Source organism: Vulpes lagopus, chromosome 8 (genome assembly GCF_018345385.1).
Source record: "Vulpes lagopus strain Blue_001 chromosome 8, ASM1834538v1, whole genome shotgun sequence".
Lineage (NCBI taxonomy): Eukaryota > Metazoa > Chordata > Mammalia > Carnivora > Canidae > Vulpes > Vulpes lagopus.
Window position 1 is genome coordinate 21,194,831 of NC_054831.1, and position 266,865 is coordinate 21,461,695.

General features: G+C 46.7%; 4 protein-coding genes across 6 annotated transcripts; 3 read left to right on the top strand and 1 right to left on the bottom strand.

The window, feature by feature from the left end:
* The first annotated feature begins 6,506 nt into the window (after positions 1-6,506).
* Positions 6,507-133,243, top strand: PTK2B (protein tyrosine kinase 2 beta). 3 transcript variants are annotated; one of them, XM_041766823.1, is made up of 32 exons: positions 6,509-6,739; positions 7,127-7,250; positions 71,973-72,213; positions 99,773-99,951; positions 100,493-100,580; positions 101,787-101,866; positions 106,494-106,556; positions 106,771-106,825; positions 107,260-107,400; positions 107,811-107,885; positions 108,484-108,585; positions 109,282-109,399; positions 109,941-109,980; positions 110,378-110,424; positions 111,327-111,377; positions 111,861-111,958; positions 112,953-113,037; positions 113,281-113,381; positions 113,642-113,757; positions 115,429-115,529; positions 115,723-115,812; positions 116,706-116,910; positions 119,749-119,857; positions 121,126-121,191; positions 122,463-122,588; positions 126,876-127,022; positions 127,242-127,277; positions 127,650-127,674; positions 129,155-129,201; positions 129,907-130,044; positions 130,295-130,375; positions 132,141-133,243. In XM_041766823.1, the coding sequence occupies exons 3-32, from the start codon at positions 72,010-72,012 to the stop codon at positions 132,354-132,356; spliced, it is 3,030 nt and encodes a 1,009-aa protein (XP_041622757.1). In that variant the 5' UTR covers positions 6,509-6,739; positions 7,127-7,250; positions 71,973-72,009; the 3' UTR covers positions 132,357-133,243. The 3 variants fall into 3 exon arrangements, with proteins under 3 accessions (XP_041622758.1, XP_041622757.1, XP_041622759.1); XM_041766824.1 differs by lacking the exon at positions 7,127-7,250 and having other exon boundaries at positions 6,507-6,739; XM_041766825.1 differs by lacking the exons at positions 6,509-6,739; positions 122,463-122,588 and having other exon boundaries at positions 7,027-7,250.
* A 1,595-nt stretch (positions 133,244-134,838) lies between these two features.
* Positions 134,839-153,415, bottom strand: CHRNA2 (cholinergic receptor nicotinic alpha 2 subunit). The gene is given in 8 exon segments (XM_041765454.1): positions 134,839-135,315; positions 136,676-137,623; positions 137,625-137,697; positions 140,591-140,700; positions 144,174-144,218; positions 144,628-144,779; positions 145,957-146,191; positions 153,396-153,415. Coding segments are annotated over 7 exon segments (1,527 nt in total). The 5' UTR covers positions 146,030-146,191; positions 153,396-153,415; the 3' UTR covers positions 134,839-135,189.
* Positions 153,416-164,302: 10,887 nt separating this feature from the next.
* On the top strand, positions 164,303-226,352 carry EPHX2 (epoxide hydrolase 2). Its single transcript, XM_041765453.1, has 19 exons — positions 164,303-164,476; positions 169,567-169,651; positions 176,659-176,818; positions 178,045-178,235; positions 179,364-179,486; positions 182,883-182,957; positions 186,488-186,583; positions 187,088-187,166; positions 190,516-190,550; positions 195,730-195,756; positions 197,993-198,078; positions 202,126-202,237; positions 215,645-215,719; positions 217,335-217,368; positions 219,200-219,302; positions 220,130-220,199; positions 223,969-224,049; positions 225,661-225,719; positions 225,895-226,352. The coding sequence occupies exons 1-19, from the start codon at positions 164,376-164,378 to the stop codon at positions 225,971-225,973; spliced, it is 1,671 nt and encodes a 556-aa protein (XP_041621387.1). The 5' UTR covers positions 164,303-164,375; the 3' UTR covers positions 225,974-226,352.
* Positions 226,353-231,430: 5,078 nt separating this feature from the next.
* Positions 231,431-263,389, top strand: LOC121498164 (L-gulonolactone oxidase). Its single transcript, XM_041768239.1, has 12 exons — positions 231,431-231,674; positions 232,501-232,602; positions 235,010-235,135; positions 237,087-237,181; positions 240,997-241,087; positions 244,237-244,422; positions 253,916-254,023; positions 254,951-255,027; positions 258,805-258,954; positions 259,854-260,018; positions 261,785-261,875; positions 262,644-263,389. The coding sequence occupies exons 1-12, from the start codon at positions 231,672-231,674 to the stop codon at positions 262,770-262,772; spliced, it is 1,323 nt and encodes a 440-aa protein (XP_041624173.1). The 5' UTR covers positions 231,431-231,671; the 3' UTR covers positions 262,773-263,389.
* Positions 263,390-266,865: the final 3,476 nt, after the last annotated feature.

The window sequence follows — 266,865 nt, forward strand, 5'->3', positions numbered from 1 at the left end:
AAAGCTGAATAATATTCCATTGTGTGGATAGAACACATCATTGTTTATCCATTCATCCATCCATGGACACTTGTGTTGCTCCTACCTTTGGCTCTTGTGAATAATGCTGCTATGAACACGAGTGCATAAACATCTCTTTGAAGCTCTGTTTTCAATTCTTTTGGATATATGCCCAGAGGTGGAAGCTGTGAATCATAAAGGTAATTCTACTTCTACTGTTTTGAAGAACTGCCATACTATTTTGCATAGTAGCCGCACCATTTTACATCCTCACCAATAGTGCAAATGGGTTCCAGTTGCTTCACATCTTGGCCTCCACTTATTCTTTTCTATTTATTGTAGGCATTCTATTGGATGTGATGCTGATTTTTAAATTAGATAATTTTTTGTTGTTGAGTTGTATGAGTTTTTTCTATCTTCTGGGTATTAACCCCTTATCAGATATATAACATGCAAATATTTCCTACCTTTCTGTAGGTTGCCTTTTCACTTTGTTGATTTTGATGCATAGAAATTATTTATTTTGATGTAGTCCAACTGACCTATTTCTACTTTTATTGCCTTTTGTTGGCATATCCAAGAAACCGTTGCCAAATCCAGTGTCATGAAGCTTTTTCTCTAATGTTTTTCTAAGGCTTTATAGTATTTGGTCTTACGAATAGGTCTTCAATCCATTTTGGATTAATTTTTTTTAAGATTTATTTATTAGAGAGCATGCATGAACAGGGCAGAGGGGGAGAGAGAGGGGAAACAGACTACCCACTGAGCAGAGAGCCCAGTGCTCCCTAGGACCCTGGGATCATGATGTGAGCCAAAACCAAGAATTGGACCCTTAACCAGCTAAGCCACCCAGGAGCCCTTCCATTTTGAATTTCTACATATGGTATAAGGGAGGGGTCCCCTTTCACTTTTTTGCATGTGGATATCCAGTTTTCCTGGCACCATTTGTTGAAGATCATTGAATAGCCTTGGCATCCTTGTTGAAGATCATTCAACTCTATACACAAGAGTTTATTTGAGGAGTCTCTCTTCTCTTCCATTGGTCTTTATGTCTGTTTTCATGTCAGCACCACATGTTTTCATTATTATACTGTAATAAGTTTTGAAATCTAGAAGTGTGAGACCTCCAACTTTGTTCTTCTTTGTAAAGATCATTTGACCATCAGGGTCCCTTAAGATTCCTATAAATTTTAGGATGGATTTTTTTTCTTGCATTAAATATTGTTGGGATTTTTATGGAGATTGCGCTAAATCTGTAGATCACTTTGGGTAGTACTGACATCTTCACAACAGTATCAGGTATTCCAATCCATAAACACAGGCTATCTTTCCATTTATTTGTGTCCTGTGATTTCCTTCAGCAATGTTTTGTAGTTTTCAGCATGCAAATCTTTTGCCTCTTTCATGAGGCTCATTCCTAAGTATTTTACTCTTTTGAATACCATGGTAAATAGAGTTATTAATCTCTTTCTGGACAGTTGATTGTCTCTTGCTTTTAGAAAAAGAAAGCTCTTGCTTCATTGCTACATTAAGCATCTTCTGCATGGCAGTAGACTTGAGCTGAATAGCAGGTGCTCCCTGTAGGAGGGACATTTGTTCTCCAGTTTGCCACAGACCCTATCCAGCTAACTTCCCTCATATTCCCTGCCTTGCTTCTGTAGACATTCAGGCCTTTCAACACCTTATATGGATGTCCCCAGTGAAGGCTACACACTGCTGCTACTCTGTGAAAGAGGTAGGGTGGTAAAATACTCTAGTACATACAGGCAACAACTTGGTACTTGACAAAATGAAACCTAAATGGATTTTTCCATGTTCCTGGAATTTCTCTTTAAATACCCAATTATTTTATTGCAAATATTTTGAATAGACTTTTTATAAATGTGTGATTTTTTTCCCTCTAAAATATAGGATGCAGGACATAATTTAAACTTCCCTTCATTAAAAAAATAAAAAATAAAAAAAAAATAAACTTCCCTTCGTGACTTACCAAAATAGACAATAATTGCTGTTCTGGGTAAAAAAAGGGGCACCCTCAGGACTTAAACAGGATGTAGGGTGGTTTCTCTCTGTTCTGTAAATGGCCACAGATGCCTATGTTTTAAGGGTCCTTGCATTTGCTAGGCACTTTATTATTATTTTTTTCTTTTTTAGACCTTCTTACTGCTAACAACCAATCTGCCTGTAGCAGCCTGCTCTCAATTCCACTTGATGCTTCCTAGTGTGGGCGAGGCACAGATAGCCAGCCACATTTGTTAGAATTGCAGATGTCAATAATGGCAAGACAAGGCTCACTCACAAGGTCATGCAGTTGCTTCAGAGCTTATCCATCACCTGTGGGGACCTGGTGAGCTCACTCACAGATGGGAGTAAGGGATTGAAAGTCAAGAAGGCCAAAGTCATAGAAGGCATGTTGCTGACTCGAAGTGGGCAGGGCAGCAGGGCAGGCTCTACTTCCACACAGGCACTCTGCAGGAGCACCCACAGCCCGCTGCCCTGCAGCCACCTTGGGGAGCTCTGGAAACTGCCTGGCCTCTGTGGCACTGAGGCTCTGCCTATTGACTTTAAAAGGAAAATAAAATTCTCCTGACTTCATCTTCTCTCTCTATCTTGGGTACCCAAAATTAATTTCTCAATGGATTTAATATGGTTTTATTTTTCCCCAAAGAGATTCACTTAAGATTATTTCCAGGAACACATTTCTTTTTCCTCTATGGAAAGATTTTATTTATTTTAACTTTTTCACTATGAACATTTTCAAACACAATATGAGAGGGAACAGCATAATTAACCCCCATCTACACCAGTAATCAAATTTGCTATTTTGGTCTCATTTCTCTCCTCCACATTTAGGGGGATGGGTGTGGTGGAGTATTTTAGGTAAAACCTTCCCCTCCCCCCTTTTTAAAAGTTGGCTCCACACCCAGCATGGGGCTCAACACAGGACTCCATCTCACCACTCTGAGATCATGACCTGAGCTAAGATCATGAGTCAGACGCTCAACCAACAGCCACCAGTCGCCCCAGTGATGGAGGATTTTAAATCAACCATTATTTTTATTTCAGGAATACATTTTTAAAAGTTACAACAGGATATAATGTCTTCCAGCTATGAGCCATGGCACTAGCAGGGAAATTTACATGTATTATTTCTAGTCCTTCCGACAACCCTGCAGCAAATTATTCCCATTTTATAGAAGAGGAAATTGAGGTTCTGCCTTCATTTATAGACAAAAGAAGATAGGCTGAATGATACTGTATTAAGATACATTTGAAACTATGGTAACAGAAAAGCCCCAAATGCAACAACCTTAACAATTTAAGTGTTTCTTTCCTTCTGTAAAAGTTCAAGTTGGCCCAGACCAGGTCTGGACTAGCATTGTGGTGAATGGCACTAGAGACCCAGACTTCATTTCTCAACACCACAGACCAGGATGACTGCTCCAGTTTCCATCGTTCGCTGCCAGTGGAAAAGGAAGTGGTAGAGGTTTGCCCATTCCCTTGATGGGCATGATCTTGAAGCTGCACACATAACTACCACTCACCAGCCATTGCCCAGAACTTAATCACATGGCCATACCTGCAAAGGAGACTGGGACATGCAATCTATGGCCAACTAAAAACCAGGGATTCTTTTATAAGGGAATAAAGGACAACCAGCTGTGCCCTCATGGATAGAAATAGAGTCCTTTCGAAGTCAACAGTATGGTTTTGGAGGTTTGGGGTTATTTTTTGTTTGTTTGTTTTGGGGGAGGGTGGCCTCAACTGTGATCCATCTAGCAAACCCTGTGGTACTTGGTTTCATTAGAGGTAGATACCCTTTGGTGATGAAGGATTTCAGTTACTTTGTCTTTGTGCCTATGACTGTTCATTCATTTTTTTGTTCAGAACACTTATTCTTTTAAAAGAATACTATTTGTACTATTCTTTTAAAATGAAATGTATTCTGGTTTTGTTTTTGTTTTTTATTAAAGTAGGCTCCATGCTCAGCATGGAGCCCAGCGTGAAGCTGGAACCCATGATCCTGAGATCATGACCTGAACCGAGATCAAGAGTCAGATGCTTAACCAACTGAGCCACCCAGGCACCCCAAAATGAAATGTATTCTAATAATAAATTTACATTATGTGATTTCATTTCATTATCAATAATAGACCCCAGTGACTTACCATTATGTGCCAATGATGAGTTTAGATTTAGCCCTGCTCTTTCCCACATGGGTGGCTGTGGACAAATTGTTTACCTTTTCCAAGCCTCCTTTTCCTTTCTACAAAATAAGAATACTGTAATCTACCTCAATGAATTGTTGTGAAGGCCTATTAGATGACGGATGAAAGTTATAGTCACACAGTGAACACTTGACAGATTGTATCTGTATAACAGATACGTATGTAATCTCTCCCCACTAAATGTGCCCTATTTAATTCCTATTATTATTATTATTATTATTATTCTAAGTATGCTCCACACCCAACATGGGGCTTGAACTCACAATCCTGAGATCAAGAGTCACATGTTCTACTGACTGAGCCAGCCAGGTGCCCCTAATTCCTATTATTTCTAAAAATAAAATCATAGAATGTTATAGCATAATAATCACCATAGTATGTATATTTTCATACCTATCTTTTTAATTAAATTTTAATTATTTGTTCATGAGAGAGGCAGAGGGAGAAGGAAGCTCCATGCAGGGAATCCAATGTGGGACTCAATCCCAGGGCTCTGAGATCACGCCCCGGGAGAAAGGCAGGTGCTAAACAGCGGAGCCGCCCAGGGATTCCCTATTTTCATACCTATCAATTGGGGCATCATAATACCTTATGAAATAGGTAGAGCAGGTAGTCCTTACTCCTCTACTCCCCTTGGTTAGGAAATACAAGCTCAGAGATATGGATTCATTTGCCCAAGTCACATCTTCCTTTTTGACTGGATCCCTCCTATGTGCATCTAAGCCTTCTCTACTGGCTTAGACAAAGTTTAGAACACACAATGACCCATAAGTAGAATTTTTAAAGAGCATTTACACAGAATTCTAGGCTCCTGGAAGCATTTCTGAGAAGTTTATTAAAAGGCCGGTAACAGGCTGACAGTTTATTAAAAGGCCGGTAACAGGCTGACATGTGTGACCCTATCACCTTAACTTTTCATGATCAATCCTTGACAGGACATAGGGGAGACCTATAGAGTATCCATCCCAGAGAGTTTCCCAAGGCTTTTATTCAAACAAAACAAAACAAAAAACCTGTTATCCTGCGATGCTAGGAGCTAGGTTTCGGAGCTTTAAAGAAACATCTCTGAAGAATTCATTCAACATCCTCTGGCATTTTTGAGTATCAGAACTTTTCTCAAATTAGGGCCTGGCGAGGTTGTAGTTTATGGATTTGGCCACATGGAGGCAGCATACACAAACTCACCTTTCCTTAAACCAGCTTGGATTAGTTTTGCTTCTAAGTTGCCACTGCCTCCAGCCCAATACAGACCCTCAGTAGGTAGTGCAAGTACCCAACCTTGAACTGCTCAACATTCATCTCCTCATTCCTGTGCACAAGAATACAGGAGGGCCCCCATTTCTCAAGGCCCTCTGACAATTTCCTTGTGCGTCAGTTGGTCCCTTAGTCCTCCCGGATACTTTGCCTGCTAACTTCATCAGTTTACCCATCACACTTGCCTTATCACGCCAAACCCTAGCCAAGTTTTCCCTGGACACCTTCTGACTGCTTTGCAGGTTGTCAGCATTACTTGGTACTGGGAACAGCATGAATGGGTGAATGGGATGGACAAGGAGGAGCTCCTGCAGTTGTGGCTATGAGCTCCTATCCGATGGGTTGTAAGTTGCCTTGGTTGGGATATGGGCCTCAGGCTCAGAGATTTTGATTGTCAGTTAACCTGCAGTGGCATCCAGGTATCTGCATTTTATAAGCTACAAGTAGTTTGCTGGTCACACTTTGAGAAACATCGACTCTCCGGCTTTGTGGCCTTGGACAAGTTAAGTAATCTAAATCTTTATTTTCTTTTCAGAAAAATGGGGGAAATTCGATGAAATCATGTAAACTGAATGCTTTCTTAGCAATAGTGGTTGGCATTTAGACACGTTCACCAAATGCTGGATTTTTCTATTGTTCTCCTGGGGTGGCTGATCCACTGAGTTCAGGGTTAGTGAGTGAGGTAGTGTCAGGGAGGGCCATGGTGTCTGCTGGACTGTCATGTGTGGCTGCACAACTCCAGGGGGCGCCATCCTCAGAGATGACCCTGTGAATAGCATGTTCTAGAACTGTGAGAGATCCCAATCCTTCACAGAACCCAGAATGAAGAAGTTTTGGGCAGGGGCTCTGGAGAGGAACTTTGAGGATGTGGGGCACATTGAGGACAAACCAGCTTTCTGACCTTATGCTAGGTCCAGTTCACCTCCTCCCACTCAGGGGAAAGTCTGGAATCTTTCTAGCGATAGGGGAAAAAAGGTTTCTAAATGCCCTTGAATCACTGCCTTGAATTTCACTGTCCAGCTGGCCTGAGTAAAGAGGTGAACCAGCCTCTTTGTTTGGGCAGCGAAGTCAGCTGATACGGGGATGGGGCTGGGTAAAGGCTGCCCCGCTTCTGTGACAATTCTTGGGCAGCCATCCGGTCCTCCCTCTCACAGCACAAGCACCTGGATCAGTTCTTCCAAAGCCCCTGGTGACAGTCCCCCGATCTCCAGGGGAGAGACCTGGAGGGGCACAGGTGCTGAAATTATGGGAGCCAGGTAACAGTCCCCCGCTCCGAAACCTGCCTGGACGCTGGAGAGGAAACCCCAACCCCTAAGAGTGGCCTCCACAAGCCTGCAAGTGGAGTGGGAGGGGGGGGCGAGGGTGGTAGCCATCGGGAGGGGTCAGCCGCTCCCAGGGCTCGCGGGGCCGGAGACCCCTTCGCGGCTCCGGAGATGGGTCCCCAGGTGGGCACGTGCAGCCCAGGGAATTGGTGGCGGCGTCTATTTCAGGGTTTATGGTAAGAGGCTGGAGCAGGCACACGCTCAGCGCCACAGACAACACACCCCACCCTTTAAGGAAGTGAGGAGGAGAGCAGCAGGGGTGTGGTTAGCTAGGAGGAGGAGAGGGGAAAACACAAACCTGTCAGCCCTGTTACTCAGCAGAGGCCTCCGGAGCGGCCGCGAACCCCTTACCTGCCGCCGCCCCCGACCCACCTGTACCTGCCGCGGCGCAGCCGGCGCCTCACCTGGCCGACGGGGAGCCGGCGGAGTCGGCGCTTCCCTCCGAGTGAGTCCGCGCCCGCGGTCCGGGCGGAGCGCCCAGCCACAAGTTGGAGGCTGGCGGGGCCGGGGGCTGGGGGGCTGGGGGGGCGGGGGCGGGGGCGGGGGCGCTCCCGAGGCGGCGGGTACCTGGGCGGCGCGGAGTTCCTGGAAGGGCAGCTCAGGGGGCGGGCGGCGGGCGCCTTCCCCAGGGCACAGCACGTCTATTGGGGAGTTAATTGGACACTGAGGGGTTTTCTCCGTCTTTGTCCTCTTACCGTATCCCGGGAGGGAGGCCGGGGTGGCGATGAGAAGGCACGGACCCGCCACCTGCCTCCAAGGGTCAGAGCGCCGAGCAGGGCTTCCCAGTCCAACTTCAGGTGCTTCCTCGGAGCCGCTGCCTGCGTCCCGCCCTGTCCCCGTCCTCGTGCCCTTCAGCACCCCACCCTGGTCCTATTCCCAGCACACCCCACTGCCCGGGCATGGACTTCCTGCCCTCCTAGAGGGCATCTTCCAAATCAAGCCCCGACTGGAAGCAAGCAGGGCTCTGGGAGGGGCACAGAGGCGCAACTCCAGTGTGTGTGTGTGTGTGTGTGTGTGTGTGTGTGTGTGTGTTTGGGGGTTAAAGTTCCCACTGGCTGCTCACTGGCTCTTTGTGAAACTACCTTCCAGATTCCACGAAAGGGTTAAGTTCTGTGCTGCCTTCTCCTGCTGTCAGGCTGTGCGTGGGCAAAGCCTTGGGTGGGTGAACAGGGAACATATGGGTGATGTTCTGAGCCCACCGAGCCCCACCACCTGCCCTAACCCTCAGCCATCTGACACTGGCATCTCCCCACACCCCAAACCTGGGGCCCAGTCCAATTAGGCTCCCTTACAGGGGCCAGAGGTGGGGAGAAGGGGAGCAGAGTTTGCACACAGAGGGGGCACGTGCCCGGAGGATTTGGAAGCTGAAGAGAAGTTTCCGCTGGCCTGTAGCTAGAACTGAGCCCCCAGGGACAGTCGGTAGGGCACGATCAGGTAAGGGGCATGAGGACACCTCTCCTGCCTTGGCTGCTCTCTCCTTACCTGAGTCCTGGCCAGGACAAGTGGTTGTGGACCCAAGCTCCAGCCTTTCACAACTCTGAGGGAGGGAGAGATGAAAAAGTGAGTAAGGATGGGAGGGAGGAAGGAAGTAGTTGCATTCAAGAGCTCCAGCTCTGCCTGGACACTCTCTAGCCATCCGTTCATTCATTCGATAAGCATCTGCTGACTTCCTACCTGAGGCCACGTGCTGGTGCTGGGTGTGGGGGCCCAAGGGTGCCTGTGACCCACCCCCGCTCTCTGGAGAAGCACGGTGGATGGTGAATGCAGCAGGCTGCGATGGGAGGGGGCAGGCTTCAGGGTACCGGGGAAGACTTCCTGGCAGAAGTGACGCCAAGTGGAGACTCTCAGGATCAATAGGAATCAGCCAGAGAGTGGGAGAGAGGGAAGAAGACAGGCACAGAGCACAGCGAGTGCTAAGAGCTGAGGCCAGAAGCAGCATGACACATTCAGGAAACTGAAAGTAGCTCAGCATGTTTGGAGCATGTAGAGGGCAGGGGCGAGGTGAAGCTGGAGAGGTAAGTAGACACAGCTCCAGAAGGGCCTGCTCAGGCTGCCATGGCAACTCGGGTTGGAGCAACACTTGGGACCAAGAGCCAGGCAGGAGACTTCCCAGCATGCTTCTGACTCTGGGAGGAGGGGGGGCGGTGTTTGCCAGATTTAGCGAATAAAAACACAGGACACTCCGATTTGAATTTCAGATAAGCAATGAATATTTTTCAAGTATAAGTATAGCCCATGCAATATTTGGGACATACTTATACTAAGACATTATGTATTGTTTATGTGAAATTCAAATTTAACGGGATATCTGGTATTTTATCTGGCAACACTCTTCTAGAAGGCAGGTCAAGATGCTACCATCCTGGGAAGTGAAGGATGAGCAGTGCCCAGATGCCACGAGAACAGTCTCAGGGCATATCTATCTTGTAACCAATCCTCCTGCTTTCAGTTTGGGACTCCTTCACTGACTGACCAGGTTATTTCTTTAAAAAAAAAAAAAAAGCCTTGGTCTGCGTGTTTATCTACACAGCTGAAGGACTGTGATGCCTCAGAAAGAGATTGGGCTCTGGAGCCTGATGAACCTGGATTCAAGTCACAGCTTGGCCACTCGCCCACCGCAAGGCTCCATGTAAACCACTTAGTTCCTCAGAGCCCCCAGAATCTCTTTTCCGAAAGAGCACAGGAATACCTGTTTGTCCAGGTTGTTGAGAGCTCCGTGAGAAAGTATGTAGATGTGGTGAGTGCTAAAGGAAAAGTGGCAGAGAGTAATTTTTGTAACACCTTCATGGGGGTGACCAACGCAGCATCCACAGAGTGCTTAAGGCTCATTGATTTCTGTTTCTCTTTATCAAGCACTCAGAGGTCCCGGGGATGTGACCCCGGGGGTCCTGCTTCTACTGAGAGAGTAGGTTAGCTCCAGAGCAGAGAGGGAGAGCCTGAATTGGCTGTTTGTTCCTTTGTTTCCCAGCTTTACCTCTCCCTTCGCATATGACCTGCTTCCAAGGGAGGAGATACCCTGCTCTCCTCTTGGAGGAGGGTGGGTGGGGGAGAGGTGGTGGCTCAGGGCAGAATTAACTGAAGGGAAATATGAATGAATTGCAAGAGGGAATCCACATAAAACACCTAGCACAGCACCTGATGGAAACAAATGTGCTGTAAAATTTGGCTGCCAGCATTCCATTCCCATTTTTTATGAGAACCTTATTAGAAAAATAGACTCATTTCAAGGGTAGATGAAGTAGGGGTGTCTTGTGAACCATGTTTTGACTTTATTTTTTTTAAGATTTTATTTATTTATTTATTTATTTATTTATTTATTTATTTATTTATTTATTTATTTATAGAGACAGAGAGAGACACACACAGGAAGAGAGAGAGGCAGAGAGACAGGCAGAGGAAGAAGCAGGCTCCATGCAGGGAGCCTGACATGGGACTCAATCCTGGGTCTCCAGGATCACGCCCTGGACTGAAGGCGGCGCTAAACCACTGAGCCACCAGGGCTGCCCCATGTTTTGACTTTAATGGGAGCATTTGTGAGAGCAAATTAGGGGACTCCTAAAAGGAAACCAGAGGGAGTTAAGAACTTGTTAAGAAAAAGAGGAAATGGAAATTGGTTTCCCCTTTGGGGAGACCATGGAGTTCAAAATGGTCCCTTTCCAATAGCTGAATCTCCCCATCCCCCTGCCGAGTGGTAAGTGCTTTGTCCCCAGCTCTTTAGAGCAGCATTTGCCAGTGTTCGGAGAAACTCTATGCCATGGGATAGTTATTGGTGTTCCATTGGTGAAATGTTCAGATGAGCAGGCTTTTGGAGCTTTCTCATGTGTATTTGTATGGTCAACGTCCTGCAGAAAAAGACTTCTGTATCCCTGGGTCTTCTAGCATTTTGTAAATTTGGCTATAGACCCCTGGCAGGGGTGACTGTTGATGTGGGTGGAATTTGAGACCAAGCAGGTCTTTCAGGGGACATTATTCATCCCATAACTCTAGCCAAGAGGGATCTAATTTATCCTAGACTCAGCAGTGTCCAACTTACAGAGGATCTTCAGGGACTGAGTGCTTGTGTCCAGCTGTCCCGGCATCATATATCCACCATGGACACCAACCCCTACCCATGTCAGCCAAAATCTTCCTACCGCACCTTATGCACCTTATACTCCTTTCTCATTGTTCATAAAAGCCTGGAAAGAGTATATCTCCTAGCGAGGGACCTCCACGGTGATGGCAGTAGCTCCATGCGTCCTGAATACTGCTAAGGCAAACACAACTGGTGGTGAAGGAAAGGAAGGGAGGGAGCATACCGTGGGGGTAGACCCCAAGTGGTAGATCCCTAGATATCCCCCTGCACTGGAGTCTTGAGCTCTGGACCATTTGGCCCTGACCTCCCAGATGAATGGAGCTCTGAGGTAGTCACACATGCTTGACTGGGGACCCAACTGTTGGCATGCTTAGGGCTGCAAGTATGGTAATTAAGAGAACTTCTTGCTGGCTCAGTGATTGAGGGTTTCTCTTAGACTCTGAGTTGGTTTAGGATAAAGGGTGAGGAGTAAGGATGGGACAGTGGCCTGTAACCCTAACAGGGCCAGTAGTCTAGTGATCAAGTGCCAAAGCGTGGAATTAGTCGCCCTAGGTTCCAACTCCAGCTCCCAGATTTACTGCTTGATGTCAGGCAAGTCACTTGGCCTTGTCTTCCTCATCCATAAGACAGTGGTGCTAAAGGAGGCAGGCACGCAGGCAGGCAGGGGGCCAGGGTGGCAGGCATGTACCAACCGGCATGGCCCTGTTTCAATATTTTAACATTCCAGATGGTCTTAAGCACTAGCTTCCTAATAGCCTCAACAGTACACAAAATTTCAGTCCTTCAACAGGCACATGGTAGACATTGCATAAGTGTGTCTCTCCTCATCTTTATATTTTTACACTTAAAGTTAATCCAAGCTGATGCAGAAGCCCCTGAGGAAAAAGGCCATCTTCTGAGGGGCAGCACTCGACTCAGGGCTTCTCAAGCATGCTGTCTCGTTGACAGGCAGCACGTCTCCAGCAGTAGGTGCTTCTTGCCCCGCGCTCCACCCCCAGTTCACTGCACTGGATGAACAGCCAGGCCTAATGAGTTCTTTAGCTGAAGAGACTTTCTATGACTGCCCAGCAGACACTGGTCACTTAGGCTACGAGCCTTCACCAGCTGGCGGCTTCGTTTTCCAGGGTTCTTAGCACCCTGAACAAAGCTCTGAGCTGTGCGAGGGGGTGGGTGGGGAGGGGACCGCTCTTTGAGTCATTCTGCTGTTTCCCAAGGGATAATTATTACTCATGATGACAGTTTGATTAAGAGAGCAGGCTGGAGGCTGCAAATTCCAATGCCCTTTTTACCTAGACACAGCGGGTGGATGGGTGGGAATGCAGGATTTGTTTTGCAGGTAGGCTCCGGGTGGGCGGCAGGAAGGGACGCTCCTCTGGTTCCCAGCACCTTCTCCCCCTGCTCTTCCCTTTCCCCAGCCCTAAGGGAATTGCTGCTTTCATAAGGCAGCTGGGCAACGCGATTAGAACTGAGATCAACCACTGCCAACATCCACGGAAGGGCGATCCTTCCCCTTTTCTATCTCGACAAGTGCACTAACACTTTCTTCCTCTCCAATGCCCTTCTTGCCTTCTCTGTCTTGAAATCCACCAGCAAAGAATCTGGCCACATCACTCCCTAGCCAGGAGGGCCCACAGGAACACACCGCGCCATCTGTTGAGAACTCAGCGCTGGGTTTAGTTGTTGACTCCCTTCTGGTTAGGCAGATCCTCCCAACAACTTGGAGGGCCTAGGACTGTTCCCCCCTTCCCTGTGCCCCTTCTTTCCCTGAGGATCTGCCCACTGCCCGGCTCTCTCAGACTCCCCCAGCTGTTGCATCCCTACTGGGATGCCCAAAGCTCCAGGAGACTCCTCCAAGTCCTGCTGGGAATTCTGTCCTGAGTTTGGCTTTTGCTCCTGGAGGATGAGGAGGGGCAGGGATCCATTAACCATCCCCGAGAGAACAGCCCCTCCTCTGGTCCTGGCCCCTGGAGCATCACATCTTTTCCTGGTTTCCAAATTATGCAGTTGGCCCCGCCCCCTACTTCCTCCCTAGCCTCAAGTGCATCTTCTTTTTTTTTTTTTTAAGATTTTATTTATTCATTCATAAGAGACAGAGAGAGAGAGAGAGAGAGAGAGAGAGAGAGAGGCAGAGACATAGGCAGAGGGAGAAGCAGGCTCCATGCAGGGAGCCCGATGTGGGACTCAGTGCCAGGTCTCCAGGATCAGACCCTGGGTGGAAGGCAGACTGTCAACCACTGAGCCACTGATGTGTCCCTCAAGCACATCTCCTATCCAGGGGCATTTGTGGTGGGACCTTAGCTCCTCTCCCTTGCTTAGGTTTCTACTTTCCTCCCTCCCCATTCCTGCTCCAGGCAGGTTCTCGGAGATCTGACACTCAGGTGCCTCAGAAGGTACCCTTGCTAGCAGCCAGTTACCTCCCTCCACTATTTACAGGAACCTGGGAATCCCTCCATACCTCCACCGATGTACAGTGACATCCATCTAGGCAGTGAGGTCCATCTAGGCAGTCCGAAGTGGCTGTGTGGGGTTTGAGTTCCCAAGCCCCCATTGCAGATAAGCTGGGGGCCTGGGTTAGTGAAAAGAGGATCAGGAGTCAGAAGACATTGCCCCAGTTTAGATTTTGCCACTCACTAGCTGCATGACACTACAGGTATGTTGCCTGACTTTTCCAGACCTCATTTTTCTCACTTGAAAGTGAAGAAAAAGTATAGTATCCCTGGTGAGGGCCTTGAGAGAAATCCTTGACATGTATGAAAATGCCCTAGAAAGTACCTCAGACACTATTCCTGGAGAGATGAGTGTTTTGGGATTGGAGAGAGGTGGGTTTGAGCCTTGACTCGGTCACTTTCTACCCAGGTGACATTGCCACACAGAGCCTTAGTTTTCTCATTTGTAACCTGTTCTAGAGATTTGTCTACTCTTTCTCCCCTCTTGACCTCCTTGACTCTCAGGGTCAGTCTTTCTTTACCTGTGAGGGACGTGATCTGTTCTCAGTAAGGTTATAGCCGGGCCAGGGAGGTAATAAATAAAGATATGTAACTGTAAGATGAGATGGGGACCTGCAGTGCCATAAAAGACACACCCATAAGATGCGATGATGTCAGAGGATAGGGAGCTTATTTCTGTCTGGGGAGTCTAGGGATGCTTCCTGGAGGAAGTGGCATTTGGAAAAGCTCTTGAAAGGGCAGGTAGGGGATGGCCATGGAGACTTGGGATGGTGCTTGTGGTCAGAGAAGACTGTAAATAAAAGCAGGGAGGTAGGAAGGCCTAGTCTGAATGACTCATTTTGGGCGGAGCTGAGGGTGTCAAAGGACAATAAAGATAAGGGTAGAAAGTAAGGTAAGTCATGAACCTGGCAGCTGAAGAGTTTGGACTTTATTCTGAAGACTTCAGAGAGCTGCCTAGAGTAAAGGGGCCCCTGGTCAAATTTGGGCAGTAGCGGGCTTGACATTTCAGGAGGAGCCAGTAAGACATGTTATAGCACTTCATGTCTTGAGTCTGGATAAATTATGTAATTCAGGATGATTTGGGGGTCCTGGAGATGTCTGTTAACTAATTAACTGGGGTCTTCTCCATTCTCTATGTTGAAATTGGTCCTTAGTTGAATTGAAAAGATGTAGGGTGGGGGCGCCTGGGTAGCACAGTCGGTTAAGCATCTGACTCCTGGTTTCAGTGACTCAGGTCAAGCCCAGTGTGAGGCTCTGCACCGAACACAGAGTCTGCTTGAGATTCTCTCTCTCTCTCCCCCTCTGTCCCGCTCATGCTCTCTCTCTCCCTTTAAAATAAATAAATAAATCTAAAAAAAAAAAAAGATGTAGGGTTTATGGGAATATCAAATTATTTAGGTTAGATCCACAATTTGCCATTCTCCTTAATCCTCTCCTTCTTCCAAGTCCTTGATTCACGGATAAGCCCTTTCCCGCAGACTTCATCTTTGCTAGGTATGCGCTAAGTGCTAGCCTGTCTTCAGGCCTAATAACAACCTCTGTACGGCAGCCTCCTCGGGAATCAAGGAGCAACATGCACTTCGATCCGCTGCCCCCCATCCACCCTCATCAGTTCACCTGACTCCTGGGCTCTACCTCCAGCCACACCTTCCTCTCTTCAGCTCCTCCTACTTCCAAGAGTCTATATATAGGGCATTTCTACCCGAGTAATTCACCTTAAGCGCTATATGTCTCAGAAACCAAATACATCAGTTTTTCACACCAAACCATCTCTTCCTCCAGGCAACCCTCCCAATAATGCAGTTGTCATTCTCCTAGAACACCCAGGTCAGATACCTTGAAGTTCTCTTCCCCTTCTCCTCTCTGCTTGTCTCTGCTCATATCTTATCTGTCACTAATCCTAGCTGTACATGATCTGCTTGTTGGGTCCCATCAAATCTTTGTTCAAGTCCCATTTTCCCGCCCAAAGCCCTGTCCACCTTCCCCAACCTGACTTTCCCAGAGGCTCCATTCATGACCTGCCCCCCTGGGAAACCTGTTGCTCCCACCTCAGCCTCAGGACTTCTTTGCATCTTCTGATCTGCAGGAATTTATCAGCTCATCCCTAGGTGAAATTCTGGGGGCAGGGAAGTGCTTTTCATTTTGTTCTCCTTCTTAACTGCCTCTGTTTCCCAGGATAGGAGATCCTGTTTCCATCCTTCCCTACACACTGGTGCTTGGCTCACCCAACCAGGTGTCATTTTCCTCCTTCCCAGTACTGGTATCACTACTACCTATTGCAACAGAGCAAGGACCGCATTCTTCCCAGGGGTCAGGATACACTCCTAGCCTCTTCTGAACATAGAGGCTTCCTAGAGCCCAGGGAGAGGAAGTCTGGGATTTAGAGCAGGAGCTCAATAATCTCTATAAGCTACTCCTGTGTCTTTCTAATCCATGAATCCTTGCCTTTCCCTTCTCCTTTATCCTCTTGTGTGTTGAGTTCATCTAGGCCAGACTGTACAATGGGAGAAAGACAGGGTGTAGGGAAAAAGGTAGGTAGCCTTGATAGAGGGGAAAATTGCTTTGGGAATGTGGAAGAGAGATTTGCAAGGCAGAAGTTGCCAGTTTTTAGTAACCCAGACCTCGACCTAACTGTGCACAGGCATAGGGCTTACCACAGTAACTGCACTCAGAGAACTTTTGGGATCCTGTGGTCCCAAGATTTGAAAGCACTTAGTACACATTGGCTCCTTTATCTCCACAGAGAGTGGCCCTCCACTGGTCTGAGTGTACCTCTGCGCCCTCTCCTTCTTTCTCTACCTGACTTTCTGGGTAGAAAACCCCTTCCAGCTCCTGTTTGCTAAACACTTAGCCTCCAACCTGTGTTCAGTCCCAGGGAGAGGCATGAGGGAGAGCCCTACTCTGGGCTGGAGAGAACTGGGTCTGGTCACTGACTGCTCTATCACTGTCCTGCAGCATGATCTTGGGTGAGTCACCTGGGTAAGCCTTCCCAAGTCTCAGGGTTTTTCATTTGTACATGCACTAAGGAGGTTTGGGGAATTGTTAACTAGTAGAGAGCTTTCTTCAAAATGGATCTCAGGCAAAAGCCCTATATTAAACCAGGTAAAAGTAGACTCTCTCGGGGTGGAAACAGGGAGGCAGATGCGTGTGGGGCCCTCAACCCCTCACACAGGGGTCCCTGGTCCCTCCCTGTGTCTCCTGGGGCCTGGGTCTTCTTGAATCCTTTCTGAGCCTCTGGTGCTTGAGGTCCTGATTGTTTATGTGTTTGGGGGCCTAGAGAATGGGTCCAGATTCAAGTAGATTCCATAAAGAATGATCTCAAAATAAGGAATCCAGAGTGGGGTGTGGCATGTGTATGCGTTGGGGTAGCAGGGTACTGTGTACATGAACAGCCTGAGAGATGATGCCTAATTTCCCCCTCTGAGCAAATGTGCATAATTATGAGGAAAAAAGTATAGAATTTTCACCCGAGCTCCAAGGAACCAAGGACACCCTGATATATTAGGAATGACCCATGAGGTTTTATAATCAGTTTTACAAACTTTTCATAGAAATTACTTCAAAATTGAGCTTTTAATCTAAATGAATGAGGCTGGAAGCTCTGTTGAGGTCAGAACCATGTCAGTACTAAGAGTCGGTGTTATATCCCAAGGACACAGATGGTGCCTTACGTACCGCCGGCATTTGATACGTACAATGTGTGCCTGGGATTGTTTAAAAAAAAAAAAGCTGATGTGAATATTTAAATGTTTTAAGGTAATATTTAATATATTATTTTAGTGACATGTTTTAAATAACATACTGTATAAAATAATACATTAAATCAATATACTGGCTTTTCTCCAACTCCCCCTGTTACAAAACATTCAACACCTCATTCCAATCTTTGACATCAGTTTCCTTTTGCCACTGGAACCATACTCACATTCTAGCCTTTATCATTGTCCCTATCATTTATCTAGTCTAAAGAGAGTTGGCTGTTTCTTTTTAATCCAGAAAGTGTTTCTTTATTTTTCAATAGCGGCTTTCTTGAGACCTAATTCACGTACCATAAAATTCATCCTCTTAAAATGTGCATTTGGGGGGTACTTGGGTGGCTCTGTGGGGAGTCTGCTTCTCCCTCTGCCTATGTCTCTGCCCCTCTCTCTGTGTGTCTCTCTGATGAATAAATAAATAAAATCTTTTTTAAAAATTTTAAAAATAAAATGTATATTTGGTGAATTTTGGTATATTCACAGACTTGTACAATGGATGCCACTGTCTAATTGCAAAACATTTTTTTAAAATATTTTATTTATTAGAGAGTGAAAGAGTGCATGAGCACATGTGAGCAGGGGTGAGGAGTGGTGGAGGGAGAGGAAGAAGCAGATTCCCCACTGAACAGCTGAGCAGGGAGCCATTCATCATAGGGCTGGATCCCAGAACCCTGGGATCATGACCTGAGCCCAAGGCAGACACTTAACCAACTGAGCCATCCAGGCACCCCTAATTGCAAAACATTTTTATTGCCCCATAAGAAAGCTCATACCATCAGCAGTCATTCCTTCTCTCTGCCCAGCCCCTGTAACCACTAACTTACTCTGTTTTTATGATTTTATTCGGGACATTTTATATAAATGGAATTATGCAATATTGTGACATTTTTTGACTGGCTTCTTACACTTACCATCATGTTTTCAAGGTTCATCCAAATTGTAGCATGTATGAGGACTTCATTCCTTTTTCATTGCCAAATAATATTCCAGTGCATGGATGTGCTGCATTTTGTTTATCCATTCATCAGTTGATAGACATCTACCTTGTCTCCATCTTTTGACCATTGTAGATAATGCTGCTGTGGAAAGTACATGTACAAGTTTTTGCGTGGGCATATGTTTTCATTTCTCTTAGTTATCTACCTAGGAGTGGAATTCTGGATCATGTGACTTATGTTTAACATTTTAAGGAACTGCCAAACTACTTTCCACATTAGCTGTACCTTCTTGCTTTCCTGTCAGCTTTCTCCTGATTCTCATCAACACTTATCATTGTCTCTAATTTTGATTTTAGCTATTCTAGTGGATATAACGTGGTATCTCATTGTGGTTTTCATTTGTATTTCCCTAATGACTAATGGTGTTGAGCATCTTTTCATGTACATATTGGTTATTTGTATGCCTTCTTTGGAGAAAAGTTTAATCAAATCCTTTGGAAGCCTTTTGATATAGATGTTCGCAATAAAAACATTTCATGTATTGCTTTTATAAAAGACCTTTTAAATGTTTTTGTTTGGTTTGGTTTTTAGTAACAGAATTCAGCACTGGTAATTGTGAGGATATACCCTCAAGAAGAATTATTGAATCTATATTACAGTGCCGTGTTTCCTTTAAAAAAAAATCTATTAGGTGGCCTTTGTAAGCCTTCTTTTGGAGACATTGATTGAGGTGGTATCAGGCTAAAACTTTTTCCCAAAGAGTATATTTTTGTTCAAAATAGGGTAACTGAGAGGGCAGCCCACACTATGAAAGATTCTGTAAGGACTAGAATATATCCTTCTTTTCTGACAGATAATTTGGGGAAAGGAGGAGCTTTGCCTTATATTCAAGCATATATGATATATAAAAATGGATGGATGGATGGACAAATGGCTTTAGGAATGAACGAATAAACAGAAGAAGGACTATAAGTTAGTGAGTCAATCACTTAAGCAGCCATACCAATCTGTCCCTCTTTATTCTTTCTTAATTCCTGCTGAGAAAACCACCACTGGTCATTAATTTACACTACCAAGAACCATATATAAGATTATTGGGGGAAAAAAAAGTTTGCAGTTACAAGCTGGAAACAAGATACTGTATTTTCTGTTGCCTGGAATATCTTTATCAAGGGTCTTTAAAATGAGGGAACTTGAGTTCTGCCCAGTATCCTGGACGTGGTTGAGAAACCCAAAGATCATGTGGCATGACCACAGGATTTGATTCAAGGTTGTAAGTTGTTGGAGCAATACCTTTAGGGATGTGATTGTATGCTCAGATTCCATCAGGCCTAGAGTCCACCACTCCCCTTTAATCAAGCATGAGGACTTCAGGGTTGCTGGTACCTCAGGCAAGGGCCTGTCACTGGAGGCTTTGCCTTTTCCATTCTCAGGGATGGAACACACCACAAACCACACTCCCCAGTGATTCACCAGCCAGTTCCACAGACAGAGACTGCCTCTTCCATTCTTCCCCTTTGGTCCCCTCTCAAGAAGACAGTGTGAGCTGGAAAAGAGTACTCTGGAGTTTAGGGTGAGAATAAGGCAAGGAAAGAGGAAGAATAGCATGTAAGAGAGCAAGAATGGAATGGAAGTTGTGACCAGACCTATGAAGAAGTGATGGAGACATGGGTGAAGGCTGAAGATGTGGCTTTTAAAGACTCAGACCCTGGAGAGGGAAAAAGTGACAGATGATATTGCTCTTTAGAAAGACCTTCATGGGGGCACCTGTATGGCACAGTCGATTGAGCATCGAATTCTTGGTTTTGGCTCAGGTCATGATTTCAGAGTTGTGAGATCAAGACCCATGTCAGGTTCCCTGCTCGGCAAGGGGTCTGCTTGTCCCTCTTCCTTTGCTCCTCCCCCTGCTCATGCTCTCTCTCTCTCTCTCTCTCTTTCTCAAATACGTAAATAAAATCAGAAAGAGGAAATAAAGAAAGAAAAGAGAAAGAAAGAAAGAAAGAAAGAAAGAAAGAAAGAAAGAAAGAAAGAAAGAAAGAAAGAAGGAAGGAAAGAAAGAAAGAAAGAAAAAGACAGAAAAGAAAGACCCTCATGGTAGCCACAGAAGGGCGGGTTCCTACGATGTCTACTCTGGAGTGTGTGGTTGGAGTTGGGGGTTAGGAAGCAAGGGGCAGTGAAGGGTGAAGGGAGGTGTTGACAGATTGACATGGCCTGGAGTTCTTGCTGTAGGCTTGGGTGTCACGTCTGCCCACACTGCTAGTGTCCAGAGAAGATGGTTGGAGGGCAGGCCCCCAGAATCAGCCCACTTCCTGCTTTCTTCTCCTTACTTCTCCATGCAGTGAGGAGAGGGAATACAGAGAGGTGCATGGCCAGATAAGCAGGAACCAGCTTGCCTTGGGGGTGGGAGGAGTTCAGAGGATGAGGTGATGCTCAGTCTACAGGAATGGGGAATCTGTGAAGGGGACGCCTACTTGGAAAGGAAGAGGGCAGACGAGCATCAGGTTTTGCCTGACGGTACAAAAAGGGTATATCACAGGAACTACGAAGCATGTAGGATATTTAGGACTAGAAAAGTCTGGTGGAGGGAAAGGAACTGGGCATAGGACAGACACTCACATTCCACCTTCCCCAAGCACCCCTCCTCCAGAGTTCTTGGCTGTACCATCCGTGTATGCCAGGAACATGTTATCTTGAGATAAATTTATTTTTCACAAGTACATGCCTTGCTAATGGAATGGTAGAAGGCAGAGACCTTGTCTTGTGGCTCTTTGTCTCTTGATCCTATTCCAGCTAATGTCAGGATGTAAAACCTGTACTCAGTAAACATCTGTTCAGATCTGAGGAGGCTTTAGGAAGAAAAAGTGCTCATTTAGAGATGGTCTTCAAAACCTGTGGGAATGAGGGGCATCAGAGGGATTCAAATAAACAAAATGCTCAGAATCTCATCAGCTGCTAAAAGACATGAGTGGGCAGAGGACTTCCTGATACCAGAATGAACACACTTTGGAAAACGTTCTAAGAGGAAGCAACCTAGATCCTCCATGGAGGCACAGAGTCATGCCTCTCCAACATCAGTGCCATCAGGATCACCCAGAAGGCTGAACACACAGATTATGAGGCTCCAACTCTACAGTTTCTGATGCAGCATGTCTGGGGTGGGACCCAAGAATTTGCATTTTGGACAGTTTCACAGGCACTCATAATGCTGCTGGCCCAGGGACAGCACTTTGCCAACCACTAGTATGAAGCCAATTCTATTACGTAGGGATGTGTATTAGCACCAGCTTCTGTCTGCAGCCAGAGTCAGGCAGCTATTTCCTCCTCTTTAGGTTTTGTTTTTGTTTTGTTCTTAACATGATAAAAATGGTTTCACGCTCACCCTGGGGGAAATCCGTATCTTGTCTCCATGGACTCAATCATGAAGCCCAACCTTTCATCTGCCCAAGGCTCCCTGAGAACTTGGTGGATTTTCCCAGCCTCTGGCCTTTTTTGGTGGTGTTCTCTCTCAGGACTGTTTCTCCTGAACTTCCCAAACTTACACCTCTCAGGCTCTAACCTGAGCACCACCCCTGCCAGGCCCTCAATCTGACTCTGATCGGATTTTCCTTCTGCCTCATTTTATTGTTAATTTTGTGTGTGCCTCTGCCTTCTTCAGTGCAGACTGCCATAACAGAGTACCATAGCTTGGGGAGTTTATACAACAGACATTTATTTTCCCACAGGTCTTGGAGGCTAGAATTCTTAGATCAGGGTGCCAGCATGGTCTATTTCTGCTGAGGACCCTCTTCTGGCTTGTGGACTGTTGCCATCTTGCTACGTCCTCTCATGGCCTTTCCTCCATGTGTGTGTGTGCAAGGAGAGAGAAAGAGAGAGCTCTGGTTGTTCTTCCTTTTTTCGTAAGGACACTAAGTCTATCAGGTCAGGGTCCAACATTATGACCTCATTTAACTTTAATTACTTCCCATAAGGACCATATGTCTAGACACCACAGGCTGGGGCTTCAACATGTGGATTATGGGGAGGGAGGGGTCACAAACATTCAGTTCATAACATCATCTTTCCCAATTAGACTATGAAAATCTTGGCAGTCACATGAGTCACAGTGCCTGAATCCCCCCTCAGTGGGTATCGTGGAGGAGGTGTTCAATCAGTGTCTGCAGGATCACAGTGAAGGGCTGAAAAACAAACCAAAAGGAACCAAGACCTGTTTCTTTGGCCCTTACTGGCCCCTGGTGCTTGAAATGTGTGTACAAAGGCCCAGGAGATGGAGAGGAGAAGGCATTTGCTGAACCCCGTCCATGGGATGCTGTGGCTGGGTGCCAGAGTTGTCGTGGGCTCATCAGCCTTGAAAATAATTTGATTACTAATCTCTATCACTCAGGGAACTACCACCCCCAGAGCTGTATTAAGAATGTTTTCCTCAGGCAAAAAATGTGCTGCCTTTGGAATCCAAGTCAGACTCAGGAATTTCATTTTATGATTGATCCCCCTTCCTGCTCCTTCTTCTTCCTGTAAGTCTTCCACATTCCGTTCCTTCCAGATCTCTCAGTTGATGCACAGCCAGGCCCTTACTCTGCCCTCTCCAACACTCGAATAACTTCCAAAAGTAGTTTATTTCCCCCCAAGGTTGCCTTTTAGTTCTTGCTTTTAACCCCATGTCTGTCCAGTGAAGCCACCAGGCTGATGGTATTCTCGTAGAAACCCTAAGGGACCCAGATACATCTCTGGGAACTCCTGTCCTCTGCTGTTTATTTATAGCTATTTAATGACAAGGTCCCAGAATGTGCCTCAAACAGGTCACAACTTATCTTCACAAACGTGCCATTGATAACCGCTCTCCAACCTCTACCATATTCATTAATTGTGTTGCCTGCCTTCTGGGCTTCTTCTGTGTATGTGTGTGTGTGTACCCTAAGGTTGGAGAGAGGACCCCAGGACTCAGTTCTTAACCCCATCTTTCACTTTCCAGGAAAATGGCAAGCACCTCAACCTACTTCTATGTGTGCCATCCCCCAACCCCTTATCCTTCCTTCACCCGCTCCTCTCCTCGCAGCACAAGCTTGGGCCTGATGGTTTTGCTCCTTTGACTATGGAGCAATCTAGTCTCCTGGTGGAGGCAGAGAAGCATCCGGCCTGCACACAAACAATTCACAATCTATCAGCAGGCAGTGTTCATAATGGTTGGGAGCCAGCACTCAAACTCAAGGTGTGGCTCCTTACTTCCCAACCACGTGGTCTCCAGCACATTCTTAACCCCTCTGATCCTCAGCATCCCCACGTCCAAATGGCAATAACAGTAGTGCTTTTCTTAAAGTGATACTGCAAAGATTACAAAGAGACCATATATTTATGTATATAAAGCTCTTCGCGTTGGTGCGTCGCACGAAATGAGCTCTCCATACATTCGCTGGATATTATCAGGGCAGCAATGTGTGTTAACTGCAGTTTCGGGCGGGGCCCCTGCCCCTTGTCTTGCAGTGAGGCCTGGCGGAGACTCCTCTCCACAGCCTGTGGCAGGTGGCCCAAGGTCCTGTGCCAGGCTCTCTGCCAGGCCGGTTTCTAGGGTCACTTCCTTGTGCTTCTCACCACCTTCATGCTGCAGATCTTGTTCGGTCACATCACACCACGCCGCAGAACTCAGCTCCTTCACCTATTACCCCGAGTAGTCTAACCACACAGAACATTTATAGCAGAATTAGAGGGAGGAAGATGAGTGTTATGAAGAGTATCATTCTACTCTTTCTCTGGTCCCTTCCCCATCCTCCTTTCTGTCCCTCCCCCTTCCTTTTCCAGAGCAATGAACAAATAAATACCTGCCCGGAGTTCCTTGAGCCTCAACCCCTAATTGCAGTGATTTAGTGGAGTATTATCTGGGTTTACTGGGGCCGCTATAACAAAAGACTATGGACTGGGTGATTTATAAAAAACGGCTGTTTATTCCTCATAATTCCAGAGACTGGAAGTCCAAGATCAAGGCACCAGCAGATTCAGTGTCTGGTGAGGACTCACTACCTGGTTCATGGGCAGTATTTTCTGGCTGTGTCCTCACATGGTGGAAAGAGTGAGGGAACTTGGTGGTAGTGGTGGTGGGGGGGGTTCTTTCATAAGGGTGCTAACCCCATTCATAAGCTCCACTGTCCAGACTTTATCTCCTCCTAAGGGCCCACCTCCTGAAACCATCCCCTTGGGGGTTAAGATTTCAACATATGAATTTGGGGAGAACACAAACATTCACACCACAGCAGACATATTCCTAAACAAATACAGTTTTCTTCCTGGAGGAATTCTTTTACCCTCTCCTAAGGGAAGAGAAACCTCATCATCTTTGACATATGTTTAAGGAAAGAGGCTACCTCCTTGGGACAGGATTGCCTGGGTTGATATCTGGGTAACCCTGAATGTGAACAGCGTGGTGAAAGTGGGGAGCTGCCCTCCACTGAGCGGACAGTGTGGCTGTTCCACACGAGGGTTTTAATGGCCTGGAAAACAAGGTCTGTTGGGAAGAGAAGCCTGTTTCCCTGCGAAGGCAAACTGAGCCTGGGCTGGGTTTTTACTGCTTGTGAGGGAAGCTGTTGCTTTCCAAACTATAGACCTGACCTCCTGCCGGTGGGGTGTAAGCCCTGATTCGACCAGGAGAGGTGGACATATTGCACACAGTTGATTCAGCCACAAAAAAAAAACAAGCAGAACCTATGACAGGGTTGATACAAATGTGGGAAGATGAGTCAAGTGAAAACACATCCTTTTGTGGAGGAGACCAGGAGCTCCGGAGCCCAGGGGTACGGTGAGGGTTCTGGGCTCTGTGGCCAAGTTTGAGAACCAGGGGAGGCTCATACCAATGGCTGCAACGTGACCAATCTGTCATGCACCAAAGGTGTCCAAACTCCCCGTTCCCCCAGATGAGGCTCACTTCTCACACCTTTGCCTGGAGAGCTCTGTGTTCCCACTCAAATGTTCTTCATTCCCTCTGGCCCCTTCACATTTTTGTTCTTCCTTTGAAACCCTCCCCAGCTTTCAGGGTGCCACCTCCGTGAGGCCTTCCTGATAGGCTCTTGCCTGTGGCCAGGGTAAGTGGGCTGTTCTCGCTGTTCTCCCAGCACAGCGCCTTGGGTGACGGTGGCCACCCTCCTCCTTCCAACTCCCAGTGGGCCCTGTGAGATCACCTTCACTGACCTCAGCTTGGAAGGCCTCTGCCCTGCAGGAAATTCTCCATATTATCTTTAAAAATCCATTAAGCATGCCATTAGGGGCAGTTCACTGCAATCCAGAAGCAAAGGTGGACCTGATTCAGCTACAAGTCTGGCTGCTCAAGACCGCAGCAGGTGTTAGGTGTAGTTTGCATTTCCCATTCGCAGGTGGAGGAAGAGAGAGCCCAAGAAAGAGGTTCCATGGATCCTTATTTTTACTCGATTCTCATAGAACGACTTGCTCTCTGCTCACCTTGCTGCTTGAGTAATGGAAGAGAGAATGGGGAGTCTCCCTGGGTCACAGAAAAGTGGAACTTCCCAAAGGACCAGACCTGCCTCCATGAACACAGAATGGCTTGGGAAAGGAGCAAGTGGACAGATAGCTCAAGTGACCTCGTCCAAACCCCATCTTATAGAGAAAGGTCTTCTTTTCTTTGGGCACCTGTGAATAGTATCCCATACAGAGAACTCATCAGTGTTGGCAAACTGTTATTGCTAGAAGGTTCTTCCTTTCACTGAGCTGAGGTCTGAGAGGGGCACCACCTACCTATTATTTTCTGATCCAGGCTCAACATGAAGAGCAGTTTTCCCTCTACCTTGCATGGTTTCCAGATGCCCTGCCCTCCTGGCTCTCTACCTCTGCATCAGTGATTTTTGTCACCATTTTAAAACGTTTACAGCCAGCAGTAGACATGGCACTCCACGAGAAACAAACCCCCTTCACTGCGATCCCTACTCTCTTCATCACTGTGGGCATCTCTCCCTTCTATCTTTTGTTGAGAAATATTTTGCTAATTATACTTAATATGTAAAACCACTACAAATGCCTTTAAGCTTGAATTCTTCTGCCTGGCTTTCATGGTGCCAGGAGTCCTCTGCGTTTTGTCTCTGGTCTCCTCCCCCAGCCTTGCTTCTCATCATTCTCGTGTTAGTCAGCTCGGGCTACTGTAACAAATAGCACCGACTGGGTGGTTTCAACAACAGACACTGATTTTTCTCACAGTTCTGGAGGCTGGAAGTCGAAGACCAAAGTGTTGACGAGGTTGGCTTCTTCGAAGGCCTCTCTCCTTGGCTTGGAGATGATCCTCTTCTCCCTGTGTCCTCACATGGTCTGTTCATGTCTGTGCTCATTCCCTCTCTTTATTAGGACACCAGTCATTCTGGAGTGGGGTGCACCCTAATAACCTTACTTTATGTGTCTCCCAACACAGTCCCATCCTGAGGTACTGGGGGTTAGGACATCAGCATATGAATTTGGGGGGAATACAATTCAGCCCCATAACAGCCTACTTTACCTTCATGTAGCTAAGCTGATTTTACCTCTTCTTCTCAGAACACACCCTATACTTTCATCTCTCATGCCTCTGTTCCCGCTGCTGCTTCTCTCCTGGCTTCCCCTCCTTCTCTTTTGAGGTCATTCTTCCAGGAAGCCTTCATGCCAAGTGGTTGTCCAGTCCAGTTTAGACACCCACCCACAGGGATGGGAATTTCCTTTCTCCTGAACAAGCCCACTCTGCTTGCTTCAGTAACATTCCACCTTAGCAATGTGGACCTAGGAAAGGCCTCAGGTTTCACACACACCAAAGGTGTTTTTCCTTTCATTTCAGATAAAATGATCTCCAGATAAATAAAATTATCTCTAGATGAAATGAGCACGGAGTAGCATCTGGGGAAAAAAAGCTTGAAATATCCCGGAAGTTGAAAACTAGGGAAACTAGCTGCCTGAAACCTGTGTACTCTGAGGTACTCTTCTTGGGGGAACAGTTTTAAACAGAACTTGGTTCTCTTCCAATATTGTGAATACTTAGATGTTTCCTCCTTTGTTCCCCACAATCCAGGAGTATTGCAATCTCCTCCTTGTTCCCTCTGCAAGACAGGGCTCTTCTTAACCTCACCTGCCGAGATCTCTCAGTCAAAACAAAATCAACGAGCCTACTTTCCTTTCCACTCCACTCTACAGCTCTTCCCCAGCATGCACACCCTCCACCACACACACCTCCTAGAGCTTCAGCCTTGTACATCAGCTTAATGCTGTTGCTTAGCAACCAGTAAGGGAAGTGTGATCACACCTCCCAGCACTGTCCATGGAGCACTGCAGACAATACAAACAGTTCCCTGGCTTCTCTCTGCAACTGAGGAAGGTAACTGTCAGAGGTGGCCAGCATTATGCTCCAGAGATTGGCTCATCATCCGGGGGCCCAAATTGGTTGCTGCGTAGCTTTTACTTGGCATTGGGTAATGTCTTTGTGGGGGTGGCTGGGTAGGTGGTTCTTGAAGGGCCGGATCTCTCTGCTTGCACTTGTTCTCAGGATGCCTGTGATGCAGGCAGGGCAGCTTGCAGAATCCTCTCTGCTCCCACGCAGCCCTGCCCTGCACCAAGCCTGCATCCCCCCAGCCACCAAGCTCCCTGCATTCTCTTCCATTTAGAAGTTGTTCTTCAGTGTTCTGGCACTGTCCTGCCCACCTCTCCCCACTTAGCCCTCTTGTTCTTTCAGTCCCTGGACCCTCTGCCTCTCAGATGCTCCTCTCTGGGACTAGACAACCCCAGCTCCTCAGATTGGCCATGTCTCTGCCCCATCTCTGTCCCTTCCATTCCTTCCATCCCAGCCGCAGACCATTGGGTCAGATGCCACACAAGTGGACTGAGGACCATCTTCTGCTCTCAGTTGGTGTCCTGATCAGAAACTGGATGATTATGACTTGGAATCCCTGGGTGTCATGGAAAATGAAACGGTAGAGAAGGCAAGAGAGTATGTAGTCTGAAGACATATATTCCAGATCCCCTTCCCTTTTTTGTCATTATGGGATTTAGGTCAAGTTTTTTCAACCTAAGTGTTTGTTTCCTACAGGGATTGGAATATTTGCTTCACCGGGCTACTATGGCAATTACATGAAGTAACGAATAGAAGGAACCCAGTGAGATGTGTAGTATGTAGTTGGAGCACTGTAAGAGCCTTCTAGGTCTATGATCTAACTCTTCATTCTACCTTTGGGATCTGCTTCTTCCTTGGGTGAAAACCAGTATGCCCATTAAATTCTGAAGAGGCAGGGGCATGCAATGACAAGAATGCTAGGCACTCAGTATCTCTGATCTTGGGTCCTACACTCGACAACCCTGAAGCTTCTTATGTTCATCTGTATAATGGAGCTAAGAGCACCTGTTTTGTCTAATGCACAGAATTATAGTAGAGCTCAAAGGAGAAAATATGTGTCAGTATCTTACACATTTCAAGATGTTTTACAAATTATAGAATAAGAATTATCTTGGACAAAACCGGTTCTATTTCTTCTCCTATAAAATGAAGGAGTTAGACTCCAGAATGTCTAAAACCCCCTTGACATCCTAAAATTGTAACAAACTGAGGCCTGACAGTCACTTGCCCTCCAAAGGCTTCATTGGACACAATGGAATCCTTTTTCAGAGAGAGAGAGTATGTGTCTTGTGACTATAAGAATACATTGCCATAATACTTCCATTCCCTTATCCCTGGGGCCCCATGACCAAGATGGCTGCTCATCACCTAGTCAAAACCTCAGCCCAGGAATGTTCTAGAGGTTTCTTCTAGTTCTGGCTTGGGAATGTATATAGCTCTGTTCTTTCAATAAGGAAAACAAATGAGTCAAAACTTGCCCAAGGCGTGATAGAGGTACCGGGGAAGCAATCACTGGTGTAGGTGTTTGAAGTTTATGTCATGGATACTTCCATGATGGTTATGTGTTTAGTAGTGGCCTGGAAAAGAGCTGAATTTGCAAACAGAGGATAGCTGAAACAAGAGATATTAGAGTGTGTAACATCAGGAATTTACAAGTAAGCCAAATGGAAGTATGACCAACAAATAGAATTTGGATATTGCTGAAATCCTAAAGGTTAGGAATTTCACAAAGGATGAACAGACTTTTAAGGCACATTAGCATGGCTTTCAGTGAGACTCCTCCAGGCCATTATAGGGTCTCCTTATAAAGGAATGCCAACAGGAAAGATAGGTGTTGCTGGCAGCTCTCAAAGCTCTGGCTTTGCTCGGAAGATCTATTTCTGAGCCCTTTGGGGAGGGAATGGGGACCTTCACTCAGGGACTTTGCTGTTACCCACCCTCCAATCACTGGAGTTCAAAGGAAAGAATGAATAGAGTCTTCTATTATCTGTTAAGGAGTTGGGAATTCCTGCTTCATAATAAAGTTGCGAAAGGTCAGATATAAGATAAGTGTCAGTGGTTAAGCTCATCATCAATAACTTCTTAAAAATATAGGTATCTGGTGGAGAAGCACTGGGGAGACAGATATGATCTATGGTATGTCTGGACCCATTGAGTAATTAGTCATAGAATGGGGAGATGGTTATGCCAGAGGGACCTTGGCAGTGACCCAGTCTAACCGCTTTGTTAACAAATGAGAAACATGTTAACATGTTAACAGTGGCTGATTTGGGTTTGTGGAAATGCGGGTGATTGTTATTTTCTTGATTGTTTCTTTCACTTTTCAAATAAAAATGTAGACATAAGAAAAGGAAAAGGTGACTAGCCTGAGGTCCTGTAGCCATGTAGTGGCAGAACTTGACTTGCTCCCAAATCCATTGACTTTTTGTCCTCTGCCTGTCCTGGGGCATTGCTTCTGAGGCTAGGATTAGGTTTCCAAAAAGATCTTTTGCAATAAGAATGCAAATCATGCTGTTTATCAGTCTTCACCATTTAAAATTTAACTTTAAATTATCAGTATTTTACAATTACCAGGATAATTTCATGAACAATTTTCTCTCAATTAAACCTAGACTTATTCTATGGGGAATGTTAAAAATAAAATGTCAATTGTAAGTAAATCTCTCAAAACACACCTGATTCTACAGAGTTAAAACCGCCCTGCTGAAGAATAATGTGAAAATGGAACCTCTGTTTGATTTTCTTAACCCACATCCCACGTAGCCCATCCACTGGAGGAAAGAGAAATGCTGTTAATGGAGTGGTAAAAGCAGTGTGAATGCCATCCCCCGCAGAGGCTCCTGTGTACAGCTTTTGTTCTTGTGGTCTCTTCAATAAATATGACTCAGTATGCTGTTTGGGGCCCACTTCCCCTGGGCAGGGAGCTAGCTGACAGCAGTGCTCTGCTGTGCCCATCATGGGTGACTCAGGGGGCCTGCTTGGGGCCCCACTGGTCCAGCTGCCTGCCTCCCCCTGGCTGACCACGCTCCCTCTGCTCAGCACTGAGATTCCTGACCCTTCCCAGCTTGCAGCATGCTAACCAATTAATATGGGTGGAGGCTTCCCACTGCCCCATTCTTTTTTAAAAAGTGCCATACACTGATCTTGACAAACTGCCAAAGTGTTTTTTTCTCCCACCTACTCATCAATAGAGTTTGTGGTCTCCAGCATATGCATGAAACACAGAAGGCCAAGTAAAGGTCAGAATGTGTTCCTGTGTACAACAAAAACAAAAGACAGGAGAGGACTCTCCTCCTCTAAATGCTTGTTAGAGCAAGAATATTGTATACTTCATGTGTATAGGGGATGGATCATCTGGGCCAGCCCACACTTGTGAATTGGTTTTGGCTTAAACATCAAGATAGAACTTTAACTTATTTGGATGCACATTATTTTGATGCACATTATTCAAAGAGATAGTAAAATGCCCCAGCATTTTCTATAACAAGAATAACAGAAAGTATTGAATAAGAAGAATTGGCTCTCTTTCCCCACAGTCACCTCAAGGAGATGGAGAAGCAGAGAACTGCATGCTCATGGGATTACCAATCTAGCCTCAAGATTAAGTGGGATTTAATTCCAAAATATACTTATTTAGCACTGGAGAAGAGGCCTAGAGGTCTATAGCACAAATTTGCTATGGGCTGCATGTCAATGGGGTCATTGATGTTGGAGGCTGTGTTCTATAAGATGCAGAAGATAAATGCAATGGGGCAGGTGGAGGGAGAGCCACCACATCAGGCCAGTGAGTTACCCTTAGTCTGGAGGATGGCATGCCCTGTCCAAGAAAGTGGTGTCTTTGCCACAACACCTCAGATGCAGTGCCTGTTGCTTGCCAATCCGCTGTAGGATTTTTCTCCCTCATTCTCTTTTCATCTCATGAGATAGGAAGGACCCAGTTTGGCCTGGTTGTACATGTTGACCTATGCTCATGAGTAACAGAGCTTCTAACTCATTCACTCACAAGTGCTCTCTCTCCCTCATTTTCCCTCCCATCCCCACTGCTACAGGCATGTACACACACACACACACACACACACACACACACACCCCTACACACACTCATGTGTGCATGCAATCATACTTTGGTTGCCACAATACATCCTTGTATCTACCCTATGATGGCAGATCAGACAAGACCAATGCTGGAATAAATGAGGCACCTTAGTGATAGGATTGTTCTAGGGGGACAGGAGGCTCCTGGGGGAGGGAGGTGGACATGATTTCCCACTATTCATCTGCCTAAGGATGAATGGGAGCACCCATTCATTAAAACTTCAGTCACTTAGACCTGACTAAGAGTGGCTTTGGAATATGTTTCTCCAGAGCAGAGAAATAAAGAGCATCAGCAGAAAAGAGCCTACTATTGAGAATGAAATCAAGAGAGGAAAGTGTCACCCTTTTTGTCAATGACAGAAAGCCAAAGAGGGGATACACTGGCTCACATACCCATACTGAGTAAGATTGGGAAGCAGCTCAACTCAGGAACAAATGGAACTGGGATCCTAGACATGGCCAACTGTCCCCGGGTCTTCCCTTCTGTCTTTCTGGCCCTCACTGCATGTTGACTTCATTCTTCCAAAACAACTTCTGCAAAACGCAGGGGACATAGGTGTTGATTGCTTCCAGGCTCTCACCTACGGCCTTCTTACCACAGGACAAAGCGTGTTTCCCTAGGCTAATGTTTAAAAAATGCCCCAAAACTCAGATTCATTTGGCTAAGACCATATGTCTATTTCTGGACCCATCCCCCCAACCCAGGCCAAGAAGGTGGGGTGCCATGTTTGCCCCAGCTTGAGTAATATGTTCCATGCTGTGGTCCAGAGCAGGGGGAAAAGGTAGAAGAGATGGTCTACCACAATGGGCAGTCCCCACGAGAATGACTCAGTTGCTGTGGAAGAAGGAGTAGTTCCCTGCAAAGACAGCGAGTGAAATTCTCTGAAGAGGAGGAGTAGGAGTTGCAGGCAGACCAAACCATCAAGGGCCCCTGCTTACCATTTGCAAGCTTTGGTCCTGTAGCAGCTTGTGCTCTGTGGCTAGCAGGTGTGCCTGTTGGGAGGACTGTTAAACTTGAGAAAAAGAGGGAAATGGTGGCATCTGTAGTGCTTGGAAATTGACGAGGCATAATTATGTTATGGCTAGAACTAAATAAAACTTCGCAGAAAGAGCAAGCGGCAAGGTCATGAATTACACATCAATAAATCATTTCCATGCTGCTGGACTGTTTGATAACAGTTAATATGTGAAAGAGATAACTGAGCTTGACTTCCTGGTCATGCTGTCCTGCTTATAGGATTTAACAGACCAGTTCATGGGTTGTTGGTTGTTCTTTCTTTCCTGGGCTTAGACGCCATGTCAACATCAGTGGCAATCTTACCACAGAATCATCCCTGATTTTCAAGAATGGTATTTTTATTGAACTGCGTGTGCCTACAATTGAAAGCCTGCCCTGCCCTTTGGTCTTGAGTGAATAGTGTTCTTAGGGTAAATGCCTATATTTTTACTCTCCCTCTTAACTCTTTAGGTGATACGTTTGTTCAAAAAGCATCTCAGTCCTTTAATACTTGGCAGGTGGGTGTCCAATAATGGCCTTTCAGAGATGTATCTGTCTTCATCCAAAAATCTGTGGCTATTAACTTACGGGGTGAAGGAGACGTTGAGATGCGATTAAGGTAAGGGTCTTGAGAGAGGGAGATATGCCAGATTATCTGGGAAAGTGGTGTGGCAACAGAAGGAAAAGTGACAAGAGAAACAGAAGTCAGAGAGACAGAGAGAGAGAGTTAAATATTCTGCTGACTTTGAAGATGGAAGAAGAGACCAGGAGCTCATGAATGCAAAAAGCTTCTAGAAGCTGGAAAAGACAAGGAAAAGGATTCTCTAGAAAGTCCAGAAAGAACACAGCCCCGCTGGTACCTTAATTTCAGTCCTTCTGATCTCCTGAACTATATGATAAATTTGTGTTGTTTTAAGCCACTCAGTTCTGTGGTCATTCGTCACAGCAGCAGTAGGAAACTAGTACAGCCACCTTTCTGGAAAGCAAGTTGGCAGCATGTACTGCAAAATATCAAAGATCTTATGCCTTTTAACTCAGTCATTCTACTTCTAGGACTGTCTCTTATGACACAATCAGATATTCAGAAATGTCCTTACATATGAAGATGCCCATTACAGTATTATCTCTAATAGCAAAATCTTGGAAGTACCTGAGGGCCCTTCTGGTGGCATTATCTTTATTATGGTTAAAACAGTGCTTGAGTCAGAAATATGGTCCACCAGGCGATGACCATCCTCCTTTATGACATTGCTTCAGGAATGTGTTGTAATCACAGAGAGGGATGGCCTGCTTTAGAAAATGATGATGGTTGTGAAGAAAGAAAAGACAGGGACACCTGGGTGGCTCGGTGAGTTAAGCATCTGCCTTCCGCTCAGGTCATGACCCTGAGGTCCTGGGATCAAGTCCCATAACGAGCTTCCTGCTCACTGGGGAATATCCTTCTCTCTCTGCCCCTCACCCCACTCATGCTCCCTCTCTCTCTCTCTCTCTAAAATAAATACATAAAATCTTAAGAAAAAGAAAGAAGAAAGAAAGGAAAGAAAGAAAAGAAAGAAAAAGAAAGAAAGAAGAAAGAAGAAAGAAAGAAAGAAAGAAAGAAAGAAAGAAAGAAAGAAAGAAAGAAAGAGAAAGAAAGAAAGGAAAGAAGGAAGGAAGGAAGGAAGGAAGGAAGGAAGGAAGGAAGGAAGGAAGGAAGGGACCATGGGACTGATTCGATGTTGCCTCTTAAGCATGCTGATCCTGAGCCAGAGCTGAGGATACAGAGGCAAAGGACACATCAGGGATTATGGAGAGATGTCAGAGCCTGCCCCAGGAGATGGTTATCAACACAAAAACTTCTCAGAAAAGGTGATGTTCCACTTAAAAGTTGAAGGACCAGTAGAAGTGAGCCATGGCTGAAAATCCAATTCCTGGAGTGCAGTTGTTTCCCCAGTCTGGGCAGGCACATCACTGAAAATGGAGATAGAGCCTGGCTGTTCACCAGGAATTCTGAAGGGTCTAGCCACCCTCTTGTGAAAGAGCTACAACCAACAGCCAGAAACTGGAAACAACCCAGCATCCTCCACTGGGAACTGGTATATCCATACAATGAAATATTACTCAGCATTGAAAAGGAACAGACTGTGGGTGGATGGATCTCAAGGGCATTGTGGGTCATGAAAAAAGTCAGTCTCAAATCCTTCCATTTATTAAGTAACATTCTTTTTTTTAATTTTTTTTTTATTTATTTATGATAGTCACACAGAGAGAGAGAGAGAGAGAGGCAGAGACACAGGCAGAGGGAGAAGCAGGCTCCATGCACCGGGAGCCCGACGTGGGATTCGATCCCTGGTCTCCAGGATCACGCCCTGGGCCAAAGACAGGCACTAAACCGCTGCGCCACCCAGGGATCCCAACATTCTTAAAATTATAGAGATGAGGGACACATAAGTAGTTGCAGAGTTGGGGGCAAGTGTGACCATCAAGGGGGTTCTTTCATTGTGATGAAACTATTCTGTGTCTTGGATGTGGAGGTAGTTATGCAACCATATATATGAGATAAGATGGCATGTGACTACACACACACACACACACACACACACACACAAACAAATCCATGTTAAAGGTGGTGAAAATGGAATTAGGTCTGTCGTCTCATCACAGTATTATAGCAATGTCAGTTTCCTGCACCACTACGGGAAGATGGGTCAAGAGTACAGGCACTCTGTGTGCCATTTTCGCAACTTCCTATGAGTTTATAATTATTTCAAAATAAAAAGTTAAAATCGCAACAGAAAAAAACTCCTCCATCTGATGACACTTTTTTGTCCCCAAGAATTGTTTCACCACCCAAAAGTTTCAGGTCAATTTCAATTGGTGTTTAAATATCTCAGTTGCCCCCTGCATTCTAGACACCTGCTAATGGCCATGCAGTATAGGGAAGTGATGGTAGTCCCTGATGACAGAGGATTCTCCCCCCAAATCTCCAGTGCTTTGGGCCACCTGGGCCTGCCTTCTCCCTCAGCGACCATCAGGAACATTTCTTCTCAACCACCAGCCTGTGAGGAAATTGTGTTCGCGAGACAACCTGGATATGTCGTGGGAACCTGGCTTTCTTCTCTCTCCTTTGTCAACTCTGGATAAGGAAGGGGCACTGGCCAGTGAACAGGCTGGAGAAAGGAGGAGCCTTTGTGGGAGGGGAGCTTTGGGTGGAGTGAAGAGACTCCAAGATTAAGGGTGATGGTGGAGCAGGTGCTTTGGCGCGATGGGAATGGCACAGGCCGGGAGTATCTGAATTCAGTCACTTAGTCAGCAGATGTCTTTGGGTTGCTGTAACAAAAATGCCAGACACATGGCTTAAACAACAGACATTTATCTCTCACAGTTCTGGAGGCTGGAAATCCAAGAACAAGGTGCCAGCAGATTCTACATCTGGGGAAAGGTTTCTTCCTGGTTCATAGACTGTCATCTTTGGCTGCGTCCTCACTTGGTGGAAGGGGTGCTCTCCGGGGTCTCGTCTCTAAGAATGCTAACTTCGTTCATGAGGGTTCCACCTTCATGACCTGATCACCTCCCAAAGGCCCCACCTCATAATACCTCCATGTTGGGGCTTAAGATTTCAACATACAAATTGGAGGAGGGTGGAACTCAAACATTCAGTCTATAGCAGTGGGCATTTATCAAGTGTCTAATCTATGCTAGGCCCTAGTTTCACAGACCGAGAGGACAGGGAGAAAAACAGTCCCTGACTTCATGGAGATTACCTTGGATGGTCTGAGTTCATTTGCTATTGCTCACTAGTCTTGTGACCTCTGGAAAATTACTAAATGTCTTTGACTTTTAGGTTCTTTTCTGTAAATTACAGTTACTATTCCAACCTCTTTGGATTTCTGCGAGGTTGCATAAGATGGTGTGTAAGTGCCTAGCACAAGGTCTTAAATGTAGTGGGTGTTGAGTTTTTCCATTAGTTCTCCCTGTCCTCCCTCTTTACCCGCCTCTATATCGATGGCTTACAGCCATCTGAGTCCCACCAGGGCTGCACAGGGCTGTAGGCATAGCTCAGTCTCGAAGGTTCTGTTGAATTGAATGCACTCTACAATTCTGTAGTGTGCAGGCCCAAGTGAAGTTGGGAAATAGAAACTTCTTTTTTTACTTCCGTTAATATTTTGCTTTACATTTTGAATTCTTTGCATTTTGGTTACTTATTATTATATCTTCTTGGCCAATTTATCCCTTTTAAAGTCAATTCCCTATAATCATGTTTTTATTTTATTTTTTTTTCAAATTGAGTTTGTTGCCTTAGATCTCTGCATCAACTCTCTCTTCATTTAGTGATTGTCTGGCTGATACTTTTCTACCCCCTTATTTTCAACTTTTCTATGTCTTAATGTTTTAGGTTTGTCTTTTGTGAACTACAGAGAGCTCGATTTTCAAAAAAATTGAGCCTGAGGTCCTTTGTCTTTTAACAGTCAATTCAAGCTTTTTAAAATTTATTAAGACCTTTTTATTTATTAAGACATTTCTGCTATATTATTTCATATTTGCCTTTTTTCCTACCTTATTGCTTCTCAGGAGATTGACTGTGTTTCTTTTATTTCCTTCTTTTCGCCCTCCTGACTGAGAAGTTATATATTACAATTCTATTATTTTAATTATTTTGCTCATTATTGGCACATGACTTGAAAATCTCCCATGGTCAATATTGTTGCTCTTCTCTCCAAGTGGAAAGACCTTATGAGGCTCTGACTGTAATCTTTTTCCTTCTGTTTTCCAAACTACTGTTAGCTCGTGTTTTCATGTTACCAACTTTCAACATCCCCCTCCCCAATGTACCCATGAGGATCATTAACTTGGACTTCTCATAATATTTTTTTCTCTATTTGAATATTTTAGATATACTTCCTGTAGTCCTGGATTTTTCTTTTTTTCCTTTTAAAAAAATATGTTTATTTATTTATTCATGAGAGACACAGAGAGAGGCAGAGACATAGGCAGAGGGCGAAGCAGGCTCCCTGTGGGGATCCTGATGTGGGGACTCCATCCTAGGACCCTGCAATCATGACCTGAGCCAAAGGCAGACTGTCAACCACTGAACCACCCAGGTGCCCTAGTCCTGCATTTTTCTATTAACTTCAGTTCTTGATTGTCTAGTCTATAATTTCCATCTGCTGAGCTTCCCTCAGTGATGATTGCCTACCTGAGTGGTTTATCATTTTGAATTGTGTGTGTGTGTGTGTGTGTGTACATGAGGGGGGGGAAGGGGGCCCCCTGTACTTCTTCTGATTAAGCAAGTGTTGTGCGGAGTTGTGCTTTTTCAGAGGAAAAATCTGAATCACTTGTTACCACTTCTGGATTTGTTTTTATTTTAATTGCTAGGGTTAGGCTTCCCATCCCACATATGTAGAATGGCACAGGTTTGGGTTTTTAATTTCTTTCTTTTTTTAAACTGGGCCCTGGTGGACGTCAAACTTTCTCACCTCCGAAGGCTGGTGAGCAGTGTTTCTGGTGCCCTTCTCATAATCACATCATCAAGGCAGCTGTTCATTCTCTGTGCTGAGTCCCTGCTTCTTGAGGATCTGCAGCTGGATGACACTACCCACGCATGCATCAACCCACAGCCCCAGCTCCCAAGGTGTCCATAGCCTTAATTTCCACTCAGTGCTCTAGATGTGAGACCCCTCTCTTTTCTAATACCTGCAAATTTCCTCTTTCCAGCTCTGGTGTAATTGCAATTATTTCTGTTATGACTTACCCAGCATTTCTAGATGTTTGGAGTGGGATGGGCCTCAGCCACATTAGGTCAATTTCTCACGGTGACTATAAACCACATGTTTCCACACAGGTGGAAGGTCACTTTTATTCTATCAATCAGCCAATGTCATCAAGTCAGCTAGATTCTAGGGTGAGAATCTCACAGTGCTGAGTAAAGAAACTCCATCTTCCCTGCCCTCCCAGAACTTAGCATCCAAAGAGAGAGACCAACTTGTGTCCAGTAGTCTAATAAATAAACGTAAATTTGCAATTCTGGCAAATGCTGCTAAGGAAAGGCACATTGTTCTAAGGCAGTAGATGCTTCAAGCAGGGCCTAACTCAGCCATCAGTAAGGAAAGAAGAAGTCAAGATATCACGAAAACCAGAGGACAGCCTAAAAGAGGAGCTCATTACCAGGGGCAGGGTTGTCCCCAGGGCTCTCCCCAACCCCCACCGTTGCTGTATGAGCCTGATGACCTGGGAGCCAACTTTCTAGCTCAGGGTGATTAAACCTATAGGTACAGGCTACAGAGGCAGGGGTAAATGTGGGGGTGGGTATCAGGGGCAGGATTTCCCCTGGCTGGATGCCCTAAAGCGCTATGCACTATGAAAAAAAAAAAAAGGATGTGAAAAACTTGTGTGAAGACCATTGCACCTGGTATATTTTGACTAGCAGGAAGGAGGGACAAAAAGGTCAGAACTGTATTTCTTTTGCCCTCTGGGTCTAGAGAGGGGAATTTCTTCTTCCAGATGATAATCAGGAGGAAAGGGCCCCTCATTATTCTCTAAATACAACTTTTGGTCATTCAAATAGTCAGCGGAGTGATGAAGGGAAAAGTGATGAGGATTTGGCTTTTTAAAGGAAAAGAACCCTGGGCTGGGAGATGCAGGGCGCTAGCTCTCTCTCTGACTGCCTGGTGGGACCTTGCATAAGGGGCATCTGCTCTGGAAAATTAGAAGGTTGCTCTAAGGGAGCTGGAAGGACCCTTCTATCTCTGGGATCCAAGATGGGCTCCCCAGGGGGCATGGGGTGTTCATGAGGCCCCAGCTGCCCTGTTTTTCCAGGGTTCCCAAAGAGCTACAGCTCTGCAGCGCCTCTATACTCAGCTACCCTGGGCTTTGGAGGAGCCTCCGGCTCACCTCCCCACCCCTTACTTCCTGCCACTGATAACACCCACGATCCAACACCCTCCCTCGGGAATCTTTCTCCTCCTCACATCCATCTCCACAGCCAGCTCTGCCCAGTTGTGGCAAGAAAATGCAATCTCTGCTCACAAAACAAGAAGTTGAGTGTGCATCTTTTTGTGTTTTTGGTGTTCACTCGCCTGCCAGGATCAGGGTGGAGGGGAGGAGATGCCCAGATCTCCCTTTGGAACTTCCTTTTATGGATACAAATTGCTATCCAATCCGTGGTAGGCCTGTTCTAATCCAGGTCAGGCCCCGAATCTCCTAGAATCTCCTATCCATTCATTGACCCGGTTCATCATCCGGGAGGCAGGGCCAGTGGGAGTGGAAAAGGTAGAGCCTGTGGCAGTGCTGGGAGCCTGTAATTCCCAGGGTCTCGTCCCTCCTCCCCTCTCCCTCCCTCCTCCCTCCCTCCTCGGGGCCAACCTGATCTCTCCTCTCCACTTCCTGGGCGTGATTCACCCTCCAGCTCCTCCTGGCAGGTATGTGTCATTTCCTTATGCTGGTAAGACCTAGACTTCCAGGGCTCCCCCCTCCTGCCCTGCTATTACTCTAAGTCAGATTGAAAAAGCACCGAAACCCTGAAGCCCACCTCACCATCCTATTAGGGATTTATTGATGGGATGGATTTATCACCCTCGAGGGAGGCTTTCTGTGTATTCACTTAGGAATTTGGGTGGAGCTGGGGCCTTAGACTGTCCATTTCATCCTGTTTACTGCCACCCCTCCCCTGCCCCCCAAAACTGTTCTGCTCTCGCCTCACCTTCCCCCCATCAATGCTTTGGCCTTACAGGTCACCCCTTTGCAGCAGCCTGCCCCTTCCTGGGGAGACCGGTGGGTGGAAGCTGAGCCCTGGGATTGGGCAGGAGGGCCCCACATCGCGAGGCCGGCACTGCCATCCAGGTCAGGGCTTCTCTGTCAGACCAGAACGAGAGCCAGTGGCAGGCAGAGCTATTCGCGTGTGAAATCTAGAACCACTAGATGGAAATGAGGTTCAGTAAATGTTGGCATGTCACTGCTGTGCCAGCACTGACCCACTTCTTTGTGACAGAGCACACCCACGATGCCCACATGGCCAGAGTTTGGCTGGGAATCCTTGTTATATCAGCTCTCAAGCAGCTCATCCAAGGAGACCACTCCTGGTCCCTTCGTGGTGGAAAATGAGAGAAAGTACAGAGTATCCCACTGGCCCTGAGAGAAGAGTCTCCCTATTGGGGTAGGGACTGGGAGAAGAGACAGCTCATTCCATCAGGCCATGGTACTTCTGTGGTCTTGGATGCCACTCTGAGGGCACCATCTTCAACCAGTGGGACGGACCTTGCTGAAAGTCTCAAGGGGATTGAGGGATCTGAAGATCTTCTCTTGGGAGAACTATTTGAAGAACTGAGTAGTTTAGAGTAAAGAAAACCAGAAGGAGCAGAGAAGCAGTTTCCTCATGCTGATGGGCTCTTAGGTGAAAGAGAGATGTGTTTTGTAACATGTGTGTCCAGAAGGCAGTCCCAGGAAGTCACAGAGAAGTGTATTTGGGCTGAATATAAAGGAAGGCCTTCTTATCATTGGAGCTCTGAGCAATGGAACAGGCTGCTAGCATTTTGAGACAGCAAGTGCCTTATTACTAGAAGAATCCAGGGGAAAGGTGGCCGAGAGGGCCTCTCCTGCATAGCACTGAAGTCTGGACCACCTGGCCTCTGACGGCTCTTCCCACACAAACTAAGCCCGTGGAGTTTCTGATTCCCAGCTAACGCTGCCCTCTCTCCCAACTCCACGATGCTCCCGGAGCACACCTTCATCTTTCTCATCACAGACCCTCCCTGAGCAAGACAGAGCTGGGCTCTGTGCCTGGAGTGGGCTGTGTGATGGCTTTTGGCAGAAGCCCAAAGGGACCCCTGGCTGGCCCAGTCAGAAGAGTGTGTTGACTCTTGATCTTGGGGTTGTGAGTTCAAGCCCCTTGTTGGATGTAGAGATTACTTAAAAAGAAAATCTTTAAAAATAAAAAAAAAAGAAGCAGCCCCAGAAAGGTCTACCACGTGCTGAGCTGGTACAGCCACTAAGGAAAGTGTTTCTGTTACATGTTTCTGTTACATGTTTCTGTGGATTCTTAATGGTCATCTCACCCACCCCCGGTCCTGTGGGTCAAGATTACTCTCCCTCGTGCTGCAGAGGAGGAAGTAAGGAAATAACCAGACCACTGCAGGGCTAAGATTAGGCCCGGAGCCTGCCTTCCTGTTCCCGGCCATGGAGCGCCTGGGTGCCTTCAAGCTGAATCCTTCAGGCAACTCAAATAGCTGCCGATCGTTGTCCCATTTTACAGAGAAAGAAGCAAAGGCTCAGAATACCTGGAACTGATGCTGGCTGGCCAGGTCCGAGGACCCACAGGGGTTCCTGCAGAACCAGCCAAGAGGATCCCTGGTTGTGCTGTGCACAGGATAGAAATTAAATGCGAGCCAGCAGGAGGTGAAGGCAGAGTTGGCTGAAATGAGAGAGAGCGCTGGGACAGTGTCTGGGAGACTCGGAAAGAAAAGGAGGGAGTCTTGTCTTTGTTCAGGGTCTGGGGTTTTTCTTGAGGATTGCAGGCTGGTGTACATGCTCTCTCAGGCATCCAGAACCAGTTAGAACAAAGACAAGGGCTCAGGTGCCCTTGGAGCCTGGGCATCTTGGTGTTGAGATGTCTAGTACCAGTGGCCTGGAATATGCCTATGATCACTTCCTCTGATCATTCTCCCCTGGTCCTTCCTTAGATGATATCCATCCTAGAGAAACCATTAGCTCCTTACAAGGAGTTATTGTTCTCCCTTACATGGATGACGTATACCGTTTACATCTTGAGGCATGTATAAAGTGGGGGTGCGGTCCTAGAATGAACAGAAGCAGGAAAAGGAGCCCAAAGCAGGTTTTTATGGAGTCCTTCAGTTTCCTTCTCTTGAGTACTGTGTTCTGTGACGCTCTAGTAAGGGACAGAGCTATGTCATACCTCCTCCACCAGGAGCAAGGGACATCCCACAGGCATGCAAGGAGGGGGCCCCATGTCCCCACAGAGCATGTGTACTGGGGGACTGGACCGGGGCCATTCGATTCCATACTCCTGGGTGAATGATGGCCAACTCCTTATATTCTAGTCCCATGCTAAATACATAAAAAATAAAAGTGTGTAAAAGGTATCTTCCTGGGAACCTGGGTGGCTCAGTGGTTGAGCGTCTGCCTTTGGCTCAGGGCGTGGTCCCTGGGTCCTGGGATTGAATCCCACATCAGGCTTCCTCATGGAGCCTGCTTCTCCCTCTGCCTGTGTCTCTGCCTCTCTCTCTGTGTGTCTCTCATGAATAAATAAATAAAATCTTTAAAAAAAAAAAGGTATTTTCCCAGTTTATAAGGAGCCTACGGTCCAAAAGAGTGAGCATAGCATGCTCACAATAAGCAAGGAAGGAAAGCTTTATGACACAGATGGAACTGGAAGTGTCATAAAGTCACTCTTTTTGCAAAAAGGAGCCTTAGATAGGCAGACATAGGGGGACATGGAGATAAGAGTCATTACATTCTGTGCCTCAGGCACCAAACAGAACTGCACCCATAGATTCTTGAGCTCCTATTAAGCAAGCATGATTAGCCCTCCCACTTTCTCTACCTATCCGGGGATGGGCCCAATCCCAAATAGAACTTTCCAGCCCAACTTTTTAATCCTCCAACTTGATGAAGAGCCTCACCAGGCTCCAGTTGACTGGTGAAGGTTGTAGGTGACATGGGATTCCCCCTCCAGCAGCTACCAATTCCCGTGGATTCTATCTCAGACATCTCCCTTTGTCTCCTCTTTATTTTTTTATTTTTATTTATTTTTTAAAATTTTATTTATTCATGAGAGCCACAGACAGAGAGGCAGAGACATAGGCAGAGGGAGAAGCAGGCTTCCTGTGGAGAACCCGATGCAGGACTCCATCCCAGGACCCCAGGATCACGACCTGAGCAGAAGGCAGATGTTCAACCACTGAGCCACCCAGGCGCCCCTATCTCCCCTTTATTGTAACCTCCTATCCTGGGCAAGACTTCACTTCACTTTTTACCTGTTTGCCCGCATTCCCTCTCAATTTTGCTGAGACACTCCCTGCCCACCTCCCCCTTACAAACCTATCCAAACATCCGTGCTGCCCTCCCCAATCAGATGAGGGTACTCCTTTCTCTCCGACTGCTCCCATGTGTGTAATTTGATTTGTGCCTCTCCTGTGGCACTCACCACACTCTGCCCTGTGGAATTCATCTATGGACGCAGCTGCCTGTCCAACTAGGTCCTTACGTTCCTGCCTCAGACTTTGCTCACCTTTGGATTCTTTGTCCTGTCTGCCCAGTTGGCGGTACTCACTGATGTTTGTTGACTGATAATGATCACTGTCCTTGTACCTCAGCCTCAGGCTGAGGGAGGACAGAAGGAGACCCTGGAAAAGTAGCTGACATAACTTAACCCGAGGCGGGCGTGATGAAGCACATGCTTTCTATGGGGGGGAAGAAAAAAGACAATTTCGAAAGAAGTGGGACCTGCCAAAGCCCTGGCTGCTTTTCCCCACAATCTGAAAAAGTCCTATGTTTCCGTGAAAGATGGTGTGGTGTGCTGGTTAAGGAAGTACTGGTTGATGACAGATGTGCCATTTCCTAACTCTGACATTGAGAGAGTTATGTTAACTTCTGTATGCCTTAGTTCCCTCATGTGTAGCATGGCAGGAGAATATAGGACTGACCTTTCTGTTTTGTTTTGAGAATTAAGTTAGTCTTTGTGGCTAGTACATTAAAAAGTCCTGAGAGATGTCTATTACTGTATTGTGTTGTATAAGATATTATTTATTTGGGAGACAGAGAGAGTACGGGAAGAGGGAGAGGGAGAAGCAGATTACCTGCTGAGCAGGGAGCCTGATGTGGGGCTCGATCCCAGGACCCCAGGATCAACCTGAGCCGAAGGTAGACACTTAACCAACTGAGTCACCCTAGATATCTAGATATCGCCCTAGATATCTATTATTTTAAAGTTATCATTACTAAAAGCCTACGTCTCCTAGAAGGCAAGAGGCACACATCTGACAATTAGGGAGGCAGGAAATGCCCCTCATAATGGGGACCGTTGGGCCAAATGGTTGGAAATCTACTTTCTGTCAAAGGCCACAAAATGACCCCCTGGAAGACTGAGATACGGGATACAGGAATGAGAGGCTGCAGAGTTCAGAGAGAAGGATTCCATTCCAAACAACCACCCCAAACATGCCTTATGTTTTTATAGTATTCCCCGTTGATACTGCCCCAGGAATATGAGAAGTCTGGCCATCACCCCTGGCAACACCTACCACATCTCTTCTTTACGCTGCCTCGTTCCAAACATTCCAACGAAGCTTCTCAGATGCTTTTTCAAATAAGACAGTGACCCACCTGACATTCCACTTCCTACCATCTGCGATCTGCGGGAAATATGAAACCCAAAGAGGCAGGTCAAGACTAGGAACTTGAGTCTTAAGGATTATCCAAATCATATTCTAGAAGATCTCCGGGTACTCCTTTCCATCCCTGACCCTAGAATTAGTGCAGCCTCCCTGAGGACAGGCACCCTCTCAGCGCCTCCTACCCCCTTAAATCTCTCCATCTGCCACAATCTGAATGTGTACCCCCCCTACAAATTCATATGCTGAAATCCTGCCTCCCAAGGTGATGGTGTTAGGAGGTTGGGGCCTTTGAAAGGTTATTAGGTCACAAAAACAAAGCCCTAATGAATGAGACCAGTGCTCTTATAAAAGAGACCCTAGTGGGCTCCCCTCCCTCACAGAGGATGCAAGAAGGAAACTGTACCCTGGAAGAAGGCCCTCATCTGACCTTTTTGGCACCCCAATCTCAGACCCCTAGCCTTTAGACTGTGAGAAATAAGTGTCTATTATGTATAAGCCACCTAGTCAATGTATTTTGTAGTAACAGCCCTATCATCTCAAGTGTTCTCGGGCAGGTCCACCTGCCCCCTGGGGGAGAGGCTGTTTACTTTTTTCCAGGGCTTTGGACTAATTCCCATCACTCCTCCTTCCTAGCACCGCAATGTTTTCTGCTAATCTAGTTTGTTTCATAGTAAAAGGTACAGTCTCAGCAGGCAATATCCAGCTTCTAGATTTGGGTGCTCCGGGTCTTGAGGTGGCAGGCCAGCCTTTACCTGGTTAAGTTGAGGAAGTCTTTCTACTGCCTAGACCGGGGCCTGCCAGAAATCCTACAGGGTTCATTCATTGTAGGCCAAGTTCAGGGCAGGCAGACTTCTAACCTCCTGCATTTCTCCCTCTGTTACCTAATCTCACTCCTGAGGAGACAGTTCCTGAGCAGGAGGTTCCTCTGCAGGTCATCCTTTGCAATATGCAAATAGCTTTGACTGAGTCTGTATCCCCGAGGGTGGCAGGAAGTCCCATTTGAAACTTCTGAGCATGTACAACAGAGGCTGGGAAGTGGTCCTGCCAGTTTGGGTGGTCCAGCTCAGGTCCATCAGGGGGTCTTTTTGTTCATGGGTGTGTGTGTGTGTGTGTGTGTGTGTGTGTGTGTGTGTAGAAGAGAGGAGAGGATGCTGCCGGGCAGGAAGTGAGCTCAGGGACTGTGCCAAGGGGACTGGGTTGCTACTTTTAGTAACACTGGGTGCACAGAAGAGGGAAGGCGAGGCTAGATGGCAGCTTACTGGCATTTGAATCCTCAGTTCAAAGGGGTAGAAGTTCCCTGAAAACAAGATTGGAAGCCCTCTGGATGAAAAAAGAAGAAATATCAAAATAAGGCGACAAATATCATGATGTATTTTAAATGTTTATTTTCACCAGCTAATAATTTTAAACACACATACACAGAGTGTCTTCATGAATGGACTCATTTGGAAATAACATCAGGGGCCCTTTATCCTGTGTGCCTGAGCCCAAAAGCCCTTGTAGGCCTTGGGAGTGACCCAGGCCTCTCTGAGAGACCCTGTCAGAAACATAGGGAGGCTAATGGGGGACCTATAATTCTGACCTGTTACAGAGTCCAGAGCATGTGTTCTGGAAGGCAGAGATGGTGAGGGGCTGAAAGAATCAACCATGTGAGTGTCTGGGCTTGTCCAGGTGTCCCTTCTCAACCAGATATCCAGCTAGGCAGAGACACTTGCCCCTGCAACGAGCATACAAGGCATTGGTGGGGAATCTCTCGGCAGGGTCTTGTTGACTTCTCATGTGGAGCTGGGGGACTAAAGCAGGTCCTGCTGAATGGGACATGGTGGAGTCAGGCTCAGGTTCGGCCTCCCCGGTGGGTGGGATTGGCCTTTCTGTGGATCCAAACCCACACTGTTCTTATTACTAGGTGTAGGGAACTGGAGACCATCATCTCATCCTGGTGGTTTTCATGAGGACTGATGCCTGTGTTGGCTTGTTTCCAAGGGAGATAAGGAATGGGAACAGCTTTTCCCCCAAATAACTGATCTCTCTGCTTCTCTCCCACTGAGCCCTCTTCTCAGCTGGGCTTTACCCTTAGCCACTCATCCTTGGCCTGCCATGCTTCATTCTGTGGGAGCCCCCCATCCCTGACACCTAACCAAGTTCCTCTGGATGATTTTCCATCTGCTTATCCCCTTTCATTGCCCATTGGCTATAAACCCCCAGCTGGCCCTGCTACATCCAGAGATGAGGTTAAACTCCCTCCCCTATTACAATAGTACTGGATAAAGTCTGCCTCCTGGCTTAACTTTATCTGGTGCATTTTCTTTTCTTTGTGACTGCACCTGCATTCACACAAACTGTTAACACAGCATGCTTCACAACACTGGTTCTGTTGGGTTGTCTCATTATCTCTCCTGTACACTGAAAGGCTGCTGGGAAAGGCTACTCAGGTCTGAGGAGAAGAAAGCCATCTGTCAGACCCGGCCATGGAACCTGCTTCAGGGAAGAGCTGAACGTTGTCACTGAGGCAGGCTGCAAGTGACTGAGGGGCCATGCTCTACTCTGCAGCCAGCCAGCTCCGTATTATGTCCTGGGGACTCTAGAAAGACCCACCAACTGCCTCAGGCTGGGAAGATGGAGGAAGGGAACTGGCAGGGCGAGAGAAGAAAGGTCCCCAGGAGTGTCTCCCTTCTAGGCTCTTCTCTGCTCCTGTCCCTTGGCAAGGGCTGTTCTAACCTTGGTTCCTGCAGAAGCACTCTCTGTCATTAGAGGCGGTTCTCAGCATATCTATTTTGGAGCTGCAGCTGGTTGCTTCTCAGAATAAACAGAGCTGTGATATTGGGATAAAAGAAGAAAGGAATATCTTCTCTTTATGCCCGCCCTCTTCTCAATGTTTTCCAACCTCCACTTCCCTCTTCTTGAAGGCCTTGCCCTGAGGCCCTTCCCCTTCACTCCCTGACCAGTGGCTCCCCTGCTGCCATCTTATAATCATGAGATCCCCCCATCACCAAGCACATAGGGGCCCTGTTCTGGCCGGTCCCTGTGCTAGGCTCAGGGGCTTCAGGGCCTTCAAAGAACTCAATGTCAAGCAACACAGAGTTCATGTATTAAGGATTTGCATCAGAGAATGTAAGAGCTGGTCTAGCCCCAAGTGAGGGTTTGGATGGAGCAACCAAGATCCGTGCCGGGGGATGTGCTGTGCTTGGGGTCTCAGAGCTCCTGGCAGGTAAGGAAGGAGCTGAAACATTTTGACCACGCAGCTTTCCTTGCACCTTTACTATGTCATGACCAGAATGGTCGTGTTGTACAACAATCACTGAAATGGGAGCCTGATGCTTCAAGGACAGAAAGAGAAATCAGACTATTGTTTGTTTTGGACAAAACAGATGTGTATTTTTGGACTGAAATGGCTTCTGTGTGGGAGCAAGGCAATCAGGGATGTTTTCCAGATACTTGGGTGTGGGAGGGTCTGGTCATTAAGGAGCAGATGAAGAGACTTGTGTATGTGGCCCCATTCGACATCAAACTACTAATGGTCCCTCATTTTGCCTTCCACCCCAAGTGGGTTCCCATGATACCCCACATGATTGTGCAAGCTCTCACCTCTGTTTTGGTCTCTTTGGAACCCTTCCTTCACTGCTTTTATCTGTCAACCTGCTGTGTGGTTTGACCCACATGGGGTTACAGAGACAGGGTGTAAGGAGGTAATAGTCTGCAATTTGTGCACGTTTCCTCAGAAAGTTCTTTCCATTGGGGCCAAGAGCAGTCAGCTTCACGTCTGTTATACTGACCTCTCAGCCTATGTGCGGGACCAGCTGGTTTCCCCTATTACCTAAAGCAGCTCTGAGGAAAACGGGGTGAACCAAGATGGCTGTAGTGGGTTTCCTCTCTTGCTTTTGTCTTTATTTTTAAAGATGAAGCTGTGGCTAGACTCTCAAATTAGTCTTTAAAAACCTCAGTGAACGGCTTGGTAGCAGAGCTGCCAATGTGGGGGTGGGTGACCTGTTACCTAATTCTGTTTCTTTGGGAGACTATTTAGGACCAGGAAGGAGCTCTGCTCTGGACATCTCTGCTGGGTGAGAGAGCTGGAGGTATGAGTGTCAAGGCCAGGCAATGGAGAGGGTCCTGGCTCTTCCATGTGCAGCAGAAAGGGGCAGAGGACCAAGAAGGGGAGTTTCAAACTGAAGTGAACTTAGGCTTGTGACTCAACTCCATTTCTTACTCCTGTGACCTTGGGCTGCTGATTTAGTTAGTGCCTTTGAGATTCCATTTCCTCATGTGTAATAAGGGGATATTAATAGTACCTATTTTTAAAAAAATAATCCATTCCTTAAATCAATGCATAATTTATTGAGCAGCTCCTCCTTGTGAGTACTGGTCCTGGGTCAAGCTACAGTGGTGGGAAGGCCTCTGTCCTCATGACACTCATGTCTTCTGGTAAGGGTACAGGGTCTTATGTTGACTATAAGAGAAAAAAAGTATATATATATATAAATTCTTATAAATACATATTTATAAATCTATATAAATATAAAACATCATAAATATTTATAAATATATAAAAATATATTACTTTATATATGTATTTATTAATATATATGTTTATGTTGTATAGATGTTTACATTCTTATATATTTATAAATTTATATACGTTTTATAGATATAATATATAAAAGCATATTTATTTATATATTACTGTATAATATATAAATATTTGTATGTAATATATAAATAAATATATTTTATGTTTATATTTATAAATATATTTTATATATTTGTAAAATTTATGTTAATTTATACATATACATAAATTCTTTTTCTTTTATTTAAAGATTTTATTTATTTGAGAGAGGGAGAGCAGAGCAAGAGAGAGGGAGAGAACACGAGTTGGAGTGAGGGGCACAGGGTGAGGGACAAGCAAAACACCCCATTTAGCAGAGACCCCAATACTGGGCTCAATCCCAGGACCTTGAGATCATGACCTGAGCTGAAGGCAGACATTTAACAGAATGAGCCACCCAAATACTCCTGTAAATTCTTATAGATATGTAACTTAACACCATGCTTGAAACACCAAAAGTGCTTGATAAATGGTAGTTATTGTATTCAACACTGGAAATGTGGTATAAATGGTCAGGCAGAGAACAAGAAAAAGTGTTTTCATTTGATATAATGTTTAGTTTCTTCCTCAAATGTATAGCTCTCCTTTGGTTAAGGAGAGTGTTAGTCTCCCAAAGAAACAGAACCAATAGTATATATGGATCTGCAACAGCAAGCTGGAGACCCACGAGAGCCCATGGGAGAGTTTCAGGATGAAGGCCAACAGGCCCAAAACAGGAAGAGCTCAAGTTTTAATCTGAGTTCAAGAGGGAGGGAACTGTCAATGCCACTCTTGAGAAGGTGTCAGGCAAGAACAGTTCTCTCATGTTCAGAAGAAGGTGAGCCTTTTTGTTCTAGTAGACCTTCCCCTGATTGGATGAGGCCCACCTACATTAAAGAGAGCAATCTGCTTCACTCAGTGTACTGATTCAAATATTAATCTAATCCAAAACACCTAGAAACACCCAGAATAATCTTTGACCTAATATGGATACCCCATAACCCAACCTAAGTGATACATAAAATTAACCAGCACAGGGAGCCATAGTCAGAGAATGCCAGAACTGAGAAAGCCCTTGGTGGTTGGGGTGGGTAGTTGAGCAACCACCCTGTCCCTAAGGGAAGAGTAATCCTGGCTGGGGTTGGCACTTGTGACGAGATGCCAACTATTTGTCCCAGCGCTCAAGGCATTCCAAAGACATGTTTTTGTTAGTTTATACTATGTTTTGTAGATTTATGACAACATTTAAAGTTAAAGAGTTCACATTAAAAATTTGAATGTCTAGCTTCTCAGGAAATAAGTGGGCATGTGGGGATCAGGTTCCGCTCTCACATGGCAACTATCAGCAGAGGCACCATGAATAGTAGTAGGAAAACTCCATCACCTCCAACTAGGGAGTAGTCAAGCTGTCAGAAGAATTAGCCTTGGGTGAGTGTCTGGAAGAGGACCAGCAGCTCCATGTACCTATCATGTTTTATAAGTTTGTACCAACATTTAAAAATTAGAGATTTCCCATTCAAAATCTCATGAAAAACTGGAAGTGGTCACATGGAGGTGAGGCATCCTTTTAGATCAGGGTCCTATATTCTCCTTCAAGTCTGACCCTCAGAGATGGGCCTTAAAATGTGATCAATCTTCCAGAGCCATGGAATCATGAAAAGCCTGATTCTCAACTTCTGGGGCACAAGAAAGGAGCTGGGGTATTTAGACAGGAGAAGAAATGCTCTAAGGGAACCAAGAACTGCTTTGAAATAGCTGAAGGGTTGTCATATTGAACTGGGATTGAGTTCATTCTGAATGTCCCCAGAGGCTAGAGTCCAACCAGAGACCAACAGCTGGAGGAAGTCAGGTTTGTGGTGAGCACAATGCAGACTTCTCTAGCTCCTTAGAAGTAGAAAAGTCTACTGCATAAGACAGTAAGGCCCCATGGCTGAGGGGCTCATGAGAGCTAAGAGAGGCATTCCATTGTCAGACTGCAAGTTGACTGGGTCAGAGGTTCCAAACCTTTTTTTATGGGTGGTACACAGAGACAATGAAAATGTTTGTACATAACACTGGGAGGTAGACAGAAGGAGATGTGACCCCAGAAGAGGTTGCTCAGGGGCCGAGAGGTAAAGGACATGGTAGGCTTGATTTGAGGAGATGCAGGATTTGTTTTAAGAAGGATTTGTTTGAAGGTGGGCACTTGACGGGATGAGCACTGGGTGTTATTCTATATGTTGGCAAATTGAACACTGATAAAAAATAAATTTATTAAAAAAAGAAGGATTTGTTTGATAAGACACACAGACACAGAAATGATTCATGAAAGAAGTTTATACTCACAAGCCCCAAGAAACAGGAGGCAGAGTGTGCCAAGAAGGACCACATAGAGAAGCTCCAGTGTAGGTCAGGAAGCCCAGGGAGAGGGGCAAAATGTGGCCAAGAGCTTCTAGTGTGGTTTCCTTGGGAAGGGATGTTGGAACAGGAAAGGCAGGTCTAGAATTAGCCAGTTGGGATCATTTGGCAGGCTCTGGGGCACAGAGGCTGTCCCTAGTAGTCTGGTACCTGGCCCTGGGGTGATTAGAGCAGGTGGTGGGTAGCCCAAAGAGTGAGACTCCAAAAAAAGGAGGTGATCGGGGGTTCTGGGGGCTCAGATTGGTTGGTTTACATACGAAAGTCATGCTCTCCAGTCCCTCCAGGGTCACCAGCAAGGCCCCACAGGTCAAAGTGCTAAGCACAGAAACTAGAAAACATGGTTATGACAGGGCCCTGCCCAGATGTCCTGAGGGGGATCCATTTCTCCAGGTGCACCAGGAAGATGTCTCCGTGGCCATCCAGCCCCAAGATGCTATGGTCAACACATCCGGCCAGAAGCAACCTGAGAGTCCAGCCTTTCTCTCTCTGTGTACAGGAAGGGCTCTAGGCTCAAAGAGGTGAAGTGACTTGGTCGCAGTCTCAGGGTTAGTTGAGAGTGACTGTCCTATGAGGGGAAAGGGGCTGGAAGGAACAGGCACAGAGTCTTCACTGTGAGCGTCCAGGACAGTATGACATGGACTAGGAAGTGCCTCTAGCCTGCAGCACTGGGGTTCCCAGGGCAGTGGGAGTGGATGAGCAGTGTAGTCCCTGCCAGAACAGCTCTCCCGGTTCCCCCCATCCTGCCCTGGATTCGCAAACAACACTTAGAGCCAGAAACAGCCTGGGTGAGGAAACCTCACCTATGTCCCAGATGCCCAAGCACCTGACTTGAGCAGCTCATTTCCCTCCCTGGCATGAGCCTCATCGACTGTGATGCATTCGTTCTCAACCTGCAGTTAAAATAAGGATTCCCATTCCATTGTCCCCACCCCGGACCATTTATTCTGATGAGTAGATCTTGAGTAGGCCTCCTGTATTTGCATACCCCTGAGAAGCATCCGGGGTTTGGAAACCACCAGACCAGGTGATCTCCTAGACCCCCCTCCAACATTAAATCCTACACCATTCTGATTCTCTGGCCTGGTCCCTGCAGAGGGATGATGAGCACTGCACCAGGAAGGCAGTGGAGTAAAAATGACTTCTCAGAGTTTACAGCTACCAGGTAGGGGAGATGTGGGAACTAGAATCCAGATCTCCTGCCTATGTCAGGCTGCTCAAGCTGTGCTCACAAGATACCACAGCCTCGGTGACTTAAACAGCAGACCTTTATTTCTTGCTGTTCTGGAAGCTGGAAGTTCAAGATTAAGGTGTCAACAGGGTGGGTTTCTCGCGAGGCCTCTCTCTTGGCTTGCGGATGGTGGTCTTCTCACTGTGTCCTCACACAGTCCTTTCTCTGTTTGCAGCTGGCGTTTCTTTGTGAGTCCAGGTCTCTTCTTTTTATAAGGACACCAGATTGACTTAGGGCCCACCCTAATGGCCTCATTTTACCTTAATCACCTCCTTAAAGGCCCTATCTCCAAATGCAGTCAATTCTGAGGTCCTGGGGATTAGGACTTGAACATGCAAAGCCTGGAAGCCTGCCTGGTGGAGCTGTGTTCTTTGCTCTGTGTCATGTACACCTCCCCTCATGGGTCTCCTTTCCCCCACTCTAAGTGACACACTTGGCACTGCTCCCCACCTTCAGTGAACCCTACACCTACCAAGTGTACCATGTCCATCTGTGTCTGGTGCAGTCTTCTGCCCATGTGACCTGTTTGTTTCCAGCAGGGCCATGGGCCAGGGCAGCAAGCAGGGCAGCCCATGCTCTGGGTTCTTGGCACACAGCCATGTGCAATTAGACACTTGATGATGGTGATACTGATGGTGATGTTGACAACCAAGAATAGAACCCAAGAGTGGGAGGTTAGTCTGCTCAGCTGGTGCTGTGGGGACCAAGGGGGCTGTGGTTGCCAGCCCGGCGCAGGGATGAGCAGGGACCAGGGTTCAGAGTAGACTGAGTGACCAGTCAGGAGCCACATCTATGATTGTAAGACTAGGGGAGAGCATCTTGGGGGATGTACCTTCAAAGCCTATATGCAGCTCTAAAGTCCTAAGAACCTAAGACTAGACCCAGAGAGAGGGGAGCTTCAGGGCCAGGTAGGCCTAGGCAGGCCCAGGGAGGCTTGACTGCCCCCCACCCAGTGCTCCTGTTGGAAGACTGAGTAGCCTCTAGAGATGTCCAGTTGCCATCACTGATGGCAGCCTAGTTCATCCAAACTGACTAATATGGGTTCCTTGAAGTTGGCATTAAAACGTGTGTGAACAGCAGGTGGTCTCCTGGTATGGAATGATCTAGGAACACCCCATCCCACCTCAAATTATCATGTTTCTCTGCAGTCTAGTGTTTAGAACCAGGACTGGCTGTGCAAAGCAGGGGTGAGGGGGTTGCAGCTCATGCCTGGCAGCTCCGGAGGCAGGACTAGCACCTGCCAACAGCAGTTGTAGAAAGACTCCTTTTTACCACATCATAGGAAGAGACTCTCTGATACTAAAAATGGTTCAGAAATGGAACAAATGAGTTGTCTTTGATAAGAACAAGTCCCTGTCGTTGAAATGTTTGTGTAGATGCTCGAAGCAACCAGAGGAGCACAGACAATTTGTGACCATGACCAACACTTGACGCTAGGGTTTCAAAGTTTGCCAGGTGTTGTCATGTACGTTATTTTTGTGAATCTTCATAGCAGTTCTAAGGAGGATATAGTATTAACACATCCAACTTCTGTGAGTGAGCTCTCTGAGGTTAGGTTGGTTATGGGATTTATCCCAGATGTGTGGATTGGGCAGGATAGCCCTGGAAGATGTGCTTCTTCTACTCCTAGTGTGGCACAAACTTGCCCCTTCTGGAAGTCTCTTTGGCTGCCAGTTGAGAGGCCTCAGTTCCAATCCTTCTTCTGTATCCTGTTGACTGTGAACCTTCACCTTTTCTGAGCCAGCGTCCCCTGCCCTATGAAGGGGCAGTACCACCTCCAGAGAGAAGAGGGAGGAGACAAGGTATGTGCTTTGTGAACTGCCACTTGCTACTGCATGTGAGGGAAGATTGTCTACTTGAGGCCACCACTGAAAGTAGACGCCCTGTCTACATTCTGGGCAGGCAAGCGTTGGGCTCAGGTTGGAAGAAGCCTCTCCCAAGACGGCAGTCCATGGTGGGCAGGGTGAGGTAAAGATCAGAGAGGTATTAAGTGTGGGTGTGGAAGGTTCTAGAGAACGGAGGCCTCCTCCTCTGTGAACCTCTGTACCTGACTGGTGTCCTCTGCTTGGTCAGTATGTAAGGGACCACTTGGACTCTTGGCACCTGCCAGGGGATTTACTCTGGGTAACAGTGCTAGCAACAAAGACTTCAGCCCTGTGGTTGTACCCTTCAGGGGGCCCCTGCCCTGTTCCCCACAATCAAAAGTTCAGCTCTGTATCTTTGGGGAAGTCACTAAGCATTTCTGGCCTCATCTATAAAACAAAGGACATAAAAAAAAAAAAACCCACAAAAAACCCCAGATCGTTTATAAGCCCCTTCAGCCTTTGACTCTCACCAGTGATGAGTTTGTCATTTCTGTTGCCTTGTTTTCTCTGATAGTATCTCTGATAATATTATCTTTGATAATATCTCTGATAATATCTTCTTTTTATTTTTTCCCTGAGCTTCTAATTTCTCCTCCAACAACCCAGGGGCTTTGTGTGGCCAATGATTTTAGACCCCAGAATTTGAGATCCAAGCAGGCACTTTGGGAAGCAGCTACTCTGGTCCTGCCAGCTTTACCTTGCTATTCAGGGTCCCCTGAAAAGTGTTTTGGGGGTTCTGCAAACATTGAAGCATTTTCTGCCAGACAATGCAGAGTTAAACCACCTCAGGAAGGAGGCTATCACGTTTAGCAGTTTGAAATATTCATGCTCAAGACTGTGTTGGAAACACATTCCTATCCCCTCATCTCTTCACTTTCTCTGATGAGAAACCTGAGGTCCCCGCAGGTGAGGGGACTTGGTCAAGTTATTAAAGGATCATTCTGGCATTGAAGTTGAATGTGATTCAAAGGGGTTAAATATTATCGTCTTTGTGTGTGTGCACATAAGGAATGAGACCCAGCTGTGGACACAGGGCCCTCCGGCCTCAACCCTGTGGGACGGGAAGGCCCCAGCGCTCCCTCCCCTCCCCTCAGCCCCTCACCCCCTCCCTGTCCTCTGACACTGAGCCCTTTCTGGGTTCTGCTGCGCTCTCTCCCTCCTGCCTCAAGCCTGTGGTAAAGCTGTGGAGAAATGGGTTGCTGTTCTTTTTTCTGACTTCCTGTATGCTTCGGAAACCTCAATGAAATAAGATTCAAGGCAGAAAGGGCTGTAGACTGTTAGATCAAACACAGACTCATCCCCAACATGGCGGGCAGCCAGATTCATGACTTCCACAGGCCCAGAACCCCAGATCGAGGCTCCCCGCTCCCCACCAGGCTGCCAGGGAACACCCTTGGCCCAAAGTAGGTGGCGGGCACCTCATTCTTTTCAGGTGTGGCTCAAATACATCTGTTCAGGTAGCCAAAGTGACTTTTGAGAACTATGCATCATTGAGGCCAAATCAGTTTAAAAGGAGAACTTAATTACCTTTCTAGTACAGCTCATTTATTTTCTCTATGTCTCTCTGCATACAACCCAGTGTCAGCCATGGCGGCCTATCTGTGTGGCAAGCGTGCGTGCGTATAATCTTCAGAGTGATTAGACCACTTGGGCTGCCTATGCCTGAGCGGTCTCCTTATCAATTACCTTTCAGGGCAGACAAGAATCAATTTAGGAGTAGAGCTCTGCGCCTCAGTGACAAGGCAGCAGGCCTATGGGGCAATGCCCTGCATTGCTTTTTTCTTTTTCTATTCCTTGTTTTTTTTTTTTTTTTTTTTTTTTGATGGCACATTGCTGAGCTCATAAACCCCCATTCTCAGGGCCTCCTACTGTGGAGCCCACAGGTCAGCTTCAGCTCCCCCCCCCCCCTGCCCCCGGCCTGGCCACCTGGCTGAGTTTCTAAGCTTGACTTCAGGTGCATGAAACCTTTCCCTCCATAGCTCTTTTAAAAGGATCACAGTAAGGATGCCTGAGTGACTCAGTGCTTGAGTATCTGCCTTTAACTCAGGGCATGATGAGGTCCTGGGATTGAGTCCCTCACTGGGCTTCCCACAGGGAGCCTGCTTCTCCCTCTGCCTGTGTCTCTGCCTCTCTCTGTGTCTCTCATGAATAAATAAATAAAATCTTAAAAAAGGGATGGGGGTCACGATAATTTTGCCTTCCTTCAGGCTCAGAAAATTTGGGGTTGGGTTTTCCCTTCATGTTTTATTTTGTTTTTTTCTAGCCGGGGAAGAGAAAGATCCTCCTCCAGTTGGAGTACTGGCTGGGAAGGTAGCAGGAGAAGGGCTCTAGGGTGGGGGTTTCCTGCCACTATGCTCAGCATTCTCAACCATGGCTAGAGCTCTAAAAGACCAGAGGTCCCCCCCCCCAATTTTTTGAGCTCTGAATAACTGAAACCACCTGTTTTTTCCCTTTCTGTCCATTTCCCAATAATGGACTTGGGTAACAACAAGAGAATGAAACAGAAACCACTACTGTGCTCTGTCTGAAATGGGAGCCTCAGAAACACCCAGGACAGTCCTGTATTTGAGAACCGATTGTGGGACGCCTGAATGGCTCAGTGGTTGAGCATCTGCTTTCATCTCAAGGCGAGATCCACCGTCCTGGGATCGAGTCTCCCATTGGGCTCCCCATGAGGAGCCTGCTTCTCCCTCTGCCTGTGTCTCTGCCTCTCTCTCTGTGTCTCTCATGAATAAATAAATAAAATCTTTAAAAAAGAGAAAGAGAAAGAACTGATCATAACTCTGTGTGACCTGTCCTGGTAGTGAGAGGCCCACAGCCAGGAAATCAAGAGACCTTGGTCCCAGCTGAGAGTCCTCCCATGTCGGCCTCTTTGAGACTCCATTCTCTCCAGTGAGACAAGGGCCAAACCTGCTTTCTCCACCTGCCCTCCTCACCCCTGCTGTCCACAGGCGGCTGGGCCCAGCCCCAGAGGTCTCCACTTACTTGGGTGGGACCGAGCCTTGCAATATATCCATCTATTTATGTCTCCATGGTTACAGAACAATTATTCAGATACTTGCTAAAGTGGTAAGACAGACTTTAAGAGGACTACAACAATGGGGTTTTGCAGTAGGGGAAAGAAATAGAAAACAAGGAGAAGTAGGGATTTATAGCCAAGGAGCAGGGTAGGGGATCAGTGGATGGAAAATTGCAATGAGTGTAGGTTAATTCTTCTCTAAATGGACCTAATAAAATTGCTGCTGAAGGCAGGCCAGGGTAATCAGGTATTACCAGGGGGGCGGGGATGGAAGGGGTAAGAAATTTGATCAGATATTAAAATGATCCGCTGTAGAAGGTGGGGAGTTCTGGCGAGGCCCACCTACCAGGATTCTTGCTAAAGATAAGCTCCATGAGGATAGACATGGAAGCCGAAGCTTAGGCCTAGTCAAGCCGAGGACTCAAAGGAGCCTTCCTGAAATTTGGTCAAGGAGAGAGTCTTTGTCAATATATATACTGATCCATGTGCGCACGGCCAGAGTGAGGAAGCCATGGGACCAGGTGCTGTTTGAGACCATGTCTCAGGTCCAACAGTCCATCCTTTACACGATTAGAATCTAGAGCCTCAGGGGACGCCTGGGTGGCTCAGTGGCTGAGTGTCTACTTTTGGCTCAGCTCATGATCCTGGGGTCCTGGGATTGAGTCCCTCATTGGTTCCTCGCAAGGAGCCTGCTTCTCCCTCTGCCTATGTCTCTGCCTCTCTATGTCTCTCATGAATAAATAAATAAAATCTTAAAAAAAAAAATCTAGAGCCCCTAAGGACAGTACCCTGGGGATGTCTGTGGGCTAAGCGGGCCTCCTTCATGGGCAGCCTGGGACCCTGCAGCAGGGTATGGGGGCAAAGAGCCTGCACCCAGTGCCCCTTGGGACTCCATCTGAGCCACAGCTCTGCTCTCTGCTGTGTGGACTTCAGGAAGTCACTCCATTCAGCCTCACCTCCCTCATCCCTGGGATGAATGATAACCATACCTACCTTTTAGGTGTGTGTTAGGATGTTCGTTATGCATGTGAGGTGTTGGCCCAGGGTCAGTCTAGGAAGTGCTGTGAGTTCTCTGAAGGGAGCCCCTTGGTGAGAGCACAGAGCTGGAGGAAGGAAGAGGACACACGCTCAGGGTCTCAGGGTGCAGCGGGGCAAGGCTCCCAGCAAGACTACTCTCTTAAAGGATTGTCTGCAGCTAGAGAAAACTCTCTGTAAAACTGGGGTTCTCTTGGCAGATTATATTGACATTTCACTCTACACGATTCACCCCAATACTGACTGTAGAAAGGACCCAGAAGTCTGGATTTCCAGGGCCTGTTTGCTTTGGGGCCAGAGAATTGGCCACTCTCTGGGCTACATGCAGAGTGCAGAAAGGAGGACTGTGTCACACAGGGAAGTCGGAGTGGACAATGGAGAGAGGACTGGCTTCCAGTTTTTAATATATTTAACCTATTTAACAGAAAAAGAGCTGAAGATCTTTTATCTCTTTGTCCTTCTAAATATAAATGTACTTTGGGGCACCTGGGTGGCCCAGTTGGTTAAGCGTCTGCCTTTGGCTCAGGTCATGATCCCAGGGTCCTGGGATCAAGCCGCACATGGCACCCAGCTCCCTGCTCTTTGGAGCACCTGCTTCTCCCTCTCCCTCTGCCTGCTGCTACCCCTGCTGTGCTCTCTCTCTCTCTCTCTCTGTCAAATAAATAAATAAAATCTTTAAATGTAGATGCATTTTTCTGTCATTATGACCAGTATATAAGCTTCACTCCTGTAACTGCATATTTTTATACAAATATTTTCATGTATTTCTACTGCTTATATTTTAATCATAGAGTTGATCATTATCGATAGTGCCTAGAATACCCTGTACCCCAAGCAGTGCCCTGAGGATTTTGTTCTGATTTTACTATCTCACTGCTATAAATAGTACAGATATGAACATCTTTGTGCAAATGACCCATGCTTTCCCCCTTTAGATATACGGGTTGCATTTCCCAAAGTTGGGAGACCAGGTCTATACATGTGAGTTGCTTTATAATTAACCAGCTTGCCCCCAGAAACCCAGTTTTGAAGAAACAGGTAATTGTACCCATTTCATTTCAAGGCCATAAACATAAGATTTTATTATTTTTCTCTTGGTATCTTGGCTTATTTAGTAGATTTGTAGTGGTACCTCAGAGTTCTCATTAGCATTTTTAACTCCTGAGGATTTTTCCATCTATTTTTAATTTCCTCAAGTCTTTTCACACACAAGTGGCATCCTGTTTGCTTGACAGGGCACCTAAATTGCTGTTTTATCCAATTCACATTAAAACGATAGCTGACTGCTGCAATGTACAGATGGGGGCCATCATCGTGTTTAACGGTTTTGCTATCTGTTTACATAAAGCAAATTTGTGTACTGGATTTGTGAAGAGGAGCAGATTGGGGTTGGCAGGTGGAGAAGCTTTTTCAAAAGGATGCTTTGGCTGTTTTCAAGGTAATAGATGAGGGAGACAATTGTTAGTACTGGGTTTGTCCTTTCTGGCTGAAAAAAAAAGTGCTCAATTTTTTTTTTTTTACTGTCAATTACTATTATCAATTTTTAACCTGTTTATTAAATGTGTCCTAAGAGATAACTTAAAAATAAAAGTTGACATTGCCATCATTATCACATATTAATATATCAAAGGTTGCATGGCTAGGAACTGATGAGCTAACATATAAGTTTTTGTTTGAGCAGAATAGTAGGGCCACACAGAAAAGCAGTGTTCATCTGAGCTATCCTGTCCGGCACAGAAATAACCTGGATGTGTGCAGACAAAGCCCAGAGGGGTGGGTTCACTGATGGAATTTGAACTGTAGGCACAAACTTGCATTTGTTGGGTTAAAATGGGAAATCTGAGTTCTGATCCTGCCTCTGCCACTTAAGAAAGGTGAGCCTAGACAAGCTGCTCAGTTGCTTTTTCTCATCCTCCAAATGGGAGTGACTTCTGCTTTGGGAGATACCAGAAAGATAGCAAAAGTGCAGTACTCTGGAAAGTATATGATCGACACATGTAAAGAGGATCGACACATCCTCTTCCTTCCCGTCTGTCCGTTGCACTTTTTAAGATTTTATTTATTCATAAGAGACACACAGAGAGGGCAGAGACATAGAGGGAAAGGCAGGCTTCCTGTGGGGAGTCCGATGTGGGACTCGATTCCCAGGACCCTGGGATCACAACCTGAGCGGAAGTTGAGTGAGTGGTTGTGACTCAACCACTAAGCCACCCAGGAGCCCCTGTTGCACTTTTTTAAATCCTTGATTTGGATGAAAGAGTTGGGTCCATCTTTTGCATGGCAGCCCAGCAACCATTTGGAACCAGCATCCTGTCCTCACTCCACAGGACTCCACTCTCCCTTCTCTTCTGTGTCACATGACAGAGTCCTCAGGCTCCCAGGGCTCTGAATGTCCTCCCCCTAGAATGTGGCCTCTCAAACCTCAGGATCCCTGGGCCAGTAGTGTTGTTGATGTGTGCAGAGCCCCAGAGAAATCCACTGTCCTTTTGGGATTTTCTAGTAACCTCAAAACTGCACTGTTCTTTTTTGCAGCCATTTCATAGTGACTAGCAATGAGTTCACAGATAGCCTAACCCCCGTTTTTGTTTAACGCATGCTGTTGCTAAACCACATCTTCCTCATCCCAGATTGGGGAAGATTTTTTATTTTTTAATCTATGTGAGGAACTTCACATTTATCTCATTTAGCCAGTTGTGTTTTGTTACCCATGGCATGTCTCACCAACCTGTGAAGATTTCAGGGGTCCTCCGTGGCCTGTGATTAAAGTCACAATCTCTCCCAATCCTGTGCTTAACCCAGAGTTTCTCGTCTGATAACCATAAGCTCTTTAATGCCAAATTAAAAGGTGTGAACAAGGACCAATTAAAATAGCAATCAGTCCCCAAGTGAATATAGATGCTCCATCAGCAGTGGATGGAGAAACCACCTGACTGCTTGTGAATTCGCCTGCTTGTCATCTGCTCTCCTCATTAACCTCTCAAGAAAATAGGGAAGAACTTAATAAAATACCCAACTGAAGCCCTGATTCGTCACGGTACCAAATTTCCCTGCTCAACAGCTAACTCTGTCATGCACACAGATGGGGAAATGAGATTAGCTGGCGTCAAAGGCTGGGAGAAAAGGAAAAAGTTGAGATCATGACTCAAAGTGGAGAAGCTGGAGAAGAATTTAGTTTGGGGTTAGAGATGACAAGAATGTGGTTTTGAAAATTACGACCTTTAGGAGAGGGGAGAGTAACAGAGGCTCCTTGGAGGGAGAAGCACATCTTAAAACCTCATGCTTCCGTGCACCTTGTACATTGCTGTCTTGAAGTGCCAGGTGGGGAGATTGCAGGACCGGACGTGGAGGGTCAAGGGTCAGGTTGGAGGCAGGCTGGAGGCAAGTCCTCCGAGATATGACTCTGAAATGAGCCCCACCGCCCCTGCCCAACCACCTGTTCAGGCAGATGCCAGAACCAGCTCTCACAAGCTGACAGCACCTATTTTTCCCCAAATCTACTTTGGGCAAAGTCCCACTGGCAGCTTGAAGTCAGCCATGGAAGCATTTACACCAGGGACATTGGCAAAGGCCACAAATCAGGTTCGCCTTTCCCCTGCCTTACCAGCTGTGTACCAGGGACCAGGGCTTCATCACCAGAACTGCCCGCTGCCTCCCAGGGCACACCTGCGCTTCATCCTGTTGCCAGGATTATACCTTTTAAATGACAATCTGCTTCTCCACCATCTTGACTCATTTCCCAACACCCGTCAGCACCCTCCTTGCCAGCCTTATGTCACGTCACGTGACTTCTGATCTTGCTGTGTCACATTTTCCTGAGATCCCAGGGATCATAAGCAAATGCTCCTCTGTGCTCCTCAAGCACCAAGTGTGGGCCCCTATTAGACCTCGTATGCTGTGGCTATTTTCTGTTCATCTTTTTTCTCTTTATTGGATTATGAGCCTCTGCGGGACAGGGACCCTCTTCTTGCTTCTGTTTATCTGCATATCTCTGGAGTCTGGCAAGCCTCCTAAAACATAGGAAGGCAGAAAGGTGGGGAGGAAAAGGGAAGAATAGGAGAAGGGAGGGAGGAAGGGGGAAGGGAGGAGGAGAGACAAAAGCAGGCCAGCCAAGATCACTTATGAACTGGCAAATAAGGAGCAAGGTGCAGGTGATTTTATCAAGGCTTGGGGGAGCAGTGGAGCTGAGAGGTCACACAGGAGGTAAGAAGAACCTGCCTAGGAACATCTGGGTATCTCAGTGGTTGAGCGTCTGCCTTCAGCTCAGGGCATGGTCCAGGGATCCTGGGATCAAGTCCCACATTGGGCTCCCTGCAGGGAGCCTGCTTCTCCCTCTGCCTATGTCTCTGCCTCTCTCTGTGTCTCTCATGAATAAATAAATAAAATCTTAGAAAGTAAAGAAGAATCTGCCTAGCTCGAGGAATCCAAGTCCTTGAACTAGCAAGAAGAATAGGAAAACGAAGGGCAGGGTAATGCATCTCTGCTGCTCTCTGTCTGCCCCCCTGACAGCCAGTCCCACGTCAGCTGGCCTCCGGGTTGGTAGGTGCTGGCTACAGAATGATCCTGAGTGGGTAATGTGTGGGGGTGGCAAGCTGAAAATGTGGTCGAGTCTCAATAAATGCTTTTTGAATTGCATTGAATTATAGCTGAGGATAATCACAACCTTTCTGGTTCCTTCCTTCCAGAGTTAATGGGGAGGGAAGGGATTAACCAAGTGATGGATTGTGCAGACCTGGAGCAGGCACCACGCTGGCCTCCTGGGAACTGGGGGCTGAAAGGGCTTGGGCTCAGGGGGTGGGTGGGTGGGAAGGAAGGAGGATTTGCATTGCGTGTCTCCAGCAGGGACCAGCTTGCCCAGAAACGCAGGCCTGGCTCCCTGAGACAGCAAGGTCACTGCCAATTAGTTAAGTGGCTGCTCTCAGTAGGCCTTTGCAGAGGAAAGGCATGTGTTCCCCATTTCGTTGATGTAGAAACAGCGAGAGGAAGTGACTCAGAGACAGAGTGGAAATAAAGTATGTCTCGTGACATTCTGGCTTCTGTTAGATCCCAAGGGCTTGTATTGTGACAGTCTCTTGTGAGGCTTCCCTTCATGCTTCTGAGGTGTTCTCAGGACAGAGGATGGCCCTATATGTGTACAGAGAGTGGTAGGTAGGGGTGAGCTTTCCAGGTGGGCAGGTGGATGGAGGAAGTTGGGTGTTGGTGCAAAGGCAGCATCAGAGCAGTGGAGATGGAAGGAGCTGATCCCGGATTCACTGGGCCAGTCTCATGTTTGGCAAGTAGGGACTGGTATTGAGTTTCTGATTCTTTCTTCGGTCAAGTCACAGGCACTTAAAAAAGAAAATACACATGCCAGGGAGTTTGCAGAAGCAATCTCTGATGCTCGAGAAAATTCTGCAGGATAGGTAATGTTAACCTGAACCCCTAAGAGAGGAAACTGAAGCTTAGCAAGGTGACTTTGTCTGAATCACACAAACAGGCAGTGACAGAGGCTTTAAGACCACTGTATTGCCTGACTGAAGTGCAAAATGGCATGGCAGCCCGAGGACATAGTTTTTTGTTTGTTTGTTTTTTTTTAATTTTTTTTTTTTTTATTCATTTATGATAGTCACACAGAGAGCGAGAGAGAGGCAGAGACACAGGCAGAGGGAGAAGCAGGCTCCATGCACCGGGAGCCCGACGTGGGATTCGATCCCGCGTCTCCAGGATCGCGCCCTGGGCCAAAGGCAGGCGCCAAACCGCTGCGCCACCCAGGGATCCCAGTTTTTTGTTTGTTTTTAAGATTTTATTTATTTAGTCATGAGAGACACACAGAAAGAGGTAGAGACATTGCAGAGGGAGAAGCAGGCTCCCTACTGGGAGCCCGATGGGGGACTCGATCCCACAACCCCAGGATCACATCCTGAGCCAAAGGAAGATGCTCAACCACTGAGCCACCCAGGTGCAGGTGCCCCAGGACACAAGTTTTAAACCCAGGTTTGATGAGTCAGGTGAGCAGATGAGCGCACCTTCTCTCTGACAGTATGCCACTTCTCTGACTAATGGTCCCTTCCCATGCTCCCTCAGATCCTGGGCAGAACTTGCAGTCCTTGAGACAGTGCATTTTATGCTCAGGTTTCCAGCATCTGTGTTCACATCTGATTCTCTGAGAGGTCAAGCTTCAGTGTCATTTGCCAAAGACTGTCATTGTCACTTGATAAACAAATGAGCATTGGAAAACCAACAAGGGTAGAAAGACGTAATGTTAGAATAAAAACCTGCCCTTCAAAAAGAATACATGGAGCTTTATGATAAATTCTCTATAGTGTCCTTATTTTTCCCATTTCTCCGCGGTCACTGGAAAACATCGGAGGCCCTCATCCACCTACTGACTGCTGTTTGGGAACTCTGACCCTTCCGACCTGTTGTCTTGAGACCTCAGAGCTAGTTGCTGGCAAAGCTGGTACCCCCTAAGCATGATGGCAGGACATGACACCAACCCTCTAGTCTTTGGCATTTAATATGGAAACTTGGCCTCTCAGAGAATCAGATGTGAGAATGGATGCTGGGAGTCCTGAAAGTCAAATTCACTATCTTGAGGATTAGAAGTTCTGCCCATGATCTGAGGGAGCATGAAGAGGGGACCATTAGTCAGGAATGTGGGATGATGTCAGGGAGAAGGCACACATATCTGATTCACCTGACCCTGAGATTAAAACTCATGTCCTTGGGGTTTCCTCGCCATGCAATCTGGGGTATGGACTTCAGAGTGAGGCAACATGGTAGCTTTATGTCTCTGCCACTTACCAGCTGTGTGATCTGGACAAGGTCCTCTCACTAGTTCTGAGATTCCCTTTTTGGGGGTATAAGGCTAACATAACCTATCCTGCAGAATTTTCTGGAGAATTAGAGATTACTTACACAGTTCCTGACACACAATATGTGTTCAATAAATAAACCTTTTTATTTTTCTGTGATATTGATGCCTCTGACCTTGTCATCTTCTCCTGCTGGGAACACAGTCCTGGGTCCAGTGGTAACTCCAGAGGATCTAAAGGGGCTTAATCCTGCTTCAGGACCCCTTCCTTTCAGCAGGTGAATGTCTTGCCATTCAGGAAGAGTGTCATTTATTTTCTTCCTGAAGACTTTTGGGACTCAGAGATTATACAGCCTTCCTGGCTACCCTTTCCAGATTTTGGCTGAGACATTCTTACAGCCAATCAAAACTTTTCCTGTTTTAATTTAAGCCTATTTCCTTATGTTTGTTGTTCTTTGACTAGGACTTGGACAGATCCGAGTTGAAGGGGAGCTGGAGCCCACGATGGCTCAGAGCCAGGGTTTCCGCTGGTGCAATGGGACTTTCTCTCCTCTGACACTGCTCACGGGGCCTGGGGCAGGCTGGGATGCTGGGAGGGACTGCCAGGTTGTGCATCCGCATCTGGACTGGATAAAGGAGCAGCACTTTGGTTCACAAATTAAGAGTCAGAGGATTTAGGGATCATCAAAATAATAGAGACAAGCAAGTGATGAGAAACTCAAGTAATTAGGCAGAATCTGGAGATCTAGAAGACAAGTTCTGTTGTCAGAAACAGGAGCTAGAGTCATCAGATTGTTCTCGTATCTTCTCAACTCTGTGTTCAGTAACATATGCTGGTGGTTTGAAATTAGCCATAATGGAAATATTTACACCACAGAAATCGACAACTGCTGCAAATCTGACCTTTCTTTTTTTCTCTTTTCTTTTATTTATTTTATTTTTAATTTAATTTAATTTATTTTTTTTTTTTTTTTTTGTCCCTGGGGAGCCATTGGCAGGGGGAACAAGATATGGGGAATATAGATAGACAAGATTTTGGAAAATAGGCAAGTGATAACAATGATGATAAAGCCTTCTGTTTGTGCTCAGCCTTATTGCTTATAATGTATTTTCGCTTATGTTTTTGCACTTCATCCTCACAAACCTTCTATAAGGAAAATAGGGCAGGTAGCATTGCCCCATTTTATAGGGGAGGAAAATGAGGCTGAGAAAGGTTAAGTAGCTGGCCCAAGGTTTTAGCGCTAGCCAGAAAATGAGCTAGCTAGCTCTCACTGTGACAGGGAGAGAAGTCTGTCCGTCAGGTCAAGGGCTATGTTCTCCAATTCCCCAAAGACAAGTGGCTGTGGCGTTCCTCACACACCTTTTAGTTACTCTGCTCCAGAGAGTTTTGGGGGATCCTTTAGCAGTCCATTGCAGATCAGTGCTGACAGGTGGGAGTTTGGGGTGCCCTTGAGGAAGTTGCTAGTGTCAGTGGAGATGTGGCACCACCTTTCTGGCCCCGGTCCTTTAACCAAACATATTGAGTCTTGCACCCAGGGACTCTCATGACTGAGTCCTAGCTTGGGGAAGGTAATGCTCCTTAAGCCAGAGGACCTCAGGATTCTTCACAGGCTGGGGATAGTCAGTGCCAAGTTGACACATTCCTCCTTGCATGGAGTCTGTGCCAACCTCAGTAGTATCAAGAGATAGTGCCTTCTTCAAAGGCAGATGGGAAAGTGGGAAAAACTTTGCGCTTGAATTCAAATCTGCTCTGGGATCCAAGTTTGCTACTCAACAAGCAGGAATCCTTGACCAGATGGCTTCAACTTTGTTACATTTTCTCATCTGTATAATGGACACCCTCTTCCCTGCCCATCTCCAAGGGTGGGTGGTGCTACAAAGCACTTACACTTCTGGAATATATAGCCAGAGGTTACTACTGCAAAGGGTTAAAGACAGACCTGTGGGACTTACCTCAGGCTGAAGGTAGAAGGACATCTGGACACCTAGGTGGCACAGTTGGTTAAGCATCTGACTCTTGGTTTTGGTTCATGTCATGAGCTTAGAGTCATGAGATCAAGTCCTGTGTTTGGCTCCGCACTCAGCATGGAGTCTGCTTAAGATTCTCTCTCTCTCTCTCTCTCCCTTGACTCCTACCCCTCCAGCCACTCCAACTCCCATGCAAGCTCTGTTTCTGTCTCTCTCTCTCTCTCTAAAGTAAATTAATAAATCTTTTAAAAAAAAATGTAGATCCTGAGCAACCAAATGATTTTGCAAAGTTTCTACATGGGCTGGACACTGCCCAGTCTGGGTAAGAAGGGATCAACTCAACAATCCTGCTGTGGCTTCTCATCATTACATTTTTTCTTAACAGACTTTATTTATTGGCCCAGTTTTACATTCACAGCAAAATTGAGGGGAAGGTACAGAGATTTACCATACACCCTTGTCCACGATCATGCACGGCCTCCCCCACTGAGGACATCTCCCACCACAGTACATGTAGTAGTAGTAGCAGATGTGGTACTCTTATAATAGATGAACCTACATTTCATATCACTATCACGCAGAGTCCATAGTTTATGTGAGGTTCACTCTTGGTGTTACACACTCCCTGAGTTTGGATAAATGTATAATGCTATCTATCTATCAGTATAACATCCCACAGAGAGTATTTGCAGTGACCTACATATCCCCTATGCTCCGTCTGTTCATCTCTTCTTTCCCCCTAACCCCTGGAAACCACGATCTTTCTACTGCTTCTGTAGTTTTGTCTTTTTCAGAATGTCATAGAGTTGGAATCATCAAGTGTGTAGCCTTTTCAGATTGGCTTCTTTCAGTTAGATACGTTTAGATTTCCTCCCTATCATTTCATGGCTTGATAGAGCATATCTTTTTAGCACTGAATAATATTCCATCGTCTGGATGTACCACAGATTATTTACCCATTCACCTACTGAAGGACATCTTGGTTGCTTCTAAGTTTTGGTATTATGAATAAAGCTGCTATAAACATCCATGTGTAGGTTTTTGTGTGGACATAAGTTTTCAACTCCTTTGGGTAAATACTAAGGAGCACTATTGCTGGATCGTATGGTAAGAATATGTTTAGTTTTGTAAGAAACCATCGAACTGTCTTCCAAAGTTTGCACCAACAATAAATGAGAGTTCCTCTTCCTCCATGTCCTTATCACATGCTCACATCCTCTTGCCTGCTCGAATTGAAAAGCACCACGTTTCATTGCACCACTGGCTAAAGCTGCTAAAAGCACTATGGGGGTCTAATCCCTTTCCACCTGCCGGACTTTGCCCTGGCCTGTCCCTGGCAAAGATTTCTCACTAACCTGCTCTATCTCTGCTCTTTGTTCTGTCTGTCAGAAAGGGCTTACTGGCATCACTCTTAACTTCAGCCAGTGGCACGCATAATATGTAAAAATGGGGGGCTTATGGGCCGCACCAGGTCTTTTGACTTTTACTGACATGTTATTTCTACTTAACTCTTGTCTTTCAACCTCTTCTCCAGGGCTTCAGGGTGTCCCTGGCATGTCTGCCATATGCTCACTGGCATTAGCACCCTTTGGATGAGAACGCTGTCTGGGCTGGGGGCATCTCCTGAGTGGCACCCCATCCCCTTCATTGTGGATGCCCAGAAGCCATGTTGTGTAACCTGCAGATGTGGGCAGAGCCCTTCTTCCCAGCACTGAGTCCACGCCCCCACTGGTCAACATGACAGCATTGATTGTGTCCCTGGTTTCCAAATGGCCTTTGGAACATAGGCCCTTTGGCTTCCATCTGGTACATGGGGATGGATGCCATGCTCCACTCCATTTCCTTCCTGCCCCAACACCTGGTTTACAAAACTGCATCATGAAGTCCCTGCCTGAAAACTAGTTTATACAAAGAGATCCCAGGGGTCATGGGGCTCCTGGCTCAATAGACAGACACAGCAGTTCCTGAATCTGAGATCAATTACATGTATGTCTGGAACTGTGTGTGTGTGTGTGTGTGTGTGCACCTTTCTCTACAACCAGAGTGTATGCTTTTTAGGGGCAAGACACCCTTCCCTCATCTTTACATCCTAGAGCAGATCTGTCATTGTCCCATCTAATACCCTTTGGGCCTTGACTAATCCTCCTCCTTACTAATACCTACCAGCATCTGCATCTTTGTGCCTGAGGACTTTCTCTGGCTCCAATGTCTGATTGGCCTTTGTGTAAAACTGGCTGGAAATGCTGCAAATGACGACTGTAAGAGGAGGTGTATAGATGCCCCCGAGCCCCCCTGCCCACCCTGTCCTGGGTGGAATGGCTCCTCAGCACTGCCTGGGTCCCAGCAGGATGGCCCTGCAACTGCCCAAGTAATAACTCTATTGATAACCCTCCTCTGGCTATCTTCCCTTCCCTGTCACTCATTTCCCCCCCTCCCTAAATGGGATTCCTGGGATTGCTTCTCAAGCTACTTCCTCTGGACTCCTTATTGAGGGTGTAGGGAAACTGAGATACACGCTCAGCACATAGCACAGTATTGGCACACAGGACATGTCCAGTTGATATTTTATTGAAAAACATGGCACAGATACTTCTAGAAAATATATATTGGCCTCCAAAATAAAGTAGACTGGTTATTGTTTTCTCCACCTGCCTTGTCCCAAATTCTGGGCTCGGAGTGGTGTACTGTCCCCATTGTCTACCTGCCCCTGATGGAAGGGGCATGCCCTGTTCCTTCCCTGCTCCTCACAACATCTCGTTCATGCCCTCATAATACCACTGGCTGTTTAAAAGGAACAACTCAGGGCACCTGGGTGGCTCAGTTGGTTAAATGTCTGCCTTTGGCTCGGGTCATGATCCCAGGGTCCTGGGATCAAGCCCCACAATTGGGCTCCCTGCTCAGTGGGGAGCCTGCTTCTCCCTCTCCCTCTGCCACTCCCCTTACTTATACTCTTTCTCTCTCTCTCTGTCAAATAAATAAATAAAATATTAAAAGAATAGACATAAATAAAAGGAACAACTTCCTGAAGCAAATAACTGTCTCCATCTTCCCTTCTGGTGTCTAGCACAGTGTGACAAGTGAACATAACTTTGCTTCTGCTTCTGAAATATTTGCCTCTACATTTGTGTTTTCACCTTGCCAGCTCCATCCTTTTGCCCTCAACTCTTGGTCTAATATTGTGCCCCTAGAGTCACAGGCTCTTATTAGAAGGGAGTGGATTCAGCATGAGAACTAAGGTTAGCCTGGAAAGGTGGCTAAATGTTAGAAAAATCTTTGAAAACTTAAAAATACCATTGCCAGGCCTCCCCACAGGCCAACTCACTGGCCATCTCTGGGCACAGGACCTGGATTTAGGTTTTCTTAAAAGCTTCCCAGGGGATCCTAATGTGGACCCAAGGTTGATACCATGCATCATCAGATAAACCTTCCTATTGTTTCCTTGGGGCACCCTGCTTTAGACCAGTGCAGAGTAAACCCCATGGGGTTGTGTTGGATCAAGAAGTCAACTCCCCATTTTGTGGGGACTCCAGGAGAACTGAAGACTCTTGGGATTCTGATAGTCTAGTAGAGTGCCATCCAAACCTATCCAAACCGGGCTGGGTGTTCTAGGGGTCCTGCCCAACTCTCTCCCACCTGGCAGAAAGGTCTCTTGAATTGGGCTGTGGGAGTGCTGGTCCTCTTGAATTCTCCTGTGTGCTGGATTATGGGTTGTATGATGAGTTCCCGTGGGCCTGAGGCTGCCTCTCCAGAAGGTTCGGGCTGGCAGCTGCCGGTGGGGGCAGACCACACCATCAGCTGATGGACCAGCCCCCCACATGGGCCCTTTCCTGTATTGCTCATTCCAGCTCCCTCCAAGCCATCCATTCTCTACTTCTGCTTCTTCTCTTGTCCCTGTTTCTTTCCTGCTATTTTCTAGTGTCTAACTCTTTGCTTTCTCTGCTCAGCTGTGCCTTGGAACCATGCTGCGGCCGCCTCCTCTCACAGCTGCCTCTGAAAAGTGTGGGCCTCTTGCCTTGCAGCCTGGTGTGGGAGGAGAAATGTGATGGAGAGCGGGGGGGCTTCTAGAAGAGAGAGCTCACAGCCTGGGAGCTCGAGGGCCTGGGTTCATACCCGGATGTTTATACGAACTGCTCCTTTGTGTTTCAGCTTCCCCAAGTGCATAAAGCTGGATGCCTTTCAGGGGAGTTTTTGAGAATGGGGGGATGTGTGGTTTGCTAGGTCCTGGCACTTGGTGGGTGCTGTCCCTGGGGCATGAGGCATGTGGGCCTCCTCGGACTCATTTCAGGGCTGTCCCTCTGCTGTCTCCACAGGACTGCGATGTGCCGGTCCTAGCTGCGGCCTGAGAGGATGTCTGGGGTGTCCGAGCCCCTGAGCCGAGTGAAGGTGGGCACCTTACGTCGTCCCCAAGGCCCCCCAGAGTCCATGGTGGTGGTGCCAGTAGACGTGGAGAAGGAAGACGTGCGGATCCTCAAGGTCTGCTTCTATAGCAACAGCTTCAACCCTGGGAAGAACTTTAAACTGGTTAAATGCACTGTGCACACCGAGATCCAGGTGAGTGTGGCAGGCAGGACCTGCTCTCTCCATTTGTCTGTCACCCTCTCCTTCCTGGGCAGCTGAGCAGTCCCCCATCAGCGTAGCAGGATTCCCTCTATCTGCTCCCTGGGCTGGCATCACCTGGAGAGACGTTCTCAGCCTATAGCACCATGTCTCCTCTCCAGGGCTTGACAACCAACCTCATGGTAGGGGAAGGGGGGGCAGATTTTAGAGCCTTCTTTTGAACCCCAGGTGATTTGCCTTGTCTTCAACTTGTTTCAACTCATTAGAGATTTATGACATTTGAAGCTCTGCAAAAGATGTAAGAGTCTTCACCCTCAAGGAGTGTACACTCTGATAGAATTGAAATTAAAGATATACAGAAGTGACTGCATTGAAAATAGAGCAAAAATGTTGTAAGACATGTGCTCAGCACTTAGAGAAGGGAGGTTGGAGGATGATAATAAACGAGAGATGCCCTAGACCAGGTGGATGGTTGCCAGGCTCTTTATGAGGCAGTACTTTCCTTTGGCTCATTCTCATCCAGGGCCATGGAATCTGTTTTGTGGGTTTGGGTGCCCACCATCATCACAACACCTAGAAACCAGGAAGCCAGTTCACCTCAAACAAATGTAAAAGAACTTGTCATTAAAAGCAGAATTAAAAAAAAATTAAAAAAAAAAAAGCAGAATTACAATACACTGATAGACTTTTTTAAATTATTTCTTTGAGGGAGAGAGAGGAAGTGTGCACATGCACGCACACAGGTTAGTGGGGGGACAGAGACAAAGGAGGAAACAGACTCTCCACTGAGCAGGGAGCCTAACATGGAGCTCAATCCCAGGACCCTGAGATCATGACCCAAGCCAAAGGCAGATGCTTAACCAATGGCTTCTGTCCCTATAATGGTCGATTTTAAACACTTGCATTTATTGAATAATTACTGTGTACAGCTTAGATTTACTCCTCAGCACACATTACCTCATTGAATCCTCCCAACAACCCCATGCGATAGAGACAACAAGGATATCCTTTTCCTACAGCCCAGAGTATCCCTTTCTGATGATGTCAAAGAAAGCCAAACTGGTTTTCAAAAAGTGGCTTGATGGATTTGTCATTTGAACAAAGGAAGTAGAGGACTTTTGGGAAAACTATCAATGTTTGGGAAAGCTGGATGAACTATTTCCAATCTCTTCATCACTGATCCTTCCCCTGTCCCAAAAGCCAGTATCCCTCAAACTCAGTGAGTGTCTTTCCTAGCGATGCGGGAGGCAATCTCCATAGTTGCCTTCCATCCATTACAGCACATGCCATGCTTCAATACACCAGAGCAGAATGTAATTGATTAGTCATTGTCTTGGCCAGTTATCACAATTGATCACAGTTTAGTTACTCCCTCTCTTTCCAATCATTGATTTTATTAGAGTCTCATTTGCTCACGTTATGGTTCCAGACATGTAGGTAGATTTGTGTCCTGAGAGTAAGCTCTGGGCACCTTCTTCCTCCCTTCCAGGGAAATGTTTTCATATCTTCTTAGCTGTCTACTTCTTGAAGCTTCCTTTGGGTATATCATCTTCGCAGATAGCCAATGCCATCCACTGTGGGTTTTACTAGTTTAATTTTCAGAAGTTAACCTGCTTTCCAAGTTTAGAGCCATTTCCCTGCCCTTTTATGCTAAAAGCTTGATAGCATCTGGTTGGCCCAGATTGGGACTTGCTCTACAGAATTACAGTGAAAAGGGACCATAAAAGGTAGGTACTTTCCAAGAGGAGGGAGCAGGAACAAAAGCACGGGGGGCTGCTAAACAGTGCATAGTTTGGTTGGGGTAATGAGTAATATTTAGAAAAGTGTCAAAGTCAAGATCAGAAAGGATAGTCAATGGTGGATAAGAGCAGAGCCTAGAATGTTAGGCTGAGAGATTTGGACATGAACAGGCACTTGGGAGAAACAAAGTTTTTAAGCAGGAGAGTGGTTTTTCTGGAGCTGATGACTTGCTGAGTGCATCAGCGGAAAAAAAAAAAAATACGGTGGGCCCTACAGCAAGGGCAATGAGCCCCAAGCTTAAGAGGAGTGGCTAGTACCCAAGGCATTATCTGCATGTGAGAACAAAGGTGAAGAAGTACAAAGAAAGAAATGATAGCCTCTAGGAATTTATGTCTGAACCTTTGATTTTCCTACTTCTCATCTGTCATGCAGGCAAACAGCCATGGCTTTCAAGCCACCTAGACCTTGAGCCAGATACTGCTCCACCCTTATTGATTATATGACTGTAGGACCAAAACTTAACCAACATGGCTTTGGTCTCCTCGCTTGGGGATTATGCCCATGCTTGGCTGTGTTGTAAGGTTTAGATGAGAAACATCTGGCTTATCGTAGGAGCTAGATCATTGAAAGCTACTGATTGTGTGAATATTGGGTCATCCCCCCACCTCAGGAATCTCTAAGAATTTTTCCTTGCTCATAGAATTAAGTTCAACTTGTCTTCTTTTAGTATTTATCCACTTATCTGTCCTATTTTCAAACAGAGAAGTAAGATGATGAGATTGATGTTTTCAAATAGTATATAGTGTCCTGCAAGGGGTTTGGCAGGGATCCCTGGGTGGCGCAGTGGTTCGGCACCTGCCTTTGGCCCAGGGCGCGATCCTGGAGACCCGGGATCAAATCCCACATCGGGCTCCCAGTGCATGGAGTCTGCTTCTCCCTCTGCCTGTGTCTCTGCCTCTCTCTCTCTCTCTCTCTCTCTCTCTCTGTGACTATCATAAATAAATAATAATAATAAATTTAAAAAAAAAATAAAGGGGTTTGGGAAATCCTTCATTAAACAATTCCAAACAGACCTTTTGTGACAGGACTTCTCAGAACCTTAAATATGCTGATATGCATGGTGGATCACTAAGAAAGGGCCAAAGAGGGGATGTTTTCTGAACTAAGCCATTTCTTATTTGCCTGAGAAACCCATCTTTTAGGGACACCTGGATGGCTCAGTGGTTGAGTGTATGCCTTTGGCTCAGGGTATGATCCTGGGATCTGGGATCCTGGATCGAGTCCTGCATCGGGCTCCCTGGGAAGAGCCTGCTTCTCCCTCTGCCTGTGTCTCTGCCTCTCTCTTTGTGTGTCTCTCATGAATAAATAAATAAGTCAGAAAAGAAAGAAAGAAAGAAAGAAAGAAAGAAAGAAAGAAAGAGCCATCTTTTAAAGGGTGGACCACCAGTTCTCTGGAAAATCATTTAGGAATCTGTTTTCCCTAAACTCCGACAGCAGAACAGAAAGGGCAGAAGAGAGGAAAGCCTGGAGACAGGAGATGGATTAGGGAGCTGTGGCCATAGTGCAGGCGGGAAATGATGAGGGCCTGAACTAAGGGAGTGGCATTGGAACAAAGACAAGTCAACACATCTGAGTGCATCTAAGGAGGCAGAGTTAAGAGAATTTGATGATTAACTGGAGGTAGGGAGGGAGAGAAAGGAAGGAGACAAGAATGACTCAAACTTTTGCTTGGGTAACTGAATGGGTTTTGGGGCCGTTCATTGAGATACCAATGAGACAGGAAGGGCGTTCTGATATTTCAGCTTTACATGGGTTGTGTTTGAAGTGTTTATGAAACACCCTTGTGGAGGCACATGAGCCTGGAGCTCAGGAGGGAGGGAGGACTCAGAAGGATTTGGGAGTCATTATGCAATGGGTACCATGTGAATGGATGGGATGACCCACAGAAGGTTGAGTAGAGCAAATGAAAAGGAGTTGCAATTTGGAAATCCTGGGAAAGTGACTTCTAAGAGGCTGGTCGAGAAAAAGTGGCAGGTGAAGGAAAAAAAGAGTTATCTAGGGAAAGATTAAAAAAAAAAAAAAACAAGAGAGCAGGCAGGCAACATATAGGCAGAGGAAACTTTGAGGAAAGAGTGGTTAGCAGTGTCAGATGCTCAAAAAGGTCAAGTAAGATAAGGCTAAAAATAGGTTCATTGGCTTCAGAAACCGGTGACATGATCTTTCGCTGGGCAATTTCAATGGTAAGATGGGGGGGTAGAAGCCGTTGTAAAGTTGGTTGGAGAGTGGAGATAGCGAATATAACCAATTTTCAGAGAACTTTTGATCATAAAGGGAAGGAAAGAGGAACAGTGGTGGTGGCAGAGGGAACAGCCTAGGATGTATTGGCAGAGGACAGGAGACACAAAAATGAGGAAGAGGAAAGTGTCAAGAATGGCACCTCAAAGGTCCTGAAGTGAGAAGGTACATGGCAGGTTTGAGGCTAAGAGATGCCCATGGCTCCTATTTAAACTATGCTACAGATTTTTGGCTTCATCCTATCTTTTGTGGGAAGCCAGTGACATTGTTTAAAAATATGAATGACATGAGATTGCATTTTTAAAAGATCACTTGATTTACATAGTAGAAAATAGATTGGAAAAAGGCAAGAATGGTTGCAAGGAGATGTTAGGTGGCTGTTGCAGTGATCCAGATAAGAGATGATGGTAACTTAGATTATGAGTGGAGCCATGACAGTAATGATGATGATGATGATGATCTTAGTGATATGTTGAGGATGATGGTGGTGGCAGTATGATGGTGGGATAGTAGTGATGGTAGTGTTGATGATGGTGGTGGTGATGGTATTGGTGGTGATGGTGGCGTTGATGGTGAGGATAGATGATGATGATGGTGGTGACGAGGATGATTATGGTGGGGGTGGCAGTGGTAATGATAGCAGCTAGCCCCTTTGAAAGCACATCATATGTATTATCTTATTGATTTCTCAAAAGAACTCTATGAAGCACATACTATATGATCTCCATTTTGTACATAAGGAAACAAGGTACAGAGTAGTGCAGCAAATCACTAGTATGTAGTGGAGGCTGTCTTCAAACCCAGTCACCCCACCTCTGGAGGAGTGCCTGCACTCTTAACCACTATGATCTACGGAAAGAAGTGATTATAATCCAGAGAATCTAGGAGATGTAAATGAAGGTTTTGCTGATGGACAGGAGATGCAGGAATGAAGAAGAAGGTGGTGGCGAGAATGGCAGCCCTGGTTCAGGTGAACAGGATCCCTCTCCCTAAGACAAAGAACATTTGAGGAAAAACTGGATGAGGGGCAGTTCACAAGTTCAGTTTTGGACCTGTCAAGTGCAGTTGAGATGCTCTAACATTTTCACATGATAATGTGGAGTAGACTTTTTGATACACGATTCTGAAGAAGAGAACGGGGCTGGAGATGGACATTTGAGTGTTGTCAGCCTCTGGGTGGTGGTTGAAGCCATGGATATGGGTGAGATCATTAATGAAAGAGTCCTGAATAATGTTGTGATCCATTCCACAAATATTTGTGGAGTACCCCATGTACCTGACACCATGTTGGTATGGCCTGGAGGTATCATCATACTCCAAAACGGATGCGCTTGCTGCTTCCATGGGGCTTCCAGGCCAAAGGTGAGCTTGACATTGACTCACAGTAATGAATGAAACTTTGCAAGAAGCATGTGCTCTGACAGGAAGAAAAAAAGGTCTATGAGAGTATAAAATACAAGACTTTGAGCTAAATGTCAAGGAACAGCTTTGCTCTTCAGGGCCCATTTATGGACTCTGTGTCTAGCTGCACACAGACTTGGACTCGGCTTCCTTGCCTGGGACTCTTGGGCAGTGGCTCCTCCCACCCTCTGCTCCTGACTTCTTCCTGCACCCTCCTTCCTTAGCAGACCTTTGTGCTTTGATGAGTTTTTCTACTTCCAACTCCTACTTCTTTTGCCATCCTCCCTGTGCTCAGCCAGCCAAGCACTTGTCTTTCTACAAGAACACATCTGAAGTGATGACACCCCCACTTAGCTGTGTCTGATCCAATAGAAGCAATGGAGAATCGCCTTGGCACAGTCCAAGGGGTAGCATCTCTCCCAAACATAGTTACTCCATGTGTACTTGCTGATTTCATGCTTTTCTTCCTATTCTCAACTGCTTTCCATGAGAATGCAATAAACTCATGAGGTTTTCTCCAGGCTGTTAAAAGCTTTGCAGATAAGCACTGGCCCTTGTGCCTAGGATCCAACAGAAACCGGACAGGTGTTGAAGGGAACTGAGCAAGTGGCGGATGAGAAATGTATTTTGCTCTTGTTGATTTTCCATTTCCCTTTTGTCTGATAGTCATAGGAAACTGTGTTTGGGAGCTCTGAATCTCTGTTGCAAGTGGAGGCTTCTATCATTATATACTTCTCTAACATGCTAATTTGCTTGTCTGGGAAAGAGGTTAAGATAGCACTTTGTAAACAACTAGCAGAGTGCCACCCAGACGTGCCCACACAGGGCGTCTCTCTTTGACGCTTAGTAGCTTCTCCTTCATTCTCCTTCTCCCCACCCTCCTCTCTTCCTCCTGGTCTCCCCCTCCCTCCCCCTTTCTCCTTCCCCTCCTCTGCTCTCCCACTGTCTTCTGTGTAGTGTCAGACAGGCCTGGTTTACACACACTGCCAAAGATGATTATGAGCGGTGCCCCTGCCAATCTCAAGAGCATCATGATGTGGAGGGTAAATTTACACGGTCACCTACTTCTAAGTGCCACATTCACTCCTCTCTTTGCCTGGCGTGCTGACTTGCTGACTCATAGTGTTTTCTTTCTCTGGCTGACATTGGCTGACCCACTCTCTGCATGGGCCTGTCCGTTCATGAGGGGGCCTGTGTGTCTCAAGCAGAAAAGTAAGCACTTCTCTGTGATAGGGTGTGGTACGAGAGTGCTGGGGGTGGGGGCACATCCAAAAATCCTCTTCCTTGGCTGGCCTCTATCATGCTGGAAAGCCATGTTCAAGATCCATCCTTGTTTTGTCCTGAAGCATCCCCTGTACTAAGAATCCACATTGACATCCCCAGGAAAGACAGAGCCTGAACCAACCTTTGCCCTTTGCACCTGGTCCAGCTGCATCCCGTCCCTTAAAGCAAGGCCTCCGGGCTGCAGGATTGGCTTGTGGTGCCTCTTCTCTGATGTGTGAGCAAGGTAGAGTTTGGCCTGCCCCGACACGCTTGTCCTCACCGACCTCTCCTATAAATCCAATGGTCATTGTATGTACAATTCCTTCAAGAATATTCACAGAAAGGTACATTTCAGATATTGGGACCTAATGTCCCTATACCTGTTAGTTTCAAGTTTAAACCTATCACTTAACCAGACACAGGGTGCTATGGACTGAATGTCTGTGCACCACCCCCCAACAAATTCATATGTTGAAGTGCTCATCCCTGGCATGATGGTATTAGGAGGTGAGACCTTGGGGAGATAATTAGGTTTAGATGAAGTCATGAAGGTGAGGCCCCAGGATGAGGTTAATGTCCTTTCAAGAAGGGAGGAGACCAGAGTTCTGCTGGCCCTGTGAGGACTCCATAAGAAAGCAACCATCTGTGAACCAGGAAGAGCTCTCACCAGGAACTAAATCTACTGGCACCTTGATCTTGGTCTCCCAGCCTTTAGGACTGTGAGACATAAACGTGTGTGGTCTGTGGCTTTCTGTTACACCAGCCCGAACTGACTACAACATGGAGCCAGCAGCTCTATGCCATCAGAGGAGGTGTCTTCAGCCAGAACTTCACAGTCTCTGGTTCTTTGTTTCTAGAACTATCCCTGCTGTCCTCCCTCACATATCTCTAGGGGCGAGACCAAGGTTGAGAATGCAAGAGGAAGAGAAGGCAGGATTACCTGTCCTGGGAACTTGCTGTTTCTCAAAGAAAGGTTGCCCTAAGAAGAAGACACCAAGCCACCCAAGGCTAGGCTGCCATATGTGGGGACGGTCCCTGAAAACCTGAGAGGAAAGAGTTCAGCCAGGAGACCACAAATCATTACCAAAGAGACACTCACAGTGATTTTTAAAAAAAGATTAAAAAAAAAAAAAGGCAAGTGTACAAGCGCCTCCTCCTTTCTGCACCCCCCTCCCCATTTCCTGTGCACCCTACCCCACCGGCCCACCCACCCACAGCCGCCTGCAGAGGCGAGCGCCAGGCAAGGGCGCAGAGCTCTGAGCCTCTCTATTTATCTGTATGCCTACATTCATTATATCGACAAATTAGCAGGCAGGTGCCTGTGCGTACGTTTCTATTTTTAATCTGGCGGTTGCGTTGCTCAATGTCCCTGCTAGAGAGAGGCTTTTGTCACGTCAAAATGAATGCTCTCGGAGTGATAAGTAATGCTAACTTTTATTATTTTGTTCTGAAATCACTTTTTAAAAATTATCCCCAAGATGTGTTAAGAATTGGGGACTTACAGTGCTTTTGTATTTGTTTCCTGGGGCTGCGGTAACAAATTACCACACATCCCAGGGGCTTGAAACAACAGAAATGTGTTCTCTCACCGGTCCTGGAGGCCGGAAGCCCCATATCAAAGGGTTGGCAGGACTTAGAATCATCCCGTGTCCCTTGGAGCTGCTGGGGCTCCAGGCTTCCTTGGCGAGGGCCTGCTGGACTCCAGGGTCGGAATCTGTCTTCATGACCCCTGCTTTCCTCTCCATGTGCCTCTCATCTGTGTGTCTTTTAGAAGGACACTTGTCTTTGAATTTTTGAGCCATCTCTAGAATCTAGAATGATCTCACCTTGAGATCCTTAAGTACATCTGCAGAGACCCTTTTTCCAAATGAGGTTACATTCACAGGTTCTGGGGGGTTGCGCATGGACATTTCTTTTGGGGATCATCATTCAACCCTTTGCAGCCATAGGTCGGGATCACGGTGTCCATCACTGGTACCCCCATTCCGGTGTACACAGACCCATATGTACAGCATGCAGATGAGTGTGAGCACTGTGCACACACATGCTTACCCTCACTGAAGTGAGTGAGGCTAGTTGTTGGGAAATGACCCCAGAACATGGGCTCATGCCACTTTTCCCTACTGCTCCCCGGATCTTCAGTTCCTGGGTGGCCTGTGGCGTGCTTGTGCCCTGGTAGGATATCTCCTGTGACATCGTCAGGCTATGTGGTGCCACAGGCTGGTCCCTTGACTAGATCTCATCCAGTCACAAAGCTTGAAATTGGTGACCAAATTTGTAGCGCTAGCTCCATGACCCCCTCTCATGACTCCAGCTCACATGTCTACCTGCCTGCTTGCTGTCTCCACTGGACATATGACGTCTACATGGAGGATCACACTCATAATCCCCTCCTCAAACTCTGCTTCTCTTCCAGGCTATCCCAGCTCTTGTAACTGCAGCTCTGTTCTCTCAGTGATCATGTCTCAGGCTGTAGACCTCAGAGTCATTCTTGAATTCTTTCTGTCTCTCACACTCTGTATTTAGCCCATCAGGAAATCCTGTCAACCCTGCCAACAAAACATACCCAGATTCTGACCACTTCCTTCTCACCACCTGTCACCTGGATGCGCTTGCCTCCTAACTGCTTGTGCTTGTAGCCTGCTATGGTTCTTTTTGCAAGTGGTGACTGTGGTGAATCTTTAAAACATCAGTCAGCTAAAGAGATATATTTGAGGTATAGGTTAGAGCATATTTCACTGCTCTCCTTTATTTTTTTTCCCACGGCTCTCTTTTAAAGATTTATTTACTTATTTTTGAGAGAGAGTCCGTGTGGGGAAGGACAGAGAGAATAGGAGAGAGAGAATCTCAAGCAGACTCCCCACTGAATGCGAAGCCCCATAAGGGGATGGCTCTCACAACCCCGAGATCATGACCTGAGCCAAAATCATGAGTCCAGTGCTTAACTGACTGAGCCACCTAGGCGCCCCTCACCATTCTCCTTTAAACTCTCCAATGGCTACCTGTCTCATTCAAAATAAAATCCAAAGTTCTTACCTTGGCCTTCTATGGATGTTGGCAAGCAAGTGGCCTACAGACCAAATATGACCCACCACCCATTTTTGTAAATAAATTTATATTGGGACACGACTGCACTCACTGCTTACATATTGTCTACAGCTGATTTTGAGCAGAGTTGAGTAGTTGCCATAGAGACCACAGAGCCTTCAACCTAAAATATTTATAACCTAGACCTTTACAGAAAAAGTTTGCCAAGCCCTGGCCTAGCTCTCTCTGACCTTTCCTCCCATCACTTTTCCCAGGCCTCTCCACCTCAGCCCACCTGCTTCTTTAGAGTTGCTCAAAGGCACCAAGCACACAGGGGCTGCACACCTTGGGAACTCCATATGATAATGGTTTCTTTGCCTGGAAGGCTCTGGGCCCACAAGGCCACCCAGCTCCCCCTTACTTCCTTTGAGGGTCATTCAAATGCCCCTTTATCAGAGAGGACTTTGCTGGCCATCTCTATGTGAAATAGCAGCCCCCTCTCATTCTGGTACCTATATCTGCTTTGTTTGTCTTCTTAGAACCTGAGATATTATTATATATATTTGGGGGTTTTTTCATTTTTAAATTTTATAAACACATACATACATACATACATACATACATACACAGAAAGAGAGGCAGAGACATGCAGGCTCTTTGCTGGGCACCCAATGCGAGATGCAGTCCCAGACCCAGGATCACACCCTGAGCCGAAAGGCAGATGCTCAACCACTGAGCCACACATGCATCCCTGGTTTTTGTTTAATACCACCCCCCCCAGGGGGATCCCTGGGTGGTGCAGCGGTTTGGTGCCTGCCTTTGGCCCAGGGCGCGATCCTGGAGACCTGGGATCGAGTCCCGCATCGGGCTCCTGGTGCATGGAGCCTGCTTCTCCCTCTGACTGTGTCTCTGCCTCTCTCTCTCTCTCTCTCTCTCTCTCTCTCTCTGACTATCATAAATAAATAAATTAAAAAAAAATACCACCCCCCAGTAATAAATAAGCTCCAGGAGAGGGACTGGTCCCCCTACCCCAAATTGCTGAATTAATTAATGAGTAGTTGTTTAACAATGAATGGATTGATGGATGGATGATAGATTCTGGTTATAAAGCCAACAGAGATTTACTGGCTAGAATTCTGTGTCTCAATTCCGAATTCCATCAGGAAAGAGAAAACGCTTCCGATTGATCTGGTGTCTACAGAGGGCAATGTCTTCGGTATGTAGCAGTAAATGCCTAAGAGGTGCTGTAAATAGGGCTGGTGGATTGGTTCATAGAACCACTACCATGGTCTTCTTAGATGAGGCAGACAATCTGAGTCACCAGAGAGTTTTTAAATACCAGTTTTCCAAGTCCCATCCCAAATTCTCTGAATTAGAATTTCGGGGTACTGGGACTGGTTGTTGCCTGAGAGCATTCACCTCTGCCATTTCCCCTATCCAGATTTGGCCAGCTGAATAGTGACTGCCTCCTGTCCATCTCTAAATGGAGGCGGCCTCTTAGAGAGCAGGGGCTGCATCTTATTCACCATTATGTCCCCTGTGCCTACAGAGAGCCTCACACAAGGTAGATGTTTGTGGAATGAATGAATGAACAAACAAATGAAATAATGCCTGGAAAGTACTCAAATGAGATCGGTAATCTTTCGGGTCACTTGATGTAAAGACCACATAGGAAGTTGACCAGAAGGAAGATTGGCATTCATAAATAATAATGTTTAGGAGGGGTGATAGAGTTTCAGCTGGCTTAAAGTAGAATTCTCTGTATTACGTTGGGCAAGTCTCTTGACCTCATGGGTCTCACTTTCCTCACTTAAAAACAGAGTCAATGGGGAGCCTGGGTGGCTCAGTAGGTTAAGCATCTGCCTTCCGCTCAGGTTACCATCCCCGGGGTCCTGGGATTGAGTCTGGCATCGCTCTCTGCTTCTCCTTCTACCCCTCCCCCACCCTGCTCGTGTTCTCTTTCAAATAAATAAATAAAATATTTTTAAAAAATAATAAAAGAATAAAAATAAAAAGAGAGTCAAATTAGGTGACCTCTAAATTTACTTAAGATTCCAAAGTTCCAGCCTAAGATTTATGAGCTTAATAAACATTTGAATGTTGGAGTACCCATATAATTGGAGATTATATTTTTGTGCCTACCTCAATGAGGCCTGCTTTATAGGATCTAGAAGGCAAAATATCTGTTTAACTTCAGTTTCATCAGGAGCTGAATGAATTTTGGTCATTCTTCTTCTGTCTGGCTATGTGGAATTTACTGTCTAGCCAGCATTTTAATTTTAGAGTTTTATATTTTACAAGGAGTTTATTCACTCCTTCAAAGCTGATCCTGTACATAAGGTATGAAGTCTCCACTTGATAGCACATGAGCCAAGCACGTGAGCATAAACTATGGCATTTGTCTCAAGCTGGAAGATGATGTCTGCTTCTACCATTTAAGTATGATTTTGTTATGCCTACTCTGCACAACCAAGTTTATTACAACAGCTGAACTAAAACATTTATTTTGGAAGATTTTTTTTACAACTATAAAATGAATTTATGAGCGATATACATGAAAGGAAAGCTATAGACCAGCATCTCTCATGAACATAGATGCAAACATCTTCAACAAAATGTTAGCAGATGGAATCCAACAATTTATAAGATGAATGCGTGTTCATGCAGTATTAATAATAGCTTTCTATTTAGCACTACTGTGTACAGGCACTATGCTAAACTCTTCACTTGTATCACCTCATTTAATCCTCATGAGAACTCCAGGAGATCGGATATGTTTACATTTTACAAATGAGGAAACTGGAGCAGAGAAATTATTTGTCCAAAATCACAAAGTGATCAGAAATGAAACAGTTTCTGATTCCTGAGGCCATCCTCTGATACTGTGTGGTATACAAAAGTTCAAACACAGGTAACCTAGAAGAATAAAAACATATGTATGGATATGCACTACCCCAAGACAGCACTGTTCCCTTTTTGATGTATTTCATTCTGGATTTGTTGGTTTCAGTTTCTAGCCACTGTCCTTTGTATATGGTTTTGTATCCTATACCTCCCATTTATTACAAGAGAAGCATTTTCCAAAACTTTTCCAAGCTCTTTAAAACTCTGTGTGGCCCTCCCATTATTTCTGGGCCGTTTCAAACTATTTTGATTGGCTACTTGCTGTGGGGATTTTGCTATTTAAAACATTTCTACAGTGAGTTTCTTAGTATACAGGATATTTCTGTATTTTGAGTCATTCCTTCAATTTATACTCTGTCCTTGTCTGGGTGGCTTAAACAACTGGAAATTTATTTCTCATGGTTCTGGAGGCTGGAAGTTCAAGATTGTGGTTGGGTTCTTTGAGGGCTCTCTTTCAGATTTGCAGAGGGCCACTTTCTTGCTGTGTACTTACATGGCAGACAGATATCTCACCTCTCTCTCTATTTTCACTTTTAAGGGCACTAATCTTATTCATGGTTTTGCCTTCAAGACCGAATTACCTCCCAAAGGTTCCACCTCCAGATACCATCCCAGTGGGGATTAGGGCTTCAACATATGGATTTGGAGGTGATAAAACCATAGCATCCATAGCATGCTTCGAGGCATAGAACTAAGTTGAAGATATGAACACTTCTCCATTTCTCAGTATACCACATATATTCCTTTGATATCTGTCTTTGTACTGGAGACAAGAACTCCTCCAGGCAGGGACTTTGTCCTGTTCACTGCTATACTGACATATAACCACAGCACCTGGAATGGGACCCAATATGTGGCACCAGATTAATGTGTAATTGTTGAATGCATGGGTCAGAATCCCTGAGAGGCTTTCTTTCTTTTTTTTTTTTTTTAAATCTTTATTTATTTATGATAGTCACAGAGAGAGAGAGAGAGAGGCAGAGACACAGGCAGAGGGAGAAGCAGGCTCCATGCACCGGGAGCCCGATGTGGGATTCGATCCCGGGTCTCCAGGATCGCGCCCTGGGCCAAAGGCAGGCGCCAAACCGCTGCACCACCCAGGGATCCCCCTGAGAGGCTTTCTTATGTAATGTTTTCTCCTTGCAGAAGAAAATAAATATTGATGAGTCAAGCAGTTCTCCTTGGGGAGCTGTCCTACACCTCCTGGGTGGTGGCCTTTGGAACTATTCAGGAGCCTCCTTTTTGGATTGTCATATTGTCATCATCATTGTCAGGATGACTAGGCCAAGGGGCAAGACATTCATTGGTGACAGCTATGGGTGATGATGAATGGTTCCACACAACCAAGAATCATCCGGACCCAAGTGCCAGCTGTGCCCACTGAGATTCACGGATGTGAGCTATAGAGCATTATAGTGAAATGAATGCCCAGGACCCATCACCCTGTGTGAGAAATAAAATTTCACCAATCACGTTGAAGTGACCCACAAGATGCCACACAAACAAATCATAAAATCATTCCTTGAAGAGGTATATTATTAGTAGGGGGACTTTTTCAAAGAAGTGTGTGAAGTCCACTTGGTACTTCCCTGTAATGATCTTCACTCCTCCCAAACCTCAGCTGGGCATCAAAAGCCCTCCCTCGTGGTTTATTAGTAAATCCAAACACTTGACAGAACAGTCTTTTTTTTTCACAGAATATTTTTATTTCTCAGAGGCACCTCTTATGTTTTGTTCAAGTCGTTTAAAGAGAATACCTCTTGTTGCCTTTTTGACCTGCTTTTTGCACTTCCTCAGAGCTTTACTTCCTGACTCTACACGTAGCTGACAAGGGAAAAGGAAGGAGCCTGTTGTAGTGAGCTCTTGCCATGGGAACAGAAAACCCTTCATGGTTTTCTTGCTCCAAGCAGAAGGAAATCATTTTTATCTGCATTATTTCTTCTCAGCCAACTTCTTCATGGCCATGACCTGACATCCTACAAGGCTCATTTATCACACTTCAGCCTCCTGCTGCTGCTAATACTGGCTTCAGCTTGGAAACAGTATCAGATCCCTTTTCCAGAATTGACTTTCCTCAATCACCTGTGCTCCTTATTCAGAGCTCAATGGCTCTTGGAATCCTGGCAACCATGGCTTGCTTCTTCCCTTAGCCACTATCATGGGAGTGGGTCTCTGAAGATGTCAGTTTCCACTCAGGCAGAGAGAGTCTGAGGAGCCTCTGGCCGAGGCCCCCTTGTACTCCACTTCAGGCTCTCAAATTTATATCTCAGTTACAGATTTCTCGAATTAATTAATCCAGAAATGGCTTGCCCCTTCTGATCCCATGCCTCTCCCTTCTCCTTTGCCTGCCCATCACGATAACGATCACCATCTACTGAGACCTCCTCTGTGCCAACCACTGTGCTAAGCTCTTTGTGTATCTGTAATCCACATAAGCTGACCAGCTTGCTTTTTCCTTGAGGCCAGTCTCAGTATGGTGTCATATCCCAAATAGTATCAGTCTATCATCTAAAAAGAATTAATTGAAAAATCAATTTAAAATGTTATTCTCTTTAGGAGGAAAATATCATTGGGGTTGCACTTTCAAGATAGCAAAATTTCTTAAAATTCTCATAATTATTTCTTAATACCTATTTGGGTTGGCTGCTGTCCAGAAACATCTTCGCTTTCATTTTCAAATTCCTAAATTCGGGCCCATGCAATCTCTTCTCTTTCTCCCCTCTATTGTTCTTTTCTAGATCTATTCTTTTTCTTTCTTCAGTCATTCTTTGTTTCTTTCATTGTAAGTCAAATCCAACTGGATTGAGACCTCTCCACTTTTACCCTCCCCATCACTAAGTTAATGGTCCAGAGGTGCAAGAGTTGGGTGGTGCACAGAAACCCCTTAGAAGATAAAGGAGGGGACAGTTAACATCCTTATAATTTAATATCTGCTCTTTTTATTTACAACACATGCTATTTGATCTAATCCTGCCCAAAAATCCACAATGGAAGGGGTATTTTCCCATTTTACAGATAAAGAAACAAGGTTAGGTGACCTGGCCAAGACCACACAGCCATGGCCAGATCCAGTAGATGCCAAAGCCTGTGGTGGTGTTGATCACAGCACTCCTGATCTCTTGAATATTTTTGACCATGGTATACTGTCCTTTTACCCCCAAGTTGTTATCCAGAGAAGCTGGCTCCTATTCATTTACTCATCAATTCTTTCTTCAAATATCTGTGTCAAGCACTGGGCTCCGAGTAGGGGATGATATTGCATGTCAGATTTGGCTTCCGACCTTGACTTGAAAGGCTGGAAAAGCCAACATGGACAAATGTCTTAGTTATAACTAGTAAATGTCTGTGTCAGTTTCTTAGGACTGCCATAACAAAGTACCACAAGTGTGGTAACTTAAAACATCATTGTTTCACAGTTTCAGAGGCTAGAAGTCCAAGATTAAGGTGTTGGCAAAGCCATATTCCCTCTGAAATTTATAGGACAAAGATTCTTCATTGCCTCTTTTTAGTTTCTAGTGGTTTGCTGGACATATTTTGGCATTCCTTGGCCCATAGATATATCACCCAAATCCTCCACCTTCATGTGGCACCTTCTTCCTGTGTGCATGCCTCCCTCTATGTTCAAATTTCCCATTCTTATAGGGACACCAGTCATATAGGATTAGGATCCATCCTAATGACCTCATTTTAACTTAATTCGTCTGTAGAGACCCTATTTCCAAATAAGGTCACATTCTAAAGGACTAGAGGTTAGGATTTCAACATATCTTTTGGGGGGCACACAATTCAACCCATAACAGTACCTTACTAAATGTGTGTGCACAATTCTTTGGGGACCCAAGACAGGAAACAAACCCTATCAATGCAAGTCAGGGAAGAACTCACAGTGCTGACTGGCCCCAAAAGCTCACCAGGAGGAGAGCACAGAGAGAGGGGTGCCAGCGTCCTCCGGGTAGGAAGAGTATGCTGTGCTTGGAGAGGGAGGTGGGAACTGACAGCATACCATGAGTGAGAGTGGGAGATGAAACTTTCATGCCTCAAGCTAAAGAGTTTGCATCCTATCCTAGCACACAGCAAATGAGAGCCATTATGGTTTTCAACAAAAGTCATCCATTTAAGTTTGCCCTTAATCTCAAAGTGGAGCCTTTATAAATAGAATTTAAGCAGGATGTTTTTTAAAACTACGGCTTTAATTTATTAAAACTGTAAATTCAGTCATCTAAAAAGAGGAGGGTTGTGCCCTCCTTAGGGGTGCCTTGGGTGGCTCAGTCTATTAAGCATCTCGCTCTTGCACAGCTCATGATTTCAGGGTCCTGGGATCGAGCCCCCTGTTGGGCTCCCTGCTCATTGAGGAGTCTGCTTCTCCCTCTCCCTCTGCCCCTCCCCCCCCCACTCATATGCTGTCTCTCTCTCTCAAATAAATAAATAAAATCTTACAAAGAAAAAAAAAAGAGGAACATTATGCCTTCCTTAGGAACAGAGTAAGAAGAATGAGTGAGATCAAGCCAGGAAAGCCATTTGAAGGCCAGTGCCTCAGGTGGGGTCCCACGAAGCAGATGCTGCACTGTGGGGTTGCACTCAGGAGGCACGTCAGGGGGTACTCTCATAATACCCTCCTGGGGGTAGTGACCAAAACTAGATTGGGCAGAGAGAGAGGGTGGGCTGTGATATGGCCACACCACGGGGAGCTCCAGGGTTCCGATGAAAAAACAGGGCCTTTAAGTCCCTGGATACAGGCTGCCCCCAGTAAGGGCTGTGACCCTAGACAAGCCGTGGGCAATTCTAATGGGGGCGGAGGGAGGGGGGTGGCAGGCTGTCAACTCAGTTGTTTCTAAAAACCCAGCCACTAGCATGAAGATATTTAATAAGTTCAAACAACAACAACAACAACAAAATCAGGTGTTTTGTTTAAAAAAAAAAATAGGTGAACCTGAGAAAATCATGAGACTACTAAAGAAGTGATAAAATCGTGACTGAGATATAAAAATAGACCTTTAGATCAAAGGGACAGAAAAAGACACAAGAAGCAGCCCAACACATATAACGACTAATGTTAGACACCCTTGTGAAAACAAGTTAACTTTAAGCCATATCTCACGCTGTATACAAAAATCTATCTCAGATGGGGGAAAAAATGTGACTGAGTACCAATAAAGCAGAGAGAAAGTGGCCTGAGCACTTAACTGCTTGGGTGACCTTTCTCTTTGGGGAAATAAATGATCCTGGGCGCAGGACAAGCATTCATTCCTGTCCCTTCTTTGTTTCTGACTTAGGAGAGAGGAAATGCCAGAGACAGAGAGGCAGAGATGGTTTGGGGTCTTCAAGCTCTTTTTTTTTTTTTTTTCAAGCTCTTTGATAAAGCAAATAAGTCAGTGTTAGGCAAGTCTGAAGAAATGCCACAGAAATCCCACTGCATGCAAGAAGGTGTGAGCCAGGGGAAGTCTGAGAGCTTGTTTTTCAGTAACCCCCAAATGGGCAGAGGTAACGGTTTCCCTATAGCAAAAAATAAAATAAAATAAAAAATACATGCAGGGCTCTTCTAAATAACAAGTGATAAAATTAGGACAGCTTTTTTTTTTTTTTTCTATATTGCATTTGGCAATTTAGTGACTAGATAAATATCTTAAACTGTTTTCCTAAAAAGTGATTTAGTAATAGAGAAAGAAGTACTGAGTCATTAATGACCATTTATGAGCCATGGGCCGAGGGCTGGTTTGGCTGCTCCCACCATTTGCTTGAGAAGTTGTGTGACTAGCAGAGGAGAGGCAGTCAAGTGAGGGGGGCAGGGCTGATATAAGAGCTCTCACCTTCAAGTTCCTCTTCCTTTAAACCAATTAAAGAATTGCTCCCACTCTGGGCCCCCTCAAGTCAAGCCACTTTCTTCCTCCTACCCTAAATAGAAGTTCCTTGGGGGTGGGGGTTACTCTCTGAGTATGTACTGGGGCTCCCCACAGCGCTTTGTGAAGTGAGTGCATCATAGGAAGTTGCTGATGGTTTGAGTGAAGGAAGTGTTCTGTGCCTTCATACAACAAGGGTAGTGAACAGCAAGGAGACTGGCTCCAGGAGCTTGTCATCCTACTAAAGTGTGGGTCACAACCTGGTTTGTGTGACTCCAAGGTGCGTGCTCTATGTCACCCTTGGTGGGCAGCCTTGTTTCTCCCCACCTGAGCCTGAAGGATTTGCACACCTTGCAGTGCAGTTCCTGACATATTGCAATTCTGGAGCTAGCACAGACATTGCCGGTTGAGAGCAAAGTCCCCCACCAGCCCCTCCTGGAAACCCAGTCACAAGCTCCAGGCTTCCCAGACCACCCATACTTCTGACCAACCGGCTACCAGTTTGGGGGTTCCTACTACTCACCTCCGAAAGTTCGTTAATTTGCTAGAATGACTCGCAGAGCTCAGGAAAGTGCTATACCACTGATTACAATTATATTGTAAAAGATGCAAATCAGGACCAGCTAAATGAAGAGATACTTGGGATGGAGTGCAAGAGGGCCCCAAACATGAAGTTTCTTCATTCTTAGGACACATCACCCTCTGGGCATGTCAATGTGCATCACAAACTAGGAAGCTCTCCTGAACCAGTGCTTTTATTGAGGTTTCGTTGTGCAGGCATGATTGATCAGTTGATGGATTGATTGGTTGAACCATTGGTGACGTAATTTGACTTCCCAGCTCTCTGCCTGTACCTGAAAGATAGGCTGATATCATGTGGCTCCAAGTTCCCAGCCTCTGATCACACAGTTGGTCCTTCCAGCAAAGTGGACCCCCATCCTGAGACTATTTAGAGTCCCACCATGACTCACCTCATTAGCATAAACTCAGGTATGATCCATGAGCCTCACCATGAACAACAAAGTCACTAACACTTAGGAAATCCCAAGGATTCAGAGGCTCCCACCCAGAAACAAGGACAAAGACCAGCCAAATTCTTTACTATATAACATACTTTCATTAGCAACCAGTGAGGTGATAGTGGTGGTAGATGGAGCTGCCTCTCTCCAGGAGCTTCAGGTTTGCTTCTCTGGGAAGAATGCTGCTCCCACAGGAACCTGCCAGCACCAGGCAGTCTCCCAAATCACGCACTTTACGTTTAGAAAACACCCAACTTCTTCCTTACTGCAAGATGGAATCTCTCTTCCTATGAAAATCTGTCGGACAGAGTCTCAAATGATTTTCTATCCCAAGGACCTAAAATTACCCCCACCATCCTTACAACAGAAATTGGGTGCTTTTTAGAAAGAAACCTAGGAAAATGTCCCCTCAAGCTGTACCCTAGAGAGTTTCCTCCACCACAGAGCAAAGAGTGGGATTCAGTCCCACCTCTCTCAGAGACTCAGAGTGGAAGAGAAGAGGCCAGGCCTTGTCTGGCCTGATAGAAATCTTACTCATTCATTTGCTATGGTACCTTTACGTCTCATGTGCCTGGTCGTCTCCTTCACCAGAACCTCTCTATTTATTTTGAAATTATTTTAAACTTATAAAAATGTTGAAAGAACAGTACAAAGAATTCCCAAAGTGCCTCCACTCCGATTCCCCAGTAGTTGTGTAGCCAGCGCTCAGAGGTGCAAGAGCACCTGGTCCCGCAGACCCCACACAGACCAGGCTTGGCCACTTGCCTCCACAAAATCCAAAGACAGAGACACAAGTGGTGGTGAAACAAGAAGGGGATTTATTTCAGTGAGGCCAACACTGGGAGACAATAGACTAGTGTCTCAAAGGCTGCCTCCAAAGTGCTGAAAATACTTCCAGGTTGATGTAAGGAAAATGTGGGGCAAGGTCAGCGGGTAAGGTCAGATAAATCACTGTCTTGGGGTCGGCTCAGGGCAGGTCCTATTGGTTGAGGGGGTAGTTTCCATTCCCATCACAGGATGCTTTGCCCATAGGGTCTTTTGCCTGAGTTAAAAGATAAGCTGGGGGAGGGGGGAGGAGGAGGGGAGAGATCAGCTGGAAAAAAGGACTTGTCATTATTCTTTTTCTGATTTATTTGAAAGTAAGTTGCAGCAATACCACCCCATCAACCAAAATACTCCAGTGTTTTTTTTTTTGTTGTTGTTGTTGGTTTTTTTTGGGGGGGGGGGGGGTTGTGGTTTTTTTTTTTTATACTCCAGTGTTTATTCCCTCACAAAGACACTCTCCTACAGACCTAGCCTGCAGCCATCAAAGGAGAAAGCCCAAACTGCTATAACACTATCTCGGAACTGGAATATCCATTCAAATTTTACCAACTGTCCTTCCAGTGTCTGTTTTTTCTATCTGGCCCAGGAGCACACATTCCATTGAGTCACCATGTCTCTGTGGTCTCCTCCAGTGTAGAAGAGTTCCTCAGTCTGAAAGACTGCAGGCCTTTTCAAGGAGATGGTGAAAAGGGAACCCTCTTACACTGTTTGTGGGAAGGCAAACTGGTACAGCCACTCTGGAAAAAACAGTACAGAGCTTCCCCAAAAAGTTAAAAATAGAGCTACCCTATGATCCAGCAATTCCACTTCTGGGTATTTATCAGAAGAAAATGAAAACACTAATTCAAAGAGATATATTCATTCTTGTGTTCTTGGCAGCGTTGTTTACAATAGCCAAGTTATGGAAGCAATCCAAGTGTCAATCCACAGAATGGATAAAGAATGGATATATACAGTGGAGTATCACTCAGCCATAAAAAATGGAATATTATCATTTGCAATGATGTGGATGGAGCTAGAGAGTATTATAGTAAGTGAAATAAGTGAAATAAGTCAGACAAAGACAAATACTGTACAGTTTCGCTCTTATGTACAATATAACAAATGAAGAGAAAAATAAAACACAACAAAAAGCCAAGCTTATAGATACGGAGAACAGATAGATGATTGCCAGAGGGGAGATGTGGTAGGGAGTGGGCAAAATGGCCAAAGGGGATCAAAAGGTACAAACTTCCATTTATAAAATAAATAAGCTATAGGATGTAAGGTACAGCATGGTGACCATAGTCATAATACGATGTTGTATATTTGAAAGTCACTAAGAGATTAAATCTTAAAAGTTCTCATCACAAGAAAAAAATGTTTGGTGATGTGCAGTGATGTATGGTAACTAGACTTATTGTAGTGATCATTTCTCAGTGTAAACAAACACTGAATCATGTTATATCCTGAAACTAATATAATGTTATGTTAATTATACCTTAATTTTTTTTAAAAGGTAACAGTTACCAAAAAAAAAAAAAAAAGAATACAAACCTTTTATTCTATAGGTCTCTGGAGAGATTCCTCACCCTGGGTTGTATAACTAGACTTGGCCAAGAACTCTTGGCAAGAATATTTCAGAAATAATGCTGTGCTCTGCTTGGTGCATCAAGGTGGGAGGCGTGCTTTGTTTACCTGTTCCATGACTGATGATGTTAATTAACCTTGATGACCTGATCATTTATACACACATATGTATATCATATATACACACACACAGACATATATATGACTAGAATCTGAGGGAAGATATGCTGAGACTATGTCAATATCCTATTCATCATCAGATCTCCACCCTCCAGCTTTATCATCCATTGATGAATCACGCCTGAACCAACCAACACTGAGTTTGTTGCCAAATTTTGGTTTCCCGTTTCCATTCTTTCTTCTACTACATTTACTAGTTGGCATTCTACCGTAACGAAGAATATTCCTTTCTGTCTCATTTATTTGTCTATCTCAGATTCTGTTTTGTTCAACGGGATGTAATCCATTGTATATGTAATGTAATCCATTATATGTGTGTGTTATTTTTAATTTTTTAAATTTTTTTACTACTTTTTAGTTTTAAATTCAGTTAATTTAATACAGAGTGTTACTAGTTTCAGAGGTAGATTTTAGTGATTCATCAGTCTTATATAACATCTAGTGCTCATTATATCAAGTGCCTTCCTTAATGTCCATCACCTAGTTATCCCATCTTCCCACCACCCTCCCCTCCAGCAACCCTCAGTTTGTTTCCTATGTATTTCTATCACTATATATTTTTATACTTAAGTGTCCCAGATCTGTCTTATGCCAGCCCCTTTAAGCTAATACTGTTTCTTTGTTATATATCCCAACATTCTCTGAACACTTCCCTTTTTTCTAGGACAAAAAGATATTCTTGTACTTTCTTTGCCCCAGCCCTGGAATCAGCCATTTGTCTAAGGATCCCTGGATTTATTTATTTATTTATTTATTTATGAGAAAGAGAGAGAGAGAGAAAGCACGCAGAGGGATGGGGCATGCTCCCTACTGAGCACGGAACCCAAAAGTGTGGCTTTATCTCACCAACCCTGAGATCATGACCTGAGCCAAGATTAAGAGTCAGATGTTTAACCAACAGAGCCAGCCAGGAGCACACCCCCTCACCTGCCCCTCCCGCCACCCTGTCCCAGTCCTTTTAGTGGAGAAAGGTATTTGGAAACTAAAACCCAGTGTTTGGTATACAATGACCATCTGGATGTCATGGGCCTCAGGCTCTTTCAGTACACATAGGGCTCTCAGTGGCACATGCTCACAACCCCTGTGTGCTCCTGGGCTCCCATGCCTTCTCCCTCTTCAGCCCTGTAAAACCTTGAGTACTCACCAATACTTCCAATTCTAATCCCTCACCTAAGGACCCACTCTAGATTTCTCCTCTCCATATTTTGAGTATGTTCTCCATCATCAAGAAGCTTATTTCCCATTATCTTTAATATATTTACTCTTTTGCTGGATCCCCCTGTAGGTAAACTTTGTCTTCACCTCTCTAGCATCTCTGCTCCTGGCCCCACCTCCTCCTTTGCTCTGTTCCTGGCTTTGCAGCCACTGCCAATCCCTCAGCCTCCCACCTTTGGCCTTGGCCATACCACATACTCCAAGAGGAGGGAAAAGTAAAAGAGACAAAAAGGTAGAAGAGGACAGCAGGGTTTGTTTGTTTGTTTGTTTGTTTTTCCAAAGCTTTCTTTGTTTTTACAAAAGCACAAAAATTTCTACTGGAGCTCTAAAGGTAGCTCTCTGCCTCCTAACCCTCTTCTATTTGCAGAAAATACAGATTTATTCATTTATTTTAATTTTTTTATTCATTTGTTTGATGTTATTCATTTTTTCACCGTTTTATACAGAGATTTCAAAAATGGTGGAATCCCTTAGCTGGACTGATCTTCCTCCAGATAACAATGATAAAATCTGGACAAAATAACAAGGAAATTATCTTGAAAGCCTTGGACAGTAATCATAACCAGCAGAGACTAGAGGGAAATCTGCTCTTGAGAGCAGAACTGTAAGGAATGAGATTTGCAAATTTCTGGCTTTTTGCCTGAGGGCGCTTTCCAATCTGAGAGGGGTGGGAAGGGCAGAAAGCTGCAGCCTCACTTGGCTTGAGGCATCAAAGGATAGAATTTAGGGTTGATTGAGCAGCCAAAATATTGAGGAAAATCCTGGAGAAGAGGGAGACCCCCCCATGGAGTGAACCCCAAAATAGAAGATTAGTTTTAATTTTTTTTAGTTTTCAGAAGCATCAAAATACATAAGCTATTTAGGAGTAAAGTTACAAAAGATTGCAAAACTACATACTGAAAAGTGCAAAACACTGCTGAGAAAAATTAAAGAGTAAAATTAAGTGGAGATATATATTTGCAGATTAGAAGACTCCAAGCTATTAAGATGTCAATGCTACCCCCGCTAAGCTATTGATTTCACACAATCTCAGTCATGATTCAGCAGGCATTTTATTTATTTTTTTTAAGATTTTATTTACTTATTCATGAGAGACACAGAGAGAGAGAGAGAACCAGACAGAGAAGCAAGCTCCGTGCAAGGAGCCCGATGTGGGATTCGATCCCAGGACTCCAGGATCATGCCCTGGGCAGAAGGCAGGCGTTTAACCCCTGAGCCACCCAGGAATCCCCTCAGCAAGCATTTTAAATAGAAAGTGACAAGTGATTCAAAAATGTATATGGAAATGCAGAGACCTAGAATAGCACAATAATCTCGGAGAGGAGATGGTAAAAGGTTTATACTATTTGACTTCAAGATCTCTTCTAAAGCTACAATAATGCAGACAGTGTGGTACTGACAGAATATAAACAAAGATCAATAGATCAAAAGTGAGAGTCTAGGACTAAATCTAAACTTACTAACCAGTTGATTTTGACAAAGGCAGCAAAACGATTCAATTGGAAAATGAAATTCAACAACCACTGCTGAACAACCATAGATCTTTATGAGAAAGAAAAAAAATAAATGTTGACCCCTACCTCACACCATACAGAAAAATTAATTCAAGATGGTTCACAGACCTAAAAGGAAAAGTTAAAACTATGAAGTTTATAAAAGAAAATAGGAAAATATCTTCATGATATGGAGGCGGGCAAAGGTTTCTTAGACACAATGCAGAAAGCACTGACCATAAAAGAAAATTTTGATAAGTAAGGCTTTACCAAAAGAAACTGACAAGGAAATCACTAATAGGCACAGTGCAGACCTGGAGAAAATATTTTTAAAACACATAGAAAGTACTTTTATCTAGAATGTATAAGGATCACCTACAGCCCAATAATAAAAAGACAGCACAGAAAAATGGACAAAGGAGTGGAACAAATACTTCACAAAGGAAGATACATGAATGGCCAGATGAAAACATGCTCAATATCATTAGTCATCAGAGAGATGCAAATTAAAAGCACAATGAGATACTATACATAACCCTTAAAAAGACATAATACCAGATGTTGGTATGGATGTAGCATAATGGACATCTCATATATCACAGTGGAAATGTACAATGGAATGGTCTGAGCAGTTTCTTATAAAGTTGAACATACATCTACCTTTGACACAACAATTTCCACTCCTAGATATTTGTCCAAACAAAATGACAACATTTGTACATAAGAAGACCTGTACATTAATGTTCATAGTACTTTTATTCACAGTAGCAAAAAATAAGAATTAACCCGGGTATCTAGAAACAGGGGAATGAATTATATATACTAAATGTTTCCATTTATATGAAGTTCTAGAACAGGCAAAACTAGGCAAAAATGGGAGGAAAACCTAATTGCCTGGAGTTGGGGTGGGCATGGGCATTAGGGTTGACTGAGGAGGAGTATAAGGAAACTTTGTGGCTATCTTGAAAAGTTCTGTATCTTAATTATTGGCAGATTACACACAAACTGTATAGCTAAAATGTCTGCATCTTAATGTCTATAAATTTTACCTTAAAAGAACTGTAAAAAACAGTAATAGTTGAATTGCAGTTTTGGGAGGGGGGGTGTTGTCAGTGGTAGAATGAATGAAGCAAGAATGGTTGAGTGTTCATAATCGTTGAATATGGGTGATGTGTACATCGGGATTTATTATACTCTTTCCTTTGACTTCAGTGTACTTCATACATGTTTGAAATTTCCAGTAATTACAGGGATTCTAGTCCTGGAGAAATTAGACATAAGCCAGTAAGTTTCATTTGGGGCAGGGAAGTCTCTCCATTTAAAAACATCAGAGCCTGGGACTCCAGGTGGAGCTCAGAAGTGACAAGGGTATTTTGGATAATATAATCATATGAGTGGGCAGAGCAGTACAGAGTGTCGGGGCAGGAGAAATGGGTGGAAGTAAGGACAAAATGGTCAGCTTCACAACCATGAAACTCTCTCTCGTCTGTGTCTGTCTTGCTGTTGGTCCCATTGGTCACAGCCTTCTTCCCCATCCCAAGAGCACAGTTCTGATCCCTGCACTGATTTGTTACAACTGTTAATGTGTGCTTTCTGTGCCTCAGTTTCCCCATCTGTCTCACAGACCAAGAGTTAACTTCTCTGATGGACATTTGCTTCCCTAAGGGAGAAGGGACTTTTTAGGGTGTCTTTTAGTTTTACCCCTGCATGGAGTTGAAGAGGGCTGGCAGGAGACAGAGCTGGATCAATGCATGTGGGTTGCCCAGCCAGACCAGTAATTTGGTATTCCTTTAAAACAGTACCATTTAAGTATGAGTTTAACATTTTATTAGTGAAAATAAGAAGAGTTTTAAAAATTTGCCTTTGATGGTACTTTCTGCTCCATTGGGAGTAGGCTCAATTCACCAATCATGTGTGTAACCATCTAAGAAACCTGAATTAAACTGAAACTGATGTGATTTCAGAACTAGGCGGGACCTTATGGATGGATTTCCAGGCAGCTGCCCAGTGGACCTCTTCTTGACCCAGCTCTGGCTCAAGGCCAGGAAACTATGGCGTCAGGCTCTGGGCAGGCCAACTTCTGATCAACAAGAAAGCAGGAATTGGAGGGTTCTTAATTTCTTGTCAACACTTAATTTCCTGTGGCCATGCTTCTTATGTGGAAACTGCGCCACTTAATTCCATTAATGTGAATCTTATCCTTCTGCCTTGCCTAGCTACAGCACCCTGCAAAGCAGCTTGGCCTAGTAGAAATCCTCAGAGTCCACTGGCCCCAGGTTTAAAACCCCCGCTTACTTCCATAAGCTGTGTAACCTACATTAGTCTGGTCATCAGAGCCAAAAGGGGGTGTAACACCTACTTTCCTGTGTTGTATGGATTCCATGAAATAATGTATGCAAGATGCCTGGAGTGCCTACTACAGACCCTCAGTAATGCTGGTTAAATTGGAAACCATTCAGAGGGTGTTTTTACATGGCCGATGCTCAGTAATTATTAATCAGTTTAGTTGGGGTGGGCTGCAGAAGACTCTGTGCTCTTTGCCTTGCTGCATTTGCTCCTACTCTCTCCTTTCACAGTTTCTCTATCTCATTTTACCAAATTATTCATTCATCAAATCCAACCCACTGTGCACTAAGCCTTGCGCTAAGTGCTAGAGAACCAGAGATAAATGAAAGGTTAAGATGGAACCCTACCCTAGAGAATCAATATACCAGGGGCTGCGTGAGAACCGTGGCAGCCTAGAAGGGGGCACCCCTGAATTGTGTCTCTCTGTTCTCCTCCCCAGGAGGTCATTGCCTCCATCCTGCTGAGCGGACGGATCGGGCCCAACATCCAGCTGGCTGAGTGCTATGGGCTGAGGCTGAAGCACATGAAGTCGGATGAGATCCATTGGTTGCACCCGCAGATGACAGTGGGTGAGGTGCAGGACAAGTACGAGTGTCTGCATGTGGAAGCCGAGTGGAGGTAGGAGAAGAGCCCTGGGCTCTTGAATGGGGGGAGATGAGTATGGAGTGGGGAGGCCCTAGGAAGTCCATCTTTGGAGCACTTCCCAACCCCTGAGAATCTTCTAGAAAATCTGAGTGGCATTTAGGCTTAGTCTTCTTACAGCATCTAATGCATGTATTGGCCAAGGCCTAACATGGGCTCACAGCGCATCCCCTTCCCTGGGCAGATATCAGGAACATCCCTAGACAGGATGTTCTTGGTGTTATGGAGAAGGAGGAAGAGTAGGGCAGGGAGGATAGAGAAGCCAAGTCAAGGGCTCATCTGCAAACCTAAGGAAAGCAATTGCCAGGATAAGGAAGAGTTGGAGAGTCAGGACTAGTGTTGCCTACCACCTGCTGGCCACCCCTCTGTCCTCCATGGTCCTCCACAGTCCTCCACCTGACCACAGACGAGGGAAAGAGGAAGCAGGTCCTGAATGGGTTCCCATGAGCCTCATGGGCAGACCCTTACATGACCAGCTTCCCTGTGTCAACCAGAGAATCTGAACTTCCTATCCCAGGTATGATCTTCAAATCCGCTACTTGCCAGAGGACTTCATGGAAAGCCTAAAAGAAGACAGGACAACGCTACTGTATTTTTACCAACAGGTAGAAGTATTTTATCTTCTTGTCCCCAGGGTTCTACTACTCATCCTCTCCTGAGGAGATAGAAAGACAGAGCCCAGATTTTGGAGGTCCCAGTCTAGGAAACTTCTCTTTGGGGACATACATGCCTTGTTCCCTTGGTCAGGGGTTCCAACCCTGGTTCTCTCATGGCTAATTGAGTGCTGGCTCACCCCGCCCAAATGCACAGGTCCTTTTGGACTTTGCTGGTGGCTCTTTACAGCCCAGGAGACATGGTGGTGAGCAGATAGAGCAAGTCCAAAGAGGAGTGGTAGTCTTAGCAAACAGACTCTGACACACCTGGCTCCTAGCCCAGCTCTGCCACCTACTAACCCCATATCCTCCTAGGGCTTAATTTACCTGCCTGAAGCTGTTTCCTGTTTCAAAAGATGGAGATGATAATAATAACATTTACTTTATAGGGTTGTTATGAGAACCAAATGGTATCATTAGCCGGGTGCTGGTGAACCTCCTCTCCGAAGAAAAGAATCTCTGATTTATAGCATGTGCCAATTTCCATGGTGTAAATATTTCCCTACTATGGCATTTTTTAAGCCACCAGTATGATATCATATGGCTTGCAAAACTACAGAAAATTTAATAACTGGCTTTCATGAGCTGTTTGGAACTGCAGTAACCTGCCACCGGCTGTACTGCCGTTAGCATGCCTAGCACAGGACATGGCACCGTGAGTGCTGAGGACACGTGAGTCTGCTGCCACTATCATCTGTCTGGTCTCTGCCCCCTCCTGGTTTGCTGGACACAAAGCCAGACTTTGATTGTAGAGTGGATGACATCTGCCACTACTTACGAACAAGACTGAATAAACGATTGGCTCATCCCCAAATTCAGTTTCTTTATCTCTAAAATGAAGAGTGGAGAGGAGAATCTGAGCTCCAGCCTCGTAAAGCCATGAGAGAATGTGTCTGAAAGTGCCTCCAAAAACCTGAAGGCCTTGGCTTGTAGAGGCATGATTCTAGAGGGCTCTAGAGGGAGGCAGAGGCAGAGCAGAGGGGAGTCTCCCTCTCTGCTCTTCATCTGCTACATGTTTGTGTATGGTGGGGTATGGGAGACAGAGACAGTTCAGGGCTTCAGGATTGGGTTCAAAGCACCCGCCATCTTCCAGGGCCTCTGTTCAGGGACATAGGGAAGGAGGGCATGACTCTCAACCTTGGCCTTTCTCCCCACCAGCTACGGAATGACTACATGCAACGCTATGCCAGCAAGGTCAGCGAGGGCATGGCCCTGCAGCTAGGCTGTCTGGAGCTCAGGTATGTGGGCTTGAGGACCCTCCAGGGACTAGAGTTCTTGGCCAGCTCAGAATTGCTTCCAGGGTGGGAAACAAGAGTAAGTATGTGGGGGAGGTGGGAGGAACAATGGATGAATGATGACTAGAAGGTAAGGTGCTCACCAACTGGTCCTTAGAATAGAAAGGCCAGCCCTATCTCTGGTCAGTGTCCCCCACTGCCCTTGCCTCTAGGCTGCCTGCTTCTTCCATCTATCCACCATTCAAGTGATTCAGTAAATGTTTCTTTGAGCCCTAGGCAAGGTCCTGGGAGATATTTGAATGTTGGGTCTCCATCCTTGTTGCTCACTGCTATGTCCTCAGCTGCAATAGGCATCGATAAAAATTCATAGAATTAGAAAGTCTTGCAGAGCTTCCCTCAAACTTCTGGGTCTGGGAGGTGACAGGTGTGTCCACGGTTGCTTATAATACAAGGCAGAATGAAACATGTGCCAAACTCACACACTTCTAGAAGCCCTTAATCCTTCCTGAAGAATCAGGAAGAGGGGATCTGAACTTCTCAGGAAGGAGGATACATCCCTTTGGGAGATGATGGGGGGAGCTGGGAGTGAAAGACAGTTCATTCCGGACTCAGGGATCAGAGGAAAGAAAAGAACAGACTGGACAGTAGTGGGAGTAAGCAGAGGAGGACCACATTGTGGAAGACTTTGAATGACAGTCTAAGAAATAGGCCTTATTCTTGGTCGTGGAAGCATTCGGGGTGGAGGAGGGTGGCGTGGTCAAAGCTGTGCCCAGCACTTTCTCGACCAGAGTACTTTTCAGTTTCACCATTTGTCGTATCCATCATTTCTTTCATCAGTAAAATGGGAATGATGATAATAGTAGTGACCCTATAGGATTATTATAAGGAACAAATGAGCTAATGTATTTAAAGTACTTATAATGATAGGAACAGAATATTCAGTAATTATTTATTGCTTGTATTGTTTGTATGACTTTTTTTTTCTTTACCCTTACATGACTTTTTTCTTTACCTTTATTCATTATTTATTTATTTTAATAGACCTTTTTTTTAAGGATAATTTTAAATTCAAAGCAAAATTGAGAGGAAAGTATAGAAGTTTCCCATATGCCACCTGCCCTACACTGTGCGAGCTCCCCACTATCTATCAGCACTCCCACCAGCGTGGTACATTTGTTACAATCAATGAACCTACATCAACACATGATTATTACCCAAAGTCCATAGTTTACATTGGGGCTTATTCTTGATGTTGTGCATTCTATGGGTTTTGATAAGGCTATGCCATTGCAGTGCCATATAGAATAGCTTCACCACCCTAAATCCTCTCTTCCCTATCTGCTCATTCCCCCTACAACCTCTGGCAACCACTCACATTTTTACTATCACCATATTTTGCCTTTTTCAGAACACCATATACTTGGAATCATACCTAATTAATTTTTTATTCATTTCTTGGAAGTCCTTTGTAAATGCCAAATACTTTATTTATATTTCCCCCTCTAAATTAAAATGTGAAGTTCTTGGGCCACATGCTAGCAGTTTTTTTTTAAGATTGATTTATTTATTCATGAAAGACACAGAGAGAGAGAGAAGCAGAGACATAGGCAGAGGGAAAAGCAGGCTCCTCACGGGGAGCCTGAAGCAGGACTCGATCCCAGACCCTAGGATCATGACCTGAGCCAAAGGCAGTCACTCAACCACTGAGCCACCCAGGCATTCCTTTTTTTTTTTTTTTTTTTTTTTTTTTAAGATTCACAGGCTAGAAGTTAATACCTTCCCAGTGTAAGGAACCACACAGCTTCCCCTTCACCTGAGACACCCAGGACCACTGCCCCCTCCCGGCAGAGCCTCTGAACACTCTGACCTAAAAGCTCAGAGTGAAAGTGTACACTAATAGTGGTTGAATAGTAACTGGTAATAAGCAAAGATTCAAGAAAGAACACTCAGCTTGCTTCAAAAGGCATTTTGTCTCATAGTTAATTTATAAATGTTGATAATGAGCAACTGACTATATTGCTTTTTAGAAGAAAAACAGAGCCAATTGGATTTTACATAGATGCTTCTTTACTTTCTGCTGGTTTTACCTGGGCATCAGTTATGGGCCTGTGCCTGCCCATGCCTAGCTTTCCACCGGGTGTTAGCCAGTCAGAATGGCAGACCTAGGCTTCGCAGAACCAGCCAAACACCAGGGCCTCTCTAGAAGGTGAAGCCTCATTCAATGATGGCACTGGGGCAGGTTGGGGACTATTGAGTGTTCACTGACAGCAGCTGAGATGGGACCCAGCACAGAAGACTCTGATGCTCAGTCTCTGGGGACACTGGTACATACGATAAGCAATGGTGACTGGTCCTCTCAGTCATCCCAAAGATGTTCCACTGCTCCAAATGTTAGAGACACACAGATCATGACACATCAAGTGATGGGGTACCTTTGTCAAAAGCAACATGGTAACTGATCTTCAAGGGCAACCAGTGATAGAGGGAGTGGTTGGATTGCAGGAGATAGAAATGACCTAGGTACGCTCCCGAGTTTCCTAGTTTTGTTTTTGTTTTTTGTTTTTTTTTTTAGATTTACTTATTTATTCCAGAGGCAGAGAGAGAGAGAGAGAGAGAGAGAGGAGGGGCAGAGGGAGAGAGAATTTTTTAAGCAAATTCCACACTGAGCATGGAGCCCGACACAGGGCTAGATCCCACGACCCTGAGATCACAACCTGAGCCAGACACAAACTAACTGCACCACCCAGGTGCCCCGAAGCTTCCCTTTTCTAAGAAAACATTTTTCCATGTACCAACACCTCCATCATTCTAACATTGCTATTATTTTTCATGTACTTTAATTCCTCACTGTTCATTTCAAAATTTATTTCCCCTTCCATTTAGCTAATCCCAATTTTTTTTAACTAAGACTTATTTAAATATTCTCATCCTCAGAACTCCTTCATCCATCCCCAGTCTCAAAGCTTATTCATTCATTCAATTGCCATAAGCCAGGAGTGATGTTAAGAGACCGTTGTCATTGGGGGTTGGGAAGCAGATCCCACTGTGTGGCATACTCTTCTCGTTCCCTTTTCAATCTGGTAAACTCTTTATTCTGAATCTTTAGAAAGTTTTCTGAGCCAATGTTGCCTGCTAGCATGGTACATTTGTTACAATCAATGAACCTACCAGCCTGTGTTCATAGAAAACCTCAGAGGATGCCTGTGAAGTGTCCATGACAAGCACCATAGTGGCCATAGGTTCTTCCCACTGAGCCAGCCCAAGGGTCTTTCCATCTTGAAGTCTCCCTTTCCTCATGCTCACCCCACCTTCCCTACCCTGCATGGATCTGCTGTACCTATGCTTCACTCTGTCAGGCAGCCATTGGCTGGCATGCACTAGATTGCGAAATCCCATCAAATCCTTGAAGTCGGCATTGGCATCTCATACCCCTGGCACAGAATGAGAGTGCAGTATTTATTTGAATGAATGGATGATGCTGAAAGATCTAAAATCCTCTTTCCTGATGGGCACTTGCCAGCATTTATTCTTTTAGAATTAAGTAAGTGCGTACAGCAAGCCAATTTGTTCAGCTCCCTGGGAGGACATTTTGCAGCTCCCGCAAGCCAGCGGGAATTGCTGGAGGCCATGTTGTCTGTAATCAACACACCACAGGCATGCTCTTGAGGTTTTCTGTGAACCTGGGGGGCAAGCAGGTAACACTGGATTAGAAAAAAGCTTTCTAAAGCTGCCATGATTGGCCATGTGAAAATTTGGGATCTTCAGCACTTTCAGGTAGAAGTAGGAGGAGAAGGACCATCCATCCAGGGGAGAATCCTGGGTCGGCTCCTCATGTCCTACAAGTGAATATCATCCCTGCTGACCTGTTGTTTGGTTTCCAGAATGCAGGCCTGCCTTCATCAGCTACCATGCTCCTCCAGGATCTGCTATCTCACTCTGTCAGATACCCGCTAGAGAGAAGTGGGTCAAGGAAGAGCATTCCTCCCAGATTCCTGAGTTCTCTCCTTGGATCAAAGTCCCAGGGTTTCTCCATCTCAGCAAAGGGACATTTGGGGCTGGATAATTCTTCGGTGGGGGGACCATCCTGTGAATTGTAGGATATTTAACAGCAGCCCTGGGCTCTGCACACTAGATGCTGGTGGGATCATCTTCCTCCTAACCAGATGTAACAACCAAAGATTTCCAGAAACTGCCAAATATTTCCAGGCAGGAGTGGGAGGTATAAAATTGCCTCTGCTCCGAGAACCACTGAACTGGACCATTATGGAGCCGTACTCTCAAGCTACTAAATGCTAGGCCTTCCAACAATCAGTATTTGCTGCCTTGGGTCATTCATTTTTAGAGGCCACAAATAGAACTGCCATCTTCTTCCTCTGCCCTAAAACTGAGCAGTCCCAGAACTGGGCTCCCCAAAGCACAGAGCTGGAGTCCTTCCTAGGAATGAAATCTGTGGGTTTTCTTTTTCTTCATAATTTTGTAAATGTCAAAAATTTTTTAATATTCTCTCTTCCACTGGCTACCACATTTGGAAGGGTTAAGGAGCTTCAGACCAATGTGTGGCATTGGGTGACCCCAGTCTAACAGTCTTGTTCTCCAAACATCAACCTATTCATGATTTTTCTCTCTGCAGGCGATTCTTCAAGGACATGCCTCACAATGCACTTGACAAAAAGTCCAACTTTGAGCTCCTGGAGTAAGTTCTGACACTGGCCCTTGCCTTTCCCATCCTTCTTTGTGTTCTGCTTTTCCTACTCAACCCCTACTTCATTTACCTCAAGACCAGAGCCAGGCAGGACCCATCTCCTTGGTCCTTAAGCCATCTTGCCTCTTCCTTATTAGCCTGAAGTCCTAGGTTGGGGATGAGGAGGCGAGGGTCAAATGTCACTCCCCCCCACCCATTCTTTCAGGAAGGAAGTGGGACTGGACCTATTTTTCCCAAAGCAGATGCAGGAGAACTTAAAGGTAAGGAAACCACTGGGCAAGGAGCCCAGAGAGACCCCCTTTGTGCTGGCCTCCTGGACTGGAGCTAATGGCATTGGGCTGGGGATCCTTGGGAAAGCAAGGGCATCTGTGCTATCTTGGACCATCTGGGCATAGCATGATTAAAAACATCTAGCAGGCCCTTTCTGTGGCTAGCAATTAGGAAACCTGGCTCCATTTCCTTATCGGAGGCCAATTAGCTTTGTGGCCTGGGGATGCTACTTTCCATACTTCCCTACCAGGGCTATGGTGAGCCTCCCTTGAGATAGTAGGTGGGTGCTTTAGGTAAGAGATGGCTGCTGCTCCCATGAGAAGGCCTGAGGACCATCCGCTGGCAGCAGAGTGGCTCTGATGAGATGAAAGAAGGAATCTGAGCTTGGAGCAGGGCCCACTCACCAGTGACCATCCCCCTCCAGCCCAAGCAGTTCCGGAAGATGATCCAGCAGACGTTCCAGCAGTATGCGTCGCTCAGGGAGGAGGAGTGCGTCATGAAATTCTTCAACACCCTCGCAGGCTTTGCCAACATCGACCAGGAGACCTATCGCTGTGAACTCATTGTAATGACCGTCATCTTTATTCTCTCCCTGACCTGAATTCCAGGCCTCTCGGGGATTGGGCCCAGGAGGCCAATGTGGGGGGCCAAGAAGGGGTGTGGATGCTCGTAGGAGCCCACAAAGCAAAGATCCTCTGGCAGCTGGGCCTCACCAGCATACCCTCCAATGCCAACTAATGTTAATCTACTTGCCTGAGGAAGGGAACTGAAATCCGGGCTAGAGATCTTGGAGGTGGGCAGAGTAGGCAGGGTTTTGGGAGGAGGGTAATCTCTCTGGCAGGGCTTTAAGACTGAAGGAGCTGGAGGGCCCAGGAGACAGTGGCCTGTGTCTAACTTAGTGAGCTTGTTTTGAAATTTCTGAAATATGAGGGAGACTGGACTGAACCAACAGTTCTCTCTCTCCTTTTATTCCAGCAAGGATGGAACATTACTGTGGACCTAGTCATCGGCCCTAAGGGCATCCGCCAGCTGACAAGTCAAGATGCAAAGGTAGAGACACCAGGGGTGGGGAGGGGCGGCAGGCTGCACCTGGCCTCGAAGACAAGAAGGCTAAGCAGTCTTCCCCTCTCTGCTGCCTCCTGCCTTGTCCTGCTTATCAGTTGTTCATGCCCCTTACTGAGAACAGAGAGGCCCTTGGTATGAGTAGCCATAGAGAAAGTCTTTGGAGCATGGGGCAGATGGTTATTTCCCTTTGACTATTAACCCCTGCACAGAGGCTGGGGGGTAGGAATGGTTTGGCAGGAAGAGAAGACAGAAGGACAGTATCATTGCTCTTCTGGCTCAGATAAGAGAGTTACTCGTGCAATGGCAAGATGGGGCAATAATTCCCCCTGGAAGTCAAAAGACCTGGGCTCTATCACCAATATGGCATATGATCTTGGGCAAGTCTTAACTCTCTAAACTCCTCTTCTGCAAAGTGAGGAGCTTAGACTAGATGATCCTTTCAGTCTTAATTGTCTTTGGTTCTCTCTTCATTGCACTGAAAGGCTCTCAGGTCTTCCTTGCAACCCCTCCCCCAAGACTGACCAATCTTCACGGCCTGACCCCTGGAGCGGGATAGGCTGAAAGGCCCCCTTCTTTCTTACAGCCCACCTGCCTGGCTGAATTCAAGCAGATCAAGTCCATCAGGTGCCTCCCTCTGGAGGAGGGCCAGGCAATACTGCAGCTGGGTATTGAAGGCGCCCCCCAGGTGAGCATCTCTGGGCACCTGGAAGCTCTGGAACGAGGGCATGCAACTGCAGGGCAGGATTTCTTGCTTGGGCCCTCCTGGCTTCTGGGATCTTGCTAAGAAAACTGCACCTATTTCTCAGACAAGATACCAGGTTGACAATGAAATTATAAGGGAAATGTATCAGGAAGCAAAGCTACCTAAATAAAAATGTTGAGAAATAAGTGGGGCGAGTTTTTAGGGGGCATGAAGTGACCGGAAATCAAGGTACCAATCAGAAGTCTAACTCTGAAAAAGTGAATGATGCCTCAGTAACAGGACCTCTGGGGACCTGGGCTTTTTGTGGGGGGAAAAAATCAGAGAGAACTCAGACTGGAGACTGATTGTCTACCTCCCCTTTCATCAGTCTGTCCTGCCCACTCCGAGTTTCTGCTCTTACCTATTGAGCACCTACTAGGTACAAGGCATTGTGCTCTGCACTCAGAGACCAAAATGAGTCTTAGCTCAAAGTGGCCTTCCAGGGTTTAGGGCAACCGGCGGGGAGGGGTGACAAGTGCGCCCCCTGGTGGCTGTGGGGAATGCACGCCCAGCCCCAGGAGAGGTGCTGATGGGTTCCCAGGCAGGGGATGGGTGGCATCGTCTGCTCCTTCCAGTCCTGTGGGACAGACTCTAGCCACGGCCCTCGGGTCTCATCCTTGGCTGGTCTCTTCTCTGCAGTCCTTGTCCATCAAAACCTCCTCTCTGGCAGAGGCCGAGAACATGGCTGACCTGGTGGACGGTTACTGCCGGCTGCAGGGGGAGCACAAAGGCTCTCTCATCATTCATCCCAAGAAAGGTGAGTTTCCACTTAAAGGCAAACTGACCCAATGGGCAGATGTGGCACAAGGCCCCAGAGGCAGAGCAGGGGAAAGCTAAACCATTGAGCCATATGTGAACCAAGAGGCTCTGGAAGGGTGAGGAGGGGCTCCCCAAGCCCTGCCCGATGCTCCCTGTGGCCCCATCCCAGGTCCGTAGCTGTGGGCCCTGGCGAAAGGCAGAGTGGGGGTTGGCTTCTGGGGCAGAGGTATTTGTAGCCCAGAGAAGAGCAAAGCTCATACTAGAACACAACTGGTCCCTCCTGTGTAGATGTGTCTATTTTGGGATGGGATCAGCAGGCAGGGGTCCCAGTTGGAACATGTGGGTGGTGGCAGAAAGAAACTTGAGAATTTCTTCTAAGAGGACTCGAATTCAGGCTAGCTTCCACTCCGACTTTCAGAGGCTACAGAATGGCGGGAAGGGGTCCCCCTGTGTTGGCTCATAGGAGCAGTGAGGGCAGCCATCCACCCAGGACCCTGTGTCCCTGGCTCCAGCTCCCCCTCTTTCTGCCCTCTCCCCAGATGGTGAGAAGCGGAACAGCCTGCCCCAGATCCCCATGCTGTGAGTACAACGGGAAGGCCGGGGACAAGCCTGCGCTCAGCCGTGGATTCCGGTTGCCTACGCCCCAGGGGAGAACACTGGAACCCCGGCATTTCACGAGCGGCAATTTCTCACCAGTAGATTTCACCCCATGAATTCCTGCAAGGGTATTCCCGTGTCCCGATGCTGTCTGCAGCATCTTAGGGAGAATTGCTGCTGTCCCCTCTTCCCTGCCCACTGACAGCCTGGGCCATGCTCCAGGACAGGCTGCTCCTCCAGGCAGGCAGGGGACACTGTGCTGCTGGCCTCCAGGAGGGGCGGGAGGGGGGGGCGGCAGGAGACCCAAGCTGCCCGGGGTGGGGGCACATTGCCAGGCCCTGAGTTCACCAGGCTCCTGCCCTCTCATCTCATCCTACAGAAACCTGGAGGCGCAGCGGCCCCACCTGTCAGAGAGCTGCAGCATAGGTAAGCCTGCCCATCTGCAGTCCTCTGCCTGAGTCAAGAGTCTCTCTTCTCCCTGCTTTTGTGACATTGTCAAGGATTCCCCCAAAGCCACAGAAAAACAAACTTCCCCTATAACTTCTCAGTGACAGCTCCAAATGTCACTAATCATAATTGCCAAGACATATTCAACAGTTAATACGTGGCACCATGTGTGTCTTAGCTGGGGCTGCCGTAACAGAGGACCACAGCCTGAGGGGCTTTAACAACGACATGTATTTCTCATAGCTCTAGAGACCGGAAGTCCAAGATCAAGGTGGCAACATGGTTAGGTCCTGGTGAGGACTGTCTTCCCAGCATGCAGACGGCCACCTTTTCTGTGTCCACACATGGTGGATAGATGGAGAGCTCTGGTTTCTCTTTTTCTTATCAGGGCACTAATCTCACCTTGGAGGCACCATACTCCTAACCTCATCTAAACCTAATTGTCCCCAAAAGGCCCCATCTCCAAATACCTTCACTCTGGGGGTTGGGATTTCAACGTAGGAACTTGGGGGGAGATACAAACATTCATTCCCTAGCACTGTTAACTGTATCAGGTGTTATTTTATTTGATCCTTATGAAAGTTCCTGTAAACACTCATTTCACAGAAAGAAAAACTGAGATTAGGGAAGACTAACTAACTTGCCCTAAATGATACAACTAGGCAGTAGTGAGCAGGGATTCAAGTCAAGGTACCCTAGGCTCTGTGTCCACACCAAAACCTGGGACAGAAACGCCAGTTCTTGCCTGGTTCCCATCCTTCCCTTCCCCAGGATGTCAACCTTGGTTTTGCTGGCCTGCACGTGGGGGCCACATGCCTGGTTCCTGGAGGTGCCTGCTGAGGGCATCTCACCCATAGGATGTTCTCTTTCTGTCATTCCAGAATCAGACATCTATGCAGAGATTCCGGATGAGACCCTTCGAAGGCCTGGAGGTAGATCTCTAGCTCCACCACAATGGCCACAGACCGAGCCCAATGAAGTGACATTGTGGGGATGCCCATGACACCATGGGGGGACTTTCTTTCCTTTCTTCATCCTCTCCCATGTGTGCCTCAGACAGGGACAAACCTAAGTGAACCACCTTTGATTTGAAAGCTGAGATCATTCTTTTATCCCCACATTATGGGCCTTTTGTGTGTCTGTGATGTATGTTGGGATCCTAAGAGTGTGGATATGGGACCCAACCTTCAGAGGAAACAGGGTAATGGTTTGTCCCCAAGTCGGAGACAATGGAACTTTCTAGAACCCATTTTCCAGGCCAACTCCTGGAATCTAGCTGAGATTTTGTTGAGGGGTCTGGTGATACCTGGACAAATAGGGAGCAGAGCCTGGTGCTGGGGCCTGCAAATACTCAGATTCCTGGGGGCACCAGTGGTTTCCGTGCTCTGAAACTGTCTCTCTCTCCATCTGCCCAGGCCCGCAGTATGGTGTCACACGGGAAGATGTGGTCCTGAATCGGATTCTTGGTGAAGGCTTTTTTGGGGAGGTCTATGAAGGTGTCTACACAAATCACGTGAGTTCCAGACTCTTTGAGGACATTCCTCTCCTGCTTTTCCATAGAGCAAAAGGGGAGCTCGTATATTCTGGGGTTGGAGCAGCCACCATGATACATGGCTCTTCATCCACTTGGCATTTGCAGTATTTATGAAATACCAGAGAGTGAAAGAAGCAAGAGTCATTTCCCAGAAGGAGAGCAAGCCTAGGGAGCAAAATGGAGGCAGGACCTGGGGAAAGGTTGGCTGAATCTTGGAAGGCAAGGACATGGGGAAATATGAGAAAATGTAGCTCTGAGAAAAGGAAGAGCAAGTTCTGGGGGAGGAGGTAATTTTGAGACCATCAATAGGGCAGGAGCCAAAGAAAAGAAGTAGCAAAATGTAAAAGCCAACAATAAAAAGAGAGAAAGAGACCAGGACACTGCATCTGATGGCTTTGCACACACTCCACACATGCCACTAACGATGGGCAGAGCACAGGGCCTTAGCCTCAGTGTCCTGATCTGGACGGCCAGAGGCTTGAGTCTTAAGGGTCCCTTCTGGGCCTGACATACCCTGATCAAGAAGCAATGAAGTCAGGGCACCTGGGTGGCTCAGTCAGTTAAGCATCTGCCTTCAACTCAGGTCATGATCTCAGGGTCCTGGGATCAAGCCCCACATCGGGCTCTCTGCTCAGCGGGGGAGCCTGCTTCTCCCTCTGCCCCAACCCCCTTGTGTTCTCTGTCACCCAGCACTCTTGCACTCTCTCTCTCAAATAAATAAATACAATCTTAAAAAAAGAAAAAAAGAAAGAAGCAATGAAGTCAGGAGTCGGAGAGGAGTGGGGAAAGACAGTGGAGGGCAGATGGAGGAAGGGGAGGAATGTGCCTTGCAGAGACCAAGACACCCAGATGTTGTCTGTCTTCCCTCAGCTGTCACCCAAGCCTGTGGGATGACCTGGCAATGCTGGGGAGGGGACACTTTCATTTGAGCACTGGGCTGGCCCAAGGGACTCTGAACAGACTTTTATTACAGAAAGGGGAGAAAATCAATGTAGCTGTAAAGACCTGCAAGAAGGACTGCACTCTGGACAACAAGGAGAAGTTCCTGAGTGAGGCAGGTGGGTGTCCCCTGGGAAGTGATGCAACCCCCATATGAGCGGGAAAAGACCCCTGGGACTACACGGATCTCCAAGAAGGGAGCGGGACCTGAAACCTGGGATAGAGAGGGTGTGAACAGCTCAGGGACCTCCGTGGGGAGGAGGGGTTTCACTCCCCATTTCTCCCAGTTGGGACAGGCCAGCGTGTTTCTCACAATGGACCTTAGAGCCATTCTGGTCCATCCCTCCTTCCCCCAATTTCAGTGATCATGAAGAATCTCGACCACCCGCATATTGTGAAACTGATCGGCATCATTGAAGAGGAGCCCACCTGGATCATCATGGAATTGTATCCCTACGGTGAGGTGAGCTGGAGGTGGCCGAAGCGGAACCCTGTGATGACAGCTAGGCCACAGCTGAGCAGGACTTCGGGTGGGATGCATTTAGAGCATGGGCCCTTAACTCCCAGCTTCCTGCCCTCTGTATTTGGCTGAAACAACCCCAAGATGATTTGTAGAAGAAATTTCTGGAACATCTTGCCAACTTGGGTTTGCCAGGGAAGGGCTTGGTGGCTGCCTGCTGAGGCTGTGCCGGGGTCTTGATGGCATCTTTCACCTTCCTACAGCTGGGCCATTACCTGGAGAGGAACAAGAACTCCCTGAAGGTGCTCACCCTCGTCCTGTACTCGTTGCAGATTTGCAAGGCCATGGCCTACCTGGAGAACATCAACTGTGTCCACAGGTGGGGATGGGAGGAAGCTTGGTTCCTCCACCTGACCATAGAGAGGTTATGGTGCTGCAGGCCTTGGAGTGGCACAGACAAGCGTTGAGACCCCAGCTTTGGTCCCGCCTAATGTGAAAACTGGAGCACCGGCTAGGGACCCACTGTCCCATCTGAAAAGTGGAATCGCCATATGTCCCTCAGCATTGTTATTAAGAATAAATCTAAGGTGCCAGGCAACTGATTGTAACTCCGTGCAATCTAGCCTGCTTCCCTATGGGGCCTAGGAAATTGCTTGCTCTCCTCAGGCTCACCCATTTGATGGTACATGGCCCAGGTTGGAGGATTGGACTGGGGCAGTGCAGAGAGGATCCTGGGGTCTGGGCCCTTCCCAGCCTGAGGAGCTGGCCCCCCACTGGTCCTCAGCACCCCTGAGCTGCCAAGTCCTATCCTCCCTTCGGCTATGGAGTGGGCCCCTTCTCCACCTGGCTTTGTTCCCATCCCCTGAAAGAAGGTTCCAGCCCCAAAGGATGTGATCCCCTGGAGGAGACAAAGGGGTGCTCCCAGATACTTGGGGTGAGCAGGTGAATTCTTCAATCCAACACCATGGACATGGGATATGTGGCCCTGTGGCTGATACTATGCTAAGTAATGTGTGGGAATGTAAAAATTCATTCATTCAGTCCATTCACTCATTCAACACATATGGAACTTCTACCCTGTGCTTTCAGGCACTGTCCTCAGCTCTGGGATAAAGTTGTAATCAAAACAGACCAAAAATCCCTTTCCTTGTGGAGCTTTCCTTATCTAGCACGAGGGTAAAATTCAAGATGTAACTGATCCTGAGGTGAAGGTGGTGGGATCACAGATCTGTTTCCTTTGGTTGAGTGAAGTTGTCATGCTTTGAAGTCAGCTTTTCAGTAATAAAGATAAATGATAGAAAATGGAGCCTGCCTGTGAGAAGTGAGCAGATGAACCTGGGGTTAGAAATGATGCCAGGAACATGAGGTAAACTGAGTCAGTGAGTTAGCTCTGGAGTTAGGCTGCCTGGAATGACCCCTTCCCCACCCCACCCTGGGAACCTACTGAGCAAGTTCCTTCAGCTCTCTGTATCCCCATCTCCTCTTCTGTACTGGGTGGGAGGGGGTGGTCCTGAGGGGTCTCTTTGTCACAACGCAGGGTGTATGTAGCATTTGGGTGGTCCTGACTGTCCCGTGCTCCATGGAGGGTATCTGTGAGCCGTTGTTCTTAGCCATGACAAAAGCCTACAGTCCAACAGAGTTGCAGAAGCAGGGGAAAAGCAGGAAAGTTGTTGGGGCCCCCCCTTGAAAGTCAGCAGGGTACAGCATCCCTGGCAGAGGGGAGGAAACGGCCAACAGGGCAGGTGTGTGGAGCAGGTCCTGGGAGCCTGAACTAGGCTTCATACTGGGGCCACGTGAGAAGGGGTGATGGGAGATAAAGTTCACCAGGGACATAGAAGGAGGTGGTGATGGGGCCTCGTGTGTCAGCCCAGCCTCCCGCCTGAGCGCAGCTTCAGCAAGATGACTTGATGGGTCGGCAGAGCGCTGAGCAATAAGAGCAGCTCCATTCTGCTCTGGAAGCTGGGACCCTGGCCAGTAGTCTCCTCCTTTATCTCTCTGTCCATCTGTCTGTCAGAATGAAACATTCTGAACCTTCACGTCTCTCTCCCAGGGACATCGCCGTCCGAAACATCCTGGTGGCCTCCACTGAGTGTGTGAAGCTGGGCGACTTTGGCCTTTCCCGGTACATTGAGGATGAGGAGTACTACAAAGGTGAGGGAAGTTTGGCTCCTGCCTTGTCCCTGGAGGGGTCGCTGTAGGCCCACCCTACCCTACCCCCAAAAAAAGAAAGAAGGAAAGGCTACAAGCCCAGGCCGAGGGTCTCTGGAGAATAAGCTGTATTTCTGAATCATTCTGGATCTTTCTTCACTAAATAACCTCTGTAAATCTCTTTGCCCCTGCAAAGCCTCTGTGACTCGTCTCCCCATCAAGTGGATGTCCCCTGAGTCCATCAACTTCCGCCGCTTTACGACAGCCAGTGATGTCTGGATGTTTGGTGAGTGGAATTTCAGAAGAGTATGGGAAAGAGTTCTGATTCTCCCCTCCATGACCAGGCTAAGACGGGGCACAGGGGGAAGGGGTCTGGACCCCCACCCTTGGGTTGCCAGGGTTCTGTTTTGCTATAGCCACTGAGAAGTCCCAGAAGTGGGGGAGCTAATGGTGGGTTGGGAGCGACAAACACTAAGAGCCTGCCTGGGCAGTGTTGGTTAATTTTCCTGGAAAAGTCTCCTGAGGTGAGTGTACTCTGCACCAACCAGTCCTGGGGCTGGCTTGGGGACTCCCCAGAGGGGATCAGACTCTAAAGACCAAACTCTGAGGTTTGTTCTGAAAAGGAGGTCTAGGGATAGGTGAGAACAAGACCAGGTGATAGATGGGCAACCCCTAGCAGAACACACAGCCACATCCATTTTCCCTCTTCGTTCTCCACAGTCAGCCCAATAAAAGCTCATGATTATTATTCCCATTTTCCAGATCAGGAAACTGAGGCTCAGGCCGGCCAGGGGCTTGTGTTGGCAGCAAGTATGGGTGCTAGGCTGCAAACCCCCGCTTTTCCATAGAGTCTTCACTCCCTCTTAAGAGAAGGCACTGGTGGTCCCAACAATAAGCCTTTGACCGTTCCCTCCTCCTTGTTCCATGAAACTTAATAGCTCCATGTAGAAGGGGTCTAGGGAGGGGAGCCTTAGTTCACTTGCAGATGCAGGTGACTGGTCCCTCAGTAAACCACCACTGTGACCTCAGGGATGCTAGAGGGGGATGCTAGGGAACTTGGATGTCCCTGGCAGGGACTGTGTGCTAATTGCCATGGTTTTTCCTGAGGAGGGTGGACTGGCCTCTCCAGGCATGAGTCCTGCCCAGTGCGGGTCCTGAGCTCTCTCTTCCTGCCTTCAGCTGTATGCATGTGGGAGATCCTGAGCTTTGGCAAGCAACCCTTCTTCTGGCTGGAGAACAAGGATGTCATTGGGGTGCTCGAGAAAGGGGACCGGCTGCCCAAGCCCGACCTCTGCCCACCTATTCTCTACACCCTTATGACTCGCTGCTGGGACTACGACCCCAGTGAGAGGCCACGCTTCACTGAGCTCGTGTGCAACCTCAGGTGACCATGGAGGAGGGGTGGGGGCTGCAGGCACAGGGACCCTAGAAAACAAGTCTCCTCTTCAGCTGTTCTTAGAAGCTTACAACAAATGTACTTCCCTAAACAAGAGGTAGTTGGTGTCCTCATGGCCACCTTACAGATGAGAGGAATCCAGTTCAGAGCTGTGGCAGTGATGGATGGGGCTGGGACTTGTACCAGGACCTCCCCTCTGAGCAGCACAGAGCCATGTGTCCAAGTGGAATTGGCTGGTCCTCCCAGCAGAACCATGGTGCCGTACATGTCACAGAGGCTCAGCAGCTCTGCCAGAGGACAGGGGATCGGAACCGACTTCACTGTCAGATTGGAACTCACAGAGGTAGCCTGGCTAAGCCTCACCATCTTTTTGTTTTGTTTTGTTTTTTTTATTAAAGATTTACTCATTTATTTATGATAGACATAGAGAGAGAGAGAGAGAGAGGGAGGCAGAGACACAGGAGGAGGGAGAAGCAGGCTCCATGCTGGGAGCCCGACGCGGGACTCGATCCCGAGTCTCCAGGATCACGCCCTGGGCCAAAGGCAGGCGCTAAACCGCTGAGCCACCCAGGGATCCCCTAAGCCTCACCATCTTGATATCTGTCAGGCCTGAGCACAAGAGGTTGCTCCTAGTGTGTGCTCCAAAAATATTTTTTTTAGGATTGAGCACAAAGTCTAAACTAGACTTTCACTGACATGCCTGTGCTCTTTGCAGAGATTTGAGGGGTGCCTTACAGGAGACCCAGCTAGGGCGTAGGACCTGCAGCACCCTTGTCCCTCTCTGCCTTTGATTGTTTCTCCCAGATAGCAAGGAAGGGAGTGATTAATTTTTGACCATTAAGACAGTGACCCTGGGGGTCGCCTCTCCTTTCTGAATGGAGCATGGGCAGCCTGAAGGTCTGGTTTTTCACCCAAGAGCCATTATTCTCTGTGTATTAGGAGGTTCCTGGTGAAGGGTCAGAGTATCTTAGAGGGTCTCCCTATTTGCATCCCAACAGCTCCTCCTTGGGTGGTCTGACTACCCTCCTCCCTCCCCCACCCTCATCCTTTAGGGCAGGGATCAGCAAACTTTTTCTGTAAAGGCCCAGATAGTAAATATTTTGGGCTTTTTAAGCCATATGGTCTGTGTTAAAACAACTCAACTCTGCCATGATAGCTCAAAAGCAGTCATAGACAATTCATAAATCAAAGAATGTAGCTGGGTTTCAGTAAAACTATTTGGGGGCACAGAAATTTGAATTTTATATAATGTCCAAATGTTGTGAGATTTCTTCTCTTTATTTTTTTCATTTGTTAAAAAATATAAAAAATATTCTTAGTTTGGGGCCATACAAAAATATATGGAGGGTTGGATTTGGCCTGTAGGCAAAAGTTTGCTGACCTCTGCATTAGGGAATCTAGTGCTTAATTAATGTTAAAAACAGTGACTTTGAACACTGCAGTCAATGGGTTGGCATTTTTTTTTAGAGAAAGAAAAGAGCCCCTGGCAACTTCTTTGCAGGGAGATACCCCAAGGGAGAAGCTGGAGCAGTGGGAATGACACCTAATTTGCTTGTTGGGACCAGGGTTTCCAGCACAGCCTGCAAGGCCTCCAGCTTAAAAGACCTCTCTGTACTTGTCTATGCCTTGGTTGACACCCCTGATCAATTCTAGTTTCATATTTTGGTTCTTCATAAGGGAAATTTGAGAAGCCAAAGGGTTCTAGGAAAAGTATTTGAAAGATGTAATTTGAAAGGGCCAAACCTCTGGGATGATGAGGGTAACAGGGGGACCTTAATTCATTCTGGGGAACTATGAGGAGTTGTGACAGGTGCTTCTCCGTGGGCTGGGAAGCATGCCCCTTTAGAGGAGCCAGGCCAGCCCCCACCATGGATGGAGTTAGGAGCAGGCTTTCTGGTGTAATTGGAAGGCTATCCAAAGACGCCAAAGACCCCAGGATACCTCCCTTATGCTATATCCTGGCAATCCTCCATTAGAGAGAGGATTTGATGAGTATTTCCCAATCCTGTGGGCATAAGAGGGGCCCTTTTAATGTCAAATTTTGAAAATTCCTCCCTGCAACAATAGTTACATTTTCAGAATTTATTGATTGGCAAAATGCATTAAGCTACACAATGAATTTTTTATATAATGGGCAGTATAATACAGGTACGCTTGAAAATACAATACGAATATTACATACTCAGTAGCACATAATACTTGGTCTACAGATGATGCTTGGTGTATATATATGGACATGTGAATTCAGGGACCCCATATAATCATTCCAGAGTCCTCTAGGGTCTGTGATTCCAAGACTAGGAAACACTGGATTGAGTAAGAAAGGCAAGAAGCGTGCACAAAGCTAACCTGGGAGTTGAATTCACAGCCATTTCTCATTAGTACACACCAGGAATGTGTTGGTGGGTGGTTTAACAAAAAATAGGAGATGTAGAACACAGGTCTTGGTCATGAAGTTGGCTGGGATATCAGAAATCTGTATAGGATGTTGGTGCCAAATAGCAGGCACAGGAAGGCAAGATGTGTGGGGAAGTGGGCAGGAAACACATTAACTGCCTTGTTGGACTGGCTCTCCAAAGACTTTTTATCCACCATATATCCATTCCTGTGATTCTCCTAACTTTCCTGTGGGAGAAGCAGCTCAGGGTCCACCTTCCAGCTTTCTCAGAGGAGTCTCCCCAAGCCACTCTGCTGAGGAGACAAAATGGGATTCAGCAGTCCTTCTTTGGGCCTATCGAGGCTTCAGAGCAAGAAGTGCAGAAAAGAATCCCCAAGAGCATCTTTAACTTTGTTCCTCTTTCTTGATCTGACCTGACTCCTTGGCAGTGACATTTATCAGATGGAGAAGGACATTGCTATAGAGCAGGAGAGGAATGCTCGCTACCGACCTCCCAAAATCTTGGAGCCCACAGCCTACCAGGAACCCCCACCTAAGGTAAACCAAGCCTGGACTCTTGGATCCCGTAAATTAAGCAGAGCTGGGTCTCCATCTAGCCCACTCCTGGCCTAACTATATACCTCCTCTCTCTTCCTCCAGCATAGGCAGGATGTGCTCCTATGGTCCTCTTGGCCCTCAACGCCACTGTCTATAAGCACTAAATTCAGCCCCCATTACATGGATGTCCTGGCAGGTGTAATCTGAGTCCCCATGAGAGCAGACCCCTTGGAGGGCAGCTAGGGCAGAGAATCACCCTGGAAACTCTTCCCTTGAGGGGCTGGAGCACTTTTCTTTCTGGTGTTTTTAGATGTCCTTGAGAGCACATGAATGGGGAATATCCCCAGGTCCCTTATGTTCAGTTTCCATGTCCACAGCCTCCTTGACATCTCTGGGCTCACAATCCAGTGCCCTGCTACCATGCCATTAAGTGGATGGATTTTTTTTAAAGATTTTATTTATTCATGAGAGACACAGAGAGAGAGACAGAGACAGAGACAGAGACAGATACACAGGCAGAGTGAGAAGCAGGTTCCATGCAGGGAACTCGACGCAGGACTTGATCCCAGGACTCCAGGATCATGCCCTGGGCTGAAGGCAGGTGCCAAACCACTGAGCTACCCAGGGATCCCCAAGTGGATGGACTTTTAGGGATAATGTCTGTATTAGTCAGCTCAGGATGCTATAACAAAATACTGCAGACTGAGTATGGAGGCTGGAAAGTCCAAGATCAAGGTGTTGGCAGAGGGTTGGGGCTTCAACATATGAATCTTGGGGGCAGGGGGGGAGAACACAAATATTCATTCCATAACAAAGTCCTATGTGGTCCAAAATCTTTTTTCACTGTCCCCTTTTACTTGGCCTTCCCCAGTAAGGACCCAGCTCAGTTTGCATCTCCTCCATGGAGCCTCTGCAAGTCCCTGAGCCCTCAGTGATATGTTACCTCTGAAAGTCTATGGCTTTTGACAGCTGATTTGATGGGTGTTCCCATATCTAAAGAGGTTACACACCAGAGATCGGTAAACTCTTCAATTAGTGATGGCCCCTGGGAGGGCAGAGAGACTGGCTTCTTTATATCTAACCGTCACTCAGCACATAATGGGTACTCAGTACATGAATGCAAATGATTTTAAAAATAACTTTGCCTCTCATCTCTCCTCCATTCTGAATAAACCTTGACCTGTGTCCAACCTGATATTCCCCTTGGCAAGCTCTGCTCATTCAAGGAGAGAGGCACGGACTGACTCATTTCTGTGTTTTCTTTCCAGCCCAGCCGGCCTAAGTACAGACTCCCTCCACAAACCAACCTCTTGGCTCCCAAGCTACAGTTCCAGGTAAACATGTAACCAGAGGGCTGGGAAAGTTTGGGGCCATTCCTCGTCTCGGACCTTCCTAAAATTCCATTCTTATGCCTTTGGGGACTAGTAATTGCCTGTTTGGGTTAAGGAGATGGATTGACTGCATTGACTCTTCTTGGTACCCACAAGAGAATTTGAAGTGAGAGTGTCCAGATCAAAAGAATCAAAATACAATTCTAGTAGGCTGTCCTCAGCTAAAAGACTTGCCTTACGCTCAGTCCATCTGTCCATAGTATTTGTTGCTCCGTGTCCCTGCCTATAGCTACTTCTCTATGCCCAAGGCCACCCTGGCCCCTTCCTTGAGCAGAGCTTTCTGAGAAGGAATTTCAAGCAGTTGGGGACAGTTGATGTTCCTCAGAAAATGGAATTACTCCCTGGGGCTCCCCACGGAGGCTCTGGGCAGAATCCAGTGGCCAGAAGCTGAGAGTAAGTTTCTGTCTGTGCTTTCCTCATGCCTCCATCATCACCAATCATGGGATCTTCCCAAGCTGTTGGTCCCTGTCTGAGAATGTCTCTGTCTTGTGTCTCTGTCCAGCATCTCAGTCACAGGGAGCCAATGCCCATCTCTTTTCTTCCCTTACATCTCTCAACTCACAATCACTGTCTAACAATGGAGCATCTCAACCAATAGAAATGATGTCTGTTTATCTGGTACTCCTTACAGAATGGTGGTGTCCCACGGTCATATATTTCTCAAGAAAATGCTCCAGTACCAAAACAATGCTAAGAACTAACAGATAAATCCTTGTGTGAAGAAAAAAACCTTGATACAGAAGATAGAAGCAATATTCCTAAAAAGAATCATATCTTTTTGTGATGCTTAACATAGTGATTAAATACAAACACACAAACATTTCTGTGGGCTAATCATATCTGTCAATTTGTGACATGCTTATGAAATAAAACTCCTTTCTGAAGAGTCCTGAAGGATGAGGCATGGACTCAGTAGGTCAGTGACATATGAAGAACCCCATTGTATGCAGACTGTCATGGTATTTGGCTGTCATGAATTAGAGGCCACAGTGGCTGCACTAACTCCTAGCCAAGAGCTGTGTGTGCTGCCCTGCATGTCTCCCAAACAGGACCAACGAAATGCCCACACCACATTCTTTGTTAATTCCTGAAGAGCAAGTCCTGTGTCTCCTATGGTGCCCATTATTATTTCTTTGTGCTCATGTTTGTGGCAGCTAATTGTTCACCTTCTTGCCTTGTCCCTGTGCTGGTGCTTCTTTGCTTCTCCTGAATAGGTCCCTGAGGGTCTGTGTGCCAGCTCACCTACGCTCACCAGCCCTATGGAGTATCCATCTCCTGTAAACTCGCTGCATACCCCACCTCTCCACCGGCACAATGTCTTCAAGCGCCACAGCATGCGGGTAAGAGGGCTCTGCATGCTGGTTCCTAGCCCAAACTCAAGAGACTGCTAGAGGGAGGTGTCTGGGACACTAGGAAGCCCACATCCTCTGGCTCAGGAGGTACCAAGTTTTAATGCACCAAACAGCCCACCAAGGGGCTCTGTAATTCCCTCCTTTGCAAACACATTGGAAGCTGGGGGTCAAGCCAGGCTCTTCTCCCAAGGACACCAGATGAACCTGGACCTGCCCCATATTCTGATGCTGTGTCTCAGGGCCCTTTCTGCAGCCCTGGGGGGGTAGTGCAGTGTCTTGTGGGCAGAGGGCAACCAAGCCTGATGGTGCCAGAAATTAAAAGATCCTGGAGGCTCTGTTCGGTTCTGCCCTTCCTACCTGATTGCTTCAATTGCTAAATCTCTCCTCAGTCAAAAGATAGGTTTCCTTGTGGCTGCACTTCTGCTGCTTTCGTAAAAGTTGATGTTGTATGGGAAGGAGCTTGGGGGTTAGTGTGGAGCTAAGCCACCACCTTCCCAGTCACGTCTTTGTGTAACTGCCAGGGAGACCCTGAGTAATTCATGGACAGTTTCTAATTGTCAAGTCTTTTTTTTTTTTTTTTAAGGCAGATTTACTTGTAAAAGAGATACTACTTGTCACTTCTCAGCACCCATCTTCTCCTTCAATGGAGCTATGGTCAGCTACATGAATATTTGATTTATTTTACTGAATGGAGTCTTGGTATGTGACAAAACAAACCAAATGCATTTATTTTAGTTCTAACTTCATATACATGCATGATATTTCAGGCTCAGTATACATGACAAAGTTTTTAGAAAAACTGCATATTTATTACAATAGATTTGAAAAATATAGGAAAGTTATGTTGATATATTCTGTACCATTATTTTTAATTTAGAAAAAATTTAAAATGCATAAGGTAACTTAGAATTCTAGGCAGCAAGATCTATTGTGGACTAAATATTCCCCTGACCTAGCTAATTTTCCTCTTTTAAATAAACTTAACCAATTTATATCTTAACATATACTTAACAATAATAAAACTGCATTTTTAAGTATACACTATAATTTAGGCAACATTCAGTTCCTCCACCTTCCTGTCGTTGACTCCATTCATAATTGAGTTTTAGTGAGTTTTGCTTTAAAATGTGCCCTTTTAGATAAAAGCTATTTTGTACGTTTCCGGGGTGCCACTGCCTTTGTCTAATCTCTGCTTCACCATAAGGACTTTGTTCAGTTCCATAAAGACATACTGTGCAGCAGGGAAAAAAAGACCTTTTGTGTCAGAGATTTAGAAGTACTTGCTGTAAGGGAGGTCTGCCTAAAAGAATATGATGAATGTTTCTTTAAGTAAACAACAACAAAAAAAGTAAAAACATAAAATCCATTTTATGATATCCATCAGAAAGACTGAGAGAACTTCTTTCAGGTAGAAAGAATGCTGGAAAGGTATAATAGGCTTCCTGCAAAGCATCTGAAAGCATTTAGCAAAAATCAGAGATGGTTTCCACACAAAAACAATTTTTCTACTGACTGACTCTCTTGTCTGACGCATCTGGGAATCTTGCATTCCACACAAGAGTCAGGATGGCAGCAATCTCCCTCTTGAAGACCTCACAATTGAGGTTTAAAATAATACTAAAATTCAAGGACTACCTTGGGCAGGAATGCTTTTGCCAGGCACTGTCCTAGGTGCTGAAGGGAGAACAGGGCGGGTGGGGGAGGTTCTGCTCTCAGTGAGCTTCCAGCAGCCAGAAGGAATAGGGCAGGTGCACACCTATCTGTAATGCAAACTTAAAGCTGTGAGTGGCACACAGAGGTAATGCAAAGGTACAGTGGTAGTTCAGATGAAGAACAGCTCTTTCCAGCTTCTTTTTTTCAGCTGGGCCTCGAAGGATGGGGAAGATTTAGACAGGAAGAAACTGGGGTGTGAGGGATAAAAGAAGCAGAGACATCAGTAGGAACCAAGACTGAGTGATGGGAAGCCACAGGGCAAGTGCAGGAGCTGTTTGGCTAGAACACAGGAGGATGCATTTGGAGGTAGAAATAAGGCTGGCAAGATGGGAAGGGGTAGTCAAATTATGCAAGAAGCCACAGCTTGCAATAATCATTTTAGGACACCACAAGAGCCTGATTCCTTTTAAAAAGTGACCAGCAATGTAATTATCCATTGCCTGGTAAGAGTATCTGAGGTACCTTGTAGACAAGCCCTAAAGTAATCAATTTTTAAAAACATTATTTTCTCTTGAGTTGTATTATGAAATTGTAAGACATAGGAAAACATTTTCAATCCATGTTGAGATATTTGGTGAGATGATGATCAGACCTAGGGCATCCTAGACAGTTGAATAGTGGGAATTTTGCTTTAACACTTACAAAACTATACCATGTTTTCTTGAGTCTACTAACTTCCTCCACCAGTATTTAGTCTTTCTTAGTCTAATCTAGTCTCACCTGGAGATTCCTAGCTCGATATTCAGAATATTTGACACTTAGTTCCCGTGTGTCGCTAGTTGTCAATAGCCTGGGGTAGCCATACTACTGTGTTTATAAGTATCGAAATTTAACTACAGATATTTATAACCTTCAAATACTCTCATTTTGGAGCATCAGGCTCTGTGAAATAAATCCTCCTTATTTTATCAATTCTGTGATTGTAAAATACTCTTACATCCTGAAACTCATTTTCTTAAAATAACTCAGTAGCCTTCAGCTGAGATGATCTTGCCTCCGAGGGGACATTTGGAGATGTCTGGAGGCATTTTATTACAACTGGAGAGATGCTAAAGGCATCTAATGTGTGCACTTGCTGCTGAGCATACTATGACTTACAGGAAATCTTCTCCAATAAAGAATTATCTGGCCCCACATGTTAATGGTGCTGAGGTTGAGAAACCCAGTCTAACTGTTGCTTTTACTTCACCCTATGAGAACAGGGACATTGCATATTTTACCATTACTGCCCTCCCAGCACCCAGCCCTATGCCTGCCACATGGTAGCTCTTTAATAAGTAAGTGTTGAGTAGAGTAACAAAGAATATTGCAGCAAGAAATCTAACTTGCGGGGGGATGTATTGTTAGAAATTGAGATCCCTGATTGAAGCTCAGTGAGCACTAGGAGAAACAGACCAATATAACTAATTTGAAACTGTGTTGTTATATTCCAGTGTGTTTTAAACAGTTTGGTGAGGAAATCTTTTTTAGAGCTTGGCAGAGATTATGACTTGCTAAAGTAGATAGAGAATAATTTTTAGCATTCTATGCACTATGCAAGTGACTTGTATGTAAAATGGCCACTTTAAAAGCAAAGATCTAAAGAGGCTGCTGGTTTGGGTGTCATAGAAAGGTCCTGCCCCTGACAAAGGCCATCCTGGGCTTTATGCAACCAAAAGAACAATAATAGCACTCATGAGTCCAGGAGGCCAAGGCGATCGTGTGCAGCAGAAAAGTTTGAAGGGATGGAGCAGGTAATGATATAAATGAACTCTGGGGAGGACTAGAGGAAAAGAAGTAGTAAGAAAACATGTAACACCTTCTGTTTAAGAACTCGCAGGTAAAACTATGGTTCCAATACCCTATAAATGAGTTAAAGGAGGTTAATAAAGTTAGATTAATAAAGTTAGGGAGTTACTGCACATCCATAGATCCATTATTTAAGTCTCGTTCATCACTTTCTCTTAGCTCATGCATTTCTTTTAGCCTTTGATTAAATAACCCAAGTTCTTAGCTTAATGAAGAGTATATTGTCATAAAAAGGCACAATCACATGGGTGTGCATACTGTCACTCCTTCCCTCAGCCTGGATTCCTCTGTGGACACCTTTTTGGGACTGCACAATGGTGAGGTTAGAGGTAGCACCACAGCCCTTCAAAGCTCCCAGACCCCTTGCCATGGTGTTCAGATGGCCATAAGGACCCAAGGCTTCCAGGAGGGCTGGCTTTGCATTTTGAAATTTATTAATTGACAGCAACCATGACAAATGCCAACTGAGAAAATAATATTAGGGCAGTAATTTGAAAATGAAGTTGTATGAGCAGATCATGTAATTGCTTAACTACAGTGCATATTCAAAGCTGTGCTCTCGGGTTTGACAGCAACACAGCCAGATGCTCAGGGTTGACAGACCCAACAACTGTCTGCATATACGACTGTGGATTTAAGAACAATCTTACAAGAAAAGAAGCAGCTGGTGAGGCCAAGGCTCGTGGCTCGCACAGGCTCTTCAGAGGACTGCCCTTTCCGGGTCTGGGCACTGGACTCATTGTGTCCTCTCCTCTCTCCCTGCTGTCCTCTCAGGAGGAGGACTTCATCCGACCCAGCAGCCGAGAAGAAGCTCAGCAGCTATGGGAGGCTGAGAGGCTCAAGATGAGACAGATCCTGGACAAGCAGCAGAAGCAGATGGTGGAAGATTACCAGTGGCTGAGGCAGGAGGAGAAATCCTTGGTGAGCAGCCACTGAGCCTGGGTGGGAGGGGACTCCACTCCTGCAGCACTGCTGAACACATTTTGATAAAAAATGCTTGAATGGGAGAGATGTCTGCACAACTACATGCATTTGTGTCCTCTTGCCTCCTCCACTGAAGAGAGCGGATGCTCCCCAAGCATCTTTAGGGTTTTCAGTTCTAGAATCCTAAGTCATTTGCATTTATTTCCTCCTATGCAGGACCCCATGTTGTACATGAACGATAAGTCCCCACTGGTAAGTCACCAGGAGATGTCTCTGACTTAAAGTGAAGGCCTGGGAAGGCATTGGAGACAGCGGGACCCCAGCCCCAGGCCCCCTGCCTGCCCATCCTTGCCTTTGGCCTCTCCCTCTGGAAGCTTGACTTCTCCCTTTCCTTTGATCTCCATGAAGCTCTCAAGCTCTGTCCCTGGTTCCTCAACTCCCACTTGATCTACACCCACAGGGCATCCTCCCTCTGCCACAGGGCCCTTCAGCCCTGAGATGGGAGCTCCCTGGTGTCCCCCTGACCTCTGACCTCTGAGTCAAGGGTGTGGAGAACAGGTCAAGGAGGGGAGGGGGCTGTCCCCAGAGCTGCATTGGTGATATGTTCTCTTTCCTCCCTTCCAGACCCCAGAGAAGGAGGCTGGCTACAGTAAGTGTTCACGCCCTTCCTTTTGGAGGGAGCTTCTGTCTGACATCCTGTGCAGAGCCACCATCCGTGCTCGATGCCCGTTGCAGGGAGCTGCGCAGTCTGTCTGTCATCTTAAGACACTCTGCCTGTTTCAGTTCAGAGCACGCAGAGAGGGCCCTTTTGGGAATTGAGATTTACCCTCTGCTCCATCTACCACCCCCACCCTCTCCCTACCTCAGCCTGCTCTTTTCTCTCCCTCTTGCCGGGGTCCTCAGCCCTCACTTCAGTGGATCTCCTCTTGCATTTATTTGGAGGTCTTGACAGTTCTTCCTTCCTCTCTCCCCCTCACTCGGTTGGAGGCACTCTGTGGGGGACAGTAGCTCTGCCTGACTTTCCCAACTGATGCCTATCTTCCCTAAGCCCCAGGGGATGGAAGAGAGAGGGAGGGGCAGCTGAGGCCACAGGGTCTTTCCAGAAGCTTCTGCTGGAGGAGGAGCAAAAAGAGCCAGCAGTGAGCCAGGCTCATCATCAACATCATCCTAGGGAGGGTGAGGCTGATGATGGTGGTGATGATGATGATGTCAATGATGACAATGACAGCAACCAATGACAATGACAGTAGTCACAGGAAACCTAACACTAGCCAAGCACAGGCCCACGTTGCTTGCAAATGTCAGCTCTACCCTCACAGCAACTCCATCAGATAGGTACAATGAATCATTGTGTCCATTTTACAAAGGACATGAAACCAAGGTTCAGAAAGGTGAAGTGACTTATCCAAAGTCACACAGCTAGTAATAGTAGAGCTCTGATCTGAGCCCAGGCAGTCTGGCTCCAGGATCCCGTCTGAGCTAACCCTCAGATTTAACAGAAGAAAAGTAAGGGCCAGGAGTGTAAATGAGCTGCCTCGGGTCACACAGCTATCTGGTGGCAAAAGGAAGAGTAAAACCAGTTTTCTGGCTTCCATTCCAGCTCACTCTCCCAGCACCTGCACAGGGTTCAGACATGTCTTTGCTTTTCAATGTGTGGGGTGAATTCCTTTGCTGTTTCACTTCCTAACCCCCAAATGCTCAAAGTAGACCATTAGGGATTCCTCACAAACCTACCCTATTAGCTGCTTTAATCACCAGGGCAGGGGCTCCATGGCCACCTACCGATTCATAGAGTGAAGTTTCTTCCCCATGAATGTCAAGGCCAGAGTGTGTGCTCAGGGGCCAGTGTGCACCCAGCAGAACCTGGAACAACTGCTATAATCATTCTGTCTCTACTGCAACTTTGGCTCCTTCTTTCTATCAAATGGATCTCAGTGCTTGACTATGGGAGTACCAGGGAGACCAGAGATTATTTTCCCAGCCACCTTCCTGGAAACACCTTTCACCTTGGTTTCCCTGGGTCTCCCGGTAGCAGAGGAGAGGGGGTTAGCTTGATTATCAGCAGGTATGAAGGGAAGGGCCAGGGTGCCAAAACCTCTCCCCACACTCACTCTCCCTCCCCCTTGCAGCGGAGTTCACGGGTCCCCCACAGAAGCCACCACGGCTGGGCGCGCAGGTATGTGTTGGCTGTGCCAAATTTGGTAATGAATTTGAATCAGGGCTCCTCAAGACACAAGGCCACAGGCTGTGAAGACTTCAGAGGCCCTCAGAAATAATCTAGTCCTACATCCTCATTATATAGCTGAGGCCCAGAGAGAAGATGTACCTTATCTAAGACCACACAGTGAATTCATGGAAAAGCAAGGGAAAGCCTAGTCTCCTTGTCTCTCGTGCCCCCTCCCTGACCCCTGAGGCAAGCTCATTGACTCAGCCCTGGGAGCCGGAAGTGTGGACCCCCTTCCTCTCTCGAGTTGTCCCCTTGGCTTTCTGCACCCATACTGTTCTGACTATAGCCTGGGACCAGGTACTGGTTTTCCTCTCAGGAACAGTGGTTGTGAGCCTTGGCTACCCATTAGAATCTTCCAAGGAACTTTGAAAACCACCTGGCTCCCAAACCCAGGTGATGGCTTAGTTGGTCTGATGTGACACCAGCCACCAGTGTTTTTTTTAAGACTCCCTGGTAGACTCTAATCTGAGAACCACTGCTCTGAAAGCAGAAGGGAGGGATGCACCCCCAGGACAGGGCACTATTATGTCGGAGAAGAGTCTTTTCAGATTGGACTGATGGCTCTGTTGGCACCAACAGTGCCTGCCCAAAAAAGAATAGCAGCATCCCCCAGACTCATGACCTACCTCTCTGGCCACTTGATTTCGCCCCCAGTCCATCCAGCCCACAGCCAACCTGGACCGGACCGATGACCTGGTGTACCTCAATGTCATGGAGCTAGTGCGGGCTGTGCTGGATCTCAAGAATGAGCTCTGTCAGCTGCCTCCTGAGGGCTACGTGGTGGTGGTGAAGGTGAGAGCCATCGACGGGGCTGGTGGAAGCTGCTCATTCTGGCCCTGGGTGGAGGGGGGCACTGAGCTTTCTTGTCTGCCCAGCTGGTGCCTATCCCAGAAGGACTCCCTTTAGTGTGAAGTGGTCTGAGGGAATTTAGTGCCAGGTAGTCTTGGAGGGCAGGTACCATCCCAGGAGGGCTCTTCTCCAGGGACACGTGGCTTTCTCAAAAAGCAAGAGATGATAGTCACCCTACCCCTTTCTCACACAGAACGTGGGCCTGACCCTGCGGAAGCTCATTGGGAGTGTGGATGATCTCCTGCCCTCCTTGCCGTCATCCTCTCGGACAGAGGTGGGTGTCCTCATGCCAGACAGTGTCATCAGTTGTCACTTCTCCCCTTCCCCTGCCCCAGCTGTGCTTCACACAGGAGACTCCGAAGGCCCACATGGGCAGTCTCATTTCTGTCTGCCCAGCCTTCCACACGTGGGCCTGCACAACAAATCTGAGCAGGACTGAGAGGGGGCTAAGTCGGTGCCTGGGGACCTGACCAGCCTCCTAGGGGGAATTTCCCAGTCTAGGTCTTAGAGAGTTGCAGTGATTTCATAATGCATGAGAGTGTGCAAGGAAGAACAGACCTTCCCTTTCCCTTTCCCTTCTCCCGTCCTGTGACCCTTTATCTAATCACCTGCCACGCTAAGGCTAAAGTGAATGGATCGTCCAAACAGCAGTTAAGGTTTCCTCGGTTGATCATTTAAATAATCTCCCTTTTTAAAGTGAGAAACAATTACTGAAAGCTGAAATGAAAGTCTTGGTGCTCTGCACTGAGATGGCACCTGTGGTGGACAGAATAACAGCCCCCTCGCAGATGCCCACGGCCTGATCCCCAGGACCAGTGACTATGTTACCATGCATGACAAAAGGGACTCTGCAGGTGTGATTAAGGATCTTGAGATGGGGAGATTATGCTGCATTATCTAAGTGGGTACAATGTAGACACAAGGGTTCTAGTGTAAGAGAGTAGCAGAAGCAGACATCGTATAAGAGTCAGACAAGGAGATGGGATGACAGAAGCAGAGAGTGGAATAATGCCCCTGCTGGAAGGATCCACAAGCCAAGGAAGGCAGTAGCCTTTGGAAGCTGGCAAAGGCAGGGAAAAGATTCTCCCCTAGAGCCTGTAGAAGGACCATAGCCCAGCTGTCCCTTTGACGTTAGCTCCATAGGACCCATTCCAGCCTTCTGGTCTCCAGGAGTGTAAGAGACTAATCTGTGTTGTTTGGAGCCACCCCACTTGTCATGGGTTGTTACCGCGGCCGTAGGAGGCTCTGAACACAGTTGAATGCTGACAATAGCGCCTCTGAACCTGTGTTGGTTGTCTGCCTGGAACCAGCCGTGGAAGTAGAAGAACCTGATGCCCCCTGCCAGGCTGTGTGAGCCACCATCTCCCATTGGTCAGCAGCATAGCCTAGGTGATGGCTGCGTCACACCGCTGTCCCCATAATCTGTGACTGTTCAAGACAAGGTCATGCAGGAGGGCTTCAGCATTTCTCAGCCCCTCTCTGGGTGGCAGCAGCAGCCTGCAGAGGAGCCCCAGCTGGAGCTGTCCCTTCTGATGTGAGATGTCATTACCCTCCATATAATGGCTCTGTCATTCACTCGGTAAATATCTCAAGGGCCAAGGATGTGCTCAGCAGTGTGCTAGGCTTGGGGATATGGTGGCAAACAAAACCCTAAAGCTCAAGCCCTGGTCCCTGGTCTCTTGATTTGAAGGTAAACAGCCAACAGACGAATGTGTGCCCTTGTTCCCTGATCACTCACCCTAACCTTGGGCCAGCACGAGGGATGCAACAGTGAAGGGATGGTCTGTGAGGCTGCATCAAACTGAGCTAGCACGGGGTGGGCTGGGATCCGGGGCTCTGCAATGTTTGTCCTTGCTGACCTGGCACCAGCCCACTGGGGCCTTAGACTCAGCCCAAGCCTGGATCAGACCTGTCACCCAGAGAACTTCTGACTGCCGCAGCCAATACCAGAGGGGACACCTGCATGGCTTCCCCATCCTCCAGGCTTAAACTTTGCAGCCCCTCAGACTCCCAGCCTCTCCCATGTGCTTTTCTTACAGATTGAGGGGACCCAGAAACTGCTCAACAAGGATCTAGCAGAGCTCATCAATAAGATGCGCCTCGCCCAGCAAAATGCCGTGACCTCCCTGAGCGAGGAGTGCAAGCGGCAGATGCTCACAGCCTCCCACACCCTGGCCGTGGACGCCAAAAACCTGCTCGATGCCGTAGACCAGGCCAAAGTTCTGGCCAATCTGGCCCACCCGCCTGCAGAGTGAGGGAGGGTGGGCGCCACCTGCCTGCGTCTTCTACCCCTGCCTGTAGTGTTACCTCCCCTGCGCCCCGGCCCCTGCCTTGCCTTTGGTCATGTGGGTCTTCTCAGGGGGAAGGCAGAGGGGAGTCCTTCTTCCCTTGCCACTTTGCACGACCCCCTCTCCCCACCCCAACCCCCAGACTGTGCTGCTCAGGCTGCAGCTGGACCGAGGGGACTCAGGGCTCTAGATGCCAGGGGTGACAAAGAGGGCTCAGAGGGAGCACTGCTGCCGCTGGCCACTCCCTCCTCACACCCGCCTGCCCCCCTGGGGTGGGGGTAGGCGTGTCACACTGGTGCCCCTAGTGGCCACGATGGCTTTCTGCATAGACATGGCAGGCCTATTGGAGCCAAGCCATTCCTTCTTCTTCCGCCCACGGAGGTCCCCTGATGCACAGAGGAGCTGGGGAGGGGCTTTCCTTTGGGGGTGGGCGGCTGGCGAGATGAGGGACGGGCCTGGCTTTCTTGTACAGTGTATATTGGAATTTATTTAATGTGAGTGTGGTCTGGGCTGACAGCCGTGTGCCCCCCTGAGGGGGGACCTGGGACACAGTCCAAGAACAAGCTATTGGGAGTCCGGGCACAGGACGCGGTGTTGTCAACACGCCAAGCGTCGGGGAGAAGGGGAGAGACGAGGCCAAAACAGGACTTGGACCACAATCTACTCTCTTCCCCGTGCCCTTTCTCTCTCTCTCCTTGACCTTGCCCCTTCCTTCTCTCCCTCTTTTCTTACTTCTCCTCTTCTCCACCCTCCTTTCCCACCTGCCTCACTCCTCCCTCCCTTGTGTTTGTGCAAAACACTCTTTTACCTTCTTTCTATTTGACTTGTGGATGAATTAAAATTGTACTATTTGCTTTGTGGTTTGATTGTTTTGTTGGCTTGACCTGTTCTTTGTAGGGGAGGGGACAGTGACCTTGGGCCACCGCCCTGGAAGAGATCGATTGTACCCTGTTGGGTGCAGATCAAGAGCCGAAGCCAGGCTCAAGCACAGAGGGGTGTGTGGTGACACAGGGGCAGTAGGGTCAGGTGTGTGCTCCAGCCCCTTCATCCCTGCACCTGACCGAAGGGTGACTTTCCAGTGGGGACCCAGGGCAGACCTTCCAGGTCCACATGAAGAATGCCAATGGCACCCTCCCAGCTGGTGTGCAAACATCTGGGGCTCCAGCAGGGCTTGAATGGTGCTGGGGATGCTAAGGAAGGGTCCCACAGCTGAATGAGCACCGGCCTCAGCTTTATTTCATCTCTTTACTCACATGCAAGGGGGATGGGAGATGGAATAGCATGAGGGAACATCACTGCACCGGAGATAAGGTCTGGGAGAGCCAGGATGGGGAAGGGAAGCTGGGAGGAGCTGGAGGGAGACAGAAACCACATGAGTCACCATGTGGGGGTCTTGGGAAGAACTGAGGACTGGGGGTCTGGGCCAGGCATTGCAGGTTTCATCTGTGTCTGTCAGGGAGGGTCGAGTGGGATACCCCAAAGGCTAAAGGGAAACCGGAAGTTCGTCCTACTCAGCTTCCTATCCAGGGTCCCCATACTATCCGGAGAGCCGATGTCCACATCTATTAGCTGCTGATGTTCTGTCCTCAGAGGGCTGGAGGACGGGCAGGGGTGAGGCCTGATCCCCGGGCAGGAGCTCCTCCTGCCTCCAGCATGTGGCTGAGGACTGTGCATTGTTGGATTCCAAGGTGCAAGGAATCCAGGGCTGTACAGAGCAGCTCAGAAGCCATCACAGGACTTCAGGAAGGACCAGGAGGCCAAGCTGGAAGGGAAGCAGTCCTACAGCTTCTGCATTTACACAGCAGTCAAGGTGCAAAGCCATCCAGTGGCTTCTTTTAATTCACTCTGTGCAAACATCCTGTGTGCTGGCCACCACCTGCCCTATGGACCGGAGGGAGGAGCAAGCTGCAAACTTGAGTCAAGGATGGCCCTGGGTATCTTCCTGGTTTGCCAATGTGCATTCAAGGACAGATGGTAGGGACTGCAGCATGGCCAAACCTCTTGGGACCAGCTGGTGCTGAGCCAGTTTGCGGAAAGGAAGGTGAGAGAAAGCCAGGACTTCAAATGAGTTTCCAGAAGGGTGGGATGGCCCAACTACCTGCATCCAACCACACATTCTTCCGCCGTGCAGGTCTGACATGTGCCTCTACCCCCATGTGGCCCTGCTACCCCTTCTCTCTTTCCAGGGGAGTCTTTACCATTGTTAGACCCTCAGGATTAGACCCTGAACTTTATTCTGTGTGGTTTGAAGACACCCTAACCTGCCTTTCCAAACTCCTCCCGCGGCTCCCACACAGGAGCCCTAGCTCACCCTGCCTGTTCTCCTAGACACCTCAGGCTCATTCCTGAATCCAAACTGTTGGTCACAGACCTTCTACCCCCTGGGGCACCCTCTCTTCTCTCCCCCCCCCATACACCCATTTTTTGAGGTCCTCTACCCCCTGGATCATCCTGCTTGCTCCTCCTGTTACCCAGTGTCTTCATTGGCCCCTGCAGGAGAATCCTACAGGGCTTCATATTGTCACCATCATATCGAAAACTTCTGCAGAGCAAGTTCCTTATTTCTTCATTCCTCAGCACCTAAAACAGGGCTCTGTGCCCAGCAGATTCTCTGCATGCAGTACAATAACGTCAAGTGAATTAATTGACCCAAGGAGTCTTCGATGACTAGGCCAGCGTAGGGACTCCACAGAGAAGCACCTGCAGTCAGATGGCGTTGACCCCATAGGCGTACTCTGAAGGAGGCAGTGGTTACAGATGTCAGTAGTGCCACCTTTGTGTCAAAGCAAGGAACAGGAAATCAGATCATTCCAGCCAGGAACGGAGGAAGAAAGAGTCCAATGGTCCCCAGGAAGCAGACGATGATAAACAACCAGAGGAATATCCTATCAATGACCATGGCCACATACTTCCAGTCTTCCTTCACCTGCAAGTAGAAATGGGCTCACAGTGACAGAGGCCCATTGGGAAAGGGGAAGCATCCCACCTGGGCACAGCCTCTGGGGGCAGCAGTGGCCGCACTGAAACCTTGGGAAGCTAAGGTTGTCTCAAGACTCAAACAAGCCTCTCCTAATGAACTCTGCCCTATTCACCCTTATGACATGACGCAGAGCCTTTCCAAAGACTTTCAAGTTCCAGCTAAAGGGGGCTAAGGTTCTAGAACCACCAAGGGGCATGGACCTTCCCAGGTGGCCTGCAGTGATTTAAACTCAACTCCTGGCAGGGGCAGCTGGGTGGCTTAGTCAGTTCAGTGTCTGCCTTTAGGGCTCAGGTCATGATCTCAGGGTCCTGGAATCAAGCCCTGTGACTGGCTCCCTGCTCAGTGGGGAGTCAGCTTCTTTCTCCCTCTCCCTCTACCCTACTAGTGCTCTCTTTCACATTCTCTCTCTCTTTGTCAAATAAACAAAATCTTTTATAAAAATTTAAAAAATAGACAACACCCAGCAGTTACAAAATGGTGAAGACTTTGCCCCCATGTTGCCTCCCTTCCCAACCCACACCCATTGCAGGAGATAGAGAGGAAGAGGTAGGTGAGGGTAGGTGTGGCCCAAGGAAGGTTGGGACAGTCAAGGGGGGGTGGTGTGCTTTGTGGAATTTGGGCTTACAGCCCAAGCAAGCAGGTCTGGATTCCTACCTGCCCCCAGATTAGATATAATGATTTTTTTTTATCCACTCAACAAGGCCACCCGCTAATAACCATCTGGCCTTCCATCCTTCCCTAGGTGAATAAGAAGACATTTGTGTTCCTAAGCAGTGGCCTGCTGACCTAATAATACCAGGCACAGGAGGCACCGGGGCAGTGGGGGGGAGAGTTCACCTGGTACAACCAAAGTTCCCCAGGGTTTGTGGATGAATAGTGAATTCCACAAAATGCCCAGAGCCCAGTAACAAATAAGTTTGTCCCGTCCTCATCAGGACAAATGAGGAAGGATGCGGAAGTAGCAGCATGATTTATCTGATTTATCATTGGACAATAGTCCCTCCACCTCCCTCTGTCTCCTTCCCCACCACCTATAGGGCAATGGTGATAAGGATGGCACGGGGACTTTCAGCACCCGAAATCCCTCCCTCTCTGGCTTGCTGTTCCCCAGTTAGCCTTAGCTGGGCATTCTGGGCCACTAGTCTGTCACCTGCCAGCTAGACTTTATCACAGTTTAGTCCAGACTCCCAAGGGCCACAACTGAGGGAAACAGGTCCTCATGGAGGAGACTAGATGGTCTACACTATCACCTTGGGATGAGAGGTGGTCACCAAGAGGAAGAGCCCCTCTCCCGGCCCCAACTCACTGAAGAGTCAGCATCCTCAGATCGCAGGTGATCAGCAATGTAGTGCACACCTTCCAGAGCCTTCTGTATGCGAGGTGACAGCAGAAGCCCACCCTCCTGCAGCTGGGCTTCCGCCCTGGGACCTGAGGCCCTTTGGTGCAGACCGCCATGGCTGCAGAGGGCACCCACGGCCGGGGATGAATGAGCCTCCCACACCCATCTGTCTTCCTCTTCCTCCTCCCCTTCCTCCTCCCTCTCCTCTGCATCCACGTTGGTCTCCAGCCAGTGATAAGAGGAGCTGGGCTTCAGATCCGGGGCGTCGTGGGGCTCCAAGGGGGGCAAGGGCCGGTTCATCAAGAGCCACCGGGGCACACAGCCCAGAAAAGCCACCCGCACCCAGCGGGGCATAGTGTGGGTGCTGGGGGAGCGGTGGTGGACGTTGAGGACAAAGACCGTGATGACGATGGAGAGCGTGACGAAGATCATGGTGAAGAGCAGGTACTCGCCGATGAGCGGGATGACCAGGGAGGTGGAGGGGATGATGTCAGTGATGAGCAGGAGGAAGACGGTGAGCGAGAGCAGCACGGAGATGCAGAGCGTGATCTTCTCGCCGCAGTCCGAGGGCAGGTAGAAGACGAGCACGGTGAGGCAGGAGATGAGCAGGCAGGGGATGATGAGGTTGATGGTGTAGAAGAGGGGCAGGCGCCGGATGACAAAGTAGTAGGTGACGTCGGGGTAGATCTCGGCACAGCAGTCATACTTCTTGGTGTTGTAAGTGCCGGTGGCGTTGACGATGGCCCACTCGCCGCTCTCCCAGTAGTCCTTCAGGTCCACCATCTGCTCCATCTGCTCCAGGTCGATCTTGGCCTTGTCATAGGTCCAGGAGCCGAACTTCATCTTGCAGTTCTGCTGGTCGAAGGGGAAGAAGGTGACGTCGATGCTGCAGGAGCTCTTGTAGATGGCAGGGGGGCACCCAGTGCACGGTGCCCGTGGAGAAGAGGTGGGCCTTGGTCATGTGGGTCACGGCAAACTCCCCGTCTGCACTGGGGAGAGGAGAGGAGCTGGGGGAGCCGGCACAGCCCACCTGCCCACCCACGCCAGGCTGCTCCAGACGGCCAGCTGCAGGGGACCCCCAGTAACGAAGCCGGGCCCGGCCAGGTTGATTTACACAAAGGTATGAGGCTCTCCCAGCACACACATATCTAGAGCTGCCCGAGTTGTCTTTCAAATGCTATCTTTTAAAGCGGGGATTTTGAAGAATATAGGAAAATACCAAGAATTCAAAAAACCATCGCTATTAACATTCTGATGTTATATATATCATACGTATTTGATCAACACACAGATCATGTATATAATTTTTTACATATTTATAAACGCATGGAACGTGTAGTCTTATGGCCTGTTTGTATTCATTTAATATTTTAGGGTGATTATATTTTCTCCCCCCAGCAGATAGTGAGCCAGGCCCTCATCTGCAGAGGGGTCGCGTCTTTCCCACCTGGGACCCTTAGATGCTCAGAAGAGACCTAACACCTTTGCTGGTGAAGGGAGATACCTCCTTGGCTCCATCCACTTACTGGGCATTTCTGCACCCAGCCTCATCCCCTAGGGCCTGGGCAGGAGCTGTGGGGGATGGAATGGGAGACACAGGCCTGCCCTCAAAGAATCATGAGGAAATGCGATGTGGTCCCAAATGCCTGTAACACAAGGGAGGCAGGCAGTCTGGCAACAGTACTCCCCAAAACCCATTGAGGGTGGGGCGGGGCGGTGGGGGTGGACCTCCCTTTTGCCTGGAGTGAGCAGGGTCACCCTGAGAGTTGCCAGTAGGATTGGTGGTGAGATGGAGTGGAGAGCCTACTAGTGCAGAGCAGCGGAGGGAACAGAGCAGAAAGACAGGACTCACAGTGTGTCCTTGGGCTGGGGCAGGTGCAGGGCATAAGAAGGGGTGGTGGGAGATGACACTGTGGTGTCATGGGACTAGGCATCCAAGAGCCCACTAGGGCTCTGGGAACACTGGAAGGACAGTGACCATTCCATGGGGCTTGCCGAGAGCCTGAGTCCGATTCCCTGGGGAGGTGGTGCTGTGGGCTCCACGCCCTAGTGTTTAAGGGCACAATTCCTTAAAGGCAAGGGAACCAGAAGAATACAGGGGAACATAGGCTCTTTCCCATGGATAAATCCCAGGCTAGAGATTGGGAAATGGGAAACTTTAAAAGAGAAGGTTGGAAACAGGAAACTTGGTGGACAGTAAGAAACGGGTCAGTGTAGAAGCTGAATTTTTTTTTTTGCCACCGCACAGAATTACCACTAGATGGCAACAGGTACCCCATTTTGAGGAAAGAAAGGTGCAATTTCCTTGACCCTCCCTGTTTAGTCTAGAGTGGACAGTCTGGATAGAGGAGACCCTTCTTTAAATATCTGCAAGAGGGGATCCCTGGGTGGCGCAGTGGTTTGGCGCCTGCCTTTGGCCCAGGGCACGATCCTGGAGACCCAGGATTGAATCCCACTTCGGGCTCCTGGTGCATGGAGCCTGCTTCTCTCTCTGCCTCTCTCTGTCTCTCTCTCTCTCTCTCTGTGACTATCATGAATAAATAAAAAAATTTAAAAATTTATTTTAAAAAATGTCTGCAAGAATTGGTTTTGGACTTTCATCCTATCAAAAGAATGTTCTGTTTTAATCAGGGAACACTGGTCGAAGCTTTCTGGACAATCTCAAACTTCAGGTCATATCTGATGCTGGGACTTTGCTCCTGATTTCTCCCAGGAACAAAGGGGACAGGAACTAGAAGGATCCTGGGTGCTAGTCCAGGGGTTTGTTAGTCCAGCAACAGGAGCCAACACCAGGCTTAGACCTTCTGGTAATCTGTGCTGAATGTGTGCTTGTGGACATGGCTCAGGGCAAAGGGCTTTGGGTCTCGCCAGGATTGGGCGGTGTGAAGGGGTCCTTGTATTCCCCTTTGACCTATCTGAAGATTCCGGAACTCCAAAGTGGATCTGTCTTCCTTTATCTTATTGTTTAAAGGCAGCTCTTCCAAATTCGGGTCAAATGAATTGAGAAGGCCCAGACTACATGGGTCTCTTGGCAGGATAGCTTCCAACAACATTGAAAATGCTGTCTTGTGCTAACATTTTCAAAGGACTGGGGCCGGGGTAGGGGACTTCACAACATACAATGTTATTATCCAAAATTATTTGATCACACGACTGCTTTTCACACTTATTCATATCTTGGAGAACTGGTGCTCCTTAGAACCCCAGGTCAGAAAACACTGTTAGACAAGCATAATGCCAAACATCTGTTAAGTTCTGATTTTTAAATGAACAATTACCTGACACCAAACACACAAATGAAAGACTAGATCTCTATATCTTCTTTCTAAAAATATTGTGCTGTTGGTGTTCACCGGGACTCTCTTTCTACTCCCCTGCCCCTAGCTTCTCATCATTATATTCAAAGATGGTTCTTTTGGTCTTAAAGCAAGGAAGCTATAAATAATACAAGTTTAAAAAACATACCCATATCAAGTGAGTTTGCTCCCTTGAGGCTGTCCTCCCACCCCCTGGGGTGGCCGTTTACCTGCTCCAACAGGACTGCCATCCTGCAAACTGCCAACTCTTAGGCAGTGTTTCCAGAGCCTGCACCAGCTACATTTTTCAGATACTACTCAGTGTTGGCAAATCCGTGTGCCAGGAGTACAGTACCGTGCACTAATTCAGAGTGGGTACTCAGTAAATTTTGGTGTATGAGTGAAAGCACAAAACAAAAGAAAGAAAGGAATCAAGAGGAGAGGTGGAGGGGGTGAGGATGAGCAGTGAAGGAGTTGAGAGGGAGGCAAGGAAGCGAGACACAAGGAGGCACCTCCCAGGTCCAACCCAGCCCAGCTTCGTTCTACCCACCCCTCCCAGGGGCCTCCTAGACCCGGGGCTTCCTACTTGTTATAGAGGACAATGTCAGGGATCCAGATCATCTCCGAAGGGACCCGGAGGGATGTGATGTTGCCGAAATCGGCCGGGTTCCAGTGCAATTTGTAGTCGGTCCACTCCTGTGCGTGGGGAGGGGAGTCGTGTCAGAACCGGTCCTTGGGGTACACCTAAGGCTGCCTGGGGACCCCCTGGCAGCTGGCTTCGGGAGCACCCCAAGTGCCTCCCCTAACCACATGGAAGAGAAAGGGCTGTGAGGCCGAGACTGGGCTCTGAGCTGGAGATTGGGAGTCCAGCCTGTGAGAACCAACCCCCTGCTTTTCCCCAACTCTAATACTCAGAATCCTGGACACACCGGGACCACAGGTCATCCTAGCCCCACCTCTGGTCCTCATTCTGCTGCCCTAGTGGGATGACCCCAGAGAACCACCTCATCCACTTGTAGGAACAAGGTTTTTTAGTGCCTTACAGTTTACAAAGGATTTCTTACACCCTCTGTCTAGGAAGAGCCTCCATGGGAGAGCTGGGGAGGGATGCTGAACGGGGGAGTATTTCCCCATTTTAACGGGTAAAGAAACTAAGGACAAAGAAGCGAAAGCATCCCTTCCCGGGTTATGCAGCTGAGACTGGGGAGTCCACAGTGACTTCCAAACTGTGCTCCAGAGCGCCCCGTGGGAGGCCCAGCAGGGAGGGGATGCTCTGGGTCCCAGGCTTGCTGCCAGCTGCTGGTCCAAGTGAATCCTTCTCAAAACCAGGTTTGTATTATTATAATGTTCCTCTTTGGCATTATCACAAGTGGTGATCAATGTGGATTTGCCTATGTACTTATTTAATGCCACTGTAAGCTCCACGAAGCCAGGGACAACAGCTGGTTCAATTCTGGCACCCTAGCACCACGCCCCAGGTAAATGCTCAGTCAGTGTGTAGCTGAGCAATGAAAACAATGCCTCCTCCCTCCAACGGAGTCTGGTTCTATTTCTGGGAGGGCTTCCCACATCCTTTCTGGACCTGAAAGAAACAACCAGAAGGTAATGATTGGGGTCAACACAAAAGGCTGTCCTTTGCTCCCAGGGGCTTTTCACAATTAAAATAATAGCTACTACGTTTATGAACCCAGTTTTGTTACAGGCTCTTATAGATGATTCTTTCTAATCCGCACAACAATCCCACCGGTTAGGGTGAGGAAAGTGATGTATGGAGGGTTCGCTGCTAGTAAGTGGCAGCACTGGTATTTGAATCCTGGCCTCCCTGACTCCAAGCCTGACCTCATTCCAGGGGCCATTTTTCGTGTGTACATCTTCACTAAAATAGTGCAATGATACACTTTAGTAAAGGTAAATCCCCTGCATGATGCCTTTTCCCATCTAAGGATAGTGGTGTAACGTTTACACAAAGTATCAACCTGGTAGGAATCCAGGAAGGAGTGAAGGGAAATAAGAGCATTTTCAGGAAGCAGGTACATGAGAACAAAAGCACTGGTCTAGCTCAGTGGTTCCCAAGCTTCAAGCACCTAAGTCCCAGTTTGATACTTTTTGCCAATACATGTGCTCTACCTGTATCATCATGTACTTGGTATTTTCCTTTAAGTTGGCTCACTCTTTTTAAAATTACATAAATTTTGAAATTTGACATCACTGACCTAAACTAGAAAATCAGGAGCATTTGAAAATATCCGCTAAAACAGAAATAGAAGACTATTACAAAAAGATTAGCAAAGCAAGTAATACCATCTCACGAAACACTGCCATCGGTGCCCAAACCATACTTGGGAAGACACCGGTCTTGGAGCAGTATTGGCCGCTCACCTGTAGGGGAAGTCTTAGGTGCATAGAGGAGCCAGGGTTGCAAAATAAGGAAGGTTTAAAAAGTTTGTAAAATTGTCAGGACTTCTCAGGACGTGGATGAACAATTTTGAGATTGGTCTTCATAAATGCATCCTCTTCCCTCTAGTCCATCATCTGTCAAGCTTTCAGACTCAATCACCATTTGGAGGGTATCTACACCCATGGGTTACTGTCATTGACAATGGGTTGTCAACGCAGGCAACAGATTATACTGTTCCCATTTAAAAGATGAGGAAATGAGACCGTGATAGGTTAAGTGACTTGCATCACAGGGTAGGCAGAGGCAGTGCTGGTTGGCATGACTCCTTCTCCGGGGCTCCTTCCTCTGCTCCCTACCCCAACCCTGAAGGCCAAGGTGACCTGCTTGTGGGGACAGTTATGGCAAGCCAGGTTCTAGGTCTGGCCCCTGCACTGAAGGACTGTGTGGCTTCCCAAGTCCCTTACTGCTAGGGCCTCAATTTGTACATCTGTAAAGATGGGCCATGTACCCCCTCGCAGCTACAAGGGGAACAGTGTCAGAGGGGTCCCGTCCACGTGTCTCACCTAAGCATCCCATTGTAAGCTAAATGGCCAGTAGAGAGCCCTGGGGCCAGGGAAAGTAAGGTGTTCATTCAAAAGACTCAAAATAGAGATGCCAATAAAAATTTTGACCATTGTGGTTTTCTGAGTGCCAACCTCTGAGATAGGAGATGGTCAGGTTACCAGTGGGGCAGGAAGAGGGAGGAGTGGGGGGAAGGTAGGCAGAGGGCTAGTTCCTCTTTCTCATGTTCCCCCACCACCTCTACTTCCGAGCCTGGGGAGGGGCTGGGCAGAGCATGAGGGGGTAAAGTGGGAAGGAATATACTCAGGCTGTAATACAGCCTATGCCCCCAACAATAGTACATCAAAAAGGGATACATTCTTTGCCAGAAGTGATGCTAGGCCTGGAGGCAGCTTCCAGACATTGAGAAACCAGCAGCTTCATTTCCTGTCTCTTGGGACCCTTGCTCTGGGGTCCCTGACCCTCCAGGGGAGGCATCCAACTGTGTGCTGGAGAGAACTCATGAAGAGACTCAGTATGCCTCAAGAGGGTGAAGGGGCCAAGTGGGCCCAGCTTCCAGACATCCCTGCTAAGGAATGGACATGAGTGAAGCTATCTTAGATCCTCCAGAGCACACCAGCCAAAGGTTAAATAGCACCAAATAACACCACTACTTGCCATGCAATGTGGAGAAGGCATCCAAACTCCTGGCCACAAAACTATGAGAGTTGACAATGTTGCTTTAGGCCATTACGTTTCAGGGTAGTTTGTTAGGCAGCATAGACATGGAACACCCAGCATTCTCGTGCAGAAGGAGCCTGGGGTTCCAAGTTGAGCACACCGAGGGCCCCCCTTTTCTAGCTGAACTGTACCCGGCTTCAGGCTTTCCTCAGCTGTAAGATGGGCAGAATGAAACCTCCCATGGGTTTTCAGTGACTACTCAGAATGAGCAGATCTGCAAACACAATAGCCAGCATGCAGGAAACGCCTCTCCCCAAAAGGGGATGACTAGGTTGTAGGTGACATTCTCAGGTGCTGGACTCACAGTCTCGCGGTACTGCCCCTATGAGAAGCAGTCTGCAATCAGCCGGCTTTGGGAATGTCCCAAGTGGCAACGCTTACTTGAAACATGAATCCAGAATCCCACTGTTTGTGAGACAGTTCCTGGGAGTGTCTGGGGTCAGTGGACTCCCACCCCTACTCTTGCCTCAACCAGGGAAGATGCTCTCACCTGCTTTAGCCAGACGTTGGTGGTCATCATCTGGTTCTTCTCATCCTGATCATTAGAGAGATTAAGAACAATATTGTGATGGAGCCAGCCCCCACCCCTAACAATGTAGAGTGGGCTGGGCTGATGCAGGGCCCCTACTCACCAGAAGAACCTCTTACATGACACCCCACGCCCAGCCCAGCCTGCCACCCTCTTCTGACACTGCTACATTTACTCGAATTCTTCAGGATCACAGGGGCCCCTTGGATCCTCAGGGTTCATGTCAAATAGAACACACAGAGCTCCTAGACAGCCCACTGCTGCCAATCAAGGCCCTGTCAGGAGGGGCTGCAGGGCTGGGAGAGTGGGAAGGAGGAGAACTGAAGCTGGGAAGGGAGGGAAGAAGGACTCAGCAAAGGGACCTGTGGTCTGGGGGATGATCCCAAGGGGGAGAAGCATGGGGGGACAGGCGCACCACATCAATGAGTTGGGCAATAGACAACCCAAAGCGCACGATCACCACATCCGAGGTGTTGGGCACTGGCCGCGCCCAGCGGTTGTAACCCTTAAAGAGGTGTTTGAAGAGGCGGTCCTCAGCTTGGGTATGGGAGGCTCGCTGTGCTGACCCTGTGAACAGGAAGGAAGAGTGGGGTGTCTGGGAGTCCATGGTGGTGGGTGCTCTGGTCCCTCTCCCACCAAATCAGAACCACTCAATCTCGGTGTCCTCATCTGTAAAATTGGGGACGCTATCCAGAACCTATCTCAAAACACTGTTGAGGATTGAATATAAGAGTGTATAATGGAGGGGGTCCCTGGGTGGCGCAGCGGTTTAGCGTCTGCCTTTGGCCCAGGGCGCGATCCTGGAGACCCGGGATCGAATCCCACGTCGGGCTCCTGGTGCATGGAGCCTGCTTCTCCCTCTGCCTCTGTCTCTGCCTCTCTCTCTCTCTGTGTGTGACTATCATAAATAAATAAAAATTAAAAAAAAAGAGTGTATAATGGAGCTTAATGAAGCAAGCAGTACACGCTTAGAGCTCAAGAAATGGCCATTACTCTGTGACTATTAGATACAAAGGCAAGGAAGTAAGAGCTAGAGAGGAAGGAAGAGGCAGTGGAGTGGAGAGGACGCCAGACCCGGAGAAAAGATGCAGCCTTGAACTGAGGAGCCCCAAGGGACAGCAGTATGGGGGAGATACTTGGTCGGTATGGGGTGAGCAGCAGAGAGAAGGGCTTCATGAATCTCAGTGAGCCTTTCATTCCCATCCACTTGTCAATGAACCACTGGCTAATGCCAACCACAAAATCCTCTGCCACTTCAGGCATCTCCCCCATTTTTGCTCAAACCACTGGCTTTTGCTCCTTCTTATCAACCAGGCCAAGTGTCCCAAAATTGATGAATCGCTCAAGACCATTTTTCACCATGTTTTGCAAACAGTTTCACCCTGCGTGCTTCTGCTGCCTGAGCAAGCCAAGGTTACTGCGTTAAAACCCAGAAAAACACATTAACAATAGTTGCCATGTATCGAGCGCCTACTGCATCCCAGGTGCTAGTCACAGACTTTCATTTCACGTGCTCCTCACAACAGCCCGGGCAGGTTCACACTCTGCAGATGAGCAACACTGAAGCTGGCAGACATTCAAGGTGACGCGCCCAGAGCTGTGAGCACCCAGTCACCTTCTCACTGCAGAATGAGCTACTGGAAGTTCCCTGGCAGTTGCTGTGAGCCCACCTGCAGGAGTCTCCTCCATGCTGCATGGGAGCCCACAGGTGTGACGTGATGTCCTAGTGATGACACCCACTCACCTGCTGGGATCAGAAGGAGCCACCACAGACCAAGCTGTGTCATGAATAGGACTGCAGAATGGGAGGAGCCCATGGCTTCAGTGGTCCGGGGTCTGGCTTCCCCTGGACATCAGAGGAGGGCAGGCTGGGGCTTTGCTGTGGGTTGAGGCTTGGACCTGCTTCCCTAGTAAGGCTTCCAGGTGCTGACACAGCAGAGCTCCCACTGGATTCCGCACAGCTCCTCTCACTGTGGAACCTGAACAAGCCATAGAAAGAGTCTTAGGGTCATGCCATGGAGAAGGACTCAGGTCGTTTGTTTCTCACACGTCACAGAGCTATGAAAGGGGAGCCAACAGGCCTCCCAGGAGTTGAGGGCTTTGGGCTCTCCCTGGCTTAACTGAGCAACTAACATCTTCCTCTTCCTCTGGCATCAACCAGCTACTGTACCCTCAGATAAGCCCTGACCCACTGGACAGAGGGGGTACAAAGTGAGAATGAAGTCCCCATTGTTCTGGACTCGGAGCTGCATTTCTAAAACAGAGATGACCATACTGCAAAGGATGGTCAGTAGAAGACTTCAGGTGCTATTCACAATAGTCCAAATTGGAAGCACCCAAATGCCAGTCAGCTGATGAGCAAACACACAACAGATGGTATGTTCATACAATGGAAGCCTGGGTCATAAAAATGAATAAAGTGTTGACACCTGGTACAGCATGGATGAACCTTGAAAACATGCAAAGTGAGAGATGCCAGAAACATAAAAACCACACATTATATGATTCAATGTATATGAAATATTTGAAATAGATAAATCTGCGGAGGCAGAGAGCAGATTAGCAGTTGCAGGGGCTGGGTTGGGGGGAGGGAGAAGAGGGAGTGATCACTGATACAGGGTTTCTTTTGGGGGTGATCAAAATGTTCTGCAGTGATAAAGTGGTGTCCATTGTACAACTCTGTGAATATACTAAAATTCACCAAAATGTCCATTTTCAAAGGATGAATTTTATAGTAACGTGAACTGTACCTCAAAAGAGTTATTATTAAAAAAATAAATACCTCCTGGATTAATAAAAAAAAATTAGCCAACTTTCTTTAGACAGTAGGGACAATGACAAAGGCCAGAATGTGAATATGGTTCTTGTGGCGAGAATAACGCTAATGTCAAAGGTTGGAGTGAGTGTTCAATGTTTTGTAACAGGGGGAGTTGGAGAAAAGCCACATTTTTAAGTTAATGTATTAATACATATAGTAGGTGATTTATAACATCTGTTAATAGAAAAAAAACATTAAATATTACCCTAAAAAGTTTACATATTCAAATTAGCACTTTTTTCTTTTTAACAGCACTTCTTATTGGCAGAGTGGGGATGTCTCAGGTTCAGGTACACCTTGCATGTATCAAATGCAGACTCTGTGTCCAGCACCAGCCATGTCCTCAGGACCGGGCGCTGACTCTCAATACAGATGATGGGCATGGGCTTTCTTTTTGGATGATGAGAATATTCTGGAACTAGATAGCAGCGATGTTTGCACATTTTGAATGTCACTAACGGTAAATTTTTAGGTCATGCATATTTTACCACAATTTAAAAAGAAAAAAGAATATGAGTGAGAGGGATGTTAAAATGTAATCTCCAACTGTGTGAGGGGAATCTGAATTATTATTAGTGGAGGAGTCACGAAACCTCTTCTATCTGCTTCCTTCACATCCGCCAGCACACTCTGTCCCTAGTCTTAGAGCAGTGATTCCATCACTGGTGTTCCATCTCTCCTCAAACCTGTCACACCACCCCAGCTGCCCTCCCGGAGTTTGTGAATGTGGCTCTGAGTCCTGACCAATACACTCAGTGACTCAGGGCTTGGACGGGGCACTCAAACCCTCTGGAGTTTTGTCTTACCTATGGTTAAGGATAGCACACTCTCTCCCTGCCTACCCCTGAGGACGGGTGCAGGGAGGGAGCAAATGGGATCGTGCGCACTACAGCTCCTGAGAACTGCAGGGGTCTGGATAGGGGAAGTGGTGGCTGCTAGAGTTATTGGGGCCCAAAGACCCCATGGCCTCAAGCATTGGTGGTTTGAGCCCAACTAGAGGAAGAGGGGGTGTGGGAAGGGTTCCATGTGAATTTCAGCATGTTGGAATGTACTTATTTTAATAGGCTTTTCCAGGGTGTGTTTGGGAAGAAAGGCCATCCTGTGTTGGTTTTCTCAGGTTTCAACTCAAAGACTCATGAGAAATTGACAATTACATTGATCTCTGGTGCCTTTCGGGAGAATCTGGCCCCTGACCACCAGCCACCCTCACCCTCAGTGCCACATCATACCTCATGCTTGGCCCACATTTCCTTGGTTGGGGGCTCCTACCTCACTCAGGGGTTCTGCATTTCTTCCCAGCCCCCCAAAAACCCCAAAGGGCAGGTGGAAAAGGCTGGTAGTCCCCAGTGGCTTCTCTGGGGACTAGAAAGAACAGCCCACAGCTCTCCCAGGGGGCCCTCCAGGGGCCCACGGGGGGCGGGGGTGGAGCAGGGGATCCTGGCAATGAGAAGCTTCCTCCATAGATTTGCTGTCTCAATACAAACTCCCTCTAGAGCTGCTTCTGCCCAAACAACAAATTCTGGAGCCTAATTATTAGGAGCTCTCTAATGGGAGTGAGGCTTTATATGTACGTGAACTAACTAACATCTCCCTGTGCATCACGCACATGCATGAGGTCTGTGTGCTGCCTTTGCTTCTCCAGCTCCCGAAGCACACATGGGCTGCGGCGACTGGGTCTGGGGGCTCATACCCTTGCAGGTACAGAGACTGCCTCCTGGGGGCTTCCTAAAGCAGACTCAAGGAGAAACAAGAACAGCTAATTTATTTCCAGAGAAAGCTATTATTACCAGTACTATAGACTGAATGTTCATAGTCCCCTCTGCCAGTAAATTCATATCTTGAAACCCTACTCCCTGATGTGAAGGTATTAGGAGGTGGGGGGCTTTGGGAGGTAATCGGGTCTTGAGGGTGGAACCCTCATGAATGGGATCAGTGTTCTTATCAAAGAGACCCCAGAGGGCTTCCTCCCTGCTTCTACCATGTGAGGACATAGGGAGAAAGCATCATCTCTGAACCAGGAAGTAGGCTCCTATCAAACACCAAATCTGCCAGCACCTTGGTCTTAGACTCTCCAGCCTCCAGAGTGGTAAGAAATGAATGTCTGTTGTTTATAAGCCACCCAATCTGTGCTATTTTTTGTTATAGCAGCCCCAGTGGACAAAGACAACCTAACTGCTCTTTTCCAATCCTTTTTTCTGTGTATATACAGATCACCTGTGTTATATCCGGGTGTGGACATTAGAGGCAATTCTTACTTCTTTTTGACACTTTGCTATATTTTCCAAACTTTGTACCACAAGCATGTACTAGTTACTAAATATTATTATAAAGTATTTTTAATTGAGTGGTGACATCTGCTGGTGTCTTATGTGCCTCTCTCCATCTCACGGTGGGAATGGGGGAAGTGGCTCTCATCCCCCAAATATGTGTAGATTGAAGATTCCATTCTTCTAGCACTGAGTGTTGTATATAAGTGATGAATTACTGAATTCTACTCCAGAAATGAATACTGCACTGTATGTTAACTACCTAACATTTCAATTAAAAAGCTTTTTTTAAAAGGACTCCTTTTCTCCATCTGCATGGAGTGCAAGTCATCAAAGTCACTGTGAAAAAGGTGGAAGCAACCCAAATACCCATCAGTGGACGAGTGGATAAATGAATGTGTTGTATACATACAGTGAAGTATTATTTAAACTTAAAAAGGAAAAAAATCTAATATGTCTATGGACATAGCTGAAACTTAAAGACAGTATGCTAAGTGAAATAAGCCAAATAATAAATAATAATAAACCAAAGTGCAAATATTATGCTTCACTTATTTGACTACCTAAGAGTAGTCAAATGGTAAAACAGAATAGTGGCTGCCAAAAGCTGGGGAGAGGTTGGGAGTGGGGAGATAGTGTTTAATGGGGTCAGAATTTTGGTTGGGGAAAGTGCAAAGTTCTGGAGATGGATGGAAGTGATGGTTGCACAATTAAGTGAAGATTCTTCATGTCACTAAACAGTACAATTAAAAATGGTTAAAAGAGTAAGTTACATATATTCCGCTACAATAAAAAATGACTTGGGAAAAAATAGGTAATAAATACTCAAAACTCATCCCCCCCCCCCAAAAAAAAGTCATCTGTGTTCCTGGGAATCACCTTAGGCCTGAGACAAAAAGAAGAACAGAAAATAGATCCTAGCACTGAATTCCTCACATGGGCTCCAAAGTGGAGACAAAAGTTGACAGGGGCTTGGGAAGAGAAGCAGAAGTCACTACTGTGAGCTCTTTGTGGATGGGGACTATGTCTCATTCACCTGTTCTCTCAGCCCCAAGCAAGGACCTTATAATAACAGGGGTTTGCTTTATGGGTTCTAGGTATGTAGGGTCACCCATGAATGTTACGCAGGAGTGAAAGAGGGTTCTAGAAGAATCTATGAAGGATACCCAGGCTTATGGCTTAGTTTAGGAAGCAAGATAACATTGAATACTTGTTCCCATAATCTGATTATTTATGCTTTCATTCATCTTTCCACTTTCTCTTCCATTATAGGGCCAATAATATGCCAGGCATTAGGCTCAAAGAATTGAGAACATGTGGCCTTGAGGGAGACACAGTAGAGAAGAAAGGATGGAAGAAGAATTCTAATCTGCTCATCCACCCCTGCTATGAGGCATGACTTTATTCATTTAGTCCCATTGGTTTCAAAGCCATGCAGAGACATCCCAAGTTCCAGAGGTGTCCCGTGCTTTTTACAACTCCTCACACTGGGAAGCTCTTCGTTGAATCTGATGTTGTATAAGCACCCGAGAGATGCTTGAGTTGAGTTGAGTTGAGTTGATTTTGGAGATAGATCCTGGTGTTGACAACAGAAACAAATTTCATTAACACCCAGGGGAAGCTGCAGAACAGGTGGGTTTTTATAGGGTTTTTTTTGTGGGTTTTTTTTTTTTTTTAACCTTTCTACATTCATTCAAAACCTGACAATCACAGGACTCCTTTTCTGGTTCCTCTTCTCTCTTTCATTCTCTACCCAGGATGACACAGGAATCTCACGTGTCCCATGCTTCCCTAATTGACCTGAGATGTCAGTGACAAATTATTACCTGACACCATCTCCATCATCTAGAAGTTTCATTTGCTTGTTAAAATGAAGAGGAGCTATAAAATTCAATTTTTTCTCTCCACCAGGACATATCCTGAAGATTCACTGCTTTGAGTTAGCTGTGACAGAATAAGAAGGGCAAGTGCAGGGAAAGAGGATGCCAGGGTCCCCTTTGATGATAACGCCCAAATCTTTTTAAGAAAACTTGCACTTTGTAGTTTTAAGGTTTACAAGGTATTTTCACACTTTTGATCTTATTTGAGCCTCATATCACCCCAGAAGGGTAAGCGGAAGAGATTTTTTTTTTATCTCTTTCACATATGTAAAAGAAATACTAATGCTAAGAAAAGATTTGATCAGGAATGTATGGTTCAAAATCGACACAGTTGGGATTCAAACTCAAGTCTTCAGCTTCCAAACTATAATATGCTGAACTTTTACCCAGCGCCACCAACTAGAAGGGCAATTTGTATGGGCAACTTGGTCCATACTTCCATGTGTTCTATAGATCCTGGCACTATTGACTGCACTGCTAAGCCACTATCAGTACTGAGGTTGGTGGCAGATGAGTGGTGAGAAGAGAAAGCTGTGCCACCCCAAAGCCGTGTTTGCCTGGATCCAGGGTTCTAGGAATTTCCTCTCCGTGCAGATTCACTCCCTCCTCTTTCTAACCTATATCATGGCCACAAATCCCAAGGCTATGACTTGTTTCACCTCTCAGTCAAGTGCACTAAATAAAAGATTTTTTTCCTCAAGCATGCTGAAATTGCATCATAAAAGAACCAACCAGAGATGTGCTGGGCCCTCTGTAAGAATGTGCAAATGGAAGTCAATCGAGGGGCACCTGGGTGACTCAGTGGTTAAGAGTCTGCCTCTGGCTCAGGGTATGATCCTGGGGTCCTGGGACCAAGTCCTGGGTCAGTCTCTCCGCAGGGAGCCTGCTTTTCCCTCTGCCTATGTCTCTGCCTCTCTCTGTGTGTCTCTCATGAATAAATAAATAAAATCTTAAAAAAGAATAAAAGTTCATTGATTCTAGAGGATGTATTCCTACAAGATGCCTCAAATTTGCCTCCTTTGTAATTAGCCCACAACGGTAATTTCATTACTTTGTCACTGGAAACCACAGGAGAAATTATCCCGGGCAATTGACAGTAATTAGAGTTACCTTCCACCTAAGAAAGATATTAAAAGAGAAAGAACCTGGGACCCTTTTATCCTTTAAGCTGCTGGATTGCAGGTTTGGGGGAGAGGATGGCTGTGGGGTGATGTCCCTGTTTGTAAAGCGGGTGAATGGGATGCACATGGAAATCTACTCCAAAGACACTGTATTTAAGGGCTCAGACACCAACACCCCACTATTGCTGCTGACACACTTGGGTGACCAGATCACCCTCCACCCCAACGCCGACCTCCTGAGTCCTGGTTCCGTAAGTCAAGGTAATTTGGCCTCTTTGTCCATCTTCCTACTGCAGCTGATTTTCATCTTTCCACCCACCAGGCCATGTTCTATTATTTTTACAAGCATCACCTTCTCCAGAAAGCCTGCTTAGATCCTGCCAGCCCATCTCTGCCATCCAGCACCCTGTCCCCCACCCCCCCATATGAGAGTCCCAACTCTGTCCCAACTGTCAATATCCCAAAGAAGTCCCTTGATAAGAGGAAATGATACTGTTTCTTCTTCCAAATAATTTCATTCCAGGTGCTTAGGGGAGAGAGCATATTTCTAGCTTGTATATCTGCTCTGCTCAATAAATTGATCAATCACAGAAGCTTAACACCTCAAGGTCATATGGAATCTTAAAGGTCATCTGGATTAGCACATCAGCCGATGTAGGAATCCTCTCCAACAAATTTCAGCCTCAGAAAACCCCAGCAATGAAGAACTTGCTACCTCCCAAGTCAGTATATACTATTGATGTCTGTTAGTCTTTACTAAAGGATATAGAATGTTTATTTCATGAATAGAATAATGAAGGAATAGTAGTAATAAAGACATAGAAGCAGACTTAATATAGAAAAGCAACTAGCTCCTGAGACTGAGCTACCATCAGTGGAAGGAGTTGAGCATCACTAGGCTCTGAACAGCCCTGGCAGGGATAATCAGAAGATGAAATTTTTTCTATGAGCAGGTGACTTCCAGCACTCTGACATACTCCCCTCCTAAAGTACCCAGAAGCCACCAATCTGCTAGTATCCCCTTGATCTCTCCCCCCCACACACGATGTTCCCACCCCCACATCCCCTGACACAAGCTTTGAGAGCACCTTTCTTACCTGTGGCCACAGAAGAAGAGAGGTCTTTGAAAGAACACAGAGCCAGCCTGGTTTGGAAATCCTAGTCAGTCAACAAAAGTACCCCCCAAATAGAAAGGCAGGTGCAAAGCAGAGCTCGGTGACTTCATTTTATGGTCCAACAGATGCTGGAGCAGGACACTCCTTGGCAGATGAGGGTGACCTGACTCTCAGAGTCGAGTAGGCTTCCTGGAGAGGGCTGCACAAGTTCTGCAGACAGGTCACTTTGCCTGGGGCTCCCAGCTCTGTCATTCAGAGAGGCTTCATGCAGGTGCTACAGAGGAGGGTGTCATGGAGAGCCTGGCACAAAGGCTTCTGCAAGTGAAAGCCAAGCCAGTCCACAAGAGGGACTGCTGGCTTGGCAAGCACACAGACTCATGCTCTCATTCTCTCTCTCTCTCTCTCCCTCCCCGTCTCTCTTTCCGTCTCTCTCTCTCTCTAACACACACACACACACACACACACACACACACCCTCTCTGGAGGGGAGGAGGAGCCTGTGACTATTCAGCCTGTGTCCAGTGGGGACAGACAACAGATTTGCTTTCCCTCTGTCCAGTTATTAAGGTGCTTTTCTCTTTGCTCTGAAGGATTGTGTGCTCTGGGATCGCTGCCTGGACCCCCTGACCTCAAAGTGGGGGATCTCCTGGGTCCTGGGTCTGTGTATCAAGAGAGCAGTATAAGTTCAAATAGAGTAAGACTGAAGACAGAGTCCTGAGTCAGCCAGCCTATGGATCTCTCCTTCCTTTTCTCCTCTGGAGGAAAACCTCTCTCCCCGAGCCCGCTGTCCGTAGGACCAACAGGACACTCATGCTGCCACCTGGTTTGGCTGCAGCTTGCCTGTCACCTCCTCAGCTTCCTTGCCAGTGAGTTTGCCTTTGGTTTCCCAGAGAAGCAAGGCCATCCTCCAAACCGTAACCGTAAACCGACCTCTTGCCTCCTGTCTCACCAGGAATCTTGTTCCTCTTCCCTGTACGGTGAAGCTTGGCCTCTGTGATCTTGATAGAATCCCTATCTACTAAATATCCCCAGGCTTTCTCTTATCTTCACCACTCCTCCTGCTTGATCCTTTTCCTCAGCCCATAAATAAGCTCATTTTCCATCTTGAAAACACTCTTCGAGGTCTGCCCCCTATACCAAGCTACTTGTTTTCTCATCTCCCTTATTTTGTTAAAAGCAAAGGGCCCCAAATATAACTGCCAAGGTTTGACGTCTGGCTTTGCTTCTTAAAAGCTGGGTGGTTTTTTGCACAGTGAAGGAAATCCTCAACAAAACGAAAAGGCAACCTACTAAATGAGAGAAGATATTTACAAATGATATATCTGTTAAGGGGATCCAAGTATATAAAGAACTCAGAAAAAAAAAAAAAACCCAGCCCTCATAAATAATCTGATTTAAAATGGGCAGAAGAATCAAATAGAAATATTTTCAGAGAAGACATCTGAATGGCCAATAGACACATCAAAAGATGCTCAACATTGGGATCCCTGGGTGGCTCAGCAGTTTAGTGCCGCCTTCTGCCCAGGGTGTGATCCTGGAGACCCAGGATCGAGTCCCACATTGGGCTCCCTGCATGGAGCCTGCTTCTCCCTCTGTCTGTGTCTCTGCCTCTCTCTCTCTTTCTCTCTGTGTCTCTCATGAATAAATAAATAAATAATCTTAAAAAAAAAGAGAGACGTTCAACATCCCTCATCATCAGGGAAATGCAAACCAAAACCACAAAGAGATACCACCTCACACCCGTCAGTATGGCTAGAATAAAAAAGACAAGAAATAACAAGTGTTGGCAAGGATATAGAGAAAAAGGAGCTCTATGCACTGTTGGTAAGAATGTAAAATGCAGCCACTGTGGAAAAGAGTATGGTGTTTCCCCAGAATATTAAAAATAGAAATACCCTACAACCTAGTAATTCTACTTCTGGGTATTTGTGGGAAAAAATGAAAACACTAACTGGAGAAGATATATGCACCCCTATGCAGCATTATTTATAGTAGCTAGGAAATGGAAGCAATCTCAGTGTCCATTAGAGGATGAATTGATAAAAAAAAGATGAGATATATACATATGATGGAATATTACTCAGCCATAAAAAAGAATGAAATCTCAGGATCCCTGGGTGGCGCAGCGGTTTAGCGCCTGCCTTTGGCCCAGGGCGCGATCCTGGAGACCGGGATCGAATCCCACATCGGGCTCCCGGTGCATGGAGCCTGCTTCTCCTTCTGCCTATGTCTCTGCCTCTCTCTCTCTCTCTCTCTCTCTGTGTGTGTGTGTGTGTGTGTGTGTATGTGACTATCATAAATAAATAAACAAATAAATTAATCTAAAAAAAAAATGAAATCTCGACATTCACAACAACATAGATGGAGCTAGAGGGTATAATGCTAAATGAAATAAGTCAGACAAAGATGAACACCGTATGATCTCACTTATACGTGGAATCTAAAAAACAAAGCAGATGAACAAGCAAATAGAAAACCAAACAGAAACAGACTTATAAATACAGAAAAGAAACTGGTGGTTGACAGAGGGGTGGGGTGGGGGATGGGTCAAATAGGTGAAGGGCATTAAAAGGGATAAACTTCCAGTTATAAAATAAGTCACAGGGATATAAAGTACCATAGGGCATATACTCAATAATTTTGTAATAACTTTATGTGGTGACAGATGGTAACTACACTTATTGTGGTATTTTGTAATGTATATAATTGTCAAATTATTATGTGGCACACCTAAAACCAATATAATATTATGTGTCAATTATACTTCAAAGAAAGCTGTGTAGTTTTGGGTAGGTTTCTAGAGCTTTCTGTGCCTCAGTTTTCTTGTAAAAGGAAGATGTGACTAATGGTTCCTACTACACAGGCTTGTTGTGGGGAGTGAATGATTTAGTATAAAGGACTAGAACAGTGAAATAATACATTATATATATGTGTAAGTATGTGTGTATAAATATACATGTGCGTTTACACATATGCATGTGATTGCTAGTATTATCTTCTGAGAAAATTAAAAGACATTAAATACAAAAGAATTCACTAAACACCTATATTCTCACTATCCAAAATTAACAAATGTTAATATTTCACCATATGTACTTTCATATTGAGGGGTGTATGTATGTGTGTGTGAAAGGAAGGAAATAACCATAGCTTACATCAACTAGGGTTCTTGGTTGTAAGTAATAAAAACCTGTTAATGAATTTAAGCAGAATCAAATTTTATTAAAGGACAATGGGTAGTTCAAAGAAGCACTTAGAAAGCTGGAGAACCCGCTTAGGGCACAGGTGAGGAACTAAGAACTAGTGGGACATCTGCCAGACCAGCCAAAATCACAAGCCATTAACCTGCACGATAGGCCCTGCTGTTGTAGAACTGGATGGAAAACTTTGCAACATCTGCTACTGGTACTGCTGTCACTGCTGTCCCTGGAAACCAGCCATTCCTGCTGCTGCCAGAATTAATTCTCCTCTATCCCTGCTTCCTTGTGTCACTAGCCCCCAATACAAAGGTCGGGACAGATGCATCTGATTAAGCATGTGCCCATGAATGAGGTGCAAGGAAGGTTGAGGAAGTAGGAATCCAGTGTTTTGAGCTCCTTGGGGAAAGTGAGCTCTGTGACCTTCAAGATGGGAACATTTCCAAAATATCTGAAATGAGTTTAAATGCTAAAAAGCACCCCCAAATCCAGCTTTTGGGCTCCTAATATCATGCACACCCAACTTGCCGTAATTACACCTTGGAAAAAAATGCTTACATGTAACTGCTCTAAAAGTTGTCCCTGGAATTTGTTTTGATTCAGTTTGGCAAGACGTGTAGACTCAGGAATGATTGTCATAAAGGAAGAAGTTAATACTTACAGGTCTTTAGAAATAAAAACCACAGTGTGCCATGCAAGCCACACAGGGAGACACCAGGGCCAGCCAGGGGGCAGAGAAGCCTAAAGAGAGACCATCGCCCAGAGTATTTGTTAGAGTTTCTTCAAGAGAGGCAAGGCAGGCCAGAGTGAGCAGCTTACAGTTGGATAGTGGGAGGCTGTGGGTATAGGGACAGTCTCTAGTTGTCCAGTACCTGGCTGTGGGGTTCTTTTGTACAGGGGAGTGTTGGCTTGGTGTGTGAGAGACAAAGGAAGTGATTGGGGATGTTGACTCAGGGTTGGTTAGAGAGTTTATACAATTATTTTTTTAATATTTTATTTATTTATTCATGAGAGACAGAGAGAGAGAAGCAGAGACACAAATAGAGGAAGAAACAGGCTCTTCGCAGGGAACCTGATGCAGGACTTGATCCCGGACCCAGGATCATGCCCTGAGCCGAAGGCAGACTCTCAACCAGGGAGCCACCCAGGCGTCCCTGTAATATGATTTTTGTACCTCCATGAAAACTGGATCCCAGGGATGATGCAAACACTGTGGCCATTAGTTTGGCCCTGTGAGTAATAGTTGCCAACTAGACAAACACAGAATCTACATATAGTACACTAACATCAGGCAGCCATTCCTCACAGACAAAAAGTGCTCGTTCTAATCCCATATCTCTAGGCTCATCAGTTACTCCATCCAGCTCGGTATCTAGCCTCTCTGTGCAATGCCCATCCTTGCTCTCATCCTGACACAATGTCATCTGGAAATTCTGTTTCCTATAGAGTAAATCATAAAGTTCATCAAAAGTATACTGTGTATAAAGTAATGGGGTGGGCAGAAAATAAAATAAATTAACCAAGTAAGGAAGAAAATGTTGGCTGGTACCACCCTCACTGTTATAAAAGATCATCAGGTTAAAGCTGGTGTTTATAGCTATCCCCTTAACCCATTCTCCAGAAGAAGCATCTAGTCCATAAAAGAAAAACTGCTGCCCTCTCCATTATGGAAGGATTTCGATGTAATTGGCTTGCCACCAAGTGACTAATTTAAGCCTCTGGATGTGAGCACCCTATCTAGAGCTCAGGATTTGGCACTGCTGCTGAGGAGCTGGGCATTTGGCAATGGCAGCAGTAGGGATCACATCAAGAATGGCATCTATAGCTAGAATCACCTAATCAAGTTACAATAAAGAACTGACATTCTTTAAGACCCATCCATCTTAGGTAAAGTTTGGTGGTAATCAAAGGTCCCTGCATGATTATGGTCTTTGGTGGTGGTTCTAACCCTTGTGATTCTCCCAGAGATATGAAATGGATTTTATTTAGGAGGCTTCTTCTTGATTCTTCCTCTCTTATGTACTGAGAAGTTTCCTTAACTCAAGTATCATCACCCAAGGTCCAAACCACTTCCCATGGCCCCTGTAATCAAGGTGATAGTCCTCCCACACCAATGTATTTCTCAAGGCCTTGGAGGAGTGTCTCAAGAGTTCTCTTACATTAGGAAGAAGGTGGAGTATCGTACATAGAAAAATCCGTTCCAACATTTCTATTTCCCAAGTGTTCCCTTCCTCTATACCAATTTCTGGTGTCTTCTAGTAACTTTGCATGGGCTACCATTGAACAAACTGTGAATACCACTCTGTGATGGTTAATCTTTTTTTTTTAATTTATTTATCTGAGAGACAATATCTAAGATAAACATTTTTCTGAGACAGCATGAGTTGAGGGGTGCAGAGGCAGAGGGAGAAGCAGATTCCCTGATGAGCAGGGAGCCCAACTCAGGGCTTGATATGAGGACCCTGAGATTATGACCTAAGCCAAAGGCAGACACTTAACCAACTAAGCCACCTAGGCACCCCTGTGATGATTAATTTTATGTGTCAATTTGGCTAGATTAAGGGATGCCCACATAGCTGCTAAAACATTCTTTCTGGGCATGTCTCTGAGGGTGTCTCTGGAAGAGATTAGCATTTGAATCAGTAGATGAAGTCAAGAGGATGGCCCTCCCCAATGTAGTTGAGCACCATCCAATCTGTTGAGGGCTTGAATCAAACAAAAAGGTGGAAGAAGGGTAATTCATTTTATCTGCTTGAGCTGGGACCTCCATTTTTCTCCTGCCTTTAGACACCAGTTTTCAGACTCAGACCAGGACTTATACCACTGGCTCTTATCTCCCATTCTCAGGCCTTCAGATTCTAAACTCTTGTTGTATTTCCCTGGAGAGCTCTGACATACACATTCCCAGCTGTTTAAACTTGTAGACTACACCAAAATTTCTAAGAAGTATACCCCCATCAGTCTGCCAAATCTTATTTCAACTTCCTCGTCTTGGTCTAGTACCTTGACAATCTACTTTTTTAAAAAAGCTTTTATTTACTTGAGAGAAAGAGCATTAACAGTGTGAGGGATAGAGGGAGAAGCAGACTCCCCACTGAGCAGGAAGCCCTATATGGAACTCGATCTCAGAACACTGGGAGGATGACCTGAGCCAAAGGCAGACGCTTGACCTACTCAGCCACCCAAGCACCCTTGACAATCCATTTCTGTGCATGACCACCAACTTGCAGACATCAATGAGCAGAATCTTGTAGATTTGGGGTATGTCTGTGTCTTCTCCCAAGATTGTCTCTGGAATCTGTCTGCTGGGACATGTGGAGACCTAACCCTGGTTCAAGTCTAGAGGTAATGAGAGGGTTAGGGTGGGGCATGAAGAAAGTTGGCTTACCTGGCTCATGATAAATCCTTCAGGTGAGGCTGTTGTAGGATTTTGGCTAAGGCAGAAACAAGTTCATCAGCTAGAGAAGGAGAAATATCTTCCCCTGTTTCCTGGTATTTGCTGTGGGACGCATCTCAGTCCTTAGAGTCTCATTTCTTTCCCATCAGAGCTATGAACTGAACTGATGCGGTAAGTAGGCAAATCACAGGATTTTGAAATCAAATTCTTTTGAACTTGGATGGTAGCCATCTTGTCAGTTATCCATTTATTGCCTGTCATCTCTGAATGTACCTTCAATATATGTTTTTTTTTTAAAGCATGTGCAATACTAAGCTTTCTCAGTGAAGAGCACCAGTGAAGAGAAAACCATGTCATGGTACAATTTTTACAAAGCCACCATTGTGCCCCTCTCCATCCATATTGAGTATACAGGATTAGACTGCAGAAGCTCCATATTATCCTTCCCAGAAAAACCAGATCCTTCTACTACTGCCCTTGCTGGAAGAAAGTTCCAGCTGGCATATCTGTTGCTTCAAGTTGTTCATTCCATACCCAAATCTCAGCCCAGAAGGTTAACTCACAGAGCCCACGTCATATGATCAGCATTAAGGAAGCCCAGGAAGCATGGTATTTGTGGAGTCTAGCTTGAGAAAGCAGAACTCAAAATGTGAGAACTATGAAAGCAGAGAAGAGATCTTTGAAGGACATCGTGCATCTCTGAATGACAGATGTCCACTGTAGAATTTTTCAAATGTAGGACAAAGTCATAGATGTTTGGTAGTCAAAAAAACAAAACAAAACAAGAAAAATGACAAGTAGCCATCACAAATATTTCTTTTTTTTTTTTAATTTTTATTTTATTTATTTATGATAGGCACACAGTGAGAGAGAGAGAGAGGCAGAGACATAGGCAGAGGGAGAAGCAGGCTCCATGCACCGGGAGCCTGACGTGGGATTCGATCCCAAGTCTCCAGGATCGCGCCCTGGGCCAAAGGCAGGCGCCAAACCGCTGCGCCACCCAGGGATCCCCATCACAAATATTTCTAATGTCATTCTCATGGCCCCAGAAGCAACTAGAAATTCCTCGAACTCATCATTCCACTACAATGGGAGCTTCTTAGTCCCGATTTTTGTCTGTTTTATTTACCAACAAATCCCAAGTGCCCAGAAAGTGCTGAATACAACATCTATTAATTAAAGAAATTCATTTGCTGCACCTACGAAAGACAAAGCTTCAGGTGGAATGTGGGTTTAGAAAACTGCCAGAGACAACTTTAACTTTGCTAGATTCAAACACCTACAGCAGAAGAGGCAATAGGGTTACACAGAGTTTTAAAATAGCATTGGAGGGATCCCTGGGTGGCGCAGCAGTTTGGCGCCTGCCTTTGGCCCAGGGCGCGATCCTGGAGACCCGGGATCGAATCCCACATCAGGCTCCCAGTGCATGGAGCCTGCTTCTCCCTCTGCCTATGTCTCTGCCTCTCTCTCTCTCTCTGTATGACTATCATAAATAAATAATAAAAAAATAAAAAAAAATAAAATAGCATTGGAAAACCAAGGTCTAGCAGGTTCTGGGAAAGGGTGGCGGTGGCAGGAAATCCAAAACAAAACTTGATGAATTTACTGTGAGTTCACTGTAAACTTAGTGATTGACACGAGGTATAATTTCTGAATCTGTGCTACTACATTAGCCATATTTTATGATTCCATGCTATTACCTCAAACATATTTTATAAATATTAAAATTAGCAGACATAGGGGTTGGGATTTATATTTCAAAAAGATCCCCCTTTCCATAGCCCAGTTGAGTGAGCTCTTAACCTTCCTCTACCTTGGTTTTGCAGAAAACCTAGGGGAAGTGTGACCCATGAGAAACAGAAGAGCACAGCAAAATGCAATTGAGACCTCTAAACCTTGCCTAGGCAGTTCAGTAAGGAAGTTCTGTAACTCATAATGTATTATAAAATATTCCAGACTAGATCAATTTACTAGCGTACCACCTCTGAATAAACAAAGGTCTGTCATAGTTTCACAGTTTCGTCTTAACTGGCAATGATTCCCATCTTAAAATGGAGTCTCATGTTCTGTGTTTCTTACTTTCCTTCTCAAAGGGGGTATTTACAAAATCCAATTCTGTCCACGTGTCCTTCTTTGCTTTGCTATGTTTACAAACATATGCATATATGTATTCCTAAATGGTACCACACCAGTCAAACAGGAGAAATCACTCTAGGTAATTTAAATAGAAAGATATTTAATACAGGATATTAGGAACTGACAAAACCTTTGAAAGCAGTGGAGAAGTGAACTCTGGGGTGAGCCTTTAAGAAAGACTCCCAAAACTCACCACTGAACTAGAAGCTATTACCTCTGCCCTAATCAACCTGACAGCACTGGGACTGAGTTCAAGAACACACAGCTTAGCCGGGACCCAGGGATCCAGAAGCAGCTCCAAGTTCTTTGGGCTAAGTAACTGAATGAATGGGGGTGCCATTGAGTAAGACCAGGAACGTGCTGGGGGAAACAGGCTTGAGAGGTGGGATGCAGCAAGAGTTCTGTTTTGGTCATGATAAATTTGAGATACCTGTTGAATATTCAAGATGAAATATTGAGTAAGAGGTTAGATATGCAAGTTTGGAGACCAAAGGAAAATCTAAGTTGGAGAATTAATTTAAGAGAGTTCATACTCTACAAGTCATGTTGCAATTTTATTTCATTATTTTTTTAAAAAGCTCAATTTTGCTTTTGAGATCACCAATTTCTTGAGAGACTGCTGTAGTCACTTTACCTTTCTGTGTAGGTCTTCAAACCTGGGGCAATCTAGCTTTTATCTCCAAAACCTAAAAGCGTTCTGAAAGAGGTTGTCCCGTGTCATCCAAGTCCAAAATCAAATGGCTTTTTTCCCCTTTCTCTCTGCTAAATTTGCCATTGTTGACTCTGCAATTCCTGCTTTCTATTTTGCTTTGTAGGAGTGGATCTCAGCACCAGTAACAGCCTCAGGCAGGTCCCAAAAGAGGTTATGAGGCAAGAGGAGTAAACATGGTCATATTTCACCAGAGCAAAACACCCAAAGTAGACTCATTTTTCTTCTTCACCAGATTGATGATTTGTAGGTACAAAGATTGTTGTAGATCAATGCCTCTTGATTTTAGTAAGGTATCTGATGATCTTTCACAACATTCTTCTAGCTAAAGGAGGAAAATAGCTTGGATAAATTCACAGACGACACACTCAACAGAGAGAGAGGTCTTTAGTGTTTGTCTTGAAGCGTGCTCCTGGCAAGCTATGACACAAGGTCCAAAGGATGTTTTATTTATTTATTTTATTTTATTTTATTTATTTTATTTTTTTTTCAAAGGATGTTTTAATTCACAGAGCTAGGGGCACCTGAGTGGCTCAGGGGTTGAGCGTCTGTCTGCCTTTGGCTCACAACATGATCTGGGGGTCCTGGGATCGAGTCCCACATCGGGCTTCCCACAGGGAGCCTGATTCTCCCTCTGCCTATGTCTCTGCCTCTGGCTCCGTGTCTCTCATGAATAAATAAACAAAATTTTAAAAAGATTCACAGAGCTATAGTACAAAGGCGTGAAGAGTGCAACAACCCTTAGGCAAGTACACCTCAGACACTCCTAAGCAAAGTCCAGAAACAAAGGAGCCAATAATATGGAATTTGATTTCAAACAAAGCTGGAACATTTTTAGGCAGCATTAGTACAAGTAGAATGTACAAAGGGGTAATAAGAACTCCCAATTTTTACTTCTAAGCCTCATTCCAACAAGAGATCAGAATAAATGTATTCTGAGTTGGCGGTATCTGGAGCATATTTTATTCTTGAAACACATTCTGCCTTGACAGATACCGTGTGTGAGGAGGGGAGCGAGCTCAGCATAGGGAGGGATCTGTAAATATATGCATCAAAAGGAGGGGCAACAAAACTATTAGTTTAGTGGCTATGCCAAGCGAATCAACAGAATCCAGAATGCCAACCGAAACAAATATCACAGGATCCAGATACAGAATGAAGCTTTTGGCAACACACACACCACACACACACACACACACACACACACACGCATGCTTCAAAGGGTCTGTGGCCTCTGGCTCTTTTTCAGACTTTCTTTTTCTGAGGCCTGCGCAGGCTGGTGAAAGTCTGGCAAATTCGCTGGAAGTGGTCAGCGGTCCAGGTTTGGGTGCCTGCAAGGGGTGGAGATAGAATCCAGGCTTCCGGGCTCTGGACCAGGATAGGGGGCGGGGACTAGGCCGGGGGGCGTGACCCGGCCGCGGGCGGCGCGGGGACTAGGGCAGGGGGCGGGGCCGGGAGGGGCCCGGGCGGACCAGTGCGGTGGAGGCTCGGCGGCACCGCTCGGGCTGCGCTCCCGGGGCGGTCATGGCGCTGCGGGCGGCCGTGTTCGACCTGGACGGGGTCCTGGCGCTGCCCTCGGTGGTCGGCGCCCTGCGCCGCGCGGAGGAGGAGCTGGCGCTGCCCAGGTAAGGGCGAAGCTGCCTCCCGGGACTCCCGGGGCTGTGGGGCGGGCCCTGCAAAGGTGGAAGCAATTCCCCGGGTACGCGAGTGGACCCATCGTCTTTCTAAATGTCAAGGAATTAGATCTCTCGAAAGACTCCAAAATTGCTCTCTATCCTGGATTCCACTGCTGTCCCCGCGTTCTGTGTAAGGGGAATGGGTCTCTCTCTCTCTCCCTCTTTTAAGATTTTATTTATGAGAAACAGAGAGGGGTGGGGAAGAGACCCGGGCAGAGGGAGAAGCAGGCTCCATGCAGGGAGCCCGACGTGGGACTCGATCCAGGGTCTCCAGGATCACACCTGGGGCTGCAGGTGGCTCTCAGCCGCTGGGCCACCCGGGCTTCGCGGGAATGGGCCTTAAAGACGCGCTGAAGTTGAGAGGGGGAAAAAAAAAAAAAGTTCTGTAATATGTAATAGCCAACTAGAGAAACAGCCCTAGAGCCTCACCACTGGGAAATAAACTAGGAAGCATCACCGGTAAACCAGTAAACAGGATGTTCAGAAGGAGAGTTCAGTAACATAAGAAAAGACCTGTTATGATCATTGAAAAAAAAAAAAATCCCCACCAGAACGTACAACAATGTAATTGAAACATAGTTTCAATTATAGGGGCAGGGGCGCGGGGGAGAGCTAAATGCAGAAAACTGTGTGGAAGAAATACCCCAGAATGTGTTTGGGATTATTAATCCCAGCTGAGATTATGAATGATTTTCTTCATTTTTCTACTTTTTGCGTTTTCTGGGTTTATCAACTTATGAATATATATTTCTCCTATACTCAGAAGGAAGACAAGCATATTTGTTTAAAAAGTTAAAAGGGGGGCGCCTGGGTGGCTCAATCATTTAAGCATCTGCCTTTGGCTCAGGTCATGATCTCAGGGTCCTGGGATCCAACACCCCATCGGGGTCCCTGTTAAGAGGGGAGTCTGCTTCTCCCTCTCTGCCTCTCCTCCCATTTGTGCACACCTGTGAACACACTCTCTCTCTCCCTCAAATAAATAAGTAAATAATATTTTTAAAAAATTAAGAAAGATAGGTCACACTGGCAATACCCAAGGAAGACTAAATTCTAAACTACTGGCAAGAATCCGGAGCAGGGTGGAAGCTTTGAGAGTACTGCCTCTATGTTTCATGGCAAATTCATGCTCAGAAGACTGTTTCTCTTGGCAGCTATTTCTTTAATCCATGCTCACTGCAGGTATTTCACAAGCCAGTAGCATATAGGATAATGTCCTTTCATTACACCAATAAAGAAACAATATACTCCCAAACAATGATAGATTAATCCCATTATTGTTCTGGTCAAGGGGCTCCGAAAGAAAGTCCAAACTTTGTACTTGAGAGAGGTGGCTTAGCCAATTGAGAGCTGCCCTCCCCCTTGGCTGTTGCAAAAGTAAAAGTCCCCTGTTGCCAGAACATGTTGCTAGGGAACGATGGCACCAGCATGAGTGAGCAAGAGGACTTTACTCCCCAGCTGGTGGCTGCTCTAAAGAGTGAAGAGTTGCCTTTGCCCAGGCAAAAGCTAATTCCCCCAAGGGCTTTGGAGGGCTGTTTAGATGAGCCCAGTCCCCTGGCCCAGACCAAACACTCTTGGATAGTCCTCACAAACTCTTGGTAATGCTGCTTTATGTTTTAATTGATAGACACCCAGGGAGGCCATCAGCAATTGAGCCACTGAGTTCTTATCAAGAGCAACGGGACAGATGACCAGATGTTGACACGCTCTTCCAGCTTACCTCACTCTCCCAGCAAAATAGCTTTACTTCTCACAACAACTTCATGGTTTTTAGTCTTTGTCATGAACCAACAAGTGGATCTGAAATCATATCAGAGCAATACAAACCATGCCCCATTCTGGAATTCTGGTGATACCAAAGTCCAGCAGGGCTTTCTAACCTGTTATACTATATACATTATATATTATAAAAGGCTTGGGTCTGCAAAGATGACAAGCCCATAGGATTCTCAGAATCTAGAGCCACCCTTACTTTTACAGATACAGAAACTGAAGCCGAGCAGGGAATTAACTTGATTGCATAATAATTAGTCATTAGTCACAGGCAGCTAGAGAACCTAGTTTTTCTGACTCCTAGTCTAGGACTCTTTCCTCTATGGTTCATCCTGACTTCCCACCTCCCTCAGTTATTTTTCTGGGAAAGATATCAATCTGTCGGGGGTAACTAAGTACATAATAAGTATATCAATAGTAAATTGATAACAATATATCAACAGCAATAGTAAGTATATCAATAATTATTTATTGTCAATAAACACAAAGTGCCTACAAGGCCCACAGTCAGAATAATCACATCCTAGGTAATTAGGATTTGAAAGCAGTATTGAAAATAGAGGACCGCTCTCAATCGAGACTTGTCCAATTCAGATCATTTGCAGGAGGAAAAGCTGAAGAAGGATTAGTGAGCTTTTTTAGAAGCCCTTTAACCATAGTGTTGTTTTACTTCCTTTTGACTCATAAATTTGATTTTTTAAAATATATAAAAAGAGCTTACTCTTGTAAGCTGTGAGGTGTATTTGTGCATGTGACCTCATCAATGTAGAGGTGAAGGTGACTTGTGAGAAAAAGTCATAAATATACAGGTTTGCAAGTGTGGGGTATTTAAATGAGCAATGGTCTCTCAGTCAGACCCAGATTAAAAATCTTAGCTCTAACACTTACTCTTGGGTAACCTCAGTTAATCTGTTTTAGTCTGAGCCAACTCCTCTGAAACCTGAGTATTAGTCTTAAGATAGGAAAATGCCTTCCCTTAGACATTTTTGTGAGGGTTAAGTTAGGTAACACATTAGGATGGGCAGCTGTATTCCAACACATTTCTTTCCTTATAAAAGTCTTGTGCACATGCAAGGTGATGCATTGGGCATACTCTGTTTATCTAGTGTTGCACAGACTCACACCCTCCCTCCATGACCATGATTTGAATTGTTCCCAGCAGCCATAAAATGGGTCATAGCAAAGCTAGCTGATACCAGGAGGTCAGAGTCCATGGTCTTGTTAGCCTATGGAGTCTGTGAACCAACCACAGAGGTGTTGGTTCAGAAGGTGAACCTGAAAGGCCTGCCGTGCATGGGGCATTTTCAGCATGCTTGGCATCTGGTATGTGAATTCAGGCATCCACTGATAGCCAGAGTATAAGATGAAGGCAGTGTCTTAAATTGAACAAAGTTCTTAGGTGGTTCAAAGAAGGGAGAGATTAGGTCTGAGCAGAGAACCAGAAACGCCTTAATGGAGGCAGAGCCTGAGAAGATTGATAAGGGGTTGATGGGAAGAGATATGAAGAGAGAACATTCCAGGTGAAGGAAGCAGCATGAGCAAAGGCTGGGGGCAGAAAGCATGGAATGCACACTGGAGTATTGCATAGTCCAGTGGGGCCAGGGAGGAGGGGAGTCATGAGAGAGAAGTGGGAGGAGTTGCTTATCTTTATCTGTCCCACTACTATGAGTAGTCACACCTTTCCCTAGACATTTCCATAGAAATACCAATCACTATGATTAAGAGAGCTACCCCATACCCTCCTAGAAATGTTACTGACTTTTGAAACTCATCTGGTTCTGAGGCTTCAGATAAGGGATTGTTGGGTGGAGAGGTTACTTAAAAACAAGATCTTTCAAATAAATAAGTAAATAGATAGATAGATCCATCCATCCATCCAGCTGATGGCAAAGGTGTGGCAAGGCCATTGCTATTACTGGGACGTTGAGGAAGGCTACAGTAGTAAGAATATATCTTTTTACATTTTGTGCAAAATCAGTGATTGTTACCTGTGAGAGGGTTAGTTGAATGGAAGATAGTTGACTATTTTCAGAAATAAAACTCCCAGATTAGAGATATTTGTTGTCTATCTTGGGAATGGTAAATACTTCAACTGGTTTGCTTATTCCAGTCCATTGTAAATATTTGCCTGAGGCACTGTATTAAGAAGGATTGCACATCTGTGTAGTGGAATCGGATGTAGTGATGGATTATCAACATCAGCTGGGGGTGTGGGAGAGCAGAGGTGTTTGTGCATGCCACTTATGCACCATATTTTATCCGTCTGATTTCACCCAACTGGCCATGTGAGGGTAGCTGATCCACTCCTGGGGGTGGGAAATTACCAAGAAAGTGGAATGGAAACTTTTATTTTGTAATGTGAGAGGGTAATTAGCTGGTCTCTCTGTGTGTCTGCCACTCCTTGGGTCTGTATATAAGGGATAAATATGAGCTGAGAGGTATTAGATGGCTAGGGCTGCCATAACCAAGTACCATACACTGGGGGGCTTCAGTAGTAGTTCCAGAGGTCAGAAGTCCAAGATCAAGGTGGTGGCAGGGTTGATTTCTCCTGAGGCCTCTCTTCTTGGATTGTAGATGGCCATCTTCTCCCTGTGTCCTTACATGGTCTTCTCTCTGTTCAGGCCTATGTCTTGATTTCTTCCCTGGGACACCACTCATCAGATAGGGCCCACGTTAATGACCTCATTTTGATTTAATCACATCTTTAAAGGCAAATACAGTCACATTCTGAAGTACTGGGGATTAAGACTTCTACACATGAATTGGAGGTGAGGAGAGGCACAATTTGCCTCATAACATGAGAAAACTGTTTAAAAATTAAACGAGGTCAAAATGAAATAGAAACTATATGCTCAGAATCAAAATCAGAAAAAAATCTTTCATTCCCTTTGAATGTGTACTGATAAAGCAGTCCTTTGGAGCACTGCCTTGTGCAAACAAGCTGAAGATGGAAAAGGATCCATATCATAGTCTTGATTTTGTACCTTAAGTGGCAAAGCCAGAAGTCCTACCAGTTGGAAAGTGTCTGCTAGGTGGTGCCCCATGAGCTGCTTCACCTGCCAGCATACTCATCATTTAAATTATGGTCTCATGTCTTTGTTAGATGGGCTCTTTCAGGCTAAGATCCCAACTTGAACTTTGCCTTTCCCCATCCATAGCAGAATGCCTTTCTAATCAGAGTTTGTGGATAGAAATAGTGTCTGTCCCCTACATGCTGTTGTGATGAAGTCATCTGAATATACATGCTGTTGTTTCTTTGTGTCTTCCAGAGGCTTTCTGAATGAAGCTTCCCAGACAGGAGGCCCAGATGGCTCCAGTGCCCGCCTTATGAGGGGAGAGATCACATTTTCTCAGGTAAGGCGACATTTCACAGACCCCCTCAAGAACGCTCTGAGCCTACATGACCATCTCCCACACTGACTAGAAGCTCTCTGAGGGCAGACCCATGTTTGTTTCACCCACTTACCCCATATAGTATTTACTTCATAAGACTGGGATGGAGGCTCAGAGACACACAGAGATATATTTAAGACTGGTTTAGTGTCTCTATGGGCCAACCAGCAGGACACACCCCATGACTGGAAAAATTTCCAGCCCGTTGAAGACCTATGCCAGGGAATTACAGCAGCCAGAGTAGCTTTTTTTTTTTTCTTCTTAAATTGTGGTAAAATACACAATACAATATCTACTATCTTGATCATTATGAAGTATGTAATTTTGTAATGTAAAGCATATTCGCATTGTGAAACCATCACCACCATCCATCTCCAGAACTCTTTTCATCTGGCGAAACTGAAATTCTATACTCTTTAAACAAAAACTCCCCATCCTTCTTTTCCTCCAGCCACTGGTGACCACTACACTACTGAATTTCCCATCTATGTATGTGGCTACTATAGCCACATCATATAAGTAGAATCATGCAATATTTGTCCTTTTGTGCCAGGCTTATTTCACTTAGCATAATGTCTTCGAAGTTCATCCATGCTGTGGCATGTGAAAGGATTTCTTTCCTTTTTAAGGATGAATAGTTTTCCAGTATATGGATAGGCCACATTTTATCTGTTCATCTGGGTTTTTTTTAAATATCTTATTTATTTATTCATGAAACACACACAGAGAGAGAGAGAGAGAGAGAGAGAAGCAGAGGGAGAAGCAGGCTTCATGCAGGGAGCCTGATGTGGGACTTGATCCCGGGTTTCCAGGATCACGCCCTGGGCCGAAAGCAAGCGCTAAACCGCTGAGCCACCCAGGGATCCCCATATCCATTCATCTGTTGATGGATACTCAGCTTGCTTCTACCTTTCAATTATTGTGAATAATACTGCTGTGAACATGGGTGTACTAATACCTGCTTGACACATTGCTTTCAATTCCCCTGGATATAGACCCAGAAGTGGGATTATTGGATTATAGGGTAGTTCCGTTTTTAAATTTGTAAAAAAGATTTTATTTATTTATTCACGACAGACACACAGAGAAAGAGAGAGGCAGAGACACAGGCAGAGGGAGAAGCAGGCTCCATGCAGAAGCCTGACGTGGGACTCAGTCCCGAGTCTCCAGGATCATACCCCGGGCTGAAGGCAGCGCTAAACTGCTGGGCCACCAGGGCTGCCCTGTTTTTAAATTTTTAAGGAAACTCCATACTGTTTTCCAGAGTGGCTGTACCAGTTTGCATCCCCCTGAGCAGTGCACAAGATTTCTAGATTGTCCACATCCTTGCCAATCCTCATTAGTTTTGTTTGGGGTTGTTTTTGCGTATTTGTTGTTTGTTTTGTTATTGTTATCGATAATTGTCATCCTTAGAGTAGCTGTTTTCAGACAAGGGCAATTGTGGAGAGGAGTTTTTTTATTAATAACTAAGTTGTTTATTATTAATCATTCCAAAGTCAGAGAGCAGGATTTGAATCACAGCTCCCATTTACAGACTGTGTTGCCCCATCAAGTTACTCAAACCCCCAAAGACTCAGTCTTACCATCTGTAAAATGAGAGTGATCTATTGTCTACTTCGTGGGTTGTTAGGAAGCTGGGAAAGTGCCTCACACAGTGCCTGGCACAGAGTAAGTGTTCAATAAATAGCAGTTACCATTGTGACTACAATCTCAGTTGGTTTTTAACAAAGTAATCAGGATCTGAAACCACTTGGATTCTCAGTCAGTGTGTGGAGGAAGAAAGGCTATTGAGAGTCTATTCTATAAGCACACAGAACACATGGTCTATATTTTAACACTTTTTATGAATTACAGCCACCTATCAGTCTGTCAGAAAACTTAGGGCTGGGACTCCTGGGTGGCTCAGTGGTTGAGCATCTGCCTTTGGCTCAGGTCATGATCCCAGGGTCCAGGGATTGAGTCCCACATCAGGTTCCCCACAAGGAGTCTGCTTCTCCCTCTGCCTATGTCTCTGCCTCTCCCTGTCTCTCGTGAATAAATAAATAAAATCTTAAAAAAAAAAAAAAAGAAAAGAAAAGGCCTACTTAGGGCCTACTGCAGTAGGAAGTAAAATCCATCTTTTCTGTGAAGGCACCTCTCTCTCTCTCTCTCCCTCTCTCTCTCTCTCTCTCACACACACACACACACACACACACACACACACACACACCGGAGTGGCCCCTGGTGAATGAAAACTAATGATACTGTTGAAAAGAAATGTTAAATCAATAAGAAATCTGCAGTTAATATTATTGAAAGAAAAGGAAAGAGGGAAGTGCAATGTGGTTTCAACTAACATAGGAATTATAGATTGAATTTCTAGTAATTACTGTGAAAAAACTGCACCTATTCTGACTTCTTTTGTCTTTGTGTAGCTTCTAGAAAACTTGAATGGTTAGCAGATGAGGCTTGAAAAAGCAAATTGCAGTTGACCCTTGAACAACATGCATTTGAACTGCATGATACCATGATACCTATACATGGATTTTTAAAAAAATAAATAACACAAGTGCATTTTCTCTCCCTATGATTTTCTTAATAACATTTTCTTTTCTATAGCTTACTTTATTATGAGGATACATTATATTATATATTTAACATACAAAATATGTGTTAATCAACTATGTTATTGGTAAGGCTTCTGGTCAACAGTAGGTTCTTAGTAATTAAGCTTTTAGGGAGTCAAAATTTATATGTGAGTTTTCAACTATGCAGGGGGTTCACATCCTCAACCCCCACATTATTCAAGGGTCAACGATATACTATGACAAAGGCTATGGCTACTTAGGTTCAATTTGTCTTTTTAAAAATCGTATCTTAGAAATCAGTGTCATCTTTTAATTTTTCATTTGTTTATATAGGGCACCTGGGTGGCTCAGTCAGTTAAGCATCTGACTATAAAAATTTTTTTCACTTGTGTATATAATACAAACAGAAAAATACACAAAGTATACAGCTTAATGAATTTTCACACAAATTGAGTGCACCCATGTCACCAGCACCCAGATCAAGAGATAAAACATGATCAGCACTGTAGGCACCCCACTTCACACCCCTTCTAACACTACCCTTTGGAAGGTAACTAACCATCCTGACTTCCAACCTTAGAGATCACTTTTACCTATTTTGTACTTTATGTAAATGGAACCTAACAGATGAATCTTTTGAATCTGGCATCTTTTCCTCAACATTGTATTTGTAAAAGTCATAGATGTTGTTGTGTGCAGTCATAGATGGTTTTATTCTCATTGCTGCATGATATTTCCATTGTATGAGGATACTCCGATCTATTTATCCATTTTTTTTCCACCCTGAGATGGAAGGGAATTGGGAGATTTTGAGCAGTGAAGTGACATTTATGTATATGTATTTGCAGGAAGGAAAAGGTTTATTTGAGAGGCAGCCAAACACGGAGATGGGAAGGCAAGCAAGCCTCAAATCCACCTCCTGACTGATATTTTTAAAACCTCATTCTTCTACTGCATAAATAGTCCAAAAGGGCAAGGATCATTATAGATTAATTAAGGAAGCTATTGGAAGATCCAGGTGACAGATGGTGGTAGCTTAGACTAAAGTAATATTGGTGGGAGTGGTTAAAAAGTGGTCCAAGTCTGAAATATTTTGACAGTAGATTCAACATGGTTTCTTTATAGATTGAGTGTGAGTATGAGAGAGGAATGAAGGATAACAAACATTTCTGGCCAGAATCAGTGGACAGTATCAGTCTCTGTTCACTGCTATGGGGCTGGGAAATCAGATGCCAAACTTGGGATTTTTAAAATTTGAAGTGCTTCTTGATCCCCAATACAGTATAGAATAGGTAGCTGGATATACAAACCCAGAGCTGAAAGATGTCCAGACTGAATACACACACACACATATACACACACAGCATATAAATGGCATTTTTAATGCCATTGGACTCAGTGTGATCACTGAAAAAGGGAGTATAAATGGGAGAATCCAGAGTCCTGGGTACCCTAATATTAAAGGTCAGGTTGATGAGGACGACTCAGGACTGAGGGATGGAGAATGAATCTCCACCCATAAGAGAAAAATCAGGGGGGTGTGGAGTCCTGAAAGCCAAGAAATTATCAAATTTCAGATGAAGATGAAGTGGTCATCTGTGTCAATGCAACTGATGGGTCAGGCAAAACAAAGGCTGATGAGTACCCATTAGGTAAAGCAGCACAACATGGAGGTCATTGATAACCTTGAAAGGAGAAGTTTCTGTGGAATGTCGAGGTAAAAGCCTGATCAGAGTATGTTCAAGAAAGAATTGGAGAATAGGCTTGAAGACTATGTGAAGTTTTGATGCAAAGTGAGGCAGAAAAATGGGGCAGTAAAAGGAGGAGATAAAGTCAAGAAAGAGGTTTTCTTTATGATAACCACATGCTTGCATGCTGATGGCAGTGATCCAGTAGGGAGGGAGATGGCTGATAAAGGAATAAGGAAGGGAGACCCACTGGTGCCACATTATTCAAGGGTCAACTATATTCTCTGACAAGGCTACTTACGTTCAATGTGTCTTTTCAAAAATCGTATCTTAGAAATCAATGTCATCTTTTAATTTTTCATTTGTGTATATAGGGTACCTGGGTGCCTCAGTCAGTTAAGCATCCGACTCTAAAAAAAAAAAAGAGAAAGAGATGGAATCTAATTGGAAGAGTTGAGCTTGGATTAGAATAATGTACCATTATCTCTGGCAACAGAAGGGAAGATGGAGCTCTTGGCCACAGATGCTAGTAGGTAGCTATTTGTGATGGTGGGAACTTGCTGGAAGATTTTTATTATTTTTATGAAAAGGTGAATACTTTCATTATTTTACCAATTTCATTAATGGTTTTAGTCTATTCATGTTATATATTTTATCTTGCATCAGTTTTGGCATTTGTATCTCATTTTTCCTTTTTATCTTTTGGCCCCCCTCATCACATTTCTCCCACCCTGTCCCCCACCATCTGCCTCTGGCAACCGTGTTCTCTGTATCTCTGAGTTTGGCTTTTTTTTGTATTTTGTTTTTGTTTCTGTTTTTAGTTTAGTTTCCATATACAAACGAGATCATACCGTATTTGACAGACTTTCTCTGTCAGACTTATTTCACTTAGCATAATGCCCTCAGTGTTCAGCCAGATTGTCACAAATGGCAGGATTTTGTTCTTTTTTGTGGCTGAATAACATTCCGTTAAATTTATATACCACATTTTCTTTATCCATTCATTCATCCATTGTTGGGCATCTAGGTTGTTTCCGTATCTTGGCTATTATAAAAAATGCTATAGTGAACATGGAAGTGGAGATATCTTTTCGAGTTAGTGTTTTTGTTTTCTTTGGATAAATACTGGAGTGGAATTGCTGGATCATAGGGTAGTTCTATTTTTAATTTTTGGAGGAACCTCCATACTGTTTTCCACAGCGACTGCACCAGTTTACATTACACCAGTTTGCATTCCATGAGTGTTCCCTTTTCTCCACATCCTCACCAACATTTGTTATTTCTTGTCTTTTTGATAATAACCATTCTAATTGGTTGAGGTGATAGCTCACTGTGGTTTTGATTTGCATTTCTCTGATGATTAGTCATGTTGAGCATCTTGTCATGTACCTGTTGGCCATCTCTATGTCTTCTTTGGAAAAAATGTCTTTTCATATCTCCCATACACTTTATAATCAGGTTGTTTGCTTTTTTTTTTTTTTTCCTGTTGGGTTGTATGAGTTCTTTATATATTTTAGGTATTAGCCCCTTATCAGATGTATGATTTGCACATATTTTTCCCATTCACTAGGTTGCCTTTTCATTTTGTTGATGTCTTCCTTTGCTGTGCAGAAGCATTTTAGTTTGATATGGTCCCACTTGTTTATTTTTGCTTTGGTTGCTTTGCTTTTGTTGTCAGATTCAAAAAATCATCACCAATACCTATGTCAAAGAACTTATCACCTATGTTTTCTTCTAGGGGTTTCATGGTGTCAGGTCTTACGTTCACGTCTTTCATCCATTTTCAGTCGATTTTTGTGTGTGATGAGAACAGTGGTGAAATTTCACTGTTTGGCATGTTGCTGTCCAGTTTTCCCAACACCATTTATTGAAGAAATTGGCCTTTCCCCATTGTACATTCTTGGCCCCTTTATTGTAAATTAATCAGCTTATATGTATGCATGGATTTATGTATGAGCTCTCTATTGTTCTGCTATTGGGGTTTGGGTAGTTTTCAGTTTGAACTATTACAGTTAGTGCTGCTATCATAGTGTGTAAATATATCAGAATCCATTTTGCTGTTAACAAGTATAATTTTGCTGTTAACAAGTATAATAGTTAGCTGGGGCTGCCATAATAAAATACCATAGACTGAGTGGCTTAAATAATAGAAATTTATTTTCTAATCAGCTCTGGAGACTAGAAGCCCAAGATCAAGGTGTGTTGGCAGGGTTGGTTTTTTCTGAGGTCTCTCTTCTTGTAGTGGTCATCTTCTATGTCTTTGCAGTCTTTCCTCTGTGGGGTACACACCAGGTGTGTGTATCCTAATCTTACAAAGACACCAGTCAGATTCAATTAGAACCCACTCATGACCTCATTTTACCTTAATTACCTCTTTCAAGGCCCTACCTCCAAGGATAATCACATTCTGAGATGCCAGGGGTTAAGATTTCAACTTGAATTTGGGAGGAACACCATTTAGCCCATAAACAGGGGCATTTGTGTAGTTTGTAGTTTGGAGTTTTTAGAAATAGTGCTGCTGCTGTGCACTATTATAGTGTATATATGTATATGTCTTTTGGGGAACATCTGTAGACATTTCCATGGGATGTGTGTCTAGGAGTGGAATTGCTGGATCACAGAGAATGCATACGGTCATATTTAGTACATGCTGCCAAAAGCTTTTCCAAAGGATTGTACCAATTGATAGTCCCTAATCAATTCACTTTTACAGTGGGTGCCACTCATGGAAGAAGGCTGCAGGAAATGTGCTGAGGTCTCTGGAATCTGCCTCCCTGGGAATTTCTCTATAAGTCAAATCTTTGGCAGAGCAGCTGCAGCAAGAAAGATCAACCACCCCATGCTTCAGGCAGCTCTTGCTCTCAGAAAGAAGGGTAAGGATCCAATACTGGCCATTCTCTGAATCAACCACACCAGAACCCTTGGGAGGGTTAGGTTCGAATGTCAGAATACACTGAAATGTGTATTTCTGGAACTTGATGGGAAGCCATTCTTAAAGCATAGCCCCGAAGTAGGTTTCATCAAATGGCCAAAAGTAGCACTATCAGAATAGCTAGAAAAAAATGAAAGAATTTTATTTAATAAAGCAATTTGTGCCAGAGACTGCCTTGTGAGCAGAATTCTTTCCCTCCAGTGACACTAGTAATGACCAGAATGACCCAACCTCTTGTCACAGTGATTGAAAATGAAGGCCTTTTAAGTGATTGTCTCAGCCTCTGAATGTCAAAGTGACTGAGCTGTGAGCTGGCTGACATGAATTCAGATGGTGTCAAATGGTCTGGGACATGGGATCATGTTCATCCAATAGGCATTTATTTACTGTCAAAGCCCAGCTCTTCTTTACAGGTATTTTCGAAATCATTCTACCCACTTATCAGTAGACTTACCTGGTTGTGCCTAAGCCATCCCATGTCCATGTTTCTCACTCATGTTACATGGAAAGAGTCTCACCACTTGTCTCATCAGTGCCTCGTTTCCAGCATCTCTTGGTTCTTGCCATCTTGGTTAGAGAGAGAAAGCCAGGGGATAATGCTGTCTCTGTTTACATTCCTCTGGTTTTGAGATGGGAATGCAGCCTCTGACAGCTAAGGCAGGTGTTTTGAAAGATAGCCGAGCAGAGTTTTCAGTAACATAGACTGGAGTGGCAGTGCAAAGACAGGAGTCTGGGCCTGGCCCAGTTCTGCCTTCACTGTGTGACTCTGTGAAGCTCATAATTTGTCAGAGCTTCTGTTTGCTCATCTGTAAAAGTGGATGGTAAGATCTACCCTGCCTGCCTCAAAGGTGGTGAGGATCATAGGAGCTGATGAAGATCGCAACCTCTTGCTCTGCAGCTGCAAGGAATTAAAGGATGTAGTGTTTCTATCTGCTTCTGAAAGCCCTTAATCTACCCAGTTAGCTTATTCTGGTGTCTCTGTGGCAGGAGGTGCTAATGGGTAAAGATGATTCTTTTCCCATCTGTGAGTTTAGAAGCTGGGCATGGGGAGTCTGATGCAAATAAGAACCCTGAATGGGCCCTTCTTTGGGGTTCCCTGTGGGGTACCCTGAGCTTCTCGGAGCAAAGTTCTATATCTGGTCCAGTCACTGGTGATTTCTCATTCAGGATTCACAACCTGCATCCTCACCAACAACTGGCTGGACGACAGCTCTCAGAGGGGCAGCCTGGCCCAGCTGGTGTGTCAGCTGAGTCCACACTTTAACTTCGTGGTAGAGTCGTGCCGGATCAGCATGGCCAAGCCTGATCCTCAGATCTACAAGTTTGTGCTGGACACCCTGAAGGCCAGCCCGAATGAGGTATGTGAACACTTCCTTTTAGTGAAAAAGAATGTTCTGGAGATATTGCAAATAAGAAAAATTGAGGAGTGAGCATGTGGGGACATCTGGGTCATGGTAGTTTGATTCTAGGTCCAGTGATAGGGTCCCGTTCTCCCAGGCCAGGACTTCTGAAGGACTCTCCCTAACCCTTCAGCCTAGAATATTCTACAAGAGATGGGCATCTGGCCCCTCTCTGGGGCTTTTGTATAGGCCAACAATCCCAGAACACTTCCTCTCTCCTCTTAGACTTTGCTCCTGCTCTTCTCAGCCCCTGGATTAAGCCTTGTGACAGTGCTCTGAATTTTAACATGCACATAAATAAACATCTTCTCATTTCTGGCTTTTGAGTTGGATGAGCCGCTTAGAAGTCTGGGCCTGCCTTAATCCAAGATGATAATGCACTTATGCTCTCTTCTACAATTTTAAGGATTTTTTTAATTTAAAAATTTAAATATTTGATCCATTCAGAATTTATTTGGGGGAAGATGAGAAGGAAGCATTCAATGTTTCCCCCAAAACAGTTGACATAATTATATAATATTTTAAATACTATTTTTTTCCTTGCCAGGTAGACAACACAAGTTATCATTTATATTTGGGTTCATTCCTTGGCTCTCTTCTATTTCATCAATATGTGTCAATTTTTCCTCTAGCACCCCATTTTTAAAAAAATTTTACCTTTCGTAGCCTCATTTTAGTATCTGCCCTTATTACAGTTCTTTTCCAGACTTTATGGGGGATCTATTCATACATTGGATTTCCTAGATGAATTGTAATATCACCCTGATAAGTTTACCTTCCTTAATTTTTTTAAATTAATTTATTTTTTTTCCTTAATTTTCTTACAGTTTCAGAATTCAGGCTGAAGCCCACACGTATATGGGGGAATATGTACACCTATCTGTGTGTTTTTGTGTAGGCTTATGTAATTCAGTATTTTTAATTTAAAGAGTAAACAAATATATGGAGAAAAAAATAATTCTTCACTTTGTTATCAAAAAAATAACCACTAATCACATTTTCCTGTGTGCCTTTCCGGTGTTGCCCATCACGCATGAGTTTTGCTGTGGCTGAAGTGATGCTGGTGTCTGTGTTATCTGGATTCAGGTTGTGTTCTTGGATGACATTGGAGCTAATCTGAAGCCGGCCCGTGACTTGGGGATGGTCACCATCCATGTCCGTGACACAGACCCAGCCCTGACAGAACTGCAGAAAGTAACCGGGGTGCAGGTAACTTTGTGGGTTGCGCCAGGGTGGGTCTCCTGCCACTCTTCTGTGGTTGGGTGTATAGGCGACCCAGCAAGTGAGAGGGGAGCCAGTTCCGCGGGTCCATCGCTGTGCACCTCCTGGGTGGAAGGCCGTCCCCCTCGTTGTGCCATCAGCATTCTGTCCTTGAAGAACTTCTTGTTTCTTTCTCCGCAGTCATGAGCAGAGAACCGATGCTCTGAGAGCAAGAATCCGTACTCATCAGAGTCAGATGAACCAAGATCCAAGACAAGGGTGGAGCTATCAAAGCCATCAGACCTTTCTTTCTTTCTTTCTTTCTTTCTTTCTTTCTTTCTTTCTTTCTTTCCTTTTCTTTCCTTTCTCTCAAAATTGTTTAAAAAATTTTTAAATTCTTTTTTTTTTTTTAGAGTAAATACTGAGAATTTAGCTGCTAGGTCTGCCCAAGTAGGGGTAAGGAGCACAATCCTCCCCTTGTCTGCCTGGTTATACTGCTGGCACTCAGGTGGAGTGGTTTAGTTTGCACCCTGACCTTAAAACCATCCCTCACAGAGAAGGAGGGGACACTCTTAATGATGCCCCAGGGGGCTGCCTGGGGATTAGTTTGCTGTACCAGAGCTGAGGCACTTTTTATTGTCTTGAGATTACCTAAGATCATGGATCCCACTGAGCCCAGGAGTGATGGCTGCACAAGGACTTTTCCAGGAATGCCATGCTTTGGTTGTGTCAGTGTAGTGGGGGGAGGGGCATACACCTGGTGGAGCCAGCTGGAAGGCACAACCATCCCAGCCTTTTCTCAAAGGGAACTGTGTCCGTTTCCCTGAGCTGCCATAAAGTACACAGCCTGGATGGCCAAGATTACAGTGTTGGCAAGGGTGGTTTCTTCCAAGGCCTCTCTCTGTGGCCACATTCCTCCTGTGTCTTCACATGGTCTTCCCCTGTGTATGTTCAAATGTTGTCATCTTTATGAGGACACCAGCTAAATTGGATTCTGTCTCCAATAGGCTCACTCCAGTGACCTCCTTTAACTTTAATGACCTCTTTAAAGACCTTATCTCCAAACACTGTCACATTCTGAGGCTCTGGAGGTTAAGACTTCAACAGATGAATTGGAAGGGGACACAATTTAGCCCCCCATAATAGGAACAATTGACTTCTCATCTTTCTTTTTTCTTTTTTTTTTTTTTTTTGTAGATTTTATTTATTCATTTGAGAGAGAGAGAGAGAGAGCATAAGCAGGGGGTTGGACAGAGAAGGAAGGAGAAGCAGGCTCCCTACTGAGCAGAAAGCCCAGCGTGGGTCTCTATTCCAGGACCCTGAAATCATGATCTGAGCCAAAGGCAGACGCTAAACTGACTGAGCCACCCAGGTGCCCCTGAGTTTTCATCTTTAACAAACAAATAGAAATGTGTATTTAATGACTTCACAGCCATAAAGCTTCTTGCCCAAGTTTGATTTGTCCTTCTACAAGACTGGAAGTTCCATGCAGCAGAGAAGAAAACATCCCAGACTTGGAATCCCAGCATCTACCTGCTTGTCCCACTTACTAATTGTCCCCTCATCACATATGAGTCACAGGTTACTGACCTGTAATTAGGAAAGTTAAGCCATGCCTCACCTGTCTTCTCTGGAGTATGGGGAAGTTATAAAGAAAAATTAAAATTATTCCCTTCTAAATGGAGGAGACTTACCTCTTCTCTCTCAGGAAAAGCTATGGGACTCAGCCCTGAATAGGCTTTGTAAGTTGTAAAAACAGCAGGAGAATCGTTAGAGTAGGAAACCCCTTTCCCCACCCTGGAAAGAGTGGGACGTCCCCTCGGAAGCTAGGGATATCTCAGCAGAAGGACCCCAAGGGACACGGACTCTTGGTTGGTATCTTGGCTCCCTCAGGCCAGACAAGGCTCATTGCTATCACAGGGCACCCAATTGCCCATCCCTCCGGCCACACCCTGAATCCCCGCCAGTTGCCATAGAGGTAGGGGGCTTGACTTCTGTTTCCCCCTCTGGGGAGCCCAGGCAGACTGTTCCATGTTTTAAAAAGGGAAGCAGATATCATGGTTTATTTCTCCCACTTTAGAGGTCAGAGCTAAGACTTCTTCCTTAGGTTGCATCTTTGGGACTAACTATGAGCGATCTAGCAGTTGGAGTTGCTAATATGTCACTTCCCACAAATAAGTTCACTTACATGTGTCATCATCCTGTCCTTTGTCATTCTTGTCTCAAGAAATCTGACACGAATAAGGTAAAGAAGCCCCTTAAGGACCCTTTGTGCAGGGATTTTCTTCTTTACCCAGATTTCATACAAGGATGGGTTATCTGACCTCCTGGAACTCCAGAGGACATAACTGGGGACTGTAGGCAGAAGGCTCTTGCTGGCTCAGCTCTACCCCCGCCTACCCCAAATTCATTCATGTTAAAGCCTCAGGAACTCAGAATGTGACCATGTTTGGAGGAGATAGGGCCTTTAAAGGGGGTGATTAAGAGAAACTGAGGTCATTGCAGTGGGCCCTCATCCATATAACTGTGTCCTTATGAGAAGAGATTGAGATACAGACATATAGAAGAAAGACTATTTGAGGACCCAGGGTGAAGGTGGCCATCTGCAAGCCAAAGAGAGAGGACTCAGGAGGAACTGACCCTGCCAACACCTTGGTGTTGAATTCCCAGCTTCCAGAACTGAGAGCCCTAAATGTCTGCTGTTGCAGTCACCCAGTCCATGGCATATTGCTATGGCAGCTCAAGCAGACTGATACAAAGGCACAGAGAGTTTGCTTTTGGTGGCCTGAAGGAGAAATCCTTCAGTGGAGCCATACAGTGATGGGATGGATGGCTGCTTTGTGAACTTTGTGTTCCTGGTGGTGTCCAACATGAGCCTGGGTGACCACTTGAGGAACTGCCATAGAGGAGAATTACAGTAATAGAAGTACAAAATCTCAGAGTTTTAGAGCAAGTGGTGTTTATTTCTTGCTTGTGTGAAGTTCAGTTGGTGGTGGCCAAGAGCTTTGCTTCATGCAGCCATTCAAAGGTCCTGAGTTGACAGAGGACCCCCTTGTCTTCCACTGTGGTTTCCCAGGTCACACCAGACTCTCAGCCAGTGGTTAGAGGGGTGTGCAGTAGAGAATGTAGAGAATCGTGCGGGGATTTTAATGGGTCAGGCTGATGGGCCATACTCTTCTGTCCTAAGGCCTCAGTCCTGGGCTGCACTGAACTGAAAGTGAGGGGTGGGGGAGATGAATAGACCTGTGTGCCTTCAGGAGAGGGATGTGGGCTGGGCAGTCACCGGGAGGATTCAGGAGGCCATGGCACAGGTGCCTCTAGCTCTCTTCTGGTGCCAGCAGTCTCGACTTTTGCAAACTCTCTGAGAACTTCTCACAGAAGGAGGCTGTCTTCTTTTTCTTTCAGCTTCTCCAAACTGCAGCCCCTCTGCCAGTCCCATGCAATCCGAGTGACATGAGCCATGTGTATGTGCCAATAAAGGTATGTGAGCACTCTCTCACAGGCAGCCGAGTACTCCCTGACCAGGCCACCTACAAGAATGCCCTGCAGAGACATTTGTTAAACATCAAGGATAGCTGAACATCCACTGTTTATAGGGAAATAATATTTCTTCATATAATTGTTCTTCAAAAATCAGAAGACATGGATCCTTCCTTAAGACATGCAAAGCAGTGTATGGAGGTGGTCAGATTCCCATGGAAAAACAGGTTACACAGTGCCTTGAGTAGCCCAGGGGTGCTAGAGTCCATGTGTTATCTGGCCTGTGTTCTGGGGAGAACTTATTTTTATCCAGCAGATAGTTATTGAGCACTGCCTTGTGTCAGGCATGGGTCAGATACGAGCGATGAAGTGAGGAACAAGACAGACCCATCCTCAAGGAACCCATGGCAAGAATAAAGAGACAGAATTGGGGACACCTGGGTGGCTCAGTGGTTGAGTGTCTGCCTTTGGCTCAGGTCGTGATCCTGGGGTCCTGGGATTGAGTCCCACATCAGGCTCCCCACAGGGAGCCTTTTTCTCTCTCTACCTATGTCTCTGCCTCTTTCTCTGTGTCTCTCATGAATAAATAAATTATCTTAAAAAAAAAAAAAAAGACAGAAGTGGCCAATAAAACACCCAGTGACCAGGACTACAACAAAGCCAAGGCAGTGTGCAAAGGGGCCCCAACTCCCGACCCAGCCAGGATACAGAGAAGGATGTTACAGTGTCTTTATGGATTCACTTTGGAATCTTTCTTCATTTGTCATTGGTCCCATTTAAATGGGAAGGGACCTAGAGTGCCAGGTCAGCTCAGAAGCAAACCAAGATGGGACAGTTTCTTTAGGCCAGAGAGAACCAGTGAGAATCCTGGCTTTGGCACTAAGTTTGCAAATTTAGGTACATTTTTTATCACTCTGAATGTCAGTGTACATAGCTCTGTGACGAGGTTATGCTAATACCTCCCTTCAGTGTTCTCGTGTGGATTAGTTGACCCTTGAGCAACATGGGTTTGAACAATGTGGATCCACTTACTTGAGGATTTTGAACAGCACAGTGCTATAGATGTATTTTCTCTTCCTTATGATCTTCTTAAGATCGTTTTTTTCTCTAGCTCACTTTATAAGATTACAGTATGTGATATGTGTTAATTGACTGCTATCGGTAAGGCTCCCTGTCAACAGTACAGTAAGCTAGTACTAGTTAAGTTTTGGGGGAGTCAAAAGTTATATGCAGATTTTCGACTACACAGGTAGGGGTCAGTGCCTCTTATCCCCACATTGCTCAAGGGTCAACTGTCATTGAAATCCTGCATGCGGAACACCAGGCATAGTACCTGGCATCTCCACGCTCCATAAACGGTAGCTGATGGAGAGGAGAGCTGGTGGCCTGAGCGGTGTAGGTCTGCAGAATGAGGGGAAGCCCACCTGCTGTGGAGGACAGCCCCTCAAGGATTTATTGAGTATTTGTTGTTTGCGGGGAACAGAGAGAAATACCGAGATGGATGGAATGTCTTCTATCTTAGGAATTTTACAGTCTAATGAGATAAACATTCCATCTTAGGAATTTTACAGTCTAATGAGATAAACATTCCCAGCCCCTGTAGTTACAAACCTAGGATGGGGTCCTTGTCTAATAGTGGAGTCCTGGAACACTGGGGATGGTCTCTGTGAGAGCAGAGGCTGCACTGGTCAATGTTCAGCAGCCATGGCGAAGTAGGCACGAAAGGATGAGTGGGAGCTGGATGGCAAGAAAGAGCTATCAGCGTCAGCCCAGCTCCTTCTGTAACCCTGGGTGGTCCTGAAAGGGTGAGCATTTCACAAGGTCCCTTCAGCCTTCATCTCCAGTGTCAATGAGAAGCCTGGGGCCTGGGGTCTGAGGTATAACCTTGTGTCTTAACCCCATGGACAGGGTTATTCTCATAATCCACTTGAGGCTTGCAGGTCCAATTATTTTCAATACATTTCTCACTTGACCAAGAAGGAGAGTGATCAGAATTGCTTTATCACCCCCTCTGCCTTCACCCCAAATTAAAGACCTAGGGCAGCAACCTCTGGGGAGTCCCAGCTGAGCCCCACTCTGGGGAGTGCTAGTCCATTGATCTCCGTGGAATACTAATACAACTCAAGCTGGGTTAGATCTTGTTTTCTGGCTTTATGGCAATTTTATTAACATACCATTTAAAGGATGGGAAAGGACATGCATTTGCTGAGCTACTCAATGCTGAGTCAGCTCTGAAGCAGCAAAATGGAGCCTTCTGGTTAGGATCCTTTTAGAACAGGGGCAGATTTGGATTTTACTGGACATTAATACTACAACACTTTTCAATATAAGCAACAGAATTGAAAGTTAAACCCCTTCCTTTGCTAAGTACTCACAAGAAGACTATGGAACATGTTCTGAAAAGAAGATTGTAGACCATAAAAGAGTTTGTGAAATGTCAGCCTAATGTTTTCTTGAGCAGAATAACTCGTTGGGAATCATGAATGAGACTTCCGACTTGGAACTCAGGCATGAAGTAATCTGAGATGCAGCTACATAAAGTTGTTCCAAGCGAATTTCCATGCACACAGCTTATTTTTCCCATTTATTTACATTAAAAAGTTGGAGATACATTATTTGGGAAAATAGAGCACTCTGACTGGATACCTCATGTGCTTAGACCATGTGGCAATAATTGGAGTAGGTTAAGTACTAAAACAAACCATCCCAAGCTTCCAGTGGCTCAACATCAAGTTAATTTCATGCTTCCCAGACAGTCCAAGGTGGGGTAGGAGGGGGCTCTCTCCATGCAGTCACCAAGCAGCTCGTCCCCTTCTTTCTGCTGGCTGTACCTTTCCCAAGGCCCAAACCCTTCAGGGCCTGGATAGGAAAAGTGTGAGGGCCACGCGTGGGAGATCTCTATGGGCCCAGAAGGTAGCCCACATTTCTTCATTCTCATAGGCCATTGGCCAGAACTCGGTCACATGGCCACACCCATTGCAAGGAAGTGAGGAGAGGTCTGGAGAATGCTGTCGTGTGCCAGGAAGAACAGAACACAGACACTGAGCTCTAGCAGTCTCTGACACACAGCCCAGAAAGCACTAGAAGTGTAGCAAAGCTTGGAGAAGATTTTACATTCAAGAGAGAAAGAATTTTTAACAAAATAATCCTGGTACTTGGCATGTTAACATGAATATTATGCTGTGCATAAAATCAGGCCCAGTTTAAAATATGGAAGACCTGTCAAACAGTACCAGAAACTCCGACAGTATGAGGGCCTTTTAGGGAGGTAGGCAAAGTTGTTTTGTTTTTATTTTTTACCAAACATAACCTCCTTTTCAGGCTTCGTATGTTCCTCTAAGAGCTGCCAGGTTTATTGTAGTTTGACCAGTTGTGTATTCTTGAACATTTCCTAGCATTAGGGTCTTGAGCTGAGAAATTGTGAGGTCTGGCAGTACATGGAGATGGCCTGGGGAGGTCTGCAGAAGATGGACCTGGTTCTGTCCAGCCTGGCACTGTGGTCATTAACTACTCACCTCTCTTTTCAACAGCCTGGGGTTCGTCTGCATTTTGTGGAGCTGGGCTCTGGACCTGCTGTGTGTCTCTGCCATGGATTTCCTGAGAGCTGGTTCTCTTGGAGGTACCAGGTAAAGGAATACGGGGGAAGGTCTGCCCCAGTCAAGGTGAAGAGAGAGGAAAGTCTAGATGGTGTGGCCCTGCATAGAAGGCCATTGAGAAGCTGAAACCGTAGAGTGAAGTATCATCTCCAGTGATGACCATGATACCTCAGAGATGGATCCAGACCTCAGAACTGTGCTAGCCCATATACCACCTCTGCAGATTAGAAAAAGGCAGATACTTCAAGATGCTCTATGCCACCTTCTGGGACATCTTCATCATGCATATAGAAATCTGCAAGGTCTTTGCTAGGAAAGATGCTCTCTTAGTTGTAGCATGACATGTAGTACACAGACCCTACCACTGGCCATGGCAGCCCTATCCAGAACTCATGCCAAGGATCCCAGGTAGTGCCACCTGACACTTTAAGTTGAGCCATTTACAAGAAAATGGATAGAAGGAAGCAAAGACAGAAGGTCTGCAAAAGACTCATGAGACCACACTTGAGTGTACCTGAACTGTTTGTTTTCCAGATCCCTGCTCTGGCTCAGGCGGGTTTCCGGGTACTAGCTCTGGACATGAAAGGCTATGGAGAGTCATCTTCTCCTCCTGGTAAGTTAGCTGTCTCACAGCTTCCTCTGTTGGTTATGCCTTCTGACTGTCTGAGCTCCCCAACTGCACTGGCTGCCCCTGGTCCCAGGTCAGAGCAGGCAACCCTTCAAGGGGGTCTGGCTTTGCCCCTCCCCTCTCTCTCAGTGACCCTTGTCTATATACTTTGGGCTCAGATGTCTCTGCTCCCTGTACTCTGGATGAATACAAGAAACCCAATGAATGACCTGTGCCCTGAGGAAGTCTCGTGCTGGATGTAGGGTATAAGATGTGCCATCCAGCTATAGAACTTTTTCCATCTTGCAGAACTCTGTCCCATTAAAGCATTAATTCTCTGTTCCCCCTTTCCTAGCCCCTGGCAACTACCCTTCTGCTCTCTATCTATGAATTTGACTACTCTAGGCATCTCAAAGTGCATCTCAAAGTGGATCATACAATATTTATCCTTTTGTGACTGGCTGATTTCACTTAGCATCATGTCTTCAGGATTCATCCATGTTGTAGCATATATCACAATTTCCTTCCTTTCTAAGGCCAAATAATATTTCATTGTATGTATAGACCATGTTTTGTTTATTCATCCACCCATTGATGGACATTTGGGTTTCCTCCACCTTCTGGCCAATGTGAATAATATTGCTATGAACATGGACATGCAAATATCTGGGCGAGTTCCTCCTTTCAGTTCTTTGAGGTGTATACCCAGAAGTGGAGTTGCTAGATCATATGGTAATCAGTAGGCCAGGTTCTTAACCCAGTGTCTATGGATCCAGATGGTGTCTATCCAAGGATGGGCATTAGAGGCCTATGAACCTGAGTCCATGTATGGGTTTATGGGGACTTTCCCGGGGTGAGGAAGTCTACTGCTTTTATCAGTTTCAAAGGGGTTCTCAGGGCAGCCCGGGTGGCTCAGCAGTTTAGCGCTGCCTTCAGCCCAGGGCGTGATCCTGGAGACCCAGGATTGAGTCCCATGTCGGGCTCCCTGCATGGAGCCTGCTTCTCCCTCTGCCTGTGTCTCTGCCTCTCTATCTCTCTCTGTCTCTCATGAATAAATAAAATAAAAATCTTTTTTAAAAAAGGGGGTTCTCAGTTCCAAACTGTTAAGCACTCCAGGTGGAGATAGGAACGTGATACAGTCAGACATGCAGCAGAGTCCCTGTCCCTCCAAGTGTCAGCCATACTGCTGGCAGTGGTGGCTCAGTGAGCCAAACCAGGGGCTTACCACCCTTTCTCTGAGCTGCTTTCCCCATATCCACATCAAGTCTGAGGAGTTTGAAGCCAGCTGACATGAACTGGCACTCAGGTAGCCACCAGCCAGGCCATTCAGCCAGTCACGGCCAGGGTGTCACTCCATGATTATTCCCTAATTGTCATGGTACCTACTCAGTGGCTGCTTACTACCTCTTAAATGGTCCAGAGGCATTTTAGACAAAAAGAAAGTGTCTAGTCCAGCCATCCAGGAAAGACATTAACAAGTTTTTTCCCCTAAAATTTTATTATTAAAATGTCTATTTTCGGGATCCCTGGGTGGCGCAGATGTTTGGCGCCTGCCTTTGGCCCAGGGCGCGATCCTGGAGACCCGGGATCGAATCCCACATCGGGCTCCCGGTGCATGGAGCCTGCTTCTCCCTCTGCCTCTGCCTCTGCCTATGTCTCTGCCTCTCTCTCTCTCTCTCTCTCTCTCTCTCTCTCTCTCTCTCTGTGACTATCATAAATAAATAAAAATTAAAAAAAAAATTTAAAATGTCTATTTTCATTCATCTAGACTATGATCTTACCTGAATCCCCTAGGGATAACTTAGTAATTAATTTATCATTCAAACTAGAACACCATTAAAAGTACAAGAAACAATAATAATACACATAAACTGAACAGTTCTGGATGAAGTGGGACCTAGGGTTATACGTACTGTAATTATAATTATTTTTTGAGAAAACAATAATTTATGGGGCACCTGGGTGGCTCCAGTGGTTGACCAAATGACCTGGTTTCAGTTCAGGTCATGATCTTAGGGTCGTGAGATAGAGCCTGGTATTGGATTCCATGCTCAGCACAAGTCGGCTTCAGATTCTCTTTCTCCCTCTCCCTCGGCCCCTCTCCCCACCCCATGCTCTCATTCCATCTCTCTTTCTCCCCCTCTCTAAAATAAATAAATAAATAAATAAATAAATAAATAAATAAATAAATAAATAAATATCTTTGAAAAAGGAAAACCATAATTTACATGTTAACTATTGCTGAAGATTCTATATTACATTAGTTTTAAAGCCAAACATGAGGGCAGCCCCAGTGGTGCAGCGGTTTAGCGCTGCCTGCAGCCCGGGGTGTGATCCTGGAGACCTAGGATCGAGTCCTGCTTCGGGCTCGCAGCATGGAGCCCGCTTCTCCCTCTGCCTGTGTCTCTGCCTCTCTCTCTCTCTCTCTCTCTCTCTCTCTCACTGTGTCTCTAAGAATAAATAAATAAAATCTTTAAACTTCCTATTTAAAATAAATAAATAATTGATTAAAAAATAAAGCCAAGCATGATGATTTGGAATGCATACATACACATTGCAGATCATTTGTGTATAAATTTCATATCATTTGGCAATAGATTTTAAGTAACAAATTGCTTTTCCTTAAAACTGTGAAGCTCTTGTCCCACTATTCTCTGTCTTCCTTTGTTGCTATTGCCAAGTCCCATGTCATTCGGATCCACGAGGCTATCTATGTTATTGGTTTTTTTTCCCCTTACCCTTAATGTCTTAAGGATCTTCTTCTTTAGCTTCTGTGTTCTAAAATGTTATGATATTGTGTAAGTTATGTGGATCTCTTTTCATCCACCTCTCTGGGCACATTTAGCTTTCAGTTCTTGGAAGTTTTCTTGAATTATTTCTTTGATAATTTTTTTCTTCTGTTTTCTCTGTTTTTTTTTTTTCTTTTTTGCTTCCTAGAATTGCTGTTATTGTTAAAATATTCATACTACCCAAAGTAATCTACAGATTAAGTGCAATACCTATTAAATCCCCAATGGCATTTTTTATAGAAATAGAAAAAAAAATTTTTACAAATTGTGTGGATCCATAAAAGACCCCAAATAGTCACATCAATCCTCAGAAAGAACAAAGCTGGAGGACTCATAGTTCCTAATTTCAAAATACATTGCAAAGCTACAGTAATCAAAACAATGTGGTATTGGTATAAAGACAGACATAGAGCCAATGGAACAAAATAGAAAGCTCATAAATAAGTCCACACACATACAGTCAGCTGATCTTTGACAAGGGTGCCTAGGACAAAAGGGGCCCTTTTAGTTTGTTGGTAATTTTCAACCATGTGAATTAAGTGTATTTCTTTTATTTTTAATTGCAGAAATAGAAGAATATTCCATGGAAGTGTTATGTCAGGTAAGAAAGGTCTTTGGGTGACATTTGTAACATTTTTTCCATCCTAGTGTTTTTACTTATATAAGACAGAAGTGTGGATATTCATTTAAAATCCTAGGAAAACATTTCACAGCATTTGGGTATAAAAATCTTACTAAAAGTTAAGATGGTATTTCAAAATGATAGCCAACATTTACTGTCTATCAACTACTGCTCTAAGCCATTTGATGGAGGAGGAAACTGAGTCATGAGGAGGTAAAGAAATTGCCTGTGGTCAACAGCTAGTAGAGCCAGGTCTGAACCCGGCAGTAGCTCCCATGTCCCTCCTCTTAGCCACTCTACCATCTGGCCTTTCCATCCTAAGAATTTAAAAGATCATTTTATTTCGGTAAAGATGTTGTTGGCCAGACCTAGGGAGTCAGTTTGTGGATTGGTAACTCTAGTGGCACTTCTATTCTAAGTGAAGCATAAGTGCCATTGGGGAGGGGACCTTCATCTCAGAGCTTGCCAAGGCTGGGGTAAGGAGACTGTGCCCCAAGCCTCCATCAGCCCTAGGGCAAAAGCAAAGGCTGGAGGGGCTCAGGGGAAGAAACAGCCTCTTAGTTGACTGTAAAACTGATGATGGTGCTAATCATGCTAAAAATTACAAAAAGGCTCCATATAGAAGTCATAGCTCTGTTCGGACCACCCACAACCAGGCCTGGAAGTAGGCTTTGGCCCCTCGTAAGAGGAGCCTTGACAAAATCTGACTTTCCAGTTGTGGTTGTTCCATCCTTCCTCAGTTTCCAAGTCTTTACCTCTTCCATTCTGCACCTTCTTATCATGCTCATATATCTGACACAATCCTGCCAAAATCTCACTAATAACCTCTCCCCATCCCCCCAATGTCCGTTAACTGGACCTCTGCCTTGTTTCTGTCAAAATTGGTTCTCAAGATGGGTAAATCAGGTCACTTGATCTAACTGGCCTCCAAAAGAAAATCCTTTTACTGAAACAAGCAAGATAAAATGGGATGCTCTGGTCCTCCAGCTCCACCCTTATAAAAAGTCACTAGTATGTCCGCTACTAGGTATTCACCCAAAAGAATTTAAAAAATATGTCCACCAAAAACTTGGACATGAACATTCACAGCAGCATTATTCACAAAAGCCAAAAAGTGGAAACTACCTAATGTTCATCAACTGATGAATGGATAAAAAAATGTGTGGTATATCCATACAATGGAATATTATTCAGCCATAAACAGGCATGAAATAATAATGCATGCTTCAGCATGAATGAACCTCGCAAACGTTACGCTAAGACAAGCCAGTCACGTAAGGCCACATATTGTATAATTGCATTGATATGAAATTTCCAGAAGTGATCAATCCATATGGACAGAAATGAAGTTAGTGGTTTGTCAAGGGCTAGGGGAAATGGGGAACAGGAGTGACTCTTAATGGGTACAGGGTTTCTTTTTGGCGTGATGAAATGTTCTCTAACTACACAGCAGTGATGACCTCACAATTCTAACTACATTAATATCTGCTGAATTGTGCATTTTAAAAGGGTGAATTTTATGGCAGTGAGTTATATCTCAATAAAGCTGTCATTTAAAAAATTAGCACAATATTTTTAATGTAAAATTTTATTTAAAACACCCGGTATAATCTTTTTTAATAAATAACCTGTATAATCTTTAAATATAGGGTTATAGGAAACTGAATGAAGATCCATAATACTGCTTACCCTCAAATGCCCACAAAAAACCTTTTCCCAACTACATCCCTCCAAGTATATTGAAATGTCTTTTCTCAACCACAATTCCTTAACTTTTATGCCAGCTCATAATACAACTATTATTTATTTTAGAATAGGTACCTTTAAGGCACCACGAACCTATTCTCTGTATGACTATAGTCAGGATTCTAAATTAGAGGTGTTGGGATGCAACATAGCAATAGTGGTATCTTCTCAAGTTCATTAACGTAGAGAAACTTAGCTACACCCAGTTGTCTCTTTCACTGTGTGTGACCTTGGATAAGTCATTTAATCTTTCCAGGTCATGCCATCAAGTATAAAATACAATGAGTGGATGGACTTCATGCCCTCCAAGACCCCTCCAGACTTGAGTGTGATTCTTAGTTTGTAGCATTCAATAGCAAAACTTCAAGCAAATAAATTGTAAAGGTCCAATTGGTTTTATGAATCAATTCAGAAATCGGGCAGCACCCCATCTAGCAAGTAGAGGGGAGCTCCAAAGAGCTACAGAAAAGAAAAGGTTTTTAAGGGTTCTACCCTTAAAAGGGAGTAGAAAGTAGGGAATGATTAGCAGAGAATCTATTGTTTTAGGCAAGGTCACCCTTGTGAGGGGAGCGGAGGAGGCCTCTTGGTAATTTCTTCGTGCTGACCAGGAAATTCCTGTGTTGACTGTGTAGAGGCTACATTTGTAGGAGGCTGAAGATGCAGTCAGGCTGGGGTATTAAGAGACTTGGGGCCTTCACCTAAGTGATGCCATTTTAGGCCTGTGGCTTCTTTTTAACAGTAGGAGGTGGAAGTCACACAGAGCTAATCTTTAGTCTCTGTGATTAATTGGAGAGTGAAAAGCAGCTCTCTGATGTCTCTTTGATGGACAGGAATCCTATCTGATCAGGGCCCCACCCTCATAACCTCAGTGAACCTTAATGACTTCTGTAAAGACCCTGTGGTCTTCAAATGCAGCCACACTGGCGGTTAGAGCTTTAACATGTGAATTTTGAGGGACACAGTCCAGAACAAGACTTCCTGACACCATCCAGTAATCTGTCTTTGGGGGGGAAGGGTGAAAATAAAAACTGCTAAAATAATATAAACTAAGTAATTACATCAATACTGTGTGTCTATCTTGAAGGAAAAAAAATAATGGTGCATATTTTAACCAGTGGAACCTGTCACCTGCTCTTGCCTTTGGATATTCTAGTGGGAGCAGTGAGGGGCTTGCCCATTGTTTCCTGAACCAATGAGGCCATCAGTGTGGTCCTGGGTTTGTGGGGCAGGCATGGGCCCAGAGGTAGCCAAAGGAATCAGAACACCTTTACAATTCTTTGTCTTTGAATCTGGCACTGGTTGTAGGCAGAATTGTATGTCCCCACCCCCAGCCTGTCTCCCCCAGAAAAGGTGCCCATATTTGGTGCATTTTCCCCACAGAATTGAGACCAGAGTGGAGAATATCTGTATACTTACTTTTTAATGCTCTTAGGATAGAGAATACAAGGGCTGTGGGAAGCCCTTTGTCTTTGCCCTGCCTCATACGGTCCTGCAATTTCCACCTCTTTGGTTAATGTGGAAGAACAAAAACAGAGCCCTAGCCCAGAGAAGGGAAAGAAAATTGCCTTTCATTTTGGAAGCACCTTAAAGAGTAGATGATGAAAATACAGTCACATATATTTTTTTAAGTTGTCAGCCTCTTATGGTGCAATCTCTGCAGCCCCCAGTGAGAGCCTCCATCTGGGGAACCAAAAAGCAAACTAGGATTACTTCTCAATTGGTAGAAAGAGAGGTGGAGTCAAGGGCCTGGAAGCTATCCAAAATAAGGCTGTCTACATGGTAAAACAGGATAGCTTTGGGGCACCTGGATGACTCACTGGTTGAACGTCTGCCTTTAGCTCAGGTCATGATCCTGGGGTCCTGGGATCGAGTCCTGCATCGGGCTCCCTGCGAGGAGCCTGCTTCTCCTGCCTATGTTTCTGCCCCTCTCTCTGCCTCTCATGAATAAGTAAATAAAAATAAACAGGATGGCTTTGTACGTTCTGATGTTGAATTTTTGAAATCACATAGACCTCGAATCAATCCCATTTCTACCACTACTAGTTACGTGGCCTTGGCCACATCATTCAATCTGTGTGAGCCTCAGTTTACTTATCTGTAGAATGGAGCTGCCGCTTCCTCCCTGCAACTCTAAGTGAGGGGAAAGGAAGTGATGAAGGTGAGGGGTGTGGCACAGCACCTCTGGCCACACTAGGGATGCACAGATGCAGCTTCATAGATATTTTTTTTAAGATTGTATTTATTTGACAGGGCACAAGCAGGGGGAGCACCAGGCAGAGAGAAAGGGAGAAACAGGCTCCCTGTAGAGCAGGGTGTCCAGTGTGGGGCTCAATCCCAGGACCCTGAGACCATGACCTGAGCCAAAGGCAGACACATCACCCACTGAGCCACCCAGGTGCCCTGGCTTTTTTATTATAGCAAGCAGAAGTTCCTCATATGGGCGCAGGTGAATGGGGGTAGTGTTGACAAATTAGATGGGACCATTTAGGAGGAATGGGGCTTCAGAACAGAGAGCCAGTGTGGCTTTCTGCAGAGGTTGACAGGCCTGCCTGTTGGTCACTGATTCATTCTCTCCACACCTCTGCTCTGTCCTCCCCTCCACCCCTATCCCCAGCAGAATTCCCCTACTTGCCCATTCTGTACCTAGCCCAGTATGACAGCCCCGGCCCTGATTCTGGATGCCCCTCATCACCAACACCTCCACACATCATAGACATCTTCCCCAGACTCCCTGCTGGCTAGCTGGTGTGGCCAGATTTCCTCATCAGTGCTGCGGGATGGGGGCAGGAGCTTGCTGTCCTGGGGTTCTCTCTTTGTCCCCAGAAGAAGCTGTGATTTATAATGAACATGGCCCCGTTGAGTGCTGTGCAGTAACAGACCCTGAATAACTTACTCTGAGTGTCTGGGATCTGCCTCGTTACTGAGATGATGCTAGAAAGGGAAGGGAGAGAATTCACAAGCTGGGAAGTGACTGTACGTCATATGAGTGCACTAGGGCTGCCATACCAAAGTACCACAGACCGGGTGGCTTCAACAACACAAATGGATTCTCTCACCATTCTGGAGGCTTGGAAGTGAAAGGTCAAGGTGTCAGCAGAGTCTGAGGCTTGCTTGTTGATGGCTGTTTCTCCTTGTGTCTTCACATGGGCTTTCTTCGGTGTGTCTGTGTCCAAATCTTTGGTTCTTATAAGGACCCTGGTCAGCTTGGGATCATGGCCTGCTCTAATGACTTCATTTTAACTTAATCACCCCAATCACCCTATCTCCGAGTAACAGCCACATTCTAAGGTACTGGAGGGGAGAGGTCAGGGCCTCAGCATGTGAATTTGGGGAAGACACAGTGTAGCCCCTAACAAAGGAAGACACAGGAATTCTGTGAGTTTCTGATTTTCTTGTGTGTTTTCTTTCTTAGGAGATGGTCACCTTCCTGGATAAGTTGGTAAGTAATTGTCTTGGACTGATCTCTGGAGAGTTCTGTTTGGGTGGGCAATTAAAGATGTAGCCTTTGAAAGTGTCAACTGTTAGAGCCCCCTAGGTGAGTGGCAAGGGCAGGAATGGCACCCTTTGGGGCAGCGGGAGGCAGGGTAGCTGGTCAGGAGGAATCACAAGCACAGGGATGGCAAAATGTTCAGAGAACAATATAGTGCCAAGTTTGGGCTTTTTTGGTTTTGATTGTTTCATGGCAAGTATTTTCCAGGGAACAGGATTATCTCGGGTTTGAGTTAGGGGTAGAGAGCTTTGCTGGCATCAAGAATTTTGGAAAATAGCCTATAGGCTAATATTTCACAATTTTTAAAAATTGATGCCCCTTTAGAAATACCTAACATCAAATGCCTTCACTTAACATTGTTTGGAACGTCAATGACAAACACAACGCAGACCAGCGATGGTGATCGGAGACTATACTTTTGCTTTTCACTCACAGAAGAATGAGATTGTAATTAGGTAGGACACTTCTCCCATCCTGAGTTAGGTCACAGTGGCAGGGTGAGGACACTGCTGCTAAGCCAGGACTGTGGCAGTGGAGGGATAGCCAATAGAGGACCTCAAAACTATGGATTTAGTCCCTATTTGTTGGATCTGAAAGTCAGGAGGAGAATTTGAGATGACTGGTGGGTTCCAGTTCAGCAGCAAGGCATGGTGGCAAACACTGTAGGAAATGAGGCAAAGACATCGTGGTCTCTGCCCTCTGCAGATTCTCAGTCCCACAGAATTGGCTTTGGATCTTTGAGAATGGTGGGGACATCTAAGAGGACATGGCCTAGTGCGGCCACCCCAGTTCTGACTCTAGAATGACCTCCTATCTAGAAGACTTCCAGCTGGCTGAGAAAGTCTCTTACTCTGATTGTTGAAAGAGAGCCCTGTGGTTGTTGGCCGGGTGGGGTAGGTGTCCCTCCCTGGCCCAGTCATTCCTGGGACCCAGGGGAAGGAAGCCGGGCCCATTGCAGGAGAGGTGGTCATCCGCCACCTGGAGACAGCCACTGAAGCCATCGGGGTCAATGTGTTCCCTGAGGACAGGCCTTCAGGTTGCACCATGAAGTACTCCCATATGACGGGGAGAGGAAGGAGTAGACTCAGTGAAGTGAGAAAAAGAGTCTGGAAAGCATAGTGTCACAGAAGCCCAGGGAAGAACATTGCAAAGGAAACGTCTGATGCCACAGAACAGTCAGAAGAATGAGAGCCAAGAGGAAAAAAAAAACTATTATGAATCATGAATAGCCTTTGAGAGGGAAGTTTCAGTGGACTCAGGGATTGCAGGGAAAAGGCTTCAGAGATGTATGGCAGTTACCAGAGAGGCCACTGGGGTAGATCATTGTGAGAAGCTGGACACAGAGAACAGAGGAGTGGCAGGGAGCTGAGTTGGGAGCTGCTTTTCAAGATGATGGTGAGGCTGGGCAGGCTCGGGGAGGCTCTGATGTGGCTAAATGCAGCCAGCAGGGTGGGGTGGTGGGGAAGAGCCCGGTTTTAAATTGGAGAGGCCTGGGTCTGAATTACCATCCATGTGGCCTAGGCAAGTCATCTAACCACTGTGAGCCTGTCTCCCTATTTGTAAAATGTGTATTAGAAGGTTATTGGAGGAATTCCAGATGGTAGGTGTATACACTTAGCACAGTGCCTGTGACATAGTAGGTCCTCAATAAACAGGAACTGTTGTCATTCCTTGTTAGCAGCAGCAGAAGAAAAGAAGATGCTGGTAGAGAGGGGGGCAATAGAGATGCCTTTGAGGTTTCAGTGGTTAGTTATGGGAGCAAAGATCCGAAAAGAGTGGGGAGTAGAATCATAATCACCCAATGAAAGATGAATATGGAACACAGGGATGTAAGTCATACTAACTTTAAGACAAAAAGTAGAAAAAGAGGTAAGACAAATTTTGATCTGAGAGAAGGTAGAGAGGGAGAGGGAATTTGGGGTCAGTGGCTTTAGGGTTCTGAGAAAATATAAAAGATTAGTCACCTTTGGAGGCTCTTGAGGCTGGTCTGTGTGGGAAGGGAGGCTTGAAGAGGGTGGACGTTGAAGTTGCTACTGTGGGGGCGGTGGAGGAGGAGTCCTAGGAAGTGAACAAAGGGATTGCTGGCTGAGGCTTTGGGCCAACAGGGAGCACAGGGCCCCAGGGCTCTCACCTCCCCATCCAGGAAACTTGCCCACATTCAGCTCCCTTCTTTATCCTTCACTAGGGCATCCCTCAAGCGGTGTTCATTGGCCACGACTGGGGAGGCATGCTGGTGTGGAACATGGCTCTCTTCTACCCTGAGAGAGTGAGGTAATTAGGCTTTAGGCATCAAGAGTTTGGATTTGAATTCCCCTTAGAATCCTTCCTTGGGTCTTGACCTCCAGTAAATTCTTGAAAACAAATAGGTTATCTGGGAGTGCAACATCTAGCTTCCTACTACCCATTGACCCATTAATAAGGAGGACTTAATGAGCTTATGTCTTAGGAAGCAAGGCCTGTCCCAGTTACCGGTAATGGGACTGATAACTCAGGGCCTGGGTAGCCAGTGGGAAAGCAGAAGAATGGTGGTAGATTTTGGAGAGAGTGGGTGAGGCTTCAAGGGTGGTGGGGTCATAGAATTGAGTGCCAGAAGAAACTTCAGTCCTGGACTGGGAGTTAGGAAGCATGGCTTTCAACTTTGCCCTGACCCAGCTGTGTGACAAATCACTTCACCCATCGGGCCTTGGTTTCCTCAACCACAGAGTGGTAACTCCTTTCAACTATCCAACATGGAAAATGCTATGCAGGTGTCAGGTTAGAATGGCATGTTGTGACCACCACCACATCATTCATAATCATTCTTAGAATGACATCAGGGCACCAGTGGGAGCTTTCAGAGGACAGGTTTTGAACCCAGAGAGCCAGGTGGCCTTTGTGGCCACACCCAGTTGAGCGGGCAACGGTAGTTAAAGCCTGTGTAAACTCCCATTTCAGCCTGGGTTCTTAGCATATTAAATAAACATTATCCTTCACAGCCATCTGTATTTCCCTAAATGATCCATTCACTTTCTCTTTGGTGGGACATATAAGAACAGAAACAGTGGAAAATTATGTTCAGCCCAACATCAGTTCAAATGGTAGGATGATATCAAAGACCAAAAGGAATCAAACACTTCCTGAAATATTTTTAAAGTTTTTGCACTCTTGTGTTTCTGATCTCTTTAGCTTCTCTGTCTGTCCTCTCTTTCATTCAGAGTTGAAATAAGAGCTCAGTTCTTAGGAATCGGGTCACTAGAAAGTTACTGTACAGACTGTATTAGATGCTTCTTAAAGAGGACAAAAGGAAATAGAACAACAGGCTTATGATCTCTACCTTGAGGGAAGAGAAACACCTTCCTGTTGTTCTATTAACAACTTAGTCTCTCTCTCCCGTGAGAATTTGAGAATATTTAACATGAGCCCAGTGAAGTTATATCCAGAATAACATTAAGTCTGACATACACAAGCATGCTCTGGATTCCTGTTCCTCCTCTCATTGTTCTCTTTCCATCCCATATGTCATTAGTTTGGTAGTAGTTGCTCCTTCTCCATCTGCGCTCATCAAAGCAGCCTTGTTACTACACTCCTGGGGGGTGGGAGCAAGCCAAGACCCCCTTCCAGGGCTGTACATAGTGGGACACAGCATCTCTGGCCCTGGACAAAGCTGGCTTTTAAGAATATTATTGCCATTGAACATCTTTCTGGCCAGAGAATGAAAGAAAGTTCAGGAAAGAGCCCACCTTTAATGTGGATTTTTTTTTTAAGATTTTATTTATTTATTCATGAGAGACAGAGAGAGAGAGAGAGAGAGGCAGAGACACAGGCAGAGGGAGAAGAAGGCTCCATGCAGGGAGCCTGACATGGGACCCAATCCCGGGTGTCCACGTTCAGGCCCTGGGCTGAAGGTGACGCTAAACCCCTGAGCCACCCGGATGTGGATTTTTTTTTTTAAAGAATCTTTTATTTTTATTTTTTTAGAGAGCAGGGGGGAGAGAGAGAGAGAGAATCCTAGGTAACCTCCACGCACAGCATGGAGCCCATTGTGGGGCTCAACCTCACAACCCTGAGATCATGACCTAAGCAGAAATCAAGAGCTGGAAGCTTAGCCAACTGAACCACCCAGGTGCCCCCTGGAATATTTCTTTAAATCCTTGGTTTTGGCATTCAACTGAGATAAACTATAGGGACATATTTAATGTCAGGGTCTTCTTACATGTTTGGCCAAGAATACTTTTTTTATCTCCTTTCTTTGACAATCATCTAGAAATTCTGCTCCCATAGGAGACTGTGGTTTAGCTTTCTCCAATCTTTATGCAGTTGGCACCAGCTTTTATATGCTAACATCTCATGTGATGATGATAATTTTTTTTATATATGGAATAAGCTGTATGTCAAGGCAATTGAAAAGAAAACCTTCATCTGCTCAGAATATTTAGATAAAGCTAGAGTTTCTTGACTTGTGATTTAAGTAATGCTTAAAATAGATTCACTGTGGTAACACTAGAAACCTTTAGGCATTGGTATAATTTATTTTATAGCCTCAGCTGCACTGTCTAATGGTGGCTACTGAACATTTGAAATGTGGCTGTTTGAATTGAGATGACTCTAAAGGAGAAATACCTTCCAGATTTCGAAGACTTAATACCAAAAAAAAAAAAATCTTATTAATATTTCTGTATTGATTATGTGTTGAAATTATTATTTTAGATATATCATGTTGAATATTAAATTATTTAAATCAACAGTAGATTTTAAATTTGTATTAACAATATTAGTATAATTCAGTTAATATTAAGTAATATTTTAGATTAATCTCACATGCTTCTTTCTACCTGTTTTAATTGGCTAGTAGAAAATGTTAAATTATGTGTGGCTCGCATTATGCTTCTTGGTTGGCACTGGCTAAACCTCAGCACTGCTTTTCCTGATTATTTCATTTGTCCTAGTTATCTTGCTCCTCCTAGTTTATATCTCCCCAAGATATTTTCTCCTTTTTATTTCCCTTTTGGGAAGGAGTTTCCCTAGGATCAGAGTAGGTACGGGATCCCTTACTGATGAGCCAGACTAACTGTGCTCCTGGCTGACTTCTATCAGCCCTGACTTCATGTGGTCACTCAGATCTACCCCTCTGTTCTTTTCCCATCACTGCCATCCTGTTCCTCTTGGGTGACTAAAGTAGTAGTGTGCTGGGCCTCTCCTTGCTTCTGGTGTCCCTCTCTGCATCTGTGTCATGTATCCCTGCTTGATACATCACTTCCTGACTGCAATTTCAGTCTGCTCCTCCCCTCTTCTCAGAAGCCCTCATGGTTTTCTTGATTTTCTACAGCATCTGATCCAGACTCGCAGCCCTGCATGTCTAGGCTCTCACTTGCCTTGCTGGCTTTATTTCACAAGATGCCTCATTAAACACTTGGCCTGGGCAGCCCAGGTAGCTCAGTGGTTTAGCACCGCCTTCAGCCCAGGGCCTGATTCTGGAGTCCCAGAATCGAGTCCCATGTCAGGCTCCCTGCATGGAGCCTGCTTCTCCCTCTGCCTGTGTCTCTCTGTCTCTCTGTCTCTCATGAATAAATAAAATCTTAAAAAACAAAAAAACAAAAAAAAACTTGGCCTCTCACCACATAGATTTTTTTTTTTTTGCTCTGTCAAACCCAACCCCAAACTTTGCCCCCTTCTAGAATTTGCTAATGCTACCCCATGGTATTTCCCTTACAGTATTGTTTCCCCTTCCCTACGTTCTTCCACGCTTAAAAGGCAAGTTCAGATGCTCTCTTTTTCATGAGATTTTCCATGATGCCCAAATCTAGAAACTCTTTGTCTCCTTGAACTCCCATGTGCTTGTGCTATTCTTATGGCTCGTATCACAGTTTGTTTTGTAATATAGTCATGGGTATATTTGTCTAGCCTTTTTAAATTATAATGAGCTCTCTGAGTATTGATTTTATATCTTCTCTCCCCTAGCATATAGCATGGAATTAACACAGTGAAGCGAGTGAAGGAAGCAAAGAAGGAAAAGAATGAATGCATTTTTAGAAACTATAATCTAATGAAGGTTGATATACTGCACATAATGTGTGTTTGTGTGTGTGTGTGTGTGTGTGTCTTTGTCTAAGGCAAGAGGGTGAGAAATACTGCAGTTTAGTGGGGGAAAAAAAAACAAAACAAAAGCCATAGCCTGGGAGTCAAAAACTCAGAGTGCTGACCCATCCTCCCACACACTGCTAGTCAGAGATCTTATGTATATCCCTTTCTTGCTCTGAACTTCCATCCTGATGTGTAAGGTCCTTTCTGGTTCATACAGACTTCTTACAGGGTCTGTGTCTTCGTGTCTTCTTTCCACAGGGCAGTGGCCAGTTTGAATACTCCCTTCGTGCCAGCAAATCCCAATGTGTCCACAATGGAGAAGATCAAAGCCAATCCCGTTTTTGATTACCAGCTCTACTTCCAAGAACCAGTAAGTTTGGGACTCAAGAGCTATGATCCCACCAAGGTTTTTGTTCTTCTTTCTCCTCTATCTCTCGTTCTCACATTAGCTTGATTTTCTCAGTGCCCTTTCATTTTCCATGGCATTAGTCAGAAATGATTTTACACATGGGCTCAAGTGAAACTGGCTCCTCAGCTCAGCTGGCCCTTCCTGGGTGATGACACATTTCTGTGTGTGTGTATTTGGGGTGGCAAGGGGAAGGGCATAGGGGTGATGGTGCAGTGAGTTCTCCTGTTTCTCCAAAATTGTGGAGTGGGAAGCTGAGTGCTGGTTTGGAGCTGCTCTTTCTCAGTTCCATAGCTGAGAGGCTAACAAAGGCCACTGATTGTTGGTGACAGCTCCTGAGCCCTTGCCAGGGACCTGGTACCTCACTTGCTGAGGACTGGTTTGTGATACAGGGAGCAGCAGAGCCTAAAAGCAGGCACTAGGCCCCAAGTGTGCTTTGAGATATGTATTCTAGGTATCACTTCATGTGCCACAAAGCCCAGGGTGCCTTTCAAAGATGCCCCCTGGACCTTGGGTGACACCTGTGATGGGGTGTCACTGTTCCCTTTCAGGGGGATTCACTGAGGGCAGCATTGTGAGTCAGAATCATCTGGCCTCATCTGAGGGGGCACTGCCACTCATCAACTCTTAGGTTCTGGACCCCAATGTCCAGCTACATCTGGGTAATTCCAGAGAGGATAAGAGAAGTTTGCTTAGCACTCTGAAGAGAGAAGGATGGATTGAATTAATAAAGAACACAGGAACATACCCCCACTTCTCTCACCCAGACTTTGCCCTTGCTGCTCGTAGGAGGTACCATGCCCAGCAAGGGTCACAACCATCCCAGTTTCAATATGCCAAATAACTCTTCTCTAAGAATGATTTTAGGGATGCCTGGGTGGCTCCATCGGTTGTCTGACTCTTGATTTGGGCTCAGGCATGAGCCTTAGGGTCACTGAGCACCAAGTCAGTCCTATGCTCAGTGGAGAGTCTGCTTGGGATTTTCTCTCTCCCTCTCCCTCTATTCCTCCCCCTGCTCTCTCTTTTCTTTCAAATAATCTTTAAAAAACAATAACATATGCATACACACAAACAACAATTTTGATTGATAAGTTGATACCTTGGAAGAGGAACTTTTTTTTTTTTTTTAAGATTTTAGGAGCCCAACTCAGGGCTCAATCTCACAACCCTGAGATCATGACTTGAGCTGAAACCAAGAATTGGACACTTAACTGACTGAGCTATTCAGGCCCCCCTAGAAGAGGAACTTTTTGATTCAGGCAACACTCATTCAGAAAGACATCAGAAGCCTCCGGCAACATCATGAAAAGATGCTGAATATATCACATTCTCCATTAAAGCCAGGCCTTACTGTACCCAGAGTGCAGGAAGTGGTGGGCTCCCTTTGTCTTGAATTGAATCAACACATCTTTAAGTAGTGTACTTAAACATGTTTGAAGTACTTTCAACACATTTGAAGTAGTCTTGAGCTTGAAGGGTGGATTAGATGGTGTATTAGTCAGCTGGGGCTGCCATAACAAAGTACCATAGACTAGGGGGAGGGGGGGAGCATAAATACTAGAATTTATTATCTCATAGTTCTGGGGGCCAGAAATCTGAGATCAAGGTGTCTGTCTGGTTGGTTTCTTCGAAAGCCTCCCTCCTTGGTTTGTGGATGGCCCCCTACTTGGTGTGTCCCTACATGGGATATCCTCTGTGCGTGTGTGTTTCTGTGTTCAAACTTCCTCTTATAATGACACCAGTCCTAGTAGACGAGGGTCTAAGGTAAAGACCTCATATTAATTACCTCTTTAAAGACTTAATCTCCAAATATCGTTACATTCTGAGGTATTAGGGACTAGGGCTTCCTAGGAATTAGGAGGAGATATGGTTCAGCTACAGCCTATAACAGATGGGTAAGGGGAAAAGGAACAGTGCCCTTGGTGAAAGAAATGGGAGGAAGGGGACAAGATGGGGATGGTGAGGGGGAAGGGGAAAAGGGCAAGTGAGAAGTGCCCTAGTGCCCTCTTTGGAAGGTTTGGTCAAGTGGTCACAGGAAGGAGGTGAGTGTCCTTGTGGCCTGGACACTAAACTCTGAGCCTGTAGTTGATGTCAAAAGTAGTAGAGAATCCTTGTAGGTTCATCGTCTGGTCATAGATAGCCCCATGAAAATTCTTCCAGCAGGACTGGAAATCCGAATCCCAATCTCAGATGTAATGTACTGCCTGCCACCCTTTCCCAGGTGTTTGCTTCACCCCTGTGCATCTCACACTGAAGAAGGCTCTGGTGGTGGGGAGAAAAACAAAGTGTTGGTTGTAGGTGCCTCAGTGGCAGCTGCCTCGGCCTTTGGGAAATGGGGGCGGAACAAGACCCCAACCAAAACTGGGAAGCTGGTGTCTGGATTCCTCTCACCTCTTATCTGACCCTTTCTCAATCTCTGCCTCTGCTTGGTCCATACCCCCAAGAGCCCTATCCCTTCCCACCACCCTCTGTGTGCCCAGAGTATCCCCTTTCCAGAGGACATGCCCACCCACAGGTCCTTCCATCACCAGCACCTCATGCTTCATAGTTACTTCTCACCCTCTTCCCTCTTCCCTAACCCAGCCCCCATGCCCCATGCCTGGGCAACAGGCCCTCAACACTCAGGCCCTAGCTGCCAGGCTGCACCATATGGGGATGCACAGGGGTAGGGATGGCATGGGCATGAAAGCCCTTTCTCATCCGTTTGGATTCACCATTCAAAAGACTTGTATCTGCTACGGAACAGAGGTACCCCACGATGCGGGTGAGGGGCTGAGCATGACAAATACACTTAAATGTCAGAAATGTTTTGACTGGTGTTTCTTATGAGGAATTAATATCCATTAATTCATATAGCAGATGCATCTGCATCATCTCTTATGTGCCAGTTTCAGAGATGAGGTACAGTGTCTGAGGGTTGAAACTGTTCTTGGACAAAGAGTCAGGTAACACATAACTGTAGAAGAAGTCAGGTCCTAGGACCATCATGAAGGCACAGCTTATTCTGGGATCTCAGAAGAAAACACAGTTAAATTTTTACCGAACGAGAGACATTTGAACTGGCCCTGGGAAGATGAATAGGATCTGTGTGAGTGATAGAAGAAGGAAGGGCATTCCAGTCTGACGGGACAAATGGCAGAAAATGCATATGAAACTTGCTTAATGCAGGCAAGTTATTTATCTCCCATAAATATCATGGGACATAGGGAGGTCCTAAAAAAAATAGTCAGTGATCCTTAAGGTGCATTTCAGAAGGTCTGGAACATCTTGAAATGTCCCGCACAATTTACTGTATGCATGCATTTTCCCAGGGAAGGAGTTCCTTCCTCACTTCCCTTAGAACCGTAAGAATTCAATACAAGCTAGGAGCCGAAGGGTTCGGGGTGTCAGGCAAGGTGCAGGAATCAGGGGCATTGATATCACCTGGGAGTTTGCTAGAAATGCAGACTCACAGGCCCTTCTGCGATCTACCCAACAAGACTGCTTTTTAACAAGGTCCCCCTGGGTGACTCTCGTACACACAGTGCCCGAGGAGGCTATCCCAGCTTGGACAGCTCTGTTCTGTGACTCAATTTCTATGATTCTCCAGCCTGATGATTCTCAGATGTCAGCATGCATCAGAATCACCTGGAAAGCTAGTTGAAACACAGATCACCAGGCTACACCCCCAGAGTTCTGCGTCAGTGGGTTTTGGTGGCACCAAAGGATTCACTTTCTAACAAGCTTTGAAGTGAGGCTGGTGCTGCTGGTCCTGGAGTGTAGCCTCAGGAAAGGGGCTAATCTAGTCATTTTCCAGGTGGTGGTAGGCAGATAGCCATCCTTCTCAGTGAATTGGAAACTTCTGGGCAGCTATCCCAGTCAAGGATTGCTGGAGCAGATCAAGGAGGCCATTGACCCTCTCTCCAATAATAGGTTCCCTGCAATGCAGTGGATCTCAGACTTTCTGGTCCCAGGCCCCCTTATACTCATAAAAGCTATTACAGACCTCAAAGAGCTTTAGTTAATGTGTGCTAGCTATGTCTACTGGTATTTACCGTACCAGATATTGAAATTTTAAAATATTTATTATTTCACTTAAAAATTAATAATGTGCCCATGTCGATGTAAATAACATGTTTTTATTTTTTAATAATGTTTTCCTTAAAAAATATAGTGAGGGGGCGCCTGGGTGGCTCAGTCAGTTAAGCGTCTGGCTCTTGGTTTCGGTTCATATCATGATCTCAGGGTCGTGAGATCAAGCCCTGCATTGGGCTCTCCACTGGGCATGGAGTCTTCTTAAGATTCTCTCTCCCCCTCTCTCTGCCCGTCCCCCAGGCATTCCCTCTCTCTCATTCTCTCTCTCTAAGTAAATAAATACATAAATAAGTATAAAATAAAGTAAAATAAAATAAAAAGAAACTCAAGGCCCCAAGTCAGTAAACCAATACTCAGTACCCAGCCTGACTGGAGCTTCAGCCCCCCACAAATGTAACCTCTATGCAGTCAACACCCTGAATTCCCTGGTCAACACAAGGAAATCACCGAGAGGCCCCCTCCACTCCCCTCAGAAGGGCGACCTTGCCTAAAACAGTGGATTCTCTGCTTCTCTTTTCCTTCTTTTTACTCCCTCTCTACCCTTAAAAACCTTTCCTTTCCTGTAGGCCTTTGAGCGCCCTCTACTGGCTACACGGGATGCTGTCCCATTCATGAACCCATTAATAAAGCCAAATAGATCTTCAAAACATACTTGGTTAGATTTTTATTATTTAACCACGCACATAATATAAAATTTACCATCTGAACCATCTTTAAGAGTACAGTTCAGTTCCATTAATAACCTTCGCTTTGCAAAAAAAAAAAGAACTTTCGCTTTGCTGTACAGCCATCAGCACCATTTGTGGCATCAAATGTGCATTTTTACAGAAAATTTACTTTATATTTTATTTGCATAACATTTTATTGTTTGCATATTGCATATTGAAAAGAACAGAGTCACAAGACTCATGGTCTGGCTCAACCACCAACTTGCTGTGTGAATGGGGTAAATCTCTTAACCTGGCTAAAACCTTATTTCCTCATCTGCAAAATGGAGATGATAATACTACCTATTTTACAGAATTGCTAAAGACTGAATGTCCCCAGAACTTTTTTGTTTTCTTTTATATATGTATAATATATATTATATATATATATATTATATATTATTGAAGTTCGATTTGCCAACATATAGTATAACACTCAATGCTCATCCCGTCAAGTGCCCCGCTCAGTGCCTGTCACCCAGTCACCCCCACCCCCTGCCTGCCTCCTCTACCACTACCCCTTGTTCGTTTCCCAGAATTAGGAGTCTCTCATGTTTTGTCACCCTCTCTAATTTTTCCCACTCATTTTCCCTAGTTTCCCCTATAATCCTTTTCACTATTTTTTATATTTCCCATATGAGTGAAACCATATAATGTTTGTCCTTCTCCAATTGACTTACTTCACTCAGCATAATACCCTCCAGTTCCATCCACGTCAAAGCAAATGGTGAGTATTACTTTTTCATCATGCAAATCCAAAATTATACCCAGTAAACACAAACTCTCCATTCCCTCCTCCCTCCAGCCCCTGACACCCAGCATTCCACTTTCTGTCTCTGAATTCGACTATTCTAGGGACCTCGTAGAAGTGGAGTCATACAGGATTTGTGTTTTGGGGGTCTGGGTTATTTCACTTTATACAGCATCCTCAGGGCTGTTCCACGTTGTAGCATGTATCTGAATTTCCATCCTTTTTAGGGCTGAATAACATTCCACGGTATGTGTAGACCACATTTGGCTTATCCATTCCTCCTTTTATGGACACTCAGGTTGTAGTTACTACTTGTTTTGAGCACGGTATGCCAAGTGGTCCTATTCACAAGCACACTCTGGCGTTCTCCTGTCTTTCAGATAAGCAGACAGGGGCTCTGGGGTTCACTAACTGGCCCAAGACTAGGTACTGACTGGGTTTGACCTAACTTTGACTTTAAAGTCTACGTGCATCCTCCTAAGCCACACTGTGAGGGAGCTTGGACTTTGTTGTGTGTGCCTGGCTCATCCAAACACAGCAGGAAGGAGCAAACCAAGATAAGCTTAAAGGGCTGATTAATACAAGTAACCTCAGGGGAAAGATGCTTACTAACTGCCCCCTTAGTAGGGCAAAGGTTATTATAGTCATTGTGGAAAAATCATACTCCTATTGTTATGTTGTTGCTGCTGGGTTTAAAATCTGCAGGAAGAGTTGGGAGAATCAAGAGTTTCCTCTTGATTAGGAAAATGTTTAATATTCAAATAAGTGAAGGCTGGGGTGTGGGAGTGCGTTTGGGGTGAATTCAGCTGCTGAGGCTGGTCTGGTTGGGCACAGAGCTGGGTCTCTAGGAGAAGCCCTGCACGGGGGTCCTGCCAGCATGTCTGCTGCCTGTTTGGCAACAGGGCAAGTCCCTTCCTACGTCGGGCACTCAGTGTCCTCATCTGAAAAAGGATGGTCTCATTGCATGGTTTTCAAACAGGTGACAGCTTCAAACCAAAGCCAAATTCAAGCCTAACAAAGCATAACGTGTGGGGCACCTGTCTCATTCAGGGGTGGGTGCTGGAACCCCCTCCTTCCTGCCTCTCTGCTCCCAAACCTGTCCCCGCCACTCCCCAGCCAGGAGGAGTGACCCGAAGCGCTCACCGTGGATGCATTCAGCCTAAGGAAGCCTCCAGACCGGTGTCCCTCCCACGCCTGGTTCACGCTTGCTGAGCAGGACAGGGTGTGGCCTAGGTAAACTCCCAAGTTTAGATTCAGTTCCTCTAGCTCTTTGAACCCTGAGCCATTGTGTTTACTGTCTCTCGTCCTGCGTATTTGCCAAGTCTGGTGGAAACCAAAATGAAAAGGCATGTTTTTCTTTTTTTCTTAGCAAAGAGATGACAAGCTTTGCATTTGTATAGTAGGAAAGAGGAAGAGGAGCTCTGGGCAGCAGAGTCAAATAGAATCGGCTGGGTAATTTGAATGTGACAAGTTCCGTGTCTTAATCCTTAAGATTCTTCACGTCCTGGCTTAGCCTGGGGATATTTCATAGTCCCTCTGTCCCCGAAATCAAAACATGGTTAGTGCGTGTCCCCTTCTGTCTGCCAACACCAGTGCCTCTTTACTCCTCCTTAATAGTATATATGTATTTTTATTTCTTTGGAGAAGGGTGTGTGTGTGTGTGTGTGTGTGTGTGTGTGTGTGTGGTGTGGGTGTCTGGAACCATACAGCAAGCTATCGGCTCTGTAGGCGAGAGCAAGCCAAAGCCCACTTTTAAGTATTTAACCAGCTGAGAAACTAGGTAATAGAGAGAAAATGTGGGGAAAGGAAATTATAGATAGCAGTCAAGAAGAGATGGTTTCGCCAGGTGGAAGGGCACCCCAACATCCACAAATGGTTTTCTTCCTTCTCCCTCATGGTGTTCAGAGTCCCCCTTAATCCCCAGAACACACATAGTAGCCCCCCACCAGGCCACCAGACTACAGGGACAGCTGGTGACTTGTTAGTGCCTGTATGTTGCAGATGATTTATGCTTGGTGCTTTAAAAAAAAAAAAAAGTACTGAGTCGTATAAAATAAAAAGTTGAATCCCCTTTCGCTCATCTAGAAGTAGCTACTATGAATAGTTTAGCAAGTATTTCCCAGACATTTTTTAAAAATATGCTTTTAAGTGTGGCGGGGGAGGGGGCATGCATATGTGCATATGAGTGTATGTGTAATTTTTATATAAATGGAATCATGCTGCTTTTTCATTTACTAGATCTTGGACAGATTTTCCTGCCAGGACGTATAGGTTTACCTCATTCGTAGCAATGGCTTCTTGGTGCTGCAGAATACAGGTGGACCATCATTTATTTTATTTTATTTTTTATAAAGATTTTATTTATTTATTCATGAGAGACACAGAGAGAGAGAGGCAGAGACCAGGCAGAGGGAGAAGCAGAGGGGAGCCGGATGCGAGACTCTATCCCAGGACCCCAGGATCACGACCTGAGCCGAAGGCAGACGCTCAACCACTGAGCCACCCAGGCGTCCCTGGACCGTCACTTATTTAACCAGTCCTCTACTGAGGACAATATTTTGGTTGTTTGTCACAGCTGAATAATACATCTTAGAAGAAAGTGCCGCTGTTTGCATCTGCCACGGAAGAAACTCTTATTTTATTTATGTTTTCGTAAATGGGTAGTGTTACATTATAGTAAAGAGAACTGGATACAGGGGGTTTTGAAGTCTGGAGTTCTTGTCTCCAGCTTGGCCATTTATAATGTGCCTGACTTTGAAGGAGGTCACACTCCACCCAAGAGTCTCCATCTGTAAGGTGGCCTTTGAAACTCAGTGCCATGGGAAAGAGCGAAGGAGCCCACCCAGTGGAAGTGGGTCTTCTCATGGACTTACCGTGGGGCCTGACTCACCTCTCTTCTGAGTGTGTGTGTGTGCATCTGTCTGTCTGGCCGAACACTGAAGAATAATAAACCATTTTCTCTTTTTGCCCAGATTTCAGATAGCATTTTCCATCTCAGGGGCAACCACCCCAGCCATGAATTTTCTGACCTAGTTTGAGAAAACCCTGCCCCAGAATTTCAGAGGAATCTGAGTGAGGATTATCAAGGTAGACAGAACATGAAGCAGAGATGCTGGCGCCAACCCCCTGATCAGATGGGGCCTTCTTCTCCCCGTGATGCATCTTCTAGTGGTAGCTGTAGTAGCTGTAGGGGGACAGAGGCCATCCGGGCTTGTGCCCTTTGATTTCAGTGGCTGTCTCCACTGTCTTGGCAATGAAACAGTAGAACCAATTAAGAGCATCTTCTGAGGCTGACCTGTCCTACATCTTGGAAGGAGCAAAAGGGCAGATTGGAGAAAAGAAGCCCCCCGGAGTAGCTATGAGTTTCTGTGACTTCAAGTTTAAAATAAAGAGCGGGAGGAGGCAGTGGTAGTTAGTTAGAAAGGCCAAGAAATTCTAATGAATTCTCCAAAGTGGGTTTCCTTATGTTTCTAGTCATTCACACCATGAGAAGACCTCCTTAAACAGCCTGGGAGTACTCTTGAGACCAAGCTCCAGGATCCAATGGAATTCCAAAGGCTTTGTTCTAGGAGCTTCTTTTCCTTTTTTTTTCTTTTTTTTTTTTAATAATAAATTTATTTTTTTATTGGTGTTCAATTTGCCAACATACAGAATAACACCCAGTGCTCATCCCGTCAAGTGCCCCCCTCAGTGCCTGCCACCCAGTCACCCCCACCCCCCGCCCTCCTCCCCTCCCACCACCCCTAGTTCGTTTGGAGCTTTTTTCCAAACCCAGGGCTGTCTTCAGTTTGCCTGCCCCGGGGACAGCTTTGGGTCACAGGAGAGCGGATCCTCTCATTTGTCTCCGTTCTGTAGATTACTGCTCAGCCTCACCTCAAGCTGGGGCTGACTTGCCTTGTTTGGCAAATATGAGCTCACAGTGGAGGGCGGAAAAACAAAAGCCAGGATCATTCCGAAGACACTCCCACCAAAGTCTTTCTCTCCTATTCCTGCCCCCTTTGCACCTCTCTTCCCTTTCTCCTTCCTACCCACCCAGCCTTTGCGGGGTACCTACTATTACCATGCTATGGCCATGGGAAGAAAAATATGAATACGATACTGTGCGTGTCCAGGAGACACTCACAGGCTGGTGAGGGGACCAGATCCCAAAATAGACATTTCTGGTGCAATCCAGTAACTTTAAGGATGGGGATACTAATAATAACAATTATTACCATTTCTTGGCATTTCTCCTGAGTGTCAGACATAATACACATTATCATTATCTTGTAGAAATCCTTACAAAACTCCCGTTTTATAGATGTGGAAATTGAGGCTTGGGAATATTAAGCTGCCCAGTTAGTTAAGTGTCAGGAGAGGGGCTCGCAGTCTTGTTTGCCTTGTTAGGGGTGAGCCTTGTTAGGGGATTCCAAAGTCCATCCCCTAACTGCTGGGCTCTGGAGCCCAGAGGGAGGAGCCGCCTCCCAGGGGGCAGGTGGGAATTTTGTCATTGGTCTGCGGGACTTAAAAATACGTTATCACCTTTTAAAACTTACGGAGAGTCAGGTGATATCAGCAGGGCACATAACCAGAGGACAAATGTTATCATCTTCTCCGATTCCCGGCCCTCACCTTTGTCCCCGTTCCCCCTGTTGATCTGATGTACTTTCCTGTGTGCGGACAGACTTATTTACCTTTATGATCCCTTTGATTTTTTATTGACCCATTTGGCATCCATTTGCTCTTCTAAGGACCATTGGCGGGTCAAAGCCCCGTCCAGACCTCTGCACTTGGGGAGGCTCCTCCAGCCCCCGGGCTCGTGAACGGCTGCAGTTTCTGGGATGAGGACAGTTCCCAATGAATAAAAACGATGACCTATGTGACATGCGGGCTGACCAGGGCTTTTATCGATCACTTAAAATGCACTTCCTCCCGCGGCTCTTTCTTGCCGAGCTGTTCATCACGATGCAGAAGGTCACGACCGAAGCTGCATCATAACTGGACCTGACAAACGTGACGGGGGTGTAATGATCACATCGGCGTGGCCCGCATCGGAAATTCCCAAACTGCAGACCCAGCACCGTGGATGATAGATGCTGCTTTTCGTGCCGCTGCCTCATAGATCCAGGGCTCTCAGGATGTCGGTGTGCGGAGCAAAGTGCTGTGCAGCGGGGCCTCTTAAAGTGCACACACAGGCCTGAGGGCCGCCGGGCACGAGAGCGCCTTAGAGACCTGCCCTGCGGCCCCTTCCTCTCTGAGATCATGAATTTATGTTCAGCCCCTGCTGTCCTAGGATCAGTCACAGAGGCTTCCAAGTGGATGCTTCCCTGCCTTGAGGGTAGCCCGGGTGGGGGTTGGGGGGGTGGCACATTAAAGCTCTCTGGGATCCAACAAGAATAGAGTTGTTTTATTGGGATGGTGGAAGGCGGGATTTCGTGGAGGCAGTTTTGGGGAACAGGTAGTGGAGGTTCTTTGAAGGCCACAGTCAGGAAGCTAGGGGTCTGTTTCTTAAAAAGATTTATTTATTTGCTTTATTTATTTATTTTAAAGATTTTATTTATTTATTCATGAGAGACACACAGAGAGAGAGAGAGAGAGAGAGGGAGAGAGAGAGAAGCAGAGACACAGGCAAGGGAGAAGCAGGCTCCACGCAGGGAGCCTGATGTGGGACTCGATCCCGGGTCTCCAGGATCACGCCCTGGGCCGAAGGTGGCGCTAAACCGCTGAGCCACCCGGGCTGCCCTATTTCTTTGTTTAAGAGAGAATGAGCATAGAGAGGGAGAGGGAGAGAGAATGTCTCCCCCACCCCTACCCTGATGAGTGCGGAGACGGTCCTGGGGCTCAATGACCCTGAGATCATGACCTGAGCTGAACCCAAGAGTCAGATGCTTAACTGACTGTGCCACCCAGGGGGCCCCAGGAGCAAGGTGTTCTGATGCAAGTTCCAGTATTCAAACCAGGGAGGTGAGAAAGTAAGAGTGCCCAATCAGAAAACATTCTGCAGTCCATTTCAGCTGGTGTCTGTGTACGTTCAGGAAAGCCACTAGACAGGAGGAGAAAAAACTAGGTTGGCACCGTGCTATAGACTGAATGTGTCCCCCCACATTCACATATTGAAATCCTGATCCTCAATGTGAGGATGTTAGGAGGTAGGGCCTTTGGGAGACAATTAGGTTGTGAGGGTGGCGCCTTCGTGAATGGGGTGAGCATCCTCTCCAGAGGGCACCCCCTCGTCCCTTCTGCATGCTCACACAGCCAGAAGACAGTCTGCAGGCACCTGATCTCAGACTTCCTAGCCTCCAGACTGAGAAATAAACGTCTGTCTATAAGCTCGCTGACATATGGCATTGTGTTAGAGCAGCCTGAATGGACCAGGACATACCTAGTACTCTTTCTCAGCGTCCAGCCTTAGCTCTGGTCTCCTCAGGACTGTTGGAGAAAGATCTTGATTCTTTCTGAGCAGTTGCCTCTGGTGGGTCCCTGCCTCGGGGACAGCGGTCTTTCTTTACACAGGTTTTATAACAGTTTTCGGGTCCAATTTCGGGTAGAAGTACGTTAGTTTGGACTCTTCGGGTCCAGACAAGGAGAAGGTACAGATAGAGCAATTACAATGCTTTCAATTTCCAAGAGAGAAAGTCTGGATTAAAATGTACTTTTTATACCCCCAAAAAAATCACATCCTGAGAGACTAGCCAGTAGAGTTGCATCCACTGATGGATCTTGAAGCCCCTTGCCACCCTATCTTAGTGTCACAACATGCTCCTGGATGGAGGATTTGGATAAGAAGGAAGGGGAGCTGAGAAATCCAGACCCTGAGTTTCCAGCAAGGATGTCTTCCCCTGGTCTCAGGGTATATCAACACCTCCAGCATTGTCCTCAGTCCACATCCAACCCTCACCCCCACCCTGGGGACCTCTATTTTGTACATTAGCATCTCTTCTTAGACCCATTTGCAAGAGAAGGGGCCCAGTATCTGTGGAACTGATGAGGCAAGTTCAAGTCAGAGAACTTTCCAGTCGTGCACAAGCCAGAGACGTGGAAATGACCGAAGAACCGTGTGTGGATTGGGCATTATATGTAACAAGGCTCCCATGAGTGCAGAGACCTGGCAATTTGTCACCACAAAGGATATGGGTCTTAACCCAAGCAACCTTGCTGCCCTGTCCTTTGAGAGACAATCCATGGGCATGGAATAATAATCAGTCTGTAATAATTTAGACCCAGCTCAAAGAGGTTGGGTTTGAAGTTACCATAGCAAAATGAGATGCATGAATGGAACAACTTTTGGCTTTTCCACTTGGCTGCTTGGAACCCTTGGAACCATTTGCTTTTCACCAGCAATGTCCTCCTGTCCAGTCCTCTCCCATTCCTTTGAAGGGCTTATTACAAGTAAGACATTCTCACTGTAGGAATTTTGAAAAACAGAGAAGAAAGCCATAAATCCATCTCCCACGGGGGGACCACTGTTAGCATCTTGGGTTTTATTTGAAGTTTTTTTTTTTAAATATTCATTTCCTATTGCGAGAGAGAGTAAGAGAGTACGCACATGCAGGGAGGGGGCAGAGGGAGAGAGAATCTTAAGCAGACTCCTCACTTAGTATTGAGCCCGATGCAGGGCTTGATATCAAGACCCTGAGATCATGAATTGAGCTGAAATCAGGAGTCAGCTGCTCAACTGACCGCACCACCCAGGTGCCCTGAAGATTTTTTTTTTTTTAATGTGTTTCAATCAGAAAATCCAAACTAACGTACTTCTAATGAAACATGGGCTAGATGGGGCTTAATGGGTCAGATTGAGGCAGGCTCTGGTTCTCACAATTTCTATGGAGTCCCTCCTCTTGCTTTCTTAATTTGTTTTAGGGAGTAGCTGAGGCCGAACTGGAACAGAACCTGAGTCGGACTTTCAAAAGCTTCTTCAGAGCAAGTGATGGCAAGGTGAGTGTTGCAGAGGGCAGGAGGGCAGGAGGGTGGAAGGGTGGAATGGGATGCTGCAGAGGTACGAAGGCCTCTGGAAGGCTTCCCTGGGAGGGAAGGGTCCTGGAGCATGGCAGGGTCTGAAAATGAGCAACTTGGCATTCTTTTCTTTGACTTCTGTAGTCAGGGTGATTGAGGTCTTCACACTCCCCTCCTCATGGGGAAAGGTTACATCCTCCCTATCACATCCCAATAGGGCTTTGAAACATATGTGCCAACCGTCCTGCCACTGCCATTGGTCATATAGTCAGTGCTGCCGAGACGTCCCCGTGTTTGCCAGCGCCTTTGCTGGTCACCTCTGTGTCTTGCTCCTTTCTCTTTTGAATAATTTCTTTCTTCCTGAAGTACCTTCTTTGGTAGTTCTCTCCATAGAGTCTATTAATAACAAAAGTATAATTTTTTAACCTGAGAATATCTTAATTTTGATCTTCAGTCTTGTAGACTAGTTCATCCAAGTCTAGAATTCTAGGTAGAAGCTTCTGTCATTGTTTTTGAAAAACCAGCCTGAGGTCTGCCCTCTTCCTTGTATTTGGTGGTGTCAGATCTGCAGCTTAATACATCTCTGAAGTTTTCTTTTTAATTTCCATAAACAAGGTGTGTTTTTTTTTTAATTTGGCTCTTTTGCAAATCATTCTAATGTTTTGTGATAGAGTCTTGTTTTATTCTTATGTTCTATTTCCTTTATGTCTTTAATCATGTTAAGCATACTAGGTTTTCGTTCTCTCTCTCTCTCTCTCTCTCTCTCTCTCTCTCTCGGAGTTCTATTATTTGATATTTTTGGAGACCCTGGCTTTACTGTTTGCTATGTTTGCTACCTCTTGCAATGGGGCTTGTGTGTGTGTGTGTGTGAAGGGGCTGAGATGTGGGGGAGAGTTTTGTAGTTTGAGTTTGTGAGCTCATCTTCAGCAGCACTGAATCTGCCCAAGCTGCTTCAGTTGGGCTTGAGAGGATGCCTTAGCAGTTGCTGGTTCTACCAGGCCTCCTGGGGGCATTACCAGCCTAGGCTCACTTACCTTGTTGTTGTTTACTTTGCATCTTGGAGGTTTCCAGATCCCACAGATAGAGTAGGTTTAAACTGAGATACCTGTGAAGGCAGGCTTATAGCTATGAATTCCTAGGGGAGTTTTCTGTGGTTTCATCTTAGTACCAAATGGAAGTGAAACAACTCCTTTGACATTGCTCTGCATGATGGGTGGATATTTTTCTAGTCCACCCTTTCACCGAGGACTACAGATTTGCTGGATTTGCAGTGGCAGGGTAGGGAGTATCTCATCTTTAACTTACCACCCACCATAGGTCTGGGGTCTCATCTCTTGTTCCGATGGGTTGTGTCAACCCAAGTCCTTACATGACCAAGACCTGCAAGCTCCTAGGAGCAGCGTGAGTGCAGAGCTTTGGTTGTTAGCTGCCTCTGCTTTGACCCCTGAAGATTCTCTACCTCTCTTGGGAGTTTAGCATGTTTGCATCACTTGATGGTGCTCATAGGTCTTTGGTTGTGACAGGTTTACAGATGACCTGTTTCAACATTTTTCCTTTACTTCACCCATGACGACATTTCTAACCTTCTTCCCTACAGCCTTTTCTCAACGTGGGCAGAGTCCGTGAAAGGGGTAAGAGGTTCTCAGGAGGAAAGGGGGACAAGAGGGTCATGGCAGGAATCAGCTAAATGTTAAAGGAGTATCCCTCGGACTGCTCTGAGCAGAAGCAGCCACTGGCTAGCTCTCCACCCTGACTTGCTTAACAAAAGCCCCCCCCCCCCCTTTCCTCCTCTCCAACCCCTGCTGGTGAATAGCACACACCCTCGCCCTGGGCTGACCTCATGACCTTGGTTCCTTTCCTCCAGGGAACTTTGGGTCCAGGATCTTAAGCCCTAAGAGCTCAGAGGAATCTTAGAGCTCATCAGGGCAATCCCACCCTTCACTGATAACGGCCAAGACCTAAGATACTAATTGACTTCTACAGGGATCACCTGGGGCACACAGAGCCAAAGTCAGCCTTTCCTCCATCCCTATACTGTGTTCCCACCATTTCCAGAAAGTTTCTCCATATGAAGACCGTGCTTGTTCTCCCTCCTGGGTTGAATACAAGTGAAGAGTCAAAGCTGAGAGCAGTTTGGAGCTCAACCCCGCAGCTCCCACATCCATCACTGCTCCCACAGAACCTTGCTTTGGCCCCAACACTGTGGCCTTGCCAGTGTGCACTTGTATTAATAATAATGATCGCTACCACTTGTTGGAGCACCTACTGTGTGCATCAAACACTGGCCCAGCCCCCTTCGGATATCTTATTTATAGTCGTCATGACATCCTTTAAAAATCCCACTGTTAATCACTGTTCCACAAATGGGGAAAATAGATCCCAAAAGAGTTAAAGACCTTGTTCAAAGAGGTTAGACTGGACTTAAACTCTTCCTACCCTAAGGCCATACTCCTCTCACCGGTCAAGAACGCTTTCTCCCTCTCTCCCTCTCTCCCTCCTCGTCTTTCCTCTTTCATGCAGTCTCTTATTGATCCCTTCATTCCCTGAGCATTTAGAGCCTGCACTTAATATGAGGCAGGGGCAGATACCCAAATGCACAAAGCACAACCGCTGCCCTCAGGGAGCCCATGGCCTCTTAGAGTGGCAGACAGCAGTGGTAACAAGAGGAGAGCAGGTGGGGGTTCTTCTTCCAGAGGTGCTGAGCAAGCCTGGAGCGCCAGGCTGGGGGGAGGCACTCTGATCACCGCTTTGATGCATCTCACAAAAGTTCCCGTGCCTGAAAATGGTGAGTCAGCCATGTTCAAGTGCTGGCGTTAACAGCCCCGTGGCTGTCCCCTGTGAAATAGCAGTTGTCCCTGGGCTGCCTGTTGTCCTCGAAAGGTCGCCACCAAGGGGACTGGGGACTGCCAGGACACAGTGTACCCCACTGAAGACCAGATAGGATTCCACACTGTGCAAAGAATACAGAGCATGCAGAAGGCAACAGAATGCATGCTCTCTTTCCTGGATTTTCCTCCAGACTAAGAGAAAAATCAGAGTGCATGCTTCCAAAAATTCCAAGAATCAGTGGAGATATCTAAAGAGGAATATTATTAGTTAAGCTATTTAGAAAAGGTTTAGTTGGGGAGAGAGGGTAAGGGAGGGTTGGCAGGGCCTGGTAAACAGTAAATAGTGTCATCCTGGAACCACTTGGGGAGTTCTTAAAGGCAAGAGATATGGTTTGTCCTAAAGTTCATCCTGGAAGGGAAGGTCCATGAGCATGACGTCGCTGGGTTCCAGAATGACAGTTAGGGCACAGATTTGCAGCTTGAGAGGAGATGGGCTCATGGTGGAGAAGAAAGATGGAATGAACGAAGGAGCACAAGACCTTTCACTGTGAGTTCAGATATGACCTGAGAGGCAATTCGATGCCCAACCTGAGTTGGCCCGGGTCTGGGAGAGCAAAGCGGTGGCTGTTTGCAGGAGGACTCCTTGTGAAAACCCCAGAAGAGCCCAGTCTCAGCAGCATCGTCACTGAGGAGGACATTCAGTTCTATGTGCAGCAGTTCCAGAAGTCTGGTTTCAGGTAAAGAGAACAGTGCCCCTAACACAGAAGAGAGATGATCAGCAAGGAGGGGCTCTTCTGCTCTTGGGGTGCAGGGTGAGGCCTGCTGTCCCTCCTGTGAATGCTCAGCCAGCCTCTGCCTCAACACCTCCTGTATCAGGAGGCTCCCTCCTGGAGATACTCGGCCTGTACTAGTTTGGGATAACTCAGCTTGCTTCCTGCTTGTGCTTGTGGGCCCCCTCAGAACAGATGGCCAAAAACATGTTTTCAGTCATAAGCCCCTAAGAGAATCAGGCGACAGCCCTGGGATCTTTCTTCAGAAAAACACAAAAAGCCTACATAGACTCCAAAGTTATAGACCTCTACAGGGGAGAGTTACAGGCCTCTCACGTTCTTGATTTTTGTTGCTTGGCTGGTTGGTTTGTATTGAGGATTGGGAGAGTGTTCAGGTGCAGCCCCTGGCCATCCTCACCTGCTCAGAGGGGCATCTTTGAGCCACCTCCCTATGTCCCATTAGAAGGAGAGCGCCTCCGCACCACGTCCAGCTCCTGAAGTTCCTTTGCAGTAGGTTCAGTAGGTTCCAGGGGCAGGAGAGTGGCTTCTGGCTGGCAGCAGAACTAAACAAAGCTCCCCATTATCTAACACAACAGCCCTCAGAGAATATGGAGAGTCCTGTAGGGCCAGCAACCAGATGTGAACCCCGGGCTCTGTTCTCTTTCCCGCTGCAGGAACCTTGGCTCCCACTGGGCAGACTGGCTCTGTGCAGGGCTGGCTGCCCGTGAAGTCTATAGCATCGTCATCCACTAAAAGCTTTCCTATCTTTGTTCCCCGATCTTCCCTACCCCCAGAGGTCCCCTCAACTGGTATCGCAACGTGGAAACGAACTGGCGGTGGGGCTGCAAAGGTGTGGGGCGGAAGGTGAGTGCTGATCCAGCGTGGTTGTCCTCCCCAGTAAGCCCCCTTCACTGGCCCAATTCAGCTGCCCCTGGGTCAGAGGGAGTGGGGGGATGGGCAGGACAGAGTGACTTGCCATCCTTGTCCTTTATGTCCTTTCCCTCCGCACAATGGGGGGAAAACTCTTAGGACTTTTGCTGATGCTTCCCTTGGAATGGTCAGGGTGGCACTGGGGCAGAGCAGGGGTCTGGCCAGGTGTCTGCGGTACCGGTGTGGAAGGCTCAGGTGTGGAAGGCTCAGGTCTCCTGGCTGTGCCCCAGGTCAGCGCAGCAGATAGTCCAGGATGACTCCCGAAGGTGAGGAGGATCATGGAGCCCCCATTTCTCAGAAGGAGCATTAGGTGCTCTCAGACAGGCTTTAGCTTCTGGCTGTGTCACCTTGTCCAAGTCAACCTGCATCTCAGTGTCCTCGTTTGCCAAGCAGAAGATACATTTCCAATCTCTAAGTCTGCAAAGGGAATACAGGTATACGCCCCACGTTCTGAAAGTTCGCTTTTACAAAAGGCCTACATTAGTAGCGGTTTTCTCTAGCCGAAAGAAATCCAAAAAGGATTTTCCCTTTTAGGAAAAAAAGGCAAAAAGCAAAAGTATCATTCAGCATTTCTTTTGCAGCGAGTCATTATAGAGTCAACACACAAACCAGAGGGGCCTCGCCAAGCCTCTTCCCCAGGAACTCCCCTCAGCATCAGGCCACCATAGCTTTGAACTGTGTCTGTGAGCATCTGGGCTTGACTTTGGTCTCTTTTGTGCCTCTGTTAGCAAGATGTTTCCTAAGGTATCAGAAAAGCCAAAAAGAGATTATTGGGGGGGAGGGGGGGTGTCTGGGAATGTTCAAAAATTTTTTCATATAGATTACTGGTGATTGCTACTTCACTCTATATCATTTTGGCTTATGGCAGTTTTCACAGGAACGCTCTACATTTGATAGCAGGGGAAACCTGTAACAGATCCGAGCTTACATTCAAAATGTTAAAAACCTACGGGAAATTTCATTTTCGTGTTCCTCAGCTCACTCAGTAGCCCCTGGTTATCTCATCGGTCCACTGGAATATGAACACCCTCTATGTGCCAGGCACTTTGCTAGACCTTAGCAATACCATGGCAAATAAAACAGATGAGATCCTGACCTCATGGGTGACGTGGTGAGGCAGTAGAACATGGAATACAGTAGTTAAGAGCAGGTTGGGCAGCAATTTGGCCTCCGTTCTAATCCCTGTGTGACCTTGGGTAAGACACCTAACCACTCTGTTCTCCATTGCCGCTTCTGTAATACCGGAATGACAAGAATAGTGCTTACATCCTAGGTGTGTGTAAGCATAAAATGGATTAATGCCCACAAAATGCTTAAAACAGTGATAAGCACATAGTAGTAGCTCAGTTAAGGCTCATTATCTATGTCTCTGATCTGTGACTGACAAAAAAATGACAAAGGCATAATTTGATAGGCAAAATCCTTCACAGCATGGAGGGACATAATGACAGAGCCTTTGGGAAGGCTTCTGTCTTCTACAGCTACCTTCCGGGTCTTCCTCCTCCCCCACCTCCTCTCATGCCCCACAACCAGTTACATTTCAATTGGGAATATTCTAGAGTTTACAGCAGCCTCAGGACAAGTTTCAGCAACCAAATCACTTTTGAGCGTTTCCTAGTTCTTCATCATTTGGTGGAGGGGCTGCAGCGAGAAGCACAGGTTCTGCATGTAGGGAGGAAATAGTGCAAGTCAAGTCCTGGAGCAAGGACAAATCGAAGCTGTTTGAAAATTATAATGGTGGAGGGAGAACAAAGAGGCTGAAGGCGGCTTTCTCCACCCCCCAGTGTCCTATCTGTCTGCAGATGAAAGCGGAGTCATTTCTACCGCCGCTCATGACACATTGATAACAGTTGTGGCTGGCCCATTCACTCTGGAATCCTGGCTGACCTTCTTAAGCATTCATTTAATTCAAAGAAAAGAAATATTGATCTCCGTTCAAGGGCATCTTTCCTCCTTTCTGGTGTCATCTCTTCCGTTCTGTTAAAAAACGAAATTCGACTGAGTCCATTTGAAGACCTAACTGGCTTTACTAAATGATTCCTGAATCGGGCAGCGTCCTGTCTAGCACGGGGAGAGGCGCTCTGAGGAGTTGTACCAAGTGGAAGGTATTTTATAGGAAGGAGAGTGGGGCAAAAAAGTTCTAAGCGAAAGAAAAGAGAGGATTGTTTCAGGCAAGGTCTCCTTCCCTTGAGGGGGCAGGGGGCAGAGGTCTTAAGCACATTCCCTCATCTTTCTAGGAAGGGTCGGAAAGGGCCCAGGTGACAGATGACCTCATTGGCACTAGTCAAAAAATTCCTGCCTAACCAGTTAAGACATTTCTGGGGGAGGTTGGAACTGCAATTAGGTTAGGTATTAAGCTCTGGTTTAGTGACTTGGCCTGACCCAAGTGACACTATTTAGGGCCTACAGTTTTCTTTTTACAGTTCCGTGAATATCAGTCACACGAGTGGGCCAGCACATGGGTTCTTACTTATACACACACACGTGCACACAAAACCTGTGTTGGTCACTCCACTGCTAACTCCATCTATATTAGAAAAACCCAGTCTTGTCCTTCTGTGTGTCTGTTTTACTTTCACATAAAATACTTCCCCAGAAGTCTGACATTCCTGGTCACCAAATGTATGGGTTTTTTTCCCCCACCAGCCAATTCTCTGCAACAGCAGTCGGATGTCCTATAATTCAAATCAATTCTGACAATGTCTCTAGGGAGACAGTGTCAGATCCCACATATAAGGTCCCAGTCCCTCAAGATACCCCCACTCCAGATGCCAATCACAAGTCCTGGTTGTCACCTGTGCTTCTGACCGATCGGCTGTACATCTGAGGTTCCCACGACTCCCTCCTCAGTTCGATTAATTTGCTAGGGCGACTCACAGAACTCAGGGAGACACATTTGCCAGTTTATTAAAGGAGATGACAAAGGATACAGATGAAGGGATACATAGGGTGAGGTCTGGCAGGGTCCCAAGCACAGAAGGGGCTTCTGTGCTTGTGAAGTTGGGGTGTATCACCCTCCCAGTGTGGATGTGTTCACCAGTGTGGAAGCTCCCCAAACCCCACCCTATTGGGATTTTTTGGATTTTTATTCATAAAAGCCTTCAGGCTTAGATGGGCACGATCAATTATTAACTCCATTTCCAGCCCCTCTGCCCTCTCTAGAGAATGGGGAGGGAGGCAGAGCTTCTAATCTTGGCTTGGTCCTTCTGGTGACCAGCCCCCATCCAGGAGCCCACCCAGAGAGGCCTCAATAGAACAAAAGAGGCTCCTATCACTTTGGAATTTACAAGGGTTTTAAGAGCGCCCCCCCCCCCCCGCCATGGCTAGGATGGGATGGAAAGATACTAATACAATGAATACTAAACAACAGATACTTATAGTGTCCTTAGCACGTAGGAAGTTGTAAGGGTTTCAGGATCTCTGTGCCAAGAACCTGGGGCAGACACAAATATTTTCTATCATCTCACACCATCATTTTAAGTCTCCAGTAACAGCAATGCCTCCTTACAGCCTGGGGAAACAAAGCCAGGACCACACAGCAGCACCATGAGTGGTCTTTGGCAGGGGAGGTGGGGGAGGCACTGTTAATAGTGGAGGAAGACACAAAGCAGAAACATGAAGTCCTGTGTGTGTGCCCTGGGAGTCGTGGAGGGGGGATGTTTCCTCCCTCTGGATGCTCCTGCTTCCTGTGACCCTTCCCCAGATCCTGATTCCGGCCCTAATGGTAACCGCGGAGAAGGACAAGGTGCTTGTTCCTGAGATGTCCAAGCATATGGAGGACTGGGTAAGAGAATGGTCCTGTACTAGGGTCATCGGTACTTCCCAGCAGAGGGCACGGGTGTCGCAGAGGAATGATGGCAGCTGAGGAAACAGAGCAGGAGACCTGCTTGAACCAGTTGCTCAAGGTTCTCCGTCAATAGCTTCACCATCAGCTCTTGGGAGCATCAGTCATAGTCATGATGCTTCCTTTGCCGGACACCCACGTACCCTGTTACACACACATGCGTGCATTCATTCATTCATTTTGTGGGCTTTTACTGGCACCTAAGTGTGTTGGCTGTGTTAGATTGTGGGACGGTAAGGAAGACTAAGATACAGACTCCGCCCTTGGAGAGCTCACTGTCCAGCAGTTAATCCTGAACCCAGGAGATTGTGAAGAGGAAGGCACAGTTGGGAATGAGGTCTTTGCAGAGGTGCTGACCATTGCCTCTGGCCTTGGGGAACAGCTCAGGCTTGACTGGCAGAAAGAACAGGAGACAGAACGATAGGCAAGGAGCATTCAGGGCATGCTGAGAGGATAGCAGGAGTGCAGAAGGCTGGAAGAGTCTACTGAACCTACTGGGCCAGGCTGAGCTCTGTATGCCCAGAGGCCTGAGCCATTGAAGGGGATTGACAGGGGCCACCCTGTGAGTTGGAGGCTCACTCTGCTACATACATGGAGGTTGGTAGGGATTCGGGAGGCCTGCAGCGGGGGGTGACCGTGGGCTGGCTCATTTATCCTGCCTAGCTGCTGGGAACAGTCCATCCATACTTGGTGTTGTGGGCATCACCAGACACAGTAGACCGTGTGTTAAGTGGGATGTGGTCAAGGGCACCCTTCCTGCGGGCTCTAGAACCAGCTGACAGAGGGCTGCGGAAAGCCATGAGCCCATTGAGCGAGCTCGTTCTCTCTGGCCCTATCCTTTGAAGGTTTCTGTAGGATTTCCAGTTCTGCAGCTGGCCCTTTCCAGCCCTGGCAAACTGACTGCTTACCTGATTGAGGTTTATGCTTGGAAGGGGCCGCTCTTGCCCCTGGGAGGGAAGCCACATTTTTCCCCAGCGTTTTCTACATCATGTTGCGCTGTTCAAGGCTTGTGTCAGGAGGGAGCCTGCTTGTGCAAGTGCAGTGCTGCCACTCGCTCTCTGTCCATGGTCGCTGCTTGTTGCTGTGATGCACTGTGAGGATTTCAGGTTCAAAAGGGAGGGTGGACAGCCCTGCATGCAGACCACCAGGGAGAAGGGAGGTAGCCCGAGAGGGGGACTCAGTCATACCTTTGTGGCAGGAGCCAAACAACCAGGCATTTTCCAGACAGTGAACAAGCTGAGTGTTAGTGATTCTAAAGAGAAGCAGCTTGTTGTGATGAGTACAAGTCAGCCCTGAATTTGAATCTAGCTCAGCCGCTCTGTTTGGCCTTGGGCAGGTTACCTAACTTCTCTGAGCCTTCATCTTAGGGGTTATGCTCAAGGTTAGACAGTGCACTTAGGGTACCTGGCACATAATAGGAGCTCAAGAAATGTCCACTGCTTTCCTTAATAGTGCAGGGGTTTTCAGGGGGTGGCTTGTGTGGAGCACTAACCTAAAACCAGACCCACTTGTATTCTGCTGTTTACTTTTCCGGGTGGGGTTTTCTTCCAGATTCCCTACCTGAAAAGGGGACACATTAAGGATTGTGGACACTGGACACAGATGGAGAAGTAAGGAGATGTGGCGGTTCGTGGGGCGGGCGGTGTGGATCCCTCAGTGGAGGTGGGACTTCCTGTTCACCTCCAATACGGCTTTCTTGGCTTAGCCATTCACTTCTTCACCTCTGCTTTTGTGTGGGGTGAGTAGCTCCGACACGTGTGAATCCACCCTTTATTCCCTTTCCAGGCCCACCGAGTTGAATCAGATCCTCACTGAGTGGCTGGAGACTGATGCCAGGGACCCACCAGTGGTCTCGAAGCTGTAGGCTGTGGCACGTGCCAGCCCCCAGCAGCCCTTCCTCTGTTGGCACTGCTCTTGGAACCCAGAGGAGGTCTTCGCAGCATCTCATAATCAGCAGTGTCAGTCCAAGGGGGTTTACTCCAAAGAGTGGTTTTCTTTCAATGACGAGAGTCAAATCTGACATAATTGTAGATACAGGAAAAATCACCTATGATTCATTCATTCATTCGCTCTAAGGTGCTACTTTAAGAGTGGCTAATGTTTAGAGGGGACAGAATGGGATGGTGAGAGGTGATTTCTCTTTGACTAACCAGTTCACAGTTGGTAGCAAAATCAGCAGTTGATTTGGGAGCATGTCAGCTGAGATTGGAACTCGTTTGTTTAATAAAGCTTAAACAACTGTGGTACTGGTGTTTGTGTTCTGGGAGGAAGGATTGTCTGTCACCTTTGAGTGAACATGTTTCCCTCTGCTCTTGGGTCTACGGGGCACAGCATGATCTAGACCAGCACTGTCTAGTGGAACTTTCTGAGATGAGATGGTCTGTTCTGTGCCATCAGATGGAGAAGCCAGGAGCCACATGTAAGCCATGTGCCCTCTTCCTGCCCTCCAGGCCAGTATGCTCCCACACATGCATATGACCTGAGCACCTGAATGTGGACAGTGGGCATGAGGCTGTGAATTTCTCATTTAGTTTTAATTACACTGTTCAAAGGAATTCATCTAGCCACAAATGATAACATATGTTCTTCATGGTTGTAGACATTTCTACTCCACCCAATTGTTAACTGTCTGCCCCACGAGCCTGAAAGGCCCATGAGATTGACTGTCTAGCTGATTTGTTCTCGATCCTAATCCAGCAGCAGATGCCTGACATTTTATAGATGCTCATTAGATTTTTGCTGAATGAATCAGAGAATGGAAGCATAGATGGATGGATGGATAATTGAGTTCATTTCAGATTCTTGATTTTGATGTCCTAATGGGTGAGGTGGATAGCCAATTGCATGACTGTGTCCACCATACCGAACCTTGATGGAATAAGACTCTTAGGGCACCTGGCTGGCTCAGTCAGTAGAACGTCCAACTCTTGATCTCAGGGTCGTGAGTTCAAGCCCCATCTTGGGCATGGAACCTACTATAAAATAGATAAATAGGGGCACCTGGGTGGCTCAGTTGGTTAAGCATCTGCCTTAAGCTCAGGTCATGTTCCCGGGGTCCTGGGATTGCTAAGTGGGAAGCCTGCTTCTCCTTCTGCTGCTCCCCCTACTTGTGCTCTCTCTTTTTCAAATAAATAAATAAAATATTAAAATAAATAAATAAATTGTTTAAAAAAGACTCTTATTAAGACTCCCATTAAATACCAACTCCCCATTCTCCCTCTCCCCAATACACAGCAACCCTCATTCTACTTTCAGTCTATGAATTTGACTATTCTAGCTAATTCCTATTAGTGGAATCATACAATATTTGTCTTTTGGTGATTGGCTTATTTCACTTACTATAAAATCCTTGAGACTCATTTATGTTGTTGTAGCCTGTGTTAGGTATTCCTTCCTTTTGAAGGATGAATAATAGTCCATTGTATGGATTTGCCACATTTTGTTTATCTCTTCATCCATTGGTTGACACTTGAGTTACTTCTACCTTTTGGCTATTGTGAATAATGCTGCTATGAATATGGTGTACAAATATCTTCGAGTCTCTGTTTTCAGTTCTTCTGAGTGAATATGCAGAGGTGGAATTGCTAGATCATGTGATAATTCTGTGTTTAATTTTTTGAGAACTCACTAGACTGTTTTTCCAGGGTAGCTGCACCACTTTACATTCCCATAGTGATGCAAAGGGTTTTGTTTTGTTTTGTTTTTTTCACCAACACTTGCTATTTTCTGAGTTTTTGAGAATAGCCATCCTCATGGGTGTGAAGTGGTATCTCTCTGTAGTTTTGATTTTCATTTCCCTAATACTTAGTGATGTTGAGCATCTTTTCATGTGCTTGTTGGCCATTTGTATATCTCCTTTAGAGAAATGGCTATTCAAGTCCTTGCCCCATTTTAATCCATGTTTGTTTTCATGTTGAGTTGTAGGAGTTCTTTATATATTGTGGATTTCAATCCCTTATAAGATAAATGATTTACAAATATTTTCTCCCATTCCATGGGTAGTGAACTCATTTTAAATCAATTAAAAAATAACTTGCAAGTCTAAAAGGCCTTGGATAAGACCTAATGTGGGTTTCTTATGCAGTTCATCACTCTTTTTTATGATGTTCATGCCAAGCCCCACCCCACCCCCAGAATGGGGCAGAATGTATCAGCACTGGACAGTAGGGTTGACTATCTGACTTATGTCAGAATCTCAAAGACAGAAACAATTCTTGGTTTTTGTAAATCAGAGTTAGAAAAGTCCAGAGGAAACCACCTCCATGCCCCAAACAATAGTCTTTTTTGGCAGTTGAATATATTGAGGAGATGGATATTTGGTCCTTCTCTCCATTAATTATCCTGGATTCAGGTGGAAAAAGAATCTTGAGACACAGAGGACATTAGTGCCATCCCTCTTTGTCTTATGTATTGAGCGAACTTTATGCCCTACATTACATTTTAAAGAGAATGAATGGGACAAAGAAGTAATATCTACAGATGAGAAATCATTAAACACGCTTCCCAGTGTTCACATTACTTCAGAGAAGTGTTACGTTACCACATACAGATTTTATATTAAGGAGCTCATTCTGATTGATTAACAAGTATGAGTGGAGAAAAGGTCAAAAAACAAGCTTCAGTGACCATTGAAACAGTTACATTAATTTCCCTTGCCAACAAATGTTTGAAAAAAAAATAAGACTCAGCAATTATTGAACTAGCTGAGCCCTTCAGGCAAGAGGAAATAAGCAATAAATTATCAACCTCAACCATGAGATGGTGGCAACAACAGATTGAATTAACTGATACACAGTGTTTTTGCTGATTTTTATATTCATGTCATTTTATGTTTCTCAATAAAGGCAGTTTATAAGATTGATGTGACTGGCTTGTGGGGGTAGGGAAAAAAGCCTTCCATCCAAGGGCAGTCACAAGAGGTGAAGAAAGAAAACTGCATGATTCCCCAGGCTCTGGGAAATCTCAGCAGGGGAGAGATAGGAGCCCCTGGGGCAGTTCTGAGGTACAGCCCAGCCTACCTGCACCCCACAGCACCTGGCTTCCAGAAAGTGTCAGCACAGAATGCATTCACCAAAAGGAGAAACCTTGAGTCTTGACTGTGGTTGAATGGGGCATTCAGTGTGGGTGGGAGCAGGACATACTTGGCCTGAAATTGTAGGGACAAACCTTAAGGGTAAGTGGGAAATAAGTTATTTATCAGGGGTAACACCAGGCTAACCCTCGGGCTCCCCTCATCCCTCAACCCACCTGTCCCCCCTCCGGCTTGATACTCACCCCATCAGTTGGCTACAGTTCCTGGACCTCCTTCCAGGCCTTTGGAACAATAGCCAACCAGGTGCTTTCTCCACCTTGAGTCCCAAGGCCTCCACCCCCTGTGTCCCTCACCAAGCCCTGCTTTCCCAGGCAGGGAAGCTGAGGTTCTACGGGGAGGTTCCACCCCCCACCCCCACCCCCCCACCCCCGCCTCCTCTCTGACAGGGAGCCAGCAGCAGTGGAGTGCACAGGCACTGCCTCTTCTATCAGGGACAGCCCAAGTGAAACAGGCTCAGAGGTAAGAGCCAGGCCCTGCTCTTCTCTCTCGTGAAGGCCTCGGGGCGGGGGCGGGGGGTGGGGGCCAGCCTCAGGAGCTTGTAGACTCTGTGCATTAATTTGCAGGGGCTGCCTTAACAAAGTACCACAGACTGAGTGGTTTCAGCAGCAGAGATTTATGTCCTCACGGTTCCGGAGGCTGGAAGTCCGAGATCAAGCGGTCAGCGCAGCTGGGTTCTCCTGAGGCCTCTCTCCTAGGCCAGCAGACGGCTGCCTTTTCCAGGAGTGCCCACATGGCCTTCGTGCTACGTGCCTGTGTCTACTGTCCTCTTCTTCTCAGGACACTAGTCGCATTAGATCAGGGCCCATCCTAATGACCTCATTTTAACTTAATTATCTCTCTCTCTTTTTTTAAGATTTTTTTTATTTATTCATGAGAGACACAGAGTGAGAGAGAGAGAGAGAAGCAGAGACGCAGGCAGAGGGAGAAGCAGGCTCCCTGCAGAGAGCCTGATGTGGGACTCGATTCCCAGGACCCCGGGATCACTCCCTGAGTCAAAGGCAGACCCTTAACCGCTGAGCCACCCAGGCGTCCCTTAATTATCTCTTTAGAGGCCTTATCTCCAAGTACAGTCACATTCAAAGGTGCTGGGGGTTAAGGCTTCACCACAGGAATTTGGGAGGAACACGGTTCAGCCTATAATAGGGCCCTTCCCACAAAGTCAGCTCCTTCCCGTGGCCCCAGGACTCCTCTCTCTATGACCCAGCTGCTGAGTTGCCATAAAACACAGTGCCTCCGGACCGGCCCTCCCTGGGAGGAGCACACAGCTGCCACCCCCATCTCACACAGGGACATTTGCATCTGGGGCTGGGGTACCATTCAGACACGTGCCCTCGACTGCTTGGCAGGAATCCTGGTTTGGGGGATACAGATGGGACTCTGACACCCCACCCCCCTTCCAGGACTTTTCTGCTTCTCAGATCCCCAGTTCCACTCCAGCAGCCCAGCCTTTCCTCCTCTCAAACCCCAGGGCTGTTGCTCATGCTTCCTGCTTGGAGAGATCTGAGAAGCCGAGATGCTCAATGACTCATTTGTTTGTTCATTGCACAAATGTGCTTTGGACGCTGGCTCTGGGCCAGACACTAGCTAAGGGTTGGCAGTAAGACAGTAGGGTCCCCAGAATCCTGCGGCCAGCCAGCTCACAGCTGGGGCAGATGCAAGAGCTTGGGGCCATTTCCAAGTTCCTGTTGTGTCCCCATGCTCCTCATCCAGCACCTCTAACCTTTCCATGGACCCAGAGAATTAGGCAAATGTGCCCCAACACTATCAAGGAGGAAAACGAGGCCCTCAAGTGTTATCAGGCAAAAAGTATAGATAAGGAACCAGCTCTGTCTGCCCTAAAGCCTAGGGAAGGGAAGGCCTCTGCTAGAAGACTCTGCCTGGACTGTGTCCCTTTTCTCCCCCCCCCCCACCCCCGTCCTGTCTCCTAGAGTGATGGCTGGCTTCCTGTACTCATCCCCCGAGTCTGACAAGTGGGCTAACTAGCACAGGTGCAGATTCCATTCCATGTGGCGTGCCACGTGTACCCTCCTGCAAGCAGGCACCAAGGGAGGCCCTACGTTAGGACCCCCACAAGCCCCCCACATCATAGCCTCCCCTGACCTATGGAATCAAGGACCCAGTTCTGAAGCAGCGGGGTGTTGGGGTTGGGGTCAGAGTGCAAGACACTTCCGGAACAGAGCCGCTACCTCTTAAACTCTGCTCTTCCACCTTCTGCCTGAGAAGGGCCCCCGAGGCAGGGGGCAGGCCTGAGCTGCTGTTTGTATGGGTGGAGCTTGTCGCAACACTGTTTACCCACCTTTGCCAGGGCCCAAAGCCCCTCGGGGTATGCGGTACATCAGAGTCAGCCCTGAGCAGAGGAGGTCACTGTGCTCCGGGCCCTCGCTCCACCTCGTCCCTGCAGCCCGCTGCCCAGTGCTCTGTCCCCGAGGAAGCCACAGTCAGCCAAGGCCACCGACCCACCCCTGGAGCCATGGTAGGCTAACGTCGCACAGCCCGCCAGCCCGGCAGGCTGCGTCCAGGTTGTGTCCATGAACCAGGCAGGGGAGGACAAAATTAAGTCAGGTCTGGGGCTGCGGGGGGAGGCCACGGGGACCCTCTTGAATTGGACTTGAGGCTTTAGGGGTGGCACTGGGGTGTTGGGGAAAGCTTGGGAGGTGAAAATCCGGGTTGGACTACGGTGTCTTCACTTGATTGCTGTGTGTGCTTGGGGAAGTTACTTCACCTCTCTGAGCTTTGGTTTCTGCTCCTGAAAATGGCAATAATGTTACCGCTTTCACCGCATTATTATAAGGTCTAAATAAGGTGTGATATATAGAGGCTCTCAGTACAGTGCTCGATACACAGGCTTATCCCTGGGGCTCCCTGCTTCGGCTTCGAGGCCGGGAAGGCTGCCGTGGAGTCTCCCAGACCTGGCCCTCCCTGGCAGGAGAAGCCCGGTGGGAGAGGTGAGAGCCAGCTCCAAGGCCTTCACGGGCCACCAGGCCAGCTCATGCCACCCCTTCCCCAGTCACCCCCCAAGAGGTGCCCCAGACAGAGCAGGGCCAGGCGGGACCCCGTCCCTCCTACTAAGAAGGGACACACGGTTTCCCGTGCCATCCGCCCCCGTGGCTGCGAGGGTCCAGGGAGACAAGCGCTGCACGTAGCTGCTCAGCTCAGAGCTGCCGACGTGTTCCACCTCCCCCCGGGCCCTGAGCGGTGACTGTGACCCGGGGCGGAGCAGCCTGGCTCAGCGCCCTGGCCGCAGCCTCCCATCCCACGGCGGCCTCAGCCCTGGCCACCCAGCTCTTCGCCCCTCGCAGGTCCACGGGTACAAAGGAGTCAAGTTCCAGAACTGGGCCAGGACCTATGGCTGCTGCCCAGAAATGTACTTCCAGCCCACGTCCGTGGAGGAGGTCAGAGAGGTGAGTGTCCCTCCAGGGCAGGGAGCGGGACTTGCTGGGCTAGGAACCTCCCCACCCCCCAAAACGCACCCCCTTCCCAGGATCGCTGGCCAGGGGAGAGCCCCACGAAGGGGGCTGCGTTCCGGGGTCCTGGCCCCCACCTCCCCTGCTGCAGCTCCGGGTTACAACCCACTGTGCCACCAATGACCGCCAGCCTTTCACTTGCAGCTCAGGCCTCTGCTCGGGGTGCAGAGCTGCCGGCGACTGCCTCCTTGGGGGTCTCAGGGCATCACAGACTGACATGCCCCAAACTCCATTCCCAGTGTTCCGGGGCTCTTTGGTTTCTGACTTCAACGTCTTTCTATCCCTGTCTCTGCATCGGGCACCTGGTCACTCAAACTGGAAGCCAGAAAGTGGTCGCTGTCCTTTCTCTACCCCCTTTAAAAAAAAAAAAAAAAGATTTTATTTATTTATTCATGAGACACAGAGAGAAAGAGAGAGGCAGAGACAGAGGCAGAGGAAGAAGCAGGCTCCCTGCAGGGAACCCAATGCGGGACTCAATCCCAGGACCCTGGGATCACGCCCTGAGCCAAAGGCAGACGTCAACCTCTGAGCCACACAGGTGTCCCTCTTTTCTTTACTCTTATCTAACATCAGCAAGCCTGGCCCCAGAAGTTTCCAGAATCCATCTCTTTCTCTTCAGCACGGTTGCCACTTTCCATGCCCAGTTCATCCCTTCCTCGCCCACCATGACCTGCAGTGGCCTTGTCCTGGGTCTCCCTGATTCAATTTTTACTTCCTTGGAATGAAATTTCCTTATCAGTAAAAGTAGTCATCCTAAAATATAAGTTGGGTTGGGCTACTCTCCTGCTTAAAGCCCTTCAGAGGCTCCCTATTGTTTGTGGAATAAACCCTAGCTTGACTCCCAATGCCATGTATCACCTGGCTTTGGTTCACCCTTGGTGCATTAGGCAAATCAAACCTTTTCCTACCTCAGGGCCTTTGCATTTGCTGTTCCCACCGCCAGGAATGCCTGTGCCTTCACTTTTCACAGGACTAACTCCTTGTCATCCTTCCAGTCTCAGGGTAAAGATGAGCTCCTCAGTGGATTCCCAGACCACCTCATCTGCAGTATGGCCCAGTGTTCTCTGTCTCCGCTCCTCGTTTGTTTCCTTATTGCAAATTTATAATCACTTGCAATTATTCTGTTTCACAGTTGAGTAAACTGAGGCTAATAGAGACTTTGTAATCTCCCACATTAATAAGGATCAGAGCCAGGATTCACACAGGGATTGTCTGATTCAAAGCTGGGCCCAGGAGAATGAATAAGAGCTCCACTTCCGGGGAGCGGCACTGCCAACAAGGGGGAAGTGAGGAGCATGCCTGGGGAGTCAGCAGAGGGCTCAGGGGTGGGTACAGACATGCCTGGAGGGGATGAGTCGGCCGAGGGCAGAAGAGGAAGGTTGGGAGGGTGGGATCAAAGGGCCTTGAATGCCGAGGTAACTGGCTTCCTTCTGAGCTGAGGGAAAAGCTGGAGGTATGCCATAGGGCCGTATGTCAAGACAGTTCCTAAGCTGTGTTGACCTACACAACTGAATTCCTAGCAGGCTGAGGCCACCGCAGGCTGACATTTCCCTGGAGGGCTAGCAGGGTCCGAAATCTAGGTTGTGTGGTCAAGGGGGCTCATGCAAGATGGTGTTAAACAGACTTCGTTGTTGTAGAGCCTATAGTCTGGAACGTGCCACAGGCACGGTTGGTGGATAAAGGAGCTAGTGAAGTCGAGCCCTTCCCCATCTCACTTCTTCATTGAACCCCTTGTGGTACCTATTGTACGACGAGTGTTCCGTGGACCAGATGTGAGGTTTTTGAGCAGGGACATGCAGGTGAAAGGGAATCCGTTCATTTAAGTGAGACCATGTGTTTATGTATTCATTCAGTGATCACTAGAGACTCGTGAGGCTGGGGCTGGGGTAGACACAGGTACCAAGTCAAATTAAGCCACTGTCACCCCCAGGAGCCTTCATTCCAGCTTGGGAGGCAGCTGAGCCCGAGGAGGCCAAGAGGAGGAGTTGGGACCTTATTCTGAAGGCACTGGGGTGCCCTTGAAAGGCTTCGTGTTGGGGAAGAGAGTGATCAGATGTGCCCATAGAAGAGCCTCCAGCTGAGGTGGGGAGAGTGCACAGGAACCCCCCATCCACCCAGGATGATTCCTTGGTTCTCCATCCCATTCACCTCCCGGCCCTGCACTCCAGCTCTCTTTCCCAGAGTGGACTGCACAGCAGCCTCCAGCCAGCTGGGGGCCTTGGAGGCCTGGTGGGGGTGGGGCGCAAAGCCTGGGCGGCCCACCCCCCTGCAGGTCCTGAAAGGTCTCCGGCCACCTCACCAAGACACCCCCGAGCTGGGCCTGACGCTGGCTTTACCTTGGCAGGTGCTGGCCCTGGCCAGGCAACAGAACAAGCGGGTGAAGGTGGTGGGTGGTGGCCACTCACCCTCGGACATCGCCTGCACGGATGGCTTCATGATCCACATGGGCAAGATGAACCGGGTTCTCCAGGTACTCAGAGCCTTGGCTCCCCCCACCTCTGCTGTTCTTGAACCCAGCAGCCTCAGCCTCCATCCCAGACCCCAGGGGCCTTAGTTTTTGCCCTCAGGCCTGATCCCCTCCCTATCCCTGAGTCCAAAGTGACAGTCCCCAACCCCACCCCCCACCCTGGTTCTGACCCGCTCATGATCACCCCTTCACAGAGCCCTGGGCCTGCCCACGCTTCTTGGCAGGTGTGTGCACCTCCTTGTGGCCACTGAGAGGATGGGCCTCCTCTCTACTCCTGAACAAGAATGGCAGGTCAGCCCCCCAAAGATGGACTCACAATCACAAATCCAGGAGGACTTACACTTCACTGGTTTTACATACGGGGGGACAGGATCAGAGAGGATGAGTGCCTTGCCTAGGGTTACACGGCCGATCAGTAGCAGAGCTGGGCACCATCGCAGGAATCTGACCCCAGGCCTGTCCATGCAATTCAGCCCATGCTCGGTGAGTGCCCCCCGCAGGCACCTGCCAGGGAGCAGAGGCCAGACAGGTGCCCGCACGTTAGGAAGACTCCTCACCCGACAGGGTCAGCTCCTTTGAGCTCTAGTTTTGCCAAATAACCTCCTGTCCACCCAGCCCTGCTAGCAGAGGTTCTGGGGTTCTTCTCTCTATTATTTCCTTCTTTGCTCAGGCTGACAGTCTCCATTGTGTAGAAAATGCTCTGGTCAAGATATCAAGTCACAGCAGTAATGAGCTCTGATTGCTAATTAGTGAGGATTGGGCTCCAACAGTCTCCTTCCTGTGAAAGGAGACAATCTGCTCCTACCTCCCTGCGCTGCCAGGGATCTTCTAGTGCCTCTTCTCACACAGGGCAGGAACCTCCTGTCCTCTTCTGGTCCTCAGTCTTTGCCTCAGACCTCCCCGGGTGAGAATAAGTGGGGAATCTGGACTCCCATCTAGCAAAATCAAGCCCCTATAGGATTAGATCCTTGTCAGTTGGTGACTTTGTGCGCCTCTTGGAATCCCACCTTCCTGGTCTAGGCAGGGTGGGGTTTGGGGAGAGTGCAGTTGGGGCACTCTGGGTGAACCCCTTCTCTTCCCTGCTCCTCATCTCCCTCTCTTGTGAGAAGAAGGGGTTACAGAGAATACCCTAGCCTCCCCCTTATCTGTGGTTTTGCTCTGGGGGTCAACCACCATCAGAAAGCAAATGATCCTCCTGACATTATCAGAAGGTCAACAGCCTAATCCTATGTCACAACTCCTAAGTCCTTCACCTCACTTCATCTCATCACGTAGGCATTTTATCATCCCACATCCTTATGAGACGAAAGAGGCTGAGCACAGTACAATAAGAAATCTTAAGAGAGAGTTCATGTAACTTTTGTGACAGTATATTGGTTTGTTTTTTTTTTTTAAGATTTTATGTATTTATTCATGAAAGACACAGAGAGAGAGGCAGAGACACAGGCAGAGGGAGAAGCAGGCCCCATGCAGGGAGCCCGATGCAGGACTCAATCTCGGGACTCCAGGATTGTGCCCTGAGCCCAAGGCAGGCGCTAAACCGCTGAGCCACCCAGGGATCCCCTGTGACAGTATATTGTTATAATTGTTCTAGTTTATTTTTAGTTAGGTTAGGGTTGTTACTTTCTGTGCATAATATCTAAACTTTATCATAGGTATGTGTATATAGAAAAAAACCATAGTATATATAAAGTTCAGTGTTATCTGTGGTTTCAGGCATCCACTGGGGCAGTCTTGGAATGTATCCCCTGTAGATAAGGGGGGACAGGCTGTATTCCCAGAACTCCAGCAAATCCAGGGCCTGCCCACACCCTCTTCAGCTGCCTGCAGCAAGTGGTGGCTTGAGCTGATCACAGGCTGGGACAGACAGGTTCATATTCGTGGCAGTATGACTGTTGGGTGGGGGCTGGGTGATAGCCTCACCACCACCACCACCTGTGCTGGTCTCTTGCAGGTGGACACAGAGAAGAAGCAGGTGACTGTGGAGGCCGGCATCCTCCTGGCTGACCTGCACCCACAGCTGGGCAAGCACAGCCTGGCCTTGTCCAAGTAAGAACCACCTCACCCTTTCCTGGGGGGCTAACACTGCTCACTACCCTCCCCTGGCCTCGGCTGGACACTCAAGGATCTGATGGGAGACAGAGAAATGCTTCCCAGGATGCACCCCCTCCCTTTCTCTGGACCCCTGTTCTTCCCCCATGGAGTACTTGTCTCCCTGTCCCCCATGAGTTCAGGGACTATTGTGTGATAATAGAAAGAAATAGGCCAGAGATGAGTCAAGTGTTAGTACCAGTCTTGTAAAGGAGCAGGAAAACAATGGTTAAATTTTTCTTAAAACTTGCAATAAACAACTGCACAGACCCAGACAGAAGGGTCTGCAGAGTAAGCACGGTGGAACGGAAGGGCATGCTGATGGAGCTGCAGGACTTGCTGGTATTCCTATCTCTGTCTGTATTCATCTCTCTATCCAAACGTGGTGTCAGGGACTGCTCAGTTTAATATCAGAGGATTTCCATCGAAACAGGTGTTAAATACAGCCAAAGGATTGAATGTCTACCTGTAGAATATCAACCATTGGAAAAAGATGTGACAGGTGTTTTGGATATTGGACTTGGATATCTCTTCGCAGCTGGAAACTGCACCCATGGAAGCCTGTGGTTTGTTTTCAAGTGTGGGGGGTCCATTTGCCTTAGCTCTCTTTACCACAGGCCCTGGGGCAGTGCTACACATTTTCACTCTGGAAACCTATCCTATCCTGTTCCTGCTTCTCCAAAGATCATGGCAACTCCAACATTTGTGAGGAGACTGCCATGTGTAGGCCCTCAAGAGGCAGGGATGAATAAAACCCCAAGGAGCACCTTGCAAGGAGCAGACTAATACACAAAATGATAAGCATAATAAAGGACCCTAGGTTCAATGTCAGAGAAGTGTTCAGGGCCTTTGGGGCTCTCAGGGGGCCCCAGGTTCAGCCCTGGCAGACAGGGGGACGAGTGTGAGGATAGGAATCAGGGAGCCTGCAGGAGGGGCCCCTGGATTGAGTCCTAAAGATGCCCAGGCATAAACCAGAGAAAAAGAGGAGAGAAGGGATTCAGGCAGAGGGAACAGCATGAGTGAAAGGCCAGGAGGAGGAGAGCGTGCCAGGCATACAGGGGCCTGTGAGCAGATAGTGGGACAGAACCTGTGGCCAATGATGACAGGAAGAGACATGTCCTATTGACTACGAGCATCAGCTTCTGGACTCTGAAGCATCTCTGTGCCCCGTTCATGGTGCGTCTCCGTCCCCACCCTGGGGACCCAGTCCTCAAGTGGCTGTCTGCATGGGGCCCTTCTGCCACTCAAAGGGAGTTAGGGTGTCCTATCCTGTGTATTGGCGGGAGGGAGCTTGGGTGGACAGCTCTGAGGATGCTGTGGGCACTCCAGGGGTACCTGCGGCTGGGGGGGCTGAAGGGGCAAGACCAGAGCTGAGGCAGGCTGCATGCTGGGTGCTTGACAGGTGAGGGATATAAGCCTGTTTACAGATGAGGAAACCAGGGTCTGAGCCAAAGTGGCTTACCAAGGCCACACAGCTGGAAAGTTCTGGAACACTCCACCTCAATGGTGAACCAGAGGAGGCCAGACAGCAGCATTGTGTAGACCCCAGCTCCAGAGGCAGATGGCCGGGGTGCAAATCTTGCTGCTTCTGCCTCATTCCCACTGTTCGTCCAGTTCCTTGGCCCGTCTGGGCCTCAGGCCTAGAAAACGGGTCTGAGAGCAGGGGGCTCGGAGGACTGGACGAGCTAAAGCTGCCCCACGTGACTGCTCAGTCAGCGTCCGCTCACGCCTCCCCTCACAGGTTCCAGAGGTGACCTTTCCCCTGGGCGGGCTGCCTCCAGCCTCTCAGGGCCCAGTCTAATCCTCCCTTCCTTGACCCTTCTCCGCCAGGGCCTCGCTTTAATCCAGTTTATTCCTTTTCACGAGGTGGTGGCAAGCCTGTTTCCTGTAGTAGCCTGGTAAAGTTCGTGGAGACGAGGAGACACCCTGCAATCCCATTAACCACCCCCTCTGTGGGCTCTGAGCTCCTTCTCAGGTTTTCACTATTTCTACGTCATGCCGTGATGAACATCTCCGTGCTATACGCCTTTCCACATGCTGGAGGATTTCCCTAGGGCAGGATACCATGATCCTCTTAACATTCTGGTATTTTCGGGGCACCTGGGTGGCTCAGTCGGTTAGGTGTCTGCCTTCAGCTCAGGGCATGATGCCAGGGTCCTGGGATTGAGCCCCGCGTTGTTGGGCTCCAAGCTCAGTGGGGAGTCTGCTTCTCCCTCCACCGCTCCCCTAACTCGTGCTCTCGCTCTCTCTCTCCCCTTCTCTCAAATAAATAAATAAAGTCTTTATTTTTCAAAAAAAAAAAAAAAACATCCTGGTATTTTCCCAAGTAACCCAGTGAACGTGGACAAAGAGACAAGACTAGACACAAAGGTGGTAGTGGGGGCGAGTAAGGGGAGGCTGGAGAGGCTTGGGTTTTTTCATCCTCTTCCTATTTTGCCAGGACAGCCTCCGGGTCTCACCACCTCCCTAGGAAGGTCTGAGGCTAGACTTTCTTTCTTTCTTTCTTTCTTTCTTTCTTTCTTTCTTTCTTTCTTTCTTTCTTTCTTTCTTCTTTCTTCTTTCTTTTTTTCTTTCTTTCTTTCTAAGACTTTATTTATTCATGAGAGATACAGAGAGAGGCAGAGACAGAGGCAGAGGGAGAAGCAGGCTCCGTGTGGGGAGCCCGACGCAAGACTCTATCCCCAAACCCTGGGATCACGACCTGAGCCAAGGGCAGATGCTCAACCACCGAGCCACCCAGGGCCCCTGAAGCTAGACTTTCTAATCACTGTCTTGACCACCGGGCTCCTGCAGCAACTTTGGGAGCCAGGCCCCGCCTGCCGCAGGGGTCCTTGCTCTGTGCTGGGAGCCAGGGGGTGCGAGGTGGTGGGCACACCGCCTCACCTGCTGAGCCACCTCTCATGTGGGCTGAACTATTGTGAAGATATTGGGCAGCACATAATGCTCCCACCCCTTGGCACCGGGGAGGCCTTGAGTAAACATCCGTTTCCTTCTCCTTTAAGCCAGGGCTGAGATGTCACAGAGGATGATCCTAAGAAGTAAGACTTCTGAACACCCTCTCCCTTGACCCTGAGATCCGGGCACACGTCTCTAACTCCTGCCCCAGAGCACAAGTCTCCAAGGCTCCCCGTCAGGACCCTGGTCCTCCTGTGCACACGCAGTGCTGTTAGCATTCCTCCCAGGGCCCAGGACTCTGGGCTGAGAGATGTGGGCTTATCCTGGGGGCCCTGAGGAGCCCCTGACCGTTTCTGAGCACGGGGATGACACAGCCGCCTCCCCCTTTGCTGACGGCTCAGGGAAGCTCCAGCCTTCTCGTACCTTCCTGGGACAGCTGTGTGAGCCATTTGAACCGGGTCACTCCCTCAGGGACTTTGTGGGCCTTGACAGGCTGCGTTGAGAGAGGTGTTAGCAGGAGCATTTGGGCGTTTGGTTGGTGGAGAAGGCATTGTTGGTGGGTGGAGGGCAAAGGAAAGGCATGTTCTATGCTGCAGAAACCCCAAAGTCAGCAGGCAGCCCCCCTCAGACTCGAACCATGCCCCCTACCTGCTTACCGACAGGCCACTGAGATGGGGAGGCTGAGGCTCAGAGAAGGGAAGGGCCACCAAGTCAGACAAGCTAAGTCGTGGTACATTCGGGGCCAGAACCTGGGCAAGAGATGAATCTACTATTCTGCTCCGAGGGGCTTCGTACTGCAACTGCAGGGGTGCGGGGTATGGTCCCAGGGAAGCCTAACGGGTCCCTGTGTTCCTCTCCCTCCCTCCTGTTGAGCCCAGCCTGGGAGCTGTGTCAGACGTGACTGCGGGGGGCGTCATCGGGTCCGGAACCCATAACACAGGGATCAAACACGGCATCCTGGCCACCCAGGTGAGTTTCGGCACCCCCTTCGCCGCTCCACTGACTGGCCGGGGTGGGGGGGTTGGGATGGACACCTCTTCACAGAAGCTCCTGGGAAATCAGGGGCTCCGTGGGCAGTGTCGGCTCAGCTCCACACAGGCCTCAAAGCCACCCCAGGCCCCTCTCCGACAGACACTTGGCGGGTGCCCTCCCGACACGCTATCTCCACTAAACCTCACTCATCTCCAACAGACACAAGTGAGAAGGAGCCATCGTGCATGTTGAGGCATCCCTGCCTCCCAGGAGCCTCCTGGCCACCCTGTGGAAAAGGGCAAGCAGGCCAAGAGGTTCCATCCCCATTAAAAGTTCTGAGCCAGGAGCCGGACAGTGCAGGAGGTCTTTCCGGGTTAGCAGGTAGGGGAGGAGCCAGGACAGGAGCCGGGGCCTGGGAGGGCGTCCATCTGCACCTGACCATAACACTGACAAGCATTTCTTAAACTTTATGAGAGTCCGTTTTGGGGAACTGGTTATGAACACAGATTCTGGACTCAGATCTGGGTTCAAGACCTGGCATGTACGAGGCATGCACCAGTAGGCAGGTTATTTAGCTCCTCAGGACCTCCCTGTTTTCATCTGTAACTTGGAGAGAATAATCCTCAACCCAGGAGGAGTAAATGAGATAATAAATGTTAAATACGTGGCCGAGCCAAGGACAGTTTGTGATTTCTGTGTCAGGAGCCGTCCTTCGGAGGGCACACCTCTTTTTACCTTTGAATATCTGGAGGGGCTTCCTAACAGGCCTGGCTGTCCTGCATGAAGCGGGGTGCTGGCCTGCACATGGGGAGGCTGGCCGCTCGGCGTCAGGGCCGGAAGAGATCCCTGTGCATGGGGGGCACTGCACAGCTCACCTCGTGTCCTCACCTGCAGGGGCTCATCTGTACTCTGGGCTGTGGGGCCTCTGGCCACTGGAGCTAAGCACTGGGGCTTGGGTTTTGCATCCCGGCTCTAGCAGTATTGTCTGTGTGACCTGGGCCAAGTCTCTACCTCTGGCTACCTCAGTTTGAGTTTGCTCACCTGGAAAATGGGGATGGTCAGAACAGCAGTGCATCTGGGGTGTTGGAAGAGCGGACACAGTTAGTGCTCAATAAACATTCGTGATGGGTTTTGCATGTAAGACAGGAGCTTGCAGCCTGTGCTGTAAAAGAAATTTCAGGATTGCTGGGGATGGGATCACACGGATCACTTGAGTGTCCCCCAGTCTACCCAGGTGTCTGGCTGTCTCCTGAGGTAGACAGACACCCCAGCAAGCATTGTCTGAATGTGACTTCTGGGGACTGGGTCCCCTGTGCTCCAGTCTCAGAGCAGCTCTGAGATCAAAAGAAAATGGCCCAAAAGCAATTTCTAAGAGACTTTTTTTTTTTTTTTGTATTTGTTTTCTCGACCACCAAGAGGGAAACCTAATTCCCCTTGTCCTTAAAACTTTACTTTGCTTTCTCATCAGCATGGTGCATGGCCTCTGGTTTCTCTTGTCCTTCTCCCCTCCCTCTTTCTATCGCGAAAACCCCACAGAATTCTCCAGGCAGGCGAGGGGCAAGCCAAGGGCAGGGAGTGATCCAGGAAAGGGGATACCAAAAAAAAAAAGGGGGGGATACCATCCTAGGGCACCCATGCTAATCATGCTCAACCGCTTCCACAGGTAAGAACTGTGGCTGCAAAGCATGCTGGGTTTTGTGGGACCCGGTTCCCAACTACTCAGAGCCCTTTGTGGACGCACCATGACCCCCCTCAAAGCTGGGTTCACTGCCCAAGAGAGCCCAGTGATAACTGGGAGTGACGGGTAACACAACAGCCACCCCCCAAGATTAGGCCACAGTCCTGAGAGACTTTCCAGGGCTGACAGGTGTTTCTGAAAAATGTTCAGCAGAGTGCGGAATAGTTCTGAGTGGCCACAAATCAAACTGTGCATGAGATTTACTGACCCCTTTTCTTAGGAAGCTCAGCTGAGCCCCTGGAAAGGAGTGGTAAAGCCCCCACTGTTTTATTTTAGATATTATGCCAATGGCAGGGAGCGAGGAGGGGGCAGTTGACATCTTCGGTGTCCACTGTACACCACTTAGCTGGATACTTCACACACTGTCTCTGACATAGTTATTGTCCTCGTTTTACAGATGGGGAAACAGAGAGGTTGGATAACATGCCCAAGGTCACACAGCTAGTAAAGCAGTGCCTACCTTTATTTGTTGCTGGATCCTGCTGAGGGATTTCACCGGCCAACTCTCACTCACAGCCCTGGATCTTAGACAAAATCTGGTTTTTAATAAGAATCATTCCGATGTCCTCACTCCTACAGATGGCCATCGTGCCCCATGTCTGCCAATTTCTCCCGTCTGGTCTTGGTCACTGTTAATCAGAATTAGTTCAGCTTTCTCTGTTCTCTCACCCCGAGCACCCAGCCTCCAACTAAACATGTCAAAAGCAATTTCTATCCGAATTAGCAGGTAGTGGAGTGTGGAGAAGTACTTAAACGGGCGATAAAAGAGGATTCCTCTGGAAATGGGGGCCAAGGGTAAGAGACTAGAGTTAATCGTCTGTTTCCAGCTGAGTGTCCCACCTCTTACAGGAATCCAGGTTTCTAATTAGATGTGGCCAAGCAGGAGAATCTAGTTACTGAGACAAGTGGGTCTCTGAAAGAAAGCATGGACTTAGCTTCCTCCCAAGAGGAGCAGCTAGCAGGGAGAGGATGCAGGGGACCCTGGCCCCTGGGCTGTGCTGGGACGGTGGGGACAGCCCTAGCTCAGATGCACGCACATCTTCCCTTCACCTTCGAAAGATAACTTTAAGCAACACCCACAGCTCTTTGGAGCCCTGTCTCATCTTCAGTGTCCTCTGGGCAGAGGGGAGCCTCGCTGCATCCTGACAGTGCAGTCCACAAATGAGCAAGGTAGGGGTGGGAGGACTAGCCTCTGGGATCCCATGGACCGCTTGTAAGGGATGGCCCCCTCACTGCTGAGGGCTGATGCTGCCCAGATGGAGCCTTCCTTTCCCCGTTGCCCTGTGGCCAGGGCATAGGTGCTACCTGGCCTCACTTCCAAAGACAAACAGGGCAGGGAGGGCCTCACCTGGAGTCTACAGGACATGCCCACCAGGGTTCTGAAGTGTGACTCTTCTCCCACTCCTAGGTGGTGGCGCTGACCCTGCTGACGGCTGATGGGACCATTCTTGAGTGCTCTGAGTCTAGCAACGCAGACGTGTTCCAGGCCGCGCGGGTGCACCTGGGCTGCCTTGGAGTGGTCCTCACCGTCACCCTGCAGTGTGTGCCCCAGTTCCACCTGCAGGAGATCTCCTTCCCCTCGACCCTGGAAGAGGTACTGGTTTCTTGCTCACCACCACTGCAACTTCAGAAGATAAATGCAGGATAGTGACAAGTAGACCATGCTCTACTGATGGCCCCCGGTGGCTCTTCAGGCTCCCCGAATAGGGGAGTGGGCTGACCTCTCTAGCACTTCCTTCCTTGGCCCAAGGATACTGTGGCCAGGTCCTTTTCTAAGCAGGGCAGTGAAGCTCAGAGGAACTGCAATGGGTTGGCAGAGGTATGGGCAAAGAGGGAGGGTAGTAGGTAGAGACTTGTCCGGGGAGATATGGTGCTGGCACGAGCTGACTGCTCCTGGGAAGGCATTAACTCTCAACTGCACTGAGCCATAGAATGTGCCCAGAATTCCCTTTATAATGGCTTCTCCACAGCCAAGTGGATAGGCTAACTCAGTCTGGCTGGCTGCCCAAGGTCTCATGCAAGGGATGTGGACCTAGATGATGGAGGGCAGAAAGGATGACTTCTGATTGGTAGCAATGTTTTGGGAATGAATGAAAAGCATGTTGGTTGGCTGGCTGGTTGAATGGATGAGTGGGTAGATGGATGGATGCACAGATAGATGCATGGGCGGATGGATAATCAGATGCACAGGTAGATGCATGGATGGATGGGTAACATGCAGCCCTCCTGAAATGCCTGGAAGACAGGATTTATGCCTGGTAATCACTAAGCTATGGGACTCAAATCTACGGTTCCAAATTCCTTGGTCTTTGAGTTCCTCCGTGGTCACCTTATCCTTCAACATGAGTAGACCCTCTGCACAGTTAGAATAGTCAGTGATATAAACACTACTGACCCAACATGGTTAAGGTGGGATTGGTGATCAGATTGGCCTGGCCTTCTCTACCACTTCTAAGCTGTGACCTTGAGCCCATCGTTTGACCCTGTTAATTAAACCCTAGTTTTCTCATCCAAAAAGAGAGTTAATAATATCTACCTTAAAGGATTGAATCTGAGGATTAAATCAGATAAATTAAACATATCAATTGTCTAGTTCAGTATTAAAATTTGCCCCCAGTGGCAACTAGTCAGTGATAAAAGGAAAATATTGTTATTTAGAACCAGGTCTAAAATCCTTAGAGTTTCTAATGCAATGAAGTCACAAGGCAAAGGCCTTGAATCCAGAGGGCCCCCTACTCAGAGCATGGTGTTGGGTGAAAATTTATCCCCAGAACTCCCAGTTGGTGGCAAGAAAATGATTCCACACAGCTCTGGGGGATATAGCATGGATCCCTGGAGCACAAAAACTGAGCCTTATGTGGGTTGATAATTGGGAAGTGAACTGCCTGATGTCTTGGCCCAGGAAAGTAGGATGAGTTTGGGACAATGACATTTCATGGAATTGTTTGGCAGGGAAAAGGTGTGGCTAAGGAGTCCCATAAGGCTCTGGCCAGAGTCCCACGTGACTCTGCTAAGAACCAGCCCAGACTCTGAGATCTTTGGGACCACCTAGGCCTGCCTCAACCAGCTACAACCTTCCAGACCAGGGCTAGAGGGAGGATCTAGATGCTTTGTTCACTCCTAGTAGGGTTCAGAAAGCATCCTACATTCTGTCCATCATCAGGCATGTTGATTTTGAGGCCTGCTTTTGGGGTCAGCATTTGAGACTTATATAACTCTAGGGCTAACCCCTAAGGCCATCGAATAACATTCTGAGCATCCACTGCAAAGATTGATTTTTTTTTCTGTAGCCGTCATGCTTCTAGTATTCTCAGACTTATCCTTCTGTACTTCTTAGAGGGATGACTACTCCATCCTGGTCATTCAGCAAGGTGTGGTAGGGACCCCCACTGAGATACCACCCATGCATTCTTCTCAGGCTTCAGTGGGAAGCCTTTCTTCTCAACAGATCCAGGGACAGACTACTTCTCTCCTCCTTGGCAGCTACCCCCATCCATCCTCTGTACCCTCCAGGCTGTCTTGTCTCTGGACTGGCTGCAGAGAAGATAACAGATCCTCCAACTTCCCTCATCTCTGATGCTTCTGAGCCAAGCATTTCAGTCTTCTTCAGCCAAAGGATTTTTAACAGAAAGAGAATTACAGAAATGTGTGCAGGAGGAGGTTATAAGGATAGATCATCTCGGTTCCCACTCTGAGATTAATCATATATGCCGCTGTGGCCAACGAAGGCATGTAGTCTTGAAGCTGGGGCTCCAGGACCAACAGACTAGCCAGCCTGCTCCAGGGCTTGACACTGAAGATGGCAGCCAATGCAGATGGCCTGGTCAGGAGCTAAAGAAATAGTTCATAACAACTGTCAAGTCCAAAGGGAGCCTTGGCAGAGAGTTTTGACCAAAGTCAGTTCTGGGAGGGAGATTTGGAAGGGAATGAGGTTGAGTGGGCATAGTCTGGAGAGGTTTCCAAGGGGCTGAAATACATAGCCAAGTCCACTTTTTTTATGGCACAAGTGTAAGAGATATTTAAGTTGAAGAACCAATAGGACCTGGCAGCTGAGTGTGGGGTGAGGGAGTAGGAGGTGGGAGGCAGAAATGGTGCTACCGCAGAGGTGGAAAATCCAGGGGGCACAGCAGGTGTGGGGAGTGAGATAATAAGTTTAGTTTGGGAACTCAGATTTGAGGTGCCTCAAGTGGAGGTATTGGAGGGCAGCTGGCTTTGCAGATTTGGAACTTAGGCAGGAGGCAGAAGCTGGAAATACAGATTGAGGGGCTGTATTAGTCTGCTCGGGCTGCAGTAACAAATAGCACGGACTGGATCAGGATTGGTTCCTTGTGAGGACTCTCATCTTGACTTATAGATGGCCATCTTCTTGCATGTCCTCACATGGTCTCCTGTCTATGCATATCTGTGTCCTAATCTTTTCTTATAAGCACACTAGTCATATTGGATTAGGGCTCACCCAATGACCTCATTTAACCTTAATTACCTCTTTAAAGTCTTTTCTCCAAATATAATCTCATTCTGAGTTATAGGGGATTAGCACTTTGATATACAAATGTGGTTACAATTCAGCCCAAAAGAGGGGTCACCCCCCTAGGTGATCATGAGGTAGGCAAGACCACCTCGAGAGAGTGGGTTTGAGTGAGAAGGGAGTGTATAAGAAGATGGAAAGGGTGTCACGAAGGACACCAAGGAGGATGGGTCAGAGAGGAATGAAGCCAATGAGGAGAGGCAAGGGATACCAGGTGTCCAGGACAGGTGGTCAACAGAGTCCAATGCCATGGGGATTCGGCATATTGACTGGTCTGGTCATTGGGAGGCTGTAGCCTTGGTGAGGATGGTTTCAGCGGAGCATGGGGTAGGTTAAGGGATGGATGAACATCACCAATGGGGAAGGGAGATGGGCAGCACAGAACACTTTGAAGCAGAAAGGGGCTGTAATGTGCTTTATTGTTGAATCTGTTTTCCTGCCTCTCACATAAGTCAGCACTTATTAATTGTGAAGCTGAAGGTTTTGACCCAGAGATAAAAAGATTGCTTCTTAAAAAAAAAAAAAAAAATAGATTGCTTCTTTTGCCAATAGGATTGGCTCCCAGATTCCTATTCCTGGTCCTCTTTCTACTCCTCCTCTGACCCAGCTGAGATTGACTAAGATTGATTACAGCCAAGTCCTGGTTCTAGTGGAGCCTGATCTCAGGCCATCCTATGGCTACCCTAACATACTGATGCATGCATGTACACACAGACACACACACACACTCATACACACACACACACACAGAGGCTGGCCTCTGTGTCTTTCCAGAGCTCAAGGATTTTTTTGCCTCCAATTTACCTCAACAGGGAGACTTCTAACTTAGAAATAACATTCTTGAAAATTCTAAGCGACTCTAGGCAATCTGCTACGTTCTTTACAAAGCTTCCAACTTCCTTGATTTTGAAAGGCTGTGATGACACATGGGAAATAGCAGTTGCTATCTCCTCCCCTAAAAGACAAAGTAGACACCCATGTGTACACACATGCACACACACACACACAATTACACAACAATAAATACTCAACAGGATGTGATGAAAGGTCTCCAGGAACAAATAGCACGGACCCCCTGAGGTCTGGCTGTGCAGCTACCCTGTTTGAATAGCGTACCCTGCTACCCTAATTGAACAAAGCCCTCACATTTGGGGTCCCCAGTTTCTTTACCTTTTTAAAAGTAGGGTCAAAGTAGATGGCCCTTAAGGCCTTTCTCAGCCCCAACATTCCACAAGTCAGTGCAGCGCTTGGATGTGAAGCTCTCCTCTCACCTTGCCACAGGCAAGGGTCACCTCTGGCATTGTTTCTCTCCTTTGGAGCATCTGGTAAAGTGCTTGGGCCCTACCCCCAGGAGAGGCATGAGCCCCATGGAATACTCCCACTGCTCCCACAGATCCCAGCTCACCAGAAGAGGCAGCATGGAACAGGAGTCAGCAAGCCCTCTGTGGGTCTCTCCCTTTCTGTGAACTGGCAGCTGCTAGTCCCCCAGTGCGACAGAGCCAGCCTGGCTCTCTAAGAGGCCCATCATCAGCTTCCATCAAACCCTGCCGACAGCCTTCCCCACAGTCGCAGACCATAAACAAGGACTGCCACAGAGGGTTGGTTGCATTTGCAGCCCTGTGATTTATTCCAAGGGGTGTGTGCAATAAATGGCCCCACATTCAATTTGCTTTTGCTCTTTCCACTCAAAGCAGCCTTTAAAGGGCACCTTCAAGAGGCTTTGAATCCTTAGGAGGAAGAGATAAGTGGATATAAAAGCCACACAACACAGGCCTTCCTCCCCTCAAAGGAAACAAACCCATGGAAGAGGAGGAAGGATCAGAAAATCATTATTAGAGCAATTTCTCATCCTTGCTTGACCTGGGATATTTTTCCTCTAATCTAAAAGGAACAATAATTGGATGTAACCTTCAGGGGGCATAAAGTTTTTGAGAACCAACCGGAAGACGGTGCACCCTCCTATTCATGCATTGGTGCTGACACCTGGTTTCTTGCCATTTAAGTTCCTAGGAAACTGTCCTACCTCCACTAGGGTGGCAAACTGTGCTACCCTAAGTGTTTGCCTCTATGTCTGGGCTGCTCCAGGGTGGATGCAGTTCCCCAGCATCCTGTCCTCTTTGGACACAGGCTTGTCCCTGATGGCCAAACCCTCCAGGTTGGCTGGTCCTGAGCTACAGGAAGACAGGACAAAGGAGAATGACAGTGGTTTCTTGCACATAAAGGTGTGTTTGAAGAGCCAGCTACTGCACCATTTTTCCCTTATTTGTCCTTCCTTTAGTTTTCTTCTCTTTCCTGCCTTCCATTTAGCCCGTGTTTATGAAATGTCTACCATGGATTTTCCAGCCTTGAACTTTGAAAGAGCCCAAGTAGACCTATCATGAGGGATGCGATGTAGAGGGAATATTTCTCCAAGTCAGACCCCCAGGTTTGAAGCTAGGTTTCTCCACTGACCCTGTATGAGTCTGGAGAAGCCTCCTCACTTCCCTGAGCTTGGATTCCTCACCTGTAGGGTAGGGATAAGAGCTCCACTGTCCCCATGGGATGTTGTTGGTGAACTGTCAGCCCCTGCTCTTCTTTATAGCCTCAGAGAGGAACCCCTAATGCCTCCTCCCTCTGACTTTACTCATAGAGAATATTACCTATTGACACCTGCTCTGTGGATAGATCCTAGCATCTAAGTCAATGCTGTACTTAACAGGTTAAGGGTGCTGGTCACTCTGTTTTGCTCATGAACATTGTCACCAATTCTTGAAATGTTCCCTCTCCTTTTTGCTGCTCAGTGATTAGTTTCTGGAGGGCAAGAGATTTTATCTAAGGCTTCTTGCTCCCCAGCATCCACAAAATATATGACAGTGCTCAATACAAGATAACTCAAGGTCAGTTGATCAGCAATTTATTAAAAATCCATCCTTTCTGGGATTTTCCCCTTCTCCTCCCACCCATGCTATGTGGTGGTCCATCTCAGATACAAGTCTGGGCTTCCCATTACTGATTCTCTTAAATACATTACAACATGATTTCTGAATGCTGCTCAAAACTATACGAGGGGTAACAGTCATTCCTTGGCCCCAGGGAAATTTCAGTCAGTGTTTCTAGATGCAGGGAGGTAGGGCAGGGAAAGATGTCCAGTTTCATGGTGCTAAGAAAGGGGCAGCCTTCATGGCTTTTCTCACAAAGTCTCAGCATTTCAGACTCTTGGAGTTTGGTTGGTATGGAATCACAGCCAGTTAGAAAGCGTGAAGATTTTAGAAATGGTTTTCAACCTTTTGCCCTTTATGCCACCCAAACCATAATGAGATGTGATGAGTACAGCTGCTTGCTGCATCAGCCCTCCTGCAGCGCCCCACGAAGCAGTCCTAGTGTGTCACTGACCTTGTCATCAGCAGCCTAGTGTGTCACTGACCTTGTCATCAGCAGCCTAGTGTGTCACTGACCTTGTCATCAGTCCTAGTGTGTCACTGACCTTGTCATCAGCAGCCAGATGCCAGCCACTCCCTGGGGTGGCTGTCCACTGATGCTGAGTAACCTCCCAGCCGTGGTACTGGGAGCTTACTAGTCACAACCCTGGTAGCCAGTTCCCAAAAGCCAACTCAGCAGTGTCACAAAGTCTAAATCTGGGGGGATAGAACCCTCCATCCTTCATGCCAATAGTGTGCCAAGGAAGAGAATCCTCTGGAACCCAAAGGGTTGTGGTAGAGCGCCCAGAAGACACAAGTCGGATCAAGGAAATCCATAATCCTAGGGATCATCTCCTCCAGTTAGGATGGTTTGTAGGTCCTAAAGGAGACAGTTTAATTTACAGTGGGGTGGGGGTCATTGTTCCACCATTCAGCAACCACTTGGTGCTAAGTTAGGGGCCACAGAGAGTCTAGAGCTTGATCGTGCATGGTTCATGCCTCTAGAAGCTTATAATTTTATGTGGGGGGCCGGTTAGTGGAGGTCTAGGGGTGGGGAAGATATACCTTGTTTCTCTAATGTAGGGAGGAAAACAAATGATTGGTGTCAGCAGAGAGGTTCAAAATGTAATGGAGGGTTGACTCTCATCACTCCATTCTAGGTAGGAAGCTAGATTCTCACTAAAGCTGAGAAGGGCACCATTACTTCTACTACTGGGATTCTGGGCAATGCAGTGGGATGGTCCGGGATGCCAAACATGAAGAGATGAGGGGTTTCTCCTTTACAGTGTCCCAGCCCCATCCTCCAGGCAAATCCACCAGGCTGTGTTCCTGGCTTTCCCAGGGGAAAATCACTTCTGCCCAGAGGCTTCCCAAATAAGAGTCCTACAGACCATCACCCTGTCAGGATGGAAGCAATAGTGACAGGAGCCCTGGGATTTCATTCTGAGCTTTTCCTGGGCCTTTAGCACAGCAGTAAAGGTCTTCCTCTTCAAATAAGGAATGATAAGGTACTCCAGCATTTTCTGTGCAACACATTGTTCCAGCAGCTCTAAGGCAAGGGGTTGTAGGCAAAATATGTCTCACTGCCCGTTTTTGTAAAAATTGTTATTGGCACACAACCATGCTCATTGTTAATGTATTATCTATGGCTGCTTCCATAATACCATGGCAGAGTTAAATAGTTGTAACAGAGACCATATGGCCCCCCAAGCCTAAAATATTTCCTATCTGGTTCTTTACAGAAAAATTTTGCTGATCTCTGCTTAGCAGGGGGAACCAAAGCTGGATGAGATAGGTCCCTAACCTATAAGAGAATGTTGCCCAGTTTCAGAGATGGATGCCTCCATAACTACAGTATAATTCTGGGATGGATGCAATATAAGTAGAAGCCACTTTGAATGGGAGGAGATGGCTTTATGAGCAGCATTTGAATTATATACATCTCAATTCAGATAAGTCACTTTTAGGGTGCTCAATGGCCACTTGTGGCTGGCGGCTGTTGTATTGGACGGTGTTTGTGGACAGAGGTCCCAGCTGCTGAACTAAGTTTTGTGGGCTCTATTTTGTAGCAAAAAGAGAGCTCATGGGGATTTCTGATCTTGCTTTGGATGTTCTCTATAGATGTTGTCTGGAATGATGAGAAAGGAGGCATATTATGAGGTCAATGCAAGAGTATAGATGACAACTAAGGGGGATGTCAGCAGTAGGTCACAGGAGAAGGAAGACTGGGAAGACATTTGCAGAAATACAACAGGGTGACCAACAGATTGGAGCTGGGGTGGGGTGGAGGAGAGTTAGGATGACAGCCACATCACTTGAATGCAGCAATCACCCACCCATCCTTATATCCCTGGCTGCACCATGCACTGGTTAGCAAACCTCTTTGGACAAATCTCCTTGGATACTGTATTGCCCCATGACTGGATCCAGCCATTTGTCTATGCTGGGTACTAAATTCCCCATAGTGCATTTGGTCAGTAAGCTTTTTTTTTTCCTGTTTTTCCTGACACTCTGTCCTCCTGTATGCACATGTTGACCTTACAGCTTATAAAATGCTTTCAAATCCACGATTTCCGCTGCTTCTCACAACAGCCCTGGAAGGAAGGAAGGAAGGAAGGAAGGAAGGAAGGAAGGAAGGAAGGAAGGAAGGAAGGAAGGAAAGGTATTACTGTCTTCATTCTACAAACGGAGAGATGCTACCCAGAGGCCTCAAAGGACTTTCTGGAAGTCACAGCTAGGGACTTTGGAGGGAATAGGACCAGTACCCTGGATGTGTGTGTGTTAGTATTGATCAAACCCAGAACCAAAAGTGTTCCTTGGGTATGTGCCATGTGGCAGCCACTGTACTCAGAAGCTTTGATGTAGATTATGTCATTTCATTGCACAAGTGTCCACATGTTATTGGTGAGAAAACCAAAGCTCGGGTACATGGCTCTTCCAAGGCCATGCAGCTGGTAAGCTGCAGACCAGGACACAAATCCAGAATTTACTTTAGGACCGGTGGTGCTTTACCTCAACCTCCCAGCTCTCTGTCAAACCCCCAATCTGTCTACCCTTGTCCTGTATCTGCTTGATGGGTTTTAGGAGGATATGATTTGTTCTGTGATATCATCTCCAAGAGTGCAATGATGAGCTATATTAGAACAAGATTCCTCTGTTCATTTTATTAAGGACCTACAATGTGTTAGACATTATGGGGTTAAAGGATGATGATGATGACAATGTGGGGGTAACAACAGCAGCTGCTTAACCCATACAGTGTTCATGACACCATTGTAAGCACTCTCTAGGCATTAGTGCATTTCATCTTCTTACCAATACTGACATGGGTATTGTTATTAGTCCCATTTTATAGACCTAAGGCACAGGGATGTTAAGTGCTTTGCCTAAACTCATATAGCTAGGAATTGTTCAAGTCAGGACAAATAAGAAATCATTTCTATCCTCTGAACTGCTTGGGGAAGGCAACATGCAAAAGAACCATTTCAATGTTCAACATATTACAAACCACGTTCCATGTCATTTGACAATGTTGGAACAATTTTAGGTATTTTCTCTTGATAAGGAAAAACTGAGGCACCCCCAAGCTTTGAATTCTAGTACTTCCTCACCATTATCCTGCAACCAACCCAGTTTTCCCTTTCTCTCTCTGCTGACGTCAGGTTCTTAACAACTTGGATAGCCACCTGAAGAAATCCGAATACTTCCGCTTCCTCTGGTTCCCGCACAGTGAGAACGTCAGCGTCATCTACCAGGACCACACCAATAAGGTAGCAACAGGTAGCAACAGCTACCTTATTCCCATTCTCACACATAGCCTGCAGTCCCCAGGATGGCTGACATTTGTCATTGTCCCAATGATCAGTGAGGTGTGACAGGAAAAGGAAGAGTGAGCATCACTGAGCATGAGGATAGAAGCAGAAAAGGCAGGAAGGTGGAAGGAGAAGGAAAATTGGCCCAGTAAGGGTCCAATGTGGTCACAGTTAAGGATGCGTAGGAGGGAGGTCAAGGCACAGCCCAGATGTGCGACAGGGGAGCAGAAATGTTGGCAGGACAGGGTAGGATAAGATAAACTACCAGGCACCTGGGCTATACCTCAAACCATCTAATACCCTCCACCACCCCCAACTTTCCCACCCCCAAGTGGACAGGTGAAGAAACCAATGGTCTTGTCCCACGTCCTAAGCAAATGGGCTGCTTCTCAGCAGAACACAAAGCCATCACTCAGGATGAATGTTCATGGGACAAGTCAGGCAAAAGAAATGACACTCATCATGTGTTAGGGACTGGCATGGGGTCCATAAATGGTGGTTGCTGGACACCTGCCTTGTAGACTCAGAGGAGGAGAGACAGATGCACATTGTTGTCTTGTGCAAAATAAATACATATGTAAGTACACATGAGATGAAAGAGTCATGAGAATTGGCTGTGTCACCAAGAAGTGAGGCTTTCAATTGTCCTATTTTTGGGGTCACCCCCCCATACACACATGCAGCCACTCCTGGGACTACATCTCCCTCTAAGGGGACACGGTGACGCATAGATCAGAAAGCAGCCACTGAATTCTACTCCAGAAACCAATATTGCACTGTATGTTAACTAATTAAAATTTAAATACGTGTTATATATATGTACGTATATAGTGATGAAAGCAGCTGAGCTCTGGCCCTGCACTGATTACAGATTCTTTTTCCCAGCCCCCCTCCTCTTCCGCCAACTGGTTTTGGGACTATGCCATCGGATTCTACCTACTGGAGTTCCTGCTCTGGATCAGGTAGGAATGCAAGAGTACTTTCTTCCAGCATCTGCTAAATGCTGTTGAGGATGCAGTCCATCAGAAGAATAATACCCTGGCCTTTATGCATGGAAATTGGGTCTGTCTCCTGGGTCTAGAGCAAGGATTTTTGACCCTACCTGCACATTCAAATCACCTCAGGAGCTTTTTTTAAAAAATACCAGTGCCAGGCTCCACTCTCTGGCCCCCTAGTGATGTAAATCTTCCCATATTGTTCTGTTTGCTGCCTTCCCAGCCTAAAATCTGTGCTCATGCTCAGGCCCCATGTTGGCCCAGTAGACATGTAACTCTGAGAGATGGGGAAGGTTTCATGGGGCCTTGAGTGGTAACTTTGTCACCAGCCAAGACATGGGATGGCATTCTATAAAATTTTTTGAAATATTTTATACATGTAAAATAGTATTAAAACATATTTAAAGTATACAGAATCATGTCCTAAACACCCATGTGATTACCACCAGCTTAAGAAATGAAACAACCAAAATAGCAATAAATGAATTCAAACAAAAACAAAACAAAAAAAAGAAATGAAACAACATGAGTACAGTTGGAGTGGTCTTTGTAAAGTCCCAAATCACAGCCTCCAAGGCGTCACCAAGAAGAATCGCCACCCTGAACTTTATGCTTATCGTTCCCTTGTTCTTATTTATAGCTTAGTTTTGCAAATCCTGAAATAATAAATGTGGTAATCCAGCTTCGATCATGATAATTACCCATGTTGATATGCATAGCTGTAATTACTCATTAGTCACTATATGCATGATGTATTTGTCCATACTCAGATATTTGGGTTGTTTCCGAAATTTTTTTTTCTGTTATAAATGATACTGTTGTGAGCATTCTCAACCATTGCTCCTGGTGCTTTTATTTTGTCTTAAGTGAAATTTGTGGGTATTTTTTGCTTACTGTCCTGTAGACTTTTATTTATAGATTTTGAGCAATTTGTTGCAACATCTCCCTGTTTGTGTTGTCTTGCATTTTTATCGTTTTTACCGTGTAGATGTATTTAATGTTAATGTGAAAATTAGCCATCTCTTCTTTTACTTTGGTACTTCTGTGTCTTATTAAGAAATCAGGGCATAAAAGCCCATCAAGGGTGGCACCGCAGCAGGACCTGCAGAACTAGCTGAAGTTCTTGGTGGTCCTGGACATGAGTCTGAATCCCGGCATCTGGGAAAAAATTGGCCTTCGCCAGGGCAGGGGGGCAACAGGTGGCACCACTTGGGACCCACGTTGGGGTGACTCACTGCCTGGAAGGTGTTAGGAAAGTGAACACAAGCCAGGACTTACTGCATCCAAGCAGGGATGGGACAAGAAGCCATGAGTAAGCCCCACTGGGAGCCACCACTCCAGCAGATTGTGGATGGGAGTGAGGGTGCAAAATGCCCTGTCAGGGGCTTTCTCTCCAGCTTCCATCACAGCCTCTCAGCAGTTTTACATGTATGTCTCTGGAGCTTGAGCCCAGTGAGCACCCAAATAAATTGGGCTCTAAACCACAGCTGCCAGTTCCCGGCCCCAGGTGGACGCTCTGTGGGAGCTCCACAGCTTCTGAGTTCAGCCCCCATGGCTCTGGCTTAGCTGCTTCTGGAAACTGCATCCACCCGGCTCCCCCCACGCCGGCAGTTCTGCAGCGCTCACTAAGCTGTGTGCCCAAAAGTGAGGGAATGAAAAGTGAATAACAGATTGTGCTTGGTGGTTTAAATGGCTGCTTCACTGTAAGACTCATGGTGGCCCTGCAAGGGCAAGGACCCTGTCTGTCCCATCACACTCAGTCCTTAATGCCCCAAATAGTGGCTGGCACCTAGAGGTGGCTCCTGGATAACTGTGTAAGAAACACCAAATGAAAAGCCTGACGCCTGTCTTTGAGGAGTTCGGTAGTGGTCCACTGTAGGGGTGAGGGTGGTGGCTGTAGCTGACCAGCACAGAAAGGCAGGCTGTCTGTTGGGAACAAGTCCCTGGAGGGTGAGCCAAGGCCAGGGCCGAGCTCAGCTCCTGTGGTTAGAATAACCCTCTCCCAGGGGCCAGTGGAAGCTCCACCGCAGCCAGCTGGCCTCTGAGACACCAGAGAACATCTACCTTGAAACAGACAACATCCTTCTCCTGCCCTGCCCCTGCAGCATGCACCCAGGTACCCTCTCTGAGTCCCAGGAAACTCAGCAGCTTGGGACCACAGGAGGAGCATGAGCTGTGGATTCAGAAGAACACGGACTCTGGTCCTCACCCCTTCATTTTCCTGCTGTGGGACTCTGGGTAAATCGCTCAGCCTCTCTCGGCTGTGGTTTACCCATATATAAAGTAGAGCCACTAAAAAAAAATAAAATAAAATAAAATAAAATAAAATAAAATAAAATAAAATAAAATAAAATAAAAAAAATAAAATAAATAAAGTAGAGACACTAGCAACAATTGGGTTGTTTGGAGGATTCAGTATCAAGTCTGCATGAAAGGTGTTCCCTCCCTTCTCACAATGGCCTCTAGTGCCCCACCTAAGGGGGCAGGGGTCCCCGGATCTGCTGTTCTTATCTGTACCCCCATGAGTTTGAGCAGCTGGGATGGGTTTTTGACAATGAGACAAAAGTGATGAGACAAGGGACAGGCGTCTGGGGAGGGTCCCTCTAACCAGAGGCTCCCCATAGGCAGGAAGAAGCCAGACTAAGCCTTGTTACCAGGAGTCTTGGGTGACTCCAGGAGAGGCACAAGCTACAACTGACGGGATCAGAGCCAGTTCAGCTCACAGGAGCCTAGGCTGGCAGGAACTGGGCTTATGAGTGGGATGACCAGGGAGGCCCCTGCAACCGGCCTCAGAGCCTGTGTCCCCTTTGGGTATATATCTAAAAGAATTGAAAGCAGGGACTTAAAGAGATTTGCACACCCATGTTCACAGCAGAAATATTCATAACAGCCAAAAGGTGGAGGCAACCCAAACGTCCGATGGATGAATAGATAAACAAAATGCGGTCTTTCCTTATAATGGTATAGTATTCGGTCTTAAAAAGGAAGGACGTTCTGACACAGGCTACAGCATGGATGAATTTTAAGGACAAGATGTTGAGGGAAATAAGCCAGTCACAAAAAAGCAAATCCTGGAGCACTGGGGTGGCCCAGTGGTTGAGCATCTGCCTTTGGCTCAGATTGTGATCCTAGGGTCCTGGGATCGAGTCTTGCATTGGGGTCCTTACAGGGAGCCTGTTCCTCCCTCTGCCTATGTCTCTGCCTCTCTCTGTGTATGCTCATGAATAAATAAATTAAATATATAAAAACTAACAAACAAAAGGCAAATCTTGTACATTGCTCTTCTGTGAGGGGCCCTAGAGCAGAGTCATAGACACAGAAGGAAGAATGGGGGCTGCCAGGGTTGGGGAGGGGAAGGGGAACGGGGAGTTGTTTATTGGGGACAGACTTTCAGCCTGGCAGGATTCTGGAGATCCCGTACCCCAGCAATGTGAATATCCTTAACACTGCTAACTTCACACTTACAAATGGCTAAGATGGTAAATTTAATGTCATGTATTTTTTTTTACCAAAACTAAGAATGCAAAAAAAAAAAAAAAAAAAAAAAAAACCACCCAAACACTGGAAACAAGCTGCTCATCAATAGGAGAGCAAGTGGCAAACATGTGGGCTATCCAGAAGTAGCAGAGTCTGTAGAGAATGAGGTTTGTAAGGAACTCACCACACGGTCTGCAAGCACACGCGGTGACCCGCTAAGTGCTGGGTGCTGTGATCCTGAATCACCCTCTGTGCTGTCCCCCCCAGTTCCTTCCTGCCAGGCCTCGTGGGCTGGATCAATCGCTTCTTCTTCTGGCTCCTGTTCACCAGGAAGAAGGAGAGCAGCGACCTCAGCCACAAGATCTTCACCTACGAGTGCCGCTTCAAGCAGCACGTCCAGGACTGGGCCATCCCCAGGTAGGGGCCGCGCGGGCCAGGCTGCAGATGGCCCGTGTCAGAGAGACACTGTTGGTGCTTCACCGGAACCCCGGGCATGTACACTGTCAGCTAGGTTCCCAGTCTCGCCCATTATTAGCAGGGGCCAAACTGGAGGCCGAGCCCCCTTCTGGCACCCTTGTTACCCAGCTGTCCTACCTGTGAGGGGACACCAGCCACGGAGTCCCCTCTGTCCTCCTGGTTGGTCCCTCTCCAGCTTGGAGGTGGGTTGCAGCCCATGGGCGTGGAGCGTGGGGCTTCCTGCCCAGCTTCTTGTTTTTCTGGAAGTCTGTCCCCTGCATTCAGTCCCTCGGTGGACAGAGCCCTCCTTCGTTTGCCAGAGGCTGGTACTCTCCCTTGGGAGAGACACCTGGTGAGGACCTAAGCTGGGTCTGTGGTCCATGACTCATTACAACTTTCTCTCTGAATGGTCCCCTCTGTCTGTCTCTCTGCAGGAAAGTGGTTGATGGTGTCCAGGGCTTAGGGGATGTCCCGTCACTGCGTTCAAGGGCTGGGGCACTACTGTCCCAGAGGGACTATAAGGACAAGTGGAAGTATTAGAATCAGACTGACTTTACCCTGACAGAGAAGGAAGAGGCCAGCGGGGTGGGCCAGCTGTGACCAGACACCTGAGGGAACCCCCTGATTAGGCAGGGGGTAGGCAGGGCTGAACCAAGAGCCCTAGTAGCCCTCCAGGAGGGACATTCAGAGGCTCTACTTCCATAGGAAGGACTTTGAGAGCAGCCACCAGAATGGGCCTCCTGAGGAGCTGGGAGCCCCCGTCCTGGGGCGTGGGCTGGGGGGGCCATGGGGAGCCCGGTGTGAGGGCTCCTGGAGGCCCCTTCCCGAGGGCTGGCTTCTGTCCCCCTGGCCGAGTGCAGAGAGAAGACCAAGGAGGCCCTGCTGGAACTGAAAGCCATGCTGGAGGCCCACCCCAAGATGGTGGCCCACTTCCCCGTGGAGGTCCGCTTCACCCGCGGGGATGACATCCTGCTGAGCCCCTGCTTCCAGAGGGACAGCTGCTACATGAACATCATCATGTACAGGTGACTGGCTCCCCGGGGGGGCGGGGAGGGGGGTAGGGGCTGGGGAGGCAGCTCCTCAGCTTTGAAAGGACCCCCTCCCTACTCATCTTTCAAGGCCAGTTCAAATGCTACCTTGTCCGGTGAGACTTCTTTGATCCTGGCAGCAGAAGACAGTCTCTCTCTCCTTTGGGTTCCTACAACTACCATTTCCACCCCCTGTTATGTTAATACAATAATCAATATTAATAAGTGATGTGACTCCGAGTAGCTACCACTTGGGAGATGGGTATCATGCAGTGGCAAACGCACGCTCTCTCGCGTGCCTACTCTGGCCGATGGTTCTGAGAGCCTGGAACGGCGTGTTGAGGCGGATTCTGAGGCCAGGTTTAAGTTAAGCAGAAAAGAGGATCCCGCTCCATCCGAGCTGCCTACCTGGATGCACTTGCCCATCCCGACCAGCTCCACCAGGCCCTGTGCAGGTACCTTACAGCTGCATGATCTTTACCTGGTTAGTTGTACACAGCTGTCTCCAGGACAGGGCGTAGGACATGCACGTTTAAGAAGCCCATCTCTTAAAAAGATTTCCCCCATAAAATGTGTCTTCCTTTTGCCTCTTCTTCCAGCCCTCATTGATAACAGCCCTCCTCTGACTTTACAAGAGAAAACATACCTCTCCCCCCCAGCCTGAATCTTACTATGGGGTATTTCTCCAGCATGTAAAAACCTCAAACGTAGAGGATGCCCAAGGGACAATTATAGAATGCGCTGTTCCAGAAACATGTCCCAAAAAGCCAGAAAAGAGAGCTTTGGAAAGATGCATTGAATGGGAGGCAGCTTATTTCACACAGGGACAGATTGTTGGCAAGGCTCAGACCTTATCTGTCTGTCCCTCTATCTGTCTTCTCCCTACCTAAGAATGCAGATCAGAAGTGAGAAAGTTGCCATGGGTATACATCGCGTTTATTTGAATTTTTGAAAGTTTTGATTTAGATTTTTTTGTCAGTAAGTCTGACTTGGCTGTTGGCAGTAAGGTTCTATGGTCATGCTTTCTAAATGTCAAGTGAGGGGATTTGGAGATTCCTAGGCTTTGTCAAAAAGATGACATATTTACTCCCTCGGCCTCTGCCTCTCCCCTCCACCCATGCTTTCTCTCTCTCTCTCTCTCTCTCTCAAATGAATAAATAAAATATTTTCTTTAAAAAAAGAGGACATATTGAGCAGCGCCTGGGTGGTTAAGTCCATTAAGCGTCTGACTCTTGATTTTGGCCTAGATAATGACCTCAGAGACCTGAGATCGAGCCCCTCATCGGGCCTCGTGCTCAGCTAGTCTGCTTGAGATTCTCTCTCCATCTTCTCACTCTCCCTCTGCCCTTCTCCCATTCTCTTTCTTACTCTCAAATAAATAAAGAAATCTTAAAAAAAAAAAAAAAAAAAGAAAGAAAGAAAGAAAAACTGTCATGGTATTTTAAAAAAAGATGACATATTTCTATGTTATACCATAAAGATGTGTGTGTGCATGTATAATATATTTAAACTCATGATAAGTTTTGGATGCCAACTATAAAATATGTGAGAGGAAGCAGCCATTTATGAAATCCTTCTAGTGATGAGCAATGAGCAAAACCCCTCAAGTTGCTTGATCACTGCCATCCGTGTCCTGCGGGCAGAGCCATGGCTTAAATTCCTCACTGCATGCCAAGTGCTGAGTATGGCACGGAGAAGGCCACCTAACTACGGTGGGATGCTAGGGCAGGGACGGGGCCTCACCTCCTTCTGCTCCCCACCAGGCCCTACGGCAAGGATGTGCCACGGCTGGACTACTGGCTGACCTACGAGACCATCATGAAGAAGGTCGGGGGCAGGCCCCACTGGGCCAAGGTAGGATTTGCCAGTGAGAGGCTGACAGGGCCATCAGCCTGGCCACTGCTGAGAAGTGTAGATTCACCAGCAGGTGCCTCTCTTCCTCTGCCTGCCCAAGGCTCAGAAATTGCCATCCAGGAGCTGAGCACATGTCACAGGAAGGGAGGGTTTCACTGCTGTACCCAGACCCAGCTTCCCTGGCATCCTTGTTCTGACAGCTCCATGATTGTGCTCAGTGAAAACTGCCTCAGAGTTTTCAGAGAAATTTCTCATCTTTCATTTTATTTGATTTCTCATAGAAACCCACCAGGCAGGATAAGGCAGGAGTCAATGAGCCCCTTTAACAGATAGGGAACGGAGAGTCTCTCCGAGGTAATGGGATTGACTTCCTAGCCAACAGTAGAATTGGGGCCAGAGCCCTCTCCAGGGTCACACTGTGAGGTGGCAAGGGGAATTGAGAATTTAATGTTAGCACGGTAACACTTTTCTTCTTTACCTTCCTAAGAACTTCCTCTCTCGTGTTTGGGTCTTTACATTATGTGTGTCCATGCATCGTGCATGCGTATGCCTGGATATGTGTGCACACACACACACGCACATGTAGGTATGGGTACATGCATTTTGTGTGCATGCATGCATGAATGTGTGAGTGAGTGGATGCCTGTGTGTGGCCCGGGATAGGAGTGTCGCATGTTCGGGCACACAGACACAGGGTTGCCTGTTTGCAGTCTCACTGAAATGTCAGCTCCAGGGAACAAGGCCCATTTTGTCTGGTTGCTTCCACAGGCCCACAACTGTACCCGGAAGGACTTTGAGAAAATGTACCCAGCCTTTTCCAAGTTCTGTGCCATCCGAGAAAAGCTGGACCCCACCGGGATGTTCCTGAACGCGTATCTGGAGAAGGTGTTCTACTGAAGCAGAAACAGAAATTAATTGAGCCCACCTCATTTCCCTCAGGCCCACCTCTGGTGAGGTTGAAGGCTCAATGTCCCACTGGCCTGATGGGGAGCAGACTTCTCTCTGCAGGACCTACAGCTGCTCCAACCCACAGCGATGAGCTTGGATCTGGGCAGGGCTCCCCATTCTACTTCCTGTATCTTCACAACAACCCCATGCAAAGAAGAGCACCCAAATCTCCATTTGCATCTCCATGGGGCAGTCCCTTTTCTTAAACCTACGACTACCACCTTCTGTTTTCCCAGGAAATAGAGGAACCCCAAAATGTTATGTTTGTTTAAGAGGTCAGGGATCCAGTCATTCACGGGTTCCACCTGCTAGCTGGGTGTCTGTAACTCCAGAGCCCCTATTAACGTATATTTGGGCACAATTGTCATGCATGCTACCTCCTTACACCCTTGAGGGGGTTTCAAATGCTCAAGTGAGTGTCCACCAGCCCTGGGACTGCCCTCCTCCATCTCTGTCTGTCCACCTGACCTCCCATAGCCTGACCTCTAAGCATGTCTATTTCACGGGGTGTTTGGGGAGTGGGCCTCTCCTTGCCTTCTTTTAAATAAAGACTAAGAATTATTCACTCTCTGCCCCCATCTCTTCATCTCGTTTGGGAACAGGTAATCGTTTGGGAACAGGAGGCTCACTAATTTCCTGGCTTCCCTCCAGAGATAATGGGTCTTGGGCCTGCCCGGAAAATGCTCTGCATATTCCTTTTGCAAATTTAGTTTCAACTTGCCTTAGTTTCACACTTTGTGGCCATTATTTTGTGAATATTCACCAAACACCTACTAGGTGTCAAGTGCTTTGGGGGGATTGATAGAACATTAAGACAGGTTCCTGGCCTCAAGAAATGTATATTCTAATCTCATATCTCATAAGAGGTTAATATCTGTGATATATGAAGAACTCTTACAATTCAACAACAAAAATTTGTAAATGGGCAAAGGACTTGAGTAGATATGTCTCCAAAGAAGACATCCAAATGGCCAATAAGCCCAAGAAAAGATGCTCCACATCATTAATCATTAAGGAAGTGCAAATAAAACCACAATGAGATATCACTTCACACCCGTTAGGATCAGTATTATTTAAAAAATAAAAATTTTAAAAAACAGAAAATAAGTATCGTCAAGGACATGAAGAAAGTAGAACTGTTGTGCGTCACTGGGGGGAATGTAACCTGGCACAATCACTCTGGAAAACAATATGGCGATTCCACAAAAAATTCAACATACAATTACCACACCATCTAGCAATTCCACTTCTAGTATATACCCAGAAAAACTGAAAGTAGGGACTTGAGGAGAGACTTGGACAGCATGTTCAGAGCAGCATTACTCGCAATCCTCAAAGGTGGAAGCAACCCAACTGTCCATAGATGAATGGATAAGCAAAATGTATAATATACAGACAGTGAAATATTATTCAGCCTTGAAAAGGAAAGAAATTTTAGCTTATGGTACAATATGGATGAACCTTGTAGGCGTCACGTTAAATGTAATAAGCCAGTCACAAAAAGAGAAACACTGTATGATTCCACATAGATGAGGTATTTGGTGTAGTCAAACTTCTAGAGACAGAAAGGAGAATGGTGGTGGCCAGGGGGTCGTGGAGGGGGAGTAGGGACTGGGTGGTGAGTGGGGACTGAGTTTCAGTTTGGGACAATGAAAAAGTTCTGGAGATGGATGGCAGTGATGTTTGCATGACAATGTGGATGTTCTTAATACGGCCACGGACATTATTATTTATTTAACAGTGGTTAAAATGGGAAATTTTATGTTATATATTTCTTACGCCAAGGAACATGAAGAAATGTATATTCTAGTTCAAGGAAACAAAATTAATGTGCATAGGACATGAAATAGTAATACCAGGGAGACAAGATGAAGGGTCAGGGAAATGGTATAGCCATGAAGACCTGGCCAGCCCACCTGGACAAAAACTACCTCAGCCGAAAGATCCAAGACCGTGGCTATGAGAGCCAGAACTAGCCCTTCGGCGGGGTTGATTATATCAGTCACAGGGTCCAGTGCAAAACAAAAATGTCAGGCAGGTGACAGCAGAGCATTAATTTAAGCTTAGGATTCTTCTGAGCACCACAAAGGTCATGCCCAGACGTGTATATCACAGCCACAACAGCTAGTTTTGTGTGTCAACTTACCAGGCTCGAGTACTGAATTATTGAATCTAGGCATGGATCTGAAGATGTTTTGTAGATGTGGTTAATATCTACAGCCAGGGACTCTACATAAAGGGAATTAGTCTCAAAAACATGGGTGGCCTTTGTGCAATCAGTTGAAAGACTTAAAAGCAAAAACTGGGGTTTCTGGAAGAAGCATGAACTCTGCCTCCTGAGTTCCTGACAGAGTTTCCAGACTGTGGGGCTGCCCCCAGGGATTTCAGACTTGGGAACATCACATGAGCCAATGTCTTGGATGAGTATGAAATATGCGTTGATTCTGTTTCTCCAGAGGACTCAGACGGATACATATAAGAGATGAGTAAAGTTAATTAAAGGAAAGGCATAGCAGGCAAAACCCTGAGGCTTTCGAAATCCATTCACTCTCATGTTCTACAGATGAGGAAACCAAGGCTCAGAGAGGTGGAGAAACTTGTCCGACATCACACAGCAAGTTACGAAAGGCAGTATCGCAAAACTTTCAACCAAAGTCTGTCTCACAGCCCTACATTTTTGAGAGTTTGAACTTAATTTCTAAAATCTATGCATGTTGCATTCTATTTTATTATGTAATTGTGTTTTAAACTTTTGAGTAACATCTTACTTTCCAAATCTTTAAGTAACATTTCTGCTCTAGGAAGGAGTGCCCTGTTGGCACTCCCCAGAGGGAGACGCACAGATATTGAAGGACACAGATATTGAAGCCCAATGTCTGAAGTCTGAAATCTTGAGATTCAGAAAAACTTCAAGTCCTGGAATGCTAGGGCAAAGAATACTCTGGAAATAGACTTTCTAATTATCAGAGAGCCCAGATGTCTTTTCTGGCTCAGGCTTTTGATGAATATAATTTACTCTTCCTTTGATTTGGGATCTTTTGATGCCTGGAGTTCATCTTTCCCCAAAAAATTATTGTTGCAGAATACTCTTGATATTGAATGGTGTGCCCTGAGGCCATAAATTGGGCTCCTGAGGGCATTGCTGATATGGATCCACTTTTTCTCTCCTTCCTTGATTCCTGCTTGTTCTTCTGTCCCAGATTCCCACTGGCTGGCTTCTTTTCTCTCCCAGTATAGCCTTATTATGTAAGCCTCAGGTAGCGCGAGCCAGCTCTGCCCTCTGTGGCAAACATTCTCATGGGAGGAGATTTAGGAAATCATGGGTGCTGAGACCTATGCTCTGAGACTGGGTTTCTAACAGTGAACAGTACCTGCCAGCACCCTCTAAAGAAACAGATGGAAGGATGAGGAATGGCATTTCCCTTGGGCCAATGGGAAACTAAATTGTAGTGCAGCATCAGGGCTGTTAGGCCATGCGGGCTCTCAAGGTTAAATCTGGGGTGAGAGGTCACCAGCCAAAAGAAAAACTGCAAATCTCACCAAGTGGAGTGAGTGAACTGTGGGTGGCTTCTCCCCTCAGGGCAGCCACCTGGCCCCTCACCCCGCCGGGGCAGAGCTGAGAATGGGAGCAGTCCGGGTGAGCTCTGAGGGTCTCAGAAGGATGCACTTCTGCCCAGAAAATTTCCCAAAATTCAAAGATGTGAGACATTTAAAGGCTCAAGACAGATGCCCCCTCACTTTGCTTGCAGGTGTCTCTGTGCAAGGATAACCCCAAACCGGCTGAGCCAACTTGGCCACCTGCATGGACAGGGCCAAGAGGATAGCTAAGAGGGTGAATAGATGGGGCCGCCTCGAGGGCGGGGGCAGCAGAGCCCACCCGTTGAGCTGCAACACAACTTTGGTCCTCTCAAGGTCAGCAGCCACGGTCAGCCCCAGAACAGGGACTCATGGCGCCCCCTCGTGGCAGCTCTGCTGACACAGCCCAGGTACCCGGGCAGAAACAAAGCAGCCCACCCTTGACCTACACTGTGTGGTGGGCTAG

What these genes read in the sequence shown, in the direction of transcription:
- PTK2B (XM_041766824.1), top strand. Translation starts at nt 72,010, where the DNA reads ATGTCTGGGGTGTCCGAGCCCCTGAGCCGAGTGAAGGTGGGCACCTTA. An exon ending in CTGTGCACACCGAGATCCAG is followed by an intron (nt 72,214 to 99,772) that starts GTGAGTGTGGCA and finishes TCTCCTCCCCAG; the next exon opens with GAGGTCATTGCCTCCATCCT. An exon ending in GACCCTTCGAAGGCCTGGAG is followed by an intron (nt 111,378 to 111,860) that starts GTAGATCTCTAG and finishes CCATCTGCCCAG; the next exon opens with GCCCGCAGTATGGTGTCACA.
- EPHX2 (XM_041765453.1), top strand. Translation starts at nt 164,376, where the DNA reads ATGGCGCTGCGGGCGGCCGTGTTCGACCTGGACGGGGTCCTGGCGCTG. An exon ending in CCATGGAAGTGTTATGTCAG is followed by an intron (nt 190,551 to 195,729) that starts GTAAGAAAGGTC and finishes TTTCTTTCTTAG; the next exon opens with GAGATGGTCACCTTCCTGGA. An exon ending in TTCCAGAAGTCTGGTTTCAG is followed by an intron (nt 219,303 to 220,129) that starts GTAAAGAGAACA and finishes CCCTACCCCCAG; the next exon opens with AGGTCCCCTCAACTGGTATC.
- LOC121498164 (XM_041768239.1), top strand. An exon ending in AGATGAACCGGGTTCTCCAG is followed by an intron (nt 235,136 to 237,086) that starts GTACTCAGAGCC and finishes GGTCTCTTGCAG; the next exon opens with GTGGACACAGAGAAGAAGCA. An exon ending in GAGTTCCTGCTCTGGATCAG is followed by an intron (nt 255,028 to 258,804) that starts GTAGGAATGCAA and finishes TGTCCCCCCCAG; the next exon opens with TTCCTTCCTGCCAGGCCTCG.